Source organism: Pezoporus wallicus, unplaced genomic scaffold (genome assembly GCF_028554395.1).
Source record: "Pezoporus wallicus isolate ANWC-B61680 ecotype Strahan unplaced genomic scaffold, APGP_CSIRO_Pwel_v1 contig_229, whole genome shotgun sequence".
Taxonomy (NCBI): domain Eukaryota; kingdom Metazoa; phylum Chordata; class Aves; order Psittaciformes; family Psittacidae; genus Pezoporus; species Pezoporus wallicus.
This window is the reverse complement of record NW_026638360.1, coordinates 2,221,746-2,475,610: the sequence shown is the minus strand read 5'-3', so window position 1 is coordinate 2,475,610 and position 253,865 is coordinate 2,221,746. Positions and strand designations below refer to the sequence as shown.

General features: G+C 41.4%; 5 protein-coding genes and 3 long non-coding RNA genes across 11 annotated transcripts; 5 read left to right on the top strand and 3 right to left on the bottom strand.

Annotated features, from left to right (window-relative positions):
- Nucleotides 1–1,312: 1,312 nt before the first annotated feature.
- On the top strand, nt 1,313–27,460 carry GJA8 (gap junction protein alpha 8). The gene is made up of 2 exons (XM_057410487.1): nt 1,313–1,385; nt 25,469–27,460. Exon 2 carries the CDS (start codon nt 25,479–25,481, stop codon nt 26,676–26,678), a length of 1,200 nt encoding a protein of 399 aa, XP_057266470.1. The 5' UTR covers nt 1,313–1,385; nt 25,469–25,478; the 3' UTR covers nt 26,679–27,460.
- A 7,947-nt stretch (nt 27,461–35,407) lies between these two features.
- Nucleotides 35,408–56,940, top strand: GPR89B (G protein-coupled receptor 89B). Its single transcript, XM_057410484.1, has 14 exons — nt 35,408–35,516; nt 38,758–38,817; nt 39,683–39,786; nt 41,269–41,375; nt 42,263–42,364; nt 45,530–45,650; nt 45,891–45,971; nt 51,720–51,829; nt 53,815–53,903; nt 54,272–54,364; nt 54,689–54,784; nt 55,335–55,424; nt 56,086–56,151; nt 56,287–56,940. The coding sequence occupies exons 1-14, from the start codon at nt 35,475–35,477 to the stop codon at nt 56,491–56,493; spliced, it is 1,368 nt and encodes a 455-aa protein (XP_057266467.1). The 5' UTR covers nt 35,408–35,474; the 3' UTR covers nt 56,494–56,940.
- Nucleotides 56,941–58,093: 1,153 nt separating this feature from the next.
- Nucleotides 58,094–68,644, bottom strand: PDZK1 (PDZ domain containing 1). The gene is made up of 9 exons (XM_057410483.1): nt 68,506–68,644; nt 64,728–64,939; nt 64,174–64,426; nt 63,091–63,227; nt 61,629–61,824; nt 61,182–61,378; nt 60,494–60,688; nt 59,339–59,638; nt 58,094–58,362 (listed from the first exon to the last, which is right to left on the bottom strand). Exons 2-9 carry the CDS (start codon nt 64,935–64,937, stop codon nt 58,285–58,287), a joined length of 1,566 nt encoding a protein of 521 aa, XP_057266466.1. The 5' UTR covers nt 64,938–64,939; nt 68,506–68,644; the 3' UTR covers nt 58,094–58,284.
- LOC130599761 (uncharacterized) lies at nt 67,731–82,248 on the top strand. Of its 3 annotated transcripts, XR_008972301.1 has the most exons (7): nt 67,731–67,784; nt 68,011–69,041; nt 74,632–74,776; nt 75,004–75,108; nt 79,031–79,129; nt 79,800–80,136; nt 82,057–82,248. It is a non-coding gene; the product is annotated as an uncharacterized LOC130599761 (long non-coding RNA). The 3 variants fall into 3 exon arrangements; XR_008972303.1 differs by lacking the exon at nt 75,004–75,108; XR_008972302.1 differs by lacking the exon at nt 82,057–82,248 and having other exon boundaries at nt 79,800–80,312.
- An 11,319-nt stretch (nt 82,249–93,567) lies between these two features.
- LOC130599760 (cell surface glycoprotein CD200 receptor 2-like) lies at nt 93,568–101,390 on the top strand. Its single transcript, XM_057410491.1, is given in 7 exon segments — nt 93,568–93,923; nt 94,711–94,956; nt 94,959–95,018; nt 96,368–96,604; nt 98,540–98,635; nt 99,693–99,739; nt 101,001–101,390. Coding segments are annotated over 7 exon segments (870 nt in total). The 5' UTR covers nt 93,568–93,856; the 3' UTR covers nt 101,118–101,390.
- Nucleotides 101,391–111,547: 10,157 nt separating this feature from the next.
- On the top strand, nt 111,548–119,384 carry LOC130599763 (uncharacterized). Its single transcript, XR_008972306.1, has 3 exons — nt 111,548–111,621; nt 111,815–111,916; nt 119,036–119,384. It is a non-coding gene; the product is annotated as an uncharacterized LOC130599763 (long non-coding RNA).
- A 6,209-nt stretch (nt 119,385–125,593) lies between these two features.
- HTR1F (5-hydroxytryptamine receptor 1F) lies at nt 125,594–127,038 on the bottom strand. The gene has a single exon (XM_057410490.1). The coding sequence runs from the start codon at nt 127,005–127,007 to the stop codon at nt 125,907–125,909; it is 1,101 nt and encodes a 366-aa protein (XP_057266473.1). The 5' UTR covers nt 127,008–127,038; the 3' UTR covers nt 125,594–125,906.
- Nucleotides 127,039–127,043: 5 nt separating this feature from the next.
- On the bottom strand, nt 127,044–232,082 carry LOC130599762 (uncharacterized). 2 transcript variants are annotated; one of them, XR_008972305.1, is made up of 3 exons: nt 231,865–232,082; nt 186,052–186,166; nt 127,044–127,063 (listed from the first exon to the last, which is right to left on the bottom strand). It is a non-coding gene; the product is annotated as an uncharacterized LOC130599762 (long non-coding RNA). The 2 variants fall into 2 exon arrangements; XR_008972304.1 differs by lacking the exon at nt 127,044–127,063 and adding an exon at nt 147,569–148,813.
- Nucleotides 232,083–253,865: the final 21,783 nt, after the last annotated feature.

The window sequence follows — 253,865 nt, the reverse complement described above, 5'->3', positions numbered from 1 at the left end:
GGGATGGAGTGAGGGTGTTTTGGCTCTAACAGCATGTATTGCCCTGTGATGTGGTTAAGCCTACAGCTTGCTGACTGCTTTTGTGGTTCCAGCTTAGGGACTGTGGTTGAACAAAAGAAATACATTTCTTACGAGCTTCTTCACCTGCCCTTGAAAACTTGGTGGAAAAAGAAATGTTAGACACAGCAGGTTTCCCAAGCCCTGGGGCTTGCCTGTGCAGGGGGCTAATCTCTGTGGGGTGTATGACAACCATGCTGCTGGGGGCTCTGCCCTGCTCTAGGGAGGATGTGTGAATCTTGCCTGGGAAGGCAGTAACTTCAGAGAGCAGATCTTTCTGGGAGGGAGTGGTATGGAGGAACAGAAGCAACCAGCCTGCCCCTCCATCAGCATGGTTGAGCAGTGAAAAATCTCTTTAATGCTTCCTATGGATAACCCGTAGTGCTTTAATAAGAGAAGATTTGTCCCCTGTAGGCCTGATGCTGTGACAGCTTCCAGTGGAGATGAGCTGGCTGGCTAGACGGGAGGCTGCCTACAGGAAAGAGGGTGAAAGGTGCTGCCTGCCAAAGTAGCGGTTGGTGAGAAGGCGACTGTGCTGCACAGCGTCAGCGCACACATGATGGGTGGAGAAGCGTGAGCCCGGCTTCAATCCTTGTCAATGGCACCTCGTTGACTTTTAACGCTTCCTTATCGTGTCTGCGCTCACCTCCTAGCAGCGCTGATAAAATGCCATCGCTGGTGTAATCTCCTGAGCAGCTCTGCAGAAAGGGTTGCAGAGCATGGGAAGCTGGATCGCCTGCAGCCAGCAACCGGCATGGGATTCCGGTCCAGAGCAAGGTAACAAAGGAAGGGCCCTAACCTGAGGCAAAGGGAGGGCAGAGTAATCTCCTAGTCCTGTGGAGTACCAGGTGTGCTGTTATGACTGGCACAGCAGAACGTAAATGCTGTGTTAGAGCAGGGGTTTGCAGAAGCTGGGATAGCTGTTACTTTTCTATTCCTAGTGGAGCTGGAAATGTAAGCCACCTGAAGTGATTGCAGTATGTTAGTACCCAGAGCTATAAACAATAGAGTTAGGATAATGGGAAGGAATGTACAGGGGTTTTGTTGTCTTTCCTTTTTTCCAGGACTAGCTTATTTCTCTCTCTTGGGGTATTAAATACCTAAGTAGCTCTTGTGCAAATCTTAATTATCACTAAAAAAAGAGTATTATTTTTCAACATGTAACTGCTACCTGCAGGCCCACAGCAATCTTTAAAGCTATATCTAATTATTATTATTTTGTTTTTTTTTACAGGCAAGCAACCTGCAGTGATACCTTTGGGAAGGTCCTCTTTATGGCTGTGAACTGAGGACCCCTGAATATAAACCAGTAAGAAACTACTGAGTAGGTATGTTATTTTTAGAACCTGTAACTGGTGCCAAACTGGTGTACAGTATCCTGCCACTACAGGAGAACAACAAAACTTGCCAGGGAACTGTGTGGAAGGAACAACTTTCCTTCTGAGTGAGAAATCTGGATGTTTAGGAATGCTTTTTTTTTGTTTGTTTCATTCTGGATCCCACACTGGGTGTCTTTTTTCCTGAGCTGGAGGAAACTCCTGATGCAAAAATTCCTTGCTGGAGAAAAACTTCTGAAGACTTTATCAAAAGAACTTGGGACCAAAGTCCTTCACTTTTTTCATGGCTGAATTTTTGATTTGAGCTTCACTGGTTCAAGCATTTCAAATGATGAAAGGTGAAACAAGGGACTTCTCCAGCGGGAGGAATTGTCATTAACAACAGAAGCTTCCAGTGAAATCTATGAACTGTTTCACTTTGACTTGCTGTTTTATTTTCCCATCTACTTAGAAAATAGGCTTATGCAGTTCTGGGTGTATTGTTTTCTTCTTGGGCTACAGCTTTACTCAATACTATGTTATTCATTGAATGTTATTATCCTGTATCCCTCATGAAGCACTAGTCTTGTAATCATTCCCGTAATCACTTCCACATGCTGCAAACTTGCTGAATGGAACAAACTCCTTCCTCATTCCCTGTATTCACATTGTCTTTGCCAAATTCTTCCTCTTTAGTACTTGCTTGGATACCTTGAAGTTTATTTTCAGTATCAGAATACCAAAGTTGTTCTCATAAGAATATTTAGCGTTGTCCCAGCCACCTTTAGCAGTCTCTTACTTTTCACACCCCTAGCTTTGATATTTCTTGTGCTTTTGAACTGTTCTGCCCCTCTGCTTTCATCTTTTGTTTCTGTCCAACATCTTGTACTAACGTCTCTTTATTCCAGCATCTCCCCATTTCTCCAGTCTTCTATCATCCCCTACCAACATCTGGGATTTGATGTGTGGGAAACCCAGGCCTTTTCCCAAGGCCATCTCTCTTCATCACCCCAGCACTTCCGCTATTCTTCCTGACAGTGACATCCCGATTACTGCACATTTTACTGCATCCAAGCTCTGTCTTGCATATGGGCCTGTCAAATCTCACCATTTTTTCCTCTAAACCCTGACTTTTTTCCTATGCTGCCTAAGTGAAAAGCTCAGTTGTCCTCAGTTACGGCAGTGTCGCTTGCAGTCCCCTGCCTCCCGAGTCCTGCTCCATTACACTTGTCATTCTTCAGCTTCATATCTTCTGTGGCTTCTCTGTCAGGTTTCAGCCACCCCATGTGCACTCTCTATGTCCTCATTTCATGGCTGTCTGCTATCCCCTCATGCTTGCCATCCTCCTGAGTGGTGTTTAACCACTTATTGTACTTCCTGACTCTTTCTGCATCTCCTTGCTCACTATTATGCTTCTTTCAAAGCCTTAAAAATGTCTTTTCCTGCATTTTTTAACATATTTTTTCCCTCTCTTGGCCCTGTTAGGCAGGATCAGGAGCACAAAACCTTGGAGACAGTAAACACCTAATTCCGCTTGAAATGAATACTGGTTATCTGCCCACCTAGGAGTTAGGCAGCTGAATACTGTTTAGGTATTTCTATACCAGTGTGCATCCACTGATTGCTCTTGAGACCAGTACTTATATTGCCTACACTGCTAATGCCACCTCACTCTGGAGGTCTGTGGTGTCTGTCAGTAATGTCCCTGAAGCCTGCATTTGGTAACAGCCTGAGGAACTTGGTATCTAGTTCTTCCTTCAGTCCACTGGGATCCATAAGCAAGCTGTCCCTCTGCCTATCTCTCTGTCAGGGCCTGATCTCATACAGGTTTTCAGAGAAGGCATTCCAGATCAACTGGTGCATAATGCAGGGCTGTTGTGATAAGTATCTAAGACCAGGAACTGAATGATCAGATTCACCTTCCTTCTTTTCTTGTAGGATGGGAAACGCAACCTAGACCCTCACCTCTGAAATCGACTGTTTGTAGAGATGGAGGCAGCTATGATGTTGAAGCTTGCTCAGTCTGTCAGTGGAGCTTATGAAAGGAAGTGTATGTAATTTTAGGGTAAGCTGTCATGGTGGTAAAAAGTGGGGCTGTGTTTCCTTTATGTCTTTCTGGTAATCTCCCCATGTAAGACCAAGACCTAACATTCACACTTTATCTAGCTGTCTGCTTGTTGTTCTTAGCAGTTTTAAATAGCTTCCTTGTCAGATTTGAGTGAATTTCATCCTAGAATGTGATCCAGCCTGAAGGCCAGAGCAGTTTGCCAAAAAACAGGAGGTCAAAGGGATAAAGCATTAAACTTGATTTCTTTCTTTCTTGTTTTTTGCCCCCATTCTAGTACAATATCCTAATTAGTCACCACTGGGCCATGTCACCACCAGCCTGGCCTGCTATAGTTGTTTTTTCTGGAGTGCTTGTTGATAAAACCCCCTGCGTTGAGTACTTACACCATGAAAGATAGGAAGGTGGTGAGATCCATTTTGAGATGGATACCCCTGCTACACACAGCTGTGAGATACCCGTGTGCTCCTGAAGTCATGGCCTCTGTCAGTGTTTTCCCAAAGGCATCTGATGTGGTGTTCCCTTGAGGGTGCTGGTATTTGCTGGTGCTCTTCTAAGGTACTCAGCACCAGCCCCCTCCACTATTTGTGCAGTGTGCAGCAATGAGGGGATGTGAGCTACTAGCTGAGCTGCTCCTGCAGTCAGCACTAACCAGCTCACATTTACTGCAGATCTGGTGTAACAGTTCATTGTGCCAGCAAAATATAAAGGAGGAAAGAAAAAGGGAATAGAGAAAATAAAAAGCAAAGCATAGAGATAATGAAAGTGGGGGAGTACTTCTGATATTGTAACTGTACCAGACTTAGGTTTCTCTAGCTCCATCTGGGCTTTGTTAAAAATGAGGCTAGTTAGCAGCTGCAGATATGAATGTAAGAACTGACAGGGGAATGAGAGAAGCTATGAGAAAGCCATGAATTACGTAGGTTCTCTTAGAGATCTTTTGTGGAGGGCTTAGAAGTAGCAGTTTTCAAATTATGGCCTACTGGTTGCTCGTATCAAGTGATTGGGATGCTGTGGAAGGTGGGAGGAGGGTGCAGCAAGCAAGATGCAAGATATGTCTTCAATCAGGAAAGGGGAGAACTTGGAGAATGGTTTACTGGAACTGCTGAAGGATGATGGTATAGCTCGAAGAAAGATGTAGCTTAGGAGTAGATGCTAATTTTGTGTAAAGGGGGATGGGGATTCATGTAGCTAAGAATAAATGAGTTTATGGAAAGGATACTGGTGGTTATTTGGTAACCAGGAGCTTAAGTGATCAAAGAGGTTTAGTAAGCCCTTCTGACTTTGCCTTGCCCTTCCAAAAATATATCATGGCTATGTGGAAGGTCACCTCCCACCCATTCTTAGACGTTAAGTGCCCACTTTGGTATAGGTGGCCTATCAGATTGCATAGGCTGGGTAAACATTGGGATATATGATAGTACATTTGCTGAGCTGCAGGATATAAAGGTAAGGTTGATAACTGGAATGCCAAGATATTTGTGAGGGGAGGCAGGATTCTTGGTCTCCTCAGCTGCTTGCCCTCAAAATGGAAGAAGAAAGAATTTGAAATTCCAGAAGTCTTTGTAGGCTCCAGGCTATAAACAGGCTCTTCCTGTATGAAGCAGTAAGGATCTAACAGTAATCAGGAGATGTCTGCTTTTCCATACAGGCCTAATGCTACTGGTATATACTCTTGTGAGGGGGGTGAAGCCCATCAGTCAGGGGTGACAGGAATGCCCAGTGCTACTGATGTGGATCATCCAGGAAGATTGTATTGAAGACAGAGTTATGGGGTAAAGAAGAAATGAAAGTGCAGTCAACCTGAAGCAGGGGAAGACAGAAAGGTGAAGGAATCAAAAACCAAAAGAAAGATGGAAAGAAGAAAATAATTAGGAAAAGGTTAGCGTAAGTATTGGCAGCATGTTGTACAGCAGAGAAGTGTCCTTACCATTGAATACGCTTCATAAATACTGTATTTTTTTTTCAGCTAGCTAGGCTGAGGGCCTCTGTGGGGTCAAGTATGCAAATGATGGGTCCCCAAGTCCTGCTGCTCCTCCAAATTCCATGAAAGTAGAATTTATCCCCTAGATAACTATTCTGAATTTATCCGGGAGCTGTGCCTCTAGCAGGGTCTGGATCCTCTGTATCAGATCTCTGTGTAAGTCTGTATTCCCAAAAGTAATGTGAAGGAAAATATGACCACAGGAATGTATTTGCTATTTTACTTTATGGATCACCAGGCAAGTGTCATATGCAATACTCATGGATGCTCTGTTTATTCCCTTCTCTCTTGCTAGCTTAAATGCAATGGTCCTGCAGCTTGGGTCTCTGAAGAAGAGGCTCTTTGCGTTACATATCGTCACCATCAGCCACAGCTATACCTTGGGGTGTAGAGTATGCAAATGTTGCTGTTTGGAAGTGTTTGTAAGACACTGCTCTGTGTTTCCTGGTCCTAGTCAAGAGACTAAAGTGATGGTTACTGGAAGTTTAATATCCAGTAGCGTGTTGCAAGGGCTGGTGTTTCCTGACAGCAATGACTACTATTTCGCTCTATAAGCACATCTCTGCTTCCAGCCAGAAACACCAAACCTGAGCAGGCTGGAGTGTTCTAGCTTCCTCTCTGGTGTGTGTCTTACGTGGATGGGCAAACTGCTTGGATGATGCAGGAAACCTAAGTGTTCCTCATGGCTAAAGTGAAATTTTCTAGGAAGTAGGTTGTTCTCACATCAGTCAGCTATGACAGTGGGGGAAAGTGCCTCTCCAGGAAGGATCTGTGTCACTCAGACCTTTCGTTTACACTGAGCAAAGCCACTGGATTTCATACCTTCTCCTACAGTGACCCTACAATAAAACAGGAAAGATCAGACACTGTAGAAAAAGACAGTTGGGACTCTGTCCCTCATGGGGAAGCTGTACAGTAAGATATGAGACCCTTGAGCCCTTCTCCTCCCTGGGATGGAATAATCCACCTTTTTTCATCATGAATCTTAATAGCCAAGGATGTCGCCTCAACTCATTCATTAGCTAGCCAGTGTCACTATGATTAGGGGTTAAGTAGTTAATCTTCAAAAATCCCTTGGAAGCAGAGAATCCATATATTTGCTTATTTGTAATTTGTCTACTACCCCTGAGGCAATCAGGCATGGGAATTCAGTCCCATGTTTGTGTATTTAACAACTGAAAAGAAGATGTATATATGCAGCAGTATATTTATATATTATATATTTTATATTATAGTATATATATGCGACAGTATAAAGAAAAGCTTTGACTGTCTAACCTCCTATTTCACCTTCCCTGTTGCATGCTGTGCATCTTCTTGGTGCCCAGCCCTGCAAAAACAGGTAGCCTGTGTTTTAGTGTGCATTGATACTACCTCCCATGACACAGGATGAAGTTAAGCATGTTTGTAAGCTTGCTTTTGTCCTGGACAGAGAAGAAGACTACTCTTTCTTAATTAAAGGCCCACTTATGGTAGGCCCTACAGAAACATGCATCAAATGATAACTTTACCTTAAAGCACTTCCAGCCAGATCACCCAAGGTAGACTGAGCCAGGAGTACACAGTGCAGGTACAGTGCTTTTAGAGATGTTTGTTGTTCCAGTTTCTTGCAATGCAGACATGAGAATTTTTCAGGAAGAAATGTCAGTCCTCCAAATGGATGGAGATGTGTAACTGCAAGTGGGAATAAGCATTGTGAAGTTGGTCGTTTGTGGCTGTATGCTACTGAACTCTACCATCAATGATCTGCAAAATAGTCATGGATCAGTAGGGATGACTCAAAAATCAGTAAGCTAGCAAAACCCCCAAACAGTACTGCAATAGTCAGATCACTCAGAAAGCTGGGGCCAAGTATAACATTAACTGCTGTAAGTCACATGTCAAAGAATAAGGATACAGGCAGTGTTTATCAGCTGGCAAAATTGCCTCGGGAAGCAGTGACAGGGCAGAAGTAGGGGCTGGTGTGCAGCTCACTGTCTGACAACAGAATTCCAGGATGATGCTGTAGCTGTGGGAATTCATGTAGCTTTCAGTAAATAACTTCAAGATGAATAGCTCTAGGAGAGGCTGAGCACATGTGTCATTTAGCACTAACATGGTCACTTCCCATGTACTCTATGTAGTGCTTTTGTTGGTGGTTCCTGGATGGAAGAGATTTCAAGGACAATGCCCAAGGGTGTTAAAGAGTTGGAAGTGTGCCTTCCAGTGAAAGAGGTTGAAGAGTTGACAGGAAAAGGGAAGCTGAAGGCTAATGTTTTTCACTGTCTACATATACTTACATGGGAAACAAAGTTTCTGTGATCCAGCAGGCTGAAGGGTAATAAGATTCCAAAACTGGAATTTGAAGGGAAAGCAAGTCATATGAGAGAAAGCATATTTTTTTTAACATTGTAATTAACCACTACAACAATCACAGAGGGTTGGGGAGGATCCTCCACAGGAGGCTTTTAAATTGTGGCTGGATTCTTGTCAGTAAGTGGACCTTTGCAGAGATGGGATGTATTCTGCTGAGTCTTCTGGCCCAGGTTTTTGAAGGTGTGGGTCTAGATGATCACAGCAGTTCTTTCTGGCATTACAGCTGGAGGGTGGCCCACTGTTGGCAGCTATGGGGTTGAGAGTTGGGACCTCAGGGTGAGAGCAGAAGGCATCCCCTCACAACCCAAGGCATTACTCATTTTCACCCTGCCCTGTGCAAGCAGTCTGCAAACAGCCAAACCACATCTCTGTCCCTCTTTGAAGTTTCAAATGCTATTGCTCCAGTAAGCAGCATTGCTCCCCTTCATTTCTGTTTCCCATGTAACCATCTACCCTGTTCCCATTCCATGACATTGGCAGCAACCTCCACCACTAAAAGACCACTGATGATGTTGGGTGGAGGTTAGCACCAACGTTTCAAAGAGCTGCCACTAGTCCCTTGTCTCAGAGCACTGCTCCACTGTCTGTGGCGGCACCCATGGGTCTGGCTGTCTGGTGGTCCAGGGTGGGACAAGTCAGAGTCCCTAGTGAGAACAACCAGGCACCATCTTCACTGGGAGAAGAGGGCATGGGTTAGATGCAGGCCTCCACCTGAACTTGGAGTGTTTGGTTCACCTTTTTATAGGATTGTGCTGCAGTGGTATCCCAAAGTAGATGAGGCTTCATTAGTGTCCACTTAGGTGCTCAGTGATAGCAGGAATTATCACTGCTTGTCAGTGTTGCTTTAATTCTCCTCTGGCCAAGCCAAGCCATACCATGTCTATGGCTTTGTCATACATTTCAGACTTTAAACCTTGAACAATTATTCTCCTATATTTCTGAGGCAAACAAGAATGAGTTCTTTCCCTCCCCCTTCAATGGCCATTTTCTCTTTTCTGGTGGAAAAGCTATATTCCCATGATGCTGGGATTTTATTTAATTCCTCACCTTATTCCTCACAGACTTAGACTTTGGCAGAGGCCAAGAATGGGCATGTAGAAGAGTCAGTGGTGCAAGACACCGTTAGAAACTTCTGAGAACAGTGCTGGAAAAGATGAGTGCGGATGCACATGGAGGTTGGGTGCCAGCCGAGGCTCTGAGCCTTTGTACACAGCCAGTGTGAGCAGGTACTTGCTGTAACAGTACTTCCTTGGAAACACAATGGCCACTTGTGAGCCAGCCCTACCCCAGCACAGTGGAAGAAAGCCAGGCAGGGAAGCATGTCCCTGGCGGCACATAGGGACTGGCTGGGTGGGGTGCAGTGAGGGGCAGTAAGGGGGTGAGGAGCTGTGGATGTGACTGCTGAGGCTGTGCGGGGTGGGAAGCTTTTCCTCTTGTGATTTCACCTGGATTGCATGCCAGCCTCAGCACACAATGTTATCACTGCACGCCAGCACATAGCCAGGGTGGCTGTGCTCACAGAGTTGGGCCTCAGGAGAGTTTTTCCAGTCCTTATAGCTTTTGACTTTGACGGCCCTTGCCAGAAACATGCCATGGCACTATTACCTGGGTTTGTTTCCGGCAGTACCAGGACTGCCTCTGCTCACGGATGACCTGTGCACTGGGGTGGATATCTGGTTGTGTGAAGTAAAAGTGAAGGGTTTTGTCAGGAACTGAAGCAGGGACCTCTGCTCTGCCCCACCTCTCCCTGTCAATGTGTGCTGCTCTTGGCCGTTTCCTTATCTAGGGTTTATTGCTGTGCAAAACAGCTGAGTTAATGACTCAAACCCAACACTCGGTCCCTGCTGCATGAAGACTGTGCTGCCCAGATGGAAATCCTTCCCAAGAAACCCATTACCCTTTCTGTAACAAACATGCAGCTGTTGAAACCATGGAGTGCTCTTGGTTAAACAGAGTCCTTCAGAGCTCAGACCCAGACTGTGGTAGTGGGTTCTGGGGGCAGGGATGTGTGGTCTGTGCACAACCATGTTTTGTCACTGTTAAATATCATGCTTAAAAAGGGAGAGTTGAGCCTGGATCATCAGAAGCACTTGGCATTTTCACAGATATCCTTCCATGGCAGTCTGTGGAAGTTTTATCTTCTCTCTAAGGGACATAAGCTAGATTAAATACTGTCTCTAGAAGTCCCAGCCTGAGCCTGCCCTCTTCCCTACAGAGATCCTCCATTATTTATTTTGTTCTGTTGCTCCATGAATAAAATCTTTATTGCCCCTTACTTTTTTTATTTTTTTGCCTAGGTAAGCCCAGGCATCTTTATTTGAAAAGAAGAAATCAATACCCTTTCTTTAATTCCTTGGCAGCCTTTAGTCTTCCCAGGACAGATGTCTTCTAGGACAGTTCTGGTTTTCCATGCTTTAGGAGAATAGGCAATACATTCAAAAAGTGTAACAGCACTAGACTACTTTGCAGGAGATGAAGTGGTTCCAACCTTTGGGAACCAGGGATTCATCAGTGACTAAAGTTTTGGCACATGGCTTTTGACAGGCAGGACAATGTACAGAGCAAATAGGATCCAAGAGAATTTGTAGGATTCTTTGTATTTTTGGGGGGTCTGCTCTGGTTGTTCAAGCCTTTGTAGGTTCACTGACAGCTTGACATGATTGGTGTTTGTACTCCATTAGAGCTGAAACTACAGTAACAAAAAGGAGGCTGCTGGTACCCTCATGCTGGACAGGTACAAGTCTTCTATAAGCAGCTCAAGAGCTGATGCATCACACCCTTTGATACAAATGCACTCAGTGCTTTGTGGGGCATCATCTCTATTAAGCTTGAAGGAGGCAGGATCCATGTTCAAGCTGTCTGTGACCTTTCCTTTGGCACATATGGATTGTGCTCTTGCAGTGTATTTATTGCTTTGTTTTCTGTTGAGTATTCTTTGCTACTCTCATTCTGCTTTGCAGTAATTATAGTCTTCTCACTTAACATTTGCTTCTGTTGTTGTCTTGCCTCTATCCTTTGAACTGATTCCCTTGTGTGGATAGTGAAGACAGGCATTATCTTTCCAGGACTGAGAGATGAGACATTGCTCATAGATGGGACCAGCTTTGGAATGCATGAGCCAGAATGCTCAAGATGATGCATTAAATTGCCACTTGTAATGCTGCTTTTTGGTGTACCTCACAGGTCATAAATTATTTTTGGGAGCTGGACTAGAGGATATTTAAACCCTTAAAATTACATACTAGCAGCCATGTGTAGATCTAAGATCTAATACGATCAGTACAAGGTGAGAAGATAATTCAGGGAGTAACTTCTTCATTCAAGCTGGCAGGTAGAAGCTGCCTTTCGAAGCAGAAAATAAGCACTCTTTTTTTCTAACTTGCTGAATTAGGGGTCATGGAGAACACGTAATGGGGAGACTTTGACAGCAGAGGGCTGTCACAAAAATTGGAGAATAAATCAGGCAGGACTGAGGTGACGTATTTACACACCTTGCCTCTACGTGTACATCCAAAGATCATGTTAGCCCCATCAAGCACAGTGCTGCACCATGAGCTCGTATGCAGCTCCTCAACTACCCTGAGCTCAGAGTCCTCCCTGGAGTCACTGCTTCCCGGGACAAAGTTCCCTATAGCAGAGCTACAGCTGATCTTGTGATGTGCAAGACCTGACCTTCCTTGTGCTCAAGTAAATCCTTTCTGTGCCTGCCGGACTGTGCCATCGGGGGAACTCTAGATTAGTGGTCCCCTTTTCAAGATTTGTCCCTCTCCTGGACTTAGTGACATTTGCAAAATGTTTGATGTTTTCTTCCAGGTTATTGACTAAAAATACCATGGCGCCAAACACCCTCCAGGATCTTGGTACAAACATGCTATAAACAATCACTTCTAGTTCTCAGTTGTATCTTGGGACCAGTCTGATAGGTCATTTATAGTCTGTTTAATGACTGCTATCTTATTTTTATGTCAAGCAAGTTCTTCAATCGAATTGCCATGTGATAGAGTAGAAACTGTCTTCCAGGATCCTAAGTGTATTGTACCAGCTTTGTTATATTTAACAACGGTACATGCGATTTCCTCAGAGAAAAGTATTGCCCCAGTTCAATGGGGTAAATTTTCTATAAACCCATCTTGACTGCCCCTAGTTATATTTCTCTCCTTTTATTCCCGGTGTTCTGTGTTGGCCGCTTCATGATTTAGTTCAGGACTGAGATTCTATCACAGCTCTGTAGTTACCTGTGAGTAATTATAGTTATGAGATAATTATAGAATAATTATGCCCTTCTACATAGTCTTTACAAGGTGCCAGGCTGTCTGTTTTCTTCTTCTCCTCTAGGACTTCGCCACTGCATCAAAAATTAAAGTAAATCAACAGAAACAGTGCAGAGACATCCTGTGCAGCTTATTTTAAATAAACAAAAACCAAAACCACTCCCCCACCAAACAAAAAAAACCCCAACAAACCCCCAAACAACTTTCAGTGCAGGGTATCCAGTCCTGCTGATTTGAAATGGCTGATTTTAGTAGGTGGTATTTAATTCCTCTGAGATACTACAAGAATAGACATGTCATCAACAGTGTCTAAATTATCTACTTTCTTTTTCCCAGCAGTAGGATAGAAGTATTTATTGATTTCATTTTTCTTGTCTGCATTATTATTGAATAATCTAACATTTCCATCTAAAAACAGATCAATACCATGATTAGAACTCATTTTGTTCTGAATTTACTTGAAAAAAATAGCTTTGTCAGTCTTCTTTTTTTCCCTTTCACTTCCATCATCTTATCATCATATCTATATGTGTTTTACCTACTTACAGCACCCCCGCTTCCATTTTAGATGTGGTTATGGTTTTGCAATTACACTGTTTCTTTACTGAAGAGTCGTGTATTTTTGGTGCCTCGTAAAATTTTTTTTAGCAGTTCTTGATAATTATTGATATTTTCTTATTTAAATCCCTTCTTTGTATTGACTTAGCCCAGAATTCTACTCAGGGCTGGGAAATGGGACTTTTTAAAGCATCATGTCTTTCAAAGCATTGCATTACAGCTTTGGGCTGCCTTCTGCTTTCATATGTGCAATTAGGTGGGGATCAGTAAACCTGTTACCAGCCTCATTTCTACCATCACTTTACCCATCCAGATAAAGTAAAATACAGATTTTATTCATTTTGGATATAAGATTTGAGAAACAAGGAAGCTGTTTCGAACATTTAAAAATCCCCAGTGCTGTTTTTGAGTCGGCCACATCAGCATGTGTTATCTGAGCAATAACATATTTGTTTTTTCTTTGGTTAGTGCTTGAATAACCAGTGCTCCCATATTGCAGTGTTGCTTGGTTATCTGTTGCAGATCCAAATCATCAGTCTGGTTACCAGAACACCAACTCAAAAATACTGAATATTGTTAATTAGGAAATTATGATTCAAAATCACAAACAAGCAGGTAATGCATTTTCTTTTCACCCCACTTCTGCCCATTCAGTTTTTCTTAGGGCTACAGCCATTGATTTTAACATTGTCATACAAACCATCCCAGTATCTTTTCCAGTGTCTTATAGCTATAGTCCTTTGGGCAGACAAAGCCTTGATGAATATAAAATGGAAAGGGATGCCACATTTTTATATAGCTAAAGGGGATGTATTAGAATGGATTTGACTTCTTTATTATAAAGGAGGGCACGCTTTTGCAAGGAAAAGCCAGGGCTGCAGCTGAATACAGCCAGCACTGGTAAGTGGAGCTGATATGTAGCAGAGGGATTAGAAACCCAACAAATCTGCTGCACTCTGGGCCAAAGCAGGGTGGCCAACAGAAGTATCAGAGTTCATGTCCTTGCTTCAGAGCTTCAGGGGCTGGAGAGACACAGGCTATTAAAATACATGCCTATATTTTGGTGAGGAACTATCTGTAGTAATAGCTTCATTCATTATGATAGTGTTTTTCAATCGGGCAGCAATGGGGCCTTGTAGCATGGGACATGTGGAAGAGTTGCTATGCCAAAGCTGGACTTGCCATAGAAGTAGCTGCTGAAAGTTTTGCCAGGTCTGACCCAGGACAGGGGACCCCCAAAGGAGACTTCTCTTACAAGGATCCAGATAATGCTTTAAACCGTATTGCTGTTAAGAATATCATAATCACTGAGCTGTAGCAGGACTTCAAGGGATTGAGATTTGCTGGCAATAAATAAGGAAAAATCCAATAGGTCTCTCCAAACTGGAAGCCCTTCAGCCCTACCACCTACTTTTTCTGCAAGCTCTGTACATAGATAATCCCTGCCTCACTCCACCCAGCTGTTTATTAGTTTGGGTTGTCTCAGGGAATGCTGAAGACCTTTGGATGGATGATTTATCTATGGACAGGTTATCTTCTTGATCAGGAAAGAGGAACAACTGGCTCAACAGCTTCCAAGTTCAATAACCTCCTTTTCTTCTTAATAAATTGCTGAGGCATGAGAGCCTTCCGTTCCTTGCTGGTATCTTTTACACTGTGCCCAAAGAAACAATCATATCAGGCTCAGGAAGGCACATGACTGAAAGGGCAGGGAAACAGGAACCGTCCCCAAGGATGTCCTCCCCAGAGAGGCTGGGAATGTGTTCTGTTGTGGGAAATGGGAATCTGAGGTCAGACGAAGTGCACAACAGGTACAGCCATCTCTTGTGACTGGAAGAACAGATAATGGTCTGTTTTGCTGTCCCCATTGCTCCTCTGTCTTGCTTATGAACTCTCCCAAGACACCTCCATACCTCGTATGCACAGTGCACCTCCACCATGTCATTGTGCTGTGTGGAAATGAAAGCAGGGAGATAAAGATGGAGAGTGGGTGGTGACAACACTCCTGAGAGCCCTGAGCCTACCACTCAGCAAGGCAGGCCTCTGTGGTGTTAGAAGAACCCAGAAAAAGGGAGAAAGGAGTAGGGAGTAAGCCCCCATCTGAAACTGTAAGGCAATAAACCTCATGGGCAGTGTGGTAACACAGGACTGTTCCCAACATATTGACTTGTTCAGATCGTTCAGAAGCTTTGTCCTTTCCAGGTCCTTGTGCCTGAGGCTGTTAAGAGATTGTACAAAATGTCTTGATAAAAGAAACATAGGGAGTCTCCCAGTCAAAAGACTCAGAGGTATTATTAGCCTCTCTGTTACTGGTAGGCCTGAAGCAATTAATTATTACCAGAAGTATTATCAGGTGCTTGTCACTGCTTTCCCTCAATCCACTTTACATAGTCCAGATTGGCTGTAAGCAATATGTTCCCTAACTGGTCTGATACCTCACAACAGATAGCAGCTAATCCATTTCTCTGGGGAAGATCTCAATAGTGGTGGAAGGGCCATAACCTAGAATATATGCCAAGAGAAAATCGAGACTATGGACCACCTAAGTATGTAGCTTGCCTATATTCTCAGATCTTCTCAGAGATGTCATCCAGCTGATGTGCTCCACCTCCATTTCTGACCAAGCAGTAGGTTTTAGGCAGGGGGCAGATAAAGAGGCAAGAAAGAGGAGGGTATATGGGGACCCAGGAAAGGCATTTTGTATATCGTGGCTCCATAACACATTTGCTACACCTTGCCTACAAGGCCTAGGCCCTTTCCCGATGCACCTCTTCATAAATAGCACCTGCACTGACAGCAGAACTTAGAATTTCTAACCAGGACACTGCTGTAAAGGTTTGTATTTCTAGAAATATCCTGGTCAAGTTTTAAGTGAAATCATGTGTCTAAAAGAGTATTATTCTCTTTCTAGCCCTCCTTGTGCTGCTACTGCAGCATCATAGCACCTAGCTTTGAAATGTGAGAGTTCATCTCCTTTGCCTTGTAGGTCCTTTGTAAGGTTAGTGTAGTTTTTATTACTAACCATGCTGTTACTAAAGGGAGGATCATGCACATCAGCTGGTATACATGAGAAATATTTGCTGGAAAAGGATTGGAACTAGATGATCTTAAGGTCCTTTCCAACCCAAACCATTCTGTGATTCAAGTGAAAATCCTGATTATACTAGCAAAAATAATGCTTTATCAACAAAGTTAATGCTGATTCTATAGGTGAAATCAGTGACATGAAAGTGATCTCTGTGGCAGTTTAACTCCATCTATTTAGGCATTGTACTATAAAAAATCAAATTAGCAACAGGTATTGCTGCATCACCACAAGTTTCCTGTGTTTGCCTTAGTTTCTATCTGAAGGAAGAAGTTTCAGAAATGAGGGAAGAGGGAAGAGAAAGGCAGAATTTAGGTACAGTGTAAGAGACACACTCTGCCGCCTTCTTTCTCATTCATAGCATCTCCCGGTCTCCTATGCTGCTGTTCAGTGCATGAATGAGAAAACACCGCCCGCTAGTGGTTTACGCTGCAGGAGCCCAGAGGCCCCTTGGCAGAGGAGGTTTTACCATGTTTCTGCTTTGTGATCCTCCTCCAGCAAATGTACTGGGAAAAGGCGGGTGGCTCTTACTCATCCTTTGGTAAAATCAGCATCTCTGGAAAAGGTCAATGCTGAACTGAGCGAGAAGAGAGGTTCTTATTAGAGGTGCCATGGGTCTCTCGCACCCTGTTTTTCGTGTTTAGTGTCAATGTCCGCAGGAAACACTCTAAATAAGCTATGGGATTTAGTCTTAGTTACTCCAGTAAGGGAACAAATTGGTTGAAGTGTGGTTACAGCAAGCAAATGCCTCTAAATCTGCAGCATGTTCAGAGCCATCACTAAAGTCAAAGAACAAAGCACTGACCCTCCAGAAACTTCCCTTGAGGGTAGCCCTGCCGTGTAGAGATACCTCTGGTAGCCTGGGGTGAGGTGGCTCCAGCATGGGAAGCAGTATTGCACCACTGTGTTCCATTCCGCCCCACTCCAGAGGAGATAACTCAAGTGTAATGCTTTGCTTGACACAGCTGACTTGCTCCCGGACCGGAGCTCGTGTCTCTCCAGTCCTGCAGTGCACTGGGTGGCGGTAGACAACCTGAGCTGTCCAAGGCTGTTCTTAGGGTTGGTGGCAAGATACTTAGAATCATAGAATAGTTAGGGTTGGAAAGGACCTTAAGATCATCAAGTTCCAACCCCCCTGCCATGGGCAGGGACACCTTATGCTAAATCATATCACCCAAGGCTCTGTTCAACCTGGCCTTGAACACTGCCAGGGATGGAGCATTCACAACCTCCCTGGGCAACCCATTCCAGTGCCTCACCACCCTTACAGTAAAGAATTTCTTCCTTATATGCAATCTAAACTTCCCCTGTTTAAGTTTTAACCCGTTACCCCTTGTCCTATCACTACAGTCTCTAATGAAGAGTCCCCCCCCAGCATCCCTATAGGTCCCCTTCAGATACTGGAAGGCTGCTATGAGGTCTCCACGCAGCCTTCTCTTCTCCAGGCTGAACAGCCCCAACTTTCTCAGCCTGTCTTCATACAGGAGGTGCTCCAGTCCCCTGATCATCCTTGTGGCCCTTCTCTGGACTTGTTCCAACAGTTCCATGTCCTTTTTATGTTGAGGACACCAGAACTGCACACAATACTCCAGGTGAGGTCTCACAAGAGCAGAGTAGAGTGGCAGGATCACCTCCTTCGACCTGCTGGTCACGCTCCTTTTGATGCAGCCCAGGATACGGTTGGCTTTCTGTGCTGCGAGCGCACACTGAAGCCAGCTCATGTTCATTTTCTCATCGACCAGCACCCCCAAGTCCTTCTCTGCAGGGCTGCTCTGAATCTCTTCTCTGCCCAACCTGTAGCTGTGCCTGGGATTGCTCCGACCCAGGTGTAGGACCTTGCACTTGGCATGGTTAAACTTCATGAGGTTGGCATCAGCCATTTTGTTTTAAACTGAAAATATTCCTCTGAGATTTCTCTAGGTCTTTGGCCCTATATAAAACTGTAGAGCCAACAATTTCCCAAAGCCTCTCTCTCCCCCGTGATTGTTTTTCTGTTTATGAGGTAAGACCATCCTTAACAGATGTTTGTTTACCTCTTCATAAAAACCTCCAGCCTCCCCAAGCAGTGTGCTGCAGTGCTTTGCTATTCTTACCCTTGCAAAGTGTTTTTCTAGTGTTTAGCTATATCATTTTTATTGCAAATTAAGCTTATTATTTCTTCTTCTACTTTTGGTGAATGTAAAGACAACTGATTAGTCTCTCCACCCATTACAACAAATGTTTATGTGCTGGAGGACTGTTATCATGTCTCCCCTACTGTTCTTTTCCTAGAAAAAACAAACTCAGTTATTTTATCTGTTCCTTATAAGTCATGTTTTTTTCACATCTCTTATCATTTTGTTGTTCTTTTTTGGAGTCTCTCCAATTTGTCTGCATCTTCTGTAAAATGTAGCGCCTGGAACCGGACACGCTGTTCCTGCTGAGAGCTCAGCAGTACTGAGTGAAGGCACAAAATAATTGCTTCCTCTGCCTTCCACACAAAACTCCCCTTAAAGCATCTCAGGATGAGATTTGTCTTTTTTTTCTGCTGAAATCTCACTTTACAGACTCATATTCAGTCCCACCCCAGCTCACTCTTTGCTGCACTGCTGTGAAGTGGTAATGATCTAGTTTGGACCAGCACATTTGGTGTCTGCGCTCCTGATCGGTACCTTGGTGCAGTCTCCTCTGCAGAGGGCAGCCCAGTTCTCCAGTGTCTCACGTTCCTCTCAGAATCTGATGGCCTCAGGCCCCCTGCCTTCAGGAGGGACTGCTGACCCCAGCCCAGCTGCCACCCTTTCAGTGTTTTCCTCTAGTCTGTTGTCCAACACGCAGGATACACTGAGCACCCCTGGAGGCAGAACATCAGGGATGTGATCCTCCCAGCTGGAAAAGTGAAGTCCTGACAATTACCTTTGGTTATGGTACTTCAACCTGTGTAGCCTCTGCATGGTGACTGCTTGCTGCTGTGGGAGACTGGGATCTAGGTACTTTTTAAATGCTCACTAAGGTCAAGGTATTTTATATCTACTATTTTCTCCTCATCTAGCAGGCCTGTTAGTCGAAGAAGGAAATTAGCCTGTTTTGACAGGATTTGTTCTTCAGAATTCCCTGCTGGTTGTTTCTTATTACCTTCTTGTCCTTTAGCTACTTATAAAGTGATTGTTTCATAGTTGGTTCCAGTATCTCTGTAGGTATCACGGTTAGGCTGACTGGCCTGTAATTCCCCAGGTCCTCTTCTAACAGTAATTTTCAGAGAACTGCATTTAAGTTAAACAGCTATTGAAAAACATTCCACTTTTGCCCTGCTTATCTTTATTCCTTGTCTAGTTTTCTTCCATCTCTTATATTAAAAACATGTTTCCCGTAAGCTTTTATCCTCTACTGGAGCCCCAGCACAATTCAACCCTGCCTTCACCTCTTCTCCCCTCTTCCGGCCCAAACCTTCCTGTTACTTAAATACTTACCCAATTTCCCTCCTCTTGATGCTTTATATCTTCCTCCCTCTCTTTTCTTTATGGTTTGTTTGCAGTTCCCTAGCAAAATATATTTCCCAGCAACTTACATTCTTCCTCCCCCCCCCAGCCCCGATGCCTGGAGGGCTCTGAAGAGAGTTCTGGAAAAAGCTCAGAGCTCTGCCCTTAAAATGTGGACAGTGATACTTACCATGCTTCCAGGGACAAGTTCTGCCAAAAGACTTGTCCAGGACTAACTACATTCAAATGATCTCTGGGACCAGTAGGTGGCAGAGAGAAGGTGAAATGTGGGAGCCTCTGGTCCTAGTGATCAGACTGATAGATCACTCTGGCTCTAGGGAGGACAAAGACACATGTTATTAGAAAGCAGATGTCTGATAAGTTGGCTAGTGTCTAGCAAGCAGGAGTGTTGGGTAAAGCTCCCATCTTCTTGTAGGGAGGCAGAATATATCTAGTGTTCAGCTTCAGCCATGAGCGAAAGGTTTGTGTGTTCAGCAGAGGAACAGGAAGCATGTGCCACTTTCTAGCTAAGCAGATCAGGAGAAGATAAGTTTGTTTGAGGGAGAGGTATCGTTATCCAGGGTTGTAAGCTACATAATTGCACAATCTGCTATCATGCATGAACAGAGCTGTTCAATAGCATGGCCCTGCCTTGTCCTGACATCATGTCTATGTTGGAAATCCGTTTGGAATGAAAAATCCCACATTCCCCAAGTGACCTCGTAGTCTCTGAGCAAAAGGCTGAGTTGCAGTAGAGACTTCACAGTCTCAGTGGTTCCAGAGATGGGAGCTCAAAAGCAGCTAAGGAATGAGAAGTCAGCAATGAAGCAAACTTCTTTCCAAAGCTAGTAACATTTAAAAGTGTGGGTGAATGTCCATGGTTCTTTGAAGTCAAGAAAAGTCCCAAAGGCAAGACAAAGTCACTGTGAATAGCAGTGCTACTCTCATTAGCTGTTGCTGTTTCTAGGGCTGGCTTTTGGACATGGCCCTGCACCAGGTTGCCTAATGAGAGCATAAATACTGGGGCAGGTACACAGGTTGGAAGTGTTGGCCATTATCATTGTGGCACAATCTGTGTTGCAGACTCAGCTAATGTCACGTGCTTGTGTGAGATCCAGTCTTCTACACCTTTGGTTTTATGTTCTCTACTCCTTTCACAGCCATTACTTCCATATTAAAAAAGCAGCCCTGACTTCTGGCATTAACCTGATGCCTTAAAGAATCAAGTCCTCTTCTCGCTCTTCTGCTCTGCCCTCTCCTTTTCACCCCCATCTCAAACAACCACTTCCCTGTGTAGTAGCCTCAGTACAAGAGGAATTCCTCACTGGCCATCTTCATCTTTATTTAGGTGCTTTTCTGTGGCCATTTCATCGGTGTGTGTGTGTGTGCGCGCGTGTGCTAGTGAGCTGGAGAATCTGGCCCAGAATGAACTCAGGGATGCCTTTTTAAAAGGCATCCAGTTAAAGGGACTCTATGGTTTTTCCCAAACCAGAAATGTCCAGCAAACTGTGTGCCCCATGTTAAAGGCTCTGCACCCTACTGATAGCAAAGAAAGTCACCGTGATCACTCAGATGAAGGTGCCATATACCAAATGATTAGCCACTCACATATAATTTCTGCATCAGCTGCATTTTGCAAGCTGTTTTGCAACTTGCCAGACAATATTTGATATTTAGATAGTTGTTTGCAAATGGTGGATAAAAGGTTAATAGGAAATGTCTCTGACAGTAGCTGGATATAATTTAGAGATGGACTACAGCCATGTAGCTACATACCAGATTTGGGTTTTGGCTCATTATATTGGAGAGATAAGGTCCCAGAAGGAATATGCATGTTCAGCCAGAGCTGAGTTTTAGTCTGAGAAGGGATGGGCAGTTTAACATGTGAACCATCTGGCCTCTGTGATGCACCAGCTTGCAAGCGCTCTTTAAAGGTGTTAGCTGCTGATAATATCATTTAGTCCTCCCTCTCTTACTGCTTCCCAGAGAGGGGATGAGGGTGGCATTGAAGACCAGTCACACATGTATTAATCCTAGTTTATCTCAGTAGCATATAGCAAAACAAAGCAACAAAGGTATTCCTCACTCTCCCTTACTGTCCTTAATCCTCTTGTTGATCAAACTGTGCATTTTTTTATTCACTGCATATTTGTGAGACTTGTGTCTTCTCCTCTGTGTGTCCTCTCTCCTGGAAGACTATTCCCATGCTTCATGTAGCACAACCTGAAAAATGCCAGGTATAAACCTCTACTACTTCTCTATTAAGAGAATGATTTATTAAGGTGTTGAGAAATGACCTTCATTCCAATTGCATGCATGGAGATTGATTTTATTTTTTTTTTTTTTTTTTGTCCTCCAAACTGGTTCCTCTTGCAAAATGTGATTCTTTTCCATCTTTTACTTATACTTTACCTCTTTTGAAATCCAGTTGGTAAAACATCATCTCTTCTTCCAGTTGTGCTTTGGACTTTGGAGCTATGCAACTCCTCTGCTTAAAAGCTGCTTGGGAAGACATCCATTGAAATGAGGCTCTGAACTTACATGGGCATAAATGCCAGAAACACTGAAGAGAGGTTTATTGGTTTGAAGAGACACAACTTTGTGGCCCTCACAAAATGACCATTCAAATGACAGCTTCTCTAGAGACAGAGCATCTCCCAGTGCTATTCAAGGAAATAAAATCTGCATGAAGAGAGAGGAGAGCTACTTGCTGCTTTATGATGTTATGGGCCCAGTATCTGTATCATTGCTTAGCAGATCTTGCTTCCAGTTATCCTCCTTTTCTTCAGAGCTGAGCACAAAGAGCACATTCTGAGCAATTCATACAGAAAGACTACAAAAATAACACCTCAGAGTAAAGCTATAACCTTTGGCTTATAATCAAAACTCACAAGGCAGTTAGTTGTACCTATGGATGCATTACTGAGCTTGTGACTTCTCTCTTCTGTTGGGCTCTGCAGCATTTCTGCAGATGGTTGGGGGTAGGTGAGTGTGCCTGGGGTAACATTCTTGTTTGCTGGGCTGCTGGAATTCGCCTGCGCTCCTTAACAAAACAGTTTGTTTTAGCCATTTTGGATGCCTGTGCATGTGCAAAATGCAATTGGAAGAAAAACTAAGCAGAACCAAGACACTGAAAGGCAAGGTTGTAAAATTGGTATTTCTCAGCTTGATTAACCATGACTGATGATCTAATTTTCCAATACTGCTGCTTTTTCCAGGTAAAAGATGTTAAAGAGCAGCTCAATGTATATGACAATGCCACCTACAGGTACCTCAGTGACTACCTGTGCTGGAAATCAGCAATATGACTTACCTGTCAGAGCTGGGTGTAGGGTACAAAATAATTTGATTAGTTCTGCCACTATCAGAGAAGTTGGCACTCCCGTGTCACCTGTCACACCACAACACCTAAAGACTAATGAGTGGGGACACACACACAGAGCTGTGTTGAACCATAGCAGAGTTGCCGAGATGCTTTGGTTCCTGCTTAACTGTGCAAACTCCTGTTTAGGCATATATTAGGTTTTCACTGCCTTTCTCCTGTTCCTCTCCCTGCTCTGGTTTTTCATGTTCAGTAGATTCTCCTCTCTCTCTCTCTGCCTCTCTTTCTCTATTTTTTTTTCTCCCTATTGTTCCCCATGTCACTAACTGTCACTCACTTTATAAAGCCGTCTGGCTCAGAGCTTAAATATTGCAGGGCAACTAAAACCCGCCATCAGAGCCAATTCAGTCATATCTGCTCAGTCGTGCGACAAGATTGGGACTTTTAGAGTAGGGAAGAAGAGAGACAAAATTTCACTCTTCCCTGCAGGGTGCCAAGAGAGGAGGGGGACACACTTCTTCGGTGGAGCCTTTCACTGCGGCAAGTTGCTTGCTCAACGTCCTTAACCTATACAGTCTTTTTAGCTGGTGGTGGTGCGCTCAGGTTGCAACATCTGGAAGTGCAGGGTGGGGCTTTACAACAAACCCATGTGAGTTAAGAACACGAGTCTGTTGACTCCAAGTGGGCTTAGGCAGTCTCCTCGTGATAGGCAATTTAAACAAAAAGGTGACTGCCTAAATTCATCACTTTCAACTTTTTCTGGGACTTGAAGGGCTGACTGCTTACAGGTGGAACCCCAGGCATTTGAACTGGTTGTGCATCTGCAGTCTGCCCAAAGTTGTTTCTTGTAGTTGAACTGATTGAGCAGCTTTGAACCACTTCACTGGCAGAAAAATGAGAGGATGGGCATGGCAGAGTTACGAAAAATGTGACTAGTTCGGAAGTGATCTCAGGACTTTAGCCAAATGTATCAACCTGCAAGTGAGACATTTGATGGAGTTAGGAAGTAGTTTTCCTTCTCTTGTACAGTGAGTTTTCCGTATGATAAGGTTTATCACATCTAGAATGTCGCTCTTGTGCGTTGCAGTGGAAATGTTCAAATGCTAGCTGCGGATATCAGCGTGACTCACAAAGAAAGGGATGGAGTTAACTTCATTGCCTGGGAGACAATGAGGTTCATACTGTGTGTAGTCATGTTTTTTTACGGTTGCACATGATGGGTAACTGTCGGGTGTGCTTTGCTCTGTGAATCTGCAGAAAGAGAATGTTTAAATCAGTTTAGTTAATGTATGTAAACAGCATAATCTTCTGCTAGACTTGTTAATGTAAGTGCTGACATTAACACACTCTTCTACACAACTTTAATGACTGAGAAAGTAGCAATTTTCTTCAGTGATTAAATTATGTTTGCTGCTTACACATGCAAGGTATTTGTGCAAGCTGAAGAAGTGTGCTCTGTTCTTTGTTTTCTGACATGGGTGTCTGGGGTTAAAATTTTGCAAGGTCTGAAAGCAAGGCAAATGAGTCCATCTTGTTTTAGAACAATGACATCAGAAGGATTTCTTTGGTCGAAAATTTGTGACATTCCCCAGAGCCATAGAACTCTCAATATTTTGTGTGTTTATCTATGTGTGAATATGTACACACAGTAGTTGAAACAGACTGGGATGCGTTGGTGTGTTGTAACATATGGCATTACAAATATATCCCAGTGGTATTTGAGAGAGGAGGGAAGTTTAGATACTCAGATTTTCATCCTGTTGACTGTACCTTCTTTTACTCAGCACTTGTATATGTGTGTCTGCATATAAGAAACTATAGATGGAGATAATATCTAAGACATGAACTTCTAAATCCCTGTGAACAGCTATTTTATGGAAAATGTTCCCTGTTTCACTTGTCATGGTCCACAGTTCATTTTTATTTTTTTGATCGCTGTAATATTCAGCATTCCTCAGAGATTCAGACAGCTGTGATGTGTTAAATCAGCCCATCCCAAAGAAGTTTCTTCTTTATTTCACTCATGCAAAGATTTTCCCTTGCCTAAAATCATATAGTGGGAAGTTTAGGCTACACTGGATCAAGTCCTAGCCTAGGAATAATTTATTATCATGCAAAAATGACAGATGTAATGTTTACTTGCATTACTTGTAAATGGACTACTTTCCTAGCTTTCCAGTAGGATGTCTGTAGCTGGCTTCCACCTCTATGTTAGTCTGAGATAGCAGCACTGGCTTTTTAGAGAGAGAAAATAGTATTTTAGGTCACAGTTATAGACCTTTATGTTTTTCTCCATGTTTGTTCCAATATCAGTCTGGCAACTGACTTCAGAATACAATACAAAGAACACCAAACAATTGTATTGAATATAATGTATTCTATACAGCAAAATAGTATATATATGGTAGTTATTAAGCTTGTATATTGTTACTAACACAGCAATGATGTAATCGTGTTATTACCTAACAGAGTGATTTCTAATGTAGAATTAATATATGCAACCTAGAGAGAATTCAGGTTTGTGTAGGTGCAACATGGGCACTGATTTCAGATCTGTTTGTGTGTGGTTATGGCGCAAGAAGTGCTTGAAAGCTTCACTCTTCAAACCACTGCAGCTGCATGCTGATAAATCTGTTCTACTGTACTGCTGGCACGTGTTTGTACGTGTACAAAATCTAAGCAGGCTCATACAACTGAGTTTATGAGGCACAACAGAAGTTTCTTACTTTGAAAAGGAGATAAATACACTCCTTGGCTGAAAAGTAATTGCCCATTTAGAGCCAGGGAAGAACAAATATAGCAAGCAGTTTGCTCTGGCTTCCTAGCTCTTCTCCTAAATGAATCATTGTGATCAGGCAAATACGCAAGCAAGCAACCTTCTTTCTTTTCTCAAAGCATATTACTTACTGGTTGAAAGCAACAAAAGGCATCAGTGGGAAAACTTGAAAGCTAAAATTTAGCATAATTTGTGGTCATTCTCTTTCTTTTTTCTTTCCTTAGACGGTAAGAAATGGGTGACTGGAGTTTCTTGGGGAACATTTTAGAGCAGGTGAACGAGCAATCCACTGTCATCGGGAGAGTTTGGCTCACAGTGCTCTTCATTTTCCGCATCCTGATCCTGGGAACAGCCGCTGAGCTAGTGTGGGGAGACGAACAGTCAGACTTTGTGTGCAACACCCAGCAACCTGGTTGTGAGAATGTCTGCTATGATGAAGCCTTCCCCATCTCTCACATCCGGCTCTGGGTTCTGCAGATCATTTTTGTATCCACACCTTCGCTAATGTACTTTGGGCATGCGGTGCACCATGTCCGCATGGAGGAGAAGAGGAGAGAGAAGGAGGAAGCTGAGAGACGTCAGCAAGCTGAGGTGGATGAAGAGAAGCTGCCCCTGGCTCCAAATCAAAACAAAGGCAACAATCCTAATGGGACCAAGAAGTTTCGCCTGGAAGGTACCCTCCTGAGAACCTACATCTTCCATATCATTTTCAAAACCCTCTTTGAGGTGGGATTCATAGTAGGTCAATACTTCCTGTATGGCTTCCGAATTCTTCCACTTTACCGCTGCGGGCGGTGGCCCTGTCCCAATCTTGTGGACTGCTTTGTCTCCAGGCCCACAGAGAAGACCATCTTTATTATGTTCATGCTGGCGGTGGCTTCTGTGTCCCTCTTCCTCAACCTGGTGGAGATCAGTCACTTGATCCTGAAAAGGATCCGGAAGGCTCTGAGAAGACCAGCAGAGGAACAGCTGGGGGAAGTCCCAGAGAAGCCCCTCCATGCCATCACAGTATCCTCCATCCCAAAGACCAAAGGCTACAAGCTGCTGGAAGAAGAGAAGCCAGTGCCCCACTATTTTCCTCTCACAGAAGTAGGGGTTGAGCCCAGCCCCCTTCCATCAGCCTTCAATGAGTTTGAGGAGAAGATTGGGATGGGACCATTAGAAGATCTTGCCAGGGCATTTGATGAGAGGTTACCATCGTATGCACAAGCGAAGGAGCCGGAAGAGGAGAAAGTAAGAGCAGAGGAGGAGGCACAAGAAGAGGAGCAGCCGGAACCTCAAGAAGAGCCAGGGGTGAAGAAAGCAGAAGAGGAGGTGGTGAGCGATGAAGTGGAAGGGCCTTCAGCACCTACTGAGCTCGCCACTGATATGAGACCCCTCAGCAGGCTAAGTAAAGCCAGCAGCCGGGCCAGGTCAGATGATTTGACTGTATGAAGGTGCAGGATATGGGGAGCACATGAAAATGAAAAGGTTGAAAAGAAAATGAGAGATAGAGAAAGAATCAAAAGGTATTTTTTAAGCAAAGTGCTAAAATAGCCATTTGAATATTATTTCCTCTTGAGATTCTCAACTGGAAAGGTATGATCATGGTAACTGTGCCTTATTTGCCCTGTATGTCCATTTGAGAAAGAACATTTTCCCTGTTTCCACATACTAGCTCACGCTTTACAGGAATACCTATGCTGTACACATAACTGATGTCTTTTAAAACCTAACGTGGCAGTGAACCGCAAATGTCACTACTGTGAACGGATTTACTGGAAGCTTTGTGTTCCACATTTCTGTTTGGCCAGTGAAGGGGAAGACTGATCACAAAGTGTATCTAGTATTTCTTTCTGTTTCCACCCATGGCATGCTGAGCAGATCTCCCCTTTGCTGTTGGCATGGAATTGCAGTTATTTAATTCACAAAGTGAATTCTGTGCTTAGCATCAATGCACTAAACTCATAAGCACCATTTCCCCTCTCTATTCAGAAAATAAAGCCGAAATGTCTCCACTTTCTCTGAGAATGCAAATCTGAGTGAGGTAAAAATATTTTCCCTTTGTCAAAACTATTTCTGCTCTTCAAGTGACATTGCAGTGAGCAAGGTTAACAGCAGCTCTCTACTAGGATTTAGCAGATGCTCACAGATGGATTATTTGTTCCCAAGAGGGTCATCCAGCCCCAAGCCTATTTTAGACCACTGGAAAGAATAAATTCAAGTGATATTTTTTACTTGTAGTCTTGTGACTTAAAAGATCTGAATCTTGATTTAGCAAAGTAAGCATGGGAAGGCTCTGTGAAAAGAGAAAACAGCTACAGCCCCAGAGCATGAAACCACTTATAAGCCTTCATGACGTGATCCTGACATGTGCTCAGCTCCTGGAGCTCTCAGACTTACAGGCACTCAGCAAATCTCAGAGTCCTGAAGGCACCTGTGAACCTAAACCAGGGGTCTTGGTGACTGTGACTATTTAGAACTCTAAATACAAAACTGATTGTTCAGGTTGGAAAAGTCTGGTATGATAATAGTCTTTTGACATATTTTGTTTTTAACTTGACAGACAGGAGCCATCCAGTGGTCTACATCTCTATAAAATGCCAAAGTCTTGAGTAAAACAAGGCCTTTCAAAAGATGATTTAGACCTTTTATGACAACAGGTCTGTACAGAACTCTCAGAGCCTCATCAAAATCTTTCTACAAAAGGCAGAAAGACTTGTGCTTACAAATGTTTGAATGTGTGTGGATTTCTAATTTTAGGATTCAGCAGCACCTTTTGGCTGGGACAGCGCAGCAATGTGCTCAAAATCTTCAGGTTAATATCTATGTCCCCCAGAATTGAGCCTCATGCCAGAAAAGTGCAGGTATGTGCTCTCATCTGCTCTGCTCTGCGAACCTCAGACTCTGCCAGCTCAGCAAATTCTTTCCGCTGGGCTGCAGCCCATCCCATTGTTCCCAGGGCAGGCTCTAATCCAGGTCAGGGAAAAAGCTGTCTTTGGCATAATGCATAAAACTCATCCCAACATCAGCTAGATAAGACCCCCTGCCATCTCCCATTGTAGCGGGGCTGACTCGAAGCCCATGGAAGTCAAATGGATGTTTGAGAGAGCTCCGGGTAGGCTTGGGCTCACACCTCCAGTCCTGCTGCTTCATGTCGCAGCGTGGGCAGCCACCAATACAGTCAGTTTTGCCACCCACTGATCTAACCTGTCTGGTGGACTTTCCCTGCCTTGTTACGCGGCTGCCCCATATGAGCACAGAGGTGGCTGGACTTCACTGCTGAGTGAGGTAAGCTGTAAAAATGTAGAAAGTTTGTAGGGTGCTCTGGAATTCTTTAGCACCATAGTATTACCATGTTTGTTTTTTACACTATTAATCCTTTTGCTCCTCTTGGGCCTGTATATTTTCCTAAGGTTTGCAGCCTGAGGTCAAAATCTTTGCTCCCTGGACAAAGGCTGTTAGGTTGTCCTTCCTTGTGAAGGAAGACTGAAAGTTTTCAAAAGGAATATAATAAAGCAACACATGCAAAGGAACATGCAGAGAGAGAATCTGGAGGCTAGCATATATCTACCCTCTTAATACAGAAACAGGAGAACAACACAAATGAAAGGCAACTGAGGAAAGAGAAAGTTTTTCTTTAGGGAAGAGTCCACTGTGCCCAATTCAAGACACTAGAATTCAAGAAAGGGCAAAGATTTAGACAAACAGCAAAATCACCACACTTATACTAGATGGGATCTATTACTTTTTATTTTGTTCACAGATAGTTATGAGAGAGTTTTCAGGGTTCTAAGAATAAAACAGAAAAAGAGGTATAATGGTTCTAAGGATCAACCAGCCCACTTGTTGAAGGGGGCTGGAAACATACTTCCCTGTGCATAAAAACCAAAACCTTGTAATGGTTCAGTTTAAGGGATCTTCTGTCTTTAGAGCATGTTACCCTTCCAGACACCAATGTACTGGACAAGATGAATCATGCCCTTATTGACTTCTAATTACTTGACAAGTTCTTTTACACACAATGTCTTTTAATAATCACTCCTGTTCCTGACCTCTGACATGCATACCTTCATTAGATCACTGGACTACTTCAAGATGAGTGCTCATTTATCACAGTATATGGTTCATAATATAGCTGTCAGGTGGTTCAGTTTTTATTCATCAGATGTTGAGTATGTCATTCTTTTTCACTGGAATGCCTCAGTAAAATGCACTGTGTAAAGTGTACTCAATGGACACTCTGTAGTTCTTTCACAGCTGCCTCAGGAAAGCTCCTCCAGGTCAGAACAGCACAATGAAACAAACCAGCGTTTTCCTCCTGCATCCAGTCAGCTGCTGTTGCTTTTTATTTATCAAGCCAGTTTTCAAGTACCCTGCCAGACTGCTAGTGAATCTGTAGCCACCAAGTACAAGCCACAGCATCAAGACACTGCCTCTCAGCGAGCTGGGCAGGGACTGGTCCGGTCTTCTGGCGTTCAGCCTCATCTCCGCAATGAAATCACTGTGGGACTGTCAGCAAGTCATTCTTCCTTCACGTACAATAGGGAATAATTTTCTACCTCACAAAGATAATGTGAGGCTCAATATATTGTGTTAGTAATAGATTGGGAGGTCCTTGGATTGAAGGCTGTGCAGATGAGCAAAGGATTATTGCTATTTCCAGATGTGATAGTATATAAATGTGTTTTATTCCCTCTCAGTGAAACAAATTTAATCATTTATTCAAGAAATTCCTAGTGAAGTTGCCTAACAAACAGCCTCAGTGCTGTGGATCTAATGTATGATTATACTTCAAAAAGAACTAAATAAAAAGTTGTATGTGTGAAGACCAGGGAGAATTATCTCCTTGGGAAGGGGGAAGTCACTGGACAATTACAGCCATGCCATAACCATGTAAAGGTGTGAGTACCCCCTCTTGGCTCCCTGTGCAAATAAATTACTAACTGACCACATGGTTCTCTGCAGGGAGCATAAGATGCAAGTGTCAAAATCACCAAAGGAGGTGAAAGTAGAAGAGAAAGGTAGTGTCTTAGCTTACGGTAGCATGTGGGAGTTGGTATTCTCTAGTGTCTAGAGCAGTGGACCTAGGATAATAATCTTAGATTTATTTCCAGCTCTGCTTCTGACTTGCTGTGATAATCACTTTACCTCTCAGTGCCTGTTTTCTCCACCTGTAAAATGGGTGTAAGAATTTCCACCTACCTCACAGGGATGTTGTGAGGCTTCCTTAATTCTGTTTGTAAAGTAAGTAGGAATGATCTGATGAAAAGCACTGCTGAAATGGATGGTATCCTTGTTATTTCCTGGCAGAACTGCTATCTTGGTTAATATATGACTCCTCAACCAGAAAGGCAGTAGTTTGAAAATGCAAGCACTGCACTGTGCTGACAACATCAACACAGATGTGGATTTGTCATGAGTGAAAAAAGACTTGATTGATCTCCCCTGTCCTCCCACCTTAGTCTTTACCTCACCACATGAAACAGTGGTGACATGACAAGTGGCTGGGAATGCCCCTTATTTATGCTTACATAAGACAATTCCTGGAGCAGTGGGTTTAGGCTGATGAAGCTTTAACAATTCAATGGTCCTTGCAAGGCATGTGGGAGGGGGTTGTATCATGCATGATATTACTGGGCCTCTGTTTTAAACCATCAGTGCAACCTCCAGGAAAATTTTCCAGTTTCCATGGAAGAATTTTTGATTGTTTATGGCACACTGAAAAAAAAGCCATCCTTCACGAATGCAACCCCACAAATTATCACAGAATGGTTTGGGTTGGAAAGGACCTTAAGATCATCCAGTTACAACCCCCTGCCTGGTCAGGGACACCTCACACTAGACCATGTCGCCCAAGGCTCTGTCCAACCTGGCCTTGAACACTGCCAAGGATGGAGCATTCACCGCTTCTTTGGGCAACCTGTTCCAGTGCCTCACCACCTCAGAGTAAAGAACTTCTTCCTTATATCTAACCTGAAATGTTATCATGTTATACTGATTCTTTCCTCTAAGTGAGATAGATACGAACAGCCTCTGAGCACTGAAACACAGTGAGGCTCAACTTTCTCCTCCTGTAGGAGGGAATAGATTTGGGGCCTCTCTGCTCTTTAGGTCTGTGTGGGAATGAAATCTACCACTGAGGGAAGAAAGTCCATTCTCTCTTGCCACTCAGTAACTCACTGACTCTGCAGTTTCACATTTAAAGAGCGGCTGTTGAAAAAAAAAGTGGCAGTTTGCTGTTTTATATAGAAAATGGCTTTTCAGGCCATTTTCAGTAATCCTAGCCTAGGCCTAGTTTTGTTTAGTAAAGACAGGAACATCCATGAGAACCTGAGTACAGCCTTCCTATGAGCCTGAGGCAGTTGTGATAAAACAGTATATGGTGCCAAATTTCCTGAGGGCCAGGGCTGGATAAGTATACCAAAATCAGGGGACTTGCCTAAGTACTGGAATTATTTTCACCCCAGCAGAATGACATTGCCATTTCTTAGGCTCTCTCTGTGCTACATCTTTTAATATAGCTCAGGAAAGGCTTTTTGCCAACACCAAATGTGCTTATACAGTTGAGTAGCAACTATGGCAAATTAATGTGTGTTGACTTGCCAAGATGTTCTCTGGCACACAATCCTTTCCTCGCAACTAGCTTGGCATGCACCTATTTCAGTAGAACAGGCAAGACCCGTGTCTGTGAACAACTCGAGTTTTTCTCTCAGCATTTTGATGTACAAAGAGATATTGAGGGTTTATTCAGCCTAGGGGGAAGGGTACTAGGGGAGCCCCAACTGCTGTCTTCAGGTACCTAATTTTGGAGTGGGGAGGGAAGATGGAGATGGACTCTCAAGGAAGGTGAAAGCGAAAGATCAGAGGCAACGATCACAAGGAAAATTTTGACTAAAAATATCTGGCAAGGAAGAAAACATTGTTCAAATGGAGAGTGGTTCAGTGCTAAAGCGGGTGCCCAGAGACATAGTGGGATCCCCATCCTTGGTGGGTGAAGAGTGACTGGGAAAAGCACTGAGCACCCTGGTCTGACTTTGCATTGAGCCAAAGGGTGGACCAGCTGGTTCCCTTCTGCGTGGTGGAACAACGCGTATAAGGCAGTTTCTGCCTCTCTGGTAGAGCTTGCTTAGACTGTCCCTGCAGGCAACACTAACTAGCTGGGCACCACAGCAGAGGCTGATGCACAAACACAGTCAGCTGATGTTTGGTAGCTACAAAAGCTGCTTGAGGCCAGAATCACATGTTGTGTAACTGGTTTGGAAAAAGCTTTACAACTAAAAAAATTACAAAAATGAAAGAACCCCAGTATGCTTGTCAACAGAGAAAATAATGGAAATATAAGGGGCTTAGGCCTTTCCGGCTCCCTTTCAGTGTCAAGTGTGCCTTCAAATCCATTTGGAAGTGCAGAGGACTGCATTTTAACATTCTGTCAACAAAACCCTATGTATTTTAAAGCTTCCTGATCAGGGATGAAGCAGAACTGAATAGAAATGGTGATTACAGAGCTACTGACAGAACATTTTGGGAACAACAGAGACTGTTGGCCTTTACCTTCCTAGATCCAGCCTGGCACAGTAAAAGCAAAACAAGCCGTTTATTGATTTTCAAGGAGGAAAGGCTGTATTGTTTGAAAAGTCATGCAGTAGCTTACCAAAAAACCAACACAGCAAAGACTTTATGGTGATACATTAAATAGAACAATTGTCTCCTATGGTGCTTCCCTGAAGCTCAGGGGAGAGTTGGATTGAAGGACGATAAGGAAATAATGCAACTGGGATAAGGAAACCCAGTTACAAATAACAGAAAATCCTAGATTATGGGCAGCTGTGGGGCAGAGGCTGTGCAGGAGGGCAGCAGAGAATCCTAGGTACCGGTGCAGCGTGTCAGCTGATTGGAGGTTGCAGGTAAAGGCTGAAGTGAAGAAACCTGCAAGCTCACTGGCTGGGTACCTCATTGTAAGGATAAGGCAAGCCATCTTAAACCCAGCCCATCATCTAATCTGGTATTTCTGGATTTTAAGAAGGTTAGAAACTTTAATATAATTTAATTGAACTTTTATGTGCTGGTTACTCTATTTACCTGATAAAACTGAGAACCTGGCTAGCACAGGTAAAGCTTTTTTCCCTATCCTTCTACTTAAGTATATAAAGAATTATTGAGACAAAAATGTTCAGGCAAGCTTCTCAATACATGGATGTTAGTTCAAAGAAAAGTTGTAGACAACCCCATAAAGGAACTAATCTATTGCCAGTGAGCACTTTCAGCTGAAGTCACCACAAATAAATTCAAAAGAAATTCAGAAATCAGATTGATGTTGGGTTACTCCCAGCTTCAGAGCTCCTTTTTATGAAAGCCCCTGGGAGAAAATAAAATGGCTGGCTTGCTGCCAGCTAAACCTGTTTGTCATGAATATGCCCCATAGCACCTTCTGGTAACCTGTGTTATTTCTAAATATACTCTTGGCCAACAAACTGCTTTAATTCAATATGCTCCACCTCTCCTCTTTAGTTGAAAGACATTGGTTACCTCTACAAACTGAACATAAAGTAGCCACATTCACACTTTAATATGTGGAAGAATAAAATATGGAGCTGAATGGAAACCTGCCCATATACTGACCAGCCCTTCTTCCTTGTGTGCTGCCTCTCCGCCCTGGCCACCTCTATCTATATTCTGTGTAGTGGAACTACCAGCCTCTCAGAACTGAGATGTTGCCTTTGTGCCTGTGCAGTGCCATGGACCCTTCTCCCCACACATGCACATCAGCTGCTATCTAAGGAGGAACAACACAGAATAAATTTTCCATTTTCTTTCTATGCTTTTTCTCTTCCCTGAAGGAGAAATCTTGGGATTGTGATGTGGGGTGGCTCTGAGTTTTTCCAGTAGGAATTATCTTCTTCCCTGTTTCTTCCAAGTCTCAGGGAGCAGTAAATTACAGCTAAGTCAAAGGCATGTTTCAAGCCTATTTATAAACACATGAAAAGGAGAAAGTTTAAAGAGTTATGACCAAAGCCTGCCTTATTAACTTTGTGTTGAAATGAGCAGAGTTGCCAACGTGTACAAACCCACAAAAGGTGCTTTGAATAATTTATTTTTTAAAGGATTTCCTGTTAACTTCTGTCTTTAAAAAGCAACCAACTGTAAACCTTGCCCCACAGCCTACAATACAGAACAAAACAACCACAAATCACTCCAAACTCAGGAAATCTCATCACTTTACGAAAGATCAATTTCCAAGTAGCAGAAAGAGAAAGGAGGAACAAGGAAGTCCTGATCTCAGCTCTGCATTAATTGGAAGCAATATCAGAAGCTGTGAAGAAAAAGGTTTTAGATTATATGAGCGAATATGCTCTCTCAACCCTGTGAACACCGAATGTTTTTTTTCTCTTTGCAATGCCGTAGAGAGGGAGACAGATTTCAAATCAAGATGACTGACGGCGAGACAGAAAGCCAAACAAAGAGACTGAAATCTGGTGACTTGGCACCACCAAATGTAGATTTGTTTTCCTAGTGAAATGGTTGCAATGAATAAAAGTTCCTGATTTTGAATCAGCAGGGGCTCCACGCTTTGTTAAAATCCTCACTAACCACACTCGATTCTTTCTCTTCTCATGTGATTTATTATTCCAAACACTGACAGTTTTGGGTGGCAAAGGTTATGTGTGTTTTTAAAAGGAAAAAAACCAAAACATACAGGCACCATTAAGTTCAACTGGGGACGTGACTGTGACATTAACGATCAGATCTCACACCGATAGGCATCAGGAAATTCCCTGTTTGAACTTTTACTTCCCTTCTGGCTTTATTCCTTGATATATTGTAACTGCAGTCTTGAAAGGCGTCCCCGGCTCTGGTCTTGGCGCACAGGGAAGATGGAAAGGGCACAGGGAACTGGAAACGTGCCAGCATGGCCCTTCCACAGGAACAGGTCTCCTTCCCCTGGCTTCTCCTCAGCGTCGGAGGGGCACCCCCTGCGCTGAGCTGCAGGAGCAGGGGTCAGGCTTCCTCCAGGGCCCCCACTCAGCAGGCTGCCAGCAGCAGCAGGGTCCAACAATCAGGCCCACACGTTTCCCCCACTGGACGCACCAAGGCCACCACAACACGCGCGCTGCACACCAGGGGCGGAGCTTTCCCTCAAGCCCCAGTCCCCAGTCCCGCCCTGCCGCGGGGAGGCCGCTGCGCCTGCGCACTGCAGCCGCCGCCGAGGGCAAGGGGCTGAAACCGGGACGGGCGGCGGCGGGTGCCGTCATGAGCTTTCTCATCGACTCCAGCATCATGGTCACCTCGCAGGTAAAGCGCTGCTGCCCCGCACCCGCATACCGCGCCCCTGAGGGTTGAGGGCAGCGAGGTGGGGCCCGCCGAGGCCTAGACCCGCCCCACCGCCCTTCAGGAACCGGCAGTTCGGGGGCGGTGTTTGCTGGCGCGCATGCGCATCTCCTAGAGCTTTCTGAGCGGGGGCTTCCCCCGCGGCGGGGTGTGCGAGGTTCCGCGCTTGCGGGGTGGGCGCTTGGCGCTGCTGGTGCAGGGGTGAGGTGGTTGCTGTCAGGGGTCGGCGCCCGCCCTGTTCTGTCCACCGTGCTCACACTGCAGGCGATAATGGTCGTTGCTTGTCATGGTGATCGTTTCCCCCTCACGTCAGAGTGCAGCGCAGAAAGAGGCTCAGGAAGTAAGATTGTAGGGAATGGAGCTTTTCTTGTAATACTGCGTCAGTTCAATAGATGTAGGCTTTCTCAGTTGGAGCAAGCAGGGAAACTTGCCTTTCTATTCTCTATTTTGTTTCTGATATTATTCAAGAAGGCAAGTCATAGGCAGTGGGACCAAATGATCATTGTAGGTTCTTTCCAGATGAAATAGCTTAGCATTTCCAATTCCCAGTTCCATCCCCTTTACATCCAGTTCACCCCCCTGGGATGAATGCATCCCATCCCATCCATGTCTTCTACCCCTGATTTGTCCCTGAGGAGTTTGCTTGTGTACAGCTTTGGAAGGTTTCTCCTGCTGTGCTATACACCACTATTTTATCTTGAATACTTCCTCCTTCGTTGATCCAACTGTGATTCAGCACTTCAGCTTTTTCTTTCTGCTGCCATCAAAGTCATCGCTTAACTAGTCTTTGTTTTACACCATCTGAGTTCACATAGGAGTCCTTTGAACCTCTTCATGTCATTCTATCTTTATGAGAAGCGGGTTGTAATTTTAACATATCTGAAACTGTCCTGTTGTTTTGTGTGAGGAAATACTGCTGCCTTCTTCATTAGCCTCCTTTACTAGTAATTTATCTTGTCACTGTGTTCTCTGTGAGCTTCCTCTACTGCTTGCTGTCCTGCTTCCTCCTTTGTAAGCATCTAAATACCCTTCCTTCCTTTCTGCCTCTGGCAGCTGCAGTGGTCTGCTCCCTTTTCCACTTTGCTGCACAGTTGTACTTTCTTATTTGTGCTCTCTGTCCAGTGTTTGGGTGCATGAGTTTAACTGGATCACAGAAGGATCTGATAAGCTTCAGAGCTGGTGTGAAACTTCTGTGATGAGGAGGAATGAGCTTAGGAAGGAGAACCTTTTCCCTCTCAACATCAGTAGGTTGTCTTACAAAGACTGTAATGCACAACTGTAGTTTTTCTGTCAGTTTTCAGGACAGCTTTTGGTCATTTCTTAGAAGTGCTATGCCCTCCTACTTGCCAATGCTTTGATTCTTGCTCCTAATCTGCTTTTTCACTGTCAGTGGTTTGAGTGTAGCTTTGGCACTGTTAATAGTTCACCCAGAACAAAAACTTTCTCATTATTTGCTTTGCATTCTGAGATCTAACTTGCTTTTCTTTCATTTGTGGTGCTAGCTTTGCATCTTCTCATAATCTTCAGAATCATCAGGTTAGGTGCATGTGATTGTCAAATGCTCAAGGATTTCCTGACTTAACCTGTCACACTGACCTGCTTTGTTTTACAGTGTGAACTGTTCAGATAATGTCTTTCTGTGCTTTTGTACAGTCCTTAACACAAGGGAAATCTAATCTTCATGTCTAATTTACTCTGTTGTTACTGTACTTGCTTATCTCATCTCTTTATTTACTTCTTTTTGAAGAGTTTGTCTCCACCTTTTTCTTCCTTCTCTCTGTTAAATGTGGAATTGCTTTATGTAAATATCGCTTGCTTACTTACACTTCTTCAACTTATTCCCTGTAGATAGGACACTTACGAAATATCTTACATTTTTCTTTTTGCTATCAATTACTTTAAAGCCTGAAGTCCTCTTCAAACAGGTTTTGCCAGCTGTTACCAATTACTAGACCTTATTCCTATTGCAGTTTTTATGTCAAGGAAAATATGTTTGATCTCCTTGCCGGGCACTCCCAGTGTTCACTGTCTGTAAATCATGTTAGTCTGTTACCTTTGCCACTGCTGGGATCCAGTTACTTCTGAACCACAATGGAGTCATCCACAATGATTCCTGAATTTTTGTCTCTGAAAGTTTCCCATCGCCACAGTGAGTCAGAGCGCTCTGGCCTTTTCTGTATTCTCTGAGAACAAGTACTATCTTTGTCCCATGCCTTGTGACATATGCTGATTTTTCTCTTTGCTTTGGTCAAAGATGAACTTATAAAGAATACTTAATATCTTCTGAATTCTCTTTTTGCTTGGGGCCTTTTAAATCACCATACTCATTTTTGTGTCTTCTGAGTAATAGATGGGGTTACCCATGTAAGGCCCAACAACACTATCTCCTTTTACTGTCTGAAGATTGGTAATTAGCAATTTCAACCACATTCCTTGATTTGTATGTACTTCATCTAAGTCATCTGCAGAACAGCTGTGATACTGAGTTTGTCTCTTCAGGTGTGTGTGAACCTTAACTGAGTTTTGCAGTGTTCTGCGAGCCATGGAAATGCAAAGTGTTATTGGCTTGTCTTGTGTCACCTTCCTTGTTTATGTTGCTTTTGCAGTTCCGGATTGTGGTTTGAGGCATTCAACACTGCCTTCTCCCTAGTTTTGAGATGCTTTTAATGCTTTTCACCCATATTGTGTCAGTGTGTAACCAGATTTAGTGTAAAGAACTCTCCAGAAAAAAATCAAATGCACTTCTAATCTTAAAGCAACAACAGATACCTTCCAGGTATGAGTAAATTTTATAAAGATATGTATGTTGTGGACATTCAGGTGTTTACTTTGCCTTCATTACTGTGTTTTCTGTAAAAACTGTATGCTTTAATTCTGTACGTTAGAAGAGAGGAAAAAGAAACAACAGTGCAGAGGATTCTGGCAGGCCAAGAACTCAGGGATTCTGAGAACTGGGAATACACAACTGGGGTATATGATCGTGACTGGATCTTCCATAGTATCGTAGCCTTCTGTATCTGCTACACTTGAATATTTAAAATATTCTTCTCTCTGGCACCATGACAAGTTTTAATCCTTTGTGGATGTTGGGTACTTTGACCAAGCTATTTTCATTTCATTTATTTCATCTGCAGTCAGTAGTGAACTGGCTTTATGTTTTGCAGATTGCTGGATACAAATGTTAAGTGCTTCATCTCTTCTGCAGGTGCTGTTCTTTGGATTTGGGTGGCTGTTCTTCATGCGTAAACTCTTCAAGGATTATGAGGTGAGAAGGGACCTTTCATTACAAGTCCATATCTTAAAAATTACAATTGTAGAAATAATTTTAAAACTGCATTTGGCCCTTCTTCCACTCTTTAACCCCTCTTATTTGTAAGTATCTCTACAGTTACTTTCATTTTACTTCCCACTTCTGCTTCTATTTGAAAGACTCCTCGATATCTGAGGAAGAGGATTCTTCTGAGGCCAGTGAAAGTTTCCATATTGGCTACTGTTAAATAAAAATAATAAATATGGAGGAGGTGCAGGGGTGATAGGAAACTGTTTCGCTTTTTGTTTGGGTAAGCCTGCCTTATGTAATTGTAAACATTTTGAGACAAAATCAAATTCAGTGGCAACTTTAAACTCAGTGAGGTGTGTTCATTGTGTCTAAATTGCTTTTGAGAATTGAATGGGATAAAACTACAGCATTCTCTTATTTCTAGATGTTTATGAGAGAATATACTCTAAGTTAGAGATGGTTGAAGTGTGAGCCAAATTCATACTTGAAAAATTTTTCTGCTGTGGATCTTATCTTAAAGTCTAAGGTTAAGATCAAAGAGTTCTGTTAGTAGGTGCCTCTCAAGTTGGCAGAGCATTGCATGCTTGACATCCCTTCTTTGTAAAGCATCTCTGTTAAATGTGCCGACAGCTGCAGTCAGTGTAACACCGAGCAGCTTAGGAGTTTGCCCTCTGTTTCCTACAGGCTGTTGGTTACTTCCTATTTGGATAAAGAGTAAGGTGCCTTGAAACAGGAGACCCAGTTGTGTACCGTTGTACCTTGTGATTTGTGTTTGGTACCCAAGGGATATCAGGATGCCATTCTCTCAATAGAAATGTCTGATGTCTCTGGCTTGTTTTCTCCATTGCAGGTGCGACAGTATGTGGTCCAGGTGATCTTCTCTGTGACTTTTGCCTTCTCTTGTACCATGTTTGAGCTTATCATCTTTGAGATTTTGGGAGTGCTGAACAGCAGGTGAGTCTGTGAGCTCACTAAAGGACTAGCCTGCCTTGTGTTCTGCAGTATCTTCAGTCCAACTTCTAAATCACTGGATTAGTCTTGGATTGGGGAAACCATGTGAGGAAATTTTCAACAACTCAGTGAAGATGTTTGAGCCACATAATTTGTTTATTTGACAGAACATGAGACTAGGAGCCATAAGCTTCTGATTTTCCACGCAGTTGCTTTTAGTGTGGTCTAGGTCCCTGGAGCAAGGCTTTAGTCTTTGACTTTTGTGAAGTTAAAAGAAACCGTTTCTTTCACGGGAGTACTGTAAAGCTTCAGATCATGCTGAAGAGCGCTTTTCAGAAGTTAAGAACTATAGAAATTATGAGCAACTAGTTTTTCTGTGGTGGTTAGAACAGTGAATAAGATGTGAAGCTAATTGGGGAGTGAATACTACTTCTGTAATAATATGGTATTTGTGAATCAAAGGTGCATCCTCCCTTGACATAGGGTGGGGACTGCTAAAAACTGTCTACTTCAGAAGTCAGTAGAAAAAAAGAAGATAGAACGGTAACATGTAGATTCTAACTGGGTTTCTTATTTATTCTGTCTCATCATATTGGTATAAGAGAGTAGTCAAAGGTGTTTAAAGGCAAGAAGTGCAAAACTGATAAAAGGTTATGTTAGTTCTGACTATATTACTAATCTGTAGATCTTGCAGCCACATGAGGAAAATGCTTTTATAAGTTTCAGTAAAGGACTGGACATCTATATAGATAAAAATGTTTGCCTCTGAACTGGCTAGGAAAAAGTGACAAGGATCATCATCATTTCTCCTTCCCTGAGGCATAAAGAAGTTATGAGTTAATACTGGGAACAGGATATGTATTTTTCTGTTAAATGTAAGTGAATGGTCAGTTCAGCCAAGGTGAATCTCATCTGCATTTGACTAGTCTGATTTGCTCAGAGGAGCATCGGTCATTTTCATATACATGTGTATTTTTAAACTTTTGCTTTGCAATGTCTTGCACATGAAACAGCTCACTCTGGAGTTAAACATGTTGAATTATGAGCATTAAATATTTTAATCTTTTCAATTTGAGTTAGCCCTTTTTTGACTCAGCCACTCATTACAGAATTACATACTGCTCATACTTAGTTTTGATTTACTGTTCAACTGGATGGGTGGTAGATTGAATGAATCATGCTGCAGCTGGCATTGGTCACCATAGAAAATAGTGTTGGATAAAATAGCCCAGTGTGGTTTTCTGAGTAGTTGTTAATTTTGAAATACGCACTCTTGAGCTCTGTTTTAAAAAAAATCCGACAAAACAAGCAAAGCAAACATCTTCCATCCCTCCAAACAGAAAAAGAATCCAGAATATTTTATATGCTAGGCCTATATTAGCCAATGCTTGGTGTAGTTGAAAGGATTGCCCTGAAAGGCAATTGTCTTTGAGAAATTTTCTGTATTATGGTAGCATGCTAATCAGTATTTTGGCTTTATTTTAGCTCTCGATACTTTCACTGGAAGCTGAACCTGTGTGTCATTTTGCTCATCCTAGTCTTCATGGTGCCCTTCTATATTGGTTACTTTGTTGTGAGCAATATCAGATTGTGTGAGTACCCGATTCATGGCACTGGGGCTGCTAACGTGAGACTAAACATACAAATGAGAAATAACTTTCCTGAGAGATATGTGTTGCTCACTATCCCTGTAGCTCACTCCTTCGTATTTGTTCTGGCTAGATAACTTCTCTTTGGAATTCAGTGCTTTAGCGTGGACTGTTAAGCAGTTACAAGATACTTTGCTTGACCCCAGCAAGTGTATCCTTTCTTTATTGGTTTCAATAGAGTTGAGTGCTATAGAGTAATGTTACTGGAATTTGTTCCTTTACAATTTTAAGCTTGCAGCCAAACTCTGGAACCCTTGGCAAGACTGTGTTCTGCTGGGGGGCGGGGGGGGGGGGGTGTGTGTGTGGTGTAAAAAAAATGAGACAGGAAAGCTCAGTAAGTCAGTCTTGAGGCAGAAAAGCTTAATAAATTGCTTTTGATTTCTTTGCTTACTGCTGCCTGGATGAAGCTTCTTCCATGCACTAATGGGCACTTACAAGCTACTGATATTTATTGCTCTTTTGTATTAAGCACGTGCATGTAGGTAGGGAGTATTAAATGTATAGTTTTGGCATGAAGTTTTCAAGCTTCATGTTCAGGGTCACACAAGAAAGACAAAAGCTAAGCAATCCCCTGTTCATGGTGCAGGCCTCTTCGTATGTCTGGGGGGAAAAGCCAAAGTGGTGTGTGGCTACATCAGCTCTTTCAGACTGGGGTCTCTCAAATAGCTGATCCTGTAGGAAGGGGCAGGGTGCATACTGCTAACTGTAGCTCTGTCAGTTTTAGCTGCCTGTACTCAAAGCAGCCTTTTGACCAATGTAGCAATTTTTCAAGCTAGAAAAAGCTGTAAAGAAAGAATGTCTTTAAAATACTGTTTTTTATCTCTCCTTAGTGCACAGACAGAAACTGCTTTTTGCGTGTGTTCTATGGTTGACATTCATGTATTTCTTTTGGAAGTTGGGGGATCCGTTTCCTATCCTCAGTCCAAAACATGGTGAGTTTCATATTCTTCCTGATTCCTTTATCTCACTTTTATCTTGAAAATATTTTTTTCAGCTGTACATTTAGGACTGTAGAAAGTTCTGCAACTGGGGGTATGCTCTGCTTTGGAATCTGCAATCTGAAGGTTGTCAGACTGACAGAAATGGATGGTTACATCTGAGTTTATTTGCATTAGTTTTCTTCCAGTACCACAGGAAAAATTGAAGGAAGTGAATGAGTCTTAGCTGAATCTAGACTGTAAGAACACAGCATGCTTTTTGAGGACACAAAAACTCCATCTCCACAAAAAGTTGATCACAATTTTTATTCACTTACTTCTTTTCTTGTGGAAACTAAAGATAATTTATTTAAGAAGTGAATTGACAACCAGTCCTTCAGCTGACTTCTTTCAATCAGAATAATGTTTCTTGTGACTGAAGTCAGATCAGTTTAGCATAGATGGCTGTCCAGTTGAGAAAACATGGCAGGGTGTCTAAACACCAGAGCTGCATAGACTATAGCTAGTAATATGTCTGGCAGGGCATGCTAGCTTCGTACAGCTTTGTACACCGGAGCCTGTACAGTTGCATGTACTAGAATGTGAGTTAATGGGTCCTGCTGGATGCCAAAGCTATTTATGTGCAATCAGCTTGAGTATCTCTATGTTGCAGTCATGGAACCAAGAGTATTTATAGTGTGAAGATACTGTGCTCACTTGGGCTAGTTTAGGTGCAAGAGTTTGTTAGCCTGTGCCTATATATACTGAATCCTGCAGGCTCTTAAGTGTGCTGAAGGACTATAACACTACAGAACCAGACTGTTTATCACCTGGGGTTCCTGTGTAAATGACGTTGCCCTTATCTCCTGCGTTGGAAAAATGTTTGCACATTGTTCTCAATTGGTGAGGTTCAGTCAGTTTCACTCAAATAGGTGATATATATCTGTCTCTATAGATAAGGGTCAGCTTAATCTTACTGTCCTCTAGGAAGCAACTTTACTCTGTACTAATCTGTAAGAGAAAAACTGAAGAACACCAGCTGCAGCAGGGTCTGCTCACTCTTTCATCTCTGATCCTAAAACTACCCCAAGAGAGAATGTGTTTCTGTGTTTTGTAATTGTGCCATTTGCCACTGAAATACAACAGCTAGCATACAGTGCAGATCCCTCTGCTCATGGTTTCATTGCCAAGAAAAATGCATATCTTTGGGTGGCAGAAGGTGCTTGGGTTGGCAGAATATAATAACCCAATGGGAACTTAGTGATGGGACTCAGGTAATCCTCTTCAGACCATTGAAAAGGTTCTGTGAAGCTGTGTAACAACTGCAGGCTTGCAGAACTGGTAGTGGGGTGTTTTCTTTTAACTTCTGCTTTACAGGGTGATACCTCCACTTTACAGTTGTACAGTGCCTTATCTACCAGGTACAGACATAAGGTTAGAGCACAGGATTCTACTTTGTTTTTTTCCCCTGCTCTCCTGCATGTATGGACAAGGCTGTTGCAGGGCTTTATCATATGGCAGTGACCCAATTCAGACAGGTGGGATCCTATTGTGGAGGGAGGCTGTGCCTAATGAACACCTCACACTGCAGTACATTAACCTGTAGTGCCTTTGTCACTGTGGCCCTTGGCTCTCCTGCACGTGGTGGTGTGCTGCATCTGGGGAATTGTGGGAACTAGTGGGACCCTTTCAAGTACCAGCAGTGGCACCATGTGTCATGGGGTGTCTTGCCTTGGGATGGTGATGGCCAGTGTGATGCACCTTGGAAATGAACCATCAGTCAAAGGCTCTTCAGTCAGGAGCCCTGGTTGGTCTGCAGCATGTTCAATAGACCTGAGTTTGGGAGCTTGTAGTAGAAGGAAGGTTATGCTTTACTCAGTTACATACCAGTAATCTAAATGAACTGATTACAAGAGTAGGGTTGCTGTGAGTTTTAGTGGGAAGCATTGCTTTCACCAGTGGAATGTCATGTCATTTTGGAAGACACCTCTGTTTTAACTGTTGCTATCTGAGAGCATGTGGGGCAAAAGGCCAGTGTATTGTAGCACATTCTGTAGCTCGTGTAAATCTCTATGCAGCTGCACATGACTGGGTGTCTCAGTCTCCTTTTGTGAAGTCTTTTTGCCTTGTTTTCATCATTTATTCTCCTTCTCTGAAGCATGAAATGTGGCTTGGCGCTTCGCCATCTCAGCTTTGCAGTCGTGTAAGCTCCAAATGTGCTGTGTGTGGCAGCTGCTCTATAACTAGCTCCCTAAAAAGTGAGTGTTGTTTAGTAGCACATGGCACTGTATCCTGAGAAGACAGGTTGAGCTCTGTGTTTGATAGCGGAGGAGAATAAATGTAACTTCAGTGCTTGGTGCTGGTTCCAGCGTAGGCTTAATGGTCATGCTGTATTACGTGACTATGTGTTTTAGAGTCCAGTTGGTGCTCAGGTAGAATGCCTTTTTGGTGGTCACCTCAACAATGTGTGTGTGTTCAGAGGATGAATATAAGCAGCCAGGCGCAGCATAAACTTCCCATGCTGTAGTCATAGAATCATACAATGTTTAGGATTCGAAAAGGCCTTAAGATTATCCAGTTCCAACCCCCTGCCATGGGCAGGGATGCCTCACACTAGACCATGTCACCCAAGGCTCTTTCCTACCTGGCTTTGAACACTGTCCTACAAACACAAATTGTGTCTGATCTGGAGGGGTTGCTTCTAATGGCAGTTGACAGGATAGGGCTTCCACTCTATGGTTCAGACATTTTGGGGCTAGTTTGCCAGGACTAACAGGTTTGGTAACTCTAATCCTGGTTATTGCAGATGTGGCTTTGTGGAAGATGCTTTCTTTATAGTGTCTGGTGGATGATCCATGTTCCCGCCTCAGCAAAGTGCCATCACTATTTTATTAATTTAGATGCAAAATACTGACGCTTAGTACTCTCCAGATCTGTCTTAGGGTTCTTCATAGATAGTTTCCCATCCCTGTTTCTAAGCATTATAACGTGCTTACTCAGGGAGATTTTCTGCCTCTCTTTTCATAGTCCCTATCTACTTCATATTACCTTTGGTCATTGCAGTGGGAAGACAGTTGGATTCATGAAGCAGCTCCATATGTATGTTGGGTTGTGAAGGCACCTAGTGTGTAACAGAGTAAAGGGAGCAAGGTCACTTATGCCATGTTTTTCCTTTCTCAGGAATCCTGTCTATAGAACAGCTCATCAGCCGCGTGGGTGTGATTGGGGTGACACTCATGGCTTTGCTGTCAGGATTTGGGGCTGTCAACTGTCCATACACTTATATGTCCTACTTTCTCAGGTAACTGTGGCCTCAGGAAATATTTTATCCACCTTTTTGAGATTATTATTCTGCTTTCCCTGTGGCATTGATTCAGGCTTTTTCATAGCTTTGTTTTCTAGCTCTTGCCATGTCTGTGTAGTAGAACCATTTCCATTGGTGAAGCATGTTCTTATATAGGCTTCTCTCTTTGTTTCATGGACATGTGCCCATTTCCTCTGAAATGGGATGGCAGACCTAATGGGGGGTCTTTATTTGCAGGAATGTGACAGATGCCGATATTCTGGCTTTGGAGCGACGACTCCTTCAGACTATGGACATGATTGTTAGCAAGAAAAAAAGGTGAGAAGGCAGCATTAACATGAAATTATTTATTTCAAGGATTTTCATAATCAATTCAACTCAATAATCAATTCACCTCAATAAGGTGGTTGTTGAAACTACCAAAATTATTAGACCTGTCAGGGCTATGTGTTCCAATGAAACAGGAGGCTGAATTGGGCTGAGCTGTGTGGTGTTTCACTCTGGCCTGATAAGCAACTTTATTTTTTCACTCAGACATCTACACTAAATAGTACCCTTTCTTACTGCAGTGTGGCACAGATTGTGCTTCCAAGACAAATTGTAACTCTGATGGCAGCTTGAGTAGACTGTAAGATGGGCATCTTTCTCTCCTGCTGAGTAAGTGACTTGTAAGCCACCACAACTGGCTGTCTTACTGGAGGTTTCAGTACAGTTGTTTCATACCTATTGAGCACTCTCCTGCTCTGTGGATCTGGTGTTTCCTGGTCAGAGCTGGCTAGTGAGCTTGTGTGTACACAGTTACATTCCTGCCAATGGCAAGGTTTATGTTGAGTTTTGCAGAATTGCAGACACTGCTAATGCGAATGTAGTGCAGCACACAAGTGTGCCATCAGAGCTCTGCTTTTGTGGGTTTAGCTTATTTCATGTACCCCAAGCAAAACTACTTTTGTAATCAAGGTAATTTCATTTACACTGAAAACATTTTTGTCTGATGTTACAAATTACATATTGCATGCGTTACTAATTGTGCAGAATAGGTACAATTACCATAGTCACTGCAAAGGTTTGACTGCCTGACACTGAATTCTCACAGCAGTCATAGAATCATAGAATAGTTAGGGTTGGAAAGGACCTTAAGATCATCTAGTTCCAACCCCCCTGCTGTGGGTGGGGACACCTTATGCTAAATCATATCACCCAAGGCCTCGTCCAGCCTGGTCTTGAACACTGCCAGGGATGGAGCATTCACAACCTCCCTGGGCAACCCATTCCAGTGCCTCACCACCCTAACAGGAAAGAATTTCCTTCTTATATCCAACCTAAACTTCCCCTGTTTAAGTTTTAACCTGTTACCCCTTGTCCTGTCACTACAGTCTCTAATGAAGAGTCCCTCTCCAGCATCCCTATAGGCCCCCTTCAGATACTGGAAGGCTGCTATGAGGTCTCCACGCAGCCTTCTCTTCTCCAGGCTGAACAGCCCCAACTTCCTCAGCCTGTCTTCATACAGGGGGTGCTGCAGTCCCCTGATCATCCTTGTGGCCCTTCTCTGGACTTGTTCCAACAGTTCCATGTCCTTTTTATGTTGAGGACACCAGAACTGCACACAATACTCCAGGTGAGGTCTCACAAGAGCAGAGTAGAGTGGCAGGATCACCTCCTTTGACCTGCTGGTCACGCTCCTTTTGATGCAGCCCAGGATACGGTTGGCTTTCTGGGCTGCAAGCGTACACTGCCTGCTCATGTTCATTTTCTCATCAACCAACACCCCTGGATCTTTCTCCGCAGGGCTGCTCTGAATCTCTTCTCTGCCCAACCTGCAGCTGTGCCTGGGATTGCTCCGACCCAGGTGTAGGACCTTGCACTTGGCATGGTTAAACTTCATGAGGTTGGCATCAGCCCACCTCACAAGCGTGTCAAGGTCCCTCTGGATGGCATCCCTTCCCTCCAGTGTATCAACCGAACCACACAGCTTGGTGTCATCGGCAAACTTGCTGAGGGCGCACTCAATCCCACTGTCCATGTCAGCGATGAAGATGTTAAACAGGACAGGTCCCAACACCGATCCCTGAGGGACACCACTCGTTACTGGTCTCCAGCTGGACATTGAGCCATTGACCGCAACTCTTTGTGTGCCTCTATCCAGCCAGTTCTTTATCCACCGAGTGGTCCATCCATCAAATTGACGTCGATCCAATTTAGAGACAAGGATGTCGTGTGGGACAGTGTCGAACGCTTTGCACAAGTCCAGGTAGATGACATCAACTACCCTGTCCGTCAGTTCTGTAGCCCCATCATAGAAGGCCACCAAATTGGTCAGGCAGGATTTCCCCTTAGTGAAGCCATGCTGGCTGTCACCAAGCACCTTGTTGATTTTCATGTGCCTTAGCATGCCATCCAGGAGAATCTGCTCCAAGATTTTGCCAGGCAGAGAGGTGAGACTGTCTGTAATTCCCCGAGTCATCCATTTTCCCCTTCTTGAAAATGGGGGTTATATTTCCCTTTTTCCAGTCATTGGGAGCTTCACCTGACCGCCATGATTTCTCAAATATGGCCAGCGGCTTCGCAACTTCATTTGCCAGCTCCTTCAGGACCCGTGGATGGATCTCATCAGGATTCATGGACTTGTACACGTTCAGATTTTTAAGATGGTCTCGAACCAGATCCTCTCCTACAGTGGGCGCAAGGTCTTCATTTTCACAGTCCCTGCATCTGCCTTCCAAGACTTGGGTGGTGTGGTCAGAGCCTTTGGCAGTGAAGACCGAGGCAAAGAAGTCATTCAGAACCTCAGCCTTCTCCAAATCCTGTGTAGCCAGTTCTCCTGAGAGCTTCCTGAGGAGGCCTACATTTTCCCTAGTCTGTTTTTTATTTGCTATGTACCTGTAGAATCCCTTCCTGTTATCTTTAATACCTCTAGCTAAGTTTAATTCTAACTGAGCCTTAGCTTTCCTAACCTGGTCCCTAGCTTCTCGGACAACATCCCTGTACTCTTCCCATGCCACCTGTCCTTGCTTCCACTTATTATAAGCCTCTTTTTCCATTTGAATTTTCCTCAGCAGCTCCTTATCCATCCAAGGGGTCTCCTGGCCCTCCTGCTGCACTTCCTTCTGGTTGGGATGCAGCACTCCTGAGCTTGTAGCAGGTGATCCTTGAATATCGACCAAGAGTCTTGGGCCCCACTGCCCTCTTGGGCTGTATCCCATGGAACCTTACTAAGCAGGTTCCTGAAGAGGCCAAAGTCTGCTCTTTTGAAGTCCAGGGCAGTGAGCTTGCTGCACGCTCTTTTCACTGTCCTGAGGATCTCAAATTCGAGCATCTCATGATCGCTGCATCCAAGGCTGCCCTGGAGCATCACATTTCCAACGAGCCCTTCCCTGTTGGTGAGCACGAGGTCAAGCACGACACCTCTCCTTGTCGGCTCCTCTATTACTTGCAGAAGGAAGTTGTCTTCTACACAATCGAGGAACCTCCTGGATTGCTTGTGCCAGGCCGTACCGTCCTTCCAACAGATGTCAGGGTGGTTGAAGTCACCCATGAGAACAAGGGCCTGCAGACTTTACTTTTGGTGCACTGATGTTTCGATGGAACTTTTTAATGTACGACAAGGCAGCTTTTGGGTTGTCTAACCTTGCTGAATTAGTCACCAATGTGTGTATCTATCTGCTGATCAGTATTAGCATATGAAAGTGTAGTTAAAGCATTATATTTTTCTTCGACTTTGTAAATGTTAAGTGGTGAACAAATGTTAACTCAGTATTTGTGGTCACGTTTGAGACTGTAAGAGAATTTAATTACTTAGGTTTAATTGACTAGGAGCATACTAAAATACTGGCTTTGGAGTTAAAAAATGTTGTGTAGTGCGGCATCTGAGTCTGTGCTCTTTTGTTTTGTGGACCTCTAGTCCAGGGAAGGTGATTTTGCGACAAATATAAGGATGTTTGGGACTTGTAACTGACTGGCACTTTCTTTCCTCCTATGGCTAGGAAATCTTCTGAGTATATCAACTACCATTATGAAGAGCCACATATAGTGTGTTAATTGCTTGGCAATTATATTGAAGTCCATGAAACCCAAAACAAAACAACAGAGAACCTCCCCCAACAATGTAACCTCAGAAATGTGCAAGAAAAAGCAGAAGCTCAAGTTCTGTAACTGTTTTTCCTCCTTTTTGCTTTGACAGGGAGCAGTGGCTTGCATAACTGGACTCTACTCATATAAAGCAGATCTTTAAAAGTTAGATTTGTATCTCTTCAAATAAAATCCAAGTCATTTGTAAGAACAAACAGCAATAGCAGCATTTCACAGATCAGGGTAAAGGCTGTTCCATTAATTATCAGTTACTTGCTCACTGTCTTTTCAAGGCTACTGATAACTCAGAACTTACCAATGCACACAAGGGTTATAAGGCAATAGAACCCTTTCTATTCTAGAAGCTTTTTTTGTTTTCTTTGCTGAATTTTGACTTCTCATACCAACCCTTATTCACACTATCTTCCTTGTCAGTAGAAGATAGTTGTTAAAAGTTGGGTTTCCCTGATGCTTTTTGTACATGAATTACTTGGTTCTCTCTTTCCTGAGTTTAGTCAAGTAAAGCCTTACGGAAACTTGCCTCTACATTTGGAAGGTTCTTTATACTCATCCTAGTAGCTATGAGATAACTAAGCTCCAGGTCTGAAATGCCTAGATTCTGTGACACTGTTGATTCCCTTTGGAGTCAAATCAGCCTATATGGCATAGATGTATCACTTACCTACACATGCAAAATGCATTAGTTTTGCCTGTGAATCCTTTCTGTAAGTTCTCCAGAACTCCTGACTGCTTTGTGGCTACAGAGATCCCTGTCACCTCTCAAAATATGATTGCTCTTAGTATACTTACAGCCCTGTGCTTCACCTTGACGTAGCTGCACTTTTGCTGCAATGCTGCGAGTCATTTCAGATGGAGCTTGTAAATCGGGTACTGGGACGAAAGCAAAGATTCAAAATGCAGTTCTTGTACTTGGCAGCTATCAGGATGAATTGAATTGCTCCAAGATCTGTTATTTGTAGTCTGTGGCCATATGTGCTTTTATGTGTGTTTTGTGGGGTACCCCAGGGTCTTTCTTTCACTGGATGTGGAGGAGTGATTTTTTTTTAATTACGGTGCTTATCAACAACCTTGAAGAGGGCTCATTGCCAAATGTAGTGGTATTGGCTGCAGCTACAAGAAAGGGCCTAAACATTATGGACATGGATCACCTTGACAGTCCTATGAATAGCTTTCAGCTTAGGCCTAGATAACTGGCTCACAAATTTCAATGGGGAGAAATGTGAGGGAATGAGGCCAGAAGCCAGCACTGCTCATAGGGATTATGCTGCGGTGCACATGGCAGTGTGAGGGACAATATGCAGCTGCTGCTGTAGTGTTGGAATTAGCTTTAGCAGTCACGTTCAGATTGCCTGAAGCATCCAGTGTTCAGTCCAATAATGGATTTATGTGTTTCTGCTTCATAACAGCTTGTCATGCAGCCTAGTAGTGTGTGGCAGTGTATCTGAGTGCTGCTGCATACCATCCAGTGCTCACAGTGCTGTGGAGGAGGTGGGTAGCAGTGATAAAGAGGTGTTCAAGGGGAGAAAGGAGCATGAGAAATCTTCCTGAACTTGAGATAGCACAGTCATGTGTTTGAGGAAAGGAAAGCGACTTATCATATGTCTGAGAAATCCATTTGAATTCATAGGTTTAATTGGGTTCAGATCTCTTTAAGGTTTGAAGCAGGATTCTGAATGGAAGTCTTGGGAAGTGTCTCACTGAATCTTGCTTGATTAGATCTGGGCTCTACTCCAGAGCTAATCAAGATAATGTTATGAAGCAAGATTGGTGCTTAGGGGGGAAAGAAAGGGGAGCATCTGTTTGCAGTGAATTTAGTTTAACAGTGTCTTCTAAGGAACTGTGGGGTGGTTTCGTATTTGCTTCTTGGTTTTTGGGTGTTTTGTTTTTTGTTGGTTGGCTTGTTTTTTGAAGGGGGGTTTATTTTGATTTTTTTATGAAACTTACTTTATTCCTAAGGACTTGTGTTTTCTGCTCTTTCAGGATAGCAGTGGCTCACAGGACAATGTTCCAGAGAGGAGAAGTGCATAACAAACCCACTGGCTTCTGGGGAATGATAAAAAGCGTTACAGCATCTGTTTCAGGCAGTGAAAGTATCCTTCATCTGTATGCTGGCACCTGCCTTGGGAGGTAGCTTCAGCTTTCTGCTCTCTTGAAAGGAAGAGTGTTAGTTGGGTCAGTTACAAAGCATTTGTGTTTCAGCATGTTTCAGCAGTCTGAGCAAAAAGCTCAATGTCTCCTGGGAAGTTTGCTGTCTCGCACTGTACTGTCTGCCTTTTTACCCAGAGGCTGGACACCATTTTACTGTGACACAGCTGGGAGGTGTATACTGCTGCCTGCCCTGTAAACGTGTTGTTGCTTCACCATGGTTGAGGTGTACAGCAGATTGCACACTTATCATAGAATCATAGAATGGTTTGGGTTGGAAGGGATTCAAAGCATCATCCAGCCTGGCCCTGAACACTTCCAGGGGTGGGGCATACACAGCTTCTCAGGGCAACCTGTTCCATTGTCTCACCACCCTCATAGTGTGTAATCTTAATCTACCCTCTTTCAGTTTAAAGCCATTCCCCCTTCTCCTGTCACTATCTGTCCCTGTGTAAGTCCCTCTCCAGATTTCTTGTAGGCCCCCTTTAGGTGCTCCAGGGTTGCTCTAATGTCTCCCCCAGAGCCTTCTCTTTTCCAGACTGAACAAGCCCAACTCTCTCAGTCCATCTTCATAGGAGAGGTGCTCCAGCCCTCTTATCATTCTGTCGCAGTGCAGATGTCTACTCCACCACATCACTGATGTGGGAGGCAATTTTCTGCTTAGATTAGGGTTAGGGTGTCTTCTGCTCATATGACTGACCTGCCTGTTTTTCTTGTAACTTGAAATATGCTCTTCTGGGCTGCAGAATCTGTGATGTACTTGAGCAAATCAGTGGGGCTGACTGAGGTCCTGTAACAATTTGCTTGTCCCGTGGTTGTTTTTTCTGGCCGTTTTGGGAAGCCATGAGAAAAAGAAGAGCAGGAAGCAACTTTTTGAACAAATAGATTGTTCTCATGATATAGGCTGGCCACCAGTACTATAGCAGTGTGACAAAAAGGTGGATAGGAACAGGTGAACAGAAGTTGTTCTGCCAGTGTGAAAGGGGTAGAGGGAATCTGCTGGGGTATTACAAGGGTCTGTATTTACCCAACTGACAGTAACATACCAGTAGTTTCTACTAGACCATCTAAAGCATGCAGTTTGCATATTTAAGGCTGATGACTCTTCTTCCTCTCTGTTCCTACTAGCTGTTAAAATCAATTTGGCTATTTGACAAGACTCTTCATAATAATCACTAATCTCTTGGAGCAGTTACTCAGTAGTTTGGTTTACGAAGATGATGTGAGAGTGACATATTGAGAGATGCACTTCAGTGACAAGGGATACTGAAGTGGAGCGGCAGTCTTTGAGAGGTCTGGTTCTCTTCTGCAATATGTTCTTCAGGCACAGGACTAAAGAGCTTATGCATGACTGCCTGAATGGTGTGTACTGCCTACCTTCTTAAAATGGAGTATTGTGCAATATATCATATACACAATGATTTGGGTTGGAAGAAACCTTAAAGCTTGTCCAGTTCCAATCCTGTGCCATGGGCAGGGACACCGTCCACTAGACCAGGTTGTTCAGAACCTCGTCCAGTTTGGTCTTGAACACTGCCGGGATGGGACAGCCACAGCTTCTCTGGGCAACCTGTGCCAGAGCCTCACCACCCTCACAGTAGAGAACTTCTTAGAATCTAAATCTCCCCTATTTCAGTTTAAAACTATTCCCCCTTGTCCTGTCACTACTTACTCTTATAAAAAGTCCCTCTCCAGCTTTCTTGTAGGCCCTCTTTAGGTACTCCAAGTCTGTTCTAAGGTGTGTGTATCCTTGAGATTCCTTAGGGTGCAGTATTAACAAAAAGCATTCAGGCAGAATCAGAAAAGTGATCTGGATCAAAAAAGTGGGTAAACCATTAGATATGGCTTTGGGTTGAAGTTGGGAGGGCATGTTTTGGTTTTAATAAAGAATTTGTGATGTATTGTAGCCTTGACTATGCTGGTTTGCCAGATCTGTCCCTTATCCAGCAAGAAGTGGATGCCCTAGAAGAGCTTAGTCGGCAGCTTTTTCTGGAAACTGCTGACTTGCATGCAACAAAGGTACATGGCAAAGAACTGCCCAGAAGTAGTTTGAAAGAAAATGAATGTTACAAGAAATTGAAAGGTGTAGTTAAATGTTGAAATACTGTGATGTGGTGAAGTAAAGATCTGTTTCTTTAATTTGGGGTCTAGATGGCAGTTTCCTTCCAGTTCAGGTACATACTTGACTGTGCCCTGTGTCCCTAAAGCCAATCAGAAACTTCTGAATTAAAACTTTTGAGTTCAGAAACATTTGAAGTAAGAGATATAGAGGAATAAAGCTGTTTACTGCGGTTGGTGCTCCATTAACATTTTATGTTGTGGGGGATTGTGGAAATGATATTTATTTTGTGTGTTCTGTTCCCCCCTCCCTCCTTTTGTATTTCCAGGAGAGAATAGAGTACTCCAAAACTTTCCAGGGAAAATACTTCAATTTTTTGGGTTATTTTTTCTCCATCTATTGTGTCTGGAAAATCTTCATGGTATGAAAATGTTTTATTTATCACACCCTGCATAGGTTATATTATACATGGAGTTCTTCAAGTAATGCTCCAGTTAGCTTAAGATCCTGCTTCTGGGGAACGAAACTGGCTCTTGGTTGAAATAAAGCTCTGGATCGGTCTTTTTGTACAGCACATTAGACAAGCAATTCTTACATGTGTGTATTTTGCACCTTCTTAGCCAATCTGCCTGCTCCCTGCCCTTTTCCTTGGTGATGCCAAGTAAAAGTCACGAATGTGTCTCACGTGTAGGAGTGAGGTATGCTTTTGTCTTCTTGTTTCAATGTAAATCCATCTCTCTTGCAGGCAACCATCAATATTGTATTTGACCGTGTGGGGAAGACTGATCCAGTCACAAGAGGAATTGAGATCACTGTAAATTATCTGGGAATCCAATTTGACGTGAGACTTTATTAATTCTTACAGCCTTTTCAGTGATTCCTATCTTACGTAAACAAAATTATAGTGCTGATAGAAAGAAAACCCTGAGAACATCTTGACTTCTGAGTTGGTGAGAAGGAAGGGAAAATGCACCATGAATTTCACTTTCATGTGAATTTTATACTGGGATGGTAATGTGGTCTTGCCAGGGAGGCAGTGATTTACTTGTTTGTTTTGGGCAAGTGGAAACACGTTAATCAGCTTGCTTAGAGTAATACATTTAACTACAGAATAATTACGTTTGCTCATGCACACAGGTGTTCTGTCATTTACAATTTTTAAATATATCCCTGTGAATGCAAGGTTCTTTGTGATTGGTGTAAGATAAATTTGTTTTTCTGTTTGGACTAAGCAATTGCTAATATATTTGTGAAAATGTCTGATAAACCTGTCTACAGTGGAGATCTGTACAATTGGGAAATACAAAACCCCTGAAGAATCGACAGCTATACAATGTGGTGTAAATGGAGTTAGCATTAGAGATTTAACTGTATTATTCTTGTTGATACAGGTGAAATTCTGGTCTCAGCACATTTCCTTTATTCTCGTTGGAATAATCATTGTTACTTCTATCAGAGGATTGTTAATCACACTTACAAAGGTAAGAGCCAGGACTCATATGTTGTTTTGGCCCAGGAAAGCTGTTATCAGATCTTGAGCTATTTAGACAAATACTGCATGAACCTTTTATACACATTTGTGTTTTAAATATCTGAATATAAATACTTGCAGAGTGGGGAAGGGAGGAAAAACACCTTAATACCTTCTGCAGTATGTTTCCTCATTCAGTCTCTGTTGCTATTACTGTCAGGAATAGATGTAGATGCTGAATGAGATGTTAATGTAAGCAAGGGTTCAGAATGGTGCTGTAGCCAGGGCTTAGGAGTAAGGTTGATCAGATAGTGATTAAAAGAATTTAGATTGATTAGTGTGAACTACTGGTAGAACTGGAAGGGCATTAGCTCAAGAGACATGTGACTTAATGTCTTGACCTGGCTTTTGGTACCTCAGCTTAAACTTCAGTATATATTTTTATATGACTTCTACCACGTGGCGCCACTGGCTTAGGCAAAGTCACATTAAAGACTAAGAATGCAGGTTTCTGGAAGTATGGTACAGGCACCCTTCCAGAAAATATGATTTTTATTGTTTTTAAATGAAAAAGTATTGAATAGTATGGTACTTTTATGCTGTCCTAAAGCACATCAGAGTTGTCTGACTGCTTTTTCCAGTGTGTCTGTTTTTTTTTATTTCTCCCCTAGTTCTTCTATGCCATTTCCAGCAGCAAATCCTCCAATGTTATTGTTCTGCTTTTAGCACAGATAATGGTGAGTATGTAAAACCTATCTACATGCATGCATATTTGTGTGTGTGTACGTATAATAAAGTCTTTATATGCTGACCCATGTTAGCCATATAGCCAGTTGTGAAACAGTAACTGCTTTCTGGTATTTAATTTGCAGGGTATGTACTTTGTGTCATCAGTGCTCCTGATCCGGATGAGTATGCCTCTGGAGTATCGCACTATTATTACTGAAGTCCTGGGAGAGCTCCAGTTCAACTTTTATCATCGTTGGTTTGATGTGATATTCCTAGTTAGTGCACTGTCCAGTATCCTGTTTCTCTATCTAGCACACAAACAAGCTCCAGAAAAGCACATGGCCCTCTAAGAAAGGACTGCAGTCACACACTGCTTTCTGTTCTTTGAACTGCACTACTGCAACTTCTGTGGACTGCAAAACTTGGAGGGAGCCAGGGCTATGCTGTGTATTCCAGCAGTGCTCTTTGAACTTCCACGTCATCATCAAGTTCTGTGGCTCATTTTATGAAGATGCCACAACTTGAAGGGAAGGGAATGCACATACTGAATGTGAGATTGTTCATTGCCAAGGAATAAGGGCACACCAGTAACACTGGGTACACCAGTAACTAGGGGCATCAGAACTTGCATAGCAGATTGGCTAAGGTAAGGCCTCTTACAATCGGAAGAGCGTTTTCATAGAAGGCACCAAGGAAATGTGATTTTATTTTTGAAAATCAACTTATAATTGGGGTTCAGAGGATGGTAATTCTGGAGTTTAATGTTTGGATCTGTGGAATTAAATAAGCTTTTGTAATATGTCACACAAGCGTCCCAGTTCTTTTTTGTCATCTCCAAAGATCTGGCTGGAAGTGAACTAGAAAGTGGCTAGGATTTGCTGCCTGGCAGAAGTGAAGTGGTGAGAAATGTCACTCCATTTCTGTATGTAGTGTATGCAGCTGTGTATCATTGGTTCTGCTATTCTTGGGAGCTGGAGATTAGCTTTCTATTGCTGAGACTCAGCTTTGTTTTCTCTTCATGTGTAAATGGAACTGAGGTTTTGGATTCCTCTTTGCTGGAGTTCAGTGTGAAGTCAAAGACCACAGCTATGCCTTGTTTACCTTACGTGTTACAAATTTGTTTCCTTATAGTCTGTAAATCTGATGTTCTCCACGGCCTGTGTATTCTTCTACAGTAGCCCATTTCCACTTCTTGATGTCATTCAAGGCTTAAAAGTAAATTTTATTCATATGACTTAAACTTGTAGCTTTCCATAGCTGCTCTCCTAGGCTTTCTTTGTTTAAAAATTGTTCTGGAACATAAATCGTAGGTAATAAAGATAAGATTGGGGGAGGGGGTGTGGGTGCTAATAGGCACTCTAAACAATTTATTTATGGGTTGTTTTCAGTGTACAGCAAAGAGAGTATACAGCAGCAGTATTACAAAGCCATTTATGTCGTGTTCAAGACAATGTGGTGTTTACTTTGAGTTAAATAATATGCATGAGTGAATTATGTATGCTGTTCTAACTACCATGATCCACAACTGCATGCAGTGGTGAAAGAATAGTGTTTAAATATCTTGATTTATGAATTACGAGGTTAGCTTAATGTTTGCAAGACATTTTTGCGATGTTAGCAGGAGAAAGGAGTGTAATGCACAGAGTACACTGGCTTATGCCACTTCACAGCAGTTGTACAGCAGTAAGTATAGCATAGAAGAGTTGCCACAGAGCCTGAGCTGGCGGACTTGCATTAGGGGGAGAACTTCCTCTCCTGGGAGATGGGGAGAAATCAATTGCTCTTTATTAAGAGCTTATCCTTAAAAGGCTAAGATGCTTACGAATAGAAAGCATTTCTGCCTTCTGCTGCACTATACTTAATTATATATATAAAGTTATCTAAGCCTTTACAGAAGGAAGTGACTAACTGCCCACCTTACAAGGCAGAAAGCAATGAAGTACAATTGCAGTGTGTTAAATGAATGCAATTTACACTGAAATGTTTACTTAAGGCAGCTGGATTTCAGCAAGAGATTGCAGTCCTTTACAGGTATGGCACTCCCAGGAGTAGTCAAGTTCTGGGAGGTGTAGTAGCAAAGAATGAATGAAGAAAGAGGATTTGGAAGGTTTCTTCTTTTGTTCTTGGCATAGTTTGTTTCCTCACAACTTCGTGTCGTCACTGTTGTCACTGTCTGCTCTTGTAGAGGCAGCTGATTGTGAAGAGGAGGATGAGCTTGCCTGTAGAGGAGTAACAAATACGTTCTGATTATTTGCAGTTCGAAAACATGCTTGATATGGGTTATGAAGGACTCCTGTTTTCATCTGCACTAATCATGTACTTATTTGGATGGCAGAATGAGCCAACAAAAGTGATATTTTTTGTTGTTGAAGCGCTTTTTGGTTAATTATGTTTAGAGAGAAATTTGTTCAATAGAGATTTCCTACTATTCCCCTCGCTGCTGAATTTGCACACAAAAGTGTTGTTAACCTTCTTTCTGCTGCACAGTGCAGCTTGGAGGCTGAAACTTTTACACAAACTTGGCAGCTGGACATTTTCAGACAAGGCTAACGAAAAATGGACAGGAGGCAGCATCGGTCTTACTCTTCCTTGTCTGTCTCCTTTGAATGATCAGAAAAGAATATTTAAATGTTTTAAGGCTGACCACACAGAGGATTCAGAATGACTGTTTCAAGAAGAAATACCTTCCTGCTTTTCTGACTTGTCATGCTTCATATTCTTTCTAATGGCATGAAGTGAGTAAAATAAATCAGCGCATTTCCTAGAAAATGCCATCGTACCCTATCAGTTGCTCTTTCCTCTACAAAAGGATCTGACATATTTCACCTGATTTTCCCAAAAGTGGTTTATGCTTTTCTTGTGTATTTAAGAACTTTTTCCCCCTGCATGTTCAGGATTGTATTGCCTGTTTCCCATCTTCATCAAGGATTAGTGTATTTGGATTATCTTGTTCCATAAAACCTTTTGTATGTGCATTCTTTCTGTGATTTAATTTTGCATTAAAGATACTCACCTGTGTTATGTGTGGGGAAAGGAAGAGTTGTTTATGATAATCAGACTACAGCTTCCCTTGTAATAACATGGACTGATTTGTAATAATCCAGGCTCAAGTTAAAAATCCTAGCACAGGAATACGAGTTTTTTTCCTGTTCCCTAGGTGATTTCTCAACATCTACTTAAAGCAGTATTACTCACCCTTTCCCTTGGTTCAGATGAGTTTCTCTCTGGTTCTGATGGATGGTTTTCTGTGTAAGCAGGAGGTTCAGAAGTGTCATAGACTGGATCTGCCATAGAGGCTGTGATGGGAATGTTCTGGTCCTGGAAGTATTTGTAAGCATCTTTGCTGCACACCAGTAGTGTTAGTCTGTCACCACTATCTTGGATTCTTTCCACCACTTTGTCATAGGATTCATTCATCACATTCACGCTGTTCACTTCCACCAAGAAGTCGTTATTTTCCACACCTGCTGTGTCAGCTGGTCCGTGTTTTTTTACCTGCAAAGGCAAGTTCAAACTGTAATACTAGCATAAAACTTGGAAAGATGCATTAACAACTGATGGTTAGTGAGGATATTGTGTTACTATTTTCCTTACAAGACAACAAAATACAAAATGTTTATGCTTTCTTTACAAGACAGCAGAATAAACACGGGGAAGATTTGTGGGGCAGAAATGAGTTGGGACAGACAATAGGCCTAAGCATGATAAACATGGAATCTGCCAGTTTGGGACTTAAGATACATCTTGATTTTGATAGACTTGTAGAAATGTGGCATGGTGGAATTATGGACAGGTGGAAAAACAGTTTTCTTAATTATTTGCAAGTCCCTATCCAGTAAATTTAAAGTTAACTTTACTATATTAAAGTTACAGTAAGGTTACCTCTATTATATATCCTATCCTTATTACATATCCTTAGTAATGATTGGAACGCCTTCTCTCAAGAAAGCTAAAGGCACAGACGTGATTTATTTGGGGTTCGACTTTTGCCAGCTGTGGAATTCAAAAAAGAGTGGGTAGAGCAGGGTGAAGGTGTCTCACGCTCAGGACATTCTACAGGCAAAAAAAAAATATCTATTTAACATACCAATTTTAGCATGCTGGTCTCATGAATAAAAGCAAAAATGATGCAAAAGCTGCATTTCCCTTTTGTCTAGACACCTAACAGCTTATTTTTTTATCTTGGTCCTACAGTGTCAGTATGACTAACAGTTACAGCTTTTATCTGAGCGTGCTGGAGAAGAGACTTGTCTTGTGTGGCTTTTCCTGAAGGCATTTGCAGGACCGAAGGGAGGAAGTTGGCTGACAGACTACTTGGGCCTTTCCTTGTTACTCATTCTACATTAGTACCTCATTGATGAACAGTCCAGGCTTGTTCTTAATCATGTTTAAACTGAAGCCAAATCCACTAGGCCCTTTCACCATCTTGCAAATTCTTGGCTTGTGGTTCACATTCTGCTCAGTGTGCAACTCCGCTCTTTCCTCCATTTTAGCTGGAGTTGAATCTTGTGCTTTGTAGTAGTAAGAGAAAGGGGAAATCTGAGCCTGAAAAAAAGTCACAAGTAAAAAGGCACAAATAAAACTTTGTGAAATCTGTGTGAGGCTTCATGATCAAAATGATTTGTTTGAAACTTTTTTAATGACTAAGACTTGAGCTGCAGTGAAGAGCTCTTTGTTAGTAATTTCTGGCTGAGTGGAAAACGACAGTGTTGATCTATGTGAGAAAGGAATTTTGTTACTCGTTTTGTTCATAAATGGTTACACAGCCACATAGCTCTAAATTTGCTGTTTCAAACTTCTAACCTTTCTTGTGGTGTGATTTGTTCTAGCAGTGACTAAAAACCTGGAAGACGCCAAAAATTTGGGTGTTTTGTGACTTGCTGTATGAGTGCAAGGAGAGTTGCTGTCATATGGGTGTATCTTAAATGTTTCCCACCAGTTGAAGCGTCTGTCAGAGCAGACTGGCTGTTTTATTGCTGCATATGTCTCTTCCTACTGATAAATTATCATTTCTAAGTAGTAGTTTGCATTTTCTTACCAGTTTATACATGGCATCAGTCTCCTTATCCACTACCAACAGTGTGGTTTTTGCTTCAGACTGCTTAATTTTTCCCACTACATTTTCATGGTCCAGACCACGCACCAGCTCTCCATTGACAGCTACTAAGATATCATTGTCTTTGAGACCCGCTGTGGCTGCTGGGCTCTCAGCATCAACATCCTTGATTACATGATCTAAGACTGGAAGGGAGAAAAACTTGATGTGAAGGCTGGTAAGTTAAAAGACATTAAAATGCATGGAAAACCTGATTGTCAGAATTGTATGGTCGAGACCATTTACCCTCGTGCAAGTCTGTTTGCAACATGTCTATAGAGGACTTCTAGATGACCAGTGAGAAGCCAAAAGAGAGTGAGGTCTGCAAACCTGGTACCAGAAGCAGCTCTATAGCAAATGTCATGGTCTGTGTGTTAACTCGGTTCTTACCACCAGTATTTTGTTCCATCCGTAGGTAAAAGCCATAACCATTTTCTCCTGTCTGGATCTCAATAAGTCGTGGTTTGAGGGGAAGCAATCTCAGGCTGGCACTCTCTTTGCTCAGTACCATCTTCTGGCTCTTGTAATAGTGGTCTGTTTCTTCATTTGAAAGTAGAAACATAACACGATTCTCAGACTTCTTTACCTGTGATAGTACACAATGCAGTCTTGGATGTCACCACTTCAACAGTACGTGGGAATTGTAGATACTTTGGTAGCTGGTGTACTGATACATAGTGATGTGTGGGTGCTGTTGATGAATGAGCCATAAGGCGTAGGCCATGGTACCGTAAGTTGACTACCCCTCACTCCCCATCCAGTCAGAAATTTGGGCCAAGATAAGACCTTGGGTATATAAGATCTAGTACATATATGAAGAAATATTACGAATCTCATACTGTGTTCCTGACCTTCAGGCAATTAGCTGTAGAGTGCCAAGAGTGTGGCATACAGAACCAGCAAGAATCCAGTGAGCCTCAGTAGATAATGCTTGGCTTATCTAGATATGGAACCCTACAATATAGACATATTGTGCCATCTATATGCCTATTTTAGTTTACAGTGACAAGAGTCAAGTTTCTGTCACTCTTCCATCTCCCTGTATTAACTGATTCTGAGTATTTTCTTGTTTGTTCAGCGCCTCGGAGTTCATCCTTCTCTTATTCCTTTATAGTCTAAAGGATGCTCTTTTAAACTCATCTTAACCAGCATCATTCTGCTGCTGCTGTTACAGTAGCTCAATAAAACATGGGTATTGCACAGTTCCATAGTTAGTAGCATGCATTGGACTGTGATGTTGGAATTCTGGAGCATGTACTGCCTATCTCATGGCTCTCTGAAATCTCTTCAGCTCCAGCTGTGTTTCAGCAGTGCCAACAGTGGAAGCTGGAAGCCTCATTAGCAATATTCTTTGCAGCTGAGGCCAGGTAGTGAAATTACATGCACAGTAGTTTTCATTAGTTTTGTACTTCTTAACAGGAGAAAGGAACTACTGTTTAAAAGAATGAGTTTTCCCTGTTCCGTGCTGACTGTATCATCAGAGAGTTCCCCCTCTTCCTGCCCTGGAAACCACATTTGATGACTTGCCCTCTTACTGTTACGAGTATTTCCAGGACTTTTAGGAGCAGAGCATGATTTATTTAATAGTGTTCCTGGCAGCGGCACTCTTCTGTTATTTAAAATTCTTTGCCCTGTCCTGATGGCTTTATTTATTCAGAGTCAGTTCAAGAGGCTGCTTGACAACAGAGCCAAAGCAGAGGGGGTACTCTGCTGTGTTGACGATACATGAGCAGTAGCTTCCAGGATTTACTGTGAAGCATTCAAATCAGCCAGACCTGCCTCTTCAATAACCCTAATGGGTTGCTGTGAAAGTGGGCCAGAACAGAAGATGAATCAGTGTACAAACAAATACCTTTTCCACCACTTCCTCATGTGTGTCATTTTCCACATTTTTTCCATTGATTTCAATCAGGCGATCGTTATTTTGGACACCAGCCTTTGCAGCTGCTCCTTGTGATGAGAGCTCTACTATGAACAACCCCTTCTGTCCTAAAATAAATGAAAGCTCATTATGCAGGGCAAGTTGCTGACATATGCCTGAATTTAATGGTTAAGGAAACTCGGTACTGATGACCTTAGAGACTCCTGGACTCTGCTTACATGCAGATTACAGTGACACCACAAATCTTAGACATACCTCCATCTCTCTTATTCTGTCCTGAAAAAATCACTTCTGTGGGGGTGGGGGAGGCATTTGTTCGCTATCTGCAGCTCAAACAATCTTTCGTTTATCAAGAGTCCTAAAGGGGAGCACTGGATTTGATTCTCACCTCCTCCCCCTCCCAGTTTGAAGTGAGGAGCTGCTTTTGGTGTTGTTTTATACATTTCACAATTTACTGTGTTTGAAAGGCTTACTTGTTTGGTCTTTCAGTTATATTACATTTTGAAATATCCTCTGTAGAGGTGATGCTCTCCAGAAGACTTCCCTATTCTGTTAACAGGCCTTGGAAGAAAGTTATATGTGAAGGAGGTTCAAAATCCCTTGCTTTCTAAATGAAATAACTTACAAATTGGAAATGTGTTTATTACAGCTGTCTAGAACTTTGTCTGCTGGTACCTGAGGTTATTTGAAGGAATAGAACAGGACTTGATGTAGCATCTTGAGCGTATATCTGGTATTTAATCAGGGACTGCAAATTTTATTTTGGTATGTGGGCTTAGATAACAAGCAGACAATAGCTTATTCTTTTTATCTCTTCCCTCTACTCCCCCATCTTTTCTCCACCCCATAAGAAATGTGGTCCTTGGAAAACCGTGCACTGCATATGCTGTGCAGAAAAGGGCTAGTGGTAGACCTGACCTCATCATGCTTCTCACTTTCTGTCAGCAAGAGCAGTTTGTGTGTCCACATTGGCCTCCACGTTAACTGTGGGTGCCTCTGTCCCTGCTTGCCGTCTCTCTCTATACACGCCATCTCTTCTCACCAGGCTCTCACCTTCTGTGGTTTTCAGAGAGAAGCCATAGCCTTTCTCTTCCTTCACTAGGTAGCAGAGTCGGGGTTGTGGAACTGCGGTGATTGCTCCATTGACCATGGATGGTGGGGACTGCTGCTCCTGTTGCTGTCCTGTTGACACTTTTTGACCAAGCTCTTCCAAGTTTAGTCCTTCCTTTTCAGCCTTTTGATAGGACGCATCATCCAGAACAAGTAGTACAACAGAATTCCCGCTGTTTTTGACAATCTCCACCACCTGTAGTGGGCAAGGCAAGCATGTGCTAGAGCAATTGACCTTAAAACATTCCCCAGGAAGACTTGCACCATCTATTGTTTTTGTTGTCTCATCCCTGTGCTTATACACTGTGGAGGCACCTCAAAGACATTTCATGCCCATGGTGGGTAATGAATACTGTGGGGAGATTCTCAGAGCAGTTGACTTGGCTTTTGGATTTCCTAGCTGAAGATGTCATAACTGGAATAGAAAGCTTCACATAGTGGTATTGGTTCTGGGTAACGGGGAAGTGGTGTGGGTACAGGGCTAAACAGAGAAGTACCTGTGCATGTTCTTGCTTGTCTACAAACACACCATTAACTCTGAGGACTCTGTCTCCATCCTTCAAGCCAGCCTTTTCAGCTGGGCTGTTCTTTGCCACGTTCCGGATGAGATGTCCTGCTGTGTCTTTCTCAACACGCAGGTAGAATCCGTAAGTCTTTTGGGGTGTTTTGGTCACTTTACATTCTCGGGGCTGGAGAACAGAAATCATCTCTAGCAGACAAGATGGAAAAGGCATGTGTCAGTAAGAATAGTAAGCTTACCTAGTTATGCTCACTCTGTATACATACAGAGAGTTTGCTTCAGAATTCTTGGGTTTTTGCTTCCTGGGAAATCCTGCTGTGCAAAGCTGAAGCTAGTTAACAAGGACAGGGAGAAAAAAACAATCCCCTTTCCCCTCCTTGCTTTTCTTGTCTCCCTATCTCAAATGAAGTTGAGCAAGATGCAGATCTGGAAGAAAGAAGTTGTCTGCCTGTGACAATGTGGTGAAAATTGAGGTGAGGATTTAATACCTGAGTTAAGTCTTTGAGAGGAAAAATGACGGCAGCCCAAAAGTATTGGAACATTGTTAGGAAAGCTGTGTGACAAAACAGGATTTCACAGAAGCACCGAATGCTCGGGGTGGGAAGGCACCTCCAGAGGTCATGTGGTCCTATGCCCCAGCTCAAGCAAGGCCACCTAGAGCCAGTTCCCCAGGAACCAAGTCTTGATGGCTTTCAAATATCTCCAAGGAGGGAAGCTCTGTTACTTCTCTGGGCAACCTGTGCCAGTGCTCAAGTCAATCTCATAGTAATAAAAAGCATCCTTATGTTCAGATGGAGCTGGCTGTGTTTCAGTTTATGCCCATTTTGTTCTGTCACTGGTTACCACTGAAAGGAGCCTGGCTCCATCTTTGAACCCTCCCTTCAGATATTCTTATACACTAAAAAGTCTCCCCTGAGCCTTTGCTTCACCAGGCTGAGCAGTCCCAGCTCTCAGCCTTTTGAGTGTCTCCAAGGATGAACACTCTACTGGGCAACCTGTACAGATGGATGAGCAGCTGGGAGCAAGGAAGAACCTCATTGGCCTAACCCGCCTTTCCTGTTCTTAGTTATTTTAGCTAAACAAAATTAAGTTTTGGGAAAGACATTGTAGCTGTGGTGTTATTTTTAATGAGCACAGGGTTTGCATTGAAGGGTGGAAAGCAAGGACTATAAAGGAACTAGGAAGACCCTTGTCTATGCTTACAAAGCTTTTTTTTCTTCTAGCTGTGTTCAGTATTTCTACATCCCAGTTTTCATACAAAATGGTGCACTTGCTTTATTTCTGTGCCCTTTAGGAGCTACTGATAGAATCAAAGTTCTTGGAGCTCTCCATGTTTTCCTCTGCCTTTGAGTCCTAATTAAATACTCTGATTCCATTATGAAAAGGAGCTAACAGGCTATTTCACTTTGGTATTTCATTATGCATGAGGTTTGGGTGAGATGTGAATGCAGGTATTGTGAGGTCTAACAAAAGTGTAGAATATTCAGGCATACACCTAGTGACAATGTGAATGTGCCATCAGGTAATCGCTTGCAGGAGAGGTAATTTAATACTGCCTGGTCTGTGTGGAACAAAACAGGAGTTGAGACAGTGCGCTTCTCTTGTAATTCTCACATAAATCCTGAAATGACCGTAAAGCCTCAATTTGCTGCCTTACTAAAGCTTTATCTCCATCCCTGATGACTTTAACAATGACAGGAGATGTAATCAATGTAAAAATGTGACACTGTGTGAGAAAGGAAAGAAATTAAATTGGGTTCAGCAATGACAGGCTGCTGAAGTAGTAGTAATTTGAGTCAAATGATTTCTCAATGAATTTGTGACAACTGGAGCAGAATTTCCAGTCGATGTTTCCAGAGTGCTATGTTAATTCCACAGAGAATTTGAGGCCAGCTAGTTAAAGAGCATACTTGATGCTGCTACCAGATTGCTGTTGGGCGGTGACCTTTGTCCTCCAGAGGTTCTGGAGCAAATCCTCCTAGAAGCTGTGTTAAGGCACATATGCCAAGGGCAGAAAAGTGTTTGGGATCTGACAGCATGGATTTACTGATAATCATAAAAGATACCTGATGAACCCTGGTAACTTTACATAATGAGTGGACTGGCTCTGTGATGGGCAGAGAGCAGTGAATGCTGTTCACCTTAACTTTTGCAGTGACTTTGATACAGTCTGTAATACAGTCAATGTAGCCATTCTGGTGACACATGTACTGGGTAAGCAGACTACTAGATGATGCAGAGAATTGTCTGGGTCACTAGGTTCAGAGGGGTTTGGTCAGTGGTGTATAATCCAGCTGTTGGGTGGTTATTAGTGACATTCTTTTGCTATTTAGAGGGACCTCAGCAGGCTGGAGAAATGGGCTGACAGAAACCTCATGAAGTTCAGCAAAGAAAAGTGAAAAGTAATCTGTGCCTAGACTATGCACAACAATACAGGCTGATTGCTGAATGGCCAGAAGGCAGCATTGCTGGGTAGCACTCAAGTACCCAGTTGAATGTGAGTCAGTGATGTACCTTGCGGTACTACAGCCAGCAGGTCAATGGAAGGGATCATTCCCCTCTCTTTGGCACTTGTGAGACCGCATGTGAGGACTGTCTCCAGATTTGAGCTCCCTTAAGTAATTGATACATTGGGGCTAGTCCACTGAGGTGATAGGTACACATAATGTTTAAGGAGACAGAGAGAGCTCGGTTTGTTCAGTCTTGGGAAGAGAAAGTAAAGGGAAGATCTTATTGATGTCTCCAACTGCCGAACTGGATTGTTTAGAGAACACAGAGCCAGATTCTTAACAGTTAAGAGGATGAGAAGCAACACATAGACTATGGCAAGGGGAAGTCTAATTAGACAGCCATAAGGACAGCTTTTCATCTTGGGGGCTGTCAGATACTGAAACAGGTGCTCAGAGAGGCTGTGGATTTCCCATCTGCAGAGATACTTACCTGGATGGGGCCCTAGCAACCTGATCTAAGCTGGTCTGCTGTGTTGCAAAGATAAGCCATTAATCACAGCCTAATAAATACTAAGAAAATTACTGTTTGCATGTAAATATTTCTATGCAACTCCATGTTTTTTCTTTGTATCACCTGTGTGACTCATGTGGGAACTGGGACTTCTTTCTTTTCCCTTTTAAGTAGCTGGGGTCAAGTCCTTCCATGGTAGCAGCCTACTACAGAACTACCTTTGTGGTTACCCATACTACAGACTGTTTGCTATCAAAGCTAAAAGTGCATTGTTGAGTTTAAATGGGCAGCATATAGAGCAGTATGGATTTGTGGTGGGGGTTTGGCACAGATGCCACTGCAGCTGGAGAATATGGGGAATTTCAGCATACAGGATAAGAAGCCTGCAGATCATGATTCCCTTGTTCCCCTTGGTCAGGTGTCTTATACTTTTTTGAGTGTCTGTAGTTGCACTGGGACTCACTCACATAAGGATGGGCTGCCTTTACATTTGGCCATTGTTGGAATGCATCAGACTGCACTGATAGCAACTACAATTCAAAGCAGATTTCTTGACAAATGCTGGAAATCTGTGCTAATTCCTAAAGTTAACATGCAAAACCAGTGATACACAAAGCTGAAGAAACAGTAGGCTTATATGGGAAAGGTTATTCCTTCATATTTAGAAATGGAGGGAAGGTTACACTACACTGCATGCTACTTTTAATCCATGAAAGCTTTACATGCAAAATTATTTGGATTATAAAAAGGAGTTTTCTAAGGGAGCAGGGTTTAACAAAAAAGGAATATCTTACCTGTAGGTCTGTGTGGAGCAGCATTCACAGGAATTCTCTTTTGCTGTCCCTCCTGTGGCAGTATCTATAAGTAAGGCTGGACTTTGATTGGGCAAAGGTTGATTTAGAAGATTATTTATTTAACCAAGATTCACTGAATATGTTCAACACCTTGATAGGCTGCCTTGTCCTTGCTTGCAGAAGTGCTAATCACATGCATGTCTTGGCAGCTTTGAATTTTGCTCTGCTTATAAAAACTTAAGTCAATGAGGTCATCCGAGGCAAGCCTGATCTTTACTCTGGGCAAGAATCTTCTCCAGCTATAAGAAATATCTTAGCAGGAGCAGGTTTGGATTGTGGTGAATTGACCTGGGCCAGCAGCATTTGACTGCAGATCAAGAGGTTACTGGTTCAAATCTATACATGTTAGATGCCAGGTAAAGGACTGTGATGGGTTAACCTTGGCTGGCAACCAAATGCCCACTGAGCTGCTTTTGCTCCCTTCCTGTACAGAGCAGGAGGGAGAAAATAGGATGAAAAGGTTTGAAGAATTCAAGGTAAGGACGGTAATTGGAAGAGACAGGAAAAGAAAAAAGAAAGGGCTTGTGCTGGAGGGGTGTCTCTGACCACTGAGGCCATCACATGTGTGGAACATGTAGCGTAATCGAGTGACCCATACGTGTAAAGTTTTCTTGGGATAGAGAGCAGGGGTGGCTGGGCTATCAGTATTGTGAGGCCTGACAAATTGGCTATCCTGGACCACTGCTCTGAACCTGACAAGGCGAGTGCTATGTATTTACCATGTGGAAGCGTCTACTGAGTGACCGAAGACATACCCTGTAAACCATACTATTGCCTGAAATGCAATCCTGAGCCTTGAAAGTCAAATGCTGTGTCATGGTACTTCAGAAAGAATCCAGCCAGACAGTGCAACTCATTTCTAAAAGAACCTTATACAATCCTGGGTCAAGCAACATGGCATTGATTTGGTCCATCACGAAACCTATCACCCACAAGCCTCTGGAAAGGTTGAACAATACAATACTATGTTGAGAGCACAGAACACTGGGGAATGGAAGCAGTGGGATGTAAGTACAGCAGAAGTTGCTTGTATGGTCAGCACCAGATGATCTACTAACTGCCCTTGTTCTTGGTAAGATACCAAGGTACTTAATGAATTGACCGTGCACCGCGCAGATGGGAGCACATGCAAGGATTACAGGTCAGCATACAAGGAAGCAGCGCAGCATTTGAAGCAAAATGGAATTTTTTATTGTACTACCACTGTGATAGTGACTTGAGGTCATTTCAGGTGCAGACAAGAATTTTCAGGAGTAAGGTGTTATACAAATTACCACGGTGCTGGCAGAATGCTGTAGAGTGGTATTGTGGAAGGGTGTAGTTTCAATAAGTGCAATTTAGCAAAGTCTTGCTCTTTGCCAGAATGTATGTGGGCCAAGTCACTCTTGGCCCTATTTTGGAGACAGACATGAGGAGAGTGGGTACCCAGTGGTGCCAGGATGATGGTCCTTACTTAACTTACTTATTCACACCTGAAGAGTCTATACAGGAAAAAAAAAAGATGTAGCAAATCTCTGGATCACTCTGATATTGCTTTTTTAAAGCTGTTTTGCTTTGGTTTTTTTATTGTGACTCACCATGACTGTGTTAAGAGCTGGTGAAGAAACCACTTTCATGGCCATTCTACTGGATGAGAGGAGCAGAAAACAGAGCTGTTAATGAAAGACTGGTGAAGTAGACCTTTAATGTTTGTAATCCAAGTGCAAAGTTACAAAGTTCAGTCTACTAAAACACACCTTTTGTTATTAACACAGTTGTACAAGAAGTCCAACCCTAAATTTGAATGAGTATAGTTCATATGTTTGGTTCTGAGGATAGTTATGCTCAAAAGATATGTATCAGTGCTGGCACTGTTCTATTGACAAAAGGTTTAAGTGGCTACTTTGCTGTAAATGCATTCCCTCACTTTAAATATTTAATGATAATAACTATATCAGCCACAGCTGAACCTTTTTTGCCTAGGTGCACGTACACCCCTTAAAAATTGATGTAATGAGGATTTCCAAATAGTGCTTGTTTACCTACATATATATATATATATATATATATATATATTGCTTGCTGCATCCTTGCTTGCTGCATCCTTGCTGACCACGAGGTCACTACTTCCCTTGCAGTGCCATCCTGTTTGTTATGAATCCAACAAATAGTTAAAGAAAATTCATTTTCAAATGCAGTGTGTTGGGAGGATACAGGCTTATTTGTGTCCTCTGCTGACTCCAGCTGAAACAATTGTAAATCTGTCCCCTACTCCCTGCAGAACATCATGCCCTCGCAGCTGAGCTCTGCAAAGGTGGCACGCTTGGTCTAAGCCACCACAGTCCAGTGTATTAACAAGAGGCAACATCGCTTTCAATTTATATTAATATGCAAGGCTGTGAACTGCAATAGCTGAAGGGCTGTGATTTGCAACCTCTGTCAGGTAGAGATATGCTCCCTGAAGAAGTTGCTGTTCCCATCCAAGGGGGCCGCGGCCTCTTCAGCTTTCCTTCCACAGCTAAATCTGAAAGGGATTGTGAATCAGAGCCTTGGACTGTTTTAAGGTCTCCTTCAATAGAGTAATAGGAGGATATTCTTAATTTGTTCTTGTATTTAAGCTGTTAAAAATCAGTACAATGCTTTCCCTTTGTCCCTTACTTTGCCACTGATGTTTTTTGTGCTCCAGTTTGGCAAGTATTATATAAAGCAGCATGTGATTTGGTAATAGGAATATTTGGTTCACTGAAGACCTCCTTAATCATGAGGCAAAGTGCATTTGAGCTACCAAATGAATATTCATCAATCTTTCTGCGCATAGCCAAGTGGTAATTAATTCTTTTTCTTCTGGTGACCACATGCTCCTGATACAATAAAGAGACTCTGAGGAAAAAACGAGGGAGCAAGCAGGAATGGCATTGCAATCCTGCTGCTTTGCAGATGAAGGGGAGAATACCCATCCTAGCATTTTGGCTTTATGTCTTCCTAAAAAATAGAAGAATACTCCACATTTGCTGTCCCTGTGTTTTCAGCAAAAAAAGGTATTCTGTTATCCCCTGGACCTGTCAGTAAGGAATTACAGTGGCAGTCCACTTGTCCTAGGCTTTGCTCTTTTTGCTTTAAACATTGAATTGACTTCCCTAGTGACCTTTCTTACTGGAGAATATAAACTAGAAACAATACTTTCTTTTTTAGCTGTTCTTTAGCTGTTCAACAAATATTCTGTGTTGATAATGAATTTGGGCTTTTAGATGCAGAATTTGTTATCAAGTTAACTGTGAGGTTTGTCTGTATGGCTTCTTTGCTGCCACATCAGGCTGAAGTCAATGTTAAAAAATGGATATTTCTCTTGAAGCAAAAATTCAAGGGTGCTAGAAATGAGGAGTTATGTGAGCTAAGTAGACTTTTCAGTGCAGCTATGTGTTTGTTCATAGTAAATGGCTGTACACATGTATATATATTCACATGCATGCACAGCAATCAGTCTTCCAGCCCGCTTGGATAACAGCAGCTGAAGCTGATTTGTTTAACACTGCTCAAATGGCAACACGTTTGGAATTCTTGTCTTCCTTCTGGCACTCGTAACATGTGGGAAGACTTTTCTTTCCAGCTTTTGTTGTTGGGTATTTTCTGGAAAAGAATTTCTTCAGTTCTGCCTTTTAATTGCTGTATCATTCAATAGTCTTCGGGCACGCAAGATGCTGAGGCATCAACAATAATGCTACAAACGTACTAATCTGGCTTTTTCCACTCAGCACATGGAGCTTTATTTTTCTTTTGGTACACACCCCTATAAAACTGCTGTGGGTTTGGTTTTTGTTTTCTGATTTATGAACAGAATAAGTTACTTCAATCTGTCGTACGTGCATGTTTTGCCCTCTGGAGATGGATTTCTGAATTTGACAGTAGGCTCTGTTCCTTTCCTTCTAGGCTTTTGAAATGTATAAGTAAAGAGTACTATGTCTACTTCACTATTTTCTTCAAGGAGCATTATGAAGAGATGCTTATGCAGTCACTCTAAAGATCATATATTCTTTCTCCAAAAATACAGCTCCATGAGAAAGGAAGTGTCCAAGCCCTAAGGCTTTGACAGCAGCAATTGTGAATTTCTTTCTCTTACCATGTTCCATTCCTCTTCCTTCTGCCTCTGTCCCATCTCGTCCTGTTGTCCCCCCCCAGTCTGTAATCCATCCCAGAAATGCCCCTGATTTCTGTAATAACCTCTATTCAATTTCAGTTTGTCAATAATTTCAGTATTCAATTTCAGTTTGTCAATAAATATATTATTGGGTGGAGACCTGGACTGAGAGCAGCCTGGAAGGGAGACACTTGGGTGTGTTGGTTGATGAAAACCTCAAAATGAGTCAGCTTCAGGGTGCGCTCACAGCCTGGAAACCAAACCATGTTCCGGGCTGCATCAAAAGGAGCATGACCAGCAGGTCGAAGGAGGTGATCCTGACCCTCTACTCTGCTCTTGCGAGACCCTGTGTTCAGCTCGGGGGCCCACAACACAAGAAGGATATGGACCTGTTGGAGCAAGTCCAGAGGAGGCCACAAAGATGATCAGAGGGCTGGAGCACCTTTTCTATGGAGACAGGCTGAGAGAGTTGGGCTTGTTTAGCCTGGGAGACTTTAAAGCAGCCTTCCAGTACCTAAAGGGGCCTAGAAGAAATCTGGAGAGGGGCTTTTTAGCAGGACATGTAGGGACAGGACAAGGGGAATGGCTTTAACCTGCCAGAGGGGAGATTGAGAGGAGCTCTTAGGCAGAAGCTCTTCCCTGTGAGGGTGCTGAGGTGCTGGCACAGGGTGCCCAGAGAAGCTGCGGCTGCCCCATCCCTGGCAGTGTTCAAGGCCAGGTTGGATGGGGCTTGGAGCAACCTGCTCTAGTGGAAGGTGTCCCTGTCCATGGCAGGGGTTGGGACTGCATGAGCTTTAAGGTCGCTTCCAATGCAAACCAGTCTGGGATTCTATTCTGATATTTTATTACCCTAAGGTTATGCTGGAGTAGTGTCTGGAGGGGGAAGGTGCATCAGCCTCAGCAAATGCAAATGATGTTGCTTCACAGAATCCAGAATTATTTTGTCTCTTTTTTTGTATGCCAAAGACTTAACTTCTGCTTCAAGCTTCTTACTGGGTGCATCCACTCTTGCTACAGGAGGGATTTAAATTGGAATAGCATTCATTTGCCATTCTCTCTCACTGAGATCAGTGATCATAATGCAAAGTCTGAATGTAGCCTTGAAGACAAAGAGAAATACTAGTTTCCTGTAGAAGTTTCCATCTTCTCTGTCACTCTGTATTTGCTTTTATGTTTGGGGAACTATTGTGGTCTGCTCTGGTGAGGCTTATATGATGCTTATAACACTGTTACTAGAAATGTGGGGGTGGATAATGCGTGCTCTTTATTAGTTCTTGTCACTTTGTGGCTTTGAAAGGCTTGTTATCTGTTATCACAAAAAGGAAATGGCTACTGCTATGCTTGGCACTGCAGAAACGCAGAATGCAGCCCTTTTCCTGCATACCCATTGAAAACTGTTATTTTAAGCTTTGAGAGGAATATAAATTTAGACACTATCTGAACCAAAGATTAATATGAGAAAAAAAAATGATTTATTTTTATATGGTGTAAAAGCCACTAGAGTTGGTTATGAGATTATAAAATAGTATGAGCTTATAATAATAAATAATTCGTTTAAAATCCCATCCAAACATGCAACAGATCCCATCAGAAATCTTGCCTAAGTACTAAAGACAGGCTAGATCTCCACAAAATGCATCTATGGAATTGAGGTTGGCATGGTTGTAAGAGTAAAACTGTTTCTTGGTGACAGCAGAGCTTGTGTCCCAGATTCCAGCTGGAAAATGACACTCAAACTATCTAGGAAATACCCACCTTCACCGTAGCTGATGGCCTGTGTTCAAGGTCGTCCTGAGTGATATGACTACATCTGGGCCTAAATAGCTAAGTGATCCTGAAATGCTGCACTGGGTTCAGAGCTGGAGCAATGGGACATACCTGCTCAAGCAGAGAGAAGAAAACTATTATCCACAGACAGAGCTGAGGTGACATTAAGCTGTTTCCTTGTGCAGGTCATCCAGAAGTGGAAGGATTTCAAGATCTATGTCACTGGGGAAGCCAGCATGAGCTTGAGTGAAACTTGTATGTGGCAGTAAGCTTCATGGTGTTTGAGTCCATATAGCCAGTGGCAAGATCTCAAGAAGTTCAGCAGAAGTAGTATATTCTACTCTCTTGTGCTTTTTGCTTCACCTTTGCAGGGGGCAGTTGCACTGTTATCTCTTGGTTTTCATTTGTTCTATGCACATGAAAGATTCCCAACAGAGTCCTTTAATGATTTCCTAAACTTAAACCACAACTTTTACCTCAGTCAGATTCTCAGTTGTTAATGGTTGTACTTTAAGCTGCTGCTGCTATGTTATTTCACTGCCATACTTTTTTTAAAGCTCACTGTGTCCTGAAGAAGAGGATGATGGAATAAGAACCCTGCATAATTATATTTACTGCCAGTAAGGTGGAATAATAAAGTAGCTAATGGATGCTTAAATCAGGTAGGCATTTATATTAAGGAAACTGAAACTGAAGGATGTTGTCATCATTTTAATGCACCATGTAGGGTTAACTTTGTGAGTGGTGATAATCTGTTATATCAGTTTGAGGGTTTAATCACTTGGCAATGTTAGTCTGATAATTCATTATTACCCAGTGAAGTCACATATTTAATTAGCTTAGATAACAGAACACTGATTTCTCAGGGTTTGTTTGCTTTTGTGGAATTTGATTGACGTAATTAATTTTATTATTTTGATTTAAAAAAAAGGCACATCTTTTCAGTACTTGGTGCCTGGACCTATTTTCTTTACAGTTACAGAATATGTGTATCTTGAGGTACAAAATTTGTAAGGTCTTTGTGATCTCTTTAAATTTAGTTCTAAACTGCTTCACAGCATGATTAATAAAAATAATGGTCACTAAAGAGAAAAGCCTGATGTTTTAATTCAGTATAGAACTCTTTGGGTTTGATGTTTTGATGGTTTTATTTTTATTCTAGATATAAGAAAAGTAAAAATGACAGCCCATTTCTCATTTACAGAAGCCAACTTGTAAGATGTATAATGATGAAGTAGTGTTCTACAAAAGCAAACCAAACAAACTAGGTCTTAAAATTGAGGTAAAGCAGGAGGGCAAAAAGGGGCCTTTTATCATCACTGAGCTGTAGACCAGTGCATCCAAAATGCAGCCCCTGCCATATGATCAGGGCACAGACAAGCATCTATCTAGCACAGATTACAAGCAGGAGTATTAGAGATCCAGAGTGTCTGGTGCACAGCTGTGTCATGTGTGTTCCTGGTGTGCTTGTGTCCAGCATGGTGAAAGGCGCAGTTCTAGACCACCAAGAGGATACAGCCCCTGCTTCACAGATTTGATGAGGACCAGGCTTTCCCACCCTCTCATTTACAGAGCTGAAAGCTGGAGTTGGAGCTGTCAGGATTTGGTTCTAGGAAAACTTTGTAGGTCCTCTGAAATGTGTTTTTGGAACCTCTTGCAAATACTGAATGTTGTGTCATAGATCAGGTGTTGCCAAAAGCTAAATCTTAGTTATCTTCTGTATATGTTTTCCCTCATGACTATACTGTTTTTCATTTGTAATAGATGATCTAGGTGAAACTGAACTTTACTTTCTCTCTTGCTATCTGAATATTATTTGCATACCACTTAGACAAATCCTGGAATTTACCTTATTGGATTTTTTTTCCATTATCATGGGAATGTGTAGGTGAGGGTGATTGTCTAATGCAGCCTTAGGGCATGTTTTTCAGGGTGTGTATTTCTCTCATGTTGCTTTTTTTGTTTTGGTTAAAGTAGGATGGAAACATTAAGATTTCAATAGCCAAAACCTATCACTGAGTTTATCTTTTGATTTAGTATAAACACATACAACATACAAAAGCTGAAATTGTCTTTTTTTCTTTTTTCTATGAGGTTGCAAAAGGTAGGAAATGCATTGGACACACATTCTGTTCTCTGATATTGTGATCTATGTTTTTCATACCCCTGATTTATCCTTGCCTTGCAATCTTGTACTGAACACTTGTTAACTGTCATATTGAATCTGATGGATTTACTAACACTGAGACATCTGAGGAGATCTCACTTGCCTTAACACAAATGGGCACCCATTCAGATTTATTCAGCAAGCAGAACTTTGCTTCTTGCCTTTTTTATTTATATATTTTATTTTCTGTATGGTTGAAACTGGGGATTTTTCCCTCTGTAAGCCCTGTTTGAAGTTACACGGTAGGTGTTCTAGGGGGTGTTGCATTGCACCCTCAGTATTTTCCTATATTGCTCAGCTTAGATGCCTGTCAAGAATGCACATGCAGCTCGCTTAAAGCCTCCCGAGGCATTTCTCAAATAAAAAAGCTGCTCACTGCTTTATTTCTGAAAAGAAACCTCAGGGATATATTCAGTCTTGCTCGCTTGTGAGTACGTATTCACTGGCTCCACCAGTTACAGGCTGAGTAACTGGGATTATGCTCCGCTGACAGACCTGTTGCTGAATGGGCTTCAAAGAACATGTTGCTTGCTCTGCAGGAGAAGTGATTGCTTTGGGATTGGCATGAGAGAAAGTGGAAGGAGAAGAGGGAAAAAACCTTAGTAATCTTGCTTTGCTCTTTGAATTGTGCACGCTTCGTGCATGGCTGATATTTGTGCCTGAGCTCTCAAGTCAGCACCTATTACAGATGTGGTGGTCTTAAGGAAGTTTGGAAGCAACTCTGGAAACTTACGGCTTTGCCACACAGAGCCTGTACATTTTCAGTAAATGTGTCTGGAACACTGAACTACTTCCTGCTATAGCTGGGATTTTGATTGCTTTAATGAGTTGCAGAGGCTGTGAACTGGCAGCTCCATTCCCCTTGAACTCACCACTATGTTCTATGCGTCTCAAAAGCTGTTAAAAGAGCAACTGAACTCATGCTTCTTGTCTGCACTCCGAAAAGGAAACCTCTTCAAAGTCTTTTAAGTGTCCAAAAATTACTGGGTCATCTAAGAGAGGAATTGTTAGCTAAAGTGGCCTTAGCTGGTAAAAGCCAAGAAGATCTCCTGGTCCTGGATAGCTGTCCTATAACTGAAAGCTTGACATCAGAAAGTGCATGGGGACCCTTTTAGAAAGCCAATAAAGAGCTGAAAGGTAGGTGAAGAATAGGTATTGTAGTTACAAAAACAGAGAAACCAACCAGACATTCAACTTCTTGCAAGTGCAGTCCACACTGTGGGAATTTCTTTGCAGTACAGAAAAGTGCAGATAAATGCTTCATTATCATTTTCACTCCCACCATTTCACCCCCCTCCTCTACCAAAAAGAAGATCTGAGCATACCTAAGAGAACTGATTTAACTCACACGAGTACACAGAGTACAAGCACTGGACAATGTGGAACAACTGAAGTCCTGCAAGGCTTTCTTCCGAGTCTTCATCTAAGGTGTTAGGTGAGAGGCAAAAATATCCCAAACCCCAAGCAAGCAGAAGCAAAGCTTTTGGTTTTTATTTACTTATTTAACCTCAAAATCTTTCAAGGCACCCACCCATTTGGAAAGTGGAGGCCAAGCACACCACTCATGCTTTTCTTCTTCCTAGAACCATACCAAGCTCCATTTGTGCCTGGCACTGGAACATTTCTGAAAGAGCTTCATTTTTCTAGGGAAAGGAAAATCTATATTCTGAGGTGACAAATGAAGCTCTATTGCCCCTTAGCACTGGTCTGGAACAGGAGGATGTTGTGGTAAGCATGATTTATATTTTTTCCTTCAGAATTTCTCTCTTTTTTCCTGACGACCACATCAAAATTCTCCTGCTCCTTCTCAGAGTACAAATACACTTGTGATAGGAACTGAATTATTTTCATCATTGAAAAAGGTATGTCAGTAACCTGTTGTTCTGTACATTTATTTTAATGTCCCGAGACAGCCTGCTGGGAGCCAAGCTCTTGTCTGTGCAAGCCAAACAATTTGATGCAGGTGCCCTCTTGAGAAGAAACAATTCCAAAGGAATTCTGCTTTTAGGAATTTATTGACAGCTGTTGAGTTCACCACAGCCTGTGTCAATAATTGTGTGATTGTGGTCTAAGTCCTAACTTTCAGCTATTTTAGCTACTGCCCTCTGATCCTCAATAAGCCAGTTGCCTGCAACTTGAGTTTACAGGTAGTACCTGTGTGTGTTCTGGTTTGTGGTATCTGTCATCTTGTTGGTTTGTTTGTTTCTTTTTTATCTCTGTCTTATCTGAACACAGAGGGTTACCTTGTGTTTTACAAGCTCATTGCTTCAGGGGAAGGTCCTTGCACTTTTGACTGCTCTGCAAGTGCTAGGAGAGGCTTGCAGCACCAAGCTGAGTGATCCTAGACCTCTCCTCTGTACCATGAGAAGAACTCATGGATAACTGCATGTTTTGTTTTCTTCTCTTTCCTTTTTTAGTGCAGAAGATGACTCAGATCACAGGGTTCCTCGCCAGGCCTGGAGGCAGCAGCCCTGTACTGGTGTTCCAAATGGCAGCTTTGGCAATGCTGGTATCAGGTAAGGAGCCCTGGCAAGGAAAAGCATGCTGTTGGCATTTCCCAAATCCTGTTTAGGAGTTACTTGTTGTGGCAGAGGTGCTGCCTGGATTATGGGAAGGAAAGAATATTTATTGCAATAAGCTTTCAGCAGGGCATGCTCTGCATGATGTTTCTCAGCCTTTTGTTTTCTCCATGATGAATTTTTCCCAGGAAGATGGAGGCAAAACCTGGTCCCAAAAGAGCAGTATTTTGAGCCAATCAGTATTTTCATATTATCTTTCAATGGAATAATTCAATAATTGGTGAAAGCAAAAACCTTCAAGTTGAAGAGAAAAAAAACCCCAAAATATCCCTCTCCCCTGATGCTTTTGCTGCCTTTTTTGAAGAAAGGATTATCTTCTCAGCTTCCATTTTTATGAAAACAAGAAACTTTATAGACAATATTCTGTTTGTGTAATGCCTCTGCCACAAGGTCTGTGATAGGAAACAGATTTTTCTTCCTCTCATATGAGTGAAAATGTATTTTTTTTATTATGGTACCTGTTATCCTGGGTACTCTGTGCACATCTGGAGCACGAGATAGCCTGGACTTTCACAGCACATGAATGAATGGAGAAGTATGGTGAGGGAGGGGGAGCTGGCCTGGTACAAAGATCAGTTCAGTTACTGCCTGCTGTGTTCCACCACAGATCACGGTATGCTGGAAGTGATTTAGGCATCTACCCCAAATTATCTGGAAGAAGGAGAGACCGTGAATTTAAATTGCCTCATCAAGCATCAGCAGGATCAGTCATCACAAATGGAGGCTCGCTGGTATAAAAAACCAAAGAAGCAAAATGAGTCTGGGTTTGCAAAGGACATGGAAGGTTTGCACCACTCCTGAAACTTAAACCTCAAAAGTCACGTCCTCTCTTGCTTCTGAAAATTCAGAATATCAACCAGACAGTGGCCACACTCAATGCAGAGCCAAAATAAAGAACACTGTCCTGACTGCTATGGGCCTCTTTATTAGGGTGAATGTAACAGGTAAGCTCTATGTGTCCAGGAGCTTTCTAGCAGAGGGAGTTGTGAGATCACATCCTTGTCTCTGAAGTGAAATTTCTGCATGCTGAAAACAGTTCATGGAGATGTATCCTCTCCTCCTAGGGTGTGAAACTGAAAATGTTTGCTGCCACGCTGTGACATGTGGAGTAAGTTTCATACTCCTCTGTCTTTTCATCTGTGCATGCTAAATGCAAGACTGACATGTGAAGAATGTTGGGGATTTGGTTTAGATTGGCTGTGGATCTCTCAGAGCTAATGGGAATAGTTTCCCATGGGGAAACTCTGAGCACCGTTACCACAGCTGAAAGGAATAGGGTGAAAAAAGTGGTCTGGGAAAATGTATGTCAGTCTTGGGTTAGCTGCAGGTTTGTCCCAGTTCACCCAGCATCTGCTCTATAGCCAGAGCTTCATTCACAGGTGGGGAAAGTTCTTTTCTCTAAAATGGAGATCTGTGTATTTTCTTAATAGGGGACCTCTGTGTACGCAAACAGTGCAGCCTTATAGCCTCTTGGATTAACTATAGTGTACGTAGACCTCAGGGAGGATTGGTGCTTAGAGGGAGTAGGACTTGAGATATGGCAGCCACCACTGAGTTGTTTTGTTCTTATTGAGGTGATTTATTTTTCTCTTGCTTCATTACTCAGGTTAAAAAGGGATGAAACGTGCAGTGGCAGTGCTCCTGTACAATAATTTCTCTACAGGTCTTAACTGATCATATGGTATGGTGTCTTCTACTTGTGCCAAGTGACTTCAGCTCCAAGCCTCCAGCAGAAGGGAATATATCTCTGGCATAACTAGCTGAGGTTCTCATCTGGTAGTTGTAGTGGTGGTGAGCTACTAGAGCTTTTTTAGGATGGTTCTGATCAGGGGCAGGCTGAGAAGCCAGCTCGTATTCCTTCCAAGCTGTTCCCAGCTTTGTTAAGACATAGGAATTATATCCATCTTTTCCCTTCCTAAAGTTCTCTCCAACATATTTTGATTAAAAATAAAATAAAAATTCAGTTACTTTCCTGCCACTAAGTTTTAGGTGAAAGAAGATGCAGTTCCACAGACTTTTATTTGCATGTTGGTCATTATATCTGGTGTGAGTGTTGTCAATACCACAAGGAGGACAAAAGGTGACCCGAAACAGAACAAAGATCTGAGGATGGATTCTGAGCTGGAGAAGATGTGGACTGTGGTCATGATATCCTGGATAATTTTGTATGCCAAAGGTAAGAAGATTATCTCCATACCTACCTCCCTACCTCCCTATTTCTTTTCTGGGGATAGAGCTTATGACCGATTTTATAAAATCACAAGTCTCACAGGTGGATTTCTGGCACGGCCCTTATATTTAATGACTTCCCCTTTCCCACTGTAATAATTCCATAGAGGTTAGCAGGCTGAAACTCCCCAGGCGGCAGGATGAAACGATGCCAACTAAGTTGCTCTGGTTTTGGTTTTCAGTGATTTTGCAGCAGGTGCAGCAGAGCTGGATTCTGGCCAACATCCACAGCAGTCACCTAACTCAGCGTTCAGTTCATGATCTTGCCAAAAGAGAACGCGCAGAATGAGCACAGGACCATTGTTTTATGGACTTCAGATGCCTCCTGTGTGGCTTTTGGGGAACATGTAGCTGTGTGCTAATGTGACATAAGGTGTCTTGCAAATTAAACACTGAGGCTGAGCTCAGGCAGTTAATTTAGATGTGTGAAAGTCTCTCTTCTCAGCCAGATGACCACTCTGTATAACCTTTGAAATGCAGTCTTGCATCAGTCACTTTTTTACCAAGCTTGTGTTTTACTGATTTGCATTTGTATATTTTGCTCCTGAACACCAGGAGATTTTTTTTCTTTTATATTTTCTTTTTTTTTTTTTTTTGCTTTAATGTGTTCATCTTTTATTTTTTCCCCACTCAAGGGCTTGTGCCGTGAAAACCCTGTCTGTGGAGTCTGGGCTGCTTTGCTTAAACAAGATAGGTTTCCTGAGATACTGTAAGAACAACTTCATTTTATCGTGCATGATGAATATCCGGGATTCACGTTGTGTTTCATGGCTCACTTAAAGCTTTCAAGGGACTTATTTCTGGAATTTCTGGTACTGGTTCTTTGGGATTATTCACATTTTCCCTGTAGCTCCATCCAGGCAGAGAAGGATTTCTTCCTGTCCTAGAACTGAAATTTTCTCATATCTAGTGTCAGTTCTTCCAGTTTTTGCCATCATCAAGGCAATGGATTTCTCAGTGTTGGTACTCTTTGAAATGAAGAGATGGTTTCTTTCCAGCTGTACTTTCTGGAACTTGCCTCCCATATGGGGAGGTTTTCCCTTCCTACTACAGCTCTCTATGTAAAGAAGGGTTTCCTGGGTTCTTCTCTCATCTGAAATGTCTTCTGATATATTTCTAGTCTATCCTCTGTGCTCTTCAATTTGTTCTGAGAGAGCTTGAAGCCCTTATTCAACTCTGGGCAGTCTGTGCTCAAGTGAGTGATGCACAGGAAGCAGGAATGAAGTTATTGTCAAACTCCTTGTTTTGCACACAGAAAGCAAAACCAGGCATGTTTTACCCTAACTGTGGGATTTTTTCAAAGGCTATTTTGTCTGTAGTCTTTTAACTGTCTTGTGTCCCTCTCCCCTTTTCCAAGTATTTATGTAAATTTGCCTTCTGTGTAAGAGGTTCTCTCCTAGTACTTAAAATCTGGTATCAAATGACAAAGGGAAGATGGCTATATCTATATCTGTTTCTGTGGTTACTAAAGCTTGTCTGATGAGCACTTCGGACCACTGCCATGTTTTTCAAGCTTGGACATGTGTGTAATGTTTCTGAATGTCAAAACAGACATGTATCTGCTAAATAAATAAGTCAAGTGATCCTTTATTTCCTCATCACTTTGCCAGGTACCTGACTGTTTAGCAGCTCGGAACGGCTGCAATTGCTGCTGCTCTGGGAGCCTTTCCACCAAAGGCAGCCTGATTTGGGATTCTTGTTGGAATGAACGTGCATGTCGCAGCTTACAGAACCAGCTGCTTAAAGGGCATCCTTGATGCCGAGAAGCAGTAACAAGCAGGATAGAAGTCTTGCTAGCTGGGGGAAGGGAAAGAGAGGCAGGAAGAGCATTGTATGATCCTATGTTTTGGGTTCCACTGAACCAGTTCAGACTGCAGATATTTTTAGCACTGTCCTTCATCCGGTAGTATGCTGTACAATTACACATCAACATGATGCTTCTCTTGTAGGTTCGTGTAGCTATGTTTCCACCTCCTGGCAACTATGAGGAATAGCTGAAAGGAGACTAAAGAGAATCATGTTTTTATTTTGGCTAGGCACTAGAAAATGAAGTAGGAAGAAGCGCTTCTCTTGAGCTTGAAGAGTTTTTTAACTCTTCAAAATTCAGTGTTCTATGCAAGGTATAAACATAGAAGCTGTTTCCAAATAGTTTGCTTTGCAGCTACTGTGAAAATCAGTGCTTGAACTGAAAGGTCATAAATACAAGGTACTTGCAGCAGGACTGAAAGTAATAAAAAACCGGACAGTCATTTTATATTGACGGAGGAAGCATGAGTGTATATCGATGGTAACTGGGCACAATAACAGCCCTAGTGAAACTGCAGTCTCTAAAATACCTACACATTCTGCCTATTAGAGGCAACAATTGTTACAGTGTTATGGGGAACACAGTCAAGACTTTAGGTATTCAGTGAGGTAAGTGCCCTTCATTAACAAGAAAATGTTAATTTCCCTAATTAAAAATCTCTGTCAGGATGACCTCTCCCTGGCTTTGACAACAATACAGCCAGAGCTGGGTTTTCTTTCAGGAGCTGATCACAAACCTATAGTGCCATTTGTTGCTCTTTGCCAGGTCAATGCCATCTTTCACAGGAAAGACCAAAAGTCCTTTTGGTAGCCACCTCAGAACTGCCTTGAATGAACAGGAAAAAGATAATTTTGAGTAGATAGTGAAATACATGCTTCTAGAACCTATAAAGAAAAGCATGGACTGCTAGTCCAAAACTTCCAGATCGAAATGTCTTTTTCAGTGAAAACTGATTTTCAAGCTAACTGTCCAAATATGTTTTCAGCCAGGATCCCTTATGGGCATAATGATTTCACTGTTCCTTATGCCCTTGTTAACTGCATTAAAGGTAGTCTGGGGAAGTTTTGTAGCACATGTATGTATGAGCCTGGTTGAGTAGAGGTGCTGGACTCCGAAGTATTGAATCTGGACTTTGAGTGAGGTTGTTTTCTTTGTTGTTCAGTTGTAGGAACTCCCATGTAAGCTGCAGTCAGTGTCCACAACTTGTCTTCTTCTACATGACGTGTTGCAGCGTCCAGGAAAATCATCTTGGAAGCCTATATATGTTGAATCCACATGTTCAAAGGTGCCTCTAGTGTATCCCTTTTGATGCACTTTTTAAATTCCTTTAGCCAGCGGCTATTTATCATTACAGAAGTCATAAACTAGCTCTGACACTAAATCATGTAGAAGCAATGTGCAACCCAGATTTCTGTTGATGGAAGCTTTACGAACATCCAAATAACTTTTCCTGCTGTACACAGCTCATGGTTCTGTAAGCAGGGAGCTAAGGAGGAAAAGAGGTGAGGAAAACAGGTGGGGCAGCACTGCCAGCACCATTTTGCTCTCCTATCTTCATTTTGAAGATAGCTGCTTAACCCCAGGCATTTGCTCTACTGAAAGGGTCCACTTTCATAAGAGAGTTAGACAGGAAATGGTACAAAATCAGTGACGCACCCTCATTAGCTGAGCATCCCTAGATGCCTTGTCACTTTAGTACAACACCTCTAAAAGTGTGTGCATAATGCTCTGTATCTATATATTGATTTTTATAAACACACAGGTCTGTAGCAACAGGCACATACAAGTGCCACAGCGCAGGTACTTTTAGCAAATTAAGATGTTTTACATGTATTTTAAGTGGGTTGCTGGCTGTGCACCATGGCACAGTTTGTATAGTCTTGAGGGCAGGGGGTGGGAAGAAGGCTGTGGTCCACTGGCCTGAATGAATGCAAAGGCCTTATGGGGAGTGTGAGGCTTCCTGAGTCCGCTTCTGACACTTCCTGAACATTCTGTTGCTAGCTGACTTTTCTTGCATCTTATTTCCCTCTCTCTCTTGATTGGTTTGTAGTGTCTTGTCTCAATTTTTCACGCAGGACCTTAGGACACTGAATAAAGAGCCAAAAGTCCTGATGTGGAGGCAGGATGCCTGGAGCAGGCATTGCTTTGCCACCTTGTCCTCAGGAGCTTCCCCTCTGCACTGTGTTTTAAGCCACTCTGGGAAGATGAGAAAATGAAGATATTTTGCCATCAATCCCCACAGTCCCATGACAGCATCAAAGTTTGTGGGAGCTGACCTAACTTCATGTCACATTTTCCACCTATGGACCACTGGCTTACAAAAAGGGCAGGCAGTCCATGCAGCTCAAATCTGAATAAGGACATGTTGTAGGACTGGGCTTCTCTGGGCTTCATACTCCCTTGCATCAAGCACAGAATCTGTCAGAGGTGCTGCTAGCCATCTGCATTACAGGAAAGAAATGGGGGTGAGAAGTTTGACTGGAAACTACTGTGGAGAGTTTTTCTAAACCACTAATTGACACAGAGCTATAGGTGTGAAACTGGCTCAAAAGAAAGAGGGTTTATGACAGCAAAGAAACCTGTATGGTGAGGAAAGAAATGGGGGTGAGAAGTTTGACTGGAAACTACTGTGGAGAGTTTTTCTAAACCACTAATTGACACAGAGCTATAGGTGTGAAACTGGCTCAAAAGAAAGAGGGTTTATGACAGCAAAGAAACCTGTATGGTGAGGGAGGAAATGTGCAAAGCAAAAGCATCCCCTTTGGTCTATTACACTGCACCAAAAGAATGTAGACAGTGATGAACGCCACCCTGACATAGGTGTCAGAACTTTAGTTTGCATTTGAGAGGGTGGGATGTGTAGTTTTTCCAACATAAGTATGGGTCCAACATAGGTAGGGGTTTCTATTTCAGGTATGCTCTGTTACACAAGTGATATGCTCTACTTCATGTAAAAATCACATAAATGGAAGTCACTAGAGAAAAACTACTGAGCCTTCTCCTTTGCCATGTGATAAGTGGTATGGATTTCATATTTAGAATTGTTGATCTAGCTTCTCTAGAAAGACAGAAGAGACAATGCTTTCCTTTTCTAAACATAAAAAATAAATGTACTTCCACGTGATGACCCTGAGGGTGGTTGAGTATGCAGCTCCTTGAGTCTGGAGGAGCTGCCTCCTAGCTGAGTCTGTTGGGGATTCCTGAGACTTGTTGCAGGATGTTCACAGCTCTCCATGGCAAGAGGAAGCTGTAGCTTTCAGAGAACCTCCCTGGGTGTGAAGGAGCAGTGAACAGCTGAAGGAGAGAAGCCTGGTATTCCTGGCTCTACCCATCCTTGGTATTGCCTAAACCACGGCTAGTTACGCTACACATTAAGATTGATGGGTGAGGAGGAACCATCTGGGGTTTTATTTCTGCTACACACCAGTTCTGCTATTTCAGTTTTTTCTGAAGTGGGAATTATTTGAGATTTTCAGCTTCTTTACATGCAATTCAGTGTAATTCCATCCTCTTTGTCTATGGAGTGGGAGGCCAATCTCTTCAGCTGAAAGATGAGGAGGAAACTTTCATCTGGGGAGCTTGAGATATGCACTGATCCTTACTGAAGTGTTTGGAGAGTTAAGCATCCACCTATAAATTGCCTCTTTTCTCTTCATCTCTGAATACTTTTTCTTGGATTATCCATACCTCTGAAGGCAGTAATTGTACTTGTGGGTTGTTGGTTCCCAGGTTCTACCTGGGAAACTGGCAGCAGTGTGCAGTGGGTCAACAAGAGGCAGGAATTAAAGGAGTTAAGGTAATGAATATCTCTGTTGTAGGTAGATCTGGTTGCTGGATTATTAGGATTGAGTGAGAAGTCCCTGAGGTTAATGATCCACAAGTGGTAAGGGGATTCTGTAGGACCAGGAGCAGAAGCCGTTGAGCACGGCCATGTTGGTGCAGTGACCAAGCAATTAGGGGAAAATTATTAGAAAATAAATCTTTTTTCTTGGTCTTTGGAAACTGCAATATAATTTCCTCTGGATATTTTAACCTAGAAGTGTCTGGTTTTAAAGGCTTCATTATCAGCAGTGCTTAGCCCCCATATGTTTGCTGACATTGGTGGATGCTACAGATGATTTATAGCTGGGAAAGTCATGCTGTTAGATACATGGGCTATCTTTTTCTCCCATACAACAGAAAATGTTGAGCAAATGTCTTCTCTCTGAAAGGAAATAATAGGCTACTGGGTTCTTCTCGTTCATCCTTTGTTCCTACTCTCCATTTGCAACACTGGGTCACAGTGCTTTCCAAAGAGGCTGGCTGCAAGGCAGCTACAGATGTGAGGTTTACAACTTGGCTCATGTAATAACTTCATGGGAGTAAGCTATTTTCTATATGGGCTCTTGTTAAGAAGGTAAATATTTCTGAGCAGAGATGCCTACCTGCTTTCTTGAATTACAGCTACTACAGATAGATAAAAAAAAACAGACAAAACACTCACCTGCTGTATGGCATTTATTTATTTATTTATTTATTTATTTATTTATTTTCCTGGGTGTCGTGGTTTAAACCCAGTCAGGCATCTTGTTCACTCACTCCCAGTGAGTGGTGCTGAGCTGACAACAATCGAGGGGTGTTCCTCACCCCCCCCCCCCCACCGGGGCTCTCCCCTTCCCCGCTCCCAGAGGAATGGGGAGGAGGATCGAAAGAGTGCAACTCCTACGGGTTGAGACAAGAACAGTCCAGCAACCAATGTACAACACAAATCACCACCGCTACTACCAACAACAACAATGATGAGAGAGAATAACAAGGGAAGAGGATACGATACCACCGGCCAAGAAACGAGTCCCACCCGGAAGCCCGTGTCCTTCCGGGTAACTCCCAGTTACCCCCCACCCCAGGCATGGCGTGCTGTGGTATGGAATACCTCCCTGGCTAGCCCGGGTCAGGCGCCCCGTCTCTGCTTCCTCACAGCCCCCCCTCCTCCCTGGCAGAGCATGAGCCCCACAAAGTCCTTGGTCAGGGTAAACATCACTTAGCAACAACCCAAAACATCGGCTTCACCAGCACTGTTCCCAGGCTGGAAGTCAAAACACAGCACTGCACCAGCTACCACAAAGGAAAAACATGACTGCTACTGCTGAACCCAGGACACTGGGGAAAGAGAAATACTTTGTTTATGTTAGTATCTAATTATTAGTGTCTTAATGAATTCAGCACACAGACACCACAAACATCTGTCCTGCTCGGGAGGAAGCTTTGGACCTATTTACCTTCAGGTGTATGTTATCAAAACACTGCAATTTTGCATTTGTTTAATATAATTTGTTCATAATTGTTTTGAGGTACCTTTTATTAGGCTAGTTCTCTCTCCCTTTCAGAAAGCCATCTACCCTCTACTTCCCAGGCTGTAGAGAAAGCTTTATAGTTTTACATATTTGGAACTGAATGGAACTAGCTCACGAACTGGATGGGTTGAATTTCACAGCTACAAACCATCTGTGGCTTCTGCTGATGCCAGCAAGTATATGATAAATAGGGAGCCTGAGAAGAAAATCCACTATGGAGGCACAGCTCCTCCAGTTGCTAACAGTGCTAACAATATACTGCTGTGCTGGTAACAGGGCTTCCTGGATGCATTTCCAGGGCCAGGGTATTTTTCAGAGAGTAAAAATGCCAGAAGGCTATGAAGACAAACCAAAGGTCTCTTAGCACAGCAGCATTTCAGCAGCCAGCAGCAGATGGCTAAGAACAGAGCAAGAACAAAACTTGTCAGTTTCTGAGAATGAGCAGCTTTAGGAATATCTGCCTGCTGTCCCAGGACATTCAAGGTCTTCTTATATTTTGTAACTTCATTTCCAGCAGAGGAACTTGAGGAATTGCTTGGGAGAAACTGGGGCAGCAGTTGAGCCAAGTCTGTCCCCTGTGGGGGCCTGCAGGCTGCTCCCAGACCTGGTGCAAAACTCTTCACAGAGAAGAAGATGCATGAAAATAGCCTGGCCCCTGAGATGCATAGGGGATGCAGAGCCATGGACGCTGCTGCTGCTCCATTTCTTCAGGTAACTCTTACAACTGAGAGGCTCAGCAGCATGTGCTAAAGGTTTGTGGAGAAATGGGAGCACCTCTTAAATTGACATTTGAACTGCTCCAGATGTTTATTGCAAATGCAGTACCAGTGGGTAACCCCGGCATTGAGAGCTTCCCATGCTCAACAGGCCAGGTAAAAGTGGAGGCGGATGTGGGGATGTTGAAAACATGGCATAACCTGCATCTCTCGCTTCAGAAAAGGTGTTGGCTGTCTGCAGGCTTCTGCGTTGGTTGTTGTGTGGTTGGCACGTCTTCAGTGTAAGGGTTCCTGGTCTGTCTAAGATGACAGCAAACCCTGTGTGGGATGCAAGGACTTGCACCTCCAGAGACCCTGCTTCCTTCTTGAGAGCTGAGAGATAGAGGAGCATAGTTTTGAGAAGAAAGGCCTTGGTGATGAGGTGGAAATATCAAATGCCTTGTAGTGGATGCTGCTTCTGCATGAAGGCTTTGGCCATTGCAAGTGTGGGTTTGGATTTTAAATAATGTAGCCTGACTTTGCATAGTAGTTACCTTATCCTTGTACAAGAAAAGTGGGAGAGTTGACACAGCCATATGGAACTGCTTCTTCTTGCAATTCTTTGCAACCCCCCTCTGCCTAAAGACACCAGGTGTTACAGTGAACAGACTTTAAAGGCAGAGTCTTCTCTACCATTTAAAATACGCTTCTACTACAAAGCAGAGTCGTATTTTGCTGAGTTAATCATAGGAATGGCTATGTGACACATTGGTTATTCTTTAAAAAGTGGTGATGACTGATGCACTGATTGATAAACTGGTTCTTCATGATCTGCTCCTTCAGGTCATGTTAATACATATTTTCATTATGTTGGACTTTGCTTGTATTTATCTGATTTTAAAGCGGTGCTTTGTATAGCTCAAGGCTTGTAGTTTGCTTTTGATGTATAATAGCAGACAACTTCAGGTTGTGGTTTGTTCTTCATCTCAGAAAAGCAGTTTGTTTCCCTCTTTTTAACTATGTCACATCCTCTTCATGGGAGTGTGCAACGAGATGGTTTGTTTTCACTTGGATCTCTCAAGGGGGAGTAGAAGGTGTGTCTGTCTGTGCATCAAGATCTCAGAAGCATTAGTGAAAAGAAATCAATGAAATGTACAGCTGAAAACAGGGACTATCTGGGATGGACAGTCCTGAATTGAGATAGTTCTTACTTCTTTGCAACTATAGCCATGTACCTCCTGAGGACACCAGGGGAGCTCTCTGCAGTTCCCTGGTGCACAGGAGCTGCCTCATAAGCAGGCACCAGGACCACCATCCACGTTGGAGCAGCTGCATGTGCTAACATCTCTCCACTCATCTGCAGAACAGCAAGTAACAGAAGACCGGAGCACACTGGCGCTGTTGCTGTTCATCTCCCATGGCTGGAGGGCTCCTCTCCAGGCTGACAACCCGGTAACGTTCTTCCATCCTAAATGTTCACTGGGATGAATCCAAGTGTGAGCAGTACTGTTCCCCAGCTGGAAGGCTGAGGCTAATAGAAGAGTGACGCACACATTGCATGGTCTTGTGCCAGCCACTGCCGTAAAGGCTGAGTAAAAACTGTAATTTATTTTAATGTAGTTATTGAAGCATTTTAATTCCATCAAAGGAAATAACATGAGACAATCTACAAATATTCATTTGCTACTTTTAAATGGATTTGATTCAGCTGTACTTGGTTTCTCCTTTACTTTGAGACTTCTCGCTTCCGGTCACAAGTACTCAAGGATTGTGAACCTTAAAAATTGCAGTCTAAATGCTACATTTCACACATGAATATTTAAACAGAGTGATATACTCTGCTCTTTCTGTAAGGCCCCATTTTTAATCATTAATGCCTGTTCTTTTGAGCAAATAAACCCCATATATATGTGACTTGTATGCATTTAAAAAAAAAGAAAGCTCTCTGGGACAAGTTCCAATATGACAATGTTCTGTTTATGAATATTTATAGAGCCATCAAATTCAGTGAATACTGAATTTGCTGATAAACAGTGTGGTTTTACTTTTCTTTTGAAAGAGACCAAAAAATTATCTGTAAATTGGGTCAAATTGAGTACAAGATTCTGGTCAAAAAGCATTTATTTTATTCGTTGGTTAAAAAAAAAAAAAAAGAAACCTTCAAACTGTTTGATTGAAAGAAACTTTTATGTGCATCATTCATCCAAATGACAATTATTTCAACAGTATTGAATAACATAAAACAAAACATCTAATTTGTGGAAAAAAAATTAAGTGGATAAAAATTAAACTCAGGAGTTTTTCAATGTTAAGAGCTACGTTGCCTGTTGCAAATTAATAGCAGAACACTGATCAATGTAGTTGCCCTGGTATTGATTCAGGCTGCAGTGAAAGCTTTTCATCCAGATGCATCAGTGTTTTGTTGGAACTGTGAAGAAAACCATTAGGCTGTTGTCTAATGTGCATACACATTGTGTTGTGTTTAAGAAGGTACTATTGCCTCTTGCACTCAGTTCATGAATGTGGAAGCATTTGTTCTTTCTGTACCACAAGTATTCTGGTTTTTCTTCTGTGCATCAGGTGTCCTCACTTGATGTATTTTACATTTAAAATGAAATGTTTAATGCAGCATCATTGAAGCCTGTTACTTTTACAGCAACTGATAGCAGATCTGTGTTCACAGAACCCTGGCTGCCCTTTCCTCCTCCTTCCAGCACATGCTGAGAAGCCCTGTTGCAACATATATGATGTTTCTGAATCAACCATTGCACTAAGATACTTGTTTGTTTGGTGTGTATTAGGTTTTGACTTGAGAATGAAAACAACATTTCAGTATTTCCCATGGGATGGAAACACAATTTCCCAGCCATCTCTAACTGCATGTGACCGATTCAAAAAGTAAAAGAGGTACAAATGATGATATAAAGGAGAGAATGACAAAACACCTACCAAGGAAACAACCTGAGGAAATGCAGAGGCAAGTGATGGAAAACGAGATAGCTTTATGGACAGGCTACACAGAGGCTCGAGGCAAAAGTGCAGCTGCTGTTTTTTGACAGTAGCATCAGAAACTGCAGTCAGGACATGGCTACTGTAGTGTTGTGGAAATAGGCAGATACTCTGAGACTTCAGCTTTATTCCCCAGGTGGCTGGGGACACAGTGGTGCATTGGTTGTGAACCCTTCTGTGGCAGAACCAGCATGAACATCTACAGGACTAGGGTGCTTCTCCCTGGGATCTGAGCAGAAAAGGCTGGGAGCTGACTGCAGGAATATATATGTATATTGTTCACTATAGTGTAGTGCAAGTTTGCCATGCCAAATTGGAGTGATTTAGATAGGATATCTGACTGTAGGGAAGTATCAGTGAGGTTCTTTGCTAAAGCCATGTTCAAGCAACAGCTGAATAGGTTTACATCAAAATTCTTCACTGAGAACCATATATATTTTGATTTGAAAGCTTTTGGTTGGCATGGAGCTCTGGCTTTGTGTGAACTAGAAAACAATGTGTTGGGATGACAGCACTGTCTCAATCTTACCAATGAACCCTTGCCCTTTTGCCAAAAAGGAGCTGGAAATTTGTGAGATATTGTTTGTTAAAAAGTATATATATATTTGTAGAATAGCATAAGTTACCAGATGCCTCTTCAGTTCACTGTGTCTATGAAATCAGGAAACAAACTCACATGCTTTTGATCTCTTGCAATAGGATAGTTGCCCTTTTTGTTCTGCTACAGAAGTAGTACCCTTCTACTACCCTCCAAGAAATTAGAAGCATGCGAGAGTTAGGAATCATTTCTTTGTCAAATAGTCGATGAAGTCTGATGATGTCTAAATCTTCCTATACATGCGGATTATTGATTATTCAGAAAGAGTTGTAGTTTGTGCATGTTTGTTTCAACAAAACCTTTTTTTCATCTTCTGCAGGTAAGACTATGAGGTGGCAGCAAGAGGTCTGTAGCTATCTTTGTGCTAGCCAACTGGGCATGAATAGTGAGCAGCTAGAGATGGCTGTAAATTCCTGCAGATCTCCTGTGGAGATGCCTGTAAAAGGAGGGGGCTGGTCTTTTCTCCACAGTAACAAGTGACAGGAAAAGAGGAAACTGCCTCAAGCTTGCAAAAGGGAAGGATTAGACTGGATATTAAGAAAAACGTCTTCATCAAAAGGGTACTCAGGCATTGGAACAGGCTGCCCAGGGCAGTGGTGGAGTCACTCTCCCTTGAAGTGCTTAAAACCCATGTAGATGAGGCCCTTGGTGACAAGGTTTAGCAGTTGACTTGGCAGTCCTGTGGTAATGGTTGGACTTAAAGGTTTTTTCCAACCTAGTTGATTCTATGATTCTGTGAAAATGGTATCAGAGAGCCTAGATTTTAAAAACTTTTTTGTAAGCAGTAGTGTTTTCTTCTACTTTCAAAACCCTTTTTGTTTTACTTCAGTACAAAAATGATACCTGATGTGGGGTCTTATTTAGAACTTCTGTTTTCAAAGGAAACTGAGGTTTTACTACATGTTCCCTTTGAAGGGCTTTGCACAACAATTTGTGACTACATGCCATTTTCTTTGCCTTCACTTTATGCAGTGCTGATTCCTTCTGCTAAAGATGGCTCAGACATGGTCTGTTCTGGCTGCATTTCTTCTCTTGCTGATAAATCTGGTTGAAGTGCCAGGTAAGTATGAAAGAGCGAAAACTACGTGCAGGACACTTTGGTACTCTGTATTTCCAGTTTACCAGTACACTGAAACTTCAGGGTGATTCTTTATTACTGGTTAATGTGAATGCAAAGAGTGATGTCACTTCAGCTAGCAAAATAACTGTGTGCCATGCAGAGTAGCACAGGATGATATATCTGATGGGAATCCAGCACAGATCATCTGAAGACCCATCTCCTGTTCAACTGGGACAATATCAGAGTTATGATTTCTAGTAAAAAAAGGATCTACATATGCCCCTTACTAAATTTGCCTCATAAACTACTGCACCAGGTGATCTTGGGTTTTAACCCTGCTACAGTTGTATGTTCCACTGCTATCCCCTTTTTACTTGCACTTTAACCAAGGTGCTTAATTCAGTAAGACAATAATATTTTTAAAGTAGTTCCCCTTCCCTCAAGGCTGAATCTTGCCTTCCCAATCAGTTTTACAAAGCCCAAGATAGTGATAGAAATTTGTTGCCTAAAAAAGAGATGGAGGACTTGAAGCTCATCAGCATCACAAACCTTCACAGTGTCCGTAATGGAGAGGCATCATCGCCACTGTGTTTCCAGGCTTCAGAGTACAGCAGGAAGCTGGACCTGGAATTTGAATACTACTTATATGTGTCTGCTCAAAGCAATGTGTCCCCAGGGCTGCCAGCACAGTAAAGAAGTAGAAATTCCTAAGTGTGATGAAGCCAAGAGTTTCCTGTCTTTGACAATGGCTGTAGCATCATTTTTGATGCCTTTTCTTCTTAAGCAGCTTACAACATGGTGAATGTGGAGGCTGGTCATGAGGCTGTGTTGAGTTGCCCTTCTGTCTCCAAAGCATCTTTGCTAATGGTGATATGGAAGACGAAATGCAGCACTTGCTGCTTGTTGTCCTATAGAAGTGATCACAACCAGACAATGAAGTTAAACTGCAGTGAGAGGATGACATGGAAATATTCACCTGACAGTGACCCTGATCTTCGTATTTACCCTGTGAGCCTTGGAGATGAGGGGCATTACACTGTGAAATCATCAGCAGTGAGGGGAATTTCCTTTTTTTCTCCTTTCTGACTGTGATAGGTAAGAAACACCTTTGGGGGTGATTTTGGGAGTTTTTTTTGTGTGTATGAAGATACAAATGATTTGATTTGGTGATAAAAGACCTAAATTAAAAATAGAAGATGTAAGCTGACTTAGTCTGGCTGTATGGAGAAGGGAAAAAAGCTTGAGGAATTACATCTTAGGAGTTGGCTGTTCTATGGAGAATTAATCTGGGGTTTTGTGTTCTGTTTTTTAACTTCTACCTCAGGAAAAGGGAAGGTTTTAAAATGCACAAACCCAAGAGTCTGCAGAGTTTCTGAGGGGGTTCTTTGGGTGTAACATGGGGTTTGAATGTTGCATGAATGTTCATACAACCAGGAGTATACTTTTGGTTAAGCTAATGCAAACAGAAGATATCAAATAAATACTGCTGCTATGTGCTGAGCAACAGGATGCTGAACCAAGACTCTCATCTGGGTAAGAGCTCAATAGGAAGGAAGCAAAAGTTTCAGGACACTATCTGAAAATATTTCACTCTTCCAGAAACACCGAAAGCTGTCTGTAAGACTGCATCACTAAAATAAAAATGGAATTAATCTATTTTCAACATAGGCAAAAACAAAAGAATATTAGAAACACAATAAATACACCAAATCATCTTTTTAAGATAGGCAGGTAAACTGTGTAGGTTTCCATTAATTAAAAAACCCAAAGCAACCAAAACCAACATAAGAGAAGATTTTGTGTCTGGCCATATTAGTTAAGTCTTCTGAATACAACTAAGAAATCTGGGAAATCAATTCTGGTACTGTATAATTGCTATTATTATTTTTTTGTCACTTGATATACGTATCTTTCTGCAGGGTCTTGCCCTTCTGATACTGTCTTAGGTATTGTCCAAGCCTTGTCCTGTTTTGTCAAATGCAGACTATGAGTTGTTTGACTCCAGGCAGAACAGTTTTGTCCAATTCCTCCTTTATTCCCCTACTATCAAATTCTTGATTCTACTACACAGTCTCCTAAATATCTCAGCTGGAGCTTCGGCAAGATGTGTTTTCTTCAGTATGCACTGCCATACTTACAGATCTTCATTTAATCCACTTCTCTCTGTCATCCTCATCTTCTTCTGTTACTCCTGTAGTCACCTCTTGGATAACATGGAGAAGTAGTACTATCAGATTCAGGTAGCTAGTTTTGGAGATATTCACCCTGGACTTTTTGCTGTACTTTTTTCTCCTGAAGATCATTGGTGCTAATATTCCAACTTATTTTAAAATCTCTTGAATTGGTCATGCAAAGTAATAAAAAACCTACCTATTTTTAATTTTCTCAACGGGTGATTTTATACTGAACTGGAAAAAATGGTCTTTTTTTTCTCTCTTCTGTAGTCCCTCCCACAGTGACTCTGACCTTTGACAAGAGCACAGGGGCAGTCTGTCAAGCGTCTGCTGGAAAGCCAGCTGCTGACATCTCCTGGATTCCTCCAAATAATGCCAGCACCAGTGAAGTCCATCACCCTAATGGGACAGTGACCAGAGTGAGCTGGGTCAACACCACGCTTTCAACTGTCACCTGCCTTGTTACCCACCCAGCTACAAACCAGAGTCTGTTTCTAGACTTGCAATGTAAGTCACATTGCTCTGCATCATTATGCTCCTGGGCTTCATAGTGCTGTTCCATGCAGCTGTTCCCACCAAATGCTAGGGCTCTGCAGATTGTTTAGCGGGGTTATAAGCCAAATTCCTTTTGCATAATGACAGAGAAATTAATAGTTTTGAGTGAGTTTCTATCCCTTGCTTGCTTCTTTCTTTCCCTGTTACACTTTACAAGAATTCCTTGTTCTTCTTTTAGTGGGTTGACCTTGGCTGGCTGCCTTGGTGAGCTTGGTGCTCACCAAGCTACTCTATCACCCCCCCGCTCAATAAGACAAGGGAAGAAAAATAAGATGAAAAGCTCACGGGTCAAGATAAGGACACAGATTATTCACCCACCAGTTACTGTCACGGGCTAAACAGACTGAACTTAAGGCAATAATTTATTGCCAGTAAAATCAGAGTAGGATTGTGAGAAATAAAAGCAAATCTGAAAGCACCTTCCCCTCACCTCTCCCTTCTTTCTGGGCTCAGCTTCACTCCCAGCTTCTCTGTTCACTCCCCTTGAGTAGTATCGTAGTTTAATGGTAACTCAGAATCATGCAGCCATTACTCACCCCCTTTCTTCCTCCCCCAGGTGGGATGGGGAAGAGAATCGAAAGAAAATCAATCAACAGGTTGAGATAAGAACAGTTTAATAACTAAAGTAAAATATACTACTACTACTACTAAGGGAAATAGCAACAGAGAAAATATAAAACTAAAAGGGGAAACAAAAAAACAACAGTAAGCAGCAGTGATGCCCAATACAATTGCTCACTACCCACTGACCAATACCCAGCCCAACCCGAGCAGTGATTGTTCCTTTCCAGGTAACTCCCCCCAGTTTCTATACTGAGCATGATGTGCTGTGCTATGGAATACCCCTTTGGCTAATTTGGGTCAGGTGTCCTGCCTCTGCTTTCTCCCGGCTTCCTGTGCCCCTCCTCACTGACAGAGCATGAGACTAAAAAGTCCTTGATCAGAGTAAGCGCTACTTGGCAACAACTAAAAACGCTGTGTTATCAGCACTGTTCCCAGACTAAAGCTAAAACACAGCACTGCACCAGCTACTAAGAAGAAAAATAACCATCTGAAAACAGGACAAGTGGCACATTTTTGACTGGCTCAGCAGCAGTTCTGTCTTGGAACCAGTTGACATGGGCTCTGTTGGATATGGGGGCAGCTTCTGGCATTTTCTCACAGAAGCCACCCCTTCAGCCTCCCCGCTGCCAAAATCTTGCCTTGCAAATGTGATACATTGCTTTGGTAACCTTTTTAATCACCAATAGCAGAAAAACTGCTTTCAGCACCCACTGTGATATACCTCACTAATTTTGGTGTGAAGCTTTATACCCCTGAAGTTTAAGGTTGTCCAGGTTCCCACAGTGGTGATGGTCTGGAGAAAAATTCTTTGGACAATGTCTGTCTATGACTTTCAAATTATCTTTCCCAGGGCCAAAGGTAGCACAGGGCAAAATTCTGGCTCGCAGCTGGCAGTGCTGGAACTGTTAGAAATCTTTTCCAGTAGGATTTGTAGGAACAGCTAAATAAGTTCTCATATCACCAAAATATCTCAGCAGAGGCATGAAGGACAGAAGCCAGCATAGACCAGCCATTAATAACAGCATATTGCAGGAGTGGCTTGTCATTTCTATTGCTGCAGGGCTAGTATCATTTGAAGAAGAGGAGACTGTGCAGGCAGATGCGTTGAAAATGAAAGTGTGTTTGTTATGCACAAATGGCTGGGTTTGTGAGGCAGCTTCTTATTGCTGGTTGCCATCCAGACATCTCATTGGTGTCTCTCAGCTCATTTTAGCTGTGGGGGTAGAGGATTAGCTTTCTGCTCTGGGTAAGGAGCTAGTAACATCATGTAGGCAGTCAATACTGACATTTAGCTTTGTAACTAGATATTTTCTTATTTCTCAGATACTTCCCCAAGGCTTGCCTTTTTTCTGCTAGGAGGATTTGCATGTGTTGCTGTTGTCAGTGGTGTGACATTATGCCTATTTTTTATCTGCAGAGGTAAGTCATTTGATGACCCTGAAATGTATTAAAATTTCTTTGCTGACTATATGTGCAGGTACAAGCTGATGTACTTCATTGCTGAGAGTGTGGTGGGAAGCATGGATTGAGGAAAATGTCCACAGATTGTCCTTTTGGAAATGTCTGATAAAATAAGGAGTGGAACTTTAAAATGAGTCTGGAGTTTTGTCAGAGTCATAGTTACTATGCTATTAATGCATTATATATATATATGGCAGAGAGCCATCCAGGGTGAAGAAGGATTCTTTCTGAGAGTATGGTAGGGTTTGAGGTTTTAGAATTATTTTGATTGTTCCACATTTACCCGTAGAAAATTCTATGCATAAGAATGACAGTTCACAAACTAATGACTCGACACAAACAAGCTCTCCGTTTTCCATCAGCAGTCATAAGTTTTCCCTTGAGCAAGTGAAATCATCCCTCTGGTACACTCGCAGTTTCTCAAGCTGTATAGGTTTCACAGACACTGGGTCGAGCTCATACTGAGAACTCAGATATTTTTGCTACTCTTGGAGTTGTGTAAGACCGCTGTGATGGGGTACGAATGGAGTAAAAGTCCAAGTGGGGGCTTAAAATGGGAGGAAGTAAGAATAGCAGGCTGAAGGCAAGAGTTTTTTCAGGAGAGCAGGACATGGTATACTGGGAGAAGGCAATGTAAAGGTGGATAAACTGTAAGTAGAGAATATGTTTTTGGGGCAGGTAAAGAGAGGAGAAGACATGCTCAGATGGGTTCCTTAGCCCAGCATGTGCCTGCAGAACTGAGGAAAAAATGTACCTGTGTCAATTCAGTCGTATCTCCCAGGGTGACCAAAAGTTTCAGTGAAGGGAAAAATAAAACAATAGTGCATTCAAGAGCAGGACATAAACCAGTAAGAGCTTAACTCACAAATGTAACTGTATTTTCCATTCCAAACCAGTCTATGATTTTGAAGAAAGTCTTTCAGCAGCTGAGGGCAGCAAGTGGAGAGCTCTAAACATCACAACTGTGTACCTTGCCCCATGAAACCATTTTAATTTACTTATATCCTATTTTCAGCTCTCTGGTTACACAAACTGGCACAGAGGTCGGCAGCACCAGTTGCAGTAAGTGGCCTTTTTTTGTATGTGTTTGTGCTTTGCATTTTTTTATGTATTCTTCACTAAAACATGTAATTTCATTGCAGTGTGTCTGCTCTGACAGAGCTCTCATTTATCTCTGTGTGTGCTTGGAGGGGGAAATGAGGAACAGTGTATCTGCAAGAGTGTCTATTGTTTGGATGGTCCTATCTTTATGTATATTCAGAGTATCCAAGTAGTTTTTTAAGCACTAGATTGAGAGTGGTGTAGTGCATTTTCTATCTAAGAAGACTACAAATCACATTTACAATGCTGGTGTTAAAGCTGAATTTTAAATCTCCCAGAAGTTAATGTTTTCACATTTCAGCTTCTCAAAGTAATCTAAACTCTGATGTTTTGCTGAAGAACATGTATTGGTGCTGATGGCAAACATTTGCCTGGTTAAAGATCGGATGAAAATAGGCACTCATTTTACAATGGTGTATTTCCTTATGCTGTTTTAGAGACAAACACAGCTATGAGACTTTTACTTTTTAAGTTGCAGTTCAAACACTTAGAAGCTAGGAAACAGCAGCAGTGATAAATTTGCCACTGCAGATTTTACTTCCTTTCTTTTTTGTTGTGATACATATTTAGCAGCATGATAATATGCAGCTCTTTCCTCAGGACTTCTGCCTCATTTAATGCATATTGAAATAGCAATTATTTCATATTTTGTTTTCTGCTCACAGTTAAATTAATGGCTGTATGCCTTGTTAGTTGCAAACTAGTCAAGCAGTGCTCTGATGTTAGAGTGATTAATTTCCTGATATCCCCTTCAGTGGCATTCAGGACAACTTGGCTGGTGAGAGTGGGAGTTGCAAAGATCAAAGTCAAAAGCTTCCAGTAATTTTAGGTGCTTAAACTGGATTGCTTGTGGCCTGCCTGCTCTTTTTCAGAGCAGTTAGGATTACAGAACCATATTGCTCATTATTATCTATTTTGCTGAAGATACCAGCATTTCAAAATCTGCTTTCAATTGCATTAAGAAAAAAAAAAAGATTCAAAATCTGTCCTGTTTAGACTTTGTGAAGGTGGTTGCTGCATCCTTCTGTCAGTTTGGGTTTCACCCTCTGTGTCCTACCCCTTTGCTCACAAAGCTTAGAGAAATAACTTCACAGTTCTTTTGCAGAAACAGTGTTACCTACCAGATCTCTTTTGGTCTTTTTTGTTTGGACTCTGTAAGTATGATGGTTCCATTAAATTCTACAGTGTAATGCAATGGTACACGTTTTTCTTTATGTTGCAGACTACGAACTTCAGGTCCACACCATCACGGGTGAAAATGGAAGCAGTCAAGCCTCCTGTCTTGTCAGAACATATCTACCAGAATTACAGTTCAAGAACAGTATATATGAACTATTGACAGTGTAGGCACAAGCAGTCTAACACCAGCTCAGCCACTGATGATACTCAGTTACCTGTACTTCAGCTAACAAATCTCAGACCTTACCGCATCGCACACCAGCAGAACACTCAAAACTGCCCCAAAAAAGCATTTCTTTCCTGACCTGAAGAAAATGGTTTACCTGTTTTAGTAAATTATTTCTTTCTTAAAGTATCAATACAACTCTTGAAACACCTGAAACTTTTAAGGACCAAGTTAGTTTAATACCTATCTAAATGTTGTTTGAAAATGGACTCTTGAGGTATGTGCTGTCTTTCCTCAAATTAGTGATTGACATACTGTGCCAGAGGAACAGACTGCTGGTGAAAATACAGCATGTTTCCCATTTTAGCAACTGGATTCTCTTTGTAATTTTGTGTTGGAAACTAGGAAATGACATAGGGATCCCCAAAAATACAGAAGGTCAAAGAAACACATTCAACAGAAATGCAGAAATAAGAGTGTGGTTTTTTATTTCTTTTTTTTCTCCTGGGTATGTAGTGCAGGGTGACACATGGCACCTGACATGTGGCAGCTGAAAATCTGGTATTCATCATCTTTGTTTATTTCTATTTTTTTAAATATATTTATTTTTCCATTACACTTTCTGTTTTCATTTTAATGGAAGAAAAAAAGTTATTTGCATACAGTTCTGGTTTACCCAGCATAAGAAGGACATGGAGCTGTTGGAGCAAGTCCAGAGGTGGCCATGAGGATGATCATTGTGGCTGGAGCATCTCCTATATGAAGACAGGCTGAGAAAGTTGGGGCTGTTCAGCCTGGAGAAGAGAAGCTGCTTGGAGACCTCAGAGCTGCTTCCAGTATCTGAAGGGGACTATGGGGATGCTGGACAGGGACTCTTTTGTCTGCTTTTGACAATCACAGTGCACGTGTGTTGTGAGTTGTAGGATGCAAAGCTTTTCATAATTTCTTTGCCCCGAACAAAATGTTGAAGAGTAAGATTTAATAGAGGAAATAGGCAGGGTGATGATGGTGCATGGGGGGAAAGCCCTCTGGAGAGGCATCACTGTGATAATCAGCTCTGGTTGAAAAGCATGGTTTCCATGCTCATGGTTTTATTTTCCCCTTTAATTTGTATTTGGTAGAATCAGTCCAGTCACACGCAGTGTGTCAGCATTTCCATTAACCCACAAATTCTGAGCAGACTATGCTTGATGTGCTGAAACAACGTGCTCAGGCACTGAGATGGGTCTCTTTCCATGATGCAGGTACTTGTTAAAATGGGCTTTGCTGGAGGTTCCACAGCTCTCAGCAGCCATATGGGACTATGCTCTGCCCAATTTCTTATTACTGGGATGGCCCAAGAGCCAGTCCTGCTGCAACCTCTCAGAAAATTAGCTTACAGCATTGTAGCATGGCTTTGATCATCATGTGTTTACTGTCAGCAAAAAGCTGTAGTTATCAACCCACAGCTCAAGCGAGCCCACATGTTGCAGGCATTAAAAGGCCTCAGCTGCCTAATTGTTGCATCTTCCTTTTGCAATAAAATCAGCCCTTGTGCTTTTCAAGCTGTTGTGTATGATTAATAAAACTTATTAGGCCAAAGAGAACAATGTGGCTAGTGCGGGTGATTGTAAGGAAGGCTGGGACATGAATAATGCTTCTTGGCAGAGCGTAATAATTGAACAAGCTCACTTAATTTTCTGCTCATCTTTTGTGTGTGTTATAATACTGGCACAAGTGGTAGCCAGTTTCATGTAGAGAGTTTGCTTCTTTTTTAACTGTCTGCAATTCACTGGAGCTTTTGATCACAGGAGTATGTATTACATCCAAGCTGCCAAGAGGGGACAACAATTCCAGTGGGCCTCTCACGTCTGCTAATAGCATTGTAACAATTCTAGTGGCCTCTGAGGTCTGCTAATAGCATTGTCTTTGAAAGGAAGAAGATAGGATTAACCAAGCAGGAGACCTGTGCATACACTGACAGAGTAAGGGCTTGGTGCTTGGGGTAACACAGAGAGATATGTGAGTTGAATGATTTTGTATGGAAGCAGATAGTAAAATAGAAAAGACTAGAGAAGGGTGTTGACAGAGCACAACAGTAAGACTAAGAGGGCAAGCATGATGTTGGGTTGTCACAGCTTAATTCTTAATAATGTGATTTATTGCTTTTCCATTCACACTGCCTGTCACTGAGTACCTTAACTGCAGATCATGACTGTGAAGGACAGGCTTTTGTCATACGGGAAGCTCTCAGCATGGGCTTTGATGGATTCCTCTGTGCGCCATCAACAAAGAACAGTGTGTGTCATGTTTCTTGGTCTTATGAGCTGCACACCAAAGGGCTAAAAGCCATGACACACACACCCCGGGGGGCAAGGTGGAAGGAAAGAAAGGCCTGGATGCTGGGGTAGGGTGGGTGCAGGAGCCCTTCCCTTGCTGCCAGAGATGTATTCTCCTGGGCTGGCTGCTGGGAAAGTGCCCATTTCCTATCTGGATTTAACTTCATAGCTGATCTGTTGAGTATTCTGAGAACAAAAAGAAAATCAATATTTTCTGTCATGCTGATTTTGGATGGGATAGGCATCTTGGCGTGATTCAAAGAATAATCCAGATTATGTATTTGGTCTCTTGGAGGAGGTCTAGAAAATAACCAACTTGAGGATTTTTTGGTTGGTTTTTGTTTTGAGTATATTTACCATTCTTTTTATCCTTAATTGCAAAAACACCTTTGGTGATCTTTCACTGTATTTGCACTGAAAGCAAATTTAAGCAAGGCAAATGTTTAGACTGCAAATTTCCACATATTCTTCCGTGGCCTTGTCAAAATTGCATGGAAAATATTGTTTATTGAATAATTACTTTGAGAGAACGACTAAACAGCAATGGGAGTTTGTTATTTGCACATTCTGACAAAAAATACAATAAAATCAAGTCTGGGAGCATGAGGCCCTGTTGCAATAGCTCTGCCTTACCACTGCTGTTTAAGACTGACTAGTCAAATGCACAGTTGTTTGAATGTGTCGTGCTTTTTAGCACCTCATGTGGTTATAGATGAAACCACTACTGTTTATTGTGTGGACTTTCATAATGTTTATAGGGCACTTGGTAATGGTGATGATGTCTGCCTTCTGATTAATCTATGAGCTATTTATGTCCTGAAAATAGCAGGTGTTGTGATGCTGCTGAACAGCTCTTCTTTTTCTGAATACGGAAAAAAAAGTTGACTAAAAGTTACGTTCAGAACCCCACAAATTGGAATGTAACTTCAGATTATGAACAAGATCTGTTTTAAATCCAAATTTTCAACACCAGGACTGAGATGAAGAAGGGAAACAATTTTCTTGCAGACTCTGGAAATGGGTCAAATATCCTAAGGGTATTTGCCAGTTCAGTGAAAAGCTCAGTTTCCTAGATTAGTATTTCTTTTTGCTGTATTTTTTGGTCTAGCCTTCTTTGTCATAGCTTTTCTGCTCTGATGAGAAAACAATATTTTCTTTGGCTCTCCACTAGCAACTATAAGGAATATTGTCCTGCTGCTTTTAGTGTCTTTATGGTTTAATCTTTCTGCCTTTGTGAAGGTTTTTTTTGTTAATATCTTGTCCTCAGCTACTTGACTTGGTGTCCAATCTGTACGTATGTACGCATCTGTCATAGAATCATCACAGAATCATAGAATATTTTGGGTTGAAGGGACCTTAAAGCTCATCCAGTTCCAACCCCCTGCCACAGACAGGCAAACCTTCCGCTAGAGCAGGTTGCTCCAAGCTCCATGCAACCTGGCCTTGAACACTGCCAGGGATGGGGCAGCCACAGCTTCTCTGGGCAACCTGTGTCAGTGCCTGTCATGCTGGAGACAGTGAAGAGCTCACGATTAAACCAAGAGGGACTTCTACTCTATTTACTATCACTTTGATGCCCTGGAATAGTTTGTATTTGTGCTCTTAATGGTGCTTCTTTAAGCCATTACCTGCTTTTATCTTCTATTTTCTCTGTATTTCCTTAAAGTTATCTCCCCAATCCTCTCATCACTAGTTTTCTCAGTTTATTGAGTTTTATGTTCTCAAAGTGTTTTATTATCCAATTCTCTTTTCTTCTCTTTTTGGCATCAAATTACAATTGTGTTCTCCATTCAATTGTTTTAGTAGGTTCCAGATCCTCTAGAGGAAGTATTTCTTCACACGAGGTTTTGAGAGGTTTGCTTTTTTTCAGGGGGGGGATGAGGGGCGATACCAAAGGTTTCAAAACATGACCTGTTTTTGGACTTTTTAGTGTTTTTCACTGAACTTGTCCTCAGAGACATGTTTACTCCAGGCTTCCTTGATATTTTTGTTTGTTTCTTTACCAATACATAATAGAAAATTCATTGCTCTTGACTATAAACTACTCCTGTGCTTCAGCTTCTGCAAATATAAGCTCTCCTACCAAATCCAAATGCGTAATATGCAGCATTTTATTTGTCCTTGGGTGACATTTGCCCTGCATTATTACACAAAACATCATAGCCAGTTTTCTTCCTCTATATTTCACATGCTGCCTTGTACCACCCACAGCAGCAAGAAGATCCAGCTCAAACAAACATTAATCAGTGAAGCTTTTCACACAGTCTTGGTTATCACTGCTTTTTAGTTAGTTCAGCACAATAAAAATATACCTCTGATACAATATCATGCTTTCTTTGAATGGGACTGTACCTACTCATTGTTAACAACATTGTACATAACCAAGAAACTGTGGACGAAGCTCCACTGTAGAAAGTAGATGCTGTTTTACCTGATCCATCATAATAAGCAAGAATATTTTCAGAGTAAGAGGAGAACCACAAACTCCTTGTTTGTTTGTATTTGTAAAACTTCCCCCTAAGAAGAGTAGAAACAAAAAAGAAAAGGCTTTTTGCTCCACTTTATCCATGTTCTGTCTATTGTCATTATCAAGCTATCACTAAAAATGCTGCTGGGTTTCTCATGTATTTTCTAGTGGTTTAGACTATATTATCGAACCAATTCTCACAGAATTTAGCACACAGTACCCAGAGAAGCCTCTTGGATCTCCTTTTTCAGGCTGGGGCTAGTCTAAATTGGCTTCTGTTTTGATTCCTGATTCCCAGTCTTTTATTCTTCTGTGAAAACTTGTAGCGTTCTCTAGCACTGGTCCTGCTCCCATGCCTTGACAATATTTAATCTGATGCCTGGTGTAGAGAACTCTGGAGCAGAGAGAGATAAGAATAACCCCTCGCTGCATGAGAAAGAATGCAGTAGATTATTCCTTTCATCAGGATCTCCTTGGAGTACCTCACCTGATATTTTGCATTTGCTGCAGTTGGGATTCTTGGTGGCAAAGGACTTGTAAAGCCTGAGCAACTTTTACGGGAGCCTGACTGGTAATTTGCCTTACAGCTGCAGAGGTTGTACCCAAACCTCTGCATCTTGCTCCCTGTCTTAACCCAGGAAGCTTCTGCAAGAACTTTTCAAATCTGTTGTTGTCAGCCTCCAGGCAAAACTTTCCATCCCTCTGTCTTCTCTTTGAGCAAGAAATGGTACTGAAGCCATCTCTCAAAGCAAAAGCATCTTGCTTGCAGATAAACCTAAGTATGGGGGGACTACCTAGATAGGGTGTACAGTGCTATAGAACAGTCAAATGTTCAAATGAGAGTGCAGCTCTTCAGAAGTGGGCTGACCATCCTCTTCTTGAGTTGGCTGGAATTACCAGCCTGCCTTAACTTGGGGACCCTGCAGTTCATGGCGGATTTCGTGCTGGAGCTGGGAGCTGCAACCCTGGAGAGGAGCCACACTGGAGCAGTCTGCTCCTGAAGGACTGCACCCCATGGAAGGGACTCACATTGCAGTGGTTCATGAAAGACTGTATCCCATTAGAAGGACCTACACTCGAGCCCAGGAAAAGTGTGAACAGTGTGAGGAGCAAGTGGCAGAGATTAATGTTATAAATTGGCTTTAACCCCCATTTCCCATCCTCCTGCACTGCTGTGGATGGGGAGTGAGAAGTAAATCTGGGAAGAAGATTGGTTAGGGGAGGAGGTGGTTTTAATTTTGTTTTTAATTCTCACTATCCTACTGGTATCAATTATCAATTTGAAATTAACAAGTAAATTTCAAGTCTGCTTTGCTCATGATACCAACTAGTGAGTGATCTCCCTGTCCCTATCTTGACCCATGAGTCTTTTCATCATATTTTCTCCCCCTGTCCTGCTGAGGAGGGGGAATGAGAGTGTCTGGGTTGGCAACTGGTGGCAGATTGGCCAGACCCACCATGGTCAACTCACCATGCAAGGCTTATTCACTGATAGAGCTATAATACGAAATCGGATGCTGTAAACATAAGACTTTATACTAAAAAGTCATTTTGTGCTGACAATACATCTTTGGATCTTCTGACTTTAATCTTAGCACTCTGCACTGAGCTCTGAAAATTTTGTTTACTCATTCTATTCTCTCAGCGGCCAGTAAGTACCACTGACCAAACAAAGGTAAGTGCTTTTCAGACTGATTTTGTCCGACTGCTGCCACAGTCTAACAGAGCTTCTATCGTCACCGTGTAGTGTTCATGTCTAGCAGTGTTTATATTTTGGATTTCTATGTGTATATATGAAAAAGAAATCTTGGACAACCCCCCTGAAATGCTTTCTGTGTTAGATTTCTCTCTGAAGTATACAACCCCCTCTTCCGTGCAAAACAAGTGGCCACATGCAGAATGTGCTTAGTAGAGAAATGTCTTGTACTCTCTTCATCTCTTGTGCGAGAGGAATATTACCTAAAACAAACCTGGGTGAGACAGCTACTGAAAAGCTCTGGCCTGACTGCTTGCCTTTATCTCCAACCTCCCCAAAACAGTCAAATAGGGAAGGTTAGAATTGAACACCACCAGTTACTGTAATGATAGGGCTGCCTCCTTAATCAGGCTGCTTAGTACCTGAAGAGCTATGAGACCTTTATGAACACTGCCTCTCTCCAGGTCTGAATGTCTACCAGCTGTGCTTACTATCACATTCTTTATCATTGCCATTCCTGTGTAATCAACAGTGATTGCCTATCTCATGGTGCTACATACAGCAAAAATAAAAATGTATGCATATATGCAGACATCTTTATGCATACATACATTTCTCTCTGTGTGAAGCTGTGACTATATACACAAAAAGTTATGGTTCTTCCCTGAGAAATTAATTTCTTAATTTCCCATCAACAGAACATATCATTATATATCAATGTTGTGAAAGACCCTATTAGACAGACAGACACATGAGGGATAAAATTAAAAGTTGCTGTGGAAACCATAACCTGAAATAAGTCCTTCTCTTCTGCACTCAAAGTCCCAGTCTTTTTCTTCTATTAGAATACTGTTTGCATGTAATTTCTTGCTTTAGGAAAAGGAATCTGAATTGCTGATACACAAATGGAAATGCCATCTGACTGTGACTGTAAAGTGTATCAGGTTAATGGATTCCCCCCCCGCCCAGTTTTTTCATTTCCAGTGAGTATTTTAAGCCCTTCGCTTGCCCTGGTACCAGTCTGGTGTAAGGCAGAAAAGATTTTAATCCCTGTTGGTCATTCCTGCCCATCTATGACCTGCTGCAGAAGTTTTTTGGAACTGTTGATATTATTGCCTTCACTGCAGTTAATTTTGATTAGGAAACAGCTTGGGGTAGGGTATAGAGGAGGGAAGAAGGAAGAGTAAAGAAAGATATTAAGGCACAGAGGAAATGCTTTGCTGAAAAAGAGCATTCTTTAGCACCCAGTGGCAGCTGTTATCATCCCTCCATAGCACGTTCTTAGAAAATCACATTGCAAATGTGGCTTGTCAAATAAGCAAAAAGTGACTTGAGCTCTGTACGTACCAACTGCTTTGGTACTGGAGGCTTGATCATGCTAAAGCTGGCGTCCGTGCTCCATCCTTGAGATTCTTCTGTAGCTGTTATTTTCTGTACTCGTCTGTTGGCAAATTCATTCACACAGTGTTAGCCTGGGTCAGGAATGTGCTTTTGAGAAGAAACTCCCGATGGTCTGTGCTTACTCTGCTGGGTTCTTACTGTCAAGCAGCCTTGGAGCACACAGCAAACATGGCATCTTTTCTGATGGAGCTAAAACAGAATAGGCACCCCAAGAATAGGCACCTAATGCTCTCCAGCCACTAATGGGTGTTCAGTTCACAGGATCAGACTAGAACCAGCCCAAAATAAAATCCCCCCAACCCATGCTCTTCTCTGTCAAATCACTCCTAAGCCACACAGCTGATGAGATAAACATAGCTTTTGTTAAACAAGCTCTTCCTGCAGTGTGATATTTTTTTAAAATCTGCTTTATATGCAAGAAATAACTTGAGCATCAGCTCCAAGAAGGCACTGAAAAATACAGATCCGCAGTGCTCATGTATTGAAGATCTCTTTTGACGATTACACAAAGGATGTGAATGGAAAGGATGGGCCAAATAGCAAATATGCTCCTGTTATGAGCTTTTCTGTTTAGGAAAAAGCATTACATCCAGATACTTCTGGTGACCTGCTAACCCTGGATTGCTCAGCAAGAAAACATATAAGACCTGTGGTTGCATGCAGGCATTGCTGCCAGCTAAGCCTCACAAATTTTGTTCACAAATGCTGAAATACCATAAAGGATGATATAATATCAACCTATCTGTGCAGTTCCCTGAAAATGCATGAGTCCCATTTGGTTTATTCAGTAATATAGGGAAAAAAAAACCAAACCAAAACTGGCACAGAACTTTTAGTGTTATCACACAACAGCTTGCTTTTAAAAAGCCATTGTGCTTAAGTGCAAAATGAGAATTAGCATATCTACATCTACTAGAGCCAATGTTAAGACCAGTCCCAGCTCTGGAGTTCACCCTCAAAAAACATTTTATATACACACACTCTCTGATTTTTTTGTCCTTCCAGTTCTAGTGCCATCAATGCAGAATTCAGACCTGGTGGAAACTGAATTTACTCTGAACCAGTATTTGGCTCCTTTATGCTACCTTGTAAGTTGAGTGAGGAGCTGGCGGTGAAAGAAGCTAGCCTAGGCATTGTGAAATCCTACTCTCCTTTAGGAATACAGAAATGACATCCTGGAGGTGGTTCTAGGCTATTCTAACTTTGTATATGGGTGTACATGGGTGGTATGGAATACCCCTTTGGCCAGTTTAGGTAGGGCGTCCTGTTTCTGCTTCCTCCTGACTTCCCATGCCCCTCCTCACTGGCAGAGCATGAGACTGAAAAAGTCCTTGATCAGAGTAAACATTACTTAGCAACAACTAAAAACATCGGTGTTATCAGTGTTGTTCTCAGGCTAAAGTTAAAACCACAGCACTGCACCAGCTATTAAGAAGGAGAAAAATGACTGCTACTGCTGAACCCAGCACACATGGCTAAGAAGTATGTGGTCAATAGGAGACAACAGACATGCCACATGCCTATGTATTTACACCAGGCAAGTGTATTGCAGGTGATGTGCAGAGAATGAAACTGATGATGACATCAACTGCATCAAGGTGGAACAGAAGCAGTGATTATTACATGACAAAGAGCAGTCATGTTGGAAATGTACTGTACAAAATGGTAGAAAAACTGTTTAAAGGTAGTGGAGGAGTATCCACTAGGAGAATCATATTTTAAAGATGTTAAGAAATTATTAAAAAAGTGATAACACAGATAATGTAGATTAGTTATGATTAAAATCATTTTAGAAAAGGATGTCAAAGGGGGCTCTTCTGGCATAGACTAGGGAGTTGAATTTGAGTATGAACAAAGAATTATTTAATGCTATTAGAAAGAGAAATACTCCTGAGATCTGTACCACAGGAAATATTAATTTCTTAGTCATCAAGACTGAAAACTACTGGCAATCATACACCCTGGGTCTGACAATCAAAAGATCTGTTTAACTGAGCAGTGGGTGAATCAACAGAGGAAGATACTACTTAAAATTTTGTTTCTCTGACTAACATTAGCAACTTAAAGATGGTTGTAGGAAAATATCCTCAAGTGAGCAAGTGAGGTTGATATGATCTGGAACGTGGGTCTGTGACTCTTACTTTAAAAAGGGAGGGAACTAAATGGTGAAGAATGAACCAAGAAACTCAAGATTTCATTTTAAATGAAGCCTGGCATTTCTTTATGTAAAAGATGTAAAGCTCTTGGGGACTTCTGTTCTAGAGCAAAGGAAAAAATAGCCTCAACCAGCTCTGGAGATAAAGACAAATTCACTTAAAATGGACATTAGGAACACAGAGGTACAAGGGCCATCTCTCCCCATCAGTTTGCCCTGCAGAGAGACCTGTCTTAAAGATCAAGAAGCTCAGGGAGAAAGTGGAAATCGCTGGCAGCTCTGCTAAGGCTGGTCTTGCAAAATACCTTCAAATGCTAAGCAGTGGGTTTCCTCGGGCTGTGTGCAAGGAGAAGAGTTGTGGTGGGAACAGCCCTGAGCTTCAACATCCTCATCGTTTGGGAGAGCCAGGGGATCCTGTGGGGCTTGTGTTTGTAACTGGAGTTACACACAGTCAGTGCTCTGTAAGTAGAAAAGCGGGGAGGGGGTTTGGGGAAGGGCATGTGTGACAACCATCACAGAGAAACTGCTTGATGTGCACCTTCACAACAGAGGATTCGGCAGGTGGGTGGGGAGAGATGGAAATTAACAAATCTGTCTTGATGCAAGGCAAGCATACAAGATGGTTCCTATTAAATTTTTGTGTCTGTTCCTTAGGAATAGGGATAAATGCCTCACCTGCCTAGGGAGGATGTACTTCTCCTCAAATCCTGTAGTGGCTGTATCTGGATCAGAAAACAGTTGGCTCTGATGATTATGGTAAGAGCTGATGTGGGTGGCTTTGCTTGACCCATGTCTGATAGATCACATCCCTTTCTCAGGATGCCAAGTGGTAATCAGTGTTATCTTAGACTACTGTTGGATGGACAGAGTGAAAATTTGACTCTGGACTTCCAAAGAAATATGCTTAACGCTTCATACAAAATTCCCTTCTGTGAATCACTTCTCATTTCCTGGTATCTCTGACAAAACAAGCTGAGTACAGCATTGCTCATTCTCACTGATTACTTAGCCTCTGATCTGTTTGTGTTTTGTTTTACCTTAAATTCCACCGGTTTGTGTCCTAGTTTTTGTGCCTGGTTTACTCTGTGACAGTAGAAGCAATCTGATATTCTTGGGTTTTAAAATAATTGAAAACTCAGTGAGCCTGGACACCATAGCTGTAAATGGCAAGGTAAAAGATTCCCAATTGTACTATTTTCTGGAGCCTTAACCATGATTTTGAACAGTCAGGGTTAACAATAAACATACTAGCTACAAATAATTAATACCTATATATTCTTTTAGAAAATCTCTACTCTAGACCCTGCACTTCTATGCCAAAGGAGCTCCCATGCTTGTTTCCTGAGCTTAACATTTTTCAGGCTTTTAAAAATGCTATAATGAAGCCTAAGAAGAGGTAAAATAATGATATGGTAAGTGAGAAGACTTAGGTTTAATTCTTTGTTGCTGTTTTCTTTTGTGATCTCGGGCAAGCAATTTCTATTTGATTCTTCATCTGTAACTGAGTACAATAGCACTTCTTTGTTTCTCCTGGAGCTGCATTATTTTAATCACTGTAAAAGACAATGAAGAGCTTAGACACTACAACAAGGGGGACTGTGTTAAATACAACACCTCAACAGAAGTAGAAAAAATCCACTCTGAGGCTCCTGATATTTAAGGCTCGACTGTTTAATATTTCTATCAGTTTGTCCTGCCCTCTGTAAACATGAGAGGTGAAGATACCAAGAACTCTGCATCTCAGTGGGTTAAAGACCTGAACCCTGCTACTGAATCTAACTTTGGTCTTGCTAATACAAATATCTTTTTGACATTTAATCTTAGATGTTGAAAAAGACTATAAAAACCTACACAGCTGTGAAATGGAACAGTGGGATGAACTTGCCTTTTCTGTTTGTTTGTTAAAATAGGAAATAAGGCACTTAATTAATTGCTTGATTTTGTGGCTAGATTGTTACAGCTTGGGCCTAGTAAAATATTCAACCAACTTAGAAAAATTAGAGATTAGTAGATCAAGAAGGAAATTGCACAGCACATTGGTCCTCCATAGCTATAACGGCTGTCCACAAAAGATGCTGGCTAACACCTTTGGATTTGATGAACTTAAGGCAGAAGCAGGCTGAAAGAAAGAAATTGCCCTGCCATCTCTGCACAAAACAGTGCCCTGACAGAGAAAAACGCTGGCTGACAGCACTGTCATTTAGATAAATGTCTGGTTTATCCACAGGTTGTTTTTCTTTAATTCCCATTCTCTTTGGGAGCACTCTTTAGTCTTTTAGGGACAGTGTAATAACTGTATTTCTGTACTTTCCTACTTTATGCTTGAAAAAAATGTAGGTGCTCAACTTTGCTCTCTTGGCACACTTGCAAATGTGGAAAACATGAATTTGCAGGCAGTGACACTGCAAGTAGGAGCTATGTATCAGATTCTGACTGTCTTGTGGTCTGTGAAGCTTCTCTGGGCAAAGCAGTGGGCCACCTGTGAAGATGTGGGTGGTACCAACATGATGAGACAGAAGAGAGATGGTGGGGGTTGGAGCAAAGAAACAACTACAACGTGGGGGGATACGGTATGAAAGGAGGAAATAGAAATACACGTCTTAAAGAGCAGGGGAGAAATGATAGCACAAATGACAGGCTTCTGCCTGATTATTTTGCATTTGTGTTTCAGGTAACTTAGCAATACTTTAAATGCATATACAGCCAGACCAGAAAATGTATTCCTGAGGGAAGTGATACTTGTCATGCCTCTTCCTGGCAACAAGGACCAGAGTCATCCAGATCATATTCATTCTGGCCTGCTCTGCATTATTCCCACAGCATGATGCTAAGCAAATTGCAAGCTGTACTAATTGGTCAGCAGGGGATTTCCTTGCACAAAAAAAGGCCCTCAAAAGGCTGAGAAGTGCCCATACTTTAACACAGCTTAATGACAGCAGGCTCTACAGGAGCTGGTGCTTGTATTTAAGTGGAGGAGGTACTGTAAGGATACAGGTCTGGCAGCTTCCTTGGCCGTGTGTGTGGGCTGGCCTTTCCCTTCCGGCTGTGATGTTAGCCCTGGGGACTTGAGAGCCAGCATGTTACTGCAGCAGCAGACAGGGGAGACCAGCTCAGCTGAACAGAGACAGACCTGTTGGCAAGGTGCTCTCCCTAGGTTCTGGATTGTGGGTTTCACTCTTTCTAGTTATGGTTCCAGAGGCATTCAACAGTCTGGCTTACCATAAGTCTTCATTTTCTTTTTCTGGGGCTTGGGGAAACTGCTGTCCTTACCTCTTTTAGATCATTAACTTCATTTTACCTTAGGGTCTGTGACAGATACCTTCCGTAATGTAAAGAAGGTAGCTCAGTTTTTATCTGTGATCTCCTGCAATGCTGACACTATTGTTTGAACTTCTTGCCCATTTTGGCAAGGAAGCTCTGGGAGATGCATTTGAGCAAGGAGCCCTCCTGTGCTAGAATGTTTGACTGGGTATGTCATATAGTGACAGAAAGAAATACACTGGGACTGGGGAACATGAGAAGGAATTGACCTCCTATTTTCTGATTGTATGGTGGAATGTTACAGGTAGAAAAGAGTCTCTGTGCTACTTTTGCACCAAACAAATGTGAAGTGCAAAAAGTCCTACCCATGCCTTCCTGGGCTACTGAATAGAGGATGTGGTTTACACCACCTCATGACCACAATGAATGCAAAGATACTGTTTGTACAGCTTCCTAAACAACCTGAAAATGTGAGTTCTCTGGTATTTTTTCTTTAGGGCATCTGAATCTTTGTAATTACCCAAGTCCTACTTCCTTTACAGCAATATATCCTGCAGCAGAAGTGAATGAGATGGGATCATACTGTCACTGTGTATTTCCATGATAAATGCAGCACAGATAATTCTAAACGGCCTCACAATTCTTATGAAAGATTAGCAGTAGTCTTTAGTTTGATTTTTTTTTCCTTCTTTTCTTCTTCCTTTAGAATTCAACAAAACTTGGAAAAGGAAAGAAATTTCCAGGTCTGGTGACACTTTTTCTGTATGGCAGTGAAAGAATATGTGTTACAGAAAAAAATGAGAAGAGATGTTGGCAGAGGCACAGGAGTCAGAAAATGTGTGATAATTTTCCTTTATGCTCCCTAAGCAGCTCAAGTGGCCCCTGAACTGCCTATATTAAAAATAAATGTAAATTAAAATCAAGCTGCAAGTGAATTGCACAAGCAGTTCTAGGTTCACTTTTCCAGTAACAGGAATGGAACTGGACAGCTGACAGAGGCCAACTGAGCACTTGGGTATAAATCAGTGATTAGGCAATGCAAGAGAGAAAATTCCTTAGCATGAAAAATGCTAGGGAATTGAGTCCCTTCAGTTCCTGAGTCATCCTTTTGCTCAGAAAAGGTCTGCCATCACATACCCCCTTATCTCATCATTTCTGACTCTGGAAAGGATTCTTTATGATGTTTCCACTCTATGTTTTTGTATTTACATTTATGTGGCCTATGCGTGTTTCTTTTTTTACCTTTCCCAATCCCAACGTTGAGACGTTAAAGCTTCTCTACTCCGTACCTGCAGTTTTCATTGATACTACATCCAAATCACACCTCAGCTGCTCCCAAAGATTTTTGTTTCAATTGTTATAATCCTCTTTTCCAAAGCTGGCTAGGGGACCCTCAACCAGGACTTCCTGCAAGTGCTTGACTTTGTCACATAGCAAACTCTTCAGTCCATTTTCCTCTACCCTTCCCTAGTGTGATTTGGAAAGAACATAGCAAGGACATTTATTAAACATTTTCTCCTTCCTGCCTCTATGTTCTTACTGTATTTTAATGCATTTCTTCTCTGTATTTCCATTCTGCTCCATTTGCCACCCTCTCTGTTGAGACCAGTCATAAAAAGCCAAAAACTATGTCATGATTGTGTTGCTGTCTGAGTTTCAGGCAGTTAGACAATATTTATTGATGGCAGTACACATCCTGGGCTGTAATCCCACATCCACTGGTGTAGTCAGCTCAGAACAGGGTATTCCAGATGCAGTCCATCAAAGAGGGAAGACAAGAGTACAAACTCCTGGGCTGCTGATCTTGCAAATTTGTCTGTCTTACATTATCCTGAAAACCTGGGTGATTTTTAATCATCTGCTGCCCAGTATCTCACCAAACCCAGGGGCCCTGTCAGTAACATTTAACAGAACATATATGAATGTTGTAAAACTTAAATGATGTTGAAGTATGAATAATTTCTCTTAGAATGAGACTTTGGTCACTAACCACTATACAGTTTCAGAGCATAGTTCTCCACTGTCCTGTGCTTTGCTTTGTTCTCTACACCAGTGCAGCATGAGAGGGGTTACAGCTTTAGGAAACAAGGGTGTTGTGGCCACTTTACACAGTACTGTGCAATAGCAAGAGCTCATGAAGAGCAACTGTGAATGAAACCTCTAGTCTGATAATCACAAACAAGTCCAAACCAGAAACAGTTACTATACTTGATATCATTACTTTAAATTGAGAGGTGCATTGCTGTTTCCTACACAACTGATATTGCTCAGGACTCCTTGAATTTAATCCTGAAATAAACCCAGTAACATACCACAAAAAAAGAGCCAGCTTTTCCAGAAGCCATCCTAGAAACTTTTAACTTGCTGCTGAAGCCTGTACTATTAGATGTTTATAAGGGACGCTGATCCCTGGTGATTTGTAATTCCTCCCCCCTGCCATGTGTGATATTTCTGCACACCATTTCAAATGCCTTCTTGACCTGACCTTTGCTTGGGAGGTCTTACAGACATTGCTGAACTCTACAGATTTGTTAACTTTAATGGAAATGCCCTAGAGTCTCATTCAGCTTACACAATGTTAGAGACATAAACTACACGTGCCTTGAAGCAGCACTGAGAGGAAGCAAATGTCATGTCCCCTTCTCCTTCACAAGAAACCTCTGTTGCCGCTGGTTGTCCCAGGAGCCTCATGTGGCAGAAGTGAGCGTTAACTCAGAGAAAAGCTGTGCCACAACTTTGTTCCCTTCGCCCACCTACCCAGCTTTCAACCTGCTGGTGATGAGAGGAATAGTAATGGACTAAGGAAAGAATTAAGAGTTTTCTTCAAACTATACATTGTCTTAACCTAGAATAGGGAACACATATGCTCTTGTTCTTGCCAGTTAAACTATAACCCAGAATAGAATAGGTAGCTGAAACACATTGTTTAAAATCAGAGACCCTTTTCCCTCAAGAAGATGAATGTCTGACAGGAATTTGTTTCAACAAGTTTAAGTAAGACTTGAGGTTGCCAGCTGGGGAAACTGTGCCAAGGGTGAAAAGTGCACTGCGAGGAAGACTGCTTACTTCATCTTGAAGACCCCTGCCTGTGACCATTGGAGGGCAGTGTGCAAGCACCAAAAAGGGAGGACACTTATGATAATAAGTACCTAAACTACTTATAATATCCCCGCCGAACTCCCGGGGACCTAATGAATATGTATGTTTGCATATAACAAATATCCATCTTGTTGAGTTCATGGTGTGTGAGTTAGGAGGAGCGATCCCCCTCACACCCGGCGCCGCAATAAACATACCTGCTTTATAACTCTTTGTGAGTTCTGAAGTTCTGTTTCATAAATCACTGGGTGCTCTGTGCCTTCTCTTTGGTTATCATCCCTTATGTTCTGCGTACGGTCATCAACCTTCCACTGAAGAGTCTTCCTGTTGTGTGTGTCTGTGTGTACCTAGGTGCAGCAAGTCTCTAAATTTCTTATCAGTGATCAAGCCCTAACGATGGGGAGTGCAGGCAGATACATGGGGTCTGAGAACCTTGCCAGGAAGTGATCCCATTCTGATGTTTACTAACTTGTTGGTCCCCTGTTGCTACCAGGCGCTAAATCCCCACCCCAGGGTGCTCCCACAGAGCTATGGCCGCCACGGGGTAGGCCTGCAGAGCTGTGCTGGGTGAACCCCTGGTCAGCATGGGCAGCGTGGAGTGGGGCTTTCCAACGAGGAGGTCCCGCTCTCCCCGTGGAGCGGACCCTGCGGGCGGACAGACCACAGCGGGCGCGGGCGGAAAACAGCTCAGTCGCAGCGAGGAGTCAGCCGCACCTGGAGGACGAGACCCCAAGCATATGGGGCGGTTCCGGCGTCTGGCTGCCGGTGGGGAAGGGCAGGGGCGCAGCAGGGCCTGTGCCGTAAAGTAGCGGCGCGGCGGAGACGGCCGGGCAGGTAGGCCGCGCAACTGGGACCGCTAGGGGGCCTCGCCCGCACGGGAAACGGGCGCCCGCCGTCCTGCTGGGCCTGGCGGCTGCGGTGTAGCCGGAATCGGGGCTTTGGTTCCTGGAGAGGGCGTGAGGACATGGCTTGGGGCTTTCTCCCGCATGGGTGCTGCAGCTGCCCGCACCCAGCAGAGCGAGTGCTTGGGCTGTTGGCTACACCCTTCACAAAGCATCTGGTAGCTGAGGCAAAGCTGCTCTGCCCCTGGAGAGCTTCCCTCTGAACAGGGGCCAAATCCAGCCCTTGGTGAAAGCCTGCTCTGGCTTTTATCCTCTCTGACACTTCTTCCATCTGTGCTGTATTTCCTTGTCTGCATGTTGGTCTGTAATGCATCACTTCTTTGGTTTTCCTTGTACAGCTGAGAAAAGGCAGGAAAAGTTACTGTTTCATAGCCTTCCTCAACCCCCTGAAGGACCTTTAAATCAGCCCTTTGGTCCAGTAGCACAAAATAAGCCAAACTTTCTACTCTCACCCTTCATTCACAGTGTGCATTGTGGTGTGGGTAAGAACAGGCCATGGAGTGGGCTGATTAGAAGGGGTGGTTCAGAGGAGTGCTACTTGATTTATTCTCTGTTGAATCTAGACTGCTTAGTTTTGGGTTTTTTTTTTTTTTGTTTGGTGCTTTGTTTGCAGGTTTGGAGCTGGGAGGGTGTTTCAGTTGTTTATTGTTCACCAGTCAAAGAAGAAAGAGAAGCGGTGGCGTAAATTGGTTGTGAAGTGCTTTAACACTATGTTCAGTGAGCTGGAGGCACAGTTGAAGGCCAGGCAGCAGGGGTTGGAGCGGATTGTCATATACCAGGGTATTCAACAAGGAGAAACAGGAAACATGGTAATGGTTTGACTTTGTGTAACTTGTATTTGTGGAACATAAAGCAAGCTGAGGATATATACCAGGCCATATCTAAAGCAAGGGAAAAGTCTCCATTCAGCGCTCTTCCTGAGCTCAAGGTAGCTTTTGAGCAGTGTTGAAATGTGGATAAGATTTGAAAATATGCGCTTTGATACTACTCCAGTTTTCTCTGCTGTTTGTAGCCTTTAAATCTTGGTACTTGTAATTCACCAGTCTCACTGGCTGTGCGTGCCTGGTCTGAACAGTATTGTTGCAGTAGTCTTCAACAGCGATCATGTGCGCCCAGATGTAGTGTGCTGTACTGAGCTTCTGTGGGGTGGAGATGGCAAACCAACTTTCTCTCCCTCTCTCAACTCCTAGGAGGTGCCAGGCAGCTTTCAAGTGAAGTGGTACTTCTGTTTGTTGGATCTGAGCTGTGATGAGTTCAAGCAAGTTTATTTCAAGTCTGCCTGGCTCTGTAAGGAGAAAACTGCCCAGTCTTTTCTTTGCCTGTTCTCCCCCTTCTTCCCCATTTCTGATTGATATTTATGTATGTGAAAAAAAAAAAAAAGGTCATGCTTACCTGTAATAGATATATTTTGCTTGGAAAACTGTTTTGGGTTCAAAATGACTGCAGTTTACTTGCTGTCAAAGTAAATGTGGATGAAAAACACAACCTGAAAACCAGCTCAGAGCTGAGCTCTGTCATGACAGAGCATGCAAACCTTGTACTGGCCCAACACAGAGCTGATAAGGTAGTTCAACATTGTCCTGCTAGACATGCTGGAAAGGCTGAAAGAGCCCAGATCAGTTAGCTGCAGGACATTAAGGGACTGTTAATATGTGGTTAAAGTCCCCTTGCTAGGGAAGGTGGGCCAGACACTGGATTGCTCTTTGTTTTGGTACTGGTTAGTACTAAACTGACTAAGTTTGCTAAGTCTCCTTGAAGAGATCTCTTTTTGCATCTGGCTGGGGAGCAGTGCTGGTCTGTGTTGAGCCCACCTGGCCATGGGTCAGTTCAGACTGTCTCCTGGCTACTTCCAGAATAATAGATGGATGTGAAATAGATGGATGTTGGTTACTTTTGCTGTGGATAATGAAACTTCTTTGCTCCTCCTGGTTAACTGTGTGTGTGTGTAGCAACTATCTTTTGGTGTTTGCCAGACTAGAAAAAACTGGAATGCAAATTGCCTGATTTCTTATTTCATGGCTGTGGACTGTTTTATGCAGCTTTGTACTGTGAAATATGGGAAACCAGGCTTAGCCAAAAGTGAGTTGCCTAGCAGACGCTTACTGTCATACAAATTAGCCACAGCTTTTGCATCTTGGAGTGCTGCCAGCAGAGCTAGCTATTGCATTAAATGTCTACTACCAGTCATGATCTAAACTGAAAGCGAGAAGATTAATTGCTCTTCTAGCATTATCTTAGCAGTTAGCACTTTTTGTGGTGTTAAACATGTTTTTCCTCTTTAAACCCAAACCGCAAAATACTGCTCTCAGTTTCAAACCAGTGAGTGTATGGGAAGAACAGGAAAAAAAAGCAATTAAGTATAAGTATCACACATGTATAAGAGCTATCTTGCTTTAAAGTGGAAAGGGAAGCTAATTGTTTTAGTGCTGCCCATCTGGTATGTAACAACAAATACCTTCAAAACTATAGTTTCAGGAAATATATGCCTTAAAGAGTGGATACAGTTTACTTGAGCTACTAGTGGGTACTACACAATAGCTTTCAATAACTATTTTCTTTGACTTTATTCTGCCTCAACCAAGTAAATTAATACATAATTGTACTAATGTAGTTTGACTAAAGAAACACAGTACTTTTTCCTTGCCTAGAAATATTTCCGTCTGAAATTTTCCTGAGTTGCAAAGTTCTTAAGAAGTAACTCACTTGAACAAGAAATAAACAATGTTGGAATTTTGGAAACTTCAATAAGCTGCTGAGGATATAAGGTTGTTTTCGGTAACTGATGTCTGTTGTAAGTGAAGAATTTGACACCAGAAAGGCTAGTTTGAGTTCTGTTGGTAACCTTGACTGTTCATACCAATGCTGCTGATTTCTGTTTCTGTTCTCTGTAAAATTTCTTCTTAGCCAAGCTCTGCATCACCAAGGCTTTCATTTCTGCACTTACTAAATGACAGATGGAAACGCTAGATCAAAGAAATGTTTATGTTTCTTCTAGAGGTTTAGCTTTCCTGATTGAGGAGGAAAGTGAGAAATTTGACCCAGGCTCCCCTGAGACAAATGAAAAATCCTAGAAAAAAAACTCCAAACCCTAATCAATTGAATTCATTTCAGAATTCTGCAGGGGAGGAGATAGCATCGTCTTGTTGTAATTTTTAGCAGTCCTGCTATTGGTAGTACTGTCCCTGTAGTGCAGCAGCCCTTTTTTGAAGAAGAATATGAGAGCCACCAACAGATGCCATTTACTCCTTGCTTGTGTGTGGGAGTGTTTGTAAGTGCCTGCTGTGACCGAGTGACTGCTAACCCATTAGTTCTCTGCCTGAGAACAGCTACTCATGCACTGGCGCAGCTCTTGTTGCTACATGAGACATGGTGTTTGGTTTATCCTTAATCCTTACAGGGCTGCTACAAGAGTTTCCTGTCACTTTTCTTGCAGCGTTTACTCTTTGGTCTGTAGAGTTCAGAAAAGCCTGTTTCTTTTGTGCAAGGGAATCTGAAATGTAAAGGCCAAATGGTAATGTGTACTAGCCTAGAAATAATGTGCTGAGTTTGTAACTGCTGGAGAAAATAATTTGGCACATAGTTATTTCTGTATACCTCCCTAGCACCAAGAACAATTAGGCACCAGCTGAAGACAGTGACTGCCAAATCCACATTTGGATGAGGTGGGTGTTTCTGGGTGGTGCAGTCATGCGTTAACAAGTGTGACTGCCTCACTAAAACAAAAGTATATTTGTTTCCCCAAGACCTTTGTAGGGATATACCATCCTTAAGAGGAAAGGAAACTGATAAAGCATCTGGTGGGAAGGAAAGGTAAAGAAATGAGTACAGGATAATGAGGTGTATTTAACTGCTTGCTGTTAGCAAAATCCATCCACCTGAACTGGATATAATGTTCACAGCTGCTTCAGGAATTATTCTCTGTGAAAGCTGAAGCGGGAGCAGGTCAGCTGCTCCAAAGCCAGCTCTCTGGTTTTTAGAAGGAATCTAAACTGATGGGCGGATGGGTGGGCAGCAACCAGCAACAGGGAGAGCAGCTGAAGCAGGAGCAGGGATAGAGATCTAGGAAGCTTTGTGCAAACCCCAGAGCAACTGTAAGCCCCTTCCCTGCAACGCATGCACACAGTCTTCTGAGAGAGATAGGAAAAGGGCCATAGTTTGGTTTCTTTCTATTTGCTGAGTTACGACACAGAGCTACTTGCAAAAAATCTTAGTTCCAGTGCATAAAATCTTGCTTTCTCTTGCTCCTTGAATCCAGTGCTAAGCTCCAGTGGATACCTGTGTGCTTAACGGAGAGGGCAAAGCAAAATCCCAAGGAAATCTTAACCTTTATGCGTTTTGAAAGAGGAGCTCACTTTTTCTCTTAACACATCGCATACATGGCTAAATACTAGAGATTAAATGATCTTGTGTGGGGTTGTGTTGTTTGGCACAGTGGAGTCTGCTAGAGAACGAGTGATGAGTTGCAGTCAGACACAAAAAAATGATGGTCCACAAGCCGCAAGTACTTTTAATGGGATAACTACCTGCTCATTTGCTTAGATTTCTTGTGGTTGCATCTTCCACCACTGGGGTGTTGGAGGGTGAGCAGATACAGCTCAGCGCAAATGATATAAAAGAAACCACCCTGCATCTTGAGAAATGTTTAGCAGCTCAATTAGATTCAGAGTATAATACCATTAACAGTGCATAAATGACAGCTATTTTCTGTTTATCTACATATTGTTCCATTCTTGGACCTTTATCCATTATTATTTAAATAGGAGTATTTTAAGTATCATTTCTCCTCAAAAGCAACCCCTGTTTTTACTTCTGATTTGATTTTACATGACATTGTCAGACTTCGTACATGTAAGAGGATAAACAATATACTCTACCCTTCTGCAATCATAAACGGAGAAGCAGGGGAGACAAAGATAGATATCCTGCCCTAGATATCCAGTGCTATGACTGAGTACCCAGGAAACGTGAGAAACAGGTCTTCAATCTTAGATGTTTCAGTGGGGTTTTCTTTGCTGCTTTCTGCTACTCTGCTAATCCTTTTAGAAAGCTGAATTCCATGGCTTTTCCGGGAGACAGCAGAACACAGCTGATGTTTAAAGCAGTTTTTTCTTTCATCATAATGCAGCCATTGCCAAGGTCACGGGGGCTGCAGAGGCTGTGCTCTGACTGCAGTGGTAGGAAAGTGGGCTAGCTTGCACTGACCATCCACCAAATTCCATCCTGTCGCATCCTAATATCTTCAAAATTTAGCTGTGCTACTGCTGTGCTGGAGCTACATGGCATGACGAGCTTTCCATTAGATTCCTGGCTGGGTTAAAATCAACAATAAAGCAAATGCACTGTTTCTACTACTTGTGAATAGCATCTCATTTAGACCTTGATATGAAAGCAGAATACAGTAAGTTGCAAGTGACAGAAACAAATTAGCTCAATATTTCAGGTTTCAAACCTTGTCATCTTGCAAGAAACACCTCTGACAGTTGTTGTGTCAGCTGGTAGCTAGTGGGCAAAATATGAAGATTATTTAACTGCAGAGTTTGTAATACAGGGAAGGGGGAAGGGGAAGAGAACAATGACAGTGATGATTTCTTTCTGGGTTTTCTTGTCTAATGCAAACTACTGAAAGTCTCTTGGAAGAAGAACTGCAAAGACCAGTGAGTGATACCTTTCCAAATCTAACGTGTGCATAGTGGTCTTCTGTCTCAGCTTCTTTGAGATGTCCTTAAGCTGCTGGCTCAGGTGCCAAATCGGTGCTTTTGCAGGAGACTGCTGCTCCTGACAGTAGGGTTTGTAGTTCCTGTAAGGAGCTTCAAGTCCCTATTTCTGCTAGAAAGCACTGAATGGCTGGCAATAAACTCAGAGCCAGAGTCTTGCTGGCACAGCCTAGATCTGTTTGTCCTGAAAAGTGCAAAATCCATCCTTGGGTTCTGGTGTGGCTTTTAGCAGCTTGCCTGCACTTAGGGGTAAATGCCTACTTCCCTGTTAGTACCCTTAGCTGGTGGTAAACTTGCTTTGCTGGTTTTGAGGTGAGGGCTGTTCTTGCACTCAAAAGCGCTGTGGGCATGTAAATCGAAGGCTGGCATGTAAATCAAAGCTGGCCACAGTGCCATTTTTGAGGCCTTAGAAGGAGCCCACAAAGAGATTTGTTCATTGTGGTTACCTTTGACTGAACCAGGCTGGTCAGGGCTGGCTGGAGTGCCTGCAAGGTCCTTTTAGCTCTGCTGGGACTGGGGACATGGACTAAATGCTTTGGGGGAAGGAAGTGCCAGCCAGTGAGCACCCCACAGGATCCCCTGCCTAGGTGGGCACTGTGTACTGAAGTCACTTCCTCTGCCCTTACTGCAGAAGCTGCTGCACAACCTTTTCCAGGGACCCATGCTGCCAGTACCATGGTCGGTATCTGCTTTCTCACAGGCTTGGAAAGAGGGTGCACAGCCCTACTGCTTGAGGCAGCTGAGTAAAGAATTGGGGGACACCAGTCTTCTGAGCCAATGGAGGGCTGAACATGCTGAGCTGGAGCTGTTAGCCAAAGTTCTTCATTAGGTGGCACTCAACCAAACCTCACTAAGCCACCCAGTGACAGCAATGCTCTAGGGGCTCCTGCACAAACTGTGTGGCTGGGTTTGGTGCTGAAAGTCATATGAGCCGTGCCTCATAAGGTGTGTGAGGTAGGGGTGAGGACATGAAGAAAGGAGTCTCATGCATTTCTCCTTTCTCACATCTCCATTAGGAGGACCAGGTGCTCTTTATGAGCTTACCCTCCCTACATGCTACTGCACTGGTTTCTCAGAGCACCAGGCACTACGTGTACCCAGCTCACTGGAGGTGCCCCAGCTGTCTGGCTGTTTCCCTTGGGGCTGTGCCCACATCTCTTGTGGATGCACAGTGGCAGAGGGCTTGTAACACTGGCTGGCTACGAAACTAATAACCCATGAAAGCACCTCACCTGCTGCTGGAGTTCTCTGAGGGCAAAACACAGGCAAGTCCTTCATCTGCGGGAGAAAGCAGAGCTGCAGCTGCACTCAGCTAATCAACACAGGATGATGCTAGATATGTTTAAGTTACTACTCTTCCCTGGGAAAGGGTTGGCTCTGTGCTGCAGGCCTGTGCCAAACTAATAAAATCATGTCTTAATTCCAGGGTGTATCTTCTGTCTTATTTGTGATTAGGGTCTACTTCAAGTGTATATTTCCTTCATATTTAAGGTAGTACCTTAGGCTTCAAGCTAGGCAGCTGTGCAAATCCCAACTGGATTAGAGCCACAATATGCTACCTCTTTTTCCAGAGCAAAACTGACTGCAGATGATCCATCTCTTTAAAACTTGGGCAATTTATGCTCCCAGTGCTACTGATACAAAAAAGTCATCATGTAAATGAAGAGTCTCAGTGTTTTTTCTTAAATACAACAAATGTCATCTCAGTTATATAAATTTATACAGGTTAAAAACCCAGTGAGTATGTTCTCCTTATATGAACAAAAGCTCTTAAAGATATTGCCTACACCGCACAAGCTTCTGGAAGGCTTTCTTGAAATCTTCATTAAAGATTGTGTAGATTAGAGGGTTAATAAGGGAATTTATGTATCCCAGCCATGCTAGGAAATTAGACATGTCTTCCGAGATGTGACATCTTTCACAGGTATTAACAACTACTTCTTTTACAAAGAAAGGGAGCCAGCAGATCACAAATGCCCCTAAGATCAGACCCAGCGTAGTTGCTGCCTTTCGCTCTCTTGTGCTAGAGATTCTCTGTTTTTTCCAGGACTTCTCATGCTTAGATTCAGACCTGGGGCTTCGTATGGTGATACTGATTTTATCACAGTTCACCACAGGATCTGATGTCTTCTCTGCTGTGCTGGGCATTGAAACTGACTTGGTGCTTCTTTCACCTGCATCCAAGAGCACTTGTCCATTTACCTCCTCCCTTACAATCCGGCTGACGCTTCTTCTGTGAAATGTCTTTGCTGCCTTGTATATCTTGTAATAAAGGATCAGAATCAAGGCCAGTGGGATATAGAAGGCGCCAAATGTAGAGTAAATGGTGGAAACAATGTGGTCGTGTTTGATGATGCATTCATCATCCCTGCTGGTTGTCTGGTGCCGCCAAAACAAAGGTGGCATGGAGATAAAAATGGATATGATCCATACCACTGTGATCATGATGCCAGCGTGCTTAGGTGTCCTTTTTCGTGCATATTCCACAGCATCTGTGATCGCTCTGTACCGGTCCAAAGCAATGGCGGAGAGATGCAAGATGGAACATGTGCAGCACGTAATGTCCACGCTCAGCCAGATGTCACACACCACTTGCCCCATGATCCAGGTCTCCTTTACAATGTAGACAATACTGAAGGGCATTACTAGGACTGCCACAAGGAAATCAGTCACTGCAAGTGAGCAGATTAGATAGTTGGCAGGGTGGTGGAGCTTTCTTGTTACAATTATTGCAGTCATCACAAGAGAATTGATGGCCGTTGTCATTAGTGCAAGCATAGATAGGGTAATGGAAATGAGAATCTTGGATGTTGCCCATTTAAATAATTCTTCTGATGTACCATTTTGTTCAGTTGAGTTTATTAAATCCATGTTCTTTTTTTAAAGGTGATCTTTATCAGTAGCAGTTCTTTATCAGTAGCAGTTACCTGTTGGAAAAGTAAAAACATTCAGAAAGTACATCCTAGAATCACAGAATCATAGAATAATTAGGGTTGGAAAGGATCTTAAGATCATCTAGTTCCAACCCCCCTGTCATGGGCAGGGACACCTCACATCCTTAGTCTCCAATCTGAATCTCTTGATTTTTGTCATCTTAAAAGACTATGGACCCCAAACTTACAAGACTTGTCACTGGAAATAATTTTGGATCCAGACAGATTTTCCTGGCTAGCACTGTGTGGGGGTGCTCTGCCTCCAGAATAGGGGCCTCCTTTTTCTCCTTGATCATGCTGTTGGGAAGGGCATGTTTGCATGCCAGGGGAGAGGAGCATCCTGTATTGCCTGAGATGGCACTGCCCTGTGGGGTGGTCCATGTTGCTGCACAAGGAACCAGACTTGTTCCTCAAGCAGGGCAGCAGCATCAGTGCAGCCCCTGGGGTGCAGAGCCAGCCCTCCTGCTAAATACTTACTCTGAATGGATTGCAGTCAAGTTTTGAAACTGGGTAAACTCACCCTGAAATAAGTACTAATACTGCATTTAGGCACTCTCTACTCCACTAAGCAATGTAATGGCTCTTGAAAACTTTAATCCACAGGAAGCAGGCATAATACTTCTTTTCTGTCTAAAAACTCTCCCCATCAGTATATGAGTCCTCCCTTGTGTATAGATAAGCATGGGCTTTCTAAACAGGGATATAGTTTTCAAGAGAAAACAGAATCTTGAAACATTGCAGTACAAACAGGAGAAGAAACAGTTCCATGTGGAAAGGTTTCTTTTAGGCAGCTCTAAAATGAAACAGCTGGATATATTTTAAAGCTTCAAATGGTTGACTTATTGTCTAACTGAAATATTATACATAGAACCATAGACTGGTTTGGGTTGGAAAGGACCTTAGACATCATCCAGCACCAGCCCTACTGCACAGGCACAGACACCCCCCACCAGACCAGGTTGCTCCAAGCCCTGTCCAACCTGGCCTTGAACACTGCCAGGGATGGGGCAGCCGCAGCTTCTCTGGGCACCCTCTGCCAGCATCCCACTATCCTCACAGGGAAGAATCTCTTCCTAATGTCTAATCTGAATCTCCCCAGAGAACCCAGAGTAGAAGACGACGTGTGTGGTATCATGGAAGTTTTCTGTGTTCATCCAGTTGAGCTGTGTTTCCCCATCTTTATCAGTAGCAAGGCTGGAAGCCTCAGTTTGAAGCAGGACACGCTCCTCCACCAAATGGTTGCAAATCTTTCTGAGGTGAGCAATACCTGCTCAGTTCCCTGTGGATTTGTTTTTATTTCCTTGTACTCACTTTTAGAAATGCCTGAGCTGTTCCCCATGGGAAAACTTACTGAGACACAAGAGCCTACGAACAGTACTGCATCAGAGAGAAGGTCCATATGCCCAATACTTGGTCTCCAAAGAAGCCAAGCATCAGTGTCTAAAGGAAAGCCTATGAGCAGAGCAGGTCTACTTCTGCCAGGGTCCTGGGGGTGCTCAAAGGCCTCAGGGTCTGGGACCCATCTCCTCTGGGACCTCCACCCCACTGCCTCCTCCCAAAGGCCCAGGGAACATAGCTCGGCTTGGGGCCTTCTGTCCCTGCCTGAACCATGTAGCTGAGCCTTTCCCTGTCTCCCGGATGGGTCTGGGACCTTCATTGCAGACAGCTGCTCTCTTGGGTGGACCCCTTATACTTACGTCATCACTTGTCATGCAGAGCTGTTGGCATCACACAGCATAACCCATTCCAAGTCTAGTATAATCTGGTGTAGTACATTCCATTCTATCCCATCCTATTCTGCTCCATTCCATTCCATGCCATTCCATTCCATTCCATTGCTTCCCACTGGAGTCAGAAGGAGATTGTGATGCCTCCTAAGAGCCTGTGCCTTCCCTGTCTCCTGCCCGCACTCACTATTTAACAACTCCTCTCCTCTGTTGGATGACCCATGGCAAGGGTGTCACGCTTAAAGAACAGCAGCTCCTACACAAAAGCAGGTGAATTGCGGGTCCCAATCTGCACAGTTCAACCCCACACTTATTTTCTAAGCTTTCCTGCTGCTCCAGGTAAACCTGGGCTGGGTCTGCAGTCAAAGCAGCTGCAGAAACACCTCCCTGTCCAACTCCACACTCAGCTCCCCTCCCCGTTAAAGTCATGTTCCAGTTCTGGTTTGCATCAAGAAGGCCTTGTTATGGTGCTGAAGAGATCTTGGAGCAAGTGTCAGTGCTGGTTAGGAGGGACAGAAAAAAGTTCTGTTTCACCTGCAGTTGCATCTTTCTTCTGTGCCACGCTGCAGGGACACATTCCATTTTTTTCCAGGCAAGCATTTACATGAGCTGGCTGCCAGCATGTCTGGATGCCTTCAACAGAACCTCCCCAGCACTACAGCTTTTCCTCTGGAGGATCTCTCCTGCCTTACATGCTTGGTGTCCCCATCTTTATTTCCATCACCATGGCATTTATTTTAACATACAAAGTGGTTAGGCCTCTGCCTGGTGGGAAGCAGTACAAAAGCAGCAGAAGTGTTGAGCTGTTTTACATAGCAGGGCAGACTGATAGGAAGAAAAGCTGCCAAACATTAAAATGGTAATAAAAGATGCGCATTAGCAACTGGGGATAAAACTTACCTGTTCATCTCTGGCTGGCAGTATAGATTTGCTTGAGGGTGTTGTTTCCTTACAAACTCATGCCTGCACAGTGGCCAGCTGCCCACTGGAGAAGAAAAGGCTCTGGGGTGTCCTCAGAGCAGCTTCCAGTACCTAAAGGGGACCTACAGGAAGTCTGGAGAGTCCTCATCAGGTCGCTGTGCTGGCACAACAGGTTAAAACTGCCTGACTGTCCCCCTCTGCTCAGAACTGGGAGGAAACAAACCCAAATGGGGCTTCAAGGCATAGATTAGATTATTACTTTTCCTCAAGTTTTGCTATTCTGTGGTTGCTGCTGAGGAAAACTGAAGAAAACTTGGATGCTGGTTGTTCTGCTGATGACTCTACAGGAACAGTGTAACTCCTCTGATGGCTCTGCAGGAAGCAGAAAGCATGGAAATACCGACTGAATAAATTCTCAGTTATGTTCTGGGTATGTGCACCCAGCTTTCTTATCAAGAAGGGTGTCTGATCACTCTGTGGACTGCAGCTTGAGCTTCCAGCTTTTTTAGCCTAAAGCTTGTAACATGCAGTAAGAGGATCACTTTCCATCCTCTTGCATGTTTTGACTTGCAATTTGTTGTGTAAGATCTACCTGATGAACCCTTAAGTGGGGTTTTAACTGACACATTTTAGACTGCAATGAGTGGGTTACACTTGTGTGCAACATGTAGATGTAGATGTGGCAACTTGATACCGCATGTAGAGAAAAATGGGAAATAACTGAATGATTTTTCATAGGAAAAATGTCATTAAAATAGCTAAAGCTTTTTGGTATTATGTTGGAGTGGCTGAAAAAGAATCTCATATACTGTTAATAACCTTGGACCCAGCTCACTAATTTGGTTTGATATTGTAACCTGGGACAATATTTAGTATGCTGTTGACCTACTCAGAAAGTTTTTTAGCACTGCTTGACCAACACTTAATTGTTTGGAAGACAAGGAATGGAAATGTATTTGACATGGTGATATTTACAAATGCTGAACAGAATCTTGTCCTGTATGTGAGCTCATCACAGCATGTGAGTGTTCTCTTTCTCTCTGTGTCTCTCCTCTGAACTTGAAATACACTTCACACACATAAAAATAGATCTTTCATCATGTCAGTGTCACCTTAAAACCTTCTGAATCAACAGTAATTGCTAGTTCGCAGATATTTTTGTCTACAGCTAGCTGCTTTCCAGAGAAGGAATAGGCACATATGGTATTATCTGGTGAAAGTTCAACCTCTGCAAAATAAATCTTAATTTTTAAGCTTGTATAAATACATGGAGGAAAGAAAGTTTACTGGGAAAAACTATGACTTCTGTTGATACCCAGCAGTTGATCATATTTTAGAAGCATTACTCATTATGGTTAATTACCTTATAAATTTCTAACTCTTTGGATGTTAGTCCTTAATTGCAAGCAAGCAAAAAGCAATTTAGAGCTAATGAAAGCTGATTAATAGCTTTTGAAAGACTATTCAGTGTGAGACGTGGAGTAAGGAAGATACTGCATGGGTGCGTTCACCAAACTGGTGTGTAGATTATACAGGTTACTTTAGTGCTGCAGTGATCTGGAGGCTCTTTGTAAGAAGCACACAAAATGTGCTTACTTGCCATGTGCAGTGATTATGCTTCTCTGTGTGGTTTTAAGATTATCAGCTGGTATGCTTAGATTTCATTCAGGCTGCTAGCCTGGAAGTACAGCAGTACTGAAGATTACCACATTGAGTTTTAGTGTACTGCTGTTAGATTATTGTGCTGCAGTCTGCTGTTCATGGGGCATAACCTGTTCTCTAACGGTTCCCATCTGGATATATACCCTCCTGTTCCTACATCAAAGTTGCCTTTACAGTGCTGTCAGCAGGTGTCCACCGTGGTCCCTGTGGGCTGCTGTGAACACTGGAGTGTGGCTCCATCCAAGACAGACAGAAGTACGGTGATAGGATCTGCCCTCCAAGATAGTGACTCCCTTTGAGGTTACAGTGGGATGTGCTGCTTAGGACTGCCAAGCACAAAGTTTGGTGGCTTTCCTGTCCGAGTTGTATAGGGATCCTCTGCTAACTGTGGTGAGAATTCACACAAGGTTTTTGGGTGGTCATTAGCTAAAAAGATTGGTTTATAAACATGTGGAGTTGGAACACTGGCAGTGCATAAGGACTGATGCTTCTCTCTCTTTTGATCACTTTTACAATGAAATAATTCTGGATTTTCTCTTACTAAGTTGAACTCAGTTCAGTCAGTGGTCGTCAAGGGCTTCTGTCCTCAGGAAGCAACTGAACCACTACAACCAAGTATGAAGGATGGCTCTGTAAACAGTGCGCTGGATTAGAATGCAGGAGAGCTGGCTTCTGCCCCTCTGCTGTAGCTTTTTTGTGTCAATTTTAGAGCAAATTCATTAAAGTGCTTCAGTTAATTCTCTGTAAAATAGCTAGTTTGCATATTCATGTTGCCTTCTCTTTGTAGCATGAATAATCTCTTGTATACATTTACTGCAGGGAAGATCTAATCTCAGGTGATATGCACAGGTTCTGTGGGCATACTGACATAACTACACACTGTACTTCCAGCTCAGACTTTAACATAAGACTTTAAAATGATTCATGGAAGACTTGAAGCTCTCTTCTTTGAGCTGTGAGTTTACTTTTTTGAGTGAAAACAAACTTGCAGCTGGGCTGAACTGAAGGTAAAGCTGTATTTCAACAATTATACAACGGGTTCAACAGTGACACTAGCTATTTTCAAAGAAATTATTACAGTCCAGATGTTTTTTTTTGGCTACTTTTGTGGAACTAGCAACTTGGTGCCCCTCTTGAACTAAGCTGAATCTATCAGCTTATCACTGATAGCGCAAATTCCATGGAAGCTGCTCTTGCTGCAGCTGGAAGTGTTGTCTTTTATCATTACCTTTTCAGTATGCAGCTCTTGTTGGAAAAGTTTGGAAAGACTTGAAACTAATTGCATTATATTGTCCTGAACTGATGATTGGTGAAAGTGGTGTCTTGTACTTTATCTTCATGATAGATCTTAACAGACTAAATTAATCTATAACTTCTATTAAAATACAAGTATGGTATTTCAGCTGCCCCATTAAAGTATTAGCCTTTGATTGCTGAACAAGAGCCCTGTAAACCATAGAAGCTGCTGTTCACCTAAGATAGCATGTCTGTTATCTCGGTACTTGAACATTATCATTTTTAATGAGCTAGCCTCTTCTACAGATCTTTTTTCCTTCCCTTCCAGATATGGCACATTAAGCTGACCAGAATATGAGTACTTCCTTGTCTCTAAAAGCCCATATATCATCCTACTGATCTTATTTAGAAGGCATGGGGGGAAAGGTCTGTGCAGCCTTATCACAAAAGTAAACATTCAATTTGTCTAGTGGCCACTGAAAGAAAAGAGAATGTTGTTGGTGCTCCTCAGTTTTGCAGGGGCACAGGTATATGTTATTAAGCCTATAACCATCCATTTATGTCTGAGATTTACAAAACAGTAGTAAGATCGCTCTTGTTCAATAGCATTAGTCTGTCCTTCCAGATTTGGAAAACAGCATTCCTCTGCCTTTGGGTAAACTTAGAACATAATAGGAAACATTGACTTCTGGAAAAACATGTTTGGGAATACCTTTGGGAAGGGCATCATGAGCTTACTGTTTGGGGTTCTGAATTTAGACTGAACTGTTAGAAATGCACAGCTCTTGATTTTGGGGCCTCGTTTGTCTTATGTTGCTTTAAGTCCTGGCAGTGAGAAAAACTTGATTAGAGTTAAGTACTGCTTTTGGAAACAAGCTTTGAGTGTACTGAGGTGGTTTGACTTTTTCCACCTGGGTTCCTTAGCAAAATGTGGGTTTAACTTGAAAACCTCAGAAAGCAAAATAAGCAACTGATCGAACTAAGGGTATTTAAATTGATGCAGCCAGCAGTTAACAGCCTTTGTGCATTAAGTAAACACAAAGTTGTGCCAATGGCACAGATAGGTCCTACCCATTCCTCTCATTCAGAAACAGGCTTCAGCTGCTTTTGAAATGCTTAAGTGTTTCACTTGCCAGCAGGATCTCTTGCCCTATTGGCCAAACTGATCTGTAAGCCAGTTAGAAAGGCCTAGCTTTCTTGCTCTTGTGGTAACTGATCCTACAAACTTAGTTTCCTGATGGAAAGGAAGACTATACTTGTTTTCAGCTAGTTTTATCAGCTGATCCTGTATAGGCTAACCAGATGCTTACTGAAGGTAAGACTAAAATAATCATAGAAGGATAAAGTAGTTGTAAGTACAGCCTTGCTTGGGAGCTAAAATTGCTTTTGAAACCAGTATTTATGAGTTTGTAAAAATCCTTCCTGATGTGGCTGGGTGTCTTTAGATACCAACCATGTGATGTACTAATGAGAATTAGCTTAGGAATGATCTGTTGTATCAAATATGAGTAGAAGGAAATAATACTCTTTTGAATTAAACAAATCTATTTAAAAAGAGTGAACTTGTATTTGGATCTGAAAGGAGATAAGTACTTTGTTGAGCCTGAGTCCTAGTGCCCCAACAGATGAGAAAGAGGAGGCAGGCACTTTTACTTAATTCTTAGTGTCCTACCTTTAGATTCTTTCCTCCCAGTAACTTTTTCTAAGGCTCCTAAAGTATCTCCCGGGACAAGGCAGAGGTGATTGGCAAGTTTCTAAGAGAAGTTAACCTGAAGGTAGCTGCTGCAAACATGCCATTCCTGGAATGCAAAGTAGATGGCTATCAGCATTGTGAAGCAGAAATCACTAGGTTTTCGGTTGCCCCCTTTTCTTGCCCTGCATGCATCTCTGCATGCTTAAAATCTAACACCCACCTCCCCTCTCCACCCCACCCCCCCCCATTTTTTCCTTTGTATCTGCTACTTAACTAAGAGGTAGAGTTATTCCCAGTTCTTAATCTGTCAGCAAATGTTTGTATAAGCATGCTGACGTAATGCTTTGGATTCCCTGTTTTGGGTGGTACTGCCTCAGTTCATGGGACTAAGCACATTCTGGACCTGAAATGTATTGGTAAGCTGGAGTAATATCTCAAAAGCTCTTTAGGTTTCGCTGTTTGACTCTATAAGTAACTGGAGTTATTTATCACTTCCACTTGTAGAAGGTCACAACAGACCCATTTCTAGAAACAGACCACAAATGACTGTAAAATCACAGATTAAACAATAATACTAATGTCAGCTAAAAAGGCAGAATTCTGCCTCCCAAGCACCCTTCAGGAGAAGCATGCATAAATAGATGGCTTTGCAGTGTGCCCTGAGTATCAGTATAGCACGTGAAGGAAACAAATCTGGGAGCCCTGGAGAGTAGGCACCTCTTCCTTAGAGATGCACAAATCCGTTTATAGCCTGAGTACAGGTGCTCTGGTTTCTTACAGAATGGCAAAGAAAAATCCATTTATGTGCCTTGAATTCAAGGCACAGAAGTTGCATAGTAAACCCGCATGTGATGCTTTTCTTATCCTTGTCACAATCTAAGTCTCTGCATTGGCAAAATGATACATTGCAGTATGTTTTGTGTCAGGCATAACAAAGATGTTGCTTGCTTTAATTTTCAGGATGGTTCTTTAAATTTTTTCAGCTAACAGAAATAATTCCATTTGGCTAAAATGATGAAGTCTGACAGACTTAGCCCTGAAAATTACTGTCCCATGTGTCTGCTTTGTCATGTTACTGCTTTTGGTGCAAATTCAACAGGAGGGATGTAGTGCTTCCACTGAAGCAGCTGAAATTCAAAGTCTAAGGTCTTGCTCAAGATGCCAGGGAATGTGAACTGTCCCTCTGCCACTAGATGCTGCCAAGAGAGATACAAACTCCACTGGGACCAGAACAAAGGCAGTAATCTCTGGCAAAGGGACAGAGCGAAGCGCTGACATAGCTTCTGTCCTCATCTCCCTGGCGTAATTAACTCGCCTTCATGTTTCCTATTGAGGCTGTATAAATTGCAGCGTGCTGGCTGTGACTTCTTTGGCATATCTTCCTCCAGGAGGCTTTGGTCCTTGCTTCATTACTTCATGAGCATTACCAAGTGCTGTGTTTTCCAGCCTGCAAAATAACAGGCTCTTCAGGTCCAACCAAACATGACAGCCACAGGGATTCCCAAACCTCTCTCACAGGGGCAGCTCCTTGCCTTCTGCATTTCAAAGGTGTCACTGCAGTTTCTGTGGAGGCACCACGTGAGCGATCTTTAAACTCAGCCAGGTAACTATGAGCAGAGGACTGAGCAAAACATGCTTGGGTGGCAGGGTTGCTACATAGGTGGGATTAGTCTGTAATGCATTCCTTGATTGCCTTTGTCATGTTCTCTATTTGCATCTGTTGGATTGCATCTGTGCTGCGTGTCAAGTTTGCCTGGAGGATACCTCCCCTGCTTATTGTTATCATATCTGTAGCAACTGCTGCATTTGCTTATATGAAAGAATGATGTTCAGAAAGTAATTATGCATTCCTTGCTGCTTCCAGTGTTGAAGTTGAGGGTTTGTTTTTTTGTCTCCTTTTGGAAAATCAGTCACTCATCTCTGTTTGCTCTTTGTGTCCCTCTGCCATCTGTCTTAATCTAGCTGAGGGGGATGAGGGGGGAGGCAAGCCAGCTTCTCAGCCAGCCCTCTGAATGGGGGGAAGGAGAAGCAGCAAGAATGGCATTGTCCACAGGATGACTGACTTGCTTACATAAAACAGTAGGCATGCCTCTCAAATGCAGCTTTAGTTTTTGGGTGACAGGAGAGTGAACCTGTTATGAACTTGATCATTTTGGCTCAAGAAAGAGAAAATTTCAGACTTGTATTCATAGTTCTCTAGAGGGGATGGCAGGGATTTATTTCTGTAATTCATTAGATGAGGCAATTCAGTTTCCTTGCTTATTTGAGGCTTGTCTGAATCCCTAATCCAGACCTATGTGTGAGAAATGAAGTAGTGTCTGGGCATCCCTGTGTCAGCAAAATGGTACTTTCATGATTGCAAGTATTCTACACAGACAAAGTCCCATGTAACTATGTGGTCAACATCCTGTCCTTAGACAGACGTGTGCTCTTGGTGGTCGAGATCTGAACGTGGACCCTCGATATCATGATTGGAGCATTCACTTCCTATCCCCACTCCTTGGCACCCATCCTTAATTTAGGCTGCAGCTAACAGCCTGAAATTTTCCATTTAACAAAAAATCTTTTGTATTAGGAAAATATGTTAAAAATTTAATTTCAGTTCTGTTGAAGAATTAAATGTTCTGTTGAACGCAATGCGTGCATTTGTTTTCGTTTCAAGTTTTTCTTTGGACTGGCAGTGAATCAAAGAAGTGACTATTCCCCCATCTCTATATGTAATTTGTACAACTAGTTTCATACTGTGCAGGAATGGTTTGCTTTCATGATTATCAACTAAATTTTTACAGTGAGGTGAAAATGCAGAATGGTTTTGCTTGTGTTTCAAAACACTGCTTTTCAGGTAAGGGCTTGAAACCTGCAGGAATCACAAAGCAGTGTTGGAGTAAGGAGGTTGAGAGGCAGTTTTACTTCCTTTGAACAGTAATAAAATGCAGCCTTGTTTCTCTCACTTCCCACTCATCCTTATGCTTTGGGGCCATGTGTTCTTTGCCAGCCCACTGTAAGCACATGCATGCATGGTTGTAAGTCACAAACCCTTTTCACTGATGCACCTACCCCTGAACTCTATTCCTAGGAAGAGTTCAACTTTAAAAAAGACAAGAAAAAATCATTTTCTAGTTAATAGGCTTTTTGGTGGAATAGCTCCGGTATTACCTGACTTCTAAGGTAATGTGGGCACCTTATGTCTTAGTTACTTGCAAATTTTATCAAATGTGGTTTTTATTACATAATAACTGTAAGACCTTTTATTCAACTGGAAGAAATAACCTTGTTCACTCCTGCCTGAACAGTAAGAAAACAATATTTTCATATATGTGTTTAGAAAAGGTCTCTGTTTCAATCTACAATATAAAACCCCATAATTGTCCAACTATCACCTGGGCCACCAGCAGGATGTTTAATTATCTGCTGGGTGCTCAACAGGACAGCTTTGAGGGAGAGCTGGTCTCAGAAGGGTTTGTTGGAAGAGGAGCAAAGGCAACATGTCTGTGTGCTCTTCTGCTGCAAGGGTTCTTCTGCTTGGCACAAGAACAGTACAAGTGTGTGGTTAATTACTTATAACTTGGAGAGACTGCAAAATTCACATAATGTGCAATCTCATCTCTGCCTAATTTTGGGAAACTGGTGCTTTTTTTGCAAAGACTATCTTACTGCAGACTTCCCAGTGTCTTTCCCTGTACTTCTTTTTACGGTGTCATTTGTCTTTATTCTAATCCTTATCTGATCATATTATAGACAGAATGTCTTTCCCTAGGTCTTGTTATCCATATGTGATGAAATAACCCTATCATGTGTAAACTCTGCATTGGGTTTGCACTAAACATCAGTTCTCTAATATTTTCTTTATCCGGACTGATGCAATTCAGGTTGTTTCCTCTGAATGATGTGCATGTAGCCCTGACCAAGTATTTTAAGCAAAATAAAACACGTCTTAACGTTGGTGGATTTGGAAGTGGGAGGAAAGTAAAGAGCATCAACTTTTCAGAGGTAGTAGACCTCAAAATGGTGGTTTTTTTCTGATCTTGGTAAAGACAGAGAGGAAAGGATGCACATGCTGCCAGAAAACCGTGCTGGATTTGTTTCTTTCTCACAGGGATGCATCCATGGGAAAAGATTTTAGTGTGAAATGTTTGTCTTCAGACAATACTTTTCTGTCAGGGGGTGCCAGGCTGCCTGGCCCTGATGACTTCTACCAGTGAAGAACTGCAGCTCTAGGGAGACCCTGTAAAAGGTACAAGGAGGGGAAGGGCAAGTGCAAGTGCAAGCTCCTCCAGTTTGCCTGGGTGTCAAAGGGACCTGGGCCCTGCCACCACTTCAGAGGAGGATGTGCCATGAGGGAATGGCGCAGCAGGCCCTTGTCCTGTCTGAAATGCTGGCAAATTGCAGACTCCCATAAAGTAGTGAGTGTGGTCTGCAGAGGGTGGCCTTCATAAGGTCTTTAGTGTCTTTCTTGAAATTGCTATGCAGAAGCTTAGCATGCAAAAAAATGAACTTTGAGCTCTGAACAGGCGTGTGGAAGGCCGGGAAATCTTACCAAGTGGATAGGAGACACTTGCACAGGAAGGTCCTGTATTGGAGATGTCAGATGAAAACTCCTGGGCAGGTTCCCAGGTTGAGATTTTATTTTACAAGCAGTAATTAAAATGTCCTCAGGTCAGGCTGGCTTAGATTGCTGTAGGTGGGCTGACTTTGCAGTAGGCTCGAAACCACACTATGTGGTACTGTGTCAGGCTGTAGAGATTGAAGCTATTAACCTCCTCCATAGGTAAACAGGGGCAGAGTTCATATAATGAAGAGGCAGAGAGATATAATTTACTGTTGAGACTGGTGTTGCCTGAGCAAGCTGGCACATGCACTTGGCTCCATGTGGGGCTGCTGTGGTGAGGAAGGCAGGAGATAAGTTGATGCAGCGGCTGCCAGGCTCAGGCCAGCAGCTGGTCTAGAAATGCCTTGTGCATGGTCAGGGCCGGGATCTCACCACCATGTTTTGGCACAGAACAACTTTCTTTGTGGTCAGCTGGCACCACAGCTTGCTGAGTCATTCCTGGAAACATTTGGCCCTGGGTATGTTTTTAGGAATGCAACAGAATGTGTTCACACAGAAGCAAGCATTTCTCTTCCCTAGGAAGCTTCCTGGGTCTGTCAGGTCTCCTGTTGCAGATTATTAAGGTCTTAAGCTCTCTAACACTTTGTGGACTCATTTTCTTTTCTGATAGCAAAATAACTGTCACACACAGCTTTTTTTCTTCTGCATAATTCTGATGTAGTTGTGACACTTGACATACAGCACAGATGACTGTGAACAGCTTCTTAAAATTTAAACAGATGATTCAGAATTGCTTATGAAAACCAACCTTATTGCTGCCTATTGAATTCCTGAGGCAACAACTGTGTAACAAGATTATCCAGCTTCAGCTGATCCCCAAAACTTCATTGATGAAGCACCTAAAGAATCTGAAACGATAAGCCTAGGAAACTATTTCCAAACAAAATCTCAGATTTAGTTGCTGATGCTGATACCCCCAGTAATTCCCCCCCTCCACCTTGAGAACCTGCTGATGCTGGCTTTCTAAGATCTTTTAAACCCACTTGTATGATTAAAGCCTTCAGCACTGTAAGGAAGCTTAGCTACTACTTTATCTTAGGGATGCTTGTAGGTAGCACTTCAGCTCTTTGTTTCCCAAGTAAGAAAAAAAGTATAGTTTCAGAAAAGGGTTGAGTAAAGCTATCTTTTAGATTTAGATTGTAATAGTAACATAAAGAAGCAATAACTCCAGCAGCTGTTTTCTCCTTAAGTTGTATGCTGAGAAAATTACAATTGTCTTTCTTATACAAGCACATTTCTTTGTAATCTCTGTGTATACTTGCAATAGATTTCAAAATATTTCCCAAGGATGTTTAAAACTGGTGTTTTACAGTACTTGCACATGATAACATGTAATATTAATTTAATGTTGAACAGAAGCATTAAACTGACTGTTTCTAATTGCTCAAATCTTCAGAAGGCACATCAGTACTCTGAACTGCTTTATGAGAGTTCAAAAACCTCCAGTGGATTCTCAGCTACTGTAGGCTGTCTATAGTCCCTGTAGTTTCTGAGAGCTAAAGATTATAAGACGTGCTTTCACATAATAACATGGTAAAGAGCAGGGGTAAAGGACAGAGGCAAATGGTTAATGTACAGTTCTTCAGAGACTGGAAGAGGCCTAGAAAAATCAAAGGCAAGCCTTTGATGATCTGACTTGTTTGTTATGTATGGGAGCAGCACTGTGCTTAGCACCATTGGAAATGCTGAATCCCTTTCCCTGGATTGCTTACAGCCCAGCTCTCACACTGGCAATTTGGAGGATTTAACTATGGATGTCAGCATGAGAAACTATTTTTCTACCAGGAGACTGGAAAAGACCAAATTAAGACTTTGAAGCTCTCTGCTAAAATGCTGTTTCAGTTTTACCTTTGGAAGCTGCTGAAATGTATGGAAAAAGACTTTCAACATTTTAACAGTAATACATGGTTGACAAGTAATAAGAATTATAGTATAGGGTGTCTATCCTCATGTAGAGAGGGTATACACTGCATTGTATTTTTGCCCATAATTTCTATGTTTTTTTTTTAAGAAATCATTATTGAAAACTAAGTTTTCTTAGTGTTCAAAATAAGCCTTTTCTCCTTGAAGATGAGGAATACTATGTTAACCCTTCTGGAAAGGAGCAACAAAGAGATTCAGGCAAATCACCACATCTGTATAGTCCCTTGTTTCTTTTTCTAATTTTAGGTTTCCCAGTTTTTATCCACAAAATAATGACATTACATTCTTGGATTCTTCTACTTCTTTATTTCTTGATACACAATCTTTAGGATCTAGCTCGGTCATATATATCAAACATTCCCCCTCATAGTCCTGTTTTATAGGCTTTCTTAAAATGATGCAGACCTAGCTCCAGGTAGTTATATACACATACATAAAGAGGGTGCTCTCTCTAATCAGTGGACCTGAGTATCTACACCTCCAAGTAAAACTAGCAGGCCTGAGGAGAAATAGCCAAATTAACTAGCTGATGGAACAAATTTTATATGGCCTCTCCAGCTATATCACAGCACTTTTGTGATACATAATATGTAGTGTAGTAAATCCCCCAAAAGACCACCAGACTCAATCCACTGCAGAGTGTAAGGACTGTCTAAGTACCTAAGTCCTGTAGTATGTGGGCTCCCTTTCCAATGCTTGAAGATTAACGTCCTGATGATTGTGTTGTGGTTTCTTTGGAGCATGTGCTTTAACCAAACAAACTGAAAGCCAGAACTGACTATTAAAACCCCCAAATAAAACAAAAGAAAGCTGCAGAAACCCAAACCAGGAGGTAGGGTTTGTGAGCAGGCAGTGACTTCTCCGGTAAGGGAGCCAGTGTCCTGTCTGATGGGTCTGGGAGCTACAGTAACTTTATGCACACTTATTTATACAACTAGAGTATGCAGGCAGCACAAAAGCATACTCAGTAAATCTACAAGGGGCACAGAAGTAAACTTCTGCCTGCCCAGCACTTGATAGTTGTGACATGATGATTGGCAGGGGGTGCTTTGGATGTAGGCACACTGCATGTGTGCATCTTTGTGTTAGGGAGGTCTACAACTTTCATGAGTGCCCCTGCTCCCTCCCGTGGGAAAACCGTCTCTCTGCCTTGGCTGGGGTGTGCCTGAGGGTGGCAGGACTGTGGCTGACCTCATCTCTGTCCTTGGTTTGTTTTACCTTGCTAGGGGCTGTGGGACCTCCTACCTGAGGAGGTAGGGCACCACACTGCCCTTAGTGGCTCCCAGCGTGGCCAGGCCATGCTGCACCCGGGCACTGTGAGGCATGGGAAGGAATCTGCCCTCCAGCAGTGCCATTAGTCCCTGAAAATTGCAGGTGGATATCTGGGGCTCCAGTAAGACATTTAGTCCCTGTGAGGGTGGGATCCCTGTTGCATCTGCTGTCAGAACACAGTAAGCTTCAGCACTGTCTTCCTGCTGCAGTGTGCAATGCAAGGGGCACCTGTTCCTGTGCACCTCCAAGGTACAGCTCCTGCTTAGCAGTGGAACTTGCTACTTTAGGAAAAGTTGTTGGAACAAATAAAATTAATGGGGATGGCAGCATCTGAAGAAATCAAAAACACTGCTTTTACTCAGAAGCTCCATCTGGTTTTAGGTGTTTTATTCTGGGTTTTAGGATTGAGAAGTTCCAACCATTAGCTGCAGTTCCCAGTTTTGCTGTTGCTTGACCTCTACTGCAACATTTATTATCCTGATAATTCAGATGAATTGCTTTAGACCCAGGCAAGCAATCACAATATATTCCTTCTGCAAATGATTTATTCCAGTTGCTTTGTTCTCTCTGTTTCTGATAATGGATTTTTTTTTCATTAGGAGCTAAGTTAGGCCATGCAGCTGACTTTGTCCTAAAATCCTAGAATCTGTTGTGTTGGAAATAAGATTTTATTAAGATTTCAACCTTTTTTTTTTTTTCTTTTGCTTATTTCAGTATGGCCTAGTTTGACCACAATATTAACTGTCAGTATCCCCAATTCACTAGAAAGGATGAAGCACTGCACAGAAGAAAACCTCACAAACATAACCATTTATTCATCAATTAAATCCAAATTTTAATTAAAAACCCCTATAACAAACAGTATAGGAGTTTTCGGAAAGCATGAGATCTGAGGTTGTGCTGTAGGAGGGAAAGATGCTCAAATGTACTGAAGCCCTTGCTTCTCTATTATTTTCAGCTAGCAGTGGAAAAAATGCTGCAGACCTTTTGAATGCCATGAAGGTTGTTCATATATCTCAGCTGGAGATGAGATATAACATGAAAAGTAAGTGCAGAAGAACACTGAAGAAAGAAACAAAATGAAACAGAAGCAACTCTGAGCAAATCAAAACAACAAAAAAACTGCAACAACCAAAACCTACAACAAACCAACCCACAAAATAAAACTTGTCTACTTCTAATAGCCATCAAATATGGTACAGGATCATTAGATTAACCTTTTGTTATGATGAAAAGCATTGCTGTAAGATGTGTTCCAGCTGTATTTAATGGGATCAGTAGGTTTGTGCTCCTTATTACGTTGAAATGGATAAAGATTTTAATTTAGATAAATAGCTACCTGACATGGTCTGGTTTTTTTTTCTGAGTTTTTTTTTTTGTAGCTGTTGCTTTTATGTTGACTTCTGACTTGTGTGATGATTAACAGATAATTACTTTTTCTGTAGCGAGCAGTGTTGAAGTTGGATGACAAGAAGGAAGTATGTTCCTTGTGCAGACGTTGCTTCTGCAGCAACGTCCAGCAAGACCGATGGAGCTGGTGTTCATGTGGGTAATATGTGGAAAAAGCAGCTGCTTTTGCCCAACACAGTGAACTCTGCTACCCTTTTTGCTGGTTTGCATCTGCCCACTTTAGAGAACTGTGGCAAACTGTGCCTGTTTGGACTTAAGATTTAGATGAGTTTGTTTAAATGCTAGAGATCATTATTCAGTCAGAGTAAGTTGATATCTGTGCCAGAACTGTTTTGGGAAGGTCTGTGTTGGATGCTGGAGCAGGGCAATATGTACTGAGCAAGTGTGCTGGCACCTTCAGGTCTCCCTGAACTGATTTCTCTCTTCTGCATTAGGGCATCTCTTTGCCACCTTGGCATTCACGCTGCACACCCAAGACCTCACATGCTTCTCAGTGTCCAGCAGCTGATGCCAAGCGGGGTGCCAAGACTCTGCTCTTCTGTGACTGCAAAGGTACTCGGACATCATGGATGAATGAATGACTTAAGTGTCTCTACAAGTTTCAGTCTCTGCGGTGAACAGCTGAAGCCTCAAGGGACTGCCATTAGCAGTGCTGTATTCAGGAAAGCAGCAGATCCTTCTTCCCTTTTTATTCTCTCATCCTCTCATTGTAAGGTAACGAAATGCAACAAAAAGGGGTTTTGTTCATCAGACATATCAGCTATTTTGATCACAGGGTGATTGTTTCTCAGTCCTTTTTTCCCCAGAGATTACCTTCCAGCTAGAAAAGTAGATGCACTCCAGCTGGGGCTCCATGCCATATGCCACTGACAGTACTATACACATTTTTCCCTGTCTGGCTGAACGCTTGCCAGACCAAGGCTTAAGGTTTGTTAGCCTCAACGGGCTTTAAGGAAAAAACTGTTTGATTGCTTCTTAATAATGCAATTTTTTTTTTTTTGGTCCATCCTAATGTAATTAAAAATCTTTTGCTGCCATGATGGCTGTTACAGTATATCCAGAAGGAGGCTGTTTGTTGACTGCTCTTCAAAATACAAGAAGTTGGTGTCTTCGTGGCTCTTCTTTTGCTTTCATGTAAGCATAGAAAAGACGTACTTGTGACCTTTTATTCAGTTGGTGTGAGTGTGCTTTCTTGAGTTTTTATGGGGGTGAGAAGTCTGTCTCAGAAGAAAGCTCAGATTCCTTCTTGATGGTATTGTGCTAAGAAAAGTCTGCAATATAACTGTTGAGCAGAGACGTATGTTTAGGAATCTGGTAGCAGGGGGCTTTTAATTTGTTTGATTCCATGGCATGACAAAGTTATTTTCCAGTTTGAAGTATTTGTTTTTGACTGTGATTGTTTGTGCTACTTTAATCTTATAAGAATAATAATAACAACAGTAATCTCTTCAAACGTTTTCAGCTGCATGTGTTGGCTGCACTGCAGGTTGGTAATAAAAATGGTGTTATAAATTGCAATGACTTGCGTATGGGAATAGGTCTTTTTAATATTCTCAGTTTGCCACAGATGGTAATTACTGCACTTGCACTTTAAAGCAGTTCTGTAAACCCAGCAAAATGTGTGTCACGGGAAAAGCAATTGCCTTTGAAAAGTTTTCATAAGCTGTGCTATTAAGTATTTGTATGTGTGGTCTCGGAGCAGGTAGACTAAAAAGTAACTGCCTGTAAGTATGCCACAAATGTTGCTTGGGACCCCTGGGAGAAGCAATATTTGGGTCATTTATCTACCAATGAAAGAGACTGATGAACACAGGATCTTTCTTCTGACTATAGTAGAAATGTCAGTCTGTTCAGTTCTTGCTGTTTCAAGCCTTGCTTTTCATTTAAGAGTCTACTGCCCTTTAAGACCATTCGACCAGAACATTAAAGGCACATTCAAATCATATAACCTGTTCAATCAGGATTTTTTATTCCTTTATGTATGCTGTAGATGTTAGAGAATTAATGATTCAGTGGGTAGGGAGTGAGGAATCCAAATACCTCTTTCTGGACCTAGTTTCATATGGTTAAAATTATGTTTTGCCAGGCATAAAGAAGCCTCTAGTGCTTACTGCTATAGCCATATATAGGAGAGTTGTTTGAAAAGACAACCAAGACTGTCTGTATTTATTAGCTTTAGCCAAAAGACATAGAATCAACTGTTTGCTTTTCCTAAAGCTCTGTTTATGACCAGAGAAAATATCATAAAGATCTCCTGTTCTTCATGAAACAGGATAAGGAACCTCAAGGTGCCAATTTCTTGAGAAAGCCTTTCAAGATCTAGTTGACTTCCTGTGTATTTTTAAGGAACATTTCACTGTGGTTAAATACTTAAAGCAATTATCAACTTTAGGAAAGAAGTTATACTTAAGTTATAGTGATTTAAAAGAGTTAAGTACCATTTAATAGTATTTCCCTCATCTGCTATATTGCAAACACTGTGTCAGGGACTGTATTTATCTGTTCAACTATATTCAATACCTAGGCTTAATGGTGCTCCTATTCCTCTAGGCAATACTACAATTTTCCTACCTGTACCTATGAAGCTAATGAAATTAACCTCCATAAAAGATATGTAGCCCTTCTTTCAGTACATAGAATTATGATGGTAATAATAAATGAAATGGAAAAATCACTTAGCTTTAATTATCCAGATTTTATGTGCTTGCACATCTGGATTGCCAACAGAACATGAGACTTTCATTGATTGGGCTTGGTTTTTATTTTTTAATTTAACCTTTTAGAAGTTTGATAATATTAACAGCAGAGTAACTGTGATCAGGGAGGGAAGTTGAATATTTCCTGCCCTTCCATGTCCTTCCTCATGTATCTTCACAGTAACTAGTGAAGTTAAAGACAAGTTTTTGGCTTTTCATTTAGCTGCAAAGCAATGTGAAACAAGGGTCACTTGGTGTTCCAGGAGAGGCAGACTAAGTACTTTCCTTTTGCTCTAGTGGCTAAAGTGTCTTGAGGATGAGTTAAGCTCAGTCCTCTGTTTTGTTCAGCTTTTAGGATCTCTTTCTGTGCAGTTTGACCAAATGCTCCCATTTGGCTGTCTTTCCCCATCCATACCACTTGGCAGCAGTGATTTGGTTACATTTTGCCTGCCAATCTGTATGGTCTACAAGTAGTCAGAGCAATGAGCACTGTCCATTAGTTCTGCTGCAGAGAATCCAGCAGCAAGTAATTCCTGATGCATCTCCTGGGTAGGAGTTTTGCTTTTTGGGTCCAGTGCTTCTGATCCGTAAGGAAGAAACCCAGCTTAAGTGGACTGAAAAGTTACAGATTGCTTTGTTAGCTCTTGCTTGAACTTTTCAAGGACTACTTTTGATGGAGAAAGTACATTGCAGGCCTTATGAGTGTAAGGGGGAATACTGAAAACACTGGGTGATTTATTAAGGCTACAGAACTATATATAATCGTGTAAATGTAATAGGCATCTAGGATGCTGAAAAGCACTTGGACACAAGGAGCTTATCACTGAGAATGACTTACTGGTTTTAGTGGTAGTTTGCATTTATAGGGTTGTGTTTTCCTTAATCTTGAAGCAATTATGTTTTCACATAGGTGTGGAACTGTAGATGGGTTTTTGAAGGTGCAAGCTAGGGTTAGGGTACAAGCACTTTGCTTTCCAGCCATCTGTTCATGCAGTCAGAAAATGCCTGCTCTCCTAAAGCACCAGTACTTGGGAGCCTTGATGAATGTGCAGAGTGAGTTGAAGTCAAATGCTGAACCTGTTAATTGATCCATTACAATCACCCTGCCAAAATATGTCTCCTGCAAGGAAATGCCATCTATGTTTAAGTACCTTAAACTTTCCAAGAACATTGATTCAGAAGTGGCAAATCAAAATGTTCATCATGCCTTGTATAAGGCGGCAGTAATTTTCTGAGTTGCTAGTTCAACAAGAGATATAAAGAACTTAAAGACAACTTAGCTGGTCAGCAGCTGTAAAGTTCTCTCCAAGTAAAGCCAGTAAAAAAATTCTTTAACTAAGTACTCCTTGATGTGTTTAAGGGTAAGACAGAAGGAGGTCCTTGGGTATTCTTGTATCCAAAGCAGAAGTACAGATTGAAGGTCTCTTACATAAAAAGATGTAACTTAAAGATATATCTATGAAGAATATGTTTTGGAAGATTTCTCTCCAAGTCTAATATTCTCCAGTAAGACAATTAATTTTACAGAAACAAGAGTGTGGCTGAAAATAACTGTGTTTCAAAGGGCCACATACTCGTTAGTGTCAAGTTAACTTGGTGCTTAACTAGAAAGTTCAGTTCATCCTTTTTCCATTTCAGATGGCTGAAGCTAAACTATGACACACATTTGATTTCAGTGCTGTTGGCAAGCAGTATTGTTTGAAAGCAGTGGGACCAGAAAAGAGGTTTTCTGTCAAGGATGGCAGATGACCCAGCACCAGATGAGGCATCACCAGTGCTGTTCTGGGGTGGCCTATCCATGCCACATGCTTACATATGGGCCACAAAGGGATCTGGCATTATCCTTAGAGCACTTGACACCTCAGTAAGCAAACTATGCACATGAAGTTTAGGAGCAATCTGTGTAGTTGGTAGGCTGTCTTAAAGCACATTTAACATTGGCAGCTTTCTCTCTTAGGCTCAGCTTTACCTCCATGTTTTACGAGTAAGTTTATCTTTCTTGGCAGAAGCTGTATGAAGGATTAAAAGTAACAGAAAGCATTTTTTCTTTTTCTTTGCTGTTGGAGAAAGCTATCCCTGGGCTTAAGCTCCTGATAGTGGAGAAAAGTGCACAGTTAATCTTTATTCTAACACAGTGGTACCTTGCTTGAGTGTATGGATGAAATAAGACCAAGCCTGGTCTGTCTTTGTACCAATGACACTAAAGACAATGGATTTGGGGACTGGAAAAGTCAGCTAGCTCCCAAAGCAACCACTCTGTGTTCCTTCTGGGAAATTCCCATTTAAAAGCTAGAGAGAAATGGCCCTAGCAGACACTATAAATCCCAAAAGGGCAAGCTTCAGCTGGCACCTGTTCTCCCTGTCTGCAGTGGCCAAAGGGATTAAACCTAATCACTCAGGAAGTGGGTGGGAATGACAGCTGCTTTGTGCACCTCTAGCATGGCTGGAGGTGGTGTATGTCCTTCCATTGCTTCTTCATCCATGAACTGTGGCTTGAAAGCCCCATGGGGAAACTCAGAGAAGCTTTTCTTGCAGGAGGGCCTCCTGCTGTGTTCAGAATCAGAAAAGTGCCATGCTGGAGCATTAGAGAGCAAGCTGGAAGTAAATTAAGACAAATCAATTAGCTACAGGTGCTATTCAGAGAGTGTTTTGGATTCAAATAGGCTCCTAAGAGCATGAAGTATTGTGTCAAATTATTGAGAGTAAGGGTGGAAAATAGAGTAAGTGCATCTTAGTAGACATGTTCAGCCACATTAATTAAAGCAAACTGATTATTTCCTTTGGTTAGGAAATGTTGATTCTGTACTCTCAAAACAAGTGCAGCTCTTTAGAGGGTGAAGTCTGTAGCATGTGTACAGGTTTCCCTTATGACTCTAAGATTTCAGTACCCATGTGTCATGCTCCATATAGAGTTTGCAGGGGAAAATAACACTTTAAACTAAAAATGATGGAATTTATTTGACTAAATGCAGCCAGCTAATCCTGAATTGTCACCCTACATACAGAAGCAGGCATCTCTAGGGCACAGATATTCTCATCCCTTAGTAGGTGTTTCGGTTGAGTCAGATGAATTATGCCTGAAGGTGTTTATTTCTCCCCACTGATTATAAAGGGAGCATAGGAAGACTAATTCAGATCTAGAAATCTGCAGTGTGGAAATCTAGAGCTAGAGGACATGAATCATGCCCAAGATACCAATAATAGAAAACTGGCAGATAGATTTCCAAGCAGAACATTTATGTCTCTAGTGGTCTTACACGGTGGTCCAACAAGGATGTAGAAGTGCTTAAATATATGGGGTCATCAGGGCTGCAGTGGCTCTCAGAGAAGAGAACCAACCTAGAAAGGGCATGCAAGAAATATTTTTTAGTATGTCTGCAGTAATGTAAATGTTGAGATCACTTCTCTTGGGGAATTTATCCCATTGGAGTTCACCAGTTATCTTTGCAACCTTGTAAAAGGGGATTTAGTGGAGAGGCAGCAGGGAACTGAAACCTCATTTCATTTCAGCCTATCTGTGTTACTCCTTCTTATAAGGTAGGTGCTTTCCCGTAACACTTTTGACATTAAAATTCTCCTTTTCCTTCTCCCTTTTAATGGGAAAATATTATGTGGTGCCACTTGGTTTTTATCCTATTTGTAATAACCAGTTTCTCATAAATAAGAATATGGAAAGATCAGATGTGGGGTAATGGCAGAATTTATGGAACTAAAGAACTTTCAGTGAGTCTACAGCAATTTACTTAAAATCTCAGAGTTTATGTTTTTAAAACATGCCATGGACACTGGGATTTGTTGAGAGCTTGTGGCTAATACCAAAGGCTGGCTATTTCTCTGTGTTAAACTATACAAGCATTTCTAACTTCAAGGACATGAAATTGCAAAGCTGCTAAGTATATATATTTTTTAACTAATATGTGCCTCTCTAAAGACAGTAAATTGTGGCTGCCTTCTCATCCTGGCAAAGAACAATGAGTCTTAGAAGACAGAAGCTTTAAAGATTGGTAGTTTAATTAGAAAGTGCCCTAAATGAAGTCTCAGCATTTTAATAAATTTCCTCTGGATGAAAGAAGTTTCTCTCAGAAGAAACTGCAGCAGATATGTAAGTATTGAGGATCACTAGGGAGACCTTGTAACTTTAATTGTGAAGTGTTTTCTCCTTGCCACTTTGAAGTATGTGCCTATGTGCAAACACGGTATGTATGTATATAAAATTGAAATATGGGTATATATACACGTGTGTATTTATACACCCACACCCCACCCCCTCAAAAAAGCCAAACTAAAAAGAATAGGTATCTCCCCTAGTAGTACTGGGGAGGGGAGGCATATGGTTGTCACAGGAGAAATTGTTACAGGGTTAGTGAGGATACAGCATAGCCTGAAAGAGACACTTGGAGCCAAAAATGGGACACCCACTGGGCAGCCTGCACAGAAATAGTCCTTTACTACCTCCTGCATTGCTGGTGGGAGTTTAGAGAGTTTACTGAATGCCACGTGCCCTTGACAAAGTAAGAACTGGCCAGGATGGAGGGGAGTGGTGAATTTCTCCTCCCAGCAGCTGCACTCTGATCTTCTCTGACACCATGGCTTGGTGTTCCCAACTCATGTTTTCCAGCCTGCTCTGGGCCAGGCAAGGTGCAGTGAAGAGGCCCACACTTTACCCAGGACAGCATTTCATGTTGGGAATGTCTGAGCCATTCCCACCGTGTAGATTTTGGATACCTCACTCTTCTCTCACTGATGCTGTTGGGAGTTATTTCCAGTAAGTCTCACATCCTTCTTCCTAAGTGATATATGAATAACTTGGAAAAGCTCCTTTGGGCCATTATTTTTAAATGGCAGTTCTGAGTGACGCTGGTACAGGCCCCACTATGGGAAGCTGCTACACGGTGTCTTTCATTCTCTTTACAAGCTAGCTGATCTAATATGCTGGTACTTGCAGTAGGCTTCAAGGGATTTTGCTGCTTAATCTGTATTAATTTGAGTCATGTTTGTCCTTAGCATTTTTTTAATTAAACAGTCATAGAAAGTTACTTTTGGTAATGTATGCTGCTAGACTCTTCCTGGCAGTTTCACATCAGTTGGACTAATTTTCCTAAATCTGTGTAAAATGTATTAAATCAAGCAGTGTTTTACATAACTTTATTCCTCAGTTCAGCCAGGAATATTTTATAACTTTCTCTGCAGGAAATGTCCAATTGACTGGTTTAAAGTTTCTTCTCAGGTTCAAGATTGGATTAACCATTTTACCAGTGTAATGTGGGATTGTTGACGAAACTTCTGCTTCAGAAAGGCTTATCAAATTTACAGCCCCTTATCATGATGTTGGTGCTGGCTTGTGCATTGTCCTGGGTTCAGCAGTAGCAGTCATTTTTCTCCTTCTTGGTAGCTGGTGCAGTGCTGTGTTTTGACTTCCAGCCTGGGAACAGTGCTGGTGTTACCGATGTTTTCGGTTGTTGCTAAGTGATGTTTACCTTGACCAAGGACTTTGTGAGGCTCATGCTGTGCCAGGGAGGAGGGGAAGCCGTGAGGAAGCAGAGACGGGGCGCCTGACCCAGGCTAGCCAAAGAGGTATTCCATACCACAGCACGTCATGCCCGGGGTGGGGGGTAACTGGGAGTTACCCGGAAGGACACGGGCTTCTGGGTGGGACTCGTTTCTTGGCCGGTGGTATTGTATTCTCTTCCCTTGTTATTTTCTCTTATCATTGTTGTCGTTGGTGGTGGTGCTTTGTGTTGTACATTGGTTGCTGGACTGTTCTTGTCTCAACCCGTGGGAGTTGCACCCTTTCGATCCTCCTCCTCATTCCTCCGGGAGCGGGGAAGGGGAGAGACCTGGTGGTGGGGGGAGCCTTGATTGCTCTCAGCCCGGCACCACTCACTGGGAGTGAGTGAACAAGCTGCCTGGTTACGGTTTAAACCATGACACTCTGCAGTTAGTTTGTGTTTGGAAAAGATGGCTGGCAGGGATTTCTAAGACTTGTGTACCAAGAAACATAGGAAGTTTCATATTTTACAGTACCTCTGCCCAGCCCGCTGTACCTGAGCACCATCCCCTGCCCGAGCCTTCCTTGAATGAAGGTCCTCTTGGGACAGTGTTTTTCCTCAGAGGACAGTACAGGCCTCTAGAATACCATCTGGGATGCTATAGTGCAGTGTAGATGAGCAAGGATTTCAGCAGTAATCATGTCAGTTCTGCAATAATTACATTGGTTCATTAATAGAATATAAATTCTCCAATTAATCTTATTCTATTTTGAATCCTAAAAAATTCATTTGTACAAGAAAGTTGAGTAATGTAATGCTGCAGCATGAAGCAGTAACAGCAAAACAATAAATATTTGCTTTATGCTTTTTTTGTATTAAATATGTAGCTGGTTTTAGAGCAGGAATTACATGAATTACTGCATTAATTTTTGTGGAAAGTATCTGTGGAAAGAATGGACAGTTTGATTGCCATAATGAATACAAGTTTGCATGCAGCTAATGCTAAATGATGGAGAAAGGGAGATTATTGGAAAGACTTTGTGTATGTATATATGAAGTGATCCTTAAGGACAAATTGGGAGAGAAATTTGCCAAGCAAGCAAATTTTACTGGCTTGATGAATCCTTTTTAATTTGCTGGATTACTGGTTTAGGCGGTCCATTAGGTATCTAATGAAAATGTTTAAAATAACTATTTTTAAATGACACTTTCAGTAATAAGCCAAGTACAAACACAGTCTGTAAAGCTGATAATGAGTTCATGTAGTACACAGCAAGCTGACTGTGAGCACATTTTCTCTTTCTGGAGTACATTTGTTGAAGATTATGGGTACAGATCCTAACTGCACAGTGTGTAGTAGAAGGACAAGATGTACAAGGGCCTGCTTGCAATATATAAGTGCTACTTCTGTGTCTCAAACACACAGATCAACTTGCCTTAGGGCTAGAAAGAAATTTTACCTAGGAAGCACCATCGTTTTCTCCCAAGTGCAATTCTGTTCTGGACTCCTGTCTCTGATATCATAGGGTGGTTGGGGCAGGGAAGCAAGCACAGGAAAGCAAACTCCATCCCCAGTGCATGCTTATGTTTAGAGCAGGGCAGTGCAGTATTTCTAAGTCTGAGCAGACTGTCAGTGTTCAGAACTTGAAAAAAAGAAGAGTGAAATAAGACAGACTTGCTCATTCTTTGAAAGCCTTGCAAAAGTTCCTTAGCAGAAAAAAATTATATATTTGAACAAAGCATAAAGAAACATGGGGGTTGTGACTGACAAGTTTCATCTTAGTAAAAGTTTGAATATTTTTCAAAAAAGACCTTTAAAGTTGAAATGGTTGAATCATGCCATTTGCCTGTCTTTTCCATGATATCCAGTTTGAGGTGCAGAATGAGGAGATGTAGCTGTTCATAGCCCTTTTCAAAGGGGAATGGAGTGTTTTCACGTAATGTTTTAAATGTTTTTCTCTCTCTGGCCATTTTGGGAAGAAAAGATAAAAAACAAATATTTCCAGGTCTCTTCTGACTGCAGAGACTGTTTTAATTGTTAGAAATAACCATCACGTTTCTTCCTTGGAAACTCTAAGTTTTGAGCAGCTTGGCTCTGCGCATTCAGATCACCGGAGGTTCCACAAGCGCAGGTGCAAATACAGAAGTCTGCAGTATGAAGGCCAGTCTTCCTGTCAGTGCTACTGTGCTACAGTGCTACTTCTCCAAACATAAGTTCCTCAGTCCTTCATGCTTGTCAGACTCCAGATGTCATACAGCAATTTCTTCTGTAATATACAAGGTGTGCTAAAGAGAAGCACTTAGAAGAAACATGAATGATGCCTTTCTGTAGCCCTTTGGGGCAAAGGCATGATTCAGAGTTGAGCAAGCTATGTATGGCATCACATTGCTGGCTCAAATCTTCTCTGAAGCGTGGGGAAAAGCATGACTAACGCTGACTCGAGGGGAGGAACTGAGCTGGACTGCAAAGTCAGAGGACTGCTGGGCTCCTCTGTCAGGGGAAGGTTGATCCAGCAGCTGTGCTGGGATGACCCAAGGGTTTCCTATATCTGTGCAGTTGGTGGTAGTGGCCAGCCCAGGGCATTGGTGGCTGTGTTTGTTTCAAAGGCTTCTAGCAAAGGTTAACTGGACATCCTTGCCAGCCTGATATCCAAGGAAAATGGGTATACTTAAAATGACAGCAGCTTGTGCCTTGCTGTGGGTCAGTCAGAGAAGCAGAAATGACAGAAACAGCAAAGTTCTCTTGGCAGCATCAGTTCAGATCTTTAACAACCAAATGGTCAGGCTTCTGTGTTCTATGAACAGCTTCTATGGAGCTTAACTGAAAAGTGTCATCTTCCTATCTTGGCCTTAAAGAATTGGGTGAATAAAAAGGCAAGGTACTACTGAGGAAATGGAAAACAGAGAAGGTGATGAGTGTTTCTTGTTCATCCTTTTTTTTTTTTTTTAAATATGATGTGACAGTTGCTATAGAAATGCTATTCTCTTCTTGATACAATGTGTACCAGTTCCAGGAGGCCATTGATGGTTATCACACATAGCTTTCTGTAAATTTAAATGTCTCAGAGTAACGTAAGGAGAAATATATCCTTGTGGTTCTTTATGGAAGATCAGATTCTGTAAGATCTGCTTTTACTAGAAGGGGAATATGACTGTGTATGAGTATATGGCCATTAGCTGTTACATATGATCTGCAAAGTGAATGTAGCTGCAGTTTTTAGTTGTAAACAAAGGACAGCATATAGTTAAAAGTTGCATCTTTTAAGACAGTTTTGATAGACCAGAACTTGCAAATAATCTCGATACACACCACCAGACTATAAAGTTACACAAATGAATTTGGTTCAGAAGACAACTTTGGCTGTTTGAAACAATGTACTCCATAAGAATAAAGTGCTCAGTAACAAAGTTTTCAGCTGTAAATAGTGTGGGATATTCAAACTTCCATATAAATATAGCGAGCAAGTGTTTTATGAGAAGTCAGTTAGCAAGAAAGATACTTCCTGGTTATTTCTGTGGCTGATAGTTATGTATCCCATCTGTGTGCTCTAGTATAGTAATAGCAGCTGGATGGAGAGTAATGAGCATGTAGAACAGTATGGGCTTCTAGTCTGTTTTTCTTGCTTAGGATCTTGTTCTGCAGGGTCCAGCTGAAAGCAAACTCCTTTGGGCAGAAGCTATTAGAGCAGTGGAAGTTGAGCTTCTTCAGGGAAGGAAGAATGACCTGTGCCAAACAGCCTATTGAAACAACATTTAAGAAAATTAAGGCTCTGAAAGTGAACAGATGAAAGAGTCAATTCATGGCTACATTTGATAGCTCAAGCTATCTACGAAATTTTGGCAGTCAAGCTTTATGCTTCTAAGAACTTGTTTCTTTTATTCTGAGATTTAAAAGATATTAAAATCTATTTTATGGGAACAAATCCCTTTATAGAAGACTAGACCCTACTGCAAATGAAGATAGGGCCAACTGATTTTCTCCAAGAGCTTTCTAGACGGGAACAGCATTCTTAAACAGCCCTATATTCTTTAAGAATGAAGACTGGGGTGTGTGGGGGGAAAAAGTGAAGAGACTTGCTGCTTTCCTTTTTTGATAGTTAAACTTGGATGTGCATAAAGGCATGCCAGTAGTAATTCATTACAAAATTTATCTGGCCAGGTGGATGTGCTGTGTAACATACAGATGGAGTGCTTGCTCAAAACTGTAGTCAGAGGAGTGTGTGTTCTCCTGTGCTGCCGTGCTAGACTAAAAGGACCTCTCTGGCCCATCATGCCTTAAAAACTGAGGGTAAAGCAGCTACAGGGTAGTATATTAACTCATGGGAAGGCTAAGTCTATGTGAGAGTCTAGGTCAGAGATTTACTGTTCCCTTTTCCTTTCCATGGAGTCTGCCAGCCACTGTAAATTACTGAAGTATTCATTGCTACTCTGATGGGGAAGAATGAGCTGAATAGCAAGGCAGCATCCAAACCACCTTCAGGGCACAGTGATCTGGCACTTGACTTGCTCCATGGCCTCTCTGGAGCTGTCAGGTGAACATCATAACCTTTTCTCAGTGCCTCCCAGCTGTCCTGCCTGGCAGGGTTTTGATTCAGTCCTGTTCTGCTCTGCTCATTACTAATTCTTACTGTGCAGCAAGGGTACAAGGGAAGTATGCTCAAATACTTTGAGGGGAAGGAATTAGTCATTCTCCTGTGCTGGAATTGGCTGAGCAGAAGTGAGCATCACTCCATGGGCAACAGTTGCTGTTTTGGGGATCCTGGGGACATAGGGGTCCAAAACTGACTGCCATCAGCCACTGTGTGGGATTCAAAGGGGATTCAAGGTGCAGATCTGTGATTGAAGACTGCTGTCATGTCCACTGGAAGGATGCCATTGCTCAGCACTTTGTTCCCTGGAGAACTTGCCAACTGACATATAGTTCATTACAGGACCAACTTAATTTGGCATTATTCATTTCCAGAAGCCTAAACCCATACTGAGGTTTAGTACTCTGTTTCTTGCAGCTAGTGTAAACAAATATGTGCTGTCTGGTAAGAGTATAATGTACTTGTTCAGTATTAGACTTACAGACATCTGTATTCCTAGGAGTAGTGCTTTTATTCATCACTATGTAAGAAATTGCAAACCCATTTTCTCAACATCGATACCAATCCTGTTCTTGTATTTTCAACCTCTGATTTGTCAAATATCATTAACCTTGACAGAACTCAATTGCTTTAAATAACCAGATTGCCTATCTTGAAATGTCCTGCTGTGGGGCACTAAGATTTGAAGGCTCTTAGTGCTCCAAGTTAACTTATATGATGCTGCTAGTATCTTGAAAGTACCCATTTCAGTTTGTAAACTGTGCTTTGATGAACGGCAATCTATTGTCAGTGATCTTGTACCTTCTCTCTACTTCTGTGCTTTCACAGCAAGAAACAGGACAAATTTTATCCCTACTGTGTGTGGCAGATGTGTCTCATCCCTCTTCAAAACCAGATTCTGTTCCATTTTGTTAAAATGGATAAAACTGCTACCACTTGGAGTGTGGATCTGATCCATCCATGAACAAAATAAATGTGTATTAATAAAGGATGACTATCAGACTTTTTACCTCTATAGTTATTTTAAAGCCCTTTACAAACTAATTATCAGAGGGTTTCGTATTATACCTTGTTCTTTCAAAAAAAGTAGAGAAAGTATAGGAAGGCTAAATGCCTTGTCCTACCTCCCAGGGCAAATGGATGGAAAAGAGCACAGAACAAACCTCTAGATCTTCTTTGCCCCAGCCTGTGCTTTGCTTGTCACCCTCCCCTTTGCTCTCAGTGGTATTCCCTAACCTGCCTATTGAGTGTGTTTTCCAGCAGAGGTGTTTATATGAGTAGGAGTGCCAAACATAAAATCCACCTTCAGAAAGAGATCAAGAAGGTAGAGGAGTGCTTTCTACTGTCTATGATGATATGCTTAATGACTTGAATTGGAGGAACAGTCTTTTCATCTTGTCTCTTTTCCCATTTGGTCTTTTCCTTTGGTTGTCAGAACTAGCTATGCTTGCTCCAATCTAGAAGGTAAGGTTTGCAGGGCTTTGTATGTGCACACCTGCAGTACTGAGAAAGGAACATGTCAACCTTTCTGGAAAGTGGACTATTCCGGTGTGAGGCTGCCGTGTTTGTGTTGCTCCCCTTAAGAACCGTTACAAAGAACAAGTATTTTGATAAAAATGAGAGATGCTACAAGCATATTCCTTCTTTTTGAAGTCCATGCTCTGTACTATGAGATGCAGCTCCATAGGGATGCCTCCCTTCCCAGGCTTTTCTAAATATTGAAACTTGAACCTGCTTGGATAGATTTCCCCCATTATGCACTTGAACCTTCTCCTCTCATGGCGATTCCTCCCTTCCCCAGTGAGACTCTAGATTTACTGCCTCCTGGAAATATTTGTGTTTAGCTTCAGCTAGGAACATTCTTACATGCTCAAAGCACCATATCTCCTACAAAAAACTGCAAGGTAATCTATTCGGTTCTGTAAAGCCCACAGCTGTCTTCTCTTAAAGCAGACAAAGTCTTTTGGCTTTTAAAACATTTTGTAATGGAGAATAAAGAGCAGTGAAAACCCGCCCAAACTCTGTGTATTGTAAATCTGCTGGAAAGCACGGCAGATTATTTATTTATTTATTTATTTAAAGAAATCACTTACATCAATGTCTCTGACTCCAAGTCACTGGTATTGAAAATATCCTAAACAGCTCGTACATAATATTGCAAGAGTTCTTATTCTCAGTCCATTAAATATTATTTTGTTCTCTGACCACTTACACATCCAGTAAAAAAATGTCTCCGGCAGGAGTACCACAGCCTGTGCTGAGTGCAGGTGTGCTGAAGTGGATGTGTCTAGCTCTCAATTTACAAAAACTGATATCCCCCTGCGAAGTGGGTGGCATCTTTCAAAAAAACCAGCTGAAAAGCAGATGGTGTATCACTGTGATGTCTTGGTGACAGGTTTGAAAGGCCCTGTTACGAGCCTGGTTATAGCAAGAGCATCACCATTCTGAATTACGTTGCTTGAGTCAAAACTGGAGGCATCAAATAAAGATTAGTTCCAGCTCCAGAATACCCAATGAGTGATGGGATTTTATATTTTCTTTTTATTTGTAAACCAAACAAAACCCAAACTGAGCACCTTCCCTTCCCTCTCAGCCAGTATCCTGGCTACTTTTTTTTGCTGCAGCTCAAGATCCAACACCATGCATGCTGTGGTGAAAAATGTCACTGATATTACGTGAAGATGAAAGTTAATTACTGTTTTCAGTGCTGCTTGAGTTGTTTAATTTCATGTTCAATGCAAATGAAACAAACTGCTTTCACAAAATAACTTATCAGTTTCTTCCTTTTGTGGTTCCACTGAGGAAGCCTCCATCTCTTTTTCTGGTTTACCTACTCATTTAAAAGAATATTTTTGCCCTGGCTAAAAGTCCCTACAAGGACTGCCCCTGACTTAAGGGAATACTGAGTGGGAGACTCTTAACAGGAGTGAACTAGAGATTCATTACTTCTATATATAAGAAGGCAACAAAACAGGAGGTTTCTTGAAACTAATCTATGTTAATCTATTAAACCATAGATAAGATGTTTTTCATGATTCTTGTGAAATTTGTGATACTCATGATAATGAGAGATTACTTGTACTTTTCCATTAAAGGCACAGGGTAACAACTTGCTACATGTATTTACTATCTGCTTTACACAGAACAAGCCCGAAAGGGGCTATATTTTGATGTGTTCAAAAAGAAAGGAAAAGACAGGTAGATGTGGAACTCTTGTATACCCCTTTTTTGCTTTGAAGTACAGCTCCCCAAATAATTATACATGTGGTCACTGCAGTTATCGTAATTACTCTTAGCCCCAGAGGTACTCAGCCCAGTGCTGAGTGATTGCAGGTATCTAAACAGGAAGCATGGGGTGCATTGTCTAGTTTCAGAGTATTGCCTCAGCCTTAAAATAGTCTTTTAAAATAGGAACTTCCGATTTTGTATGTATTTTGCAAAATTGTTGAGAGTAAAAGCAAAGTTGTGACAAATCTTGAAAGGTAACAAAACTAAAATTATAAGAAGGCACGTATCTTATGAAATTGTCTCCTTTCGCTTTTGTTGTCACAACAACTCTTTCTTCTACTTCTGGTAGGAAAGGGATAATGAGAGACCAGCAGCTAGGAGGCTTCCAGCTTTCAGAATGTTTCTAGCACAAGGTACAGCTTCATCTATCTGCTGCAAGATCTGGAGTCCAGATTTTCTATGGCTAATCCTCATTTCACAGGTAGAGAAGGCACAAGAAAGGAATGAGAGAGCTGACTAGAGTTTTGTCATGAGCAGGATGAGGTAAAGGCTGAATTCTGCTTTAGGTTATGACAGGAATGAAACACAACATTTTGTAATTTTAAGATTGTCAGTTTGGGTTCTTGGGCAACATGGGCAAGACTGATAGCTCAGTGGTTTATCAATCCTGCATTGGCCTCATGCTGTCTGCTCTTTGCTAACCTAGTGCTAGGCTTCTGCTGTTTTACAAAGGCCCAGATTTCTGCGAAATTATCATCACACAACACCTATCTGCTGCTTGGGGATATGGTGTGTGGTCAGTAAATCAGTATCTGGATTACAGAACTTCTGTTAAGACTTAGGTCTTTGCAGTGCCCTTGGTAGTTCATCACTGATGAGTGGAATATATTTCCTGTGTGCTGGGTGAAAACAGATGGAGAAACCTGATTTCTTTCCTTTTTTAAGTGCTCGCTTCAGAATAACTAGAAGCAGCTTTTTTGGTTCTTTTTCCCCATGGTAGTATCTCCATAAATCTTAACAAAGTTAGGGATTTTACAGCTGTAGGTGAGCCACATGAAGTTAATTAGAAAGGTATATACATGTTGCTTTATATGTCAATGTGTGTAAGCTAGAACTCCATCATATATATATATATAGTGGACATTCATTCACTGTTTATAATGCTTGTCTGCATTTATAGTGTGAGAAATGCTGGCGTTGGCTCAGCAGTAAGCACTTCTGGGTTTGCATGCTGCTGCTTCCTGTGCAGTGCGATGCCTTTGGCTGTGCAGTCCTCTCAGTTCCCTCTCCCAGTCTGCCCAGTAAAAATGCACAAGTTGTCTTTCTCATCTCAGAGCCTTTTCCTTTCCAAGCTGTGCACAACCATGGAATTTTTGATAGCCTGTTGCAGAGGCACTCAGTCACTTTTAATTTGTACTTTCTTCCACAAGAAACAACACTAAGTCCTTTTACTGGGGATTAATCTTTGTGTCTCTTACCCTTTGAATTGCTGCCAATCAACTAGTATTTATAAATTGATCTCTTGGGTGATGATGGCAGCCTCATGAATAACTGCTCAATTTCTTCCCTAACTTACTGAGTCTAGTGTCGTAAATTCAAGCTGGTATGGCTACCCATTTCTAATTTGGTCAGTACAGACTATTTATCCCATCTTACTGCCCATACCAGAATATCAAGCAAGACACTTCATTTGCTCTGTACATCTGTACAGATCAGAAATACAGGCCAGGACTTGCTCTGCTTTGGTCTCCTGAGAGCTCATTCAGAAATGCTATCTATCCTGCAGTGTTTAAAAGCAGGAACACTGCTACTGAAATCCTCCCCAGGAGAATGTACTCCTGGGAGAGAGATGGGCTCTGTATTTCAGAAATGAAGGTTGATCCTTTTTGAAGATGCTAAAACTGAGCTTTAGCAGTGTTTGTATGGAATGGCCTTTGTAACTCATTCCTTTCTTTGCCTCCGAAGCTATTGCAGTCTTTCAGATAAAATCTTCATATCACATTGGTCCCAGGAGAGATGTAGAAGCAAGGAGAGGGCTATGTATTATTTAATCTGTGGTTTGCACCATGCTTCAGTTAATCTTTAGATAGGACATGGATGGTTAGTGTTGCGTTAATCACAAAGCAGTTCTGTTCAGATAAGCCTTGGCAATTTTGGATGTTTACTCAATGAATACTGTGCAAGTCTCTTGAACTTGCAAAACTTTCTGAAATAACAAGCTCTCTGTGGGATGTCAGGTATTGTAATTCCTGCTCAGGCTTAGTCAAAGACCTTGAAATACCTTCTCTTACTATTTTGCAACATTCCTACTTCTGATGTTATTCAAGAAATGCAGAAATGCAAAAATCACAAATGTGGGAGAGGATGGTGCTAAATAAGCCTTTGAATGTGTGCTAAAACAAATATCTAACAAAAAAATTTGTTTGAATTCTGGGGGCATATTCAGATTACTTTACTACTAAATATGCAGTTTTCCCCTCCCATAGCTGACATGCAGAAACAGCTGAAATCCTTCCTCAATTAAGGTATTCCACTATTGAAAATAGTGTAAGAAAAATGCTAGCAAAGACCAGTGGTTACCAATCATACAATATCTAGATGTATTCTGTTAACCTTCCCCTATGCTTAGTTTGTTCCCTAGCCTGTGATAACCAATTTGATATTTACTGCTTTATTTTACTTTCCCCATTAACTTACTTATTGTCTAGAGATTGTTAATGTAGCTGATATTTGTATTCCGTGTCAGCTTATTTCAAAGGCTTTCTTTTTCCTGTTTTAAGGTCCTACAGATGCTTACACTGAAGCATTGTTTGTAATGCTAATGGGTTAGCTGAAATAGGAAACACAGCAATTAGTTTTTCCTTCTATCTTATACAACATATAGAAAGGACAAAGAGATTTGCAGCTTTGTATTCTCCTACAGGTTCAGAAAGAGAGGTTCATTGTCGTGGTTTAAGCCCAGTCGGCAACTCAGCTGCTTGATCACTTCCCCCCCTTTCCTCCCCCCCACTCCCAGAGGGATGGGAGGGTAATCGAAAGAATGTAACGCCCACAGGTTGAGATAAGAACAGTCCAGTAACTAAGGTATAACACAAAGCCACTGCTGCTACCACCAATAATGATGAGGGAAATAACAAGAGAAGAGAATACAACTGCTCACCACCCTCCGACCAATACCCAGCCCTACTTGAGCAGTGATCTAACCCTTCCGGGTAACTGCCCTCGGTTTATACACTGGGCATGATGTGCTGTGGTATCACAGTATCACAGTATGCTAGAGATTGGAAGGGACCTCGAAAGATCATCTAGTCCAATCCCCCTGCCGGAGCAGGAACACCTAGATAATGTTACACAGGAATGTGTCCAGGCGGGTTTTGAATGTCTCCAGGGAAGGAGACTCCACAACCTCCCTGGGCAGCCTGTTCCAGTGTTCCGTCACCCTCACTGAGAAGAAGTTTCTTCTCAAGTTTAAGTGGAACCTCTTATGTTCCAGTTTGTACCCATTACCCCTTGTCCTATCATTGTTTGCCACTGAGTAGAGCCTGGCTCCATCCTCGTGACACTCCCCCTTTATATATTTATAGACACTTATAAGGTCATATACCTCTTTGGTTAGTTTGGGTCAGGTGTCCTGTCTCTGCTTCCTCCTGGCTTCCCCTCCTCCCTGGCAGAGCATGAGACTGAGAAAGTCCTTGGTCAGAGTAAACATTACTGAGCAGCAACTAAAAACATCGGTGTTATCAGCGTTGTTCCCAGGCTCAAAGTCAAAAACACAGCACTGCACCAGCTACTAAGGAGAAAAATGACTGCTACTGCTGAACCCAGGACAACATGCTTCTCTTAATGCAGTCATTTGCCTTATTTGTGACGAGTGCCAGGTTGTTTTTTATTAATCTGGCCACCCACTGTAACCGTGGCACCTTTTCGGCAGGGCTGTTAATCAGCCTATTTGGTTTCCAGCCTTTGCAGATGCCTCGGGTTATTCTTCCCTGAGTGCACAGCTTTGCACTTTGCTGTGTTGAACTTCATGAGGTTTCTTTGTTCAGTCCTTAAAATTAGTCCTTAAAAGTCCCTCTGGATTAAAGCTTTGCCTTTTGTCATGTCAGACACTTCTAGTCTAGTATCCTAGAGGGTAAACCAGAAAATTTACAGATAAGATTCTGCTCTTATTTATTGTCTTAGGAAACATTTCTCTATCCATTCAATATAAAGGGAACCATGGAAGACTTAACCCCCAAGCTAAAGTTGGCTTTCAGGGGTCTTCCCTGCAAAGAGACAGTGTACATGAGCTTTAGCTTTCAGAAGTTGGAGCAGTGGGAGATACAGAGAGACTGCAACTGTTGTTTTTCCCCTGCTGTGCAGTGCCCAAGTCTGAATCGAACAAGAGCATTTTTGTTTGCTATGATGTTCTGCTTTGTGTCTATTTCTGTCTTCCAAATCCTGTGTTTCATCTTTAATGGTTATGGCACCCATTAAGCAGAGAACAGTCTTATGACTGAACCAGCTCCACAGGCCGTTAGCCTCATTATGGAATCTTAACTTAATGTTCAGTCTGGTGGTACATTAATAATTGTTCAGTATAAAATGTTGGCTTGTCTTCATGCCTTTTTCCCTCTATTAAGGTTCCATTATTTGCAAATAGAGTAACTTTTGGCTGGTTAACTTATGTTGTGTTTTTCTTGTTAATGTTCCTTTTAACCTCATATTAACTGAGATTTTCATCAGACCTCCACTTTAATATTTTAGACAATAAAACCCTAATGGATGTTTCTGTGCATATTCTTGTCTTTATTCTTGTAGCCTCTCTGAATGATATTCATCTTATCCTATTGACCATGCAGATCTTACTTGAGTGTATGTTATTTCTGCAGTGGTTTTCCACTTCTCCAATGTAGGCAATACTAAGAATCTTTCAGTGGAAGCGCACGACCCCCTGTGATAACATGTCCTGTGCTAGTAGTGTGGTGGTTTTGGGTTTTGCCTCCCTAATTGTATTGGGTGGATCTCTCAGAAGTCATTCATATACAGGTTTACAGACCCCAAGATGAAAACAGCCATTTTGTTTTACATGATGGGAAAATAGAAAAGGAATATTGCTTACAGTAGAGAAAACGGTATATGCTAAGTGGTGGTAAGTATATGCAATATATTCTGGTTCGTATTATATACAGGATTCACAGCAAAACATGTATTCGACTCTCTTTGTTCACTGAGGGATAAAGGTCTGTTAAGCAAAACCTATTTTCAAGAAACCACAAAAATCTTTCACTTCGATACAGCTCTTCAACTGAAACTTACAGCATGAAATCAACATACCTCATTCCATCCTTTTCCTACAAAGTAAATACATCCTGTCTCAAACCAGATTTGGACTGGGTTAGAGGGAAAATGTTTTAACAGAAGAGATGTATTGCTAAGAAGGATAGCAGCAAAAAGGCACTAGGCTGATGAGTGACTGTCTTGCTCTCTTTCAGCAGTAGCGATTTCTCTTTTCAGCCACTAACCATCCTGGATACAGCCATATGAAAAGCCCACTGCTGAGGGGGAGTGAGTGTGACATTCTCTTCAGTGGGACTGAGAGCTAAATTAGCGCATTCCTCCTCCCCTATTTCTTCCTTCATGGGTTGCAGTGCTGTGGCTGTATTAATGAGACACCAGACTCATACATTACATCTTTCTAGTGCCAAAGTTCAACTGAACTTTGGTAAAACTGCATGAAAATATTTAGTTTTCTACAATTACAGGTTATATATATATATATGTATATATATATTAATGGCTTCATTCGTTCTACTGTGACCATTCTTGTGTCTTTCCTTTCCTTGTTGTAAACATTGAAAAATGACCCATTTTATATAAGGAGGCATCTAGGCTTGCAATTTCATTGTCTTCCTCCCTGTTCCAGCCATGGTTGAGTTTCCCCAAGTCAGAGGACATCTCTGGTGGTGTTAGTAGTAACCAGCCAGAAAGTGAACTTGCAGATAATAACCCTGAAAGTTTCTTGCATTATTTCCCACTGCAAAATGTGGGGTGTGTATGAAAGATGACCCAGAACAGTGGTTTACAAAGTAGTCTCTGATCAGAGGACTGGGCAGCGCTCAGCTCTTCAGCTAAAGTGAGTACTTGCTTCACAGTGCTTTGTAAAGGAAACTACCTTTGGTTTTATCAGTGTTTTCTCTTTCAGCCCAGAGATCCTGATTTTGTTTGGTACCAGGGCTAGACAGTAAGGAAGAGAGTGCAAGAAATGCATGTTTGGACAGTTATGAAAAATCATGCCTAGAGAAAGTGCTAGTTTCTAGCTGCCATGTGCTGTAGTTTGGCCGATGGTTGAAGAATGAATACTTGCATTCTTTTTTAAATGACACACTTTAGAAGTGGTGTGGATATTCCCTTTTTTTAGTCAGTCACATGTCCTGATCCAGCAATGTGCTTTAGTTCTTTTTAAGCCTGGATGAGATTTTGAAATAAATAAAATTAGCATGCTTCAGCACTGTTCTCAAGCATGAGTTTTTCCCAGTTTCTAGGCCCTAACTTTTAAGACAGCAATTACTTCTAGAATCATTTCATGCATTCAGTATTCCTGTGTGCATTCAGCTGATGTACCTTGTGGTAGACACCCAAAACTTGGAGCATGTGTGACATGGGTCAGGTGGGAAATGATAGCTGAACTCTTGGATTTGTTGCCTCTGACCCTATCCCTGTCCCTTAGCCACAATCCCAGCCCCAGCCACTGAAACCAGAGCATGCATGAGGTAGGAAATAGAAACAGTGGTGCTTAACCGTGCTGGTAATTTAGGTGCTGAAACTGATAGAAGAGCAGAAGCAGAGAAGTGCACTGAGGGGACCAATTTTGAAGTGCTTAATTCTAGAGTGCTTGAAGAAGGCTGGACTCTTTCTGGTGTACAGATCAAGAGTTTCCTTCTTTGATAGGATTAGGCCACTTGTGTGAAGTCCCTTCCAGGCATCTATTGCTTTGATTCCTCCCACTCCCCAAAGGACTGCAATTAAGAAGTTACTGCCTCCCAGCTGTGCAATTATGTTATCTGAAACCAAATAACAAGCCCTTAGTCTGAAACATCCCCTGCTTCCTGCATTAGTATTCTTCTGATAGGTAGGTACCTTATCACACTTTGGTAAAATGCAGAGAATGTTTTGTCATCCAGTCAATTTACTGAATGTGAAGAGAAGATCAAAGAGAAGACATAAGTAGGTAAAATAAAAAAATTATGTCAGTATTTTTAAAATAAAAGCTTATATAAAAGTCTAAATATTTAATGAGTTTGTCAGCAGTGAGGAACAACAGACTTCTGAGGACTGCATGTTTAGGTTTGCTATTTTTTGTCATTTTTTTAACCCCTCTTAAAAAATAGTAATTCAAAGTAAAATGTTGGAAGAAAACTATCTAAAGAATCAGATTCTCTGTGCTGATGTCAAAAATAAAAATCAAAGAGTTACTACCCCTTAAAGTCCCTTGTTTAGACTGGCCAAACACTCAATTATGTCAGTCCCGATTTTAATTTTCTTTGAAGGCAAAACTCATTTTGTGAAAATTGTGTATGCAAGGCTGTAATATAATCTGCTTGAAAACTGGTATTGAGCAGTAATCTTGACTATCCCACCACACCGTTAGTGTCACATCTGAAAAACAATTATATGTCTCTTGCTTGAGGCACTCCAGCAATAGAAATAAAGCAATTCCTATGCACAATTTTCCAACACAATCACAAAAGTTTGAGCTAAACCTTCCTTGTTGCCATGCACGCCTTCGTGCTGTGCTCTGGGTGGGAATGGAGACCGTCTCATTCCTTACCTCACTGCACCAGCCTTTAGGCTTTCGAAAGTGCTTCCTTCCTGCTTCACTTGTTTAGACTAAATAAGTTAATTTCTTTATCTCTTCTTAGGCCACAGTTTCTAGCTCTTTGAATTTTTAACTTGTTCTTTTCTGGGTGCTTTTCAATATGTCCCTCACTCTAAGTGCTAAAAAATGGAGAGTCATCTGAGTGAAGCCTTGTTAGTGCTTAGCTGAGCAGAAGGAATTTTTTTTAATGCTTCTTTATGTCCTTTTTTATGTATTAGAGTAGAATATTCAGTATAGTAGTTCCTTTTTAATTCCTGCAATAGCATAGCATTGCTGATTCATGTCCAGCTTGTGATCCCTTAAGTCCTTCTCTGCAGAGTTCCTCTCAGCCCTGCTTTATGCAGGTGATTATTCCGACCCGAATGCAGTGCTTTGGAATTCACTGAGGATAACAGCTGTCTCTTTTAAAATGGGCTCCTTCTCCAGTTTGCTACAATCACCCTTGATATAGAGCCTAGTTGTCAGAGATGGGCCACAACCCAGAATGCATTTACCAGAGAAAAGCAACTGTCTGTGCTTGGACCATTGTTCCAGAAAAGGACAATAAACTCACAAGGTATTAACACTGTAGACCTTCAGGGAAGGTTGAAAGAAAGTAGGAATATTCTAAGGAAAACAGGGAGTATATAGTTTTAAAAGTAAAGTTCACTGCCTTATGTCTTTAGTAACTTTTCTCAGGTCTGCAAGTCATGGCAAGTTTCAAATATGTTGAGTGAAAACAATTGCTCTGGTTCCAAGGATTAATGGCAATACATTGAGGAAGAAAACAATAAGTAAACTATGCAAAAAATTAAGGGCACACAATAATAAAACTTTGTTTAGTAGATGATTCTAATAAATTGTCTTAGCTAATGAACATAAGGTGTCAAATTCACTTCTAGAGACAATACAATAAAACCTTCACTACTTTATGTTCCAAAATGACTTTTGTAATCACTGCTGATCTCTGCCAGCATCTTAATACAGGCTGGTGACATATCTAAACTATGAAATCACTTATAAGAATTAACCTGGAAACATGGAGAAGTACTGCAGTTATGCCAGCTGTTTTGGGCAAGGAAAAGTGATATATGCATGATGTTCTAGGTTATTGTTTCTTTGAAGTGTGTTCATATCCTGAGCATTGTTTATTAAGGGCATGAGTAGGGAGTAGGGCATGAAAATAACGGCATTGTATGGATTGTAGACAACTGCCTACCAAATGTAAGATTGACATTAAAGTATCAACTTTTTTTTGGTATCCCTTCAGTTCTGTAGTTAATAGTTGTATGCGAGAGGAATGGAGGACCCGTCATTCCAAACAGAAGTCTCTTAGTTCTGAATGTGCACGTTTCAGGGAGCAGAACGGGGAGCACTATGATATTTATACCAGTAATCTGGCTATTCCTTAGTTAATTACAAACATCTGGTCAAACTGGCATCTCTATTACTGTACACAGAACAGAATACGGTATCTTTACGTCCTCTTGGTTTTCATGGGGTTTTTCATTTCCCACAAAATATTTCTGTTAGTGTTGATAACAGCTCCATTGAATTTGAATGTCCTTGTATGGATGCAAAGAGTCTGTATTTGTGTAACAGAAGGTAAAAAAATCTAATTTAGGCAAATATTTGAAAGTGTTGTTGAATACATTGAAAACCCATCCCACACCTAAAATGACAAATGCTTGTATAGGACATATCAGCACTCTGCTGTCATAATGCAGTATGTTGTATGACATTATTGAATCTCCAGATTTGCTAGTGAGGAATGAAAAGAAAAATAAAACTGCTGCTTCATACCTTAGAGATGAATGTAATCATCATGAAATTCATTCGGGTGACGATATAAACCTATCCACATATTTTCCACTGTAAAATGTGATTTCTGACTTGTAGCTTTGCAAAAAAAATAATTTATGATGCTGATTTTGTGCCTCAGGATGGAATGTAGTGGGATGAACTGAAATGGCTGGGTTGGTTCAGAGAAGTTGTTTAAGGAAAAATGTATAATTTTGTCGCTATTAAAATCGTCACAGCAGTTTGACTGTGAAAAGCTTTAGAACTTTGGGAGAAACGAGATGTGAAATGATGGTGAGGGGGAAGTCTCATGGTCATCCCACTATAAAGGGCCTCTCCTCCTGAGAAAATGCTCTGAGCAGGCTAGTGTGAAGAGAGAAATTGGTGGAGAGGAGATGGGCTGGCAGTGGCTGGTTGCTGGTGCTCACTTTCCAAAGCTGGGAAAGAATTGCCATACCCACTACCTCTAAGTTTTTCTCCTGTCAGCCTACAGCTGAGACACCCATTGGCAAGATGTGGACCTGTCTTCTGCTAATGGTCAGCCCAGAGACATGAGTAACTTAAAGTGCTTTCTTCTGCTCTTTTAGCTCAGTCAAAGAAGCTGGTGGTAATGATCCAATGGTTTTAAGCTCATGTGTCAAGGGTAACTATATAAGATGGATGTTCTTAGTCCTCTCCTTTGTGTTGTTTTTAAAAGTATGAAGATTCTGCAAAATAACTATACTGAGAGAAAACAGGAGGTGTATGGTTGCTTGTGCAACATTAACATGGTACTCAGCATGTAAGAATTTTATAGAGAAGTGAAAAGCTGTATCAGACTTCTGCCTGTTTTGTTACAGAATCAAAGTGTATGTAATAAAAGAAAAGAAAGACTTTAGGATTAGACATTTGCCTCTGGACATTGAAATGAGTTTTAGCCCTATTTCTGTCCTAACATCTCCTATGAACTCTCTGAAAGCAGTTAAGTAAAGCTCTTTTCCCACTGTGTAGTCTTCATTGTTTGACTTGAGAGGCTGTCTGATTTGCAGCAGTGATAAACTACTTTGAAAGGCTGATATCTAGGAGGTGTATTCTTTAAGGAAAAATAAAGTGCAGCTAATGCTATGCTCTTATTAAGCTGTGATCCTGCAATCAGTACGTACTGGGTAGTGTCTTCTGTCTTCAAAATGTGAACAATGCTGAAAGCCTATGGGGGTTGAGGCAGAGGCCATCAACCTTTGGAAGAAGTTTACAGTGGTGAACACCACTGAAAAAGACTATGAGAGAGTGAGCAATTCTAACATGGAGTGGAGGAAAAAGTACAAATTGGAAAAATAATGGGATCTGTCTGATCAATGGGCATGGTCTCTTTGAACAATAATTGTAGCATGGGAAAAATAACAAAGCATGGACCAATGAAGGGCTCTACAAAAAAGCCAGTGTTCAAAGGAGCTGAATTCAAGTGGTATGATAGTTTCAAGCTTGTTGTTTTCTACCTTTTTATTGTCTGTAAGTAAACAATATATTGACTTGTCGATGTTTATTGTGTGATTTTGGGCATTCAGGGCTTGCAGGGTCTTTGCTTTGTGCTCTCTTCATGTACATGTATGCAAACCAAGAGACTACTTACTTTTCGATATAAGCCTAAAATGTTGCTTGTTTAACCAATGCATTTTTACAACGCGATAATTTTTTTTTTCAGGTGCAGCAGCAAAACCCAGTTATGCAAAAATCTTCTGTCCTAAAATTAGGAAGATTGTGATTCACAGAAATATCTTCAGTTTCAATGTATTTCCTTTGGAATCTGCACTTTGGGTTTTTATAGTTGTTTATTTTGCTTTTCTAGGCAACAGAAGCCTACTTTACTCAGTGTCAGAGAATAAATTAAGTAGTCCTTGAGTGTGTCATTTTTAATCTGGAGAGCGTTCTGAAGATATTTTTAATGACTTTGCATTTAGAAATACCAGTGTGATAATTTGTCTAAACTTCTTGGATACTGTTTGTTACAGTTGCATTTATTTAAGGAAATTTATGGTTTAAATGGCAACCTCACTGTATGCAAAATGTGTTTCTTAAAGGTCTCCTTATAATTTACACATAAACATTAATATCTCATTTTATGACATTACTGTTGTCTCATTTAGGATCCTGGAAAAACCTAATTTGATTCAGAAAGAACAGCTATTATTTTTATTTAACCAGCAGGCAACTATTTTTAAATTACATTGAAATTTATCTGAGACGCACCACTGTCCTATTTAATTCTGTCTTACCCACATACCTGATGGACTTTGTCACCATTAGCTATCAGATGCAGGGGAGAGGACTTCCTCTGAACTTTGTGTGCCTTTCCCAAATTCTGATCCCAATGCACAACATATAAAAGTAGTCTCCGTCACTCTCCTGTTTGTAACAGACCTAGAAAAAGCTTTGGGAGATTGTGAGCTGTTATGCCTCATGAAGTCCCTCCTGTCATGGTTTTACTCTATCTCCTTCCTTCCATTACATTCATCATGTAATTTCATTCCTTTCATTACATTGTCTTTTTGCCTCCTGTTTTACCCCAGGCTCTGATCCTCTTATTATCACTACTGTACATGCACTAGAATTGGCTCCCTTACAGGACAAGCCAATTTCTAACAGAGCATAACATGAAGGGTTTTACACCTGAGCTTGCTGCAAACCAGTAGCAATGACACGAGGCAGCACGATGTCTGTCCTCCTCCAAGAGCAGCCTTTGTATCTTTAAATTATTACACCCCTGTGCCATTGCACAGTCATGTAATAGAAGTGTCATGGTATAAATACATTACTTTGGTAAGCTAGGATGTGGCTTTTTCTTGTTCTTAGCTTTTACCTGAAAAACCACATGATAAAAATAATATATAACAACTATGTCCTGGTGCCACGTAGGCTACTAGCCTGGAGGAGAGCACCAGAGAGGGCGTTATAGGCTCAGGTCAAAGATTCCTTTGGCCCTGGGTCATGGCTCCACTGGTAAAGAAACTGCCCCTGGAGCTGCTAAGTCTGGAACTGTTCACAGTGATGTCTGTGGTCAAGCATGCAAGGTCTCCTTGGGAAGCACAAAGATTAGGCTGTGGCTCAAACCTGGAGAACCTGTTGACTTCAGCTCTTGTGCTGACTATGAAACTATGAGTAAAATGAGTTGCTATGATAAAATGTGCCTTCCTATAGCATCATCTTATTCCAGCTATTGTCCTTTAAGCAGCTGTCAGTGTGGCTACCTTTATGTCTTTTATCAGCTCTGCCAAATAAAAGGATGATAAGAGCTAAGGGCCAGAAAAGTGTCCCAAGTGTATGGTTTGTATGGTTGTGCAAAAGTGTACAAATGAAGTGCAGGTAGCACTTTGCTCAGGAACTTCCATTGTCAAGAACATTTTCTTCTCACTTTTCAGAACTCCCTAGCTATGGGGCAATTTTCCATGGATTTTTTTCCATAAACTTAGTTAGTGTCAAATTGTGTATTTATTCCAGAGGATGCAACGTCTGAGCAGATGCATACACAGCCATCTACACCAGTTGGTCTGGTGGCCAGGTTTCTTTTGCTGGTGTGCTACACAGACCATTTCAATGTAGCTTCAGGTTCCTATTCTAGAAATGTAATGTTTTCTTTTTCTACATGAAGATTAAATTCTAGATGTCTACTCCTTCCATGGGATTCCTCCTTCCCCCTAAGTGGCTGCTATGTTAATTTGCACTTTGGCCTCTGCTGGCAAATTTTAACTAAGTACTATACTTCCTACCCCTTTGGCTTATTACGTGCTGCTGAACATTAGCTTGCCATGCCTGCCTGGTTTTACACTCCTACTGATGCATTTGGTTTTGTAAAGAAGTAACCGCAGGGCAAGCAAGGTCAAAACTGTCACTGCTCCAAATGAAAAACAGAATTTCAAATCAAGGGGGAGATTAACTCTGTGACACTGTCCTTTGAAAAGCAGCACTGATTTTCTGTAATAGAAATCACATCTGTAGCTGTCCAAAGCAAGAAAATAATTATTATAAAGATATTAATAAGAGCACTTCTGAAATGTGCATGCATTTGGACTGAGATGTTTACAGTGTTTTTCAAGTTGATCTTAATTATGGCTCTAAACTTGTAAGATGATGAAAAATTGTATTTTTCTTTTGGAGTGGGTGGTGTTATCTATTAACATAAGTTTGAAGTCACACAGTAACATTTAAAGTCTATTTATAAGTGAAAGACTAACAAGCAGATGAGCAAATAAACATAGGTCAGAGAGGGGAATTAAAGAGAATGGAAACAGTAACACCTGTGGCCAAATGGGCTGGTAAGACACCACTGCTACTGGTAGAAAAGGATCAGAAAAATAACTTGGTGTCTAACTAAACTCTGCATTCTTGCAGCAGAACAAAATACCACACATTATGACTGTGTTTTATAGGACTGTGGACTCCCTGAGAAGCTTTGTGTTCCAGAGGCAGACATAGGGTACTTACTATTCAAATAACTACCACTTATCCTTGATAATGCTTTGAAGGCATACCTGGCTGAACTGTAAAAAGCCCATCTGGTCAAGTGCTGTTCTAGTATGCAGATGCTGGCTCGCAAACCACCACTGATTGTTTCCATAAACCACAATTTAGCTGTCAAGATTTAATTAAGAAATGCTTCAGAGCCATTGGAATAAACAGGAGAGTCAGGGCTGTTGGACAAGTTGGCTGTGTGACATGGCAAAGGCTTAAAAACTTGTGCACTGATGGAGTTGTCTTCTCAACAGTGAACAGGGGCAGGATTGCTTAAAAAAGCCACCAAACCCCAAAGCATCCACCTTACACATATTGCACAAGATAGTTTTACACCATTCTCATCATTGTCAGCCGTATTACAGATATGGTTTTTGATTGTATCAGCCTGCATGTTGCAGTCTTGAAAATCCTTGGAAAAGGACACATTTTATGGGACTATGAAATCACTACTTTCATGTGCACTTCTCTGCTATTATACAAAGATTATTACATTCCGTGAAAATACATAACAGATTTAATCTGAAATAGGATGTGTTTTTTCTTGTACAAGCAATCTGCCTGGCAGGCAGCAGGAGATAAAGAGAATGTTTATTTTTAAATTGTAGTGATTTAAGGTAACATTTGTATAAATGTGCATAGACATATAAGTATTATTTTAAAAACCAAAAACCCTACTAAAGCTGACATAAATGTCAGTTTTGAAAAAGCATTCAAAACCATTGAAGCCTAAAGGACAACTAGACATTGCTTATGGACAAAACTAATATAAATCAAGAAATATTTCTCCTGTTAACCTTGTGTTAATACAGTAAATACTGATAAGTTCTATCTCTGAATATAATGAGGATGGCGCGTTATCAGTTTCAGTAATGCAACGTTAATTTTAGCTGTCAGAAGATTGGAGCCAAAGACCTGTAAAAGAATATCTTCCCTGAGTTGAGTGAAATCTAAAGGGACATTTGAATTTGTCTCTGTTCCATTACTTCTAAATTCATTATTTGCTTCTAAATAATTTATTAGTGTAAGTGCTGGTATTTTGATCAGGCCCTACAACTTCTAAAAGCTTTCTTAAGAAAGGTTGGTTTTGGTTTTTTTTTTGTTAAAGTATAACCAAATAGTTGTTTGTTTGATTTTTATTTTCAGTGTGAAGATAGTCCAAGCAAGAGCCTTCAAAATTCAAGATACTGTAAGTAAAATTGATACAGGTGTGACAGAATTGTTTATGCATTTTAAGTGTAATTTTTAGGGCTGTAAATGTATTGGCTGGTCCCAGATGCTTATCACAGGGGAGGAGAATCTAATCTGGATAAAGTTTATGAATTTTAATTTCCCCTATTAAAGTGATTGTTTGAAGGTAAGACATTTCATTTAGAACTGTTTAGAGATGAAACGTGCAGGCAAAACCCTCTCTTGTAGTGTTTTCATTTGATATAATGCATATTCAGTTTATGAGTTATTAAAACTGCAGCACTCATTGCCATAGGATGCTGAAACGTAGATTGAAAATGGATATTAGCAAATTGATGGATAAAGATCTGCATTTTTGAACATGAGGACTTTACATTTAACCTCCCTCTCAGGAACTTCTAAGCCATTTTGAGTAGGACTGATGTGACTGTGTTTAGAGGCTGTTGCAAAGGTCTGACCCCGTACCAGCACGTTGTTTTGTGCCTTCCTGAAAAAAACCCTGTGTAGTGACATGGAATATTTCTGTTGGTTCATGGCAGAGAAATATAAAGGACTTTATAGGGACAATGTTCTATTTAGCGTCATGGGATTCTTGTATTCAAGTTGGAAAGCTTTTGCCAGGTGGGTAATTGACTGAAAGAATGCTTCTAGCCCTGGAGAACTAGGCTGAAAAGCTTTCTTTCTCTCATTGATTTGTTCCACAACAAAGAAATGATGTGTCTTGGGATGGTGAGAGACTGAATCCAGCAGCATTGTCTTAACTGAGAAAATGTAAAGCACAGTTGCTATCAAGAACTCACAACTATCATCTGCAAGTTGTAATCACACAACTGTGACAAAAGTAGCAGCTTCCCATTTAGAGAAGGTTTCTGTGCTGTGGCTAGCCAGAGGCCTCAGTCATTTCCATCCATCAGCATCATCATCTGTTTCACTTGCTTCTGCTTTACGCTTAGCCTTCCTTCAGTTGAGAATAACTGAGAGCTCTGCTGTACCAGAGCTCATACTACACCAAGGTATAAAAGCTGTCACTTAACATGAGTCATTTTGTGTATACATCTCGAGTGCATAGCTGAACGAGAGACACAAGAGTCAGCAAGCTAGCCCAGCACCTCTAAATACAAAAAGCCTCTAGTTAGCTTGACTTGCTTAGGTTTTCTTCTATATGCCTTAGGTTTTCATACTTAGATCCTAAAATAAGCTCTGGAACATGGGCACTTACCTATTTCACACTAAATTATGACCTTCCCTTCTGTAGGATAAATTGCTAAACTTTGCCACTAGTTCTTTCTACCACTGAAGTTTTTAAGATGCCAAGAAATGTTCTTCCAATATTTTGCAGGTCAGAAGGCTAATTTGTTTTACGCAGGCATGGGTGTACTCTGTGCTTCTCCTAGCCTGTGTACCTTTGTGTTTACAACACAAGTGACTGTAATCCAGCCACCCAGAACTGGCAACATCAGCAAAGTGCCAAATCCCCAACACAAACTCTCGCTTGGCCTTGCTCTCCTCTTCCAGAGGTTACAAATGAAATGTAGGCAGCACAGGGGTTTTGTGTTTTGTTTTTCTCTCTGCTTTCCAGTAGGGACAGAAGCTGTTGAAGGTGCAAAGCTGTCATTTTTGATTGAAAAATGTTATTTCTATCTCCTGGTAATTGTCTTTCAAAATCTAGGCAGGATAGATCATATGCAAGGACTAGTAGTAAATTTTCTCTAGGGACAATTTGCTAACAACTTTAGAAGGAACTTCCCTTTTCCTGTACGTCCCCGTATCTCTAGTCAGTCTGTTGTAGCAATTGGAAAAATCCTTTGGAATTACAAGTGTAGAAAGTGTGGAACTACAAGGGAAAGCTGGAAAGGTTGAAAAACATGTATCACTTTAGAAACTGAAGTCCCACAATGGTTGTCAGGGCTTTGAAGTAAGGTAAAAAAGAGAAACCACTCAAACAGGGACAGTGTGTGCAGTTTTAATCATGCTTATCACACCAGCAACCACTGATGTTTTCTGGTATTGTAGTTTAATGCAGATGCAGGCTGAAACCATAGCTTGCTGTCAGCAAAGAGGTCTGTGCTGGCCCGCCTGCTTTTCAGACTTCAGTGAGGTTGGTTATAGTGAAGATATTTCCAAAGTGTTTGAAGCCACACTACTTAACCTGCTTCAAGTCATTATGTATGACCCAAGGACAGCTGAGTACAGGAACATATACATGTTACGTGTAGAATAAATCAGTTGCTTATGGAAATATTTTTAAGGATGCAAGTTTACAACTGAAGGTGCATTTGATGGAAGGCAGGTGTAAACTATTAAATCCCTACATATGCAGACTTCAGTTGCCTGGCATAACTTCAGTTTTTGAATGACTTTAGTTAAGCTGTTGCAATTTGTCTAGCTAAGCAGGACCACAATTATTTTCAAAACCAGTTTTCCCCAAACCTTAATTTTACCTATTTATACTGAAAGCTCTTTAGCAAATGGACCATTTACTACTGTGTGTTTGTTCAGTACAAGATGGGTTTCTAGGCACTACCACAATAACACAATTATGAACAAATAACCACTTCAGGATAATTATATACAGACTTTCATGTTCATGCTTTTGTACCTCAGATACAGCCACGGAATATAATGCAGTGCAGCAATTAACTGTGCTACTGTTTGTAGTTACAGGGGCATACTGAGGGTCCTATCCTATGTATGACATGTCCGTAGCCTCCAAGTCACTACCCTTTTGAAACACAAATTGCAGGTGTTGAAGGTTGGGGCTTATGTTTGTGTGCCTTAAAAGCAGCGAGGGAGAAAACTAAGAAAAAGTCCAGAAATGGCAACATCTCTGTGCTTGTGAGCAAGAGCAGCAAACCTGTCAAGTCTTGCCCTTTCTTCTTATGGGACAGTTCAAAATCCATCTTCCTGAGTCAGCATCTGGCCACCAGTGTTGTTGCCAAATAGTCAGGTTTTGTTATTTTAAACACTTGCCTGAATCCTCACCAGGTTTCTCAGCTATTTCCTTACTTTATGTAGTAGATCAGTGCAATAATGCCAAGTACTAAACTCTACAAATAATTTTATGGAGACAATGACCAAGATGACTGAAGACCTGAAGCTCAAATATGGGCTTAATGTCTCCTTCTTGTCAAAAATAGCAGTTTTGTATTTTAGGGTTGCTTTTTTTAAAGTTATAATATCAAAATGTAAGCTGCTTATTGGTACAATTTCTCTAAATTATATTTATGCAAGCATTTTCTGATTTGGGCTTTTTTTTTTCCTATCCTGTTGCCAGTGTTTTAGATACATCTAAAGGGATAATGTGTGTGTTTGTCCAGCTTAGTAGTATATGTATTTGTAATTTTAAAACAAATCTGGTTCCGAAGGGAAGGAAATACTATACTCATAATTGACCTCAAAGAACTGGACAGTTGTTTGCCTGGTCAAGTAAATAATAAGTTCATTTGTGATCTTACCAACTACAGAATTAAATTTTCATTTCCAGCTTGGTGCAGGAATAGGCAAGAGAACTGGCTGAGACTATCTGAAAATTTCCATTGCATTCTCTACAGTTCTCTACTCTCTAAGCTAACCTTAATGAGCTGGTTGACATTTTCAGTCTGCCTTAGGGTATATTTTTAAGAGTGGGAAAATGTTTCCAGGAATATATTTTAGAAAACTTTTCCAGGAGCCATTTTTCCAGAGGCAGACATAGAAAATTTAAGTCATTTTGCCAATGTAAAACATCTGTGAATATTTTTCTTGACTGAGAAATTCTAGCAGACTTTTATGACCTTGAGATTTGACATGGGACAAACTTGTTGGTGAAAAGCATGGCCTTGACATCTTTGTGGAAGCCCAGTTACATTTGAGTTAGTGAAAAAACAATAAAACCCACAGTGTGTACAGGCTTGGTACGGACTGTATAGATTTTTTTACAACTACATTCTGCAAAGAAATACCAGTGCTAACTCCTGTTTACTCATAGGAAAAATCCACATAGTGTATTTTTATCCCATTTCCCGACCATTGATGGGCTCTATGTTCCATAGAATCATAGAATAGTTAGGGTTGGAAAGGACCTTAAGATCATCAAGTTCCAAGCCCCCTGACATGCACAGGGACACCTCACACTAAACCATATCACCCAAGGCTCTGTCCAACCTGGCCTTGAACACCACCAGGGATGGAGCATTCACAGCTTCCTTAGGCAACCCATTCCAGTGGCTCACCACCCTAACAGGAAAGAATTTCTTCCTTATATCCAATCTAAACTTCCATCATCTCTATCATGTCAGCATTGTGGCTCTGAAGTATCCTGCTATGTCAAACATCAATTTATTAGCAGATTAATCTTTGTGAGCTGCTCTGGGTTATAGCCATATTAAGAAATCCTGTATTTTGAATACGTATTATTTTCAACTGGCTGTCTTGCATGTTTCCTCTATAGAGATACTGAGAAATTTCTAAGGATAGACTCAATTAAAAATCAACACACTCTTTCAGGACAACACTTGCGTGCAAGCTTTGATTTTTATGGGCTATAGCTCTTAGCTGTCACAAGGCAGGGCTTACAATGGCACAGACCTTCTTAAAAACTCTGCAGCAGGGTCTCTTACAGCATGCAACAGCTATCACCCAGAACAACACATGGAAATTACTACTTATCATAGTAAAGTTTACCAATTTTTCTTGAACAGATCATGCTCCATGCCCCCCTGCACTAGGGAGACTGCAAAAAGTATTTGCATATGTTGATTTACTCTATAAATTAATTATTATTTTTTTCCTTTTTTCTTTTTCTTCACTATTTTACTGGTAAACTCCCATTCTCCCTGGAGTTATGCGCTCCTCCTAACTGAGAACGTTTCACGCACCTCTTTATTTATACAAAGCAAAATGAAATTCTCCAGTTTTCTGAGCTTTACAGCTACTGTCAGTGTGATTCATCTCCCCTGCTTTTAGGTGTCTGCCTAAGGTAAAAGCAACATGATGCTTTTACCTGTGCTAGATGGATACTGTTTGAAACCTTGGGCACTCTTTGTGGTCAAAGGTGTGAAGCAAATGTGGGGGTGAGATTCTGATAACCTATTTAGACCACCTTATGAGGCCACCATATGAGGACTGGCACCTTATGCGTGGCTGTATCTCTTGTTATTGCAACAGGAAGCCTGGAGTGATTGGTTCAGGTACAGATGTCTATCTTTGGTCAGATGAATCCTACCCTAAATTTGCATGCACTGTGTTTAAGCTTTGACTGAGAACAATTAGGGATGCATGACGGTGTTCTGGTTGGAAATTTGTGTTACTGAGATAGTCAGCAGGAATAAATTCCAATACAATATTGTCCTGATGTTAAGTCCTGATTTTGGAAAGGGAAAGAGATATTACTTCCCTGAAGTAGACTGTAGTGCAACAGGAAAAAAATTCATTATTATATCTTAGGTCCAGAATAAAATCCCAAATTTGAGTGTTTATTTACTGACCCTTTCAAAAGAGAATCTGCTGAGCTTTGCTATATCAACCCTATCTGCAACAACAGAGCTTAGTTTAATTCAGTTAAACATGCTTAGGCGATGACAATACTGTGTTCAAAACAGGCCACATGAAAAAAATTGTAGTTACTGTCATTTTTAAAAGCACATTATAAAAGTCTGAACAATTTTCCCCAATTATTATAAATGCACATATTTTACTGAAATAGCAGTAACTTTTCACCCCTTAGCTCATGTAAATGACCCTATTCATTTGTAGCTAAAATTGTCCTCCCCAGAGTATACTGTCTTCAGTAGAATTACAACTTGCATGGTTTCAGATGATAGTCTACTGCAGCTATAACCTAAAAAAGTAACATATTTCTTGCAATACATGCTAAAAGTAGCACTTGGCAAAGGTCAGCTTTGCAGATATATTGTAGAAATTTCATTAAGTACAATATTCTGATAGCTCCCTTTCTTCTGCCTCAGTGTCTGCACCAATTATCTGGAATTTCTGGTTGAAGTGCAGCATCTCAGTGAATTTGTTAACTTTAAGTTGGAAGGTTCCAGTATAATTAAAACAACCTCAAAGTCAAATTTAGCAGGCAGGAATTTTGATAAAACTCTGCTGTATGAAAGTAAACCAAATTTTAAGTTATCTGTACTTCTGAATGTAGCCAAGGCTGCTAAGATTTGAGTGAATGTCAGGGGAAGTCCAAAATATTTGAACAAAAGCCCTGCTAAAGCCAATATTTTACATTAATGAGGGCAAATACTATGCCAAAATGAAACCCTTCTGCAGGTAAGGCCTATCTTGCATTTCAGATTTCATTTTAAATGCTAACTTTTGTCTATCATGATGCCTCCTTGTTAAGCTGTCAAAAGGTTAGGTCAGTGCATGTGTTAAAACAGTGGGGTACAGATATCAGAGAAGAAACCAGATAGCCAAGAAGCTGGAATGAACTCTAGTTCGGTGCTGAGATAAAATATACACCTACCAGCATTGTTGCTGTCTACAAACTCCGGCAATTACTTTAGTTGAGCCACCTACAAATAGGGAAATGCTAATATTTACATGATGACTTTCTATATGAACGTAAGTGTTGCTAGCTTTCATTTGGCAGCCTGCTATAAAACAGAAAGATGGACAACAGGCAAGTAATAGTGGCCAAAACCAAATAACAGTAAAAGAAAAGTTGCATATTACATATGAATCAGTTACACAGTGAGATGATGCCTCTGTCTTACTGAAAGTGCTTATGTAGGGAAGCTAAGTACTTTACAACCTTGAGGTCTCAGAGCATACTTGCTCTCTTTACATGGGAAGCAATATGTGAGCTTGATAGGCTAGCACTTAAAATCTCCATTATATTCCTGTTTTGGAAGGTCTAAGAGAGTCATCTTGTGTAGCTTACAAGGTTCTGTGAGCCCAGATGCTTTTCTGATTTTATGAATTATCCCAGATCTCAGCCTTACACGGATCACTGCCGCCTCTGCCGCATTACAAAGGTCTCTGGATCGAGGTGGCTGCCAGGAGCTTGAGCAGTGCAGAACACATCAACTCTGCAGAGCTGAGGGTTGAGGTACGTGGAGCACTGGAGGTGTTAAACTCCATGGCATATTCTCAGCTGATGTACAGGTGAACTTGTATCATGTGAGCTTGTTGGTCAGCATGAGCCTGCAGGACGCTCTAACCACTATTGTGTAAACTTCAGGATTTTCAGTAACCTGCAATCAGCTGCGCTGTATTGAGTGCAGAAAAAAACCCTACAAGATCCAAAACTAAAAGTAAAACCAAATATAATTCGGGCAGCTTAGTGACTGATGTGTGTCCCAGTGAAGGCATTATGTAGTGTGAATTCTGATAAACAACCCTTAGCCTAAGCAGTATTTGAGTAGTACCCTGTAAGATCACAAAAGAAGAAAGTCTGGAGTACTGTCAAAGACAAAAGGATGGTAAATATTTATGTGGCTTACAAAAGAGTTAAGTGGTGTAATGTAAGACTACCAGATGTTGAAAGATGCTAGTTTTTAATGCATTGGAGAAAAGATGCAAGAATACCTTGCCCTTTTAGAATACTGCTGAGGCAACGTATTCCAAGGGCAGAGACTTCACAAGTTAAGTGCTGTCCACTGAACTAGCTTCAGTCTCAACCTTATTCAGGTATAAGAAATATGTGAATAGTCTAAAATATGCTCATAATTTAAATGATAAATGCTGGTAAGTACTTTTTTTTCTTTCTGCCTAAGCTTTACTCAAAGTCTTCCATTAAAATATATAATTGAGTATCTAGACAGTTGCATTTTGATTTGCAACTATTGCTAAAACAATATATCTTTCAGATAAGTCTTTCAAGCATTACTTTTAATAATAATGTTTTAAATTAAAAGACTGCTTCTATCAGAATAGTGAAGCAAGATAGCTAAGAAAATAGCTCTGTGCCTGAGCATAGAAATTCATTAAAGTTAGAAAATCCATGAAACAGTGATGATAATGAGAAAAGTATTGAGCCTCAAAGTCGACAATACTGAAATCAGAGGCTGCATTTAGGGCTTACTGCTCTTCTCTCTTTTCAGAGATTTTCTTCTTTTTTAAAATTCTTTCAAATCAAAGAAAATTTTAACAACTGAGTTACTTTTCCATTGCCATAGGCATGTGGGATTTTACAGCCACAAATACCATGCCTGATAGTGCTATAAGGAATAATCCTTTATTTTACTTATGTAAGTGTTAGTATTAATGATTTCTCTTCTTCTAATACTAAGAAACATACAATTATTTAATAAGGACAAACACCACTGCTTGAAGAAGGCAATTTAATATAATCAAGGTACTCTGATTTCTAATTTCCCTCCTGGTCTTTATTTAAGTTGCATATAGTGTATGTGTTACTTATCTTTTTCTTAGGAGTAAGCTGTCTTTAGAAAGCCTTTTTTTTTTTTTAAAGAAATACTTGAAAAAATGCTGTTTTCCTCATTAAAATATCCTGCCTTCCCCAGAATAGAAGGGACTCTCATAACAAGCGCTGAGACACACGCTTGCCTTTCAGTTGCATTCGCTTTTCCTCTTTTGCTTATGTTATTTCTTTTCTTCAGCAAGTCAAGGCAGTATTAAACAAAAAGTGGCACTAACATAACAGCCGAACTCACGGTTCTCTGCATCCCTGCCTTTCTGCTGAGCTGTGCTGCAGCTCTTGACAGACTGTAGGAAGTTGGGAATACAGAGAGGGTTTACAGAAGAAACTGACACTACACACATCCAGCATGAGACAAAATTTATAAATCTGATACTTGGCTCCATTGACTCTTTTGCCTATGCAGAGACAAAAGGTTCTGCCTGGGACAGAGCAACCCTTTGCTGCTGGAGCACAGATGGTATGAAAGTGCTTTATATGACACAAACTATTACAAAATGTTTGGTGTGCTGTCAAGAACTGTTTTCTTTAAGCTTCCAGTCTGTCATTATCTTTTAGAAACCAGCGTACAGCCAGCAAACCCATTTCCATCAAAGAAAAAAGGAGGAAGAAAAAAGCCCTGATTATACTTCCTTTTCATTTTCTCCTACCAGGCAATTTCCCTCTATAATGTCACCACAGGTATTACAGTAGAACTACAAATAGCAAAAATATCTCTTGTACTAGATACAAAACAGCAAATAGTAAGAAAGAATGTAGGTTTTAAAAATGACAAGAGAAAAGGAAAGACAAACTTTCTCCACACCTGACTCTGCTGAACTTCCCAGATACAGCATAAAACTTCCCTTTTTCTATATTACAGGCACAGCCATGCTGAGAGGCATTAACTCCCTACCTGCAGCTGATACAGATACTGCTAATTTTCATAGCTGAACCAGGTATGGACTAGAGCACTTGTTTCATGCAGTCTAGCTTGCAACTTTCAGGCTGAAACTCTGCTGGAGACAAAGAATATCATCTACCCTGCTGTTTTCCTGAAGACTTGACAGTTCTTCTGTCTTGCTACGTGAGTCTCATTACAGATATGCAATGTATTTCTCCTGATTTACAATGAAATCTTTAGTCCCCCTTTTAGAAGCTGAATTAGGCAGCAATGGGCTGATCAGAAGAGCTCCCACTTAACTGGTACCTCAGGTACCTGGTTCATTCATCCTCTAACATGACAGTTGGAGGAATTCCTGGTCAAGGTAAAATCCAACTTAGAAGTATAAAATTGTGCAAGTTTGGGAATTTTGTCTTTCTGTATGCATTCCTCATGGCAGCAGAAAGGGCTTTTAAGGGCTGAATGAAACTGGCCTGCATTCTGACTTATTTTTCACTAAAATCTGTATGTTTCATTAAGGCTACCATGAATCAATTAGATGACTTTATTTTCATCAGTTTTACAGTTGCGCAGTGACACTTCTTAATTGTTCTGTTATTACAAGCAGAGTAGCCTTTGCCTCTCACTGTGAGAGAGACTTTTAAAGCACACCTTGCCAAGTCTTTCAGCACCAAGAGTGCAGACATGATCCTGGGTTGGTAGGACTCTGAACTTGTGTAGATACAGGCAGAGTAAGGAGTGCTGAACACGTGAAAACATAAGCCATGAGGGTCCGTTTCTTCTTCTAGCAAAAAAAAATAATGAGGTTAAATACCCCAGGAAGAATGTCTTTGACTGTCAAATGGTGGCACATTGCTCTAGTCTCTCTCAGCATGTGCAATTTTCAGGTCCACTTACGAGCAATCATACTTCATGTGAGCTCGCTCAGGCAATTGACTGCTGAAGATTTCAATTTATTTCTTATTACTTTATTATCCAGGTGTCTTGATATTAAATGTTGATTTTATCTCTTGCTACTGTTGCAGGACATTTTAGCCTTCTGTTTTTAAATGTTTTTGTATTCAAACCAGTTGTAAGTACTTTATGAAATGTTAACAATAAGCTGTTGTATTTGAATTGCTATGGGAAACAAGTTTTGGGGATTTAATCTTTGTTGTTGTTAAAAGTCTACAGTTATGTCCTATGGGAAAAGTCACTTTGAAAAACTGCACACAGCAAAACCAGGAATAAAACCAAGCATGCAGTGGCATGAGATGATCACAGGCCAACACAAAAGTGAGAAAAATCTTCTCACAAAATATCTCTGTGATGAGCTGACATCAAAAGATTTTAGGTTCAGCTTGGCACTGAGAAATTTGGTTATGCAAAGTAATGAGTGCTGCTGTGCTTTTCATCTTCAAAATGTCTTACAAAGGTTAAGTCTTTAAAATATATCTGTGAAATGAAGCATTATATTGCCACCATTGTTTTTTTTCCCCTTAGTTGAAGTAGATGTTGAGTATTTAACTGTCCAAGGCCATGTAGAAGGTCAGTCAGATCTAGGAGTGCAGACTTAGCTTCTCCTGCAGCGCCTGAACTTCTCAGGCTGTGCTATTCTGCATTTATTCAGTCATCCCTCCATTGGCCACTGCCCTCATTTTCTGAAGCTGATTGTCCTCTTTGACATCTTTTCCCTGGCTGGTCTGTAGCCTCCCACTGCACCATGTGCAGATTGCTCTGTTAAGCCTGCAGTAACCTCGTAGGTCAACCTTCAACTGGCTATGTTTGCTTGCTCTTTTACTTCAGCTTTTTCTCTCCTCTTGCACTACTTTAAGGAAAAGTCAATCTTGTAGAGCTCAGCAAAACTCTCCATTCCACATGCTTCGCAGAACCCATATGAAAGACCCAACTAAATGAATTTGATCATCCCTTACAAACGCAAGTGTAGAATCTTTGTGTATGAGGGTAGAAAGCAACTCACCATCTCCTGTGTTTGGAATAGTCTTGGAAAAGCTGCCTCTGTGCCAGGAAGTCTAAGGACTGGACTGGAAGTAGGAATTAAATATCCCTTAGCAATACCGGATACTGCCAAAAACCTGAGAGAAAGTGAAAAAACATCAATGTAGACTCTGTGAGTGACAATGAAAGATCTTTGTTTCAGGGGAAGGAAAAAATTTTCAGAACGCCTAAAATGTAATTTACATCTTCAACTTACTGGGAAGGATTCTTTAAAAGCTTCTAGGCCAGTGTCAGGAAAACCCCACAGAGTTTGTGTAAAAGGATATCTGGTAATGTCTGAAATGCACTGTAACAGGCTAACGACCAGCAAAAAAACTTGTCAGATTTGATAATTTGAAATTGGCTCTACTTGAGTAACTCAAGAAATTGGAAAAAACTGACCTGGCTTTTCCTGAAGATAAATGGTCAGTAAAAGGAAACGGAGGAGGAAGCCTTTGCTGTTTAGTGAAGCCAGTAGTTTTAGTGTATCTTATGCTTTTAGCACTCGGGTACAACTCTGAAGTACTAACAGTTAATTTCCATTAACTGCAGTGGGAGCCCAGGGTACTTGGCATTTTGCAGTATTAGGCCTCATGTTATTAAGCTAAAAACATAAATATGCCAGAGTATGTGCTGTTTGAATTGGAAGGCATTGCTTCTTGAGTTATCAAAATACTAAAGTCAGTTAGCAATCTCAGTAAGCAACTGTCTAAAGAAGAAATACACTGCAAAAGAGTGTGGCCTGTAACAAGCAGAAACGCAGCATTCTATCAAGAATAGGCTTATTTAATTTTAAGTATAAAATATTTAAGTGGCTACTGTGCTTAAAACATAGAAAATCAGCTATCAAAAGCAGTTCTTGTTTCAAAGGGGAAGAGCAGTCAGTAAGAAGGGTTAACAACAAGAGTACCAAGTGACTAAATAAGGTCATTGATTTCCTGGGAAAAAAGATGAAACCTAATATTTTTTGCAAACATTATTGAATAACATGGTAATTATTCTAGAATATAATTCTAGTAACATTTGACTGTGATCTGGTACCAAATGAGTTCTTACAGCTCAAAGTATACTGTGGCAGGTTTTGAGCGTCGTTACAGACTTACTGGTTGTACCATCTACTCGACATTACAGCCTAGGCTAGGGTAGTCAATGGTGTGGTTTCTTGAGGCTGTCAGTGCAACTTTGGGAGGAAGTCCATGTTTCATTACTCCCTGCCAGGTAGGCACCCAGCAAATCACGAGTTGTAACATCAGTCATGCACATGTTGAAAAACCATGGAAAAGCAGAAGCTCTCAGGTACTTTTGTACCTCTGCCACTGCTAGATATAAGACTTACATTTTTCACAAATTAGTTTCCTGCTCAGTGCAGAGCATTAATCTTAAAAATGGAACTTACTGGCAGTAATTATAGAGTTTAAATAGTAAAATGACTGCCTGTGCTCTCTTTTTCCCTGCTCTCCTTTGCAGTGCAGATTTCTCTAGGCAAGGCCAGGAAGGACAGAAGGTAGAATGGCCAGCATGACCTACTACAGGAATATGCAGTACTCAAGATGTGAGTAATGATATACTCAGCTGTATCACTTTTGTATCATCCAAGAAATTATCAAGGCAGAGGCAGAGTAGCCCTCTTGTCTGGTTTTGCTTGGAAGTTATTAGTGTAATGTCCATTCTCTTCTCTCAACACATCCTCCACTTGTGGCATAACTGTTCTGCGTGAGAATGCAAGAGTGCATGAGCGCCAGAATAGTTTTAGAGTGATCTTAAAATACTCAAATGGATTTCCATCTTAAGGGGTGAAGGGATGGGAAACTGGTTTTAGTTCCTGTTTGAGATCTCCTATGTTATGTTTCATTCTAAGGTAAGAAATTGTAGGTATCAGAATGTCTAGGTACCACCTACAGACCTTACAGATTATTTTTGGCTTGAGGTCCTTTTCATACATGCCTTCCTCCTACAGTCTATCCTTTTCCCATCCTCCTTTCCTTCCAGCTTTTACATCTTCACGTTTTCATCCTCCTCTCAACCATGTCTGTGGGCACCTTGTTCTTTACACTCAGACCCTTCCTAATTATGTTCCCTTTATCTCTCCTGGTCTTCTAATGCAAAAAGGAATATTTCTGAAATGTGTGTGCACATAGAGTCAAGCATTTCATTGTTGGCACACCATCCATTGACTTCATTCTTGTCTGGGTGGGAAGTGAATGTCTTCTGAAGGGGATCTGTAGGCCACCTGGGTAGTGAGATAACTATTTGCAACTTGTTATTCAGCTTGGAGTGGTGTCAGGCATTCCTGTGCAGGCAGATTTGCGAGCTGCCTTATGAACTCTTCTGAAGATCTTGTCTGGATGGGAAGGGAGGATGGTTGTGGGAGTCCTTGTTGATGATATAGCACAATGGATGTAGCTCTTTTATCTCCCATTGTTTTCAGCTTAATTGAATTGAAAGTACCCTGGATCTAGAGGTTCAGTGCAGAAACTGAACAGACAGCTCCAAGGAGGATCCTCCATAGCCAGCAGGTGAAGTTCATATGAAATGACACTTTCTTTTAGCCGTAGTTGGATGAAAATTCTCTTTTTTTATTTCAAATTTATGAGGGTTGCGTTGGATATCCCAGAAAACGATGGATCGGTAAAATCCTATAAATCCCAAACACATATGTAGTATAGCTTTACAAAAACAACTTACAAAACAGCTTTCCAGGAGAAGAAAAAGTCCACAATAATGACAGCACACTGACAGTGCAATAAAGAGGAATTTGTTACTCTGACTGCAGGCGTTGACAATGACCAGAGGGCAGATGCATAAAATAGAAAGGAAGAGCCTATGCTCAAATGTCAAAAAAATCTCCCTGCCACAAATGAAAGAAAAGAAATATGTTCAAAATATGTGTATTCTGTACAGGCATAATAATAATAAAAAACCTAATTTATCTGAGTACAATAAATCCTCCTGAGCTTGAAGCTGAGGATGCAGCATTACATAATATAATCTGTGTATAAATAAACAATTCCTTTCAAATTTTCATTGCCATGAAATAAAAAGAAAACTTTGCTATTGAATGGACAAGAAAGCAGCAACAAAGATGAAAATGAACAGCAAGTGAAGGGTTAAAAATGTAGGATTGTCTTCATGAGTAATATTTGTTGACAATTTTTAAGCTACTGTTTGATTGCAGAAGCAAATCTGATTATTATAATGATTTCTTTTATTACCTAAAGAGGATAGTATCTACTCACAAGTATGACTACTTCAGTATGAAATTAATTTTGCAGGCATAAATTGAACCCTCAAACAAGATCTCAAGCCCACAAAGGAACAGCAATAAATTGAAAGCCCTTTGTTTTTCTGAAGTTATGCAGTTCTAAACAAACCTTTCTGTGCAGTCTGTCTGCTTTTTTGTTTTTTCCTTCTTTTCTCTTGAATGTTTTTATGAGGAAGAAGAATTTTTGTTCTGAATTTTTCTTCCCCTGATTTTTCCCATATGAAGTTACAATCCTCTGATAGCTTGTATGAAGAGGATTAGAACACATCATCACTAATTGCAGATGAGGATTTAAAGGAGGGATGGGCATGAGAAGCAGAAAGATGAGATTGCCCTACCTGTCTTGATTCAGACTGTGTAGATGCTTTGTGTCTTCCTCTGCTGCTCCAGGAAGTTAGCCTGGCTTCCACATCTGTCTTTATCTTATGGCAAGGGAAAATTGTTTTTCATTGAACATGATGAAAGACTAAGTTTTCTGCTGAAAGACTGCTTCCTTTATTGGACATTGGTCCTAAAGATCTGTTTCTACACAAAGTTAATTGTTTCAAAAAAGCACAAGAGAAGGAGAAGTTGCAAAGAGGAAAAGAGGAATCACTTCTAAACTCCAACAATAGCCAGATTGCCATTGTGGGTATGTATCTTCCTCCTCAACAGATTTTTTGTTGTTTCTATTAGACTGCAAGCTTCTGACTACTGTATTGTATCCTCACATATACCATACAAGTGTTTCCCCTGAATGTGGAAATAGTAATGGTAATGTATGCAAACCCTAACCATCTGCAAACATTACTGTTACTAAATGTCAGCAATGGGGAGCAATATGACTAATAACATTAAAGAATTACATAACCTAAGTAGCAATGTAACAAAATTATGTCAGCACACGTCACCCTATTATGCTTCAGGACAAATCAATTATCAAACAGAAATCAAAGTAATAGATACATGCTTATAAGAATTTAAGGTCCCAGGCATTGATTAACCATCTCTAAGAGAACTTCCTGTCATGAAGATAATTGTTGTATCATGAAGAACCTAAAAACATGTGAAGCCATGAACTACTTGGAAAGATGTGTTACTAGCCCTACCATTTTTTGATGTGTTGAAGTCTAAGGAGATAAGACACAATAAGCAAGCCGGAATTGCTTCGCACTTCCCTGTATGGAATGTTCCTCAGTGAATTGTATAAGAAGGGGAAAGAAGTTAACATTAAAACGCCCTATTGTCTGCTTTTAAAAATATTCTTTCAAAGCCTACTATCTTCAGGCCTTGCAACAGGTGACTCAGCAGTTTAAAAACAGCCAGAGGGTATTTAATTATCTTCAGACATGTAATGAAAACCAGAGTTTCGTAAAACTTTTCAGGACTTGTCTGTCAAACCTCGACAGATCAGGAAACTGAAAAGGACAATTTCTTAATTAAGACTGAAAAAGAGCTTGAAGTTAATTTTCAGATAGAAAGGATGAGGGTTTTTTTAATTGATAAAAATAAGGAAATATGCAGTGTAACTACTTCCTTGTGTAACCTATCTATTAACAAAGTTGTAATCAAAGTTCCACATCTTTGCTTGTCCCTCCCATTCCAAGCATTTTTTTCGAAGTCATTTGGAAAACTATCTGTCATTTAGTTAAGGAAAGAATCAAATCCCTCAGTTTTCTCAGAATGAAAGGGAAATAACAGCTTTGGTTACATTAAATAGACTTGATGTAACATGCTGGCTCTTGATCATCTGAACTTAGGATGCACACCAGTATTTCTTGGTGGAAGCTGTGTTATAAAATGATTTATTTTTTGTCATTTAATCACTCAGAGCATTTCTAGCGAGGAAAAGCAGGGATTAACAGACAGAGGACAGGGCCTAGGATTTTAAAATTTATATGCCCTTTATTGGCTGGTATAAATAGGTAGACTAAGTATGAGCAATGTTTTACATATCAAAATGGTATAGCTTTAAAGCAGGTAGCATTTTAGTCTGATATAATATTCTTTTACCAAAGTGACCATATAGCTCAAACTTCCCTGAAAGAGTGACTCTGTTTTAATGTAAAGCTATTGATGATGCAGGGCTTAACACAGACAGTTACCAGAAAAAGGAAATCTTGCTGTGAACTTTATCAGTGCCTTTGCAACTGATTGGGAGACAGACAACTTTTCTGTTGGTTCATACTTACTATCAGAGTTTGGCATATTAGACACCATGGCAGCTTACAGAATCCTGCTCATATTATTTAACTCCTTTCTTGCCAATGCAGGTGCTGCTGTCCAAATATCTTCTGGGGAAAAATTCTTGACAGGGCATAGAAACAGCCATGGATAGAGCTGGGGTGCACTAATGGTACTGATTATATTTTTATTTTAGAGCAGGCAAATAAACAGCCTGTAAACCTAGCATAAATAGTCCTGGGACATTATCTTTCACTGCTTTGAATTGCTCTTTCCATTGTCTGATCTGCTTTTCAGCAATGCTAGGTGGGCATTGGAGCAAGTGTGAAAAGCTGTTGACAGGGAGGAGTATGAGAGTAGTACGGGAGCAGGATGTGCCAGAGCAACAGCTCTGCCTCAGCCAAAGCAATTTCTTACCAGTTTCCTCAAAGTTGAAAGAATGTACCAGAAAAGAATCACCTCTGCTACTCATAATGCTTAACAGAAAATGGATGTTTGTAAGGGCAAGTGCCATTGTAAAAGGAAGGAAGGTAAGATATGATTCGGGCAATCTAAGAATCTCAGCTTCTACTCAATATTTTCAAAACTGGGCCCTGATGGATACAGCCCCAAAGGATGCCAGTTTCAGAGCTACCTTATGAAACAGATTTACTTAATGCTGATACGCAGCCAAAGAATTGCTCTCCATTCTGCTAAATTACATTTCATTTCAGGACTCCAGTCCGAAACTATACCCAAGACCTGCATCAGTTTAGAAAAATGAGCCAGCAGTCTGGCTGAGCTTCCATCTCAAGCATGTTTTTATGTGCAGTGATAAATAACTTTTTAATTTTCTGCACAAAGGGCATTTTCTTCTTGATGTATTTGAGAACATTGTAGAGAATCTGTGGTTAAATAAAGAAAAAAGTAGGACTTCTTTTATGAGGAAATTAATTTTTGATGCTATTGAAATCTGAGAATTTTGAAAATACTGTGCATTTGTCATTTTTGCTTTGTACCTGAAAGCTGCAAAAAAGTAATTGCATTTCTCCGTGAAAGATGGTGAAGTGGGAAACAGCCAGCCTTCTTTTACATCGGGGACAGAAAACGTATCAAATGGAGAGACTACATATTTAGGTAAAGATGTCTGGATTATGCCTGAATTAAGATATATTTAGGAAAAAGCTTTCCAAAGTCTTTCACATAATTGTGTACTAAACCACATCTTTCTATCCATTAAAAGTACATATGCTTCACAGCGTTGTTTAGTTTAAAAAATGATGTGTTAGAGCTCTAGTGTTCAGTCTCTAGAGCCAAATACATAAAATGCTCTCCTCTTCCTTATCCTCCTCCAGCCCAGGGTGGCCAGCTTAGTGTTATGCATGTTTTTGATTAAAGATGAGGTATAAATCTGATCCAGCATGGTAATTACTATACTACATTGTAAGTCACAGACCACTGATGCTATTATTTATTCTTAGACAAAAACATTCATCCCCCCAACCTCTAACTAGAGGTTGCAAAACTGCTAATGGCTAGCCTCTTCCTATGAGTAAAAACTCCATTATTTGTCATTTGCTGCAGTTGCTGTGGGCCACCTCACTTGTGACAGCCAAGATAGCTGCACTGTCTGCTGACCGTCCTCTGTGGAAAGATTTGAAATTTTCCACTGCTGTCTTTCACTATAGATAACTTAGATAACTTCTTAATGCTAAGGATGGTCACTTGCACCTCATCCAGTCTCTCTGAGCTTAAATAAAGGTGTGCCCACACACTCATGAGATCAGTCTCTCTAGAGAAATTATCTTTTACCCTTCTTAGAGTAGGTGGGGGTATCTGTGCACACCTGAGGCCATCTTGGCAAATTCCAAAGTAAACTGGATGGAAGACCAATGAATTTATTAAATGTCTTTTCTGAAGATTTTCCCCACTGTGAAAACCATTACTTTCTTTTTACTTCATTTTCTACAAAACCAGATGCTAACGTAGAATGGAAGTTTGCACATAAGCTAAAAAAAAATTTAAAATGGAAAAAATGAAATTGATTTTAAGTACATAGTGTTCATGCAGAAGATCAGCTAAATCAATTTTATACTGAAAATATGTATCTATATCCTTACATATAAGGAAGAAATTCTTCACTATGAGGGTGGTAAGACACTGGCACAGGATGCCCAGAGAAGCTGTGGCTGCCCTATCCCTGGCAGTGTTCAAGGCCAGGTTGGATGGGGCTTGGAGCAACCTGCTCTAGTGGAAGGTGTCCCTGCCTGTGTCAGAGGGTTGGAACTGGATGAACTTTTAAGGTCCCTTCCAACTCAAACAATTCTATGATTCTATCATATGTAAGTGCCCATACAACATTTTCTTTGGGATTAAGAGAATATTTTATTTTGTATTTTTAATGAGAATTCTATTACACTCACTCCATCATAAATTTTCTGCTATTGTTTATAGATAATTCAAGAATTTGAAGCCAAATGACTTAATGCTGCAACATGTCAGATAAAAGCTGTGAGGTAAGAGGGCAATATGTAGAATATCTCAGAGTTTCATATTCAAAGAAAAAAACATTTAAGAAAACTGGATGTATAATGAAAAGGCAAATAAGTGTTTCATGTCCTTATTTTCCTCTCTGAAATCTCAGGCTCATACTCCTCCCTTGGCTTCTGAAGACACAACTGCTTACTTGTCAGTCATGAGTATTGCTTCCCTTTCTCAAACACTTTTCCCCCACCTCTTAAAATAGTTTCCAATATTGGAGCATGAAGCCAGAAGTGGTAAGGTCCTACCAGATATCACATTATCCTGACAGGCAAGTTAGGGAAGGACTGCAAGCCTGGCTTTTCAGGAGGAAAACAGCAGTCTTACAATAGCAAATCCTGTAAGCAAAGAAATGTAAACAGGAATGATTCTAGGGTTTTAAGATGGTCCTTGTTGTCTGAAGCTTCTTTTAGCCAACATGGCACTTGTCAAGGCTTAGGCACCTAGCTGTGTGTTTTCAGAATGTGTGACCTGATAGTTGCTGTCACTGTATCTTACCTCATGAGAGGCAAAGGAGGTCTGACACTGGCCCCAAAGTGGTTCCTATGAAGACTGGGACTGTTTTGGGACTGGCTCTGGCAAGTGCTGTCATCTCCATCTCCAACAGCATCTGATCTACTTCTGGGGACTGTAATACAAAGTGGACTAGCCTTATTTGAGTAGAAAGGAGTAAGGTGAGCCAGGATCTTCCCCTACTTTACTGGGCTTTCCATTCTTGAGCTACTTTGCCGGAGCAAGGGGCACAGCAAAGAGATGCAGCAATGAAAGAGTGCTGGACAGAGGGATCCTGCTAGCCCTCAGCTTAACCATAACCTTCATTATAGAGGATTCTGCAGGATAAGAAGAGTTTGGAGGTGAAATGGTGAAGATGAAACAAACGGCTTATAACTAGCCATGGATTGCTATGTGTATGGCTGAAAATGTGGTTAATGATAGTTTTGGGTTTATGCTTTGTGCCTAAGGAGCTTGAGAAAGTAGGGTTCATCCCCAAATACCACAGGACCCACATGGATGTTCGAAGGCTAGTGCCAGAGAGGGTTTATGCTGTGGGAGAAGTCTCTGCAGGGGTTAGTACTGGACACACTGAGAGAGAATATGCTCACGGTTTGTCTGAGGTGGAGATGAAGTCTTTGACCCAGGGATGAGTCAGGTCTGGCCAAGGCATGGGAGGAGGACGCAGAGGGAAGGATAGTAGTGGGGCAGGAAGGAAGGTGAAGTGGGAAGAGTCACATTTGCTGCTCTGGCTGTTGCATGGGGAATAGGAGGGGAAACAGTGACTCCCTGCACACTGTGACTCTGTACTGCTGTGGCAGCCAAACAGGATTTATGGGGCTCCAGCACTGGCATACTTGGAAGCTGAGCATATAACTTGTAATGCCAGCTTAGTGAATGCCTATAGCTGATCTGAAGAGTTAGATTTATTACTGGTTGCTACAGGACCTTTAGGACTTGTGCTGACAAAAGCCACTGGCGTATGGGTGCTTTTGCAGGTGGAAGATACCACTGCACTCTGATTTAGGCTGAACTTCAGTCAAGGATTGCAGTTAAAGAGCTTGACAACAGGGTTTCAACACTTAACGTTTATTTTTGCCTCCTTTGTTTGGCAGGTTAAGGAAAGGGTTGGTAATAAAACAGAGCAGCTGGCTCCAGCTATGCAGGAAAGACTGGGAGGAGGGTATGTATAAGCAGGGGTGAGTGCTGGATGCCACCAGTAAAAGCAGTTTTCAAGGGAGGCTGCTAAGAGCGAGGAGAATCAAAAAGACTGGAAGGAATGGTGAGGGAGAAATGTGTGAGGGAAGAGACAAAAGCCAGATGCAGTTTCCTAGTGCTCCTTTTTTTCATCTCTGTCCTTCCCGTCTTCAGTGTACATCCTGACTTTAAGTCATATCCTCTCAGAAACAGTATACTACAAACTACAGATTTCTGTTATGTTTACGTAACAGAATATACATATTGATCTGATACCAGAATATACATGATCTGATACCAGAATATACATGATCTGATACCTGCTTAAGTGCCCTGGCCCTGGCTAACACAGATCACAAAGAAAGTGCAATATCTGTATATATCTTTGTATCTATTTCTATCTATGTCTATATCTTCTATACCTATGCATATATTTGTATATAAGTGAAGTATTGAAATACCAAGAGTAGCCAGCACTCAATAAAAGCAGGGTTGCTTGTGGCTCGAACAAAAGGAGAAACAAGATACTGATAGTGCAGGTGACACGATACTGCAGCTTGAAAACTAATTAAGAACAGAATTTAAATAACATTTGGACGCAACAGCAGGAAACACACATGTTTAGCAGGATTTTGTTTGACTGTTTAACCTCTTCATTAACACCAAAAACCAAACTCTGTCAGACTTTGGCTTTACCTGGTTTCTGTAGTTATACTTTTGCCTGTTTCATGCTTCAGAGCATTTCTTCTGCTGTTCATTTGTCTCTAGGGATACAGGCCTCTGTCTCTAAGTTCTTTTGATCTCCACTGTATGTGTCACTATCTCTTCAGCAGTCAATAGGATTACATAGCTATGAATAAGGCCTGGCATTCGTTACTCTGCCCTGCAGGTTCACTAAAGAATCTGCAGGAGAGATCTCCTTACAAAGCTGGATGAAATTTGTTGCCAAAGACCTACAAACCAAGGAAGGCTTTTCTTTGTGATAACTGTAAAACATAAAAGCATAAATAAGTGGTTTTCAGTGTTTCGGGTATTGGTATAGTCTGAAGGGATATCAGTTAATAGAATAGGTCTCTCACTGCTGATACCCTACTGAGTGACTGGGACTACATAAAACTGAAGTGGCTTTACATCTTCAAAGATGTAATGACCTTTTAGGAAAGAGCTCTTTTTCTCTAGCATTTTATATTCTGTTTCACAATGGTTTTTGAATTAGCAAGTGAAGAGGGACAGAAGTGACATCTATTTTAAAAGTCACCTTCTAATGTTGTATTTACTTCTATCATGATTTAAAAAAGCTTCATCCTGAATTTGTTTGAAGGGTTCACGGTCTGAAGAGAAGAAATGATTATAGGTTTATATACGACTATCACTGTAAAAGCATGATTTCTTTAGGATGGGGTTTCAACAACTTTGGACAATACAGTATTGGTGTCAGATTTTACACGGATGAGTCCCCCTGCTCTCCTCCTACACCCATTTAGACCTTTACATGGCAGAGACTTTTACATATGCATCTCCTACTCCTTAGTCTTGTTTCCACAGAATCTTATCCCATTAGCTTCTGCTGCTTTTTGTTATTATTCTTTCCTCTTCTCTTCCTCATTGCTTTCCACACAGCATGCAGTCCAACCTGCTGCCTGATGTTCTTCCAACAAATTACTGGTTTTGACACTAGAATCTGTTTACTTCCTCCTCTTTTTTTTTCTTTTTCCCCTCAATTTTTTTATAATTAACTTTTTTTTTCCCTGCACATGCTGTTCAAACCTCCTTAATAATCTCACTCTTCTCCAAATAAACTGATTTGTCTTCTCATACCATTCCAATATATGTATCTATGAGAACTGACTCTCTACTATGTCCTCCCCTCCCGGACTTTCTTTTCTATCCAGAGAAGGGTCAGACTTTCTGTCAGGACACTGAATGCATCAGCATGCTCTGCAGCCTCTTGCTTCAAGGAGTTTGGCTGGCTGGGCTCAGAGCTCTGACATTTGTTGACAGCTCTTTTTTACTTGCTGGATGTTAGCTCCAGGGCTGTTGGTAGCTTGCATTCCCCAAAGAAAGAAAGATCCTGCTTAACCTCCTTCCCTATTCTTACCATTGATTATGATCTGTAGAGATTTCATTCTCATTTTCCAAATTCCTTTCTTTTTTTTTTTTTTTTCTGATGGAAATGCACCAAGAACACACACTGCAATGTGCAGCGACCATGCTGATCTCCAACAGGATGTGGCTGTTCAAGGGGAAAAGAACAATTCAGAGCTGAAGGGCCTGCCACTATGTGTACCTGAGTACCTAACTCAGAACTTCCCTCAGATTCCCTATCTTGAGCACATTTTGTGATCTTGAAGCCAAAAGTAACCAGCAACACATGGAAACAGGAGATCTATTGGGTAATATGGTACAAATCCTTGGCTTGTTTAAAATCAGTGTTTTGGGCTACATTGCTAGTCTACTGGGAAGTATGAAAAGAAACATGTTGGGTGTATCCGCAGGGTACAAGAGACTACATGAGTGGATCCTGACAGCTTCCTACTTAGCAGGGTGGTTTTGAAGTGCTTAGATTGACTTAACCCATTAAGCAGAAAGACGCTTCATAGACCAGATGTTACACCATTTCTCACTCAAGAGAGTTGCTTCTGGTATGGCACTTCATCTTTTAAGATCTTAATCAATACTAATTGGTATATGATTGCCTCTAAAAATACTATTCTATGAGAAAAACTATTCTCTGATGTTACAGAGATTGATATTTGAGAAATCATCATGTACTACAGCCCCATGTAAATGACTAAATAGGTGATATTCCTGTTTTGTGTGTATCTATATATTGTTTTCCTTGATAGCTTATATTGTAACTCACACACCTGGAACTTCCACCATGTGTTTTAAACCATTCCAGAAGTAACGCCCTGCTAAAGGAGATCACACTTTTGAAAACTGTCATGAAAAAACATTAAATAAGAGATATAGCTTTTTTTCCCTTCTTTTTTCTTTTCACTTTGCTTTCAATCAGCATACTGATTCTGATCTTATGAAGAATTCACCCCTGCATTTAATATGTAAGGATGGTTTCATCTTTGGTCCATTCCTGTTTTGAAAAGGAACCCTCCTGCATACATCCCCAAGATTTCCTTTCTCTTTCAGCAAGCATTGTGATTACATACAACTGAAAGCAGAGATCACAGATCTTAGTAAACAAAAACAGAGGAATGACATAATCTTTAAAGCTGGCTATGGCAGAACTCATAATTCACATCTTATTTTTGTCAGCAGCACGTCCAAGCCGCGAAGGCCATTCTTGAAAAATCACAGCTGTGGTATCTACAATAACTGAACTACAGGAAAGCTGCAGGTAGGTCATAATGCCTTGTCACTGCAAATGAAACAAATGATAATAGTTAGCACTACCTACTGATTTTGCAGCATGTTTTGTTCAGGAAAACCAATCCTAATTATTAATGGGATGATAAAATAGTATGCTAAATGCCTTCCCTCCTGCCCTGCGTGGTTGGCTCAGATAAGGAGCATGATGGTGTCGATCATCTACAGCTGAATCAATCTCATCCCTCCTTATGGTGGGCAAGTGCAGAGAAAGGTGATGGAATGGGCTGGGAGGGGAATTGGGTGGGGCCAGGTGGGGTTTGGAGGCCATTAGGGGAAGGGGAAGTTTCCAACAGGAAGCAGGGAAGAGGCTAAGGCCAGCAATCAGCCTTTCAGTGGAGAGGAAGAAATTTTCTTGGCTTTCTCTGAACAGTAAGTGTTTGTGTTGTCAGTGAGAGCTGTTGGTCAAGGAGGAGGTGTTCAAATTAGTTTCTGTGCTGGAAGAGTATTGGGAAATTGATTTGGGCATTTTACTGTACCTTAGCAATCTAATTCTCAAAGTAAGTTTTATAGGGCTTGCTGCCAATTGTTTCAAACAGAGCTTGAAAAATGTTCCTGCCTAAGGTAAATACTGGCAACTCCAGAAAAACACAACTGCTGTTTCAAAGCACTTACGTAAACATATGTTCCACATCTACAGTTATTTGTTTTACAGAATTAAATTTTTTTTAAGTGCTATTAATGGTTTGGGAGGTTTATACCAGCCTTCTGTGTGCACAGGCAATTCGACCACAAGTATCTGATTTAGAAGATCTGCAAAGCATCTACTTTGCATGTTTGCAAGCAGTCCAGGACGAATTGTTTGATGATGCTCTTACAGACGTAGGCTATATGTGGTAAAATGATAGATGCTATGGACAAATGGGAGTATTTCAAATGCTCTAAGTACTTGCAGTATAGGTAATATGATGTGAGAAATGTTCAAAGGTCCAAAATGTTGTCTCATGTTAAAGGTAAGCGACTGGTTTGTTTGTTGTGTGGTTTTGTTGGGTTTTATTTTTTTGTTCATCTTTTTGCTTTCTTCATCTTGGGCTGAGGTGGTTTGGCTTAGGCTGAGGGAATTGGAGAGCAATTGCTGCCCTAGCCCTGGGAACTGAATTCTGGTAGGCAAGCTGGTACATGCTACTTGCAGCCTGTCTCTTGCTGCAGCCAACTGATGGGGCAAACTTTGGGGCAATAAAGTTGAATGCTGAAAGACATTCTAGATTTAATCTCACAGGATTCAGAGGAAGGAGATAAGAAAATTGGAAAACGAATTATGTGTCATAGGCAAAAAAAAAAAACAACCTTCTTTGCTCTTGGTAGGTAACCAAAAGAAATTCTAATGCAGATGTTTAATACAGTATGGGTGTCATGCAAGTAAATTTTTTTGGCTGTACCACTGCTCCAGCAATTCAAGGACCTGTAGCACAGACTTGTTTTTCTGTTTGCAGCAATCCCTGCATAAAGTGATCAAACTCTGTTTAAAAACTGTGCCAGTTCCTTGTCTCAGCTGCTTTGGCTTGAAGGCCGATCTAGATTTTCATGCTGGTAAGTGTGAAAGCACTTTCTACCCCCAAGTTCTACATTCAGTTGTATTTACTTGTATACCAGTTTGTATTTACTTGAACCGTTACTGATGTTACCTTTGAAGCATCTCTTACTTTCATATTTGTCCCTTCTTAACTGTGTTTTATCCATTCCCTTAATCATCTTTCTATTCTTCCTCTGTACCCTTTGTAGCTTACGTGAGTGATTTTCAGAACGTAAATAACCAAAAAGTAATTCAAACAGTGTATCAGTGAAGCTTTTCAAAAGGACCGTCTTCTCTTTCTGTTCCAAAGCTATCTTGGAGGTCACCAGGGGAAGAGGAAGTTTCCATTCACCAGGGGAATGATATCTTAAGATGTCATTAGCTTTTTGCATCTCTTCATCCTGCTAACAGCTCACAGCCATATGCTGTTTGAACAGTATATCCTGATTTTCCTCTTTATAGCCATCTTCAGTACTTGATCTCCATGGGAATAGTAAGAATTCTTGTAGTTGTATGATTAAAGATCAATAACATCTCATATACTGTAAAATGCCTTCTTATTTTTATGATGAGAACATGCTATTGCTTATTGGCATAGATACCCAAGAGATGTGGGCAGCATTCTGCAAGGTCGTATGTGAGGGGGGGGGAAAAAAGGGTGAATCCTTCATTGATCAAATACAACCTCCAAACTTTCCCAAGTGATATATAAAGCCTGAAATGTGCCCCAGAATGTGAAATGTGAAGAGCATGGTCATGGTTAATGTAGGCTGGTGTCTTGGTTTACAGCAGACTGACGAGCCCTCATGTGGTTTCAAAATATCCACTGTTTTGGATTAAAGTTAGAAGTGAAACAAAACAGGCAGAACTAAGGTAATTGAACACAGCACTCAGACTTGCAAAACTTTTATGTATTAATCAGAGCCTTGTGAAAAAAAGTTTACCTGAACATTTAGGAGTTTTACCAAAGAATTACAAATTCAAATTCACAGAAAACTAGAGAATAAATTGCTGCATACAAATTCAAACGTATCTGAAGTGCCAAAATGAGAAGTTTATACTGAAGAGAAATGCTGTGCAAGAATTGTTTGGTGTGTCAACAATTTCTTGTAGGATTTATTGAAAGGTTAATACAAGTAAAGACTATTTGCTCAATAAAACGGAAGCTAAGCAATAAAAAGATGAGCTCCAACAAATATAAAATGTCAGGAACCTCTTATTTAACAGCTGTCATAGCAGCAATATCATCTTTCTTGAAATATGTTATATATGCATCTTGGTTGATGAACAGCTAATTAATCTTGTAAGGCTAAAAGCTAAAAAAAAAAAAATCACAGCAGCATGGCTGAGCAATCTTTATATCTGGAAGAGAATACATGGTAAAATTAAAAGCTTTTCAGAATCACAGCCAGCCAGACATCCTTTATGCGCAGCATCGTTTTTATGTCTCATGTTATGTTTCCCTGAAATGAGCTTTTTGTTTTGATTTTTTTTTTTTTTTTAATGCATTTAGGATGAATAAATCTTCTGTGAATCAGCTATAAAGATTTCCATCCTGCTTTTAGTGTCCTGAGCCAACTCAATCTGACAGAGAATATTTTTACTGTAAGAGAGTCCCTTTACTTGGAAAACTTAACACAGCATTTCAAGTGACACAGTACTGAGAGGGCCATAATTTTTAAACTATTTTAATCCACCCATTTAAAAGCAGTTTCTACTTCTGATACTAAATTCAGCAGCATGGCCTGAAAAATTCCAGTGAAGAGATTAGTTTGGTTAAATGTAGATATATATATATATATATAATCATTTAGGTTGGAAAAGACCCTTAAGATCAAGTCCAACCACTATGATTCTATGATTAATATAACACTGCCAAGTCCACCAGTAAACCATGTTCCTTAGTACGTCTACATGCCTCTTCATACTTCCAGGGATGGTGACTCAAACACTTCCTTGTGCAGCCCGTTTCCAAAGCTTGACAAACAACCCTTTCAGTGAAGACATTTTTCCTAGTATCTCATCTAAACCTCTCTTGGTGCAACTTCAGTCTGTTTCCTCTTGTCCTATCATTTATTTTGTCAGAAAAGAGACCATTACCCACCTCACTACAACCTCCTTTCAGGTAGCTGTACAAAGGGCTAAGGTCTCCCCTGAACCTTCTTTTTCTGCACACTAAACAACCTCAGTTCCCTCAGCTGCTCCTCCCAAGACTTGTGCTCTAGACCCTTCACCAGCTTTGCTACTGTTTGGGTTCATGTAATGCAAACGTCTGTAAACTAGGGTGTGGTTTCTTTTTGCACTCCATTTATATTCAGTTGTCCTTCAAGGATAGAGTGATTTATATCTGAAAATAAATTGTCTAAATCAGGTAAGAAGATTTGTATTCTGTCTTTTTCTGTTGGCTAGACAGACAGTATCTTAAGGTCCCTTCCAACCCTAACTATTCTATGATTCTGTGAAATGCTCAGATGCAGGTTTCTTCTTTTCTCAAGCAATGGCACTAATTGATATAACTTCATAAAGGAAATAGTAATTCATCAATCATATCTTTTCTATAAATCTATCTTCTGTATGAATATCTGGCTGGGCTGAAAATTGGTCTTAATAAATCCAGCCTGCTTTAAAGTGGATCAGCAATGCCAATTTGCAAATCTCACCTAAGCTAGGGATTTCTTTTCTACTGAGAATTTGGGGATGGCGCAATTCCTTTATAATGCCCTTAAGCGTGTAGTCCAAACCTGCCTAGGAGGTGCTAAGTAGCTCATATTATTTGCATACCCTTAGCCTGAAGCCTCCTTCAGGAGTCAAACAGCTGAGGTTCTCCCTTGGGGTTGGTCAGACCTTCACAGCTCTGGCCAGAGAGCATAGACCTGTTCTCAGCAGCAGCTCTCCACAACAATCAAAAGCTACTACAGAGGAAGCCTTTTAGGGGCCCTTTATCTGTTCCAGAAGTCTTCAGTTGCTATAACTTGCTGTAGTTGCCACAATCCTGGACAAAATGCATTCCCCGGTAACGTGTCTTTTTGAATGTGTGTGTTAAATAATGTATGTTCTATATTCTAGTTTAGTTAGTCTATGTCTCAAGTGGGCACTTCCAAAATAAGACACAGAACCTTCCTGAGCTGTGCACAGTACTTGAAGGACTGTGCCAAATCTGAAACTACCATGAGTTAACAATTATGGGTTTATCATCTTGCAAATTTAATTTTTAAATGAGAACAAGCAAATTTAAACTCGTCTTTCAGGTCTCTGAAGGCTTCTTTTCTTTCTGTTCCGTATTCTTCCTTTTCCCTGTTCATCTATTCAATAATGAAAAATGGACTAGAAGAGTAGAAGTACTTTGGATATTGAGCCAATGTGTTAACACTTCTACCACTGCCATTAGAGCCACTGTAGTTGGAAAACAAAGCAAAAGAAACACTCATCTAAAATTCCTTCAACTGGAATACTGTGTTTTCTTACTCCACATTTTCCTGAGTGGTAGAGACTTTTTTTATTAGTATGATATTAAATCAAAATAGTACTAATAAAATAAAAAACAGAAACACTTTTGGTTACAAGCTTGAAATGATAGCCCTGCTTATCATTTTTTTTCTGTATTGAAGATGAAAACAAATATAAGCCCAATTACAATCACAGAAGCCATAGATGTATACAAGAAGTGACTGAAACACCCAGCCCATGATAAACCAAAAGTGAGAAAGTATAAAGTATATTGCTTTCTCCTTACAAGAATCTTGCCAAGTGTGTTTTCAGCTCGTAACAGTAGAAATGTTGCATGAGCTAGATGATTTTAACAGCTAATAAAATATGTCCGAACTATCTGGTACAAATAAAAGGTTAGACCAAATTCTCGCTTGGTTTTCTTAGTTACACATCCAAAATGCCTATACTTGCAAGAAGAATTTGTGAAGGGAAGTCATGGTATTTAAAATACCCATGGAAATTCAAGTATTCTATCCTGCCGCTGTGCTAGATTTCATGCTTTAGGCAATGCCTTGAGAGAAACATAAGCTACTGCTGTGCATCAAAATGAAAACTCTAGGACTTTTATTTATACATGTTTATACTCTGTATTAATGTGTTATGTGCATCTAAAGCCAACAATTGCTTTATCTTCCTCTTCTGAATACACGAGACCAAGAGGGGCTGAGAAAGCCCTGCTTTCTAGGGAGAAGAGTTCCTATGTGGTTTTGTGGGGTTATAAACAAAGGATGGGTCCTGCTCTGTGGGTGGTCCCTGTGCTTGAGGCAGTGTTAGCACCACCCCAGCAACCCCTGGGCTCTTGTGCAACCCCTCTGCATGGTGCCCTAAACCCTACCTGGTGTACTTTTGGCATTCTGACCTGCAAAACCACTCAAAAAAATCATGTCCTGGTGTGCCTCAGGGCAGAAGCTGTCCCTTGCCCTCCTTGTACTTTGTCGTTCAGCTGAAGTGACTTTGTCTGAGCCTGCTTTGGAGAATTAGTCCCTGAGGAGTTTGAACATGAGTCAGCTTACACCCTTTGGCTTTCATGGTCCACATGGCCTGGACAAATAAGCCAAAGGCTGAAGTCTTGACATCCCCAGAGTTCTCACTGAAGATATGAATCACATCCAAGGGGCAATGGAAGACAGTTACGCAGTTCAGATGCTTTATTCTACATACCTATTTTGGAGGAAAAAAAAATAAATCCATGTAGAGATATTCCTAGGTATATTCATCAGGTACATGACCTGTACATGCACATCGTTAACAGAATTGTTAAAGGCTTGTAAAACAGTGTAACTTGCTGCTCACATATGAACTAGCTCTCTAGCACTTTGCTGAAAGTCTGAGAACACTGTGATCATATTTTACTGAGTGCTTCTGTCTTTCTAGAAAAACTAATGCTTACTTTAGTTTAAACCATAAAGCTGTGTCCAGCTCTGCAAGCCATGGTGCTTCTGCCCCATCACTTCACCTGTTCTACTAAAAACGTGTTATTACAATGATACTGTATTTTTTGGAGGGTATTACGAAAGGGTGGAAGGAAACAGCAAACATCTGGAGTTGATCTGGAGGTTTTAAATAAATATGAACATAACGTTGAATCAGAACACCACCACTTCAAACCCCTTCCCTTAAAGATTTTGTTAATCACCATTTACCTCAGAGCTAGACAGACAGATGGCGGTATCCCTCCTGATGTACAGTGCAGCATGTCATGTTCAAATAACATATTACAGTAAGTAACACACAAGTTTCTCACAAAGTACCGTCAATTTGTACTAAAATTGATATATTTATTAATATTTAATATTTCTGCTGCGTGAGCTTTGGTAACAGTTTTCTGTAGGCAATTTGTTTTTTATTTTCAGGCACACATATTTGTATGCAACACTAGGAACATAAAAAATATTTACAGATAAATTTTACTTAAAATTCTCCTCAATTTAAAAATATTCAAAGATGTTTAAGAATATATTCTAAATGTTAACTAAAGAACAGTTAAATATTTTTTAAACTGCCCCATCCATAAATAAGAATGTCTGTTTTAAAAAGTCCTGTGTTGACTATGTTAGCAAATGTTTGGATTATTTGCTATTAAATGACAATTTAATCTTTGAGTACGTTTATAAAGTTCTGCAGTGTTGACACTAGTACATATTTCATTTCTTGCAGATCGGTATAATGATGAAAGAATCTTTGTGCAAATACATTTAAAGCTCTTCATCTTTAGATCTGAAGTTATTGATGTGGATGGAGTTAGAGATATTTACCACCATATTTATTTTGATCCCCTTTTCTGCAAAAAGTCAGTAAGCTCAAAAATTCAGGCATCTGGAGAAGGAGGAAAGACGGTTTCATTTGACACTGAAAGTAATCACTTGGGCATAAAGGATTGGCTGACTTCTGGATGTGAGTGGGTACAACATAGATGTCTCGCAGATACTACATGTTGCATAGCAGTCTTTCATCAAAGCAGAATTTATGGGTGTTTCCTTGCTACTAGGTTAGAGGTGTGTAATATTATTCCATTAACTATTATGAAAAGCAGGTAGCAGTACAATAAAAGGAAATACTGATTGCAGGTACTATTGTATGTTTTTTTGTATGAACAAAGAAAAGGGGGGAGATCACTCCTTTTGTGAATATGTGAATATTCACACATATTTGTGATTATATTTTGTGAGTATTTTAATATTGACCTGATACAGGCAGGGATCCCCAACCTGTGTTCCAAAGGAAGATCAACTTTTTCTTGGCCCCCTGGTTTGGATAGAAAACATGTCATATGGTAAAGTGCTTTATACAATATATTTTTTTCATTCTTTAAGTAGCATGTATCAGTTTGTTGCTTTCAATTTAAAATAACTGCTTATTGTATCAGACAGAGAACACCATGCTATTACCTATGCACAACGCATATAAAACTTTCCAGTTTTCTAAGGCCGGAAGCAGATGAAAACAAGCGGGACTAAAATATACACCGTTTCTCAAAGAACAAAACTAAACTAACTGTCTAATTATCTCTTCCCAAGGCCTGGACGCTTCTTTGCCCTGGAAAAGGGGTTGAGCAATGAGAAGGCGCAGCAAGTGTACAGCAAAGGGAAGAGAAAATAAATGTGAAAGACAGTTGCATTCAGTCCTAGCTACTGCAAAAGCTGCACTGAGGAGACTTTCTAACATCTCCCACTCCAATGGTAAAATTACCGCCTACTAGGCATATTATTGATGTGTATTTGAAGTCATAGCTACGAGCTTGCTTTTAAAGCTGATGTTTTAACTGTTTTCTTTGGTATGCAAGCCCAGCAGAGACGTGCTGACAGTAAACCAGGTTCAACATTTTCTTGTATATCATTATTTTTTGCTAAGTTCTTGTCTGCACTGGCTGTGCAAAACATGCTGACAGGAAATAAAATGCCCAAGTGTCAGTGAATCAATTCGTTCAGGGGATTCTTCGTTCAAGGTTATTGTGCATGAGAAGAACTTTGCTTGATCGTCAGCTTGAGTATGCAGAACTGACGGATTGGGGAAAACAAAACCAAATTTAACTTGCTTATACTGTATTCTTAACAGGAAAGTAACTGACACACCACAACTTATAAAGTTCCTGCCTGCTGCTTTTATGGCCACTTTGCAGGTAGAACTATCATTTATATGGAATTTGAAAGCACTACCACCCTCTCCTGAAGGTTTCATTGTGATCAAGCTAAATCTGTTTAGAATGGGATAGCTGGGTCCAGAGCCCTTTCAAAGGCACCATAAAAGGCTGTTGATAAACAGCCTGTCCCTTCTGTGAAACAGAGGTGCAGAAAAAAACATCTTTAATAGAAGTGTCTGTGAAGTAGCCAGATTTAAGATAAGACTATTTTTTTTTCTGTTTTAAAGCAGATAAATAGAAGAATTTTCCTCTTCATGTTGAATCTTTTTTTTTTTTTTGAAAGCACTGGTCTCACATAAGCAGTAAGAACTTCTTATGGAGACTGCAAAACCAAACAAAAAAGCCTTTGCCCCAAACCCAGTCTGCAAACCCTCCTCCATGTGGGATCTAAGGGTAACAATATCCTGGCATTCTTTCAGACCCCTTTCACACTTCAGCTGGGAAGGAAGGGGAGCAGATTCTCTGGAGCTTCACACAATCCCTCTTTCTTGTTTCTCTCTTTACCCCTGGTTTGTAAAAGTGTTTCAAGTATTTAAAACTGATGTTTTGAGTATGAGGAAAATAGATGCTAGCAAATTTCAGTTCCAGCTTTGAAAAAAGGTCTGTCATCAAATTGAATTGCTTAACTGTATATAATTTGTTAGAAAGGCAAAACACATTCAGAAGATTCAATAGAAAAAGAATTGGGTTTAGGAATAAATAAAAACAGGTTAGCTGTGAAATCTTTGTTCAGAGACTGGTAAAAGAATATAACTGAAATACGTATTTGTTCTACAATTTTTTATTTTTTTTTTGTGCTTTCAAGACTGAAGGAATTTAGAATTGACTAAAAGGAGAAATTACAGATCTGAAATTCATGATACATACTTGCAATTGCTACGTAATAAGATACGTTCAGATATAGTGCGATGTAATATGTACTGAAAATAGTAGACATGGAGGAAAACTGCATCCCAAAAATTGTATTTCACAAAAATTGGATTTCAAGCCGTTCATTACACAATGGAAATGAACTTGGAAGAAGAAGATACGGCTTAGCATGCAAAATATTTTAAATGAGTATGTGCTTTAAAAGGTTGTGTTAACATACACACACAACTTTAGTGACCTTGTCTGGTAGAGGATGGGGAATTTTGACTTCTGACTGCTGCAGGCTAATTGGTACTGCACTCCTGCTTTCCTAAAATAGAACACTTAACACTGATCTTTATTTGGAAACCCCTTTTCTCTTTTATGCTGCAAGGCTTTTAAATAAGAAACCTTAGAGTATATTTGTGAAATGAGTCAGTTATTTTAACTGGGTATGTTGAGGCACAGTAAGTAGTAAGAAGTAAAAAAGGATTTACCAAGGTGATGTGTCAGTGGCAAAAAGCTGCCTGAAAAGTTCACAAACATAACACGTACTTAACTTTGGTTAAATCCATAGAGGGAATATTACATGTACTCTAAACTTGAAAAGCATAGTGGTAGTTACCTGTAAATTTCTTGCTTTAGCTTTGAGAAACTTTGCATAAACTCTGTTTCAAAGTTTCAAAGGAACAGATTGAGTTGCTTTTCCTTAAATGTGTGTCCCACCTGGGCAGCATGGGTGCAGTTGACTACATGAGAGCTGGGTGAGACACCTAGAGATTTCCACCACTGTTAACAGCAGGCAGGGTTTTTCTCTTTCCTCCTTCAGCTGGAACTGGCAGAACCAGCAAAGTCTATGCCGTGTCAGCATGTCCAACAGAAAACTTTGCCTTGTGAGGGAATACATGTACCTTGTTTGTTGCTGGAGTGACAGGTATGCAAAATGGTTAAAATGACTGCAAGTAGTAACAAGGCTAAATATTATTACTGAATGCTGGAGTATTATCTAGCCAAATGCCTAGAAAAAAGTGCAGGAATCACTGACACTTGATTATAAAGACATGTACAGAAAAAAATTACTAAGAATGGTTTCTCTTCTACCAGCCTCAGGCATATTTATCGCTAAATCCATTTCCCAGACTGATCAATCTCCATTTCTAACTAGTTCTGTGATAGTTACTCTTGTTGGAAGATTGTTTCCCAACCTCAGTGGCTGAAGGTTAGAAATATTTATCTAACTTCATGATGTTTGTTCTCACGTCCACATCACCCTTTAGCTAAAATACTATTTTCCCCTTTCCAGTTTTTACTTCAATTATGTGTTTGTAAACAGAACCCCTGTCCTCATCTCAGCTGTTATTTTGGCAAGTTCAAACAGTCTTTCAACAGCCTCTTTGCAATTGTATAGCCATTTAAAAATGCATTGACCTGTCAGAATTATTGGAAATACTGGTTACTTTACCTAATATTTTGCATTCCATTCTTTCAGAATTCTGTTGTGATGATTATTTGCTCTCATAAGACCAAATAAGCTCCTTAGCAGTTTCCCTACTCTGATTCCTTTTAGATGTTCTGCCTTTTGTTTCATGCTCAACATCATCTACTCTGATTGAAATGAGGCAAAGTATTTACATTGGTTTTGGGCTGTACCTAGATTATCTTTAATCTCTGTCCCATTCTTCCTGCATAGCAACTCCATTCTCTGCCCCTGGCCAGCCCCCACCCCCCTATCCCCCCCGTTTGTTTTTAATATCCTTTGCAAAGTCTAGTTTTCATTGTATATCAGCCTTTCTTCATCTCTAACACTCAGATGCTTTGCTGCTCAGTACTTTCTTGTTGGCTCTGCATACTCAGCATCAGGTTTTGCTGCCACTATTCATTTTATTTGGCGACCCTATCTAAGCATTTAAAACAGTAATTAAGGGTTTAAATAAGTAAAACACATTTCCTAAAACCAGTCCTACTACACTGTGCTTCACAACTTGCAGGTCAGGTTATTTTATCAGCCTGCTTTTGCTACCCTAAAGAAAACTCTCATTAGACAGATGCAACCTTCCCTTCGCTTACTTAGCATTGCCTAGTATGTACCATTTTGTATTTACATGTTGGCTTCCAAGTTATATTCTGCGTGAAATACCATTTTGTGTTCTATAAAGATTTATGTAGCTATATATAGCTTCCGCATTCTCTCCTAAATGGTGATCAAATGAAACATTTCTATTTACTCCATGCATGACATTTATTGACTGAGTAGAAATAAGGTAAAGTACTTTCTTTGGTAATTCAGAAGGAAAACACAGCAGCTCCTCATGGTAGACATAATTTTTGATATGGTGGTGTAAAATGAACACTAAACAGAATTTTAGCAATAAATAAACTTCTAGAAGAATAACAGTAAATTAAGCTTATATCTGTGCTGTCACGCTAGTTTTCAAGTCTGCCTTGTACCTGTGTTTTTCTATTTTCTTTCCTCGCATTCTCTATCTGCTCCCACACTTTTATTAACAACTCCTTATTTAATTTTGCCTGTTGCGGCTTCCCATTATGTTTCTCTTTAATTTGCTTGAATTGCTTTTCTCCTGTTGCTGTTTAACTCCTACTTTCAAAGTAATTTTTTGCTTCACCTGACTGCTTTCATAAGACTACGCTGGTTTTGCCTTGACTATTTCTTAACAGGCAACTTCGAGCACTGCAAGGTCTCTTGCTGTCTGGGTGCTAGGGGAGGGGAAGCTGTCCTTTGCAGCATCTGTTGCCTAGCAATTTGTTCCTCGGGTGCCTTTAGCTGTACAGCATTGTGATCAAAGCTGAAAAGCCAAGTGGAAGGAAAAGTGAAAATGGGCTTGAAAAACACTGCAATCAAAACACAGCACTTGCTGCAACATTTGTGACTTCTACATGACAGTGAATAGACCCCAGCTATACATTATGCCCTACCTGCCATTATGTACAAAAGGCTTAACTCCTTTTCCTAAGTGCACTACGCTCCTTGGAAGAGGGAAAACATCTGTCACCATCTAGCAAGCTCTCCACTGGACAATGCGGCATGGCTCTGCCTTTTCAAGATTCAAGCTAATGTTTCTCAGCCTTGATTTCTTTTTACATCACCTTAGATATTTCCACTAACCATCAGGTGGAATTTGTACCAGAGGTCAGGAAGTAGCATGTTTCCTACAGCGTAAGTTTGATAGAGGTGGGATGGAGTACCTTGAGAATCTCTACTTTTTGTTGTGCAGGTATCGTTCGGATTCACAGACTTAGATGTGGCTTTGCATGTAAAAGACCATCACTGTAATCAATTTGAGCTGTTTCATGACATACCAACTACAGCTAGTCCACAGTGGCCCCTGCTAAAGATTTGAAAGCTCCCCGTACCTCAACACCAACCATATTGTGTTCAGTGTAAAAGAAATCTTGTGTTAATATGAATGATGCCCAGGTTCTTGAGATGTTGGGCTAAATTTTATTTGTGCCATGAAAATAGCTAATATCATCATTGAACAAAATTAGATGGAGTGATTAATGCCATTCATGATGTTAGAGGGGAAATTAAATTAATCATACTTGAAAAAACCAAGTTTTTCTCACTGACATCATCTGGATGTCAATACCTAGATTAAGACAGTATGGCCCCAGCCTAACAGCATTTTCCAAAACTGCCTTTGTACTTTGGGTATTAGGGTTGTATTGACCTTCAGTGTGTTTGAGAATTGAAATAATTTTGGAATTCATACAAGCATTTCATTTATGAAGTGCCCCCTGAAAGAAACATAACTATGTACTCTGCTATTTAAAAAAATGAATTCTATTTGTGGTACATAAAAATACAGGGATAAATATAAGTAAATTATCCTAAAGACAAAATTTCTCAGAAATTTAGACAGGTTAGGATACAATAGCTAAAAAGGATCTTTTGATAATCTCTTGTTCTTCTTTAAAGTTCACAAAAGAAAGGACTTCATTCATCTGTCTTTCAAAAGCATAACAGGGAAATGCAGTAGACGCATAAATGATTTTGAGTTGCGCTCAAAGTCTCTGTACCATTAGAGGGTTAAGTATCTCCTTCCCAACTAACCAGCTGCTGAGTGAGTCTTTTGATTGAGATTTTGGAACTTGACAATGACATTTTCACATATCGTGCTTCTGGCATGGAAGCAAAAGCCACATTCTGCCACTTCTCCTGTTCTTGATAGTTTCTCACTGGGAAGATCGCATTTATTTATCATAATTTTATTAATTACATTTCATAAAAGGAAACAAGATTTTCAGGGAATTAGGTAATCAGTAACATACCCATAGCCATGATTCCTTTATTTTCAGACTCTAACCATTCTACAGTGCATCTGAATTTCAAGTTTAAATTGATTATTTGCTTCTAAGATAACACCTTTCATTAATAATCATATAAGAAGATAGATGCTTTGTTGTCTGGAGAAATATAAAATCAAAGGGTTGATTTGGAATGGATTTTTCCTTAGCTTTCTGAGCTTGAATTATCAGCTTTTCTGTTTGTGTTTAATGTCTGGTTTTAAGTTCTCTCAAGAAAGTGTTCCCTTACCCATGTTGTAAAAAAAAAAAAGTGTAGACAAAAAGAGACAAGGGAATGACTCTTCAAAAGTAACATATCTAGGACCTTTAGTCTGAAGGTATTTTCCTTTGCAAGGCTGGAATGGGGATGGAAATGAGATGGTGAGGGTGGAATTATAGTTGGACTGAGAGCCCCGCTGAATGTCTGAACCTTATTCTGCTTTTAGACTTTCCCAAGCTCCCACACTATAGACATTATAGACCAATAAGTGAATGAAGAGTCACCCCCTCTTTAAACTCTGGAAAGGAACACATTAATTTCCCTGCTTTTGAAGGCTTGCCTACAAGGGCAGGTTTTGAGAAATTATGGGTTTATTTGAAACTTTTCGCACAGCAACTAATAGCCAAAACTGTTTATTTCTCACTATCCTTTTAAATCTGTTCAGCAGTTGGTTCTATAACACCAGACCAGACCTTAGTCTCACAGTTTTCTCTCCTATCATGGGGCTGGGAGCAATTTGCTGTGGTTTTATTTCACCTCCCCTCGAAGCTGAGTTAGAAATTGTATAAGAAGCTCTGGGAATGCTGGACTGGAGAGTCGAAAGAGTCAGCTGAACTGTTTATGTGTCTTTTGCAAACTATGTCCATTTTCAAGTTGTTGGCCAGCAGGGAAGGAAGGTGGTGCAGCTAGGTCCTCAAAGTCACTGCTATGGGGATGTTACTGTCTGCGTGTGCCATCACATAGCAGGTGTCACTGACAGCCAGCTGCTATGTCATTTTGGACAAAGGAGGATAAAATCTAAGGGGTAGTTTTTGGTGAGCTCTGCCTGCACCGAATGGACTTCCAACAGCTTGGTTTCTGGGCACAGAAAATCAGTATTCCTTTTTAGGAAAGGACACAATGCAGGATGAGAATACATAACAATGGCATAAGTGCACATGCTCCCCTGATGAATTTTGGGCCCTTTTTGAAGCCTGTTTTCCCTGTAGCTGCAGCCCTGCTCCCTCACGATGGGTGGCCAGGCAGTGCCAGGCATCCTGCTGCTCTCCTGGGAGGCACATTTTATCCTCTGCTTATCAACTGGTTTATGCTGTCTTTCATTGGCTAGGCAAAATAAAAGTTCACCTGTAGTTTCGATGGCTGCAGAGGAATGGGTTTTTGGAAGCCTGAAAGAGCTTCCTGAAAGAGCTGTTCCTGCAGGGACAGAGGTAGCAAAGTAAGGCTCATTCACCGAGTTTTGCACAATGGCTGCGGCAGCAAAAGCGAATAATATTGGCAGGTGAAACCTATATTCAGAGACACTTCACACAGGTGGCAATGCTGGCTCTAGGAGCTGTGGACAATTGCAAAGCAGTGGATCAGAAATGCCCCAAGCTCCTAATTTTCATCTACAAGCTCAACCGTATCCTTATTACCCTTTTCAAATGCTTTTCCAGTGTTTCTGCAGAAAGGCAGGGCATTATGCTTACAACATGCTTGATTTTATGAAGGGGTACAGAACTCATGTCAACAATTTATACATAAGCAGTGCAAGCTTTAGGGTACTTGAACATAAACCCCTTCAGAAACAGCACAGCCATCTAACGGAACATAATTATGTGGATGTGGAAAACTGTTTAAAATGATCAAATTAATTCCAACTTTCGCTTTTCCTCTCAAGAGAAAGTCTAATGTTATTTGCTTCTTAGAACCTTTGCTTTTCCTCTCACTGCTGAGTAAAAGGGAGAAGCTGTTGCATACAGGAAAGAAGAAGACAGTCTCAGTATTCACAGCCAAGTGCTGTACGGCCTGCTCATTGCTCTCCAAGGTGGCAGAGCTTCATTAAGGAAGCGCAAAGGGTAACCATATGGTACCAAAATATTTTCCAAAATATTTCTCTCTGTGCCATCTCCAAAAGCTGTTTATCCATGTCCTGCCTCTTAAAATCTTCCTTTTCTGGTCCTTGGCCAGACTTCAGGTTCTTTATATGTTTTCCCATTCTCTTTCCAGTTCCTGACCCAGAAATCTGTCAGGGTGTGCTGGGATGTTGTTGGTACGTAACTGGTGGAACAGGGAAGGAGTTAAAACTGGAGACTGGGAAGCTTTAAAACAGAACACAATAGTTATTGTGCTAATTTTGATCTCCATAGTAACACTAATGCAATTTTTTTCCCTCTCTCCCGGTAATTCCCTTCCTATGATCTCTTACTGGGCTCAGACTGGAGACCAGACTGGCACAGGGACTTAGAGGATGCCTGGACTGTTTTGAATTGGTGGAAGGGCTGTTGCAAAATGGGTGAGAGGCAGGGAAAAAAACTAGTAACCTGCTTGTGCAACTCTGCTGGCTGTCCTTACTGTGGGGGACAGATGCCACCAAGCAACAAAAAGGGTGTTGTTGAAATGACAATGGCAGCTGGCTCAACAGGCAGCAATGCTTCTGTTGGAAGGATTCTTGCAAAGGTTCTGTGAGGATAAGATGTCTGTATTATTTCTATAGATGAGTCCTCAGAAAGACATTCTTGCCTTTGAATGTAGTATCTTTAAATTTGGTTTTGGATTATCTGAAGGTCTGCATAAATTGCATAGCAAAACCAGACTTTTTCAATAACTTTTCTGAAATCAAATCATTAATTGTGCTGAGGCTGTGACGAAAGCAAACTGAATATCTTAAAATCCATGTGCATCTTGAACTATCTTACTTTGGCAATATATGTTATAAAAGGTAAAGGTAGATGAAAGCTCAGAGCATTGTTCAGACTGTAAAGGAAATTATGATCTCAATTGCATTTTCTCCTGTACTTGCTGTGCTTGCATTATAATAAGCTTGGGGTTTTTAACCCTCATGGTACCATCATACTGAACAAGAATAGGGGGTTAGCTGGGAGAAAGGAGACTTTTTGATATTTCATAAATGCAAGTATCCCAAGGTGTATTTGCCCCTGCTTAATGCTGCTGTGCCATTTGGAGAATGACAGAGGGCAATCTTTTAAAAGGCATGAGAAGCACCAAGAGGAAGAAGAAAATGTTAGAAAATGCTGTTGTGACAGATGGTGAGGTGGTAGGCTGTTCTCAGATGGAGACATGTTGAAGAGCTTTACTTCTCTGCTCTGGACACGTTCTTAAGAACAGGCTGGAGGCAAAACCACCCAGAAAACCTCAGAATGGCTTTCATCTGGGAACTTCAACCACTGGAAGAAAAAAGTTAGTTCACAGCTCTCTATGTAGCTGTATTAGAGTTAAATGTGAGAGTTCTTCTGCTAACAGTGTTGGCTGTCCACGAAGATCTATCAGGAATCCTGGCTGGAATTCCTTACGCCTTGGCTGAGAAGTGTTAATGCTGGCCACAAAATATGTGAACACAATAGTGGTCTTCCTAGCAAAATACCAGTGCTGTTTGGAGCCAGACCAGCACTGCTGTATCAGCTGACTCTGAAGATAAATTGATAAGTCATTTTCGAGCAAGTGTTCCATTTCACCAAAAGCATATACTAATTATATAGATGTTGCCCTATAGACATGAGGCATTTAAAAGAATTTTATTTTTTTTTAAAAGGAATAAACCTAAGTGTTTTTTACCTCCTCCAGTCCTTTCTGTCCATCCGTTCTCTCATCTTTCAATCCCAAAGCCTTATTATCCAAATTAGAGACCTTCCTTTCCCCACACGTTCAGAGCCTATTGCGTATATGTAGTTTCCAGAGCACTGAGTGGGTTTGATGTATCATCAGGCTAGAATGTGTTAGGAGCTAATTCTGGGATGCATGAGTGCAGGAATTGTCATGGGAACACAGTCGATAATCAAAAAGGATAAAAATTCCAGTAGGAAAACAGGCTATGAGAGGCTTCTGTCATGTTGCTCAAAACAACCTTAAAGAGATAATGATTTGCAGTTACCTCAAAGGAGACATCATGCAGTGGAAATCCCTGACAAAGCAAATCACCAGTAATTAATAAAAAAAGGCACTTAAAAAAGTAATTTAGTTATACAAGGACATAAACCTATCCTTCTAGACACTACTAATGAAAAAGAAAAAATTGGGGGAGTCGGTTTCCCTCTCACCAAAACTGATAATAAACATTGATAAAAAAAAATAGTGTTTTCTCACCTTTATTTTTTTTACTGACAAAAAAAAAGAACAGCACCCTTAGTCTACCATGTAGCCAGCTGCTAGGCTTCTAATCCAGTTTCCTTGGAAAATGACACTTGCAAGATTGTGCCGTCTGTCAGTCCCCATGAGTTCCTTTCGAACTCACTGCCCAGTTTTAACTAAACTTGCACAGATATCAGAAGTCTCTGTATGTCTGATGAAAACATGCTGCCAAATAAACACAAGGCAAATCCCTGTTAATGGAAAGACCACAGCATGTGTTCAATATGTTAATAGACATTAGAAAGTCTGTATGAAGGAACAGAAGGACTGAAAACTTTTATAAGAACTACAGGAAAGCAAGCTTCAAAAGTTTCACTGCTCCCATTACTAACTGGGAGTCACTACACTAAGCTCTATGATATAAGTACTCTTAACTTTCTAATTCCAACCTGTGTAGGGCCTCCTGTTAATTCAAGTGTCAAGCTTTCAGAGATGAAAAGCTGTACTGAAAATCAGTGATAAGTTGATATTGATGCATGCAAGGAAGCTGGCAAGATCTTGTAAGGGTCTGCAGAACCAGCTGTGAAAGTCTTCTGTCGCCTTGCTGGGAGGGAAGAGCCATAAGACTGAACCACCATTTGCTAATTCTCATCCTTTACACTTACGGCTGGCTATGGATGAAACCAGAGGCACATCTCTTACCTGAAGGCCTTCAGAGCTGCATGCCCTGCTTAAAATTTATTTGCAAGTATTTTACATGTTCCCATTCCAACACAACAGCCTGAGTAACCCTGAACTCAAAGTAGCAGGGAATGTCATCACAGGAAGATCTGGCAATCAGAAATAGATGCATGGCTCATCCTTGCAGAGTTTAAGTACCTCTTGCAATTCAATGTGGTTTTCTTTCCAGTTCTTTGTTAAACAGGGGAATGCTCTTCACCTTGCTTTATGAGTCAGGCAAGCTAACAGCCTAAACTGTGATTCTGACTGCGTAAAAGGTAAGTAATTACAAATTATGAAAATTAAGTGCTTATATAATTTTATGTATTCTGTTATAGTCTCTGTTAGTTTTTAATCAGGGTACCTTATCCTTAGCTAGTGCTCTGCTAAGGCTGAACTGACAGTGTATGGTGTGGTTCAGAAAGACCTAGTGAGAGCACTAGGGTGGTATGAGGGAAAAACAGATGATATAGCAGAAATTCTACTTCAGCCTCTCTCCTGTAATAATTCCATCTCTTTCTTATTGTCTGTGTTTATTCTATTGTGTCTTGATTTACAACCTCTTTAGGGTCATGTTTAAAATGTGTATTTACAGTTTTCAATACTACTCTTTCTGGAATGCTTTGTTTAGACTTGCTGAATGTTTGCAATCCACTAATGTTTCCTCCAGCTCAAACAACTTTTCTGTTTCCCTGCTCCAGACAAGCAGGCACTATCCCAGAGCCCACCCCTGCTCCTGCCTTCTTGCTAAGGAAGAACTGCCCTGCAGCCCACTTGCAGGTGTTGGCATGGAGCATATTCCGTAAGGCAGGAAGACTGCTCATCATTTATAGGAATCAGGTGGGGGAGGAAACTCTAGGATCAGCAGAAACCTCACCTCAGCACAGTGCAAGAAGGAGTGTGGTCCAAGCCTTGTTCTCTTAAGACAAGCCACCTGCTTTCAGAACTCCACAAGCAGTGCTTCCTGCAGTGCTGAGTGTAAAGAGGTGGCGGTAGCTTTTGTGGGTGCCTGAGAGGCTGCAAGTTAACAGTAGCGCAGGCTGTTCAGTGAAGTTTTGCTTTTATAGTCACACACATAGGCCACTGCCAGAGGCGGTGTGTGGTACAGCCTCCTTCTTATCACAGCGGAGAATTTGAAAAGCAGAGACTGCGCTGAATATTTTTATCTTTTCGATGTATTTGTTCATGTATTTCCTTAGTTCTAATAGGGACCCTTCTACCTCCCACTGGCTCCTCCAATCATGTATATAAAACAGCATAAAATACAAATAAGCACTTGCGCACAGAAACCATTGGGTCTGAGCACTGAGTACTCCAGCAGTAACACCGAATCTACATTGCAAACAAACAAAAAGCATAAAAGTAGCTAGGTGGATAACCTTTCAGAAGGCAGAAACATCTGAATTACCTCTTTACTTCCTTCCTTTAACACATTACCATAACTTTGATCTAAACTAAATTGACTCTAAGCCAGTTTATTGGAATGTATGAGCTGCTCCCCTGTACATGAGGCTCTTGCCTGAAAGGTTTGACACTGCTCACTCTCAAAGGCACCAAATGAGAGAGGTGTGAACAGATTCTTGTATTTCCCTCCATTGCAGAGACAGAAGAAAAACTGAATCTCACTTTCAGTTTTAGAGGAGATGAAGATGCAAAGAAAGGAAGAAAACTATTCCTCCCCTCCCCCTCCTTCTTCTTTTCACCCTCAATCAAAACCACCTCCTCTGCCCTGGCTGGGAGGTAGCTGTGGTCTGTGAAGAACCGTTCTGCCCACCAGGTCTCCCTACCCTTTCAGTTCATTTTGTTGCAGCTCAGCTATTTAAGAGCTGGCAGCTGTGGTAGGTAAGAAGACAAGTGTCTGAATAAAGGAGACAGGGTGCCAAAGACTTACTGAAAGCAAGCACAATACTTCTTGATCCTTACTGTCATTGATTCCCACAACTCTTTAAAGGCCAGTACATGCAGTGATAGCACTTGCTTGGCAGGTGTTGATCCAGATTTGTAACTGGGAATATTAGGGGTACGATACATTCTCATTGCCACAAAGAAGTTTTCTGTTTCAGGCAGGATGAACAAGTTTTTAATTTCCTGCCTCTTTTAATTAGCTCACCAATTTATTAAAATCTTTATTTTTATATTCTTAACATCCCTGCAATACTTTGACTTATTAGGTCAGTGACTCATACCTACAGCTGTACAAAAACAAACCCCTTTTATATAAAACAGCTTCCTTTTCAGGCTGACCATGTAGTCTTATCATTCTTCAAATGATCTATACTTCTCTAGATTAAAGAATGAGTTTCCAGGAAGCAAATATGTTTGGGCTCAACAGACAAAGCTTTATGTCAGGTTACTGCCACAAAAATCTATACAGTATTTTCTCAATAAAAAATGAGAAAGTAAAATTATTATAGTCACATATGTGCTACACTTTACATATGCAGAAAAGGCATCACAAAGTTATGATGTTGCAAAAGTAGTTCCCTCAGTAACACTGAAGAGAACAAATGAGTTGGTCTTTCCTAAAAAGAATTGCAGTAAAAAAGCCAGAATCACATTTCTAAGTGAAGTTCCAATGAATTAAAGCAGCTCCTGATGTTTAAAGTACTCCCTCCTGTGTAAACGGTACTTTGTCCTATTGAGTATTTTCAACGTATCTCTCTGTCAGCCTGCTTTTAACTTGGGCTTTACGCTGTTGCATTGAATTTCAGTTTACATTCCTGTATCACTTTCACCAAGACGTCTCGCAGGTTTGTGAAATAAGTAAAGATATACATACTAGAAGTCAGATGTCAGCAGACAAATGCATCCAAGGTCAGCAAATATATTATTTGCTTTTTGATCTTTCTGCATTTTAAGTCTATTTCTGTTTTAAATCCAGGCAAATTCTGGCCAAATCTGTTTTCCCAGTATTTTGTACAAAGCTTTTTCTTGTGAATTTTCTAATGGAGGAAGAGATAACCAGTTTCTGAATTGCTAGATAAAGTTCCCTTTGACTATCACATGCTGATAACGTGTGTTGCAATAGTCCTGGTAACCACAGACGGTCACCAGTGTATCCTCTACACACCTGAAAAGTCAGCATCATTGCTGTGTTGCTTGGTAAGATGAGAGTCAAACTCCTTGGCCTAGGATATCATGTCTGGCTTTGTCCATAGGCAGGGGTCTGTCTCTGAATCAATAAAATTAATGGACCAGCCACATTTCCACCTTACAGACTGGTGAGACATTCAGTAAAGAACAGATGATACTGCAGTAGTGGAGAACATATGGGTACTTTTAAGGAAGAGAAGCACCTCTGTGGGTCTGCACACCAAAGGGAATCAGGACTCATTCTCCTCTTTATCCTTGCCTCAGGATGCCTATGACCAAATACAGCAGATACATCCCATTCTTGCAAGTGATTTACATGGACGCAACACAGACGCTGTGCCTCTAGTGTACTGTATTTCCTCTGGTTTTCATGTGTTGCATCAACTAGCCTTCCTGAGAAAGAATAATTCACTGGGATTTTCTGCAAACATGTATTTGAAAGAAAAGAGTGGCTTGCCAAAATATACTTTCCTCTGTTCATTTGGATGTAAATCAAATCCCTTTATTTCCTTTTTATACACTTTTATTCCGGCAGAGGTCAGCTCTGCTTGAGCTGGGGAAGAGTAGAGCAGTTCAAAATGTTGGTGCCTGCACACCTGGCAACAAAGTGCTGGTTTCTTTTTACACTCCCCTTGCAGCTACCAACCAAAGCCCATTTCTTGCCCTCCTCTTGGAGAGGACAAAAGGTACTTTAAACCAGGTAATCTGTACCTTCAAGACTGCTGTAATAAGCTGCTGAGCCATTCTTGCTGCTGTTGTGTGGCTCCAAGCCTGTTTGAGAACAGCCTGTAATGTGTAGGAGGAGCAGGAAAGCCAGAAAGCATAGTCCTTGAGGAGGACTGTGAGACACGCAGCTCCTGAAGAGTAATAAGCTGTGTCTGGAATGTGCTTTCTAATTACTGAACTATTAGGGGAACAGAAGTACTGCTGTCCAGTTTCAACTATCTTCATTTACTACTGTACCAAAACTGTTAAATAATGAAGGTCTCGGTGCTCAATAATGTTTTGACAAAGTTGGTTCTGGCAAAATTATTTGGATGAATTCACAAATAATTTTACCACTTTAAATGGCATCATTTTGGTGAATATGTAGTTCACCACAAATGTTATTTCCCCAGCTCCATCAGTTACAGTTCTTAAATGTTCACTCTTCACAAGACAAGAAACATTTTGATGCTGAAGGAAAAATGTGTTGTTAAAACTATGTAGTTCTACTCTCTGGTTTAGTGTCCCCCAATAGATGTTCTTTATTGTCTGTTTTTAAGTGTCAACATGCATTTCAGATTTTGCATCTAAACAAAATTCTCTTACCTAGTTGCCGTGGTTTGAGGGCTGTTGTTGTGAGTGACAGCTGCTCCCACTCTTCTCTCCTCCCCTCCTCTTTGGTTTCACAACCTAGCCTTTTCCTTATGCCTTCTTTTTTTCCCACCAGTACCCAAAATACTGTGGAGGAAATTGTGTTTAAATATTCAGAAGTACTGTGCATGGCAGAATGCTGTATTAAAAATGTGCAAGATGCATTTATTCTTTTTTCTTTTTAAAGACTAAATTATTGCTACATTCAGAATTTTCGTTGGTTGTCATTAATGATTGACATGCTTGACAGAATTTTGAAGTTAGAAATTAATGACAGCTTTTCTGAAATTAAACATAATGCTTTAGACCAAAATCTCTCCTGTACCCAGTGATGTGCACCATTGAGACAGCAGCTGCTTATGAAGGATAATGCTTAAAAACCCTCAAAGAACCTCACCATAAATCTAATCTAATTAAATAATTAATATTTTTCACACTTTTCTGTTACCTTTTTGAAATATAGCTTCCTCATACTAAAAAAGAGGAGAAGTTTCATTCCATCTATGCGCCCCTTTTCTTTGTTCTATTGGAGAGATTCGGTAGTTTGAAATGACTGAAATGACTAAATGTGGTCTACTTATTTCTCACGTGTAGCTATATATATCAATAAATGAGTGCCATTAGTCTAACAAACTATCAGGAGAGCCAATAAATAATTTCAGTACAAGATCAAGGATGGGTCTAATAAGCAGCAGACTTGACTTGTTACCTGAGAGTTGACAGAAGAAACAGAAATGCACTAGGAAGAAGTAATTCAGGCATACCACCATGGTGAACCTCCACTCCATATGTAGTGTTGGCCCAGCTGCAGCCTTTTGGAGTGTCAGATGAATGTTAACGAAAGCAAGTAAAGCTATTTTCCATTTTAGTGCTTGTTTCTCCTGATGGTGTTATCTGTTATAGGTCAAGCAGCTACAGATGACAGCTTAATAGGTCATCTTAAAAGCAAGATATACAGAGCTGTTGTCACTGATCAAAAATCACATATCTAAGTGCAGATGACACACAGCTTTTAGGTGGCTACAGTGGATTGAGAATTCCAGTGTGAATATCAAATCTTGTCACAATATCGTATATACACAATTGGATGTTGTTTACTAGAGACCATGCAACTACTTCACCAAAAACCAAGTAATTTTCTAGCAAATTGACAGCATTTGGAAAGTTGCCATTCTTTGCTGCTATCTGGGTGTCTGCATAGCCCACCACTTCCAGATACTTGCTGCCAGTACTGACACTCATGAGCAGGCTCCACACTTAAGCCCTCTTTTCTTTCCTTACTAGCTCAATCTAAACATAGGTCTTTTCTAGGTCAAATTTGTCTTTACAGATAGTTCAAAGCACCGCTTTTGTGCCAAACACTAACGGAGGCATCCTAGGCTGTTCATCTTGCTGTTTCATTTTGGCATCTGTTTGGTGATAACTGGCTTGCTCTATACTGAAGAAGGCCTTATCTGCTTTCCCCAAGAAGAAGTCTTGGTATCACTCAGCTATTCTCAAAATCTGAAATGGAAACAAAAAACTTAAGCCTGAACCAAACAGATCTAAAACAAATGGAAAAGATATCTGTATTGCTGAGATCCCTGCTCCCTAGCCTAAGTGTGACTGGTGCCCATACTTGCTCATGTTAACTCTTCTAAGAGCAGTGTAAACGGCTGTGCCCATGCTGCATAGCATCTAACACAGGTCCCAGTGGCTGAAAGATATTTTTACTAGATTTTAGAGGTTTTATGGTTCAACACAGCTGAATTGATGTGAGGGCTGACCCAGTGAAAGGGTAGTTTGATAGCATAATACTAATGGGGAGACTGGTTGCATGTCCTTCGACATGGTATAAGGGCTTGTGAGCCCTTAGGGGCAGAAGGTCTGCTAGAAGTGTGCTGGAATTACTATGTACGACAGGAAGATCCCAATCTGGGCATGGTCTCAGCTGTCATGTTTATGTGAAATGTTCTCCTCAGAAAATCATCTCTAAATTCACAACTGGCTTTTATCTTGGAAATAACTTGTTGGTTTGGTCCACAACAGGATCCAAACAAACTAACAGGGACACAATTTGGATGATCAGAAGACAGGGACTTAACAGCAAATCAGGGAAGTAACATACCCATAGATCCTCATTATTAATAGAAAATAGTCAATTATTCTAGCTATAAACATCTTAAAAGATTAATCAAACAAAATAAACCCAGACCAAAACAAACCCTACAGCCACCTAAGGCTTTTAGTCTAGATGAAAAAAAACACATTTCATCTTTTCCAAATCAGCAGGGACCCTTTCTGCAAGTGGCAACTGTCAGTTTTTAGGTAATTTCATAATAAGAAATTACCTGAAAGCACAGAAGAAAAAAATTAAAAGCTTTCAGTAAAAGGCAGAGTAAGAATGAACTTAATTTATAACCCTGATGTAAAAATTCTTTGTGCAGAAAAGAAGGGAATGATGCTGTTATATGCAAGCCCAATGTATAAGATTGTTTACGTAGATACAAGCATTAGAGAGGACACAATGAAAGTCATTTCCCTAGGAAGAAATTAACAGCCTTAAATGAATCTTTTACAGAGAACAAACTGCTAGTAGACTTCTAGAGTCTGACTTCCCTGTTTTCTTGAGGAGATGATTACATTAGTTGCTTGTTTTGTCTTGTACATTTGGGATTTTTTTTATGTCATTAAATGATGTCAATGTATTATTTTGCTTCTGGCTGCTCCCTCAGGTGGCCTCTCATCCTGGTTCGTCCCCTCACTGTGCTGGGGCTGTCGATGGATCCTATTACCAGCACTTGGCTCTACCTGCTTGCACTTGGCTGTGTCCCTCTGGTGAGGCAGTGCCTGTGCTGGGGTCACCTTGGCTCCCAGCACGTCACCCCTTGCAGAGCAGCCCTGCTCTCTCTGTTCCCCACGTGCCCGTGTTCAGGATGTGGATGGCCATGTATCAGTGGGTTACATCATCTGAACATGAATCAGCTCTGATATCGCTGATATTTATTGAGATGTACCTCTCTGCCTGGTCAGTCATTTCCACTGTTATATTTTCAGTCTTGGATGCTCTTGCCCAAGAGTATCCTTGAGACTTGTTCTATTCAGTTACTTTTCTTAAAACAACTTTAAATTCTAACTCAATTATTCAACCCATTTGCATTCCTCCTCAACCTTTTATCACCTGCACTTGACTACGTTATTCTCTAAGCTAAACCATTAACGAATAATTAAACACTAATTATTATTAAACTATTAATTAAAACATTACATGATACCCAGGAGAGTCTCCTGGACAGTCACAAGTGGTGCAAGCCTTATAGCTTGACATTAGTTTTATAATGAGTAATTAAGACCTATTCTCTGAGCAAATTTTTCCAGAAAGTGGTATCTGGAAAATACTCCTACTAGTATTTTCAGCCAAGCTACATTTATTGCTTTGTGTCAGTGACAATGTCAAGAGCTTGTCCTGTAGTTAATAGGATTTATTATAACACCAGTTGGAGGAAAATACTACAATAACTGACTGAGCTGCATCTGTAAACAATACAGATGTAGTCCAAATTTGCCTGCACCTTCTAGTGGCTGACACACCAATAAACCATGGCCTGAAACGTCTCCCAAAGATCAATCCTTTCGATAACAGACCTCCTGTTTCAATTGTATCTCTTCTGGTTTCAGAGCACCTGCTACTCATCAGTGACCCAACGAACCATCGTCATCACAGTGAGTGAGGGAAATTGCACTCCATGGGATCCATTACTGCCCAATACAGTGTTTCGTCCAAACCACGCCAATCTTTTACAATCTAAGGTTAAGAGAACGAGTACTGATAGCTACTTTTTTTCCATATTGAGCTTCATAGATAGTCTTATGCCTAGTACAAATGGACCGAATAGATTTAATGCTATCAAATCAACAGTGTCCATGCTAGGTAGCCAGGAATGTGTTCCTTTCCTCCCAGAGGAAGGATCACTTTTCAGCAAAAGATCTAATTAAAACCCAAATCTATGCATCTAGAGACTAATGAATGTGGTTATGATACAAAGAAATGATCTGCACTTATAACTGGAAAATGCTTGTTTTTCATATATTGCAGCAGCCATTATGCATCCTGACTTCTGGACTCAGGGGAAAAACCACAGCCACTATGGTTATTCCTGCCCACACAGAAAGTTTTCCAGTCAGGGCAGTGTCAGTGCTTTCACAGGAGTGCAATCAGTAGCAATCCAGGAAGTCAAAAGACCTGGAAACTCAAGACATCTGAGGGTGAGGAGAATGTGGTCTGTCTGAAACCTAGCTTCTGTGAGGTAAGCAAGATGAGGAGACTGGGACAAAGAGGGAGAAGATGCAATGTGATGCTGCAGTCATTCTATGCTGCTGACCTTAAGTGTGATTCACTGAGCACTATGTCTCAGTCAGAGGTAGGAAGCAAGAAGCAGAGAACATTTGGCATTCCAGTCCATGAAAAGGTCCAAGCCAACTGTTCTGCTCTCCTCATTCAGCTGCTGTATGAACCAACTGCAGACAGCTCTAGGAAGTAAGTGTCACTATGGGGAAAAGGAATGAAACTTGATTACAACAAATTCTTATTCCCACGACTGTGAAAAAAGGAGGAAGAAGAATCTGACTGTTGTCTCTTTGCCCATAATTGTTATTGCACACATGACTACACAGTTACAGGTACAGTGATTAAATACTCATAAACTCTATTTTGAAGGTCAGAAGTTTCTAAAATTGTCATATTTGTCATTGTGACTTATAGCAGCAGAGTTCAGAAGTTCTCAAATCAGGAGCAGCTGCCAAATGCAACCACACTTCAGTAGGTACAAAGTACCCCTTGGAGCAATTCCTGGTTTTGCGTTATCATAAAAGATCCATCAAATTCTAATCACCTCTCATTACTGCACATGCAGGATTTTGTCTTGGTTAGGTAAGTTCCAGTCCTTCTCCTCACCTACTCTGTCCAAAATTTACATAATGGATCAGACCTTTCTGTGACTCTCAGTATTCGTTCTGTCCTTTCCTCTTTCTCCAGCGGGTCACATTCCCAATGTTTCTTCATGATTCAGGGCAACTTTTTATTCACTCATGTGGGTTTTATATTTGGCTGCCATGAAATCAGTATTTGTGTACATACACCTATAAGCACACACACATTTATATACACAAGTAGGTAGCTAGATCCCCTTAGCCTTCTCCTTGCACCTCATAGTGACAGTCCTGCTAATAAGCTATCCTTTAAATAATATTCCCTGTGGCAGAGAATGACTTTTAAATGTTTAGCACATAAGGCATAACTGCTGTGCTTGCACATGGGCCAGCTGACTTGCTGATTAGTTTCTGGATGTTTCTGCCATCAAACCTTTCTATTTTCCACCATCAACAAAATCCCAGTTCAGTCAAAGCCTGAAAAACTAACACTCATTTAACATGGTGGAGTAATGTTTTCCTACAAAATGCAATAGTTTAGGCACGAGATTTTTCTAGCAGAAAATAATTTTAAGAAATTAATTTAGGTGGCCATTTTCTTACTTTGATAAGCTCTGTTTTCCATCTGGGGCTGCTTGCCACTCAGAACAAGACTTTCAAAACTCAGCTTGCAATCTGACAAGATGAAACAGAGCTTAAACATATGCAACAAGGTTACTTGCTTGTATACTGATGTAGTTTTTCAAAATACAGTATCACAACTAGTGCCTTACAGAAATCCTCTCATTTTTCCATTAAGCCAGTGATGTGTGAGTCCTTAAATTGGGCTTTTTGTGGTGCTGAGCTGCTGGCAATTCATGGCAAAGCAAGCCATGTTTGCTATTTAGAACTAGCTGTCCTGCCTTTAGTCATAGACTCTCTGCCTCTCTCCTGCAGAAAACCTGCAAATGCATACACAGAGATGCATAGCTGGAAGAGTCAAACCCAGTTTCACAACTCTTCCAAGTAAGCCTCCGAAATTGTGATGTGATACAATCCAGCTGTAGGCAAGGGAAACTCAAAAGTGTTTAGTCAGTTCTTAGGATGCCTAGATCTGCATAGTTTACTGTACTTTCATGTGCTTTTCTTCTTCCAGGAACTCTGCAGGAGAGCTGAGGACATGAAGAGTGCGTGAAGGAAAATGACCACCAATTCCCTTCTCTTACTCCATTGCTAATTTATAAGATGAACTATCATGAAAATAACACTTGAAATTCAATATATATAATGCACATTCCCAACATTTTCTGAAATATGCTCTGGCTTAAAAGAAAATGTGAAGCGTTTACACTGAAGGACTTGCTTCTCTGCCAGGAGGCTTGTGCAGCTTTCCCACCATGGACATTAAATGTCAACTGGAAAAAATATGTTGTTTTTATCTTGCATTGAAAATTCTTCAACTTTATTGCATTTGGAAACATAATGTAGTAGTAGAGGGCAACGTTATGTCTGACATATTTAACTAGTTTACAAAAAATATGACCAGTGAAAACATTTTGGATAGAACCACTTCACGCAATAGTTGCGGAATGATGGATCACATTCACTAATCCTTCTTTCTAAATGTTTTGACGAAGTAAATGAGCATTTGTATAAAAATGCTGTAACAGTTGAATTAGAGTGTGTAACCTTTGTTTGTGATCATAAATTAGAGAGAAGCCCTTGCAGGCAAGAATGTAACATTAAATAAGTAAATAAATAAATAAAAAGGCATCCAAAGCCAAGAGATACAATCTAATACTGAAAATGTTTGAAAATATTATGTGCCTAGCATTAATCACTAAGGGTCTTATAGTATAAATTGTCTCACAGGTCAAAGGGACACCCACAGGTGGAGATTAGTCATTTAAAAGACAAGGGTAGAAAACATGATTTCAAGTACTAAAACTGTCTTAAAGTCAATTTCTCTTTCATTTTTCAATTTTCCTGCCCTGTTTCAGGGTGAAGGGCTCATAACACCTGCAGTATATAAGGCTTTTCCAATCAGTAACTGAAAGGAAATCAAGGCAAAAGGGTGTTACTCTTCCAGATCAAGAACTTCAGTTGTAACTTACAGCTGTGCATCAGTAAGCTATTAAAAATATCTGAATTTGCATCACCTGTTCCCTTGTACACACTGTAACAGTGGTATGTGATCCTCAGATGTGGAATTGGCACAGGATTCCATGAGCACCTGAGGGATGTCATGTGCAGCAGAGCCTTTTCTGTCTGTAACCCCAGCTCAAGAGGAATCTTAATACTGAGAAATCAGATTCCACAAGTGGTGAGTGCCTCCTGCCTGACTATATTCTGTAAGCTTCCATTGCTGTCTGGATGAAAGACTTCCCCCCCCCCCCCAGTTACTTTGGAGCTTATAGGAGATGAGGAGGGAAAGAAGGGAAATTCAGCAAGGAAACTTGCTTATTTGCAGGTTTCACTGAAGGCAGTGAGAGCTGCGGAGCCTAAAACTTCCGAGGAAAAAGCGATATTAATAAACAAACAAAACCCAAACCCACAAACAAATGACAGAGGCTTGATTAATCTCTTCTTAAGAAGACTTTCTGACTTCCCTAATAGTCTATTTTAGTTATTTTAGTGACATTTCACAGTGGCTCGGAGCTGATCACCTTTTTTTCCTCTGACAATCCAGGCACTTCAGTCTCCACAATCAAAATGAAGAAACTTTCAGATATTTCTGACAGGCTTGGCAGAAATCTGGTCTTGGCAGAAATTGCACTGAAGAAAGAAGGCACTATCATGGCTATGAATAGTAATTGTGAAGAGGTACCTTAAAACAACCTGATGCAAAGATCAGTGCTGTACCTTTTGCACTGTTCAGACAGTAATATTACCTGGAGTGACTAAAGCTTTGAGCAGCACTGCTGACCAGTCATTTAACCATTCATGTCCTGCGTGCAGAAACGATGCTCCCTACTCCCATATTCCCATTTTAACGCAACACTGCAGAAAGTTAGTGTGCAGTGACAGCGGCACACAGTAGTTTCTATGTTAGTGAACAAAGACTATTTTTAGCCCCTAAGCAAAATATGTCTCTTCGGTCAAAAGATCTTAATATTTAGCAGACTCTAAATAATCAGTGAATGCATATTCTATCCCATTTTCCACACTAACAAAAGAAATGGTGGATGAACATAAGTTTTTTGGAAGATGAATTCAAATAGAGATGTAATCACAGCAAGCAGCAGTTTACAGCAGAAGCATACGCTATGTGCTTTCAAAGGCATTTCAGGTCCTGTCTCTTTTCTTTGACTACTGAAACCAGTCTCCAGGCTAAGATCCCCAGTATATGTGCCCAAAAGTAAATGTTGTAATTCTCTTCTCCTTTTTCCTTCCTTCACTATTGTCTGTAGTCCTCTGTAGCTCAAAACTAGAATCATAAGTCCTGTGCTTGGGCACTATCTGGTTGGTGTATGCCTGGGCAGGTGTGTGTGCACGTACACGTGCAGGTAGGCAGATCAATACACAACTAACTTCTCAGAAAGGAGAGAAATAAAACCAATGAAGAGAACAGAATCTACACTAAGCTAAGTTTTCCCCAAGTTAAACTTGGAAATTTAGCTCATATTTTACAGCAAAGTTCAGGTCAGTCATTTTTACCAGCTATACTCCCATTTTCTCTTATTTCATGAGAACAAGGCAGTCTTTTCTCCATGTATACACTGATTTTTTTTTTTTAACTGACCTCATTTTTGTTTTCCTCAGGTGAATGGCTGCTGGGTTAATGCTCCAAGAAGAAGAATACCTCTTAGGACAGAGCATAAATGTCTATGAAATTATAATATCTAACAAAACAAAGGCATACAAACTCCTAAAGTTGGTTTTCATAATGCGCAGAAAGTCTGGGGTTGCCCAGTGTCATAAAGCATTCAACTAATACAGTGACTCTATAAAATCAATAACCTCTCAAATAAAAGCCTACTGGATTTAAAAGCTATGCAAATTGTGCAAACTGCACGAACCATGGCATGTTTCCATCATAGAATCACAGAATGGTTTGGGTTGGAAAGGACCTTAAGATCATCTAGTTCCAACTCCCTGCCATGGGCAGGGATGCCCTGGGACTGAGAAATAGCACTTGATTTGGTTTGGGTGACCTTGTCTTGGCAGGATCCACAAGATGAATGAGGGTGAAAAGAGAAGACAGTTCACTTTTTAACTTCAAAAGCTCAATTTTTTAACTGAAGAGATTCAAAGCCAAGTGCCAGCATTCAACATCAGTCAGCATACAGGATAGCATGCACAAATCTATGCCATATTAGAGAGCATCGGTAAAAATTAAAGTAAGGAAAAGCAAACTCAAGGGGATGCTGACACATGAAATCCCATCTACATTCAGGTTAGTAAAACAAGTAAACATATTTGCAAGGCTGGTATGACCTAGGAAGGTTTTCATTCCTCAGTTCAACTTTAGGATAAAGCCGACTGTTCCATTCAAACCCCAATATTTCAAGTTCTCCTGCAGCACAAGAGAAGCTAAAACCGAAAAGCTAAGGATGATGAAATGAATCCGGATAAGCCATAAATACCTACATACAGAAGCACACACAAGCAAGACAATGAAAAGTTAGCTGGGTTTACCGGTTTAGTTATCCAAGTGGGTGGTTTGTTTGGGTCTGGGTTTGCTTGGGAAACGTCGGGAGCTGTGTTCACGAAGACCAGTCCATCCGCACCGCGGCAAGCTGCGGAGAGCAGAGCGCTTCCCTCCCCCGCCACCGCTCCCCCCGCCAAAAATGAACAACGAAGAAAACACAGGGAGGGGCGGCACCAGCCGGACCGGCAAACTCCGCCGCCAGCGCTCCGGCGCCGCCCCGCCACCTCCCCTGCCAGGAGGAATGCGGGAGCGGGGGCTGCGCGCCGCTCCGCCGCCTCGCAACTTGCGCCCGTCGCGGAAGCCGCTGAAGCGGGGTGGGCAGGGGCGGCAGGAGGCAGATGCCGGGATGTGGCGAGGCGGTCCCCGGTGATGCTCCACCGGCGGTGCCCGCCGCGGGGATGCGGTCGCCTGCGGGCGGTCCCCCAGCTCCGGCGCTGTGGACCGTAGGGATGGATGCCCCCAGCCCGGCCGCGCAGCGAGAGCAGGGGCGTCCCTTGCTCTTGTGGGGCCGCCCTGCGCTTGTGCCACCTTCACGGCTTCCCGAGCAGGACGCGGGCCACGAGGAGCCACGCGAATCCTCGGGGGAGCCTCCGGTGTATCCGAAATTGGGTGGGAAGGTTGCTGCCTGGTCGTCTGGGGAGGGACAGGAGAGGGGAGAAGGGGAAGGTCCGTTTCAAGCACCCGACTTCTGTGGGATTTTGGATCTTCAGAAGCATGTACTTATGGATGGGACTGAGTGCCCCCTCCAAAATGTTATGACTGGGCTGTGAGGAGATGCCAGGTTGTATGTAATGTGGTGCAGAAGTGGACAAGTGTGTGTGCACTTCTGCAGAGGTGAAAGAGCATCCAGCAGTCATACATTTTGCGTAGGAGAATTTGAAGTGAGTGATCCCTCTGTGATGTGCTCGGACATGCCTGGGGGGTGCCTGACCTGCTGTCCCTGGGCTAAGCCCCAGGATCTTCAGCATCTACCAACAACTGCACATCTATTTGGTGTCCTTCTTAGCAGCCAATAAGGGGCCTCTGCACTCAGCATGTCTCCGATGGTTGCTTCTTGCCCATCATCCAAGGAGGCCAAGTACCAAAAGGACAATCTGTTTGCAAGCAGAGCTTTGACCACTTATGTGCTGTTTGCAATTCACTTCCCTGATGCATATTTTGCCTTGATACTAAGTAATCCTACTTGGTAGTAATCAAGTGATCACCCTTGATACTAAGGGTGCTGGTTAGTACCCTTTCCTTTAGCTCATGATGTTTGCTGTTCGCTTGGGCCTCTGTTTGTATGAACCTTTGTTTTTGAAGCAAACCAAAGTGTGGTCAGTGAAACCACTCCCTATTATACCATCACAAACTTTTATTCCACAAAAGCTTTAAAAAGTTGAAAATACTAGAAGTTAATTTACAACTTTAGATATTCAAAAAGGCAAAGGCGTCTCAAACCTTGAGATGCTCTAACAACTATCTGCATCACACGGCCACACTGTAGTTCCATCAGTCTGATTAAGAGCAGTTCCCCTGGATCATTTGGTCCTTGCCAGGTTCTGAGATGGCTGCTTACGACTTGCCTTCTGCAGGCTTTTAAAGTTCCAGTTTTACACGAGCTGAACACAGGTTTTTCTTTTGCAGGTTTTGGCACTAGTGATGAATATAGTCTTCTCCTCCCTCAGCTATCAGTCACATGTATCTTCTGCTAGTGTTAGAATTAATTAATGAGTTTTAATTATACTGCAAGTGACCTTAGAAATATCAACAATAGCATCAGACCAATCCTGCTCTGTCTGCTGACAGTCCTGCTCTGTCTCTGCTTAGTCTGATGACTAAGAGTTGACTGTTTATGATTAACCTGTGTCGCTCTGTGGTCTGCGTCTGGGTTCGGATTGATGCCATTACACTCAAACTAACAGGAATGGTAAAGTGCCTCTTTTGAACTGACAATTTAGTATATTATTTTTCTGCAGTGCCTATACACTTTTAAAAATAGATTTTCTCCTAGGGAAAACTGTTGCAGTGACATTGATAGTGACAGAAATTCTCTAGTAATTCCCAAAACAGTGTGCAAGGGCATTGGATGTCAGAGTGTGAGCAAGTAGTCTCTCCATCTTCTTCTTCAAGTATCTCCCTAGGACCTCTTGCTTCCTGTGGTGTTTGCTTTGGGTTTGCTTATTGCTGCTTTGTTCTTTGTGTGTTCTTTCAGTTTCAAACTGTGGCTCATCCTTAGATTGTACCCTACTCAGTGTAGTGCCATCTTCAACATCTGGTGCACTTCATAGCAATACTTGATTGTTTTAAACGTCTGTTTAGAAAGTGTATGTCAAGGTGAAAGTCATGCAACAGTGAGAAAGGCTTACTCATCTTAAGCGATATTTGCATTAGTTTAGATAAAGCAATTTAATACCCTGCATTTGAAAAAAAGAAAAACCAAACAAAAACGTAGGTCAGCGAACAGGTAATAGCTGCATATGGGGCCACTACGTTTACTGTAGGAAGAAGGAGGTCCATACTTCTGTACGTAGATCTCAAGGTTTTTGAGATAGTTATTTTGCCCTGAGTTTCTACAGCACCTGCTGCATTAGAGTGCTGATCCTGGACTCAGGCTCAAGACTCTGTGACAACACAAATAATAATAATAATGGATTGTTTGAATGATGAATAAAAAGAAAACAAAATAGTCTGTGGATGCAGAGCCCTGTTGAGATTTGTGACATGCATTTCAATTCCTTTCTGAGAGATTACATTCCCTGTTTTCTGTTTCCGAACAACATTTATCATCAATGATGTTGCTAGTCCCAACTTCTTCCTTTGAGCTGACCCAATTAGTCACCAGAAGCTTATTGTTGTTGATGATTTTCCAGGTCTGTCTGTGGCCAGGAGAAGCCCAGGAGGGATTTCTGTCCATTTTACCATAAACTCTCCACAAACTAAACCAAAAACTCTGAATTTAAAGACTTCAACAAGGTTATAGGTGGTTTGCACGTGTCACAGTCACCCTCCAAAAGACAGTCTTTCTTAGCTCTTTGCATTTATCACCTATGGGGGGTGGGGGATCAAAAAAGTGGCACTGCCCTGCAGTGCATTCAGAGCCTTGGGAAGAGATGGGTCTTATGGAGTTAGTTATTCTCTGCACAAGCCAGCTAATGGCCTCTCCAGTGTCTCAGCTCCCAGGACCGGTATAATAGATGATAATGAGCTGGTGTGTATAGCTGGTGGATAATTTGTACCTCCTGTGGCATTCCTTTTTTTTTGCAGTCTCTGTTTCCTTCTGGGATGTTTCTTTCCAGGAATGTTAAGAAGCATTAGTTGTTCCCTGCTGCTTCATCCTTTCCCATTCACTAATGTAAATCTGGTGGCTGGGGTTTGCTGACAGCTGCCTTTCCTCTCTGCCTGGATTGTATCCACAGGCCTGGGGGGTGGGGATGCTGGGTTTTTTTCCTCATATGCTTCCTCTTTTCCAGGCATTGGTTTGAGGAAAAAAAAGGCTTTTGTTCAGGAAGAGCATAATAGCATGCTGGTGGAGGCTGTGGTCAAGCTCCCACTTTTGAGCTGTGGATGGATTAGGAGGTTAATGGGTAGCTACTATTTCTTCTTCCTCAGCTAAGGGTATGCGTGTGCAAATTTATACAGTCTTATCTTTACAGTAAACAAAGCAGGACCAGAGCTCCGTCTTGAGCATGAGCATGTCATTGCCTATGCTGTTTAATTTGTATCACACTCCTGGGTGCAATGGTAACTTGTGCTAACTAGCACTCTGAGCTGATGCCTAGGCATAGTTCAGGCCAAAGGCTGCTTCTCTTAAGCACTGAAGTTACAGTGTAAGTGGGGTGGGTGGATTTAAAGTCAGCTGTATATAGACATAGTGGCTTCTTTAATGTATTTCAGCTGCAAGGATCTCAGCAGAGTATTTTGTAGTAGGGAGCAGTCCCACCCCCCAAGAAAACCCCACCGTGGAAATTAATTACTTACCATAAGTAAGTAATTCATGTTGTAATTTGGTATTTCCTGTTTCTCTTGCTCCCTGCTACCTCTTTGTTATCTTACCTCCCTTTCGTTATCCTGACACTGCATGTCAGTTGTAAGACAGAGGGTCAAAGAAAGGTTTTAGTGAAGCTATTTCAGTTGTGATGGGAATGGGTTCCTGTTGTGGTTTAAGCCCAGCTGGTAATTCAGAACCACGCAGCCGCTTGCTCACTCTCCCTCCTTTCTTCACCTCCCCCTCCCCGAGGGATGGGGAGGAGAATAGAAAGAATGTAACTCTCACGGGCTGAGATAAGAGCAGTCCAGTAACTATGGTATAACACAAATCACTGCTGCTACCACCAATGATAATAATGATGAGGGAAATAACAAGGGAAGAGAATACAACCGCTCACCACCCCCCGACCAATACCCAGCCCAACCCTGGCAGTGATCTAACCCTTCCGGGTAATTGCCCTGAGTTCTACATCCTGGGCATGATGTGCTGTGGTATGGAATACCTCTTTGGTTAGTTTGGGTCAGGTGTCCTGTCTCTGCTTCCTCCTGGCTTCCCCTCCTCCCTGGCAGAGCATGAGACTGAGAAGGTCCTTGGTCAGAGTAAACATTACTGAGCAACAACTAAAAACATTGGTGTTATCAGCTCTGTTCTCAGGCTGAAAGTCAAAAACACAGCACTGCACCAGCTACTAAGAAGGAGAAAAATGACTGCTACTGCTGAACCCAGGACAGTTCCACTATGCCCTTGGTCAGAGCCACACCCATACACAAGGCATTTGCTTTCTGGGGTGTGAAGAGGTCTCCCTGACCGTGTTTGTGCAGACATAACCAAAGTCACTAAGCACAGCTTGAACTGATGCAAGAAATTAATGTGGTGAATAGTGTTGTGAGAAGAGATTTCCTCCCGCTGGCTTTATGAAAGATAAGGATAAAACTTGCTGTGTAGTCTCTAGGGTCACACTGTCTTGGAGAAGATGCTCCTCCTTGGCAGAGACATTTATCAGGACACAATTCAGCATGACAGCAGATAGGTGTGACTTTTCAATTTTTACTGCTCCGCTTTTAAAAGAGCTTTAGTTGACCATCTCTTCCCCTTTTTAAATCCCTCTTTTTTGCTCTCTTTCTGAGTGTATCTATTGTACAAATCCTGACTAGCTTGTATGGTGTGGAGGGAGACTGAGTCAGTGTGACACAGGGATTTGGAGCAGGTTCAGCTCAAGGACAAAAGCCCCACAGAGGGCTCAGTGGGTGGCCTCATGGACAGGAGAGGTGAGACAAAGCTTGCTGAACCTGCAGTGCAGCTGCTAGTGTTTGCATCAGAGCCATCTTTAGGAGCTGTTGCTGAGTCCCAGGATGACCTAGGGGCTGATGCCTCACAGTTCTTGCTTTTTCTACTTCACTATAAATACTTACACATTTGGGATAAAATATGATGTGCAGATGCCAGGGGTTATGATGTTACTATTTACTCTATGGTGTCTAGAGGGTAGGGAGCAAAGCCTTGTTAACTCTACCTTGCACAACCATCACAGTGATGTGCTGTGGTATGCCCTTAATGAGGGTCAGCAGAGCAGTTCAGCAGGGGCAGTGACAGAACATCTGTGGTTTGCAATACCAGGTGCTCAGTATCTCTCAAAATCAGACTATTTGGTTGCATTCTTTAATTATAACACTCCTAGTTCTCTCAAAGCCTGACCATCAAGTGAGAATGTACACTGCTGCTTAGGAAAACAGATAATTTTTGCTTAATGAAATGTATGTATCTCATTGCTGTGAGGGGAAAACTGGGAAAATGTTTATCCTCTGTAAATAGTACTTACACTCCATGTATTCAAACCTGCTTTCATCACAGAGGATTAACCTGAAGCATACCCCCAGCAGATGTAGCATGGTACAGAGGGCAGAGCATGGTCTGTTACTCTTCTCCAAGTTAAAATAGAGAGGCTGAGACTGCCTTCTGGTAAAAAGAAAAGCCACAACTTCTGTGGACAAAGGGTGGGAAAGCAGATGTACAGCAGGGGGTACCTGAAGAACAAGAAAGAGCCTGGGGTTTTAAAAGCATGAATATTGCCTCATGATGAACAGGAAAAGAAGAATGCAATGGGAAGTCACTTAGAACAAAACCATGAAACTTACTGTTACCAGAAAATTCATTTCAGAGTTTTCAGAATGTGAAAATTGTGTATGACACACAGCTGAGAGGGAGGACAAGGATGCTTATTTCCTGATTTACAACTAGATTATGTCAGCAAGATGTTTAATATCTCTTTCTTAGATTCAGTAATTCTCATTCCACTTGTCCCCTGGGGTTTTAGTGGCTTTCTTCAAGCCAACATATATCAATGTGTATATTTATGTAGTGAAAAAGACTACAGAAGCCAGCAAAAGCCCCGTGCTTTCCTCCTTCCTTCAAAAGTAAGGATGTCTTCCATACCTCATGTTTTCATGTTTTTCTAAAGCTGAGAGACTTTGCAATACAATTATTCTTCCAAAGTGATAACTGTCTGAGAGAGGTGGGTATGTCAGCCCTTAATAGGTATCAAATCTACTCTTAATTATAACAAAGAACATACGTATCTGAGGGAACTTCTAGATGAGAGCCACTAGAGAAATCTTGATCATTTTCACTGCTAAATTACTGGGTAGCTGCATTTTACAGATTACTTATTTAGGCAGATTGTTGTTTCTGGGAATGCATATTTTTATTTTCTGGAAATTGTATTTTCCACTTGGCTGGGTGCTGTGGTTCTGTCAGCTGCTGTGATCATGCTTGCACACACACGCACTAACACAGAGGCTGGTATCAGAGGTGTGTGCAACTGGGAAAGATGAGTTTGATTAGCAAAAGGAAGAAATCCTAATTACATGGCAAAGTGGTGGACAGTATGCTCATAGCTACAGGTAATAGTGCCCTTGCTCAGCACATCATTAAAATATACCTGATAGCTCAAGCTAAAAGGCTTGCTGTAGTGTGTAAACCAGTAATAGAAAGAGCAACCTTACTTCAGTAATGAGAAAAAAATGAGCGTATCTTTTTCCCCAAAGAGAAACACTTTACATAAAACTGATCATGGGAACTATTGATGTCAGCTGTGCTAGTAGAGATGTTGATAAAAAAAGTCAGTGGCATGGGGATGACTTCTGAATATAGCAAAAAAAAGCACAGTGTCTGCTTAGATACATGCAGAAGTGCCAGTAACAGAAAAGCCAGAATTCAGTTGAGAGAAAATATATTTCATTCCACTTCAACACAATCTGAAGCAATTTTACTTGAAGAAAAGGGTATGGACTAGTCTCTTTTGTGTTTTGTTTTGTTGTGCTTTCTCCTAATTTCTGCAGACATAGCCTCTTCTCCAATTTGTTGCTCTTTTGTTTGTTTATTGGGTGTGTTTTTCCGGCCATGTTGTGTCATTTCTGTATTTCTTTGTCCCTTTTACACATATTTTTTTTTCCCCTCTGTTTGTCTGTTTCTATTTGCTTCCAGTTTTACTGTCTTTTTTGTTAGAATGTTTTCTATTAAAGTTTTTAGAAGCATTGATAAAAGATGCAGTGTCTACCGCAGATCCTATTGGTAGGCAACAACCTCTTCTCATCTAGTTAGGTAAAACAGCAGAAGAGCATAAAAGAGAACAAAAACACTGGCAGGTGAGGTAAAGTCTTGGCTTTCTTACCTCTTGCAGCTCAGTCATATTTACCTAAAAGATTTTGCTAAATTATTATAGAGGGAAGGTTCCAAGCAACAAAATAATAAGAGTTAAAAACATCTATAGTGTACCGTATCAGCAGAGGACAAGACTGCTGTGGAGAATAGAGAAAAGACAATTAAGTAGTTAAATTAAGTTTAAATTAAATTAAAATTACTAGGGTTTGTTCAGACATCTCTTGAGTCTTTTTGTTTTCTGCTGCTTTGATTGATATTTAGAAAATTCCATTGCAAACTGAAAAGCCCAGGGACATATTTAACATATTTATTGAAAAGGTTTTGAATCTTCCATTATTAAACAACTTGACTGATTGCATTGTTCTTCAGCAGACTGAGCTCAGGTGAGGATATGGAAGAATAAATAAGACAAATATTCTAATAGCTTCTAAAAATGCATCTTTCCATGACAGCATTTGCTTTTAAAGATCCCACTCTTTCTGCATCATTAATGAATAGTGTATAGCTGGCTGATTATTCACCTTTTGTGCAAGAGCTTGGTGGGCTTGCTTTGAATACAGACTGTGGAATGAATGTGTTTGAGATTTTAAATGGCCTTGTTTTCTAAAAGGAAGCTTTGTCACCATGATATATCTTTGGAAAAGCGTTAACGCAATTTCCCCCCCAGCTTCTTGGCTTGCAAAAATTTAAATCATATTTTAGGACCCTCACCAATGTATCTGCATGGTTTCCTTTGTTCCTGAATAAGCATACTCTTTCAGAGCTCTGATGAATTTGAAACTGTAAAAAGTTCTTCTGAAAGAATATAGGAAAAGTTTCTTTTGTGTTATTTTTTAAATAAATCACTAGATTGTGCCTTTATTTTTCAATATGACTTTGTAGGTGCTGGTGGTTTGTGTTTTCCAAAAAAAATAGTAATCAAGCATAGATTTATATTGACCAGTTGCATACTATCCCCAAAATCTGAGGCTGGTAAAGTTATTTACAGTGGAGAGAAACCTTCTAGTGACAGCTGCTTTTCTCCAAAGACAAGACTGGGGAAGTTACTGACAGTTCTGCCTTTACCCTGAAAAACTTCAACTCTGCATCCAAGCATCTCCCAATAGATAGATAAATCATCTCTCTAAATTTCTGCCTTGTATTACTCACCCTGTGACCTCTTTTTTGAGAGCTGCTGGGCTATCTCTGTCACCATGGAGCTTTGAATGTTTTTCTGTCATATATTTCCCAGAAACATCCACTTTTTTACATAATTTTTCCTCTCCCTCCATTTGTGTTTTTTGGTCTATCTGCCAAACCCTTGCATGCATCCAAAGGCATTAGACCTTCACCTCCTCCTTCCTAGAGGAAGATGCTTTCTGAGATATGTTCTTCCCTGTAATTCTTGTGCTGAGCATGTGTTTTACTTTCTCAGGCTCCGTTCCACTCCCCCCCCCTAATAAAACCTTTGGTCTTAATATTTAGTAAGGGCAACCTTTCAAAGTCATTTTCAGACACCTAAGGGCAACTCTTCCTTCTTACTTCTGTTTTGTCTAGAAAATGTGTTTTTGCCTAGAATATTTAGGAGGAATAGTAAAATATGATTAGGAGATCTGTCACATCCATAATCTTAAATTTAGTTGATACAGGAGTGACCACTGGCTCATTAGTTTGTTCCTGGCATCATCTACATGAAGCCCAGCTATTCCGTTCTTTGAAATTTAACTATTGTCTGCCTGCTGTTCCTTGTATGAAACTATCTTTGCAAAGAATGAGGAAAGTCTTACGTGAAAACCAAGATTCCTCCTGTGTTTTGCTGTCTACCAGAAGATTTGCAGGTGTGTTTCCTGAACTTTTATATGGATGTAGGTATATGGCAGCCTCATTCACCAATCTGTTGGAATGTTTTTATGAGGGAAAGCATTTGCAGTGAATAATAAAACACATTCAAAACTATAAATGAATTATTTTGAGTTCATAAATGTAACAATTGATCTGCTTTGTGGACTAGGTGGAGCTTGATGCAAGGGAGCCAGCTGGCTTTGTTTGTTATCAGATCCAGCTGGGAGATAGCCAGGTGATTTCTCTAAAGAGCTAGGAACAAAGCAAGTTCGTTTGATTGTTTGAAGGAGGTTGGGGGGCTGCAGTGTCTACAGCCTGCCTTGGTTAGGTGTGTGTCTGGGCTCTCTGCTTTAGCAGTGCAGCATGTCCTTAAAACCTTAGTTCTAGTCCTTTTGGGCAAGCTGTTAGCTTGCTTTGGTGCTCTGCAACTGAAAGTTTAGCTATTGAAAGAAGAGAAATGGGAGCTGAAGTGGCAGCGTTCAGGCTGTAGGCAAAACCTTTGGCCTTTTGGAGGGCAGGGAAAAGGCAAGTACAGCTGAGTTCACAGTGTATCTCTTCTCTGTTGCAGCTAAGTCAGGGTAAGATGATTTATGGCTGATAAATTTCTGTTTTGCTTAGGTTATGTGCAGATGAAGGTAGTACCTGGCTCCCACCTCTGCAGGGGTTGTCTTGTAGAATGTGGGCTCCAGCCTCACCTGGGGCTGCCCTAGGGGCCACTTCTGAGTCACAGGCTTTCTGGAGTCTTGGCTTTCTCATCTCAGTGTTACTGTTGTGTGGCTCTTAAGGCTGTTTTTAAAAAAGCAAAGACTGTTTGATGCAGTGTTGTGAATCTTGTCCTTAATGGTTTGGGAGTGTGTTGTGGTTTAAACCCAGCCAGTAACAGCACCATGCAGCCACTTGCTAACTCCCCTTCTTCCCACACCTCCAGATGGGATGGGGAGGAGAATGGAAAGAATGTAAATCCCACAGGTTGAGATAAGAACAGTCCAATAACTAAAGTATAATATAAAATTACTACTATTACTACTGTCGTGGTTTAAACAAAGTCAGCCATAAATCACACAGTCGCTCTCTCACTCCTCCCTTTTTTGCCCTCCCCCTGCTCCCAGAGGGATAGGAAGGAGAATCAAAAGAATGCAACTCCCACAGGTTGAGATGAGAACAGTCCAGTAACTAAGGTGTAACACAAATCACTACTGCTACCACCAATAATAACGGTAACAGAAATAACAAGGAAAGAGAATACAACACCTCACCACCTGCCAACTGATAACTCGCCCCCGCAGCATGACGAAGCACCGACCGATACCTCCTCCAAACCCGCAGTCCCCTAGGCCTCCCGGGTAACTCTCAGTTACATCCTGGGCATGATGTGCTGTGGTATGGAATACCTCTTTGGTCAGTTTGGGTCAGGTGTCCTGTCTCTGCTTCCTCCTGGCTTCACCTCCTCCCTGGCAGAGCATGAGGCTCACAAAGTCCTTGGCCAGACCAAACATTTGAGCAGTAACTAAAAACACTGGTGCTATCATCACTGTTCCCAGGCCAAAAGTCAATACCACAGCACTGCACCAGCTACCACGAAGGAGAAAAAATAACTGCTACTGCTGAACCCAGGACAGTACCTACCCCTTATTCCATACCATTCACATCATGCTCAGATCCCACATTTTCAATATACCATCATTCTTATCTCAGTGCACTCTTATCTTAGGGCATGGACCAGTCCCTATAAAGCTGCTGAGTCCATCTGGTCCATGACGTCAGGCTCCATCTCTTGTAACAATCTTTCAGAGCAGGAGAGGCTGAATGTGTTCACACTCGTGAATAACCTGGGCAATGGTGTCCGTAACTAAGTCCACCCCTCAATCATGAGTCCGTCTCTATGTTGCATCTCTGCTGTGATGTCCTGAAGTGCCATGGGCCCACCAGGCTCAAAATAATTCACCCTCCCCTTCTGCAGCCTCTTGCTGGGGACTCCATACAGCTGCCTTCCATCTCCGATGCTTCCAAAGCACTGGAGGGGCCCAGTGGACTAGATACTTGCCCATACCGTCCCACATGCCCTGCCACTCATGACTGTCCAGCCTTGGGGAAAATCTCCTGGTCCTGCTATATTGTCATCTAACCCCAAGACCCAAACCTGAATCTGCTTAACTTCTGAGATTAGACAAAATGGTGGTGGGTAAAACACACCTGTTTTGTCTGTGTGTGTGCCAACATGCTGATCCCCATCACAATCAGCAGGCAGGTCCCAAGGGTACCCAAAGGCCATTCAAAACCTTCAGAACTCTCAGATGATGCTGCTGTACTTGTCACTGGGGCTGGTGTAGCTGCTGTGCTTGCTGGCTCTCCCACCACCAGCTTCTCTTCTTCTGAGTCCAGACCTTCCTCCTCAGCCTTGCTGGGAACTGCTTCGTGGTCTCCTGCATAGAATCATAGAATAGTTAGGGTTGGAAAGGAATTTAAGATCATCCAGTTCCAACCCCCCTGCCGTTGGCAGGGACACCTTATGCTAAATCATATCACCCAAGGCTTTGTCCAACCTGGCCTTGAACACTGCCAGGGATGGAGCATTCACAACCTCCCTGGGCAACCCATTCCAGTGCCTCACCACCCTAACAGGAAAGAATTTCCTCCTTATATCCAATCTAAACTTCCCCTGCTTACGTTTTAACCTGTTACCCCTTCTCCTATCACTACAGTCCCTAATGAAGAGTCCCTCTCCAGCATCCTTACAGGCCCCCTTCAGATACTGGAAGGCTGCTATGAGGTCTCCACGCAGCCTTCTCTTCTCCAGGCTGAACAGCCCCTACTTCCTCAGCCTGTCTCCATACAGGAGGTGCTCCAGTCCCCTGATCATCCTCGTGGCCCCTCTCTGCACTTGTTCCAACAGTTCCATGTCCTTTTTATGTTGAGGACACCAGAACTGCACACAATACTCCAGGTGAGGTCTCACAAGAGCAGAGTAGAGGGGCAGGATCACCTCCTTCGACCTGCTGGTCACGCTCCTTTTGATGCAGCCCAGGATACGGTTGGCTTTCTGGGCTGCAAGCGCACACTGAAGCCAGCTCATGTTCATTTTCTCATCGACCAACACCCCCAAACATCCTCCCACTTGTCCCGGGTGCCCGCGGCTGGGCCCAGCTGTGGCTCCCAAAGGTGGTACCTTGTTCTCCACATTCTCCTGGGGCTCGGAGGGCGGCTTCCGGGGAATGCTCCCGGCCGTCGCAGGGCTCGGCTCCTCCCTGGGGCTCGGCTCCCCCGCGGGGATCGGCTCCTCCGCCGCCTCCTCCCGTTCCTCCACCTCCCCGACCTCCTCCACCGGCAGCTGCTCCCTGCCGGCCTCCAGCCCCACTCCCGCCGCCGTTTGGTCCCGGGGCCGCTCTCCCGGGCTGCTTCGGCCGCCGCTGGCTCCCGGGGCCGCCCCCCCTCGGCTCTCCGCAGCCTCACGAAGATGGAGGCGAGGGCGAGGGCCAGGCCGGTGAAGAGCAGCCGGACGGCCAGGTACAAGTCCACGGCCACGTCTGTCCCGCCCTGCTGCTGGAGCCCACGCGCATTACAAGTCATTGCCATGAAGTACAGTGAAACAAGAACCTTAGCCCAGGCCCCACACTTGATAAACACTAACACAGCCAATACCGGCTCTAAGTAAGATACAACATTCTGAAACTGTGAGATCAAGAGAAACAACTTTGAGAGCCAATAAATCGGCATTGTGACAAGTGACTATCAATCCGGCCAGATCTGTTGTCATCTCAACCCTTTGTGCCCCATGTTGGGCGCCAAAAAGAACTGTCGTGGTTTAAACAAAGTCAGCCATAAATCACGCAATCGCTCTCTCACTCTCCCCCTTTTTGCCCTCCCCCTGCTCCCAGAGGGATGGGAGGGAGAATCAAAAGAATGCATCTACCACGGGTTGAGATAAGAACAGTTTAGTAACTAAGGTATAACACAGATCACTACTGCTACCACCAATGATAATAATGAGAAAGGAAATAACAAGGGAGGAGAATACAACACCTCAGCACCAGCTGACCGATAACTCGCCTCCCCCCCCCCCCCCCAGCCTGACCAAGCACCGACCGATACCTCCTCCAAACCCGCAGTCTCCCAGCCCTTCCGGCTAACTCCCAGTTACATCCTGGGCATGACGTGCTGTGGTATGGAATAGCTCTTTGGTCAGTTTGGGTCAGGTGTCCTGTCTCTGCTTCCTCCCGGCTTCCCCTCCTCCCTGGCAGAGCATGAGGCTCACAAAGTCCTTGGCCAGACCAAACATTTGAGCAGTAACTAAAAACATTGGTCCTTTTATTGTAACTCCTGTCAATATAAGGCTGTAAGAAACCTTATAATGGCACCTGATGTATTACTCAGAAATTGGTGTGAGATACTTCTGTACTCAAAAAAAAGTCCTCTTAGTATCCAACTCTTCCTGCTCTCTCACTATTTAAAGTTGGCTTTCTTTACACTTTCTTGATCAACTTGAATATACTGGCCTTCGGGATGTGCTGTTCATAATATATTGACGATGATCCAACATATATTCAAGTAAAGATGATCATTTATTGTTTTTTTTTTATTTTTTTTTCTTCTGAATATTAAGCTGAAATGCCGCAAGTTCTCCAGAAAAGACTTCAAGAAATATTGCACATTAATTGTTTGATGTAAAAGTCATCCAGTAGAAAACTGTTGAACTACTTTCCAAAGATGCATACCGGTGCACTCTGGACAGCACAAGTTTGTACTTGCTGAGGGTATGTGTAGGGATATGCAAAATATCTTCAGGATTTGTTCCACTGACTTTGCAAGTTCATGTAGCAAATATTGAGTACCTTTTTTTGTAATTACAGTTTCGCAGACCACAGTAAGTTTATTCCCAAATCCTTGCAGTGTGAATGAAAATACTGTACCCTGAAGTACAACTGCAGATACAGGTTTGTTGAGCTAAAAGCCTGTGATTATTTTAAGCACAGGTCATAAGAGAATGTACAGAGATGACTATAAATATGCATGTTTATGAGTTTATTACCATCTATTGTTTACCAGATACTGTTTACTAAACCTCTGTTCTTGAAAGGTGGGAAGTGAAGAAGGATGGTGAGAATACAGTGTGCTCTGTTTGACTAGATTTAAGTGAGTCAGCTGGTTAATGCCTTTACAGCAATAATATAACTGCCTGATAATTGTAATTTTTTTTCCCCTTGACTCATTCAGGGTGAGAACTTTGCTTTGCAGGAATAAAACGTGCTAGAATGGTAGTTGAAATTCTAAAGTTCAAAAGTAGCTTAGTTTCAAAATTGCTACAGGTAAATGGAATGCTTCATGCAATTAATGTGCTTGTAATTCAATATCTATTTCTGATGCACTAGAGAAATTTTTTTTGAAAGCTTTCTCTGAAGTCTAGAAATAGCGAAGTGACTTTCAGTCCAATGTGGAGCTGCACATACTAGCTGTACCTCTATGAAACTTTGGCAATTACTTGTTTTTATAACCCAATCAAACAGTATGCCTTTTTTCCAATTTGTTCTGCTTGCATTGTCGCAAATGACTCCCACATTTCCCCTCCCTCAAAAGAGTGAAAACCAATGGTTGGTAAATGCTATTCAGTGAACAAATTGTTAGGTATGTTACCAGACTTGCTTTAAGCACTTGTCCGGGAATATGTACTGCTAATGGCCTTTTTCTAACAAAAGCTTAATCAATAAACATTAACTGGGGAGTAGGAGCATGCAAGTTATTTGTTTTATTGTGTATCAGTAAATAACACTTTCAAGTTTGATGGAGAGCCTGCCTGCTAAATTTCAAATTCAATGTAGTCCGATTTATTTATTTATTTTATTTTTCTTCCACAAAATAGCTCATGTCAATATCAGGGTGTCTTTTTTTCTGCTATACTGATATAGTGGATAGTAAGTTTTATCTAGACTTACAGACAGTCAACATATAGAAATGCCTTATTTATAGCAGAATTTGCACACCCGTGTGAATGTAGAAAGCAAAAGATGGTATTAGATTTTATTTAAGGATGCAACACTGCAAAAGAATATTTGGAGACTAAGAAATTTACCAAGCTTTTCTAAATATTTAGGAGCCATCTTACACTTTTTGCTGCTGTCTGTAAAGCTTGATGTAGCATGTCTTCATCCATCTCCCTGTGTGCAATATTCAGTGTATTGTTACAATGCGCCTTCATACCAGTGTGTCGCAGGATGCAAAATGGTCAGCGTTTCTTTTTGTGTTACAAGGAAGACTCAGCGTGTTTTTGCTCTAAATCAGCATTATCCAAGTTCAGGCTAAGGTGGGAGTTAGGAACAGCATAGGGAGTGTTTTAGGGTTGATGTATTGTCAGAAACTGCAGTGAAAACTGTTGAGATTGTTTCATAGCTTCTCTGGGGGGCTGCGGTGCCTGACCCTGCACAGGTCCCCTCTGCTTCATTACCTGTGTTCAAGATGTCAGCACAACCTGGTGACTTCTTGAAGAGTTTCTTACACTAGTCTCTGAAATACTGATCATTCCTGTCAGCAGCCAACTTAATTCCATCCCCTGCTCTGCAAAATGTGCTCCAGTCAAGGCCCCTGATGCTGCATGGTTAGCAGGGTTCTTGTTAGGCTTAGTGCCCAGTGAGGCAGGTGGCTGCCTACCCTGTAGAAAATCATCCCAGCTCTTCAGAGTGGCTGCTCTCATCTTCTAGGTCTGCTGTAATAGTCAGAGACCAGTCACTAAATATTAATGCTTATGTGAAGATTAACTACCCTGTTTTTTCTTGTCTGATGGAGAAGTTGGAAATTACTTGATTCCCAGGGAGGTGCCCCACAATCCCCAAGTAGCTGTTCAGGGGGATGAATTCATTGTGTGATGTAACCTAGAGTAAATGATCAGCTGAACTTGCCTGGTTTGGAGAGGGAAGGACTTTGGCTTCAGAAAGCCTTGTAGATCTGGAGATGCTGACATTTTGGGTAGGAATGCGCTTATGGTTTATACAGTTGATCATTATCCTAAGTTTCTACTGGCCTTCTTGTCCAAAATAATAACCAGTAATTACATGCAGCTTGTGTGCCTTGTCCGTCCCCTGTCCCCCCCGTCCCCCCCCTTTTTTTTTTTTCAGGGTATGTATAATTTTACTTCCAGTTCAGTAACCTTGTTGTTTAATTGGAGTGGTATTTTATTCTTCTGTATGCTTGCATGTGAGAACTCCTAGTGTTTGAGCAATAAAATGCTGGTTTAATGTTTCTTCCTTCACTATGTGTGTGATTCTTCTACCACTGTGCAGTCCCATAATATGAAGGATGGTATTGGTGCATTGCTAAAATGCAGTCAACCTCTACTGCATCCGAAATAATCACTTGTAAGTGAACGCCATCCCTTTAACTTGTGAACTATCCTGCTTGCTGAATAAGTACTTCCGCCTTGTCCCCAGTTTCTCCATGAATTACAGTTCAAGACTAGTTCAATAGTTACCCAGGGAAAGGGAATACATATTGGAATGTTTTTTCTTCTTTTGGATAATAATCACAAAATATGCCTTGCAGTATACTATGTATCTGACTGCTTCAGATGGAAAACTTTCTTCTTCAGGGAGACAGATGCCATTTAGTATAAAGATGTTTGTGATAAGCAAAGAAATACCGCACTCCAGGGGGATTTGACTTTTTTTTCTGTTTTATAATATGGATATTCCTAGCAAAAACGACTCTACCTACTATAGGGAAAGAAATGATGGCAAGAATTTAACTGCTTCCTTCTCTTGACTTAAGTTTAAGAAGTATTGGAGTAAAAAGAGATGAAACAATGGGGGGGTGTGGGGGGGTGGGTGTGTTGGTGGGGGGAAGTAAAGTAGATGCTTGTAGAATGGAGACTTGGAGCCTTAAAAGGAAAAGAATTTGAAACTGCAGTAATAGCATTATTGATGTACAAGTACCACAGAGGTTAGTGTCAAAGAAGGCAAATTTTTCTGCCTTTTGTAGGAACATGTTGTAGGTTTTTTTTTCTACTTGTATATCCAAATTTAATTGGTTACAATGAAATGAATCTTAGTTTCTCACTAATATCTGCAGCATCCATTTACAAAAAAATAGTTGTCACTCTGTTTTTCATCTAGCATCATTTGTCTTTCAGTGTAATAGTCACTGTCCTCAGTTTCACAGCATCATAGGTGAGGATATCACAGAGGTAGCTCAGCATCATACACTTTTAATCTGCCTGTTTTATTATTAAACAGAGATCTTACTTGGGTTAGCAGTCGAAGGAAAACAACAATTGAAAATGTATGAAAGAAAATGAGAAGAGAGGGAAGCTCATACTAGTTGATGACAGATTTATCACTTTAACGATATTTTATGGTGTGCTCCTGAGTATGCATCAATAGGTTGTAAATAATCTCAAGGAAGGATTTGCACAAGCTCTGAAATGCTTGCAGTGTCCCAACCCAATTTCAACCTGTGACAAATAAGCATAAATACTGCAGGCAGCATTTTACTCATCTCTGTAGCATTCAATCACTTGTGAAACAAACTTAAAAGGAACAGTGCTGTGCAGCCTAGCTTAACTGACCACTGGGGAGAGTGGCAAGAAGGGGGAATATAATTTTAATAGAGGTTTTTAAATTATCTGGAATACTTTGTGGAGAATACTTTTTTTGTTATGAAAGTGACTTCTTGCATAATTTTTAATAAATATGGAAAATATCAGTTATGGAAATGATGGCAGTTTTATTCCCTCTGCAAAAACTTAATGAGCAGCAGTAATATCACAATGACTCCTTTCTTTTACTGATGTCTGCTGTCTATGTGAGGCTATTTCAAAATAGTTCAAAATAGTGACTGCCTACTGCAGCTATGCCTGCTCAGTGGCAAATACAAATATTCTAGCTTGTCAAATAACATGGTTATTTGACCCTGGTTTCTTTGTAATCTGTGGAAAAACTTTGATTATGGTCACTTTGGGAAAGTATTTGTTTTAACGTCCTTTTCTAAAGGGGTTGGGTTTAGGGTGGTATTTCCTGAAGTGGCACTTCTACATTACTTTGAAAGACCCAAATTCAGTTGAGGTCTTTACTGGGGGAAAAAGGGTTCTCTGGTGGTCAATGCAGTGACTTAGGAAGTCTTGGAAGCTGGAACCTCACAAATAGTATTTTCAGAAACATGATCCAAACGAAAAGTAAATTTATTGACACTTTCAGATATATAATGGAAAATATACTAGTGCACATACAGTACCTGAATACTTTGTGGTGTTGAAAGCTGCAACTCCAGAATGACAGAATATCCTTCTTGCTGATGACTTGCTAGAATGTTGTGCTTCAAATCTTCAATTACTATTCAGGGATAATTAATTACTAGGCAGCCACTGAAAACAAAGCATGGTGTTTCTGGAGATAGTGTTTTTTTTCCTGTGCCCTGTAGCAGAGGGAGACTTCCCTCTGTGTTTGATTGTGCAAGTGCTTATGCGTGTTTGTAGGGGAGGGCGATGATGAATGAATGACAGGAAACTTAAGAATAGAGGGAGAGGGATCAGTACAAAGGCCAAGGTAATTAATGCCTGAGGAGAAAGTGTGCTCTATAAATGGGGTTTTAAACCCTGTAATGTATACCAGCAGTCAGAACAGTTTTTGGTAACTTTTGAATGATGTGCTTGTCAACTATGAGAAACATAATTTCTGAAACCTCTTTTCCCATAGTAGAGCTCATGATGTCAGTTTTGTTGCTGAACCTCATCACTTGATCTTCACTTGCATGTTTTTGACTACATCTAGGGTACCACCCTGGTTCTGAAGTGTTTATGGTGCCTTGAACAGCCCAGAGAAGACTTTCACTGTGTTTCTCACAGAGTGGGCTCTGCACGCAGGAATGTGCTTTTTGTGAACTTCCTAAGTTCCTTGCAATGTGCGTGTATGTGTGTGCAGACACTTGCATGAACACACACTCAGCTGTTGACTTAATCAGAAGAGGTTGGTTTAGCTATGACAAACTTGTTATGTCCAATTTCTTGGTTATCTAGGTGTGAAATCTGTCATGCAGGGGTAAATTTGCTTCTAAACCAGGAGTTGAATCACACTACCTTTGTAAAATTACAATCAAGAGAAGTTTGAGAAAGTGCAATTCATTTTTCAAATCGCAGCACAGTCCCAAGGCTGCAGTCACAGTGACTGAAAGAGCAGCTGTTGCTGCTTCTCATGTATCAGCTGTGAAATGGGCTGGCATCATACATTTGATAACCAAATAAATGCAGATGTTTGCAAGATCTCTTTTTATTTTCCTTAGAATATCCAAAGGTCACACAATTTTTTGAGGATCGACTGCTACCAGTGTTTCTCATTAGTTTAAGGACAAAGAGTTTCACTGTTTGCAGGCAGTGCTGGTACTGGAGATGGGGAAAATTCCTGGCATAAAATTATTCATTCTTGTTGTGTTATGAAATGCTGATATTTGTGCTGGGTGATTCAAGAAGCACTGGCATTCTCGCCATTGTATACCGCCCATTTCAGTCACTGTGTGCAGATTTTCCTTTGGGCAAAAGCAGGTTTTTAGGAGGACAAATGGAGATAAATTCACCTATGTTTGCCTGAACTCCGCATTTTCGGTGAAATATGAATTTGTAAACTCGTGGAAATATAGGTAGGAGGATAAGCAGACGTGTAGAAAGAGGAATATGGGATTTAACTGTGCTTGAAGGTGTTTATTAAAAAATGAAAAGCTTCTGGAAGTCAAAGCAGTTCAAGGTGAACAAACAACCCTTTCCTTGCTCCTTTTCTTTCTTTTATATACTGAGGAATTGTCTCTTTCTGACCTGAAATCTTGAGCTCTTGGCTTCTTCAATGTTTACATTGTGACTTCAGCTGTTGAACAGTGTGGTTCTTATTAATATTTACTTGTTATGCTGATCTAAAATAGGCTATATTTGTCATGTTTTGTGAGAAAGATTGAACAGCAATTTTACAAGCTTTAGTTAATGCTAGCTTAAATCAGTATTTTGCGACTCTCATTTAGAGCAGGAGGCTGCTGTGCAATCACAGGGTGGCCCCAGAATTGTTGTCTGTAGTAATTCCAATCAAGTTAAAGGATTTATAGTTAGCTAAGAAAGTATGTTGCTTTCTACCACCCTTCTGTACTCTGCCAAGTAAAAAATGAAACACATGTTTTCATACGTATGGGTGGTTAGGTTTGCTCAAAGTCCTGCTGTTCACCAATTTCTATGCACAATATAGAAGCTTTAATGGATTTTAGTCTGAATTACAATGGGTGAGGCATTTTTAGTGAAAATTAAAAAAGATGCCCATAGAATACTAATGCATGGATATAGCGTGTGCTGAAATATCATTTATTATGAATAAAGACCTTCCAAACTATATGGTTCTTTTCTTGACACTACAAGATTCTAAACATGGGAAATTTTAATGCTGCAGCTGTTTTAGAAATAATTTAGTGAAACTGTTTTGACTTTCACTTGCATTATAAATATAGTAATTTTTAGTTGTCTTCTGCCTTCCTATTTGATAAGACCTTTTTTAATGTTTCTTAAAGCATTTATGTCTCCATTAGCTGTGTGTGTGTGAAATTGTGATACTGACAAGTCCTCACTGGTAAGAACCTAGTAATTACTATGCAGTGTTGGTAGAGCTGGTTTTCTGATGCTTCTTGACTGCAGGCTAATGTACATGGATCAAAATGTTGTTTTCAGCTAGACGTAAAAGTGCAGTGGGCTGCAGTGTTGGCACTGAGCAAAAAAAGATCACTGAGTCACTGTGGAGACCTGTATGCCTATTTTGTCTGTGCTGTAATGGAATTTAGTTATTCAAACCCTTTGAGTGGTTCTGAAGCTCTTGCCTTGTATGGATGTACACATGAACATGCAAATTTGTTTATGTTGTATTTTACATTCTTGTTTAGAAAAGTTAGTAATCTGCTTCTGGTACTTAGTGATGTAGCTTCACTGATCAAATTAATTTTGTGTAAATGTGGTCCTCGTTCACTAATGATAACATATTGTACCACTGAAGTCTAGTGGAAATTGAAATAAACTATTCTCCATTTTATTCTTCTCATCAGAATTATGTTATATAAACCATAAATATATTTATATTATGGTGATGGTCTTGTTACCGCTGGTATTCTTTCACTGCAAGTGACACTTAAATTCAGGCCTCATTAAGGGCATTCAAAGCCATATGTAATACCATTGTGATTGGCCATGTTAAGGACTTTTTTCCCCGTGATTCTTGATGCAATAAATTCATTGTCAGCGAACCCATTGTTTCAGTCTCAATCCACATACTTAGAAGGACAAAGTAATGGGGAAGCTTTGGAGGGATTCCAGCATTATGTTGATGTAGCCTTATCACAAAAGGCAGGGTTAGTAAAGTTCAAGTGTGGTGCATACCTTGAACTAGTTGTACTAGCTCAGATTTAAAGCACTTCTCTACTTAGAGAAATGTTTCTCCAGGAGAAAAAATGAACCAAATACAATAACTAAAGAAGATTTTGGGTTAGCTCTGCAATGAGCAGTAACCTGTATGGGTATATGTTGCTTTGGATGCCGTGTTG

Bases quoted from the DNA above. Each gene is read 5' to 3' on its own strand.
- GJA8 (XM_057410487.1), top strand. From the start codon at position 25,479: ATGGGTGACTGGAGTTTCTTGGGGAACATTTTAGAGCAGGTGAACGAG.
- GPR89B (XM_057410484.1), top strand. From the start codon at position 35,475: ATGAGCTTTCTCATCGACTCCAGCATCATGGTCACCTCGCAG. The intron at 39,787-41,268 runs GTGAGTCTGTGA...GCTTTATTTTAG, and splicing joins TTGGGAGTGCTGAACAGCAG to CTCTCGATACTTTCACTGGA. The intron at 53,904-54,271 runs GTACATGGCAAA...TTGTATTTCCAG, and splicing joins CTGACTTGCATGCAACAAAG to GAGAGAATAGAGTACTCCAA.
- PDZK1 (XM_057410483.1), bottom strand. From the start codon at position 64,937: ATGATTTCTGTTCTCCAGCCCCGAGAATGTAAAGTGACCAAAACACCC. The intron at 60,689-61,181 runs GTAAGAAAATGC...ACTTTTTTTCAG, and splicing joins CTGATGCCATGTATAAACTG to GCTCAGATTTCCCCTTTCTC. The intron at 58,363-59,338 runs GTGAGTAATACT...ACTCCTCTACAG, and splicing joins CATCTGAACCAAGGGAAAGG to GCAAGCTCATCCTCCTCTTC.
- HTR1F (XM_057410490.1), bottom strand. From the start codon at position 127,007: ATGGATTTAATAAACTCAACTGAACAAAATGGTACATCAGAAGAATTA.